Source organism: Panthera leo, chromosome E1 (genome assembly GCF_018350215.1).
Source record: "Panthera leo isolate Ple1 chromosome E1, P.leo_Ple1_pat1.1, whole genome shotgun sequence".
NCBI classification, from domain to species: Eukaryota; Metazoa; Chordata; class Mammalia; order Carnivora; family Felidae; genus Panthera; species Panthera leo.
In genome coordinates, this window is record NC_056692.1 from 50257697 (window position 1) to 50546054 (window position 288358).

The following is a 288358-nucleotide window of genomic DNA, read 5'->3' on the forward strand; positions in this document are numbered from 1 at the left end:
TGTCTGGGTTGCAGTGTCCTCAATTCTCCTAACTGCTGCCTCGTTCCTCTATCGGACACCACCCTGAGACATCTGGACACTGAGGATGCCTTTAGATTCTTGCCCTTAGGAGAGTCTGGGAATGCGGCAGATCCTGAATTTTCCAAACAGTCTGACACGTGGGCATCTGTGGGGGAGACTGTAAGCCGCACTTATTTTTGCTAAAGGTACAAACCGATGTTTTGAGTTTTACTGCCCGAAGTGACCTAAATGGTAGTCAAAAGTTACTGTAAAGGAAAGAAAAGCTCACAACTCCAGCGTTACGTATTTTCCTCTACAGATTTCTGTATGGTCACATTTCTTACACAGTTCCTTACTCTGGGGGATTTAACTATACAAAGGCTTTTTAAAAATTCTGTTGATCCTGTGTACGTCGCGTATTTTTACATATCTTTGTTTTTCTGTTTCTCAAAGTTAAACCAAATCTCTCCTACAGTCACTGCTGAGTTCTACCAAAAAAAAAAAAAAAAAAAAAAAAAAAATCAAGGAATCAGGCTTTATTTATCCTACTGAATATAGATTAAATGAGAAATTAAAAGAGTTTTAGCAGAACCTATGATGATTAAAAATCTGGCAGTGGGATTGGGGCAAGGGGAAAATAGAATGTTCTAGAAACTATGCAAGAAAACTGAAGAAGGCAGGTAATGAAAACTATTCAACCATGTATTTTTTCTCCTTTGAAATATCTAAGACATTTTCATTACAAATTCACAAGAATGAATTCCTAGTGGCCCAGGATTTGTGGACAAGTATGTAAACGAAGACCAAAGATAAACTTGGTAAAAATGTGTTGTTGAAATGTATATTCATCTCAACTCTGCAATTGTACTTCTCACTAATACCCTCAACGTGCTCTATCTTCAGAAGTCTCATTTTTCTACCATTATTCTAGGGATTTATTTCCTGAGTTTGTAATTCTTACAAGGTTCTCTGTCATTCATTCTGTCTGCTAAGGTTTCTACTGTTATTTCAAGACTAAAACCCAGTTCTCTGAAACTCTTCTCACCCCATACAAAATGATCTCACTTTCCTCTCAACTGCACACATGATTCCATCTTGTTCATATCATGTTACTTATGTACTGTCTTTTAATGAAATTTTAAGTAGTCTGGGATTAAGAGTTTTTTCTTGTAGGGGCACCTGGATGGCTTAGTTGGTTAAGGTTAAGCGTCTGACACTTGATTTCAGCTCCGGCCATGATCTCATAGTTCAGTTCCCGGGATCGGGCTTCTCTCTGACATTGTGGACCCTGCTTGGGATTCTCTCTCTCCCTTTCTCTCTCTGCCCCTCCCTCGCTCACACTCTCTCTCCCTCTCTCTCTCAAAATAAATAAACTTTATGTTAAAAAAAAAGACTTCCTTAAAAAAAAGTTTTTTCTTCCTTCTTTTTTTGTTAATGTTTATTTATTTTTGAGAGAAAGTGTGAGTGGGGGAGGGGCAGAGAGAGAGAGGGAGACACAGAATCTGAAGCAAGCTTCAGGCTCTGGACCATCAGCACAGAGCTTGACACGGGGCTTGAACCCAGGAACTGTGAGATTATGTCCCGAGCCAAAGTCTGATGCTTAACCGACTGAGCCATCCAGGCGCCCCAAAGAATGTTTTCTTGTATCCATCTGAATTTCCAGATCTTACGCATCATTGTATGCAGTATCTGTTACCGATAACACTACTGATGAAAAAGCACATGTTCGAGAGTATGCAAACATTATTGTCATTATCCCCACAAAATCTCACCACTCGCTCAACAACATCTACCTAATAAAAGAAAGAGAGAAGATACTAAATTTTTCTTATAGAATGGATCACAAAATTAAGATGATAGTATGGTTTGGGGAATAATAGGGAGAGAACACTAAGACCATTAGAGAAAAAGACGGCTACAAAGAAACAAATTGGCCACAACATATTTTATTGTCTCTTTTAGCCAGCTGTTTATAAGTTGTTGTGTACCTTGTAAACAATTTAGCCACATAATCTCAATCTAAATTTCCGTGGTTACCAGGTCCCAGTACTAAATAAGCAGCTGCAGGAGAGATGTTCCTTTCCAAGCTTCTGTATCTAGGAAATAGCAAACAAGCCATATTGCTTGGTTGTCATAGTGGCAACTCAAATCCCCATATCTCATTAACAGATTTCTAAACAAATAAATCACATGGGAATACGTAGATCATAGAAGTCAGAGACTGAGATTTAACAAGTTGCCTAGCTGAACAAAATAAATGATGAACCAGAATTTTGGCAGTATTTAGCCTAGAGAGAGAGAATGAGGCTCGCCACCCTTTTCCCGATGTCCCATCAGAACATTATTTTGCATGATGATCAATACAGTGAAAATTACATATACCATTTGTAAATTATTACTATTAAGGACTCTTTATAATTTCTTGTTTTTAAACATTCACCATTTCTACAAGCTAAAAAGAAAAAGTGCCAACAGAAGGGATGTGGTTTCTAAATTCAGGGTTTAAGTTAGGTATAATTTAGAAGAGTTTCAAATTAGAATCTTTTTCTAGAATAAGGCAAGACAAATAAAGAAGCAGCATTGAGTGACAAAATAGAAAGCGAATCTTGCCTCTTTAGCAATAGAATTCCAAACCACCATCTCAAATGTGGCTGAGGTTGCTATTACATAGCTTAGGGAAATGATGAATTAATCATGGGAGGAAGGTTGGAGAAGAGAATGACTTCTAAAGGTAGTTTTAGTTTGTCTGGTTTTTATTACTACCACTACTGTTATTATGACTGTTGTTTTTATTGCTCTACAAAGAATTTCAGGTATTATACTTCCTTTGCGTTTCTCCAAATAGGAAAATTAGGGGGTGCCTGGGTGGCTCAGTCGGTTGGGCGTCCAACTTTGGCTCAGGTCATGACCTCCCGGTTCGTGGGTTCAAGCCCCGCGTCGGGCTCTGTGCTGACAGCTCAGAGCCTGGAGCCTGCTTTGGATTCTGTGTCTCCCTCTCTCTCTGCCCCTCCCCTGCTCATGCTCTGTCTCTCTGTGTCTCAAAAATAAAATAAAACATTAAAAAAATTAAAAAAAAAACAAACATGAAAATTAGTCAAGGAGATGAGTATTTGACGAATACCTACCCAAATTTGATATTTAAAACAAAATCCACCAACCCACAAGTGTATATCGAGTGCCTAGTGTTCTTGCTTAGCAAGAACCCCAACTTTGCAGGTGAACAAAAAAATGTAAAGAAATCAACAATTATTCTGAGAGACAACAAAATAAATAAAGAGCATCCAAGGGAAGGTAATACTTGCCTCACTGTTCTGTGATGTGGCTGGCACTAACTAGAAAGTGCTATACAGAAAACCAAGGGCTGAAGTTACCAGGTACCTTCAAGAGAGAAACGTGGGAAGAGGAGTTTCACCAGCATGGAGAATATGATAGAGGGGACAGGGAAACAAGCCTGCATAGGTTTTTATAAACACAAAATTATCAACTGACCTACGAGAACAGGGTAAAAGCTAAAAAGGAGATTAGACTCGGTCTGTGTGTTCTTTCCTTCTTCAGTAAGGAGCACGGACTTCAAGGTGGTAAAGGCGAAACCAAGTGGAGAAAGAACTGAAACTCGAGAGAGGGAAGGAAATAGTAACCAAGCACCTATCTGTTTCAAATAAGTTCGTGTTTCCAGGCACAAATTCCATCCCACAGCTGTTTACGGGTAATCTGAGACCCGTTACTGGTAAGGGCAGAGAAACTGTAAAAAATGAAAAAGGCAATAGCTCACCTGCTTTTGAAAAATGGCTTAAAGATAGACACTAAAAGATTTAGAACAGAAAAGTAATATTCAGAGTTCATAGTTAAATATATTTTGTGAACATTTAGAAGAGGGTTTGCTGGCCGTTGAGAACCAGACTAACCAAACTAAAGATAAGTCCTACTACGCTTTTTTTTTTTTTATCTTTGAGTTAAGATGACGATTGTATACTCATGATATAAATTAATTTCAGGACAGCGTTTAATCCAGTCTTTCATGATATTTGTGGGTGAGACTCCAAAATAATGGCTTGATATAATTAGGTAAGCTCGGAGTCAGTTGGATGATTGTAGCCAAAGTTCTGTCCCGAAGACAGAACCAGGAAACAAAATTTTATTAACAACTTGGAACTCTGAACTAAAATATAAAGATAAAATTTAACAGAAATATATGAAAGTCCCTCCAGTGGTTTAAATTGAAAAATAAAGGCACAAAGGAAGAACAAAATACAATTCTGGCTTAGCCATGTGAGAGCCATCAAGAGGTCTTAATGTCTGCCCAAATCACTGCAAGTTAATAATATATGTCCGATAGCCTGCAGCATGCTACTGACATTTCCAGCTGAAAACACTATGCCCACAAATACCTGCCCCTTCCTTTCATCCTTGGGGGGGGATCCCTTTCCGGTATTCCCCTGGGAATTCACTGTCCCTCTGGAATAGGCAGAACATGGCCTCCGGTCCACCCAAAGATGCCCACATACTAATCCCTGGAACCTGGGAATGTGTTACTTTACACGGAAAAAAGAAGATCAGGTTTGCTAATCAGCTGACCTTAAAATAGGGAGATCATCCTGGATCATCCAGGTGGACCCCGTGTAATCACAAGGCCCTTTAAAAGTAGAAGACAGAAAAGCAGAAGAGGTCAGAGTGATGCCAAGTGAGGATTCAACCCACCGTGGCCGGCTTTGAGGCTGGAGGAAAGAATGCCAGGTGGCCTCTAGAAGCTAGAAAAGACAAGGAAGCAGACTCTCCCTGAGAAGCTCCAGAAAGAAATGCAGGCCTGCCCACAGCTTGATTTTTATCCCAGAGCGAACTGTGTGTTCTAGCCTACAGAACTTTCAGATGATACATTTATGCCGTTTTAAGTCACTAAGGTTGTGGTTATCTGTGACAGCAGCAATAGAAAAGTAACACGCCTCTTACAACTTAGTTTCATTCTCTGCAGTGTAGCCCTTTTATTATTTAGCATCCAAGTGTCCTTTACGGTCTTCTGTCCCTCTATGTAAGCAACATTATGCCATAGAAAGGACAATGAGTAGTCACCAGTTTTCCAGCTTGTGAGATAGGATGAAAAATGTCTATCATGTGTGAGGTATACCTGGGTGACTCAGTTGACTGAGCTTCTGACTCTTGATTTCAGCTCAGGTCATGATCCCACGGTCGTGAGATCGAGCCCTGCATTGAGCTTGGAGCCTGCTTGAGATTCTCTCTCTCTCTCTCTCTCTCTCTCTCTCTCTCTCTTCCTCTGCCCCTCTTCCCTGCTCTCTTGCTCTCTCTCTCTCTCTAAAATAAAATAAAATTTAAAAAAATGTTTTTAAAGTATTTACCGTCTTTGCGCCTCTGGGTTGCTTCAAGGAACTTTTGAGATGCGGTGTGTGAAATAATAAAATCAACTATCAATCACATAATATGTGCTACGAGCTGCTGTATGCGCCTTATGTGTCACCTTTTATTTAATCTCATCAATGACAATGCAAGCTATGGACTACTATTTTTCCCCCACCAAAGCAGAGAGAAGTTAAATATTTTGAAAGTTATAAAGCACCAGAGATTACAAATAAATGGACATCAGGTAGGGAATCGATATACGATGAAGAAAAAACGCTTTCTTTCTACTAGTAATGTTCCTAAAAATATGTTCTTTTTTTTTCCTTTAAGCCGTACCTACATTAACTCTCAATATTTGTTCCGTATACATTCTCTCCACAGTTACTCTCTTCATTACTCTGCCCATTCATTCTGTAAATTATATTTGTTGGAATGCCTATTATATGTCAGGTACTTCCCTAAGTATCAGGGAGAAAATAGAAAATGAGACAGGCATGGAACCAGCTGCTAAGGAGCTAAAAATATTTTTTTATGTTTATTTATTCTTGAGAGGGAGAGAGAGAGACAGAGCATGAGCAGGGGAGGGGCAGAGAAAGAGAGGGAGACACAGAATCCCAAGCAGGCTTCAGGCTCTGAGCTGTCAGCACAGAGCCTGACACGGGGCTGGAACACACAAACCATGAGATCATGACCTGAGCCGAAGTCAGACACTTAGCCACCTGAGGCACCCAGGCACCCCTGCTAAGGAGCCTAAATTGTAAGAAGGGCTATAGATAAAAGCAGGAGTGACAGTACCATATGGTCAGTAGCATCACGGGCACAGCGATCAGTAGGAGGAGGTAAGTGATTCATCTAATACAGACCTGAGAGGTGAAGGAACATTGTCCACAGAAATTCACATTACGGTCTGAAGGCTGAGTAGGGGTTAGGCAATGAGAAGGACAATACTCCGGTAGAATACTGTGTCCTACAGTATTTCGGCCTCTTCCTCTTCCTCTTCCTCTTCCTCTTCCTCATTTCTTATTCCCAACTCTCTGTTCACACTCAAGTGGATCCTGCTTTATGGTTCATTCCAAAATACAATTTGATGTTAAGTCTCTGATGTGAAATTTTCAAATGTTTCATACTGAATAAGCCCTTTGTCTATAATCCATTTGTATCCGATCCCACATCTCTTAGTCCAATGATCAAGCAATACTGTTTTAGAACACTTTGTTTCCTTTTCCAGTCAGAACTTGGAGCACTTTTATTAGCTGCCCATAACATAAGTAACAAGTGAAAAATAAACAAGTGTTTCTATAGGGAGGAATTGTGATTACCTGTGATTACCTGCTGCGGCCACTAGATGACGCACGTATGCCTGAGAGACAAACATGCTGATTCAGTGCCTCTCCCATCCTGGGGACTAGAAACTAACCAGTCAGAAGGCTGGGACAGGGGGAAGAAGAAACTGCCCAGACTAAATTTTAAGCTATCCTGGTTCTTAAATTTATCCTTAAAAATAAACCCGACATCTTCTTTTCCTTTCGGATAAATGGAACGGTAAGAGATTTAAAATTTAATTACCTGCACCTACCTGCTTATCTTGTATCACCCCATCCCCAGCCATGCTTTATTTCCACTTCTTTTTATTTTTGCTTTCTTTTTTTTTTTTTAATTTTTTTTAACGTTTATTTTATTTTTGAGACAGAGAGAGACAGAGCATGAACGGGGGAGGGGCAGAGAGAGAGGGAGACACAGAATCGGAAGCAGGCTCCAGGCTCCGAGCCATCAGCCCAGAGCCCGACGCGGGGCTCGAACTCACGGACCGTGAGATCGTGACCTGAGCTGAAGTCGGACGCTTAACCGACTGAGCCACCCAGGCGCCCCTTTGCTTTCTAATAATACTGCATTCTAGCATCCTAAGCGGCCAAACTGGACTGCTTGTTGTTGCCTATACATTCCCGCCACTGTCCCATCTCCTAACCTAAGCTTATGATTTTCCCTCAATTTGGAAGAGTCACTCTCTCCCTTCAAATACTTCCTCCCCCATTATTACGTTTAGGAATCCCACTCCTTGAAGACGCGTTTCAATTATCACCTCTTCTGTGATTTTGTTTTCTGTTACTACCATGAGAAAATGCCTTTTCTGATTCTCTTTTCATTCTCTTAACAAGCTCAGTAGTTTATTTGGTAATAAATGTAATATGCATTATTCTAAAGCTACATGCATCTCTCTAGTACTTGCAGACTTTCTGCCTCATGATTATTTATGAACATTTCTTAATCTCCCTACTATATAGTGTTTGCCTTTTGAGTGTGGAGACTACCTGAGTCATCTTTATATGTCTTAAAGCATTTAGCACAATATTACTTATTGAATTGATCTGAATGCTAATCCCCCTAAGATTGCTGCCAAAAACTCTAAGAATGAAAAATGAGATGATGATTCATAGGGAAAGTCTCTTGGATACTTTGGATGAAATTCATTAGCCAGGCCTGGGGAACCAAAGCATTTTTCCACCTAGAAATGACAGTCATGGCATGAGACCCCCACCTCCTCCAAATGTATAGCAATAATGGATAGGACGTCTGGGTGGCTCAATCATTAAGCATCTGACGTTGGCTCAGGTCATGATCTCACAGTTCATGGGTTCGAGTCCCACAACAGGTGAGCACGAGCCCTGCTTTGGGTGAGTTGGAGCCCCACTTCTGGTGAGTATCGCTCCTCTCTCTCTCTCTCTTTCTCTCTCTCTGCCCCTCCCGGGATTCTATCCCTCTCTATCTACCTCTTGCTCACTTGTGCACTTTCTCTCTCCATCTCTCTCTCAAAAAAAAAAAAAAAGAGGGGCTCCTGGGTGGCTCAGTTGGTTAAGCAACCAACTTCAGCTTAGGTCATGACCTTATGGTTTATGAGTTCGGGCCCCGCTTCAGACTCTGCTGATAGCTCAGGGGCTGGAGCCTGCTTTGGATTCTGTGTCTCCCTCTCTCTCTGCCCCTCCCCCACTCACACTCTGTCTCTCTCTCTCTCTCTCTCTCTCAAAAATAAATAAACATTGAAAAAAGAAGAAATAATGGATAGAATATAACTATTTGAAACTATAAAGCTGAGCTCAAAATTGAGAGAGTAAAAGCTTCAGATACCAGAAATGACAAAGAAATTCAAAGCCATAGTAGTAAGAGCCAAGAGTTAAGGTTTTGGCCTCATGCAGGACCAAGAGGTAAGGTCCTAGAGCCACTTAATGAGGAACTGGAACTAAAATTCCCGCATAAATTGTGGCCTTAAAGAGGTTTTCTCTTCTTGAAGCCGAAGTTGCCAAGAAGCTATCTACCCTGTAGCCTAGATTGGGTAGAGGTGGAGGGCAAGAGTCCCCATGAAAATTGGAAGTCCTTGGTCTATGGAAATCGAGTTTTACATTAGCATTTGAAAACAGAAGCAGAGGCTTAAAAACAGAAAGTGCCAACCTCCTGGAGAGCAAATATGAAAATGTGTAGGATATTTGCACAATTCAGGGCACAAAAGAATCCCACAGAATAAACTATCTTCACTGAAGATAAGCTCTCAGTATGCGTGCACGGTGCACAAGAGAAGAATCCACCACAAGGGAGAGTCAGCAGATACCCCAAATTGAAAAGAAATCTGTGTCCAAATAACTTCTGTTAATAACCTTAAAATAAAATAAAATAACCTTAAAATGGCTACAAAAAATAAAACAGTTAAAAACATAAAAGAAAGAATGTGAGATAAAAATAAGTGAAAGAACAAGATAAGATTAAAAATAGAAATATTTGAAAAAATAAGACTTTAATGATTTATTAGTTCTCTTAACGAATATATACATATATTTAAAAAATTATTTTAATGTTTTATTAATTTTTGAGAAAGTGTAAGTGGGGGAGGGCAGAGAGAAAGGGACAGAGGATCTGAAGCGGGCTCTTTGCCGACAACAGCAAGCCCGATGTGGAACTTGAACTCATGAATTGCGAGATCATGACCTGAGCTGAAGTCAGATGCTCAACCAACTGAGCTACCTAGATGTCCCTTTGTATGTATTTTTATTTTAGAGAGAGAGAGAGAGCAAAAGCAGGGGAGAGGGGCTGAGGGAGAGAGAGAACCCCAAGCAGGGCATATTAGTCCCTGAGTGGGGTAGACAAAATATGAATTGGCTCTAGATACCTTCATTTGCTGAATCTTCTCAACTCACTCTCAACTCTGGTCCTCATACCACAAGCTTAATGCGGAAAGTTGATGTGGAAAAGTGGGAGGTAGGACACGGGAACATTTCATCACACAAGATTCAGGTAATTTGGTCCTTCCCTCTCAATTGCACCCTTTCCAAACTACACTATTAATCTCCTACATGCCTCCCCTTGCCTCTTGCTGGATGCTTTGAACCAATTCAACACGTAGTGGGATTTCGGCATCTTAATTTGGTCTGTCAGCCTTTCTGCTTAGCCCCTTGGTAGTGGACTTGGAGGCTACCATGGCATTGAGGTAATTTCCCGCTGACATACCACTAAAAACGTAGAGACAAACATAAAACTCATAAGCAAAGAAGGAAGAAAAAAGAGGAAGAAAAAAATCACTCAAGTGAAAGGCAAGAAATTACTGAAAGACCTTAAGAAGTTACCTTAAAAAAAAACTTGATTACTTTTTCCTTTATTTCAAGAATGGATGGCCAATTTCTTATTCACATGCTTCCCCATGTAGTTTGTTAGTGGGTGTGTGGAATGCTGGGTTAAGAAGGGTTCTGACTGGCTGGCTCAGTCACTAGAGTGTGCAGTGCTTGACTTTGAGGTCTTGAATTCAAGGCCCACATGGGGCATATAGATTACCTTAAAAAATTTTTTTTAGTAAAATATTTTTTAATGTTTTTTATTTATTTTTGAGGGAGACAGAGCACGAGCCAGGGAGGGGCAGAGAGAGAGGGAGACACAGAATTCAAAGCAGGCTCCAGTCTCCAAGCTGTCAGCACAGAGCCCCACACAGGGCTCGAACTTGTGAACCATGAGATCATGACCTGAGCTGAAGTTGGATCCCCAACCAACTGAGCCAGTCATGTGTCCCCCTCCCCCACAATTGCCTTTCTTGATCCAGGTTTTCTAAGCTTTGAAAATCACCACCAATTCCCAGAACTTTCACCAACTCAATTATATTTTCTTTTAGTGTTTTTTATTCAACTGATGCTCTTATACTTCATGATTTTACCTAAAAGTGAATTTGTATACTATTAACTCAAATAAGCATATATGTACAACACCCACTGCATGAAAACCACAAAGTATATATATATATGTGTGTGTGTGTGTATATGTATATACACACACACACACATATATATACACACACATATGTGTGTGTGTTTATATATAGAGAGTTACTACATAAAAAGGAAGGTATAATGATATGCCTATAATTGGCAAGAAATTTCAGCCACTATGCAATTGAATTCTACAAATGGCCACTGAGTTCTCACTGTTATATGTGCAAGGCACTCTACGACAAGAGAAAGCAAAATTGAAAAGCATAGTTCCTGTCCTTAAAGAACTTAAATTGCCATGAAGGAGAACTCCGCATATACAACTGTAAAACAGAGTATGATGTCAGTAGATCCTAAATCTAGCTGAGCATCTAGATTATCTGAGAAATTTTTTAAAAACTGAAATACGTCTGACATATAACACTGCATCAGTGTAAGGTATACAGCTGGTTGATTTGATACATTAAACTATTGCAGTAGGAGTTCCATTGTCACGTTAGATAGCACCTATATCTCTTCACATAATTATCATTTGTTTTTTGTGGTGGGAACAATTAAGCTAGTTGGAGGTTTATAATATAATACTGTTGCCTTGATGCATGAATCATGATTTAGCTGGACACAGAATTCTTGCTTAACGCCCTTTCCCCTCAACATTTTGTGGACACACATGTTGTTTTTATTGTCTGAACCACTTGAGAATAAGTAGCACACATTATGCCCTTTCCCCCTAAACATTGTGGTTATGTATTATCTAAGAACAAGAATAGTCTCCTACCCACACACAGTTGAGCTACACTGGTTTGAACTGTGTGGGTCCACTTATATGCTATTATTTTTTCGATAAATACAGCGTGGTACCATGTATGTATTTTCTCTTCCTCATGACTTTCGTAATAGTATTTTTTTCTCTTGCTTGCCTTATTATTTATTTATTTCTCTGGCTTATGTCATGTAAGAATACAGTGTATAATACACACAACATACGAACTATGTGTTTGATTCTTCATGTTATCGGTAAGGCTTTAGGTCAACAGTAGGCCATTATTTAAATTTGGCCTTTAAATCCACAAAGTTACATGTGGATTTTCGACTGCACAGGGGTTCAGCGCCCCTAATCCTTGTACTGTTCAAGAAGCAACTGTATAATTATTAACCTGCCTACTTTTACTCTTCCTTGTAAGAATATAAGTTCCACTGGGACGAGAATCACTTCTTTGTGGTCCCTGTTATATATCCCCAGGGACTAGAATAGTACCTTCATTTATAGAACGAACGAGGTAGGCAGACTTTTCTAGAAAAAGCTAAAGAAATGTATTTTAGGCTTTGCAGGTTAAGAGACAAAATTGAAGATCATATACATATATATATATATATGTATATATATATACACATACACACATATATGTATCTGTATATATGTGTGCATATCATGTGAATATAAATAAATAAGTATATATGAGAGAAAACAAATTTCCACAATTAAAAAATTTGTTTTTAATTTTTTTTGAGAAAGAGACAGAGAGAGAGAATGAGTGGGGCAGGGGCAGAGAGAAAGAGAGAGAGAAAGAGAAAGAGAGAGAAAGAGAGAGAGAGAGGGAGAAAGAGAGAGAGAGAGAGAGAGAGAGAGAGAGAGAAAGAGGGAGAGACTCTTAAGCAGGCTCCATGCTCAGTCCAGCCTGAGGCAGGGCTTGATCTCACGACCTCAAGATCATGACCTGAGCTGAAATCAAGAGTCAGTCACTCAACCAACTGAGCTACCCAGGTGCCCCGGGAAAAATTTTGCTTAATGGTGAAATACAAAATGAACACACGTCAAAGATTTTATTGAATTCATTATATAGTGGGGGGGATCAGTCAGATGTTACAACTGGCTCAACAGGAAATTCATGCAACACACACATGATCAGGAATGCTGAAATCAATTTACTCATGGATGCAAAATTGATCTATGTCCACAGGGCAATGATCGTTGGTATTCCTCCGGACAAAATTCATTTGCATTTCTAGAGACAAGAATCACTTAACATTTCGGCAAACCTCCAGAGTTGCAAAAACAGTTCCAAGACAGCAAGGAGCCTGGACCCTACATCCAAAGCTACATTAGGGAAACAAGACCAACTACCCATTAAAAAAATCAAGCATGATGAAATCTTAAGAATGTTCTGGTTTCAATATACCAAATTTATACCTTGAGCTGCTTTATAGGGAAGGCTAAAAATTTATTTTTATCTAGTTTGTAAAACACTATGCCATTTAACAGTATGGTAATCACAGAAATATTATATCCCAACTCCTCTATCAGGAGAATACTGTGAGTAGCCTAGAGGACTTTGTGTGGGACCAGAGGCAAGGGTAAAGTGTCTTTCAAGAGGAAGATCTCACACTCACTCACACACACACACACACACACACACACACACACACACGATGTACATCACAGTTCCAACACATACTGGCTGTGTGATTTGGGGGAAATAAATTAACATCCCTCAGCTTCAGTTCCTTCATCTGTTAAATGGAAATAATAATTAGTAACTATTTCATAGGGCTGGTATAAGAATTAAATGACGTGACGGGCGCCTGGGTGGCTCAGTTGGTTAAGCGTCCAACTTCAGGTCGGGTCATGATCTCGCCGTTTGTGGGTTTGAGCCCTGCGTCAGGCTCTGTGCGGACAGCTTAGAGCCTGGAGCCTGTTTCAGATTCTGTGTCTCCCTCTCTCTGCCCCTCCCCTACTCACGCTCTGTCTCTGTCTCTCAAAAAAATAAACATTAAAAAAATTTTTTTTTAAAAGAATTAAATGGCATGACAAATGACATGCTTAAATACAGCCTGCCACAGAGTAATCACATAATGTGGTTATCATTTTTGTTTAGATCAAGATTTAATACCATCTAATATGTCTGAAATTTGTCTAAGATATCATTTGGGGCCGTCTTGATAAAGCTGTGAGTTGCTATTTTATGGCATGCTAGTATGTTCCAAAAGCAGGCTCCCTTTTCTGCTGAGAATTAAGTGATACACTTAATTCTCTAGATCTTGGCTGACGTGTAATTCTCTAGATCTTGGCTGACATGTCATAATGTGGAATTGATGTAACTCCCCTGGGCCAACTCATCCATCAGAGGTCATGACATCCATTCACATGTCAACAGAAAGAGGGGGAAACACCACCTGATTTTCTATAGGAATCAAGATGTTCTTTGAATTAGACACACCCTTTTCTTAAAGTCTCCATTGAAGCTACGAGAATATTATTTTCCAATTGTATTAGATCCTAATACAAGGAGACATCATTTTTTTTTCCGTAAGATTATTAAAAATCTGGCATTTTCCATACTACGATGTAGAAATTAAATTTGAACCTAATTTCATTTCAAGTAAGTTATACACACTTAATTGCATCTTTTCTGTTCAGTTTAAAGAGCATTAGGCATTCAAGAAATTGGAATTGCTATACCGAACTTCTAAATGGAACAAAACAAGAATCACTTAAATTACTTTTTTTTTAGAACCAGAAGAGGCTTTTTTTTTTCTGAAATAGAACATTTTTCTATATGAAGAACTGGCCTTTTTATTCCATACCCTACCTACTCATCACTCTGCCCAAATTATCTTTCCAATTCCTCAACTCAGTGGTTTGTTGGTTTTGCTTTGTTTTGTTTTGTTTTGTTTTTTCTATTTACGGTATATAAAAACCAACATAGATGCTACAAAAATAACATTAAGATGCAAACTCAAAGCCCATAAGGAAACCTTTCTGTGTCGAGGGCATTTCTGGCTGGGGTTTCCATAAAACAAAAGTCTCTTAAGCTTGACTTTGGAAACACCCTTTATTTGACATTGGATTGCCCTCCCTTGCCCACTTGGTCAGTACAGGTGACTTTCATTTTCTCATGTCTTTGTTCGATTATCAACTCTGCAGGCCCCTCTTCTATGGAAATCCATTCAACTTCGAGACGACCCAGTAGGACAGAATTGCCCTTGAAAGGCTAAAATGGGGAAAACAGCTTGAGAATGTTATGAGGCAAGACAAACTGACGTGAAAGATATTTTCATCTCCACTCACTGGGTGCCAACTCAGGACAAAGTTAGGAGAACAGTGCGCTCGCTATGTGCTGTAAAGTAATACTGAATGGAACAGGTGACTTAAGAATGGAGTAAGAATGGAAAAGTGAGTCAGAGTCAGACATAAAGGCATAGCATTGTGAATTTATCCTCAGGATAATTGTCAGTGGTGATCATTGGCAGATTTCTGTGACTATTTAATATGTGCTGTAAATATTTGCATTCTGTGGACAGCACAGTATAATGGTTCTGAAAAGTAGATGGGAAAGTGGAATTTAGGCCCTAATTCCATTCTACCTCTTAAGCTGCTGATTTCTGTTGCCAGCTGAAGGAGAAAAAACTATTGTACGTGAAACATAACAGTTTAGGGTTCCATCCTGGGGAAAAGAGAGTGTTTTGTTAGTAAGCTCTTTATTTCAAAGCATGATAAAAAGTAACTGAAAGAGAGTATATTTTCTGTTTCTATAGCAATCTTTCTGTATTATTCCTTTCTTACAAAAATGGCATTGCTTTGCAAAATAGGCTTTAAAATGAAGAGAGCCTATATGATAAGTCTTTGTCAATTCTATTAATTCACGGCCTTGAAACCGTCTTGGGTTCTTAGTTCTTAGCTTTTCCTTTCCATACATACAAAAAGGGGGGTGATCAAATGATGGAAATTTTTAAATTTTTTCTTATGCGTGTTTGTTTGCTTTGTTTTGGGATTCCTGAGTGGACATTTTTATCTCTGTGAAATATTACTAACCCTGAGAACTTCAAAATATCCATGAGGCAATGCCATGGAAGCTAAATCTATTTGGATGAAATGAAACTTGAAAAGAATGAGCTTTAAAAATTTTTTAAAGAATATCTATCTATCTATCTATCTATCTATCTACCTTAAGAGTATAAAGTTTTTATAAAAAATTTGAATGTATTGCTGAGAGGGTGCCAGGTAATAAGGGGTATATTGGTAACACCTTTCTGGAAAGTAATTTATCAATATGTATCAATAACTTACAAAATGTTTGTATTAGCTCAGGCTGCCATAACAAAGTACCATTGACTGGGTTATGTAAACAAAGGAAGTTTATTTCTTACAGTTCCGGAGGCTGGCAGTCCAAGGGCAAAGGCATCAGCATGGTTGGTTCTGGGGGGAGCTCTCTTCTGGCTTGTAGAGGGATGTCATGTCTCTGTGTGCTCACATGGTAGAGGGGGACAGAGAGAGAGAGCAGGAGACAGAAATTTCTCTCACTTCCTTTTCTTATAAAGCCACAGTCCTATGGGATTAGACCCCACTCTTTTTTTAAATGTTTATTTATTTATTTTGGGAGAGACAGAGCATGAATGGGGGAGGTGCAGAGAGACAGGGAGAGAGAAGGGGAGAGAGAGAGAGGGAGAGAGAATCCCAAACAGGCTCCACATCACCAGCGTGGAGCCCAAAGCAGGACTCGAACTCAAGAGCCTGTGAGATCATAACATGAGCCGAAACCACCAGTCAGATGCTTTACCAACTGAACCACAGAGGCGCCCCTAGACCCCTTTCTTATGGCCTAATTTAACTTTAATTACCTTGTAAAGGCCTCACCTCCAGATACTGTGACACTGGGGTTAAGAGCTTCAATTTACGAATTTTAGGTCCATAGCAATGTTCAGACAGACCCTTTGATCCAGTCATTCAATTGAGGTGCGGGTGTGGAGTGGGGAGAGGTAACCGGAAAATAGCCCTAAATGAACACTTAAAAATATTCATCGTATTAGTTACCATTTGAGACTAGGAAAACCCACACAAGCAAGATGGGCAGAAGATCATCACCTGAATAAAACCATGAAGTAAGTTACAAAAGCAGAATTCCATGTGATTTCCAGATTGGCATCCAGATAAGCCAGAACAGTGCTACAAATCCAAGCCAGGCCCAAGAAATCAATGAGCTAAAAAAAAAAAGAAAAAAAAAGAAAAAATCCAGCGAGTCACAAACTAAAGGGGAACCAATGCAAAAGAGGTTCCAAGTAGAGAGAAGGAATGTGAAACTGGCATAATTTTCAGAGCCTGGGTTAAGTAGTCGCCGAAACGTGTTGCTGTTGTTGTTTTTTTACATTGTGTTGTTAAATGTAAAACGTTAAATGTGTTCAGGCTCAATCAAGCCTGAACATGCCATGGTGAGAACTTCTTCTGGCTTTTGCACTTTAAAATTTTTTTTAATGTTTTTATTTAATTTTTAGAAGGAGACGGACAGAACATGAGTGGGGGGAGGGGCAGAGACGGAGGGGAAACACAGAATCCAAAACAGGCTCCAGGCTCTGAGCTGCCAGCACAGAGCCCGACTCGGGGCTTGAACTGACAAACCCTGAGATCATGACCTGAGCCAAAGTCGGATGCTTAACCGACTGAGCCACCCAGGTGCCCCGCTAGCTTTTGCACTTTTAAAAACAATTATAAGCAACGCTATTTCAGAAACGAATGAAGTAATGCTTATGCACAGAATAACAATTACATTCTGAAAAAAAAAATTGTTTCTCTTAATGTTCTCTTTGGCGATTTCATCTGTTTGAATGGCCTTAACTATCAGCTCAATAATGACAACTCTCGAGGTGCCTGGGTGGCTCAGGCGGTTGAGCATCTGACTTCTGTTCAGGTCATGATCTCACGGTTCGTCAGTTCAAGCCCCCCATAGGGCTCGCGGCTGTCAGCAGAGAGCCTGCTGTGGCTCCTCTATCCCCCCCCTCTCTCTCTGCTCTTCCGCTGCTCACACACTCTCTCTCAAAAATGAATAAACATTAAAAAAAAAAAAAAAAAAGACAACTCACAAATCTGTTACCTGTAAGACCCAGCCCAAATACGGTCATCCCTGCACCCATTTCTGTGGTCTCAGTTACCTGTGATCAACCGTGGTCCAGAAGCAGCAAATCCTCACTTTGGCATACTGTTGGGTCAATAGGAGCCTAACTATGTCACGATACCCATGTGACTGACCCCATTTCATGTCATCCCAACGTTGGCATTTTATCATCTTAAATCATCACAAGAGTGAGTACAGTATAAAAAGACATTTTGAGAGACCACATCCACATAACTTTTATTACGGTGTATTGCTATAATTGTTCTATTTTGTTATTAGTTATTATTGTTAATCTCTTAACTGTGTCTAACTTATAAGTTAAATTTTATCATCGGTGTGTATGTATAGGAAACAATATAGTATATCTAGGGTTCGGTCCTATCCACCATTTCAGGCATCCGCTGGGGGTCTCGGAACACGTCCTCCTTGGATAAAGGGGGACTGTTGTAAATGCCCTGACACGTCTTCCAAACACTAGTCGTGCATGGCCAGATGCTTGGTGGCCATCTCCCTCTGACTGTTTTGACATCTCAAACTCATCCCGTCCCAAGCAGAAATCGTCGCCTTCTGGGAAATGTGCCTACCACGTTGTGAACCTTATCTCTCCTGGTGGCATTCCCATCATCAGGGAACCCCAAAGCTACCTTTGTTTCTTGTGTCTTATCCATCATCCGTTTCCAGCTCACATTTCCCAGCCAGCCTTGAACTGATATTAAACTGAGTTACTTCATGGATAACTGTTACACACTTTTGTTTTTAATTTTTTCATTCCACGGAGAGGTTATAGTTTGGGATCATACTAATCTATATATTCTTCTTCTTTTTTTTCTTTTGCCACTTTAAAAACATGTAAGAGATGTATGTGTGTCTTAGCCTCTTCAGGCTGCTGTAACAAAAATACCATAGGCTGGGGAGGGGGGGCGGTTAAACAACAAACATTTCTGACAAGTTTTGAGTCTGGAAAGTCTGAGATCAAGACACTAGCAGATTCAGTGTCTGCTGAGAGCCTGCGTCCTGGTTCATTCTCTGTTTCTCACGTGTCAGATAGGGTGATAAAACTCCCTGCCATCTCTTTTAAAAAGGCACTAAGCCCATTCGTGAGGGCTCCGCCTTCAAGATCTAATCACCTCCCAAGGGCCCCACCTTCTAGAATCACCACTTTGGCGGTCAGGATTTCGATATATGAATTGAAGGGGACACAGCTATCGAGTCCATAACAACGTAGTTGGATCGTTATGTGCATTCGTGGATAGTCTGGTAAAAAAAGGCTTGCGTACGACACAGTTCTCAGTTGTCCCCTCCCTGCTTTTCTTTGTGAAATAGAAGGCAGACGCTCTTATTAAAAGTCACAGGGGCAGCTGGGTGGCTCCACAGTTAAGCATCTGACTTTGGCTCAGGTCATGATCTCACGGTTCGTGGGTTCGAGCCCCACGTCGGACTCTGTGCTGACAGCTCAGAGCCTGGAGCCTGCTTCGTATTCTGTGTCTGCCTCTCTCTCTGCCCTTCCCCAGCTCGTGCTCTGTCTCTGTCTCTCAAAAATAAATAAACACTAAAAAAAAAAAACTAAGAAAATCAAAGTTACAGCCATGGGGTGGAGACTACACCAGGAGTAATAGTGACAGACATATACAACTGTGCTTTCATTTTTCAAGAAGAGTAGTTTTGTTCTAAAGCAACAAACTTTAGGTTTTTTGGTCTCTGGGCCACACTACACTTTTAGGACCTCCTGCGTGTCCCAAAGAACTTTGTCTATGTGAGCTATAATTATCACTACCTAATTATTAGAAATTGAAAAATGGTATAGGTATTTTATCAGTTTGAAGATAGCAATGATGAACACATTGTGTATTAACATTAATATCATCCTAGTGTTATTACTACATTAGGATAATTTTTACATCACAGAGACCCTGGGAGAACTACTGTCCGAAAATTTTAGTTTGTTCCAGAACACGAAAGAGCATAATGAAGCACAAAACTTTGAAATTGAATTTATTTGCTTTGATTTATAAAATTATTTTTTTAATGTTTATTTATTTATTTCAACTTTTTTTTAAATGTTTATTTATTTTTGAGAGAGAGAGAGAGAGAGTGAGCCAAGAAGGGGCAGAGAGAGGAGACATAGAATCTGAAGCAGGCTCCAGGCTCTGAGCTGTCAGCACAGAGCCTGAGATGCAGGGCTCGAACCCATGAACCATGAAGTCATGACCTGCGCCGAAGTCTGGCGCTTAACCGACTGAGCCACCCAGGCGCCCTGCTTTGACTTATAATACCAGAGTCTCAATAAAAGCTATGAAATGTTAAAATTTATAACAAAGTTTCCTCAATTCTGATGGTCTTGCTCCCTGGGCTTACTGAGTAGTGGCTTTACCCATAATATTAAAATTCATTGTTTCCCTTATGTGTAATCTGCCTACAGAGCGAAGAGTCTGTGTCATACCAGAATAATTTTCTTTGCTTTACATTGAATTTATCATATCCATGATTATTCAAGAAAAAGAAAAACAAAGGTTCTCACTTTTTAAAGAACTAAGAGGGTCTTTGCAACAATGCTATTTTCTGTGCTTATTAAATATATATATATATACACACACACACACATATATATATATATATATATATATATATTTTAATAAACAACAGAAATTTATTTCTTACAGTTCTGGAGACTTGGATATGAAGTCCAAGATCAAGGTGCTGGCAGATTCTGCTTGGTGAGGATGTGATTACTGGTTCATAGATGGCCATCTTTTTTTTCTACGCTTATTTTTAAATGTTATATTGTCACTTCGGTTAAATAGTGTCACAGGCACCCATTATCCTATCTTAGTCAAGTACCCACACTTCTTCTAACGACATTTCTAATTGCCTTCCTACAACTGTATACGACATACCAAAACATTTTTTTAAAAAATTCTTTTACTGAAGCCGTCTTTGAGATTTCCTAGAGGGCTCTTGGAAAGCACAAAGTTTTGTTCTTTTACTTTATAAAAAGAGAGATGTTAGAAATAATTAGGTTAAGCTTGTTTGATGTGTTACAATAGAAAGAGCTGCATAGGAATATTTGTCAAGTGAGAAAGTACACAGAGTCTGGCCTAGGTTAAATATGTATAAGTAAAATGCTACCAATATAAACATTTCAGAAATCAAATGCTATAGAAGAAATCCCCGGATGTTTGTTAATGCCCTTGTGGACCATAATGTTTGACATTCAGGGTGAACACAGACAATCAAAACTCTTATACAATAGTTATCTAAGGTTCTCTGATTTAAAAAAAAATTCAAAGGCTCCCGGGTGGCTCAGTTGGTTAAGTGTTCAACTCTTTTTTTTTTATTTTTATTTTTATTTTTGGGACAGAGAGAGACAGAGCATGAACGGGGCAGGGGCAGAGAGAGAGGGAGACACAGAATCGGAAACAGGCTCCAGGCTCCGAGCCATCAGCCCAGAGCCTGACGCGGGGCTCGAACTCACGGACCGCGAGATCGTGACCTGGCTGAAGTCGGACGCTTAACCGACTGCGCCACCCAGGCGCCCCATCAACTCTTGATTTCAGCTCAGGTCACAATCTCACGGTTCATGGGACCAAGCCCAGTATCGGGCTCTACACTGACAGCACAGAGCCTGCTTCGGATTCTGTCCCTCTCCCTCTCTTTCTGCCCCTCCCCTGCTCTCATGCACACTTTCTCTCTCTCCCTCTCTTTCTCTCTCTCCTCTCAAAATAAAATAAAACATTAAAAAAGTTCAATAGCTTCCATTCTAATATTACTGGTTACAGTAATAAATTAGTATGGTGATGGCCCGGCCCAACGTGGCTTAGAGGTGGTAACAAAGTCAGTTTCTGGAAAAATGTTGGAGGTGGAGCCTATAGATTTGTTCATGGAACTGGGTATACGTTAGCGAGAAAAAGAGACGAGTCAAAGCCATCTTCAATGTTGTTGGCTTAATCAAGTGGTGGAACTAAGACGTTTTTAATGAGATGAAGAAGACCATATAGGATCTCCTGGTTTGGGAGAGACTACAAAGAATTTAATATTGGACCTGTTGAATACTAAATGATTAGTAATAAATAAAATACCATTGATACAAATAAATCAAAACGTATAATATAAATCATATAATAAACATACTTAGATATATAATCATGCATCTTACAAAATAAAACTAGTTTAAATACATAAATTTATGAATAATATAAAACTGCATAATAATAATATAAATTATAATAAGCTGTTAATATCATCACTCGCATTACTACTATTTATTATTCAATATTCACATTGCAGGTGTTAAGTAAGAGTCCGGAATCCAGGACCCAGATCCACACATGATACAAATTCAGAACTTACCAAATTCTGATAGCCGTGACCGGATGAGATCACCAAGGGAGAGTGTAAATAGAAAAGAGTAAAGGTCCATCCATGCTTTCACATGGATGTCCCAGAAGTGGGATGGCTGAATCATAGTGTAGTTCTATTTTTACTTTTCTGAGGAACCTTCATACTGTTTTCCATAGTGGCTTCGCCAACTTCTGTTCCCACCAACAGTGAGCAAGAGTTCCTTAGCTCCACATCCTTGCCGACACCTGTTATCTCTGGTCTGTTTACTAATAAAGCTGGAAACCACCCCCCCCCTTTTTTTAAAGATCCCCAAAGATCCCCAAACCTCAATGCCATGATCTGGAAAGCCTGATGTTTCACAAAGATGGATGTCCAGCTTGTGAATTCACAAGGAGAGCCTCAGGAATATTCACAACATGATTCAGGTCACCTGGGCATGACTGATAACTTCTGTCACACGGCTTTTCCCAACTCCCTTACTATGTCTCAGTATTGATGGATTCCAACACTGTCTAGGATTGTGGGGTTTATTTGTTTGCATTGTGCATTTAATTTACAAATACTTATACTGGATGCCTGTGAGCTCTAGACTCTGTCCTGAACATGTTGCACCTATTAACATATTTAATCTTTGTAACAATTCCAGGAGGCAGTGAGCATTATTATCCCCATTTTACAAAAGAGAAAACTAAGACACAGGGCAGGCCAGTGGCTGGTCCAAGTTCACACAGCAATTAAAAGGCAAATGTCGATCTGCCAGGAGGCACCTCTTTTTCAATTACTGCAACAGTGATGTAGGAAAGCTTTGAGGCCTCAGAAGGTTGTACGATCTGTACGAACCATACATGTAAAAGCTTCTGTGTTTACTGAATCCCTAACGGAGGACTTAAAAGTAATTTTTCTCTTCTTAGGGTTAAATCCCAGTTTCAACTTGGTATTCTATATTCTCAAATCCCAGTTTCTAGTTTTAATGATAGTGTAGGGGCCAAGGGCAGGTTGCCCCATGATGGGCCACTTGGCCATACTTTGAAACTAAAAGTAATCGAAACCCAGCAGGTGCAGGAGAAGCTCTCTGCCTCCCCCTCAACTGCCGAAATCTGCATTGGAAAGGAGAGCCTGTGCCAGGAAGAGAGCTGTTAACAGAGACTCCCCTTTACCTAGGAAACTTACCAGCAAAATAGGGCAACGCTGGTTTTCAGACATCTCCTTTCTCCCTCCTGCTAATGGCCTTCCTCTCCTTTGTATCCTCAGGCCCTACTCTTCTCCTGAGCTCATAGAAGCTTCACGTTGCCTCATTGTCTTTGGAATTTCCAGCCTGTACGGATTCCCCGCAGGCAGGCCTATTACATTGGATTCTCTCTGTTAGTCTGTCTCACGTCAGTCTGATTCTACGTCCAGCTCAAAGGACCACAGAGCAGAGGAAATTCTTCTTCCCAGGCAGTAGTTTTTCTACAGACCCCAAAATTTCAATGTAACCTTCAAATCGTAGTATCTAAAATTCAATAAGGTACTGGAAGGAAGGTCAATCAAAACTACAAGTACATGGGGCACCCGGGTGGTTCAGTCGGTTAAGCATCCAACTCTTGATTTTGGCTCAGGTCATAATCTCGAGGTTCGTGGGTTTGAGCCCCGTGCTGGGCCAAGCATTGACAGGATGGAGCCTGCTTGGTTTGGGATTCTCTGTCTCTCTGCCCCTCCCCTGCTTGCTCTCTCTCTCTCTCAAAATAAATAAATAAACATAAAAAAAGAAAATCTACAAATACAGTGAAAACCTTTCCCAGTGGTCCTTCCTATGTTTTTTATGTTTTCAAAAGCAAGGTGTGCCTCAAAAAGCCTATGTCCGAATTTCTATCCCAAAGGGAGATTGTAACATTCCTCCTTGTTCACCAGCTGTGGCCCAGCCTTGAGATCATTTAAGCGTTAATCTCTCTCCAGTGCTAATGTTGACCGAGGAGTTGCCACAGTGAACAAAGAAGAAATGCTTTGTCAAAGTCAAAGTGAATTGAAATAGAGCAAGAGGGGCGCCTGGGTGGCGCAGTCGGTTAAGCGTCTGACTTCAGCCAGGTCACGATCTCGCGGTCCGTGAGTTCGAGCCCCGCGTCAGGCTCTGGGCTGATGGCTCGGAGCCTGGAGCCTGTTTCCGATTCTGTGTCTCCCTCTCTCTCTGCCCCTCCCCCGTTCATGCTCTGTCTCTCTCTGTCCCAAAAATAAATAAAAAACGTTGAAAAAAAAAATTAAAAAAAAAAAAAAAAAGAAATAGAGCAAGAAACGTAGATTGGACAAGTCTGAAGAACAGAGCCATGTGGACTGTCTGTCCAAGGAACCTTTGCTTATTTCCCAAAACAGGAAGTTATAGTCTCTGTTTACTTTTTGTTATATTGGCAGTGCTAATCTGAATAAGCAGATCAGTGCGTTTCCAGGACTTTCCCACTTGCTAAAGTATGTCTAGTGAAGTTGTGCCAATACCTATATTTGCATGTCAGGAGCCTAAGTAGCTAAGAAAAACTCTAGTAAATTGATTTGTTTTTATATACATGAATCAAATCTGAACAGGACTTGATTTTCAATTTAAATATTGTAGTGCTCAGGTTAGCAATCTGTTGGACTAAATGTCAGGCACATCCTTAATTTACTAAATTAGTGTTCAAGTCTGTAATTGAAGTAATTTCTTTGATAATGTATCCTTAAGGCAAGGGAATACTTTGACTTAATTAAAAAGAGAATGTCAGTTGATGAGTATGTCTTTCCAGAGTATATCTCCTTGCAGACGTATTGAATCAAAGAAATAATCAGCTCAGTGAAACCTTACGGTTAGAGAACATATTTGCAATTTTTAAATGAATATACCATTTGTGTAATTAGGCAATGTGGGTCCATCACATTTGCTCTGATGGGAGAAAATAGGTTTCTGATACTAACATGGACTCTGATCTTATCCTACCATCTCAGGAATTCTCCTAGTTGATGTTTGCTTCAGTTTATTTCTATCATAGAAGGGTAATTCATTAAGTGTAATATATTTAAACGCACTTTTAACGTACAAGGTTTTTAATTTTTGTTTTGGTTTATTTTAGTAATACTCTACGAGCGAGTCCTGGTTTCTGTGTTCTTCTCCTGGCCTGCCAAGAACCAGCTTTATGACTTTGGCAAATCATTTAACTACAGATGCTTTCGGGTATAAAATGTGAAGTTTGATTTTCAAGGTTAGGTCCAGATCTATTATTCAGTGATTATTTGCTTTATTTAAAGATGATTTTTTGCTTTCCCCAAATTGAAGCTGATCTTTTATTCCTAGTGTTGAGTTTTAAAATCTCAAAGGATTGGAACAATACTGTCGGGAAAACCCTGGAGCTATGAAAGACTGTGAAACGGACAAAGAGTACCCAGTGTCCCGTTCAGAACACTCTTCTGGGTTAGCTTTGGGTTTTTGTTTTTTTTTTTTAATTAAAAAAATTTTTTTAAATGTTTATTTATATGTGAGAGACAGACAGAATGTGAGCAGGTGGGGGGAGGGGGGCTGCAGAGAGAAACAGAGACAGAATCTGAAGCAGGCTCCAGGCTCTGAGCTGTTGGCACAGAGCCGGAGGCAGGGCTCGAACTCCCAAGCCCTGAGATCATGACCTGAAGTCGGACGCTTACCAGACTGAGCCACCCAGCAGCGCTGCTATTTTGTAACTTTGTAAGATGTAAAACACTGATAGTAATTCAAAGGATTCTTGTCTAAAGATGTGCGGATTGCATCCACTGAAATGCAATCCACCATTGTCTTTGGATATGAACACGTTTTACATCTATTTGTAAATTCGTTTCAGCATTCCTCATTGCTACGTGTGTGCAATTCTTTTGAATTCTCCTTTGAATCAGTTATAACGCTGTATTGGTTTCCTCATCAACTAAGAAGTTAAATAACGTATTGGATGTGTATTAGGGTCATGATTTTAATCTTTACTTATCGTTTTTACTTTAGATTTTAGCCTTTATTTATCTGTCTTATTTTAACCTTAAAAAATGTACCCTTTAATTTACCTACATAATTAAATCACTGTGAGGATCAAGTCAGACGATGTATGTTAAGTACTTGGCACGGTGCCTGAGATCTAACGATGATGATGATTCCTGTTTACTCTACTGACCAAGCGAGCTTTGGTTCCAGTGAACAAGTGTCCTCCTCAAAGCTAGCTGGTAAGAATTCAAGATAACAAAGCCTTTAGCTGAGATGGTTTGAAGATTATTAAAGCTACAGCTACTTGAGCAAAGGACTTAATGTATCAAGAAACTACATCTATTTTGGTTATAGATGTTCAAATAAATCTCACTTGAAATCATGTTTTGATTCGCGTTAAGGACTGACAAAACCTGTGAAGGGACTAGCAGAGATTAAGTTACTACCAGAAGAGCATATGGATACAGGGACTCAAGAAAAGCACCTGAGAAAACATGCAGACTTTGAAGGGAACCAACTGTGTGTCAATGCTCACTCTTCTGCCCTTAATCGAAGTCACCCACTTGCCAAAGATTCATTCAGAATATGGCTTTTGTCACCAAGGGGGAAGATACAAGAAGGAATAGCAAATGAAAGAATCAAAAGAAGGCAGTCAAAATAAACTTCCTACTGCCCTATTTTAGCTCATTTTACCATCAAAATGAAGGTTGCGATGCTGAGAAGTGAAGGATATTTTATTTAGGTATGTGTTTCTCTGTTACCCCATGGAACAAAGAAATCTGAAGTGGGCTACAGTTAAAGGTATAATATGAACAATAAGAAGGCATCCTGATTAGAAGCTTCTTATACACTGGAACAGGATTTCTGGGAACAAGAATGGCTTTCATCACGAAATGTAAAGGAGATTGTTGAGAAGATTAAGCGAGAGGGGGTTGAAGGGGCAGGAGAAACATCCCCAAAGAGTTTCTCTCCCTCAATACCATGATGAGCAAAATATACTACCAACACCGTGACAGAACAAATACATAAATTCAACCAACATTTATTAAATACTGCCTAAGTGTGACAAGAAAGAGAGAGAGAGAGAGAGCGTGAGCAGGGGATGGGCAGAGAGAGAGTGAGACACAGAATCTGCAGCAGGCTCCAGGAGCTGTCAGCACAGAGCCCAACGTGGGGCTCCAACTCATGGACCGTGAGATCATGACCTGAGCCGAAGTCGGACACACAACCGACTGAGCCACCCAGGTGCCCCTTAATGTTTATTTTTTTAGAGAGAGAGAGAGAGCGTGCGCAAGTAGGGAAGGGTCAGAGAGAGAGATGGAGACACAGAATCCGAAGCAGGCTCCAGGCTCTGAGCTGTCAGCACAGAGCCTGACTCAAGGCTCGGACTCATGAACCATGAGAACACAACCTGAGCCAAAGTTGGACGCTCAACCGATTAAGCCACCCAGGTGTCCCTGTGACAAGTACGTTTCTAGCCAGAGAAATCTCTACCCTGGCATAGCTTACCTTGGCAAGGAGCAGGGAACACAGAGGTAGAGACAATCAGTAGGAAAAGTAAAGAAATAAATGATATGGTACGTTAGAGTCATAGGTGCTATGGAGAAAAATGTGAATAGTAAAGGGAAGGACCAAGGGCTGTAGTTTTCTAGGCTGGCCAAAGAAGGTCACTTTGAGAGGCTATTTGAACAAAGACTTAGAAGGAGCAAGCCCTGCAGATATGGAGGCGGCGGGGGGGGGGGGGGGGAGGGATGGGAGGAGGAAAGAATGTTCCAGGTAGAAGTTCCTGAGGCAGGCAAACACCTGGAATAACAAAGAGGCCAGCAGGTCTCAGCAGAATGAGCAAGGAGGAGAGAGTTGGATGAGGTCAGGGAGCCAACAGGAGTGATGATGGAGGCATATCTCTGTGGGCCCAGGGAACCAGTGTAAGGTCTCAGGCTTTCTTCTCAGAGATGGGGAGCTACTGGAAAATTTTACATAATGGAGTGGTATGACCTGCCTTAAAATTTTTTTTAATGTTTATTTATTTATTGAGTGAGAGTGTGAGTCTGGGAGGGCAGAGGGAGGGGGAGAGAGAGAAAGAGAGAGAAAGAGAGAGAGAGAGAGAGAGAGAGAGAATCCCAAGCAGACTCTGTGCTGTCAGTGCAGAGTCTGATGTGGGGCTTGAATTCATGAACTGTGAGATCATGCCCTGAGCCAAAATCAAGAGTTGGACACTTGACCGACTGAGCCACCCAGGCGCTCCTGACCTGACTTAAGTTTTAAAAGAATCACCAGAGGCAAAAATCAGCAACTGCAATCAGACGATGAGAGGATCGACAAGAAATAAAAGAATCCATAGAGAAAAACTGAGAAGTACTTGGCTCTCAACCGGCTCCCATGTCTCCCCTCCCATCCCCCACAGCCAAAAAGACCACATCGAAAAATTGGAGACAACCAATTATTCACTTTTTTCTCTTTGGACTCTGAAGATTAGGAACATGGTTTCTTTTGGGGTCTGCACCCAACTCCAATGCGTGAAGGGGACCCCATACCACCAAGCCAGGCTTGGGGACTCGCTGGGTGCCCTACAACTCAAGTCAATTCTGACACTCTCTACCTGGAGATGGCATCAGATTCCACAGGTAAGAGCTCAGGCCCATGAGACAGACCAATTACAAGCCCAGAATGTTACCTGTGCTTCTGACCAACTGGCTCTAAATCAGAGGTTCCCCGACCTCCTCCTGGGGTTCAAGTAATTTGCTAGAGCGACTCACAGAACTCAGGGAACCTATTTATACACTAGATGACCAGTTTACAAAGGATATTACGAAGGACATTAAAGGATACACATCAATAGCCTGATGAAGAGACACATAGGGTGAGGTCCCAAACAAAGGAGTTTCTGTCCTTCTGGAGTTTGGGCCCCGACATGTTGGTACATGGAAGTGTTCTGGTTCCCCAACCTGGAAGCTCCCTGAACCCCCTCCTCCTGGGGGTTTTTAGTGGAGGCTTCATTACATAGGCATGATTGAGTAACTCACTAGTCATTGGTGATTGATTTCTCCAGGACCTGTCTCCTCCCCGAAACTTTCAGTTCCACCCTCTATTCTTGGTGGGTTCCCTTGGCAACCAGCTGTCAATTCTTAGGTGCTTTCCAAAAATCACCACGTTAACATAAACCCAATATTGGTGGAAAGGGGCTGGTTATGAATAAGGAAACACCCATGGCATCTTGATGGCTTTGAAGCATTTGCAGCAGCTGAGGTCAAGAGACCAAATATTATAACAAAGGATGCTCCCTTTGCTTTTACTGCTCAGGAAATTCTAAGGGTTTTGTGAGCTGTGAGACAAGAAATGTGGACGAAGACCAAATGTATATGAGAAACATATTTTGGTCATCTGACAAAATACATATATATCCCATAAATCACAGTATCTCACATTTGTCAGGGGAGAGGGAGATAAAGAAATGAACAACGAGCCTCACTTTCTCTGATGGTCTACACTCAGAATTGAGGGAAATGAGAATTGAGGTTGAACACGCAGGTGCAATGCACTGTGGAAAGAGAATCAAGAAGTCACCACATTACATCAAGTGAGACAGAGGCACTTAAGTCTTAGCAAAAGCAGTAGCTTGGTAACTGCAAATATCCTATAGAGGGAAGAGGGAATACAGCATTCAAGAGGCACAGAGCTGTCTTAGCTCAAGAACAGAATCAGAAGGGGTAATATTGACCTCAGAAAAATGATCACAAGGTTCAGAACCATGTAATTACAGAACCAAACAACAACAACAAAAGAAAGAATAATTAATAGAATAGACACTGGTGAGAATTGAATTACTGGCACTGAGAAGCTTCGTTAATCAGAGTAAATGCAGATAAAAAATAATACAGAAAAGAAAGCAATAAATGAAGCGACAAGATCCAGAACGCAGACCAAGATAATTCAATCATAAATTTCTCTTCATGAAATAGGGGCCCATCACATGGTACAGAGGTACACAAAACTACAATTCAGGAAGAATAGCTCATAAATAAAGAAAAAGGCTGCACTTCCAAATTAAAAAGAACGTTCCCCCCTCACCGCCCCCCCCCCCCACCCCGCCAGGGAAGTCTGATAGAGAAAGCTCAAATCCCATGTGATGGCTGAATCTCAAGGATAGAAGAATTCTTTAGACATCCAGGGAGAGAAGGCAAATCATCTTCAACAGAGGAGAAATAAAACTGGCATTAAACTTCTCTGCAGCCACATTCAGGGTCCACAGATAATGCAGCAAAGTCCACAAGAGTGCTATAAAGAGTGGGATCCACAGGCCAGTAGCACGGGTGATACCTTGGACACTTGTTAGAAATGCCGAATCTCTGTCAGACCCTCTGCCAGGCTCCCTGAATCTGCATTTTTAACAAGCCCCCAGGTAATTTCTACACATATTCAAGTTTGAGAACTAGAAATCTACAATGCTTTCAGGGAAGGTGTTGGCAGGGATCTCCTCTTTCAATTAGGATGCCATTCTATTTATAAGGTCTTATTTTCAAACCATGAAATGACTCGCTTAAAGCCATCGCACCAGGAGTCTTTCTGAAGTCTTGATAACCTAATTCGGACATCTCAAAGAATTCAGGAACAAAGAGGCAAGAAGTGAAAGCACAGTGTTGACTTTGAATCCGTTTGATCAGAGAGCAAAACAACCAGGAGAAATACAGTGAACCGAACTTGAACGCGGTAACCCGGATGATGTAACCGTGATGTAACTCTCGACTCCGAAGATGGGAGGGAGAACATCCCCTAAGGCTCACAGCAGACAGTCTGTAAATACTTCCCAAATCTGAAGGATGTAACGTTTTTAAAAAGCATAATGACTTAAATATCTTACTGTTTTTAATGTTCACCCCTGTACTTTTTTAAAATTAACCCTAGAGACCTATTTTAGGAAATGAGTTTTCCTGTGGTAGAGACATGTGAAGTTCAACAATTCCAATTTCACTTCCTTTTATTTTTCTTACACTAAATTCAACAACATGTAATTTATGCTTCTTGGTGCAATTGTGAATGGGATCAGTTTCTTTACTTGTCTTTCTGTTGCTTCATTGTTAGTGTATAAGAATGCAACTGATTTCTGTACATTGATTTTGTATCCTGCAACTTTGCTGAATTCATGTATCAGTTCTAGCAGACTTTTGGTGGAGTCTATCGGATTTTCCATGTATAATATCATGTCATCTGCAAAAAGCGAAAGCTTGACTTCATCTTTGCCAATTTTGATGCCTTTGATTTCCTTTTGTTGTCTGATTGCTGATGCTAGCACTTCCAACACTATATTAAACAACAGCGGTGAGAGTGGGCATCCCTGTCGTGTTCCTGATCTCAGGGAAAAAGCTCTCAGTTTTTCCCCATTGAGGATGATGTTAGCTGTGGGCTTTTCATAAATGGCTTTTATGATCTTTAAGTATGTTCCTTCTATCCCAACTTTCTCAAGGGTTTTTATTAAGAAAGGGTGCTGGATTTTGTCAAAGGCTTTTTCTGCATCGATTGACAGGATTCATATGGTTCTTCTCTTTTTTTTTTATTAATGTGATGTATCACGTTGATTGATTTGCGAATGTTGAACCAGCCCTGCATCCCAGGAATGAATCCCACTTGATCATGGTGAATAATTCTTTTTATATGCCGTTGAATTCGATTTGCTAGTATCTTATTGAGAATTTGTGCATCCATATTCATCAGGGATATTGGCCCGTAGTTCTCTTTTTTTACTGGGTCTCTGTCTGGTTTAGGAACCAAAGTAATACTGGCTTCATAGAATAAGTTTGGAAGTTTTCCTTCCCTTTCTATTTCTTGGAATAGCTTGAGAAGGATAGGTATTATCTCTGCTTTAAACGTCTGGTAGAACTCCCCTGGGAAGCCATCTGGTCCTGGACTCTTATTTGTTGGGAGATTTTTGATAACCGATTCAATTTCTTCGCTGGTTATGGGTCTGTTCAAGCTTTCTATTTCCTCCTGATTGAGTTTTGGAAGAGTGTGGGTGTTTAGGAATTTGTCCATTTCTTCCAGGTTGTCCAATTTGTTGGCATATAATTTTTCATAGTATTCCCTGATAATTGTTTGTATCTCTGAGGGATTGGTTGTAATAATTCCATTTTCATTCATGATTTTATCTATTTGGGTCATCTCCCTTTTCTTTTTGAGAAGCCTGGCTAGAGGTTTGTCAATTTTGTTTATTTTTTCAAACAACCAACTCTTGGTTTCGTTGATCTGCTCTACAGTTTTTTTAGATTCTATATTGTTTATTTCTGCTCTGATCTTTATTATTTCTCTTCTTCTGCTGGGTTTAGGCTGCCTTTGCTGTTCTGCTTCTATTTCCTTTAGGTGTGCTGTTAGATTTTGTATCTGGGATTTTTCTTGTTTCTGGAGATAGGCCTGGAGTGCAATGTATTTTCCTCTCAGGACTGCCTTCGCTGCGTCCCAAAGCGTTTGGATTGAACAACATGTAATTTAAAAAATGCTTGTGTATTCTGAGAGCGTGCTCATGGGTGGCGGAAGGGCAGAGAGAGAGAAAGGGGGAGAGAGAGAGAATCCCAAGCAGGCTCCTCACTGTCAGCACAGAGCCCAACGCAGGGCTCGATTTCAGGACCCTGAGATCATGACCTGAGCGGAAATCAAGTCCAATGTTTAACTGCACCCCAGGCACCCCAAGAAAATGTAATATTTTAATGGCAATCACACTTATAGTTGCCATTTTTACAAAGTATTTTTATCTTTTTATCTATTCATGATCAATATTTTATCTGTCTTGGTGCACAAAAGGCTGCATGTGCATCAGTGGTGTCTAGAATGTTGTTTAATGTTGACAACACAAGCTTTTAAAATGCTCAGTTTTCCTTTCTCTTTCTTTTTCTTTCTTTCTTCCTGTCTTTCTTTCTTTCTTTCTGTCTTTCTTTCTTTCTTTCTTTCTTTCTTTCTTTCTTTCTTTCTTTCTTTCTCTCTTCCTTTCTTTCTGTCTTTCTTGTCTTATTTTTATTTAAGTCATCTCCACATCCAATAGGGGGCCCAAACTCATGACCTCAAGATCAAGTGGCACATGCTCTCCCAACTGAGCCAGCTAGGTGCCCCTATATTTCTTTTTTGCCTAAATTACCTTAAAAGAGCATAAATAACTTTTAAAAAGTAGTATAGCAAAACAAATATGAGAGGATATAAATAGTAGTTAATTATAGGTGGTGGAAATAAAATTGGTTACATGTTTTCTTTGGATTTTTATGTATTTTTTATTTAAAGAAAGTGAAACCAAGCTTTACATTAGAACATCAAAGACATTTTTTAAAGACATTTATTTAAAAAATTTTTTGTTGTTGTTTATGTATTTATTTTGAGAGAGAGAGAGAGAGAGAGCCTGTGAGCAGGGGAGGGACAGAGAAAGAAAGAATCCCAAGCAGGCTCGTGCAGACCCTGACTCAGGGCTCAAACCCATGAACTATGAGAGCACGACCTGACCCAAAGTAAAAAGTCAGATGCTTCACCGACTGAGCCACCCAGGTGATCCCATCAAAAACATTTTTGATCTAAAGAAGATATTTGCTGACCCTTCATACTTGGACTTTTCTGTTCCTTGCCTTCAGTGGAATAAAGGCAGAAGCCAAGGACCAAAGCACATCTAAAGAAGAATGTCTAAAAAAGAACCCTCCCTCCCAATATTAGTTGGGACTCCCAAAAGGCTACATTCTTAAGGTAAAGACAAACTACATCTGACCTCCCCAGGGCCCCAACTTCAGGGTTGCCTTGGCATAAAGGTTTGTGTCGGCGTGGCCTGGGAATAAAATTACCACTCTTGCCACAGACCAGCCTCATGCAGACCTGCACCCCGGATGTGCATAGCTGGGATGGACCGGGAATCCCAAGCCTTGAACTTGGATGAAGTGCTCCCCCGTTGGTAATGCACTAATGTACAGGCAGATATGAATGGCAAATACCTTTAGGAGGAGGCCACTATCCTCATAGGCACCGTAGAATCCCTACAAAGTATTTCAAAGACAATCATCAGTGCTCCACCGGTGATCGCCAAGGCACAAGGAAATAAGGCAACATGAAAGAGAAGCAGCAGAAACAAGAAACAGCAGAAACAGTCCTGCCAACAACCAGATGCAGATTAGAAAACAATATCCTCGGTGCATTTAAAGACATAAACGTGTTTGGAGATATTGGCAGACAGCAGAAAACTAAGAGTAATGTTGCAGTTTTGAAAAAGAACCAAATGGAATGTTCTCAAGATGAAAAATGTAGTAGTTGAAATCAGAAGTTCAGTAGATGTGTCAAGAAGCAGAAAAAACAAAGAAGAATTAGATAATGAAAAGATTGAAGAAATTGCCCAGCATTTCAGTAGAGTGGGAAAAATGTGAACAAGACAGAAGAGAGCTTAAGAGATGTGGAGAAGTCTGACATATGTTTGATTAGTTCTAGAAAGAGCAGAGGGAAGAAACGGAGGCAATGTTTGAAGAGATAAAGGCTGAGAACTATCCAGAACTGGTTAGGTTGCCAATTCACAGATCAGTGGTTTGGTAAATTCCAAGAAGGATAAGTAAGGCCAGTACACTCACATGCTTCGGTTGGTTTGGTAAATTCCAAGAAGGATAAGTAAGGCCAATACACTCACATGCTTCGGTGTGTGCTAACCACAGGAAGCTCGGGTAGCCAAACAGATATGAAAGAGGGGTGCCTGGCTGGCTCAGAAGGGCATGCAACTCTTAATCTCAGGGTTGTGAGTTCGAGCCCCATGTTGAGTGTAGAGATTACATAAATAAAATTTTAAAAAAACACCTCAACAAAACTCTAGTGGATATGAAAGAAAGTAAACTTAAAGATAAAAACAGAAACTAGGGATAAAGTGGACCACTTCATAAGGATAAAACATTAAATTAAAAAATTTTGGGGGCGCCTGGGTGGCTCAGTCGGTTAAGCGTCCGACTTCAGCTCAGGTCACGATCTCATACTCCGTGAGTTCGAGCCCCGCATCGGGCTCTGGGCTGATGGCTCAGAGCCTGGAGCCTGCTTCCGATTCTGTGTCTCCCTCTCTCTCTGACCCTCCCCCGTTCATGCTCTGTCGCGAAAATAAATAAACATTAAAAAAAAATTAAAAAAAAATTTTTTTTAATGAAAACATTAAATTTAAAAGGGAGGAAGCCATTCTACATTTTATGTACACCTAATAGCACAGTCTGAAGGTACATAAAGAAGAAACAACCACAAAAGAAAGAAAAATATCCATGAATTGTACTGTGAGAAAAAAAAAAAAACCTTGAGTAATTGATGCAATAAACAAAAAGGACAAATAGATATAAAAGATTTGAAAAACATGATTAACAAAACTTGAACAGACATCTGTAGAGAATTGCTTGTAATAACCATAGAATGTACATTCTTTTCAAGAATGTAATATACATCCCCCCCACCCAAGATACTCCTATATATTCTGAAACAATACAGGGACATGTGCACCTGAACATGTGCGCGCACACACACACACACACACACACACACACACACACAAGAATGTTTATAGCAGTATTATTCATAAGGGCCAAAATGTGGAAACAACTCAACCACCTATCAACAACAGAATGGAAAAATGGAGGTAGATCCATAAAAAGAATATTATAAAACCATCAACAGGAACTATAATCAGATATGCCGATGTGGATGTATTACATAAACATCTTGAGAGAAAAACACAAAAGCAAGATACACAAGAAGAGATATGGTATGCTTCCACTTATACAAAATATAATTAAGGGCAAAACGTAGCTGTTCTGTTTAGACTCGTAGAGATATCAGGAAAATCAAGGAACTGATTTCCATAAAGCTCAGAATATCAGAATAGTGATTAATTCTGGAAAGAGGAAAGACACTGTAATCCGGAAAATACCATAGGAGATGGCCTTCTGTAGTGACAGTAGTGTTCTATTTCTTGATGTATATAGTCGTTATCTTATTTATAAGAATTTATCGGAGCACCTGGGTGGCTCAGTCGGTTAAGTGTCTGACTCTTGTTTTCGGCTCAGGTCACGATCTCCAGGTCTGTGAGTTCGGGCCCTGTGTCAGGCTCTGTGCTGACGGTGTGAAGTCTGCTTGGAATTCTCTCTCCCTCTCTCTCTCTGTATCTCCTCTGCCCTCTCCCTCTCTCTTTCCCTCTCTCTCTCTCTCAAAATAAATAAACTTTAAAAAAAAGAATTTATAAAGATGTACATATTAAGATGAATGAGGGCTTCTGTGTGTATATTATGTTTCATTTTTTTGCATTTAAATATTTGATCTAGGGGCGCCTGGCTGGCTTAGATGATGGAGCACGTGACTCTTGATCTCCTACATTGGGTGTAGCGACGACTTAAATAAATAAATCTAACTCTCTGATCTATTTAAAAATTTTTTAAAAGTTTTATTTATTTATTTTGAGAGAGAGAGAGAGAATGACTGGGGAGGGGCAGAGAGAGAGGGAGAGAGAGAATCTGAAGCAGTCTCTGAGCTCTGTGCCTACTGAGCCTGTCATGGGCTCGATCTCATGACTGAGAGATCTTGACTTAAGCCAATATCGAGAATCAGAAGCTTAACTCACTGAGCCACCCAGGCACCCCATATCTGATCTATTTTTAATGTATCCTGAAGTACTATCAAGGATTGGGTCCAACTTCAGCTTTTTTCCATATGGCTATCCAGACATCACAGTCCTCCTTACTTAAAAACCAATCTTGGGACACCTGGGTGACTCAGTTGGTTAAGTGTCCAACTTCAGCTCAGGTCATGATCTCACAGTTCATGGTTGGAGCCCCACGTGGGGCTCTGTGCTGACAGCTAGGAGCCTGGAATTTGCTTCAGAGTCTGTCTCCCCCTCTCTCTGCTCCTCCTCCTCTCGTGCTGTGTCTCTCTTTCTCTCTCAAAAATAAATTAACATGAAAAGAAAATTTTAAAAAAAAATCAACCTCTTCCCCACTAATTTCCAGTGTGTCTTTATTGTATACTAAATTAAACACGCAACTAGATCTAATTCTGAATTGTTTACTTTTCCCCCCAGTGGCCTGTCTATTCATGCAACAATTACCAATATGACTTAAATAAAGAAGTTTTGGAGCCAAGATTCTCAACCTCTGCAGTATCGACATTTTGGACTAAATCATTCTTTTTTGGAGGGGGGTATTCTGTGCATTGTAAGATGATGAGCATAATCCTTGGCTTCTACTCACTAGATACCAGCAATAAACCCCTACTCCCATCCCAGTCCCTAGCTGTGATAATCAAAATGTCTCCAAACGCTGCTGTGTGTTCCCTGGAGTGCGGAGAAAAGTTGCAAATCACTGCTTTGGAGTATATCTTGATACCTGGCAATACTACTATTGGAGGAGGTCACCAGGAGGTTATGACCACGGGTTGACTCGCGTCCTGGACCCCGGGGGTGATCAGAGGTTCCCCGCCCCCTCCCCTGTACTTGAAATGTACCAGGTATGTTTTGCCCGCCATGCGGACAGCCAGAGGCATTTTCAAGGAGGCAGCCTTGAGAGAACAATGTGTTGTTGAGACCTTCTGGACGCTCTACATGACGGAACTCCTTTAAGGTCGCTGTGTGAATGTTTAAGAGTCTCCTGGAGGGTTCGGAAATCTACTTGCCTGGCGGCGTCCAAGACAAGTCTCGTAAGTCCCCTTCTTAAAACCACCACCTACCGATCTGGAGCCACCTGCCTCTGCCTCCTGTGTCTCCTGGGCCTCCCTGTATGGGGCCAGTTTGCAAACCAGCAGCCACCTCGCCACATTGCTCTTCTTATTCCTCTTGCTTGTCTAATTCTCCCCAAGCATTTCATAACCCGCGTGTCTAGTTACAGAAAAAAGCTCAGAGTATTTCTGTTGGGATGGCATTACATGTGTAGATTAATGAAGGGAAAAACTAACGTTTTTCTGAAGTATTCCTATCCAAGAACATGAATATTTATATTTATTGCTATTATAAAAATAGTCTGTATGCAAGCAATGGATTTGGTGTGTTAATTTTAAAACTCAATACTTGCCTAATTTTTTAATTGTTTGTACTATTTTTTCCATTGCTTATTTTGGGTTTTCAAGTTATATATATACATATATATATATATGTATATATATATGTATATATATATATATGGTCTATAATAGAACTATCCAATAGAAGTTTTGTAATGATGGAAATGTTTAATATCTACCTCGTCCAAAATAGAAGCTACCATCAATGTATGGTTATTAAGCACCTGGACTATGGCTAGTGTGACTGAGGAACTGAATTCTAACTTTCTTTTACTTATGATTACTTTATTTTTTCCATTAAGAAAACCCCATTTTTATTATTAAACTGTGTAGTACAAACTGGAAAAGTAAACAAAAAACTGACAATACTTACTTTAAAAAAAAATTTTTTTTTAACATTTTATTTTATTTTTGAGACAGGGAGAGACAGAGCATGAACAGGGGAGGGTCAGAGAGAGGGAGACACAGAATCTGAAACAGGCTCCGGGCTCCGAGCTGTCAGCACGGAGCCCGACGCGGGGCTCAAACTCACGGACCACAAGATCATGACCTGAGCTGAAGTCGGCCGCTTAACCGACTGAGCCACCCAGGCGCCCCTAACAATACTTACTTTTTAAAAACATGTTTTATTTTTGAGAAAGGGTGTGAGTGGGGGAGGGGCAGAGGGGGCCAGAGGATCCGAAGTGCGCTCTGCACTGACAGCAGGGAGCCAGATGCAGGAGCTTGAACTCACAAATCGTGAGATCATGAACTGAGCTCAGTTCGATGCTCAACCAACTGAGCCACCCAGATCCCCCAACAACACTTACTTTAAATGTAAATAATCACATGTCACTGTTGGCTACCATACTGGATAGCACAGGTCTTTATAGTTCTTGCTCTTTAGTTTTATTTTTTACGTAATCTCCACACCCAACGTGAGGCCTGAACTCACAACCCCCAAATCAAGAGTCACACGCTCTATAGACTGAGCCAGCCAGGCACCCCTACTTTTTGCTTTTTGCTTTTTAAACTATGTGTCTTGAGCGCTAATTCTGTATCTAGTTGTATTGACTAATACTTCCAACACAATATGAAATAGGAATGGAGATTGCAAGCATCATTATATTGTTTCTGAATTTTTCAGGAAAAGCCTCTAATTCCCCACTAAGTAAGGAAAATGCTGATACTGTGTGTGTGTGTGTGTGTGTGTGTGTGTGTGTGTGTGTGTGTGTGTAGTTCATATTCAGGAAGTATCCATATATCAATACTTGAGTATTTTAGAAAGAACGGGTATTAAATTGGTCAAATGTCTTCTTTACATCTACAGAGATGATTATATCATTTTCCTCTCTAGCCTTATACAGGTGATAAATTTTGGATTTTCTAATACTGAGCCACTCTTGCGTTTCTGAGATAACCTGCACTTGGTCATAATGTATTATGGTTTCCTACCTATAAGCAATATTGAATACTCAACACTCTCATTTACTTTTTCTTTTTTCTCCTCAGCTGCCCAACATCTGATTTTAGGTTTGTTTAGTCCTAACTCAGACCACTAAGAAGATCAGCAAGCTTAGTCTACTTTTTACATAAAGTCCCAATTCTTCATCATTAAAAATAATTGTACTATATTTGTACTACAACACATAATCCTTATAATTGTTATTGATTCTTAATACTTCAAATTAAGTATATGCTTAATGCTTACCACCAATCATTATGTTAAAGTCCTTCCACTCTTATTTCTTGTCTGGAACTCACTTTAGTACCTTTATCAGAAAGAGATCTATCTATCATCTATCTATCTATCTATCTATCTATCTATCTATCTATCCATCCATCCATCCATCCATCTATCATCTATCTCTTTCGGATTCACTGATCATTTTCCCTGTCATCTCCATTCTTCTACTGAAGCTATCCAATAAATTTGATATTTGAATTTATATTATAGGAATATATTTTTATATTGTATTTTTGTTTAAACATCTGTTTGTTTTTCTTTTACATTTCTGTCAATTTCCTATATTTTGATTCCCTGTGAGAATGATCCCGGTTGCCTCATTCGGCATAGTTATAACAGTGGCTTTTAATTCTGGCCTGAGGATTCTGACACCTTGGTCCTCTTGGGGTTGGCATCAGTTGATAGCCTTCTCCCTTTAAAATGGATCACATCTTTTCTGGCTCTGTGTATGTAATTTCCCATCGGACCCTGGACATTGTGGATTCTGTCATTTTCCTCCAGGTCGTTGATATTTATGTTACAGTAGGCAATTAATGGTTCTACTAAAACTGCAAATTGTCAACACGTGGGTTGGGTGATGTCTCGGCTCTCGGTTCAGAGGGACTCCAGTCCGTTTTGCACATGTGTGATCCCAGGGTGAACCAGAAACTTGGCAAGTTCTCACGGCCACTTTGGGGTCCTCGATCATCCGTGGGGTCTCTCCTAACTCTGTGGAAGCTCTGCTTGCCCCGAGACCCCTTCCTGCCCGACCGGAACGAGGGGGTGCCCTCCATCTGAGTTTAAGCCTTCCAAGATCTGCTTGCTGCGGTTTGTTGACTTTGGTGTTTTGTTCAGCATTTATCTGAAGAAAGCCCAGGGAGGCTGTAACTCCATCATGTCCAAAGCAGAACTTTCCTGGAAGGGCTCGTTGATGTGCTGGCTTTCTGAGCTTATGGAGGTTGGATTCCTCAAGTATCATTAGACATGGTTAGACCTTATCCCACCCCAGTCTCTGCATCCATTCATGAATCGAATCCAGTACAATCCTTTCTGGTTTGGGTTGCTGTTCTCAGCAAGAACCTGTGGATGATTTGGGGGTCCTCCTATTACCAGGGTTGTCAGATGCCACACTGCTTCCTTCGCTTCATCCCATGATTGATGTAGATAATCCATGCGGACCTTGCAGGTTTGGGGGACCTATCACCCAAGGTAGGACTGTTGTAACACATTACCACGAAGTAACAGACAATGGAAATTTATTCTCACAGTTCTGGCAGCCAGAAGTCTGAGATCAAGGTGTTGGCAGGTCTGCGCTCCTCTGGAGGCTTCCATGCTTCTTCCTTACTTCTGGTTTACCCACAATCCTTGGTGTTCCTTGGTTTGTAGATACATCATTCCCATTTCTACTTCTGCCATCACCTGGCCTTCTCCCTGTTTGTCTTCTGTGCGCCCAAATGTCCCTTGCTTTGGAAGGATGTCAGTCATTGGATTAAGGCCCATATTAATTCAATATTACCTAGTCTTAATTTGACTGCACCTGCAAAGATCGCATTTCCAAATAAGGTCAAATACACCGGGGTTAGGACTTGAACGTGTCTTTCGGGGAATACAATTCAACCTACAACAGGTGATTTGCCCCCAAGGGATTATAGGGCAAGTAGAAGGGATGGGGATAATTTGTAATCTAGTTGTTTTTATAGTAAATATATTCTAACTGTATAGAATTAAGTGACTTGGGTAACATCACATACATGGTAAAATAGAATCCAGCCCACAACATTCTTCTATGTGTTAAATAGTAAGTTTTACTTTGTTGTTTCTTTTAAAAATGAGAAACCACTAAAACAACAATATTGAAAAACTTTTAAAGGAGAAAACTCATTCACTTCCTCTACTCTCCTAAGACCAAAATATATCCTCTCCATCTTTTCCATATGCACTAATATTTTTTACATGTTTGTAAAAATCAAGTTTGCTAACTTTTAAATAAAAATACTCAGTATAAATTACATAAAATAAGGAATTCTGCTACAAGAAATGTAATTGCTTTGCATTTTTCACTTAAAATGAAATCTCATAATATCCAAGGGAATTTTCAAGATCTTGTCAGCTACTTTAATCTTCCTTCAGGAGTTGCTGATATTAGTCTAACCGTTCTGTTTTCACAAAGGCCCAGTATGTGATTAGGTACCAAGCATGAAGTGTACCTGCTCAAGCTAATAATTAGGCCTCGAACATTATTATCAGCCATTTCGTTAATCTCAATGAGTTTAGGATGTAACAACTATAAACTGAGTAAATAATTTCTGTGACTAACCAAGACTCATGATACATAGGCTACCATCAAAATCTGTATACATTTGGTACAAAAGATTATTGTCAGTTCAGACACAAATGCCCAAAATTAAATCATCCATTGGTGTAGCACAGAGGCAGATGCGTACAGTAGCTAAGAATGAGCTTTGACTTTAGAACAAAGTGGGTTTGAATCTTGAGTTCTTGTCTTGCTGGCTGGTGAAAGCCTTAAATCTCTTTAAGCTTCAGCTTCATTATCCATAGTGGAGAAAATACACTTAATTCGTAGGCCCTTGAGAATGTTAGAAGATCAAAAAAAAAAAAAATGTCTGACACTTAGGCCTTCAGTAATTGAATTATTCAATGGGATGTTGAATTGAATATTGAACTATTCAATTGTTGAATAAATATTCAAAGAGGAACGGGTCTTACAGAGATATTATACTATGAAGCATGCTGCTAACGTAACTGGTCTGACTCTGGTTGATTCTCGACTGTAACCACACTCCAGTCCACTTGGTTGTAGCATTTGCTTTTAAAAAAAACCTGAGGGGACCCCGGTGGCTCGGTCGGTGAAGTGTCTGACTCTTGATTTCGGCTCAGGTCATCATCTCACGGTTTGTGAGATTGAGCACTGACAGCACAGAGCCTGCTTGGGACTGTCTCTCTCCTCTCTCTCTCTCTCTCCGTCTCTGTCCCTCCCCTGCTCATGCTCTGTCTCTGTCTCCCTCAAAATAAATAAATAAACTTGAAAAAATATTTGAATTAGCACTTTCAACTCATGACTTTATCATGGTAATAGGAATTAGTACTTATAAACCATAAAACTCAAAACATAAAATAGGCTTACAGAGTTTACTATGCATTTAACTTTAATATACGTTTAAATACAGTTATATGGAGTGACAAACAGTATGGTCCAGGATTTAATTCCAACCTTTCCCAGATTAAACTTCCGGCAGATGAGGGAAATGCTTTGAAAACGTGCTAATCTTCCTCTTCTCTCATGGTCCAGGCCCTGGGCCTGTGCTGTCTCCTTGTTTACACGGACCTATGACCGGTTTGTCATTGCTTGTTCTAGGAATGTGCATCTCAAATCACAGTTACTCAAAGTTCATAACACAGTCTTGATTGATGGTATTTGTTTTTTTGCACCGTGTTTCTGACTTTCTTAATAGGTTCATTGTGTTTTCATTTTTTTTAACATTTATTTATTTTTTTTTGAGAGGCAGAGAGAGACAGAGTGTGAGCGGGGGAGGGGCAGAGAGAGAGAGGGAGACGAAGAATCTGAAAGCAGGCTCCAGGCTCCCAGCTGTGGGCACAGAGCCCGATGTGGGGCTCGAACCCACGAACCGGGAGATCGTGACCTGAGCCGAAGTCGGACGCTCAACTGACTGAGCCCCCCAGGCGCCCCTAGGTTCAAGCTGTTTAGAAATGAGCTCCTCCACACTGCCTGATGCAGGTGCCTTTGGCCTTTTGTGTGCTCGTTCACCCAGACGGAAGGTGACATTGAGGAAGACTTCCGAGAGGTTGTTCCATTTCGGCTGAATCCTGACAGGTAGACCCTGCAATGGGGAGGGCATCCCAGGAGCAAGGAAAAGCCTCAGCGTGTTGAGAACACATTCCGTTCAGACCAGTCGAGTCAGTGAGAAAGGCGGTCTGGAGGAGAGTGGCAATAGATAAATCTGGGCGGGAAGCCAGCTTAGGCCCAGTCTCACATACCAGGCGAAAGAGTTAGAATTCCACACTCCAAGTGTAGGTGTCCAGGGTGAGGAACCACGGGCACACGCAGTGGCTTTATTTTGTCATTCACGCTATATTTGCAATGCAGCAGCCAGGCAGATAATGGGCTGTGACAGGGTGGCAAGAAGGAGCATCTTAAGTATTCTTTCTTCACACCCTGCATTTCCTCCTCAACACGCTGCGGTCCCCTTGTGCTCTACCAACCCCTTCAATTCCTCTATTCCGGCTCCCTGCATGTCTCCCTTTATCGCAAGCATCTCTCTCAACTGTGCTTATGTGTTTACATGCCTGTGTCCTCTACTAGATTGTAAGCTTCTTGAAGGCAGGGACAGTATTGCACTCACTTTGTAGGCTCAGTATTTAGCCCGATGCCTAGAAGAAAGTAAGCATTCAATAAATTCCCTATTGCACTCATTCAGTATTTACATTTTTTTTTTTTTTAACGTGTGTTCATTTTTTTTGAGAGACAGAGACAGAGCGCCAGTGGGGTCGGGGCAGAGGGGGAGGGAGGCACAGAATCCGAAGCAGGCTCCAGGCTCCCAGCTGTCAGCACAGAGCCCGACGCGGGGCTCGAACCCACGAACCGGGAGATCATGACCTGAGCCAAAGTCGGACGCTCAGCCGACTGAGCCACCCAGGGGCACCACATTCATTCAGCATTTAATGACTGCCTGCTAGGTGTTTCCCAGGAAAACTGCTCAAGACGCTGAGCGTGGCACAGTAAATACAACAGAGAAAAATCTCTGTCCGCATGGAGTCTGCCTACTCATTCCGAGGGTCCCACGACAGATTAGGAAGCGAGTAAATAAACGGGTGACAATTTAGTGTGTCAGATAACGATAAGGGCTGTGGAAAAAAATCAAGCACGGGAGATGAATGGAAGGGGTGATTTTAAGTAGGGTGATCAGAGAAGGCTTTGCCATGACGCTGATATTAGAATACAAACTTGCCAAACGAGGGAGCAGCTGGGGGGCAGGCAGGGACGTCTAGAGTGGGGGGAGCAGGAGGTGATCGGGCAGAAGGAACTGACAGAGGAAAGCCCTGAGACGGGGCCTGCCAGGTGTCTAAGGACTAGCAGAGGCCAGTACAGCCGGACTTCAGCTTCTACTCTGAGCGGATTGGGAAGCCACTGAAGGACTTTGAACACAGGAGTGACATGGGCCGACTTCTAATCAGACATGACAGCTTTGGCAGCTGTGCTGAGAACAGCCCGAAATGGGGCACACGTGAAGGGGACAGGTGAGGACCGGTGTGGCATCGGGGATGTGGACAGAGGTGCTAGACGTGGCACAGTTTGAAAGTGGTTTTTTTTTTTTAGTTTATTTATTTTGAGTGAGAGAAAGAGAGAGAGAGAGAGAGAGAGAGAGAGAGAGAGAGTGCGTGCAGGGGAGGGGCAGATAGGGCAGGTGAGAAGAATCCCAAGCAGGTTCCACGCTGTTAGTGCAGAGCCTGATGTGGGCTCGACCCCGTGAACCGCGAGATCGTGACCGGAGCCCAAATCAAGAGTCAGACACTTAAGCGACTGAGCCCCCCAGGCGCGCCTGAAGGTGGTTTTATTTAACTGGGCCTGCTGGGGGTTGACCGGAGGAATCAGGGAATGAGAGGGGCTAAGAGCGTCCTCAGTTTTGGCGTGGGCAACTGGAAACACGGGGTTGCAATTTACCGAGATGTGTTGGGGGACCATTTAACTCCCTGTCAAATTATGACCCTTTTGAGAGTGAAAGGGTTGCCCTACAGTTGGGAAAATGTGTGGACCGGGACTGTCTTGGAGAATCTGTTTACCCTGGAGTCGTGGCTCTCAGTCACGGGTGGTTTTGCCCCCAAGGCAACATTTGGGCCGTGTCTGAAGACCTTTTTGGTTGCGAGAACGAGGGGGGTTGCTACTACGGCCCAGTGCGTAGAGGCCAGGGATGCAAAGGACAGCGCCTCTTGAGAAAGAATGATCTGGTCCAAAATGTTAACAGTGCCAAGGCTGACAAATCATGCCCTAGAGATAGGGAAGAGAACAAGAAGGCCAGGTTGCTGACATAAAGAGAGATAAAGATCAATGTAATCAAAGAGATATGTTATGAAGATGCTTCTTCATTCGTTCATCATTTCTATCCAGCCATTTACCCAAAACAGCATATACCTCTGAGCACAGAGGAATATTTAGAAATCACACAATTAAAAGCATCTACAGGCCTAATTAGCCTTATGACCAGGGTTTTACTGGGACCCTCACCCACCCACTCCTCGGCTATCCTTTCTTTGACCAAAGGCTTGGTTCAGCTACATCACTGGTGCTGATGGCTTCTTGGATTTCCAAAGCATATATGAGAAAAGGAAGTTCGAATGCAATTTTAAGAAGATGATGGCCACGATCGCCACCCGTCTAAAGATGGCTAGCTGTATGTGATTTTATAAGCAAAGTTCTTCCTATTCACAACAGACAGGTGAACCTCTCAGAAAGAGCAAGATTATCAAGTGAGATATCTGAACTCATTCTTCTCCCCAGTCCATCTTTTCTCCAAGGCAGAATGAATGAATGAATGAATGAATGAAAACACTATTAAAATGAGTAACAGAACTCAAGGGGTTGACTGCCAGATCTCTGTAGCCATCCTTTCCCCCTTTTCATCTGTGTGGACCATTTCTGAAATTATAACTAAGCCTCCTACTAGCCAACCTAAAAGCATTCTTGTAGTCCCAATTTAGGTTCTTATAGTTTAGTCATTGAATGAGGAGGGGTCGTGTAACTCCTGTATGTGGATATATCTGAACGAGCATGTTGGTTTCCGAGCAGCTAAAACCTGAGAGTGAACATCCCAGCTCTTTTTTAAAATTATTTTTAAAGTTTACTTTTTTATTTTGAGAGAGACAGAGAGCACGAGCAGGGGAGGGGCAGAGGGAGAAGGAGAGAGAGAATCCCAAGCAACCTCTGCACTGTCAGGGTGGAGCCTGATGTGGGGCTCGAAGTCATGAACCGTGAGATCATGACCTGAGCTGAAACCAAGAGTCCGACGCTCAACCTACTGAGCAACCCAGGTGCCCCAACAGTCCAACTCTTAAGCTAATAAAGCAAATTAAAACTTTCAAACTGGCCCTAATTTTCCTAATTTTCTTCTATGATCTTAGAATGGGGACCCGGGCTTTAGCAAAATGGGCAAAGCATGCTTTTCTGTCTGTGTCTAAATACTAAGAGGGTGCCCAAAGGTTTTTCTTTCGGTAGACATTCTATTAAGGCTTAGTTTTGTGCTATCCCCAGGCACAAGAGGGCATTTACAGCTATTACACAACTTGAAACTGGGTAAGGGTAGAGTGTATACACATTCAGAACTCTGCCCTGTTTGTGGAATGTGAAGAAACAAGTTTAAGCAGGACTGTGCCCCCAAAGATGGGGAAATTTCAGGGGAAGTGCGGGGAGAGAGTAATCAGCCGATCTTTGTGCCCTGTTCATTCCAATTAGGTTTCATGAACGGGGAGAAAAGCTGCAAAGGGTCTGTGCCTCTTGCAGTCCATGGATTTCCACTGTGGATTATTTGTCAGGTAGCTATGAAGGGTTTGAGCACGGACGCTATCCCTACCTCCGCTGTGAGGGAAATAGTTCTCTGGCAAAGCACCGTTGGTGCAATTAGAAAACAAACGAAACCATGATAGTCAACGCTCAAGGAGCAATCAGATGAGCAAAGATACAGGGCTACTTCCGAACCCTGGGATCCCCTCTGGTGGGATATCGTGTGCACAAACGCCTGCCATGGTCACGGGGGGGCATCACGGGAGGAGGGTCCGGACGGGAGGCATTTCTACTCTCAGCCCTGCACATCTCCCCAAAGTAAAGGAAAACCAGCAAAATGGCTACCTGTTGCCAAAGGGATTAATCTATTGTCTTCACTCGACCTTTTCCTCACTTGTATTTGAAGGTAACAGGTGGTTCATTTCAGTCACACAGAGGTCCGGTCGGATCCTGAAACCTAGATAGAGGATCAGCAGCAGATCAATCGGATATCTGTTTTCCCAACAATAAAAGATACTCGTGTCAGAAGCTGATGGCTAAGGCCTTTCGGCCCTCCATCGTTCACAACACTCACTGACACTTAACTACTTGCCGATGCTTGTTAAGAGCTGCCTGCATTTACCTTCTGAATCTCGGAATAAAAGATATCCACCGTGGGCATAATTTCTGAGACTCAACATGGAGACTCTGTAAATCTAGCAGACTTCGTTATCTAAATGTAACAACATGAAAAAATATATATGTGTATTTTTTGCATTTGTAAAATTCAAGGGGTGCTCATAACCTTCAGGGAAATTGGTCTTTGTTCTTGGAGTATCACAAGTACATTGCATAAATTGCCTGTGCCAATGAATACAGAAATAGAACTAAAGAGTGTGCACATATATAGCATCTTGAAAAATGATTTCATATTCCTTGTTATTCTGCTTCCAAAGCATTCTACAAAATTGATTGAGGAGATAACTGGAATATCATCTACCACGGTTCAGCTCTTCATCCCCCTTATGACTTATTTTTAAAATGCTGTTTTTAAGACACAAGGCTCAGTTCATTTTTTGGGAAGGTACACGGATAGATATTCGCTTAGGCTCTTGTTACAGAAACTTTGTTGTTTTTTTTTCTTTGAAGGCATCTCGGTCACTGTGAACAGGAAATCTAAAATAATGCCTTATTTTCTTCACAATAAGCGAAGAACCCCACACCAGCATTGATCGTAAATTCTTAACATAATTCATCCAGATAAATTAAAGTTAAAAGGTTAAATGCATACATCTTTAGTCAGGCCAAAAACTTAGCTGCAGAATCCATAATAAAATTGTGGCACTAAAATTGTGGAAAGGAAGCAATAGAACATACTACCTGTAGGCTGGCTTTTTAATTTTTCTCAACACTTATTAAAACTCAATATAATCCTATCTATCCTTTTGAAGCCCTGCAGATTCTTACTGGATGACTTTTCGTGTCTGGACTTCTCTTAACATTGCTAAAGGAAGAATATTTTTTTTAATGTATGTTTTTAAACTCATGATGGAAAGTAAGTCTTTCAGATAAAAAAATTCGTAAAGTTTTGTTTTCTGGTTCTTTTCCTTTACCCCTGCCTGGTTCCAAACAGTTCATGCAGATCCTTTTGATAAGTATTAAACAAATTATTTCAAACATAGCAATTAATGAATTAATTTCTTTAATAAATTAAATTTAAAATGCATTTCTTTAATAATAAATATTTCATAAGAATTACTTCTTTTTAAAATTATTCTTATTATTATATTATTATTATTTTGTTGAGAGAAAGACAGAGCGAGCAGGGGAGGGGCAGAGGGAGAGGGAGAGAGAGAATCCAAAGCAGGCTCCGTGCCCAGTGCAGAGCCCCACGTGGGGCTTGATCTCAGCACTGTGAGATCATGACCTGAGTCAAAGTCAAGAGTCAGACGCTTAACTGACTAGGCCACCCAGGTGTCCCAGAATTGTTCCATTTTAAAATAATAATAACAATAATAATAATAATAGGGGCGCCTGGGTGGCTCAGCCCATTAAGCATCCAACTTCAGCTCAGGTCATGATCTCACGGTCCATGAGTTCGAGCCTTGCATCAGGCTCTGTGCTGACAGCTCATAGCCTGGAGCCTGCTTTGGATGCTGTGTCTCCCTCTCTCTCTGCCCCTCCCGTGCTCATGCTCTGTCTCTGTCTCAAAAATAAATTAAAAAAAAAAAATTAATAAATAAATAAAATAAAATACCTCCAATACATGCTCCAACCCCTTCTTTATTTAATTATTAGGCAACGAGGCCCAGGGAAAATATTTTGATTTTTAAAATATTTCTAATATAAATTTTAAAACTGAGCTAATTTAGTTAATTAACAACTTGATTAGCAAAAAGGCAGCACCACCAGTAAAGGTTACAAGAAAAAAGTTCATGCAAAGACAATGAATATCAGAATATAGAGATTAAATAAAAGGATTTAGAATATTAATGTCCTACGGCATGCAAATGATTGGAAAGAACCAAAATAATGTTATCAGTGTATTTCTCTAATAAGGAAAGCCATATGATAAGAACTGGTCATTGTAGCCTTAGGATTCTTTCCACCTCTCATTAACTATACTATGCCCTCTGCTGTTTGCTTTGTTCATCAATGACATTATATGGCCAAAGGCCTACATAATTCATGCCTGGGCTCTTCAGTTGTCCTTAAAATCCACTCCACCCCTGTGGAATGGAATTATTTTCTCCATATGGCCTCCATTTCCTCTTAACAAGCATCCAACAGTGTTTTGATTTGCTGCAATAAAAAAATATTTCTTCTCCCTTTCCCTTCCATTAAACAAAGCATTTCTTTTCATTTATGTTGGCAGTAACATTTCTCTAATTTCAAAGCTTTCTTATTTCTCTTATCACTTGGTAAGACACATGTTCTTACGTCCCAATTCTCTTCCACTTCATATACAGTATCTCCATTCTCAAAGAAGGAGCCAATGCTGAGAAACTTAATAGCAACAAAGATAATCAAAAGCCTCAATACCTAATAGCCATTAGCACATCATGGACCAGACACTCTTCTTAGAGGCTAAAGTAGATTAGTTTATTTAATCTTCACGACGACCCCATGAGGTAGGTACTGCGTGGGGTAGTAAACTGAGGCATGGAGAAGTGATATTCAGCCCAATTCACAGAACTAGTCCAGACCCTTGAACAATATGGGGGTTAGGGGTACCAACCACCCCCCTCACCGATGAATGATATTTTTTTAAAATTAAAAAAAAATTATTAGGGTTTGAATTTTAATTCGGTGAAGTTAACCTACAGTGTTAAATTGGCTTCAGGTGTAAAATATAGTGACTCAACAATTTCATACATCTCCCAGTGCTCATCACAAGTGGATTCCTTAATCCCTATCACCTGTTTCACCTATTCGCCCACCCACCTCCCCTCTGGTAACCACCAGTTCGTTCTCTACAGTTAAGAGTCTATTTCTTGGTTTGCCTCTCTTTCTTCTTCCTTTGTTTATTTGTCTTGTTTCTTAAGTTCTACGTATGAATGAAATCATGTGGTATTTGTCTTTGTCTGACTTATTTCACTTAGCATTATACTCTCTAGCTCCATCCATGTCATTGTAAATGGGAAGATTCCATTCTTTTTCATGGCTGAATAATATTCCATGGTGTATTCCAGTGCGTGTGTATACCACATCTTCTTTATCCATTCATCTATGGATGGACCCTTGGACTGCTTCCATTATTTTGCTATTTGGCTACTATAAATAATACTGCAATAAACATAGGGGCGAACATACCCTTTTGAATTAGTGTTTTGGTATTCTTGGGGTAAATAGCCAGACATGCGATTACTAGATTGCAGGGTAGTTCTATTTTTTAATTTTTGAAGAAGCTCCATAACTGTTTTCCACAGTGGCTGCACCAGTTTGCATTCCCTTCAACAGTGCACGAGGGTTCCTTTTTCTCCACCTTTTCACCAACACCTGTTTCTTGTGTTTTTGATTTTAGCCATTCTGACAGTTGTGACGTGATATCTCATCGTAGTTTTGATTTGTAGTTCTCTGATGATGAGCGATGTTGAGCATCTTTTCATGTGTCTATCAGCCATCTATATGTCTTCTTTGGAAAATGTCTGTTCATTTCTTCTGCCCATTAAAATTTTTTAAAAATGTTTACTTATTTTTGAGAGAGAGAGAGAGAGAGAGAGAGAGAGAGAGAAGTGTGAGTGGGGGAGGGACAGAGAGAGTGAGGAAGACACAGAATCCAAAGCAGGCTCCAGGCTCTGAGCTGTTGGCACAGAGCCCGACCCAGGGCTTGAACTCACGAACTGCTCGATCATGACCTGAGCTGAAGTCGGACGCTTACTGACTGAGCCACCCAGGAGCCCCTCTTCTGCCCATTTTTAATTGGATTGTTTTTTGGGTGTTGAGTTGTATAAGTTCTTTCTAATTTGAGTGTAGTTGACACGCAATGTTATATTAGTTGCAGGGAAATCCATGAATAACTTTTGACTCCTCCAAAATGTAAGTAGTAATAACCTACTGCTCACTGGAAGCCTTACCGATAACATAAAGAGTCAATTCACACATATTCTGCGTGTTATGTTTATTATATACTGTATTCTTACAATAAAGTAGGTGAGAGAAAAGAAAATGTTGCTAAGAAAATCATAAGGAAAATACATTTACAGTACTGTACTGTATTTATTGAAAAAAAAAATCCACAAACAAGTGGACCTGTGCAGTTCAGACCTGTGTTATTCAAGAGTCAACTGTAATTCGAAGAGCCCGGAGTCCAACCCAGCCAGGCAGTCTGGCTCCAGGGTCTGTGCTATAATCCTCTCACAATTATGGCCAACCTATATAGGTCTAGTGTAATCAAATTATACCTACGAACCACTAGAGACAACAGAGACTGCCTTGGTCATGGAAGCCACTGCTAGGGCTGTGTTAGTGTATCTGCTTCCATGGGATATTATATAGGAAAACAGCGTCTTCCAATGCTATGTTCTTGAGATTTGACACCTTACTATCTCTACCAGAGTCCTCTAGACATAAACTCGGGGTGGGGGGGCAAAATTCGCATTTACTTGAATTTTTATTGCACCTAATGCTTCACAGTATTTACAGCCTCCATCACAATGAATGGTACCTCATCAGCTCAAGTGTCTTCAGTCCTCAACCATCAACCATTGGGTTGAATAAAAAGAATGGTGATTATAAGTGTAGCAGAGATAACAGACACTTATCTACTCCTGTGCAGATGAGGCAGGGATGATCATGGTCTATGAAATAGGCTGGAAATTATCTCATTAGTTTCAAATTGATTACTTTGCTTTACGTATCAACTTAGTGTTTGAGGTATAAGTTATAAGTAGATTAAATACACTACACATTATCTGACTCCCTTTTCTTTTTCTTTTTCTTTAGGTGTGACCATTTCCACTAATTCTTACAAAATATTTCCATATAATATCATTTTGAATTGGTCTGCCTTTTCCAACCTAGCCTGCTTTTTTTTTTTTAACGTTTATTTATTTTTTTTTGAGACAGAGAGAGACAGAGCATGAACGGGGGAGGGTCAGAGAGAGGGAGACACAGAATCTGAAACAGGCTCCAGGCTCTGAGCTGCCAGCACAGAGCCCGACGCGGGGCTCGAACCCACGGACCGTGAGATCATGACCTGAGCCGAAGTCGGAAGCTTAACCGACTGAGCCACCCAGGCGCCCCCAACCTAGCCTGCTTTTAATAGAACACTTGACTTTAAGAAATATTCATCATATTGGACTCTTCTATTAACATAAACTTGTTTTTATTTTTACATTTATTTATTTTTGAGAGACAGAGACAGAGCGTGAGTGGGGGAGGGGCAGAGAGAGAGGGAGACACAGAATCCGAAGCAGGCTCCAGGCTCTGAGCTGTCAGCACGGAACCCAATGCGGAGCTCGAACTCATGAACCGTGAGATCGTGACCTGAGCCGAAGTCAGACGCTTAACCGACTGAGCCACCCAGGTGCCCCAACATAAGCTTTTCAAAAACAGGTAGGATAGGTATTAATTTACTAATTCAAATTTCCTTCCTGAATTAAATGTGAATGGCTGAGAAAAAAAAAAAAACTCCAGCAGGAATCCTTAGAATCACTTTGTCATGTCACATCTGTTCATTCGTTACCAAAAGTGGGTTTGAGACAGAACACGTGAACCATAATACGATGTACAAGGACTCTTGAAGAGCACCATGAGCCAATAAATTCCATATTTCAGAGTCACCCTTACCCTTGAAAAACAGTCCATGACTATTGGTTATGTAAAGACCTGAGGTCGAAATCATGAAACATCTTTCTAGAACACAGGCTTTATGTCTCTGAGTTGGGAGGTGCATTAGTATGTTGGCAGCATCCAAATAGGTATAATGTATTTTAACTATATTTTGGAAACCTTTGTTTCTCTGGTACTTCATTTTAAATATAACAGCAAATAGCTGGTGATGACCGTAGTCTCACCTTGGTGTTGCTCCCAAGTCAACATCCTATAAATCGGGTCACTTATACTTGTGACAGTGGGGGTTCTCAGTCTACAAACGGCAACAGTGCCTTTGGCTCACGAGACTAAAATCGGAATCGACTTAACCCCTCCAGTTACAAGAATAAATGGAGCACCTCACATTTGAGGTGTCTTTTTGTTCACATCCTGCGAATTATAATAATTTTTTATCCTAGCTTAGAAGACAGCGAGATGTCATAAATATATTGTGCTTCTTTTCTTGAATCTACCTATAATGTCAGGAGCATTTATTGTGAATGCAGTTTCCCAAACTTCAAACCCAGATGCATTTTGGTTTGCCAGCTCATTAACATGGGCTAAGAACTCACGTTACGATATACGTAAATCCTTAAATTTTTTTCTACATAGTGTATTTCAGACACCTGCTGTGAGAAGCTCTATTTTACACAAAATTAATGAGTCATTAAAAGTTAAGAGCCAAGCATTATATTTTTTCATAAGGCACTAGCTGGGTATATTAAAAAAAATCATCCAAATGTCTATTAAAAACCTGTAGAACGAGCTTCCTAAATCATGAATCGCATGGAAGTAAGATTAAGAAAATCATACCCAACATTTTCTACCATTTTCTTTGAGATATTCACCAGCATTCCAAAATTTACTCAGTGCCAGATGGCAGCATGCCCCACACTGTTTGATACATGTATTTCGATATTTATTTGGATTAAAACCAGAAACAACAGGATGAATATGGCCCTGTGAAATGGAAATCTCTGGGTGCCTTTCACAAACGGGCAGGTTTTTAGGTTCTCTTTATTTCCCGCCTCAATGTCAGTCAAGTAAGGCGGCTGGAAAGGAGCTCTAAAATCGACCTCCAAACAGTTCCAGGGGCGGTAGGTACGATCTAGTACATCTTGGCTGTTTCACTCCTTATATTGTAGGATTCAGAATCATGAAAAGGCATGGAGCATGTGGCTCATGTTATTTATTCCATCATAAAGAGGTTAACCTTAACCCTCTTTATGGTAGGACGCACAAGCTATAAAATACCATGAGGCGCTCATTATATTCTCAAATAACTACTTTCTAATACTATACGATTACAAAATACTTACAAAACACTATTTGGTTATAAGATATACTAATTTGAAAAATATACAGAACCCACTGTTTTTACGAATTTGGCTCACACACAAAATGATCAGTCTACCATCTCAAAGGAGAGGAAATAAGGAAAATTAGCAGTATTTTCAACTTATCTCATATGTGCTGTTAATAACAAAGCATTTCCTTTGGACACTAATCCAAATGAAACAATTTAAGAAAACGCATGTTGACCATCTACAATTATTTCTACATCACTGTCTAGTTCAGAGAGCTTCTCAATAGTCTGTGGACTTTTGAACTTTTTCGGTAATTTGCATATATCGCTCCTCTACAATATTTCCCCGAATGTTTTATAGTTTTGTACAAAGTGCAGCAGATAAGTATGACCTGAATTATTCAGGTCTGTGACTAGAGCCCAGAAGCATCTATTAACATCAATGTAAACATATCAAGGAGTCTCGAAGGGCACAACACTTTGTCCTACATCAGTATTTCTAACTCATCCTCAAATAGTATTAGACTTACTGAATTGTCACAGTGCATTGACTAACGTACGGAGTGTAAAGGAGATACACAGCTTTACTGTGGACTTTATGAGTCCTGAGTTGAGCTTGTCCTGTGAACAACTAACATAAAACGAGGCAAAATGGTACCAGATGACTGTTAACCTGAAAAAGGTACAACTTCTAGGGCATTTACTAAAAGTTACCTAGCTTAAGATGAGACTGGGTAGCTAAAGTAAGGGACTAGGGATCAGAAGACAAGGTTGTACACCTGCACCCAGACTGTTTTAAATCCCATGTTTTTCCATCTTGTCCCAGTAAAGCAACAACGTGATTTGATGATGATAAACTGGGATGCCGGGATGACCCGCTTCAGCATCACTGTGAGGATAAAATGATATATGGTGGGTGTGGAAAGAGCTTGTGAACCTTGAAATATTATAAAAATGTTACAAACATTACCCGCAGGATTTTAAGCTTCTCAGAACAGAGATCATACTTTTTCCATTTTCTTTGCTTTTTTTAAAAAAAAAAAATGTTTATTGGGGCGCCTGGGTGGCTCAATCGGTTAAGCGTCCGACTTCGGCTCAGGTCATGATCTCACGGTCCATGAGTTCAAGCCCCGTGTCAGGCTCTGTGCTGACTGCTCGGAGCCTGAGCCTGTTTTGGATTCTGTGTCTCCCTCTCTCTCTGACCCTCCCCCATTCATGCTCTGTCTCTCTCTGTCTCAAAAATAAATAAACGTTAAAAAAAAATTTAAAAAAATGTTTATTTATTTATTTTGAGAGAGAGAGAGAGAGAGAGAGAGAGAGAGAGAGAGACAGAACACACAAGCAGGGGAGGGGCAGAGAGAGGGAGGGAGAGAGAGAATCCCAGGCAGGCTCTGCACTAACAGTGGGGCTTGATTTCATGAACCATGAGATCATGACCTGAGCAGACACCACGAGTTGGAGGCTTAACTGACTGAGCCACCCAGGCGCCCCTACTTTTTCCATTTTCTTAACCCGCTGTGTTTGCCATAACTGTAAGCCTTAATGAAGGTCTATGACTTTTTAAAATGGATATAATAAACCAGGGTGCTCTTCTTTTCTTTCCTTCCCTTCCCTTCTCTTTTTTCTTTTCTTTTCTCTTTTCCTTTTTCTTTTTTCTTTCAGGTCCCTGGGATAAATACATTTGTGAGATGTCATGTTTTATAGCTGGCGTTGCCTGTATTTTAGATTTTGAGTGTTCTTAATCCTCCTTTAGTACATAAACCTAGTATTTCAACATCTGGAATTAGAACATCCCGAGAGATACGTAGGAAAAGGAAAATAGACGGACAAGCAGAGATACTCAAGGAAAACTGAGAGCTGATTTTTTTCTTATGGTACAAGATTCATGATTCTTATAGTAAATGCTCAATTTAATCAACCTATCAAGAAATATTTAGAACAGGCTTGCTATGTTATACAAGGACCTCCAGGGTATTCAAGGGTATTCCCAAGGACTTCCCAGTGTAATTGTGGAGTTAAGATTTTTGTATTAGGAACACTTCAAGTACACAGTGACTAAAAAATTGAATACCTTTGGAAATGCTTTACTTAGTACCAGGGGTTTATAGGAACATGCAGTCAAGACCAATTTGTAAAGCAGGGTCTGTATACTTATTAAGAACCAGAATGAAGAAGTATCGTAGGTCTTATAGGCCAGATAGTCTCTATTTCAACTCCGTTGTAGTTCAAAGGCAGCCACAGGCAATACATACCTGAATGGGCATAGTTGTGTTCCAATAAAGTTTTATTTACAAAAATAGCAGGCATGATCAATTTGGAGCAGGAAGCCATAATTTGACAACCTCCATTGTAAAGAAATTCTCCCAGCTCTCTATAATATAATAAACGTCCCATATGCGCCTTTCATGTCACTAGGGCATGCATCAGTCACCTTGGATCCTTTGTGATGTATTACCTTTGACAAGCGAAATGGTAGCTATGACAAGATTCTTCACTCCTTTAAGGCTGGAAATGATGCTGCAGTACAACCATGAAGTTCTGGAGGAATTCTCTCTGGAAGAAGTTGCAAAGTGAAATATCTGGGCATCTGGGGGGCCAAGGTGCGGTTCTTTCTGAATCACTATACAATGCAAGTCAATAACTGATTAAATATGAAACTGACTAGGAGCGTTGCAACAAAGGAGTTCCAAATTTACGCGTAACTTGAACCTCACATATAGAGCGTAACCATTTATTTGGTTTCTGTAGAGCTCGGACTTGTTCAGGTTTTCCAAAGCCAAATGGGGCAGGACCAGAGATATTATGCATGCGTGTGTGTGTGTGTGTGTGTGTGTGTGTGTGTGTGTATAAAGATAATGAGATCGACTGATTTGATTATGATGGAAAGAAGAGAAAAAGTATATGCATATGTTGGATTAGACATGCTTCTGGTTTTCTCTCTTAACAGGATGTGAAATATTTTTTGCACCCTGTATTACATAATCTAATGATTCAAAGCGGTTCACTATTGGCCAGTGCTTTAACACACTCCCTGGAGTGTTGAGCATGCTTTTAGGGTTAATACTAGGCTGGAATTGTTTTTATTCTTACTTTCCTAGAACCAACATCCTTTGTCCGTTTATGCTACTATTTCTGGCTAAGACTGAATACGGTTTTGGGGTGAGGCTGAAACGGCATCACACTGGAGCTCTAGAATTCTCCTTGATTGTTAAGAAATACTGAACAGTCATGGTATGCTTTTTTTCTTTTTTTTGAGAGAGAGAGGCAGAGGGAGAGGCAGAGGGAGAATCTCAAGCAGGCTCCATGCTCAGTGCAGATCCCAAGATGAGGATCGATCCTTCGACTCTGAGATCATGACCTGAGCCAATATCAAGAGTTGGATGCCTCACCGACTGAGTCCCCAGGGGCCCGTGTACATTTTTTTATTCAGTGAGAATGCATTCATGAGGACTCTGGACAGTCTGTTGGCATTTCCATTAGATATGTCACACACTGTTAAAGGTTGTTGATAATAATGTGAAAATCTAGAATCTTAATAGGAGTCTTGAAGTAGTAGTCAAGCATTTTTTAGATAGACATCATAATTAAATAAAAGTTGTTCTTCCTAGTGAATCCCTATGCTGGCATTTAACTCTTAAAAAAGAATGCTAAGATAAGCGAATCAATCCATTTTAGGTGAATGCATTCAGTATGTGATAAATCCATTCACGCTTCAGATAAACAAGTATTAACTGAGCACTTATTATGTGCATGACATATATTTGATCTGGGGCAACATGATGAAGATGAAACTGCCCCCGCCCAAGCTTAGAATAAGGGCCAAATACAGACAAGTAAGGTCTGTCCAAGGGAGAAGGTTAGGAACGCTCAGGGAACCAAAGATTTAGCAGAAGAGATAAGGTTTGTACTTAAGTAATATTACTGCAAGATGGTATTGGATTTATGGCCCACAGGAGCTAACAGGTGCTATCAGAATGTAAAGGAGAGGTGGGGTGGCTGGGTGGCTCAGTCGGTTAAGCGGCCGACTTCAGCTCAGGTCACGATCTCGCGGTCCGTGAGTTCGAGCCCCGCGTCGGGCTCTGTGCTGACAGCTCAGAGCCTGGAGCCTGTTTCAGATTCTGTGTCTCCCTCTCTCTGACCCTTCCCCGTTCATGCTCTGTCTCTCCCTGTCTCAAAAATAAATAAACATTAAAAAAAAAAAATTAAAAAAAAAAAAAAGAATGTAAAGGAGAGGATGTTCTTTTTAAGTCAGAGGGATGTGATCAAGGACAACTTCCTAGAGGAGGTGACCTTGGACCCTGAATGAAGGGTAGACTTTAGAAAAATGAAGACTTTAGGTGGGGGCCAGAATAAGAATAATCCTGTTTTGGCCAGATTGCTTAGACAAAAGAATCGCAGAATATAAGGCTGAACAGGAACGGCCGCGCCATATTGGGGAGGGCACCCGAAGTCAGCTGAATCTACCTCAGGATTTCTAAAATTTCTACCATAATCATAATTCATTGCGACACATTGATGCAGTAAAAAGAAAATTTGTTCTTCAAGCTATTGTACAGTTGCTTGTGCAGAACATCATCCGGTTCCTTAAACTAATCTGCCACATGTTTCTCCCCAGTATGCGTCATTATCTATAATGTACCTATTTATCCTGTAATTTTCTAGAATTGAGGAAAGTAGATAGTGAGAGTTTAACTCTGACACCTTCTTTCCCATGTTTGACATCTAGTAGACACTGTTGAAAAACATTAATAAATGTCACATACACATGAGAATTGCTACCTGTAAGGCAATATCTCAAACTGTAATTTGAATATTTCTTATCTCATCTCTTAAGGGATATTGTCATGACAGTCATTGGTTGGCTTGTGGGCACAGAGGATCATGAACATTTAATTCCAATGTAAAAAAAAAAAAAAAGAATGTGTGACCACACTTCTCTTCCTTTAAATCTTTGGTGGTCTTAATCAGACACTGAACTGGGTTTACAGTCACGGGATATTAGAACTAGAATTTAGTCTGACTCTCTGTATGTTACTGGAATAAGAAGAGGTCCAGAAAGGTAAAGTGACTTGCCTTAGGAACCACAGCTACCTTTTTCTACATCCAGGACTAGAACCCACATCTCTTAGATTCTGGTGTTTTCCTCACATCAGAAGTTACTCTCACCAAATCTCATTAACTTTATTTATTTTTTTAATTTTGTTTTTTTACATTTATTTATTTTTGAGAAACAGAGTGAGACAAAGCGTGAGCGGGGGAGGGGCAGAGAGGGAAGGACACACAGAATCTGAAGCAGGCTCCAGGCTCTGAGCAAGCGGTCAGCACAGAGCCTGATGCGGGGCTCGAACCCACGAACTGTGAGATCATGACCTGAGCTGAAGTTGGACGCTCAACCAACTGAGCCACCCAGGCGCCCCAAATCTCATTAACTTTAAATTAGCTTAAAAATAGAACGTCAGTAACTTCTCAAGGTGTTAACCATGCAACAGCGTTTCTCAAACTCAGCCCTAACTGATGTTTGGACTGGATAATTCTCGGTTGCAAGATGTTTCCTGTGCTTTGTAGTAGGACTACCAGCATCCCTGATCTCTACCCACTAGATGCCACCCTCAACCCCTGGTTGTAACAACCAAAAATGTCTCTCCAGGCGTTGCCCAATGTCTCTGGGCTGTGGGGAGACGGTGGGGGTGGGGGTGGGGGCAAAATCACCTCCGGTTGAGACACCCTATCCCCACCACTTTCTCCACCCTGCGTATTCTTCTAGAATAATTCTTTCAGAGCCAGTTTGACTCAGCCTAGGGGCATCCTTCCAAGAATCACACCTCTGGCCTGACAGCATTTGGCTTTTCCCAGGTGTTCCAGTACCCCCCCCCCCCCCGAAGGTGTTATTATCCTTGGAATCTGGTTATTCCAGGCTGTCTATGATGACAAGTCCTTCCCCAATTTATTGCATTCATTATTTGAGTATGCCTTTGAGTGCCTATTATATGCTAGATACACGGCACTCGGAATGCAGAGATAAGTCACTGATCATTGGGAGTTCAGGCTCCTGGAGGAGACAAGATGTACATGAACACCTGTCAGCCCCGTGATGAGGATCAGGAAAGGGGTGTGTACTTGTAGCTACAGAATTAGCGAATGCACCTCCTTCACGCTGAGGGCGGTCATCGGGTGACGGGTCACAGAAGGGACCCAAAGGAAATGCCAGCTAAGCTGATTTTTCAAGCTAGGTCGCGCATGGAAAAAAGGCTTTCCAGGCAGAGGGATCAGTGTCTCTAAAGAAAGGACAGATGAACCCGGCTTCTGACTATAGCATCAACATCGGGGCTGGGGGGGGGGGGGGGGGGGGGGTGGGGAAGAAATGAAGCCGGAAGGTAAGCAGGGGACGGGTCTCAAGGAGCCAATTATACCACGTCAAGGAGGTTGCCGTTGTCTTGATGGTAACTAGAAGCTGGGGGAGAATGCAACGCATTTGCTATTTTAGAAACATTGGAAGTAGAGACCACCTCAAGATAAACAGCTAATGCACTAATAAACGAACAACGTGCCAGATTTTGCTTTCACTTCCTCATGCCGCCATGAGAGGGATTCCCTTCCCAGGAGCACTGCCACAGACCGGCGAAAAGAGGAAAGGCCCACGCCTGTACAGATGTACCACGTCTTCCGCCACTCAGGACTATGGGCAGAGGAAAGCTTTGACCACCCAGGTAAGAAGAACTTTTCCTTCTGGAATCGAAGCCTTCAAAGACAGGCTGAGTTCCCCATGGAAATTCAAAATGTATGTTTCCCCAGAAAGAAAAAAAAAAAATGATACATTTTGCTATTTTAAAAAATTAATTAGTTTTTATTTATTTATTTCTAAGTAAAGTCAGTTATTTATTTCTGAAGTGAAGTCCAATGTAGGGCTTGAACTCACCACCCCGAGATCAAGAGCCGCATGATGTACCAACTGAGCCAGCCAGCCGCCCCCGTTTTGGTATTTTTAAACATGTGGCTCAGCCAGTTTATGGGCCGCTCTCTGTCCAGTAGCTGTCCCAGGGCCTGGCACATGGCAGGTACTCCATTCATGATTGCAAAGGTGAACTGGATGCATCGAAATGGATCTGCACACTCACATGCCTCTTGGTTACAGGAGACGTAGGAGGCAAAAATGCCAGTGCCACGCAGTGCCCAAATTATGTGTGCAAGGAAGAGAGGAAGGGAGAGGAAGGATTCGCCTAGAAGGACAATGAATGATAGTGAGCTAGCAAGTCCCTGAATCTGCTGTTGCTCATGGGACAGAAGATCCCTTTGTCTTAGGGACAGGAGCTAATAGGAACATGAAGTGACCTGGACGAATTCTCAATAATGTCAGGACAGGAAATCAACTTAGGGAAACTAATGTTCGTTGCATCACCTATTGCGTATTTTAAGAGTTGATTTGCTGGCTTGTAGCTTAAACATGGTGGCCTTCTCTCTGATTCATCCATTACTCAGAAGGCCCTGGCTTCCTAGAATTCCGAACACAGCTGCAATAGTTTTCATTAGCACTCATCAAATCTAGCTGAATCCTCTCTCAGAGTACCCTTGTTTATTTCCCACTACTGATCCGGCCTATCTCTAGACTCTCCCAGTTTCAACCCCACAGCTATTGTGGAGCGCAAATTTACCTTCTTAAAACAATGCTTTCATTCAGTTATGCCCCTGTTTAAAACCCTTTCACAGCCTCCCAAGCATCTGTCAGATAAAGTCCAAACCTCTAGGCCTGCCTTTACCATCCAGGACGGTCCTCACCTGTAAATTCTGTCCACCTCCATTTTTGTATCCAGTCAACCTCTGGATCGAGAGCAACTTGTTTTGCGAAGTGTTTGCCAGATGAGCAAACATTTCTAATAAATTGTAACTGAAAAACAAGCAGTGTCTTGCGATAGCAGCAGTAAGCGAGGCTGGATGTCACGTGATCACAACTGAGCCAATGGTTCTTGAAATTCGCTTTGACATACAAGCGCTTTGGATTACAAGCACGTTTCTAAAACGAATTACGTTGGCAAACCAAGGTTTTATGGTACGAGGCAACGTAGTATCCTTAGTGTCTCCTGATTAGGCTGTCATCCTCTCTTTATTGCCTGTGGTTCACACCTCAGCAGCCTTAACTCCTCAACTTCTCCCTCTCCGTGTTGAAAGCACACTTCTGAGTCTGGTCTACTCCGGGAAGTAGATGCCTGGGCTCATTTCAGCCCATGTGCCCTCTCCTCAGTTCCCTTCTTTGCATGGAATCATTCTGTGCATCTCTGGCTTCCTTGGGAGAGGGGTGGCTCTACCAAGTTGATGCCCACCCCCTAGCCATGAGCAATACAGGACAAAGGGATGACCCAAGGCCCCAGAGAGGTGCCTGGCCCATCCCAGGAGCTCAACAGATACTTGTTAATTTTGTTGAATAAATTCAGGATATCTGGTTTGGTTAATTTTAGACTACCACCCACTTTCTCCGGTAGACCGGGGACTTTCCTCCTCCACCAGGTGAGAAAAAGCATCTAAACATTTTAACTTTGATAAAGTCAGTTGTGACACATAAAAGGCAGAACTTCCTCTTTAACCCTTCAAGAAATGAGAACTATCCCCTCCCATTCCCGCCCACCCACACTGATTTTCAGGTTCCTTGAAAGTAACCGACCTGGATCATTTCTTAATACAACTTTTATATTTTCTCTGCAGTTGCAAAGGTAATCTTACCTCTAGCCGGCCAAATCACCAACCAATTCTTCATGCGAGAAAAATGTTTAAAAAAATGGAGGTGTGGGGGGTAAAACGTCTACAGGCAGGGACATTACAACAGGTGCTGCCCTGCAAACACAAAACACCCAAGCCGACCTTCTCAGCGAGCCAAATGCTTTTCAGCTAACCTAATGTTCTTCAATTATTGCTTCAGGGGCTTTTCGGTAACAAAAATGCTCCTTCGCCTTGGCCCTGCCGTTTTGGGCCCATCCTTTACTACCGACAGCGTGTCTGACTTGTTTATCTGGGCGCACCCAGTCATCTCGCTCGTTGACCCAGGAGACCACGTTTCCTTAAATCAGAGCCCCGTGGACTCTGCTCGGAACTACATTACCCAGCGGCCCCCGCGCCCTTCGCAGGAAGGACGTCTGCGCACTAAGATACTCAGTTCCAAGTTTGGAGCTTTTAGCTGCCAGCCCTGGCCCATCATGTAGCTGCAGCACAGCCTTCCCTAACGTTGCAACTGGGGGAAAAATCACTTTCCAGTCTGTTTTGCAAGGTGTGCATTTCCATCTTGATTCCCTGAAAGTCCATCTGCTGCATCGGTCAAGAGAAACTCCACTTGCATGAAGATTGCACGCCTGCAGCTTGCATCTTTGTTGCAAAACTAGCTACAGAAGAGAAGCAAGGCAAAGTCTTTTGTGCTCCCCTCCCCCATCAAAGGAAAGGGGAAAATGTCTCAGTCGAAAGGTAAGAGCCTATTTGCATTACTTGCAAAAATGCAAAGGGTTGTGCATGCATTTATGAATGCATGGATGCAATTTTCGCCTGGCGATTGCATTTTTAAGTTTGAGGTTTTCCACAGCTCAGTTGCATTTCCTGTTTAGTATGTGTCTTTTTTTTGCAGACACAGAGAGTTCCTGTAAGGCAGGGCTTGCAGTTCAGCTGTGCATTGACGTTATTTGCATTCTTCTGCTAGGATTACTGAGCTCTTTTTGCCTTTTGCACAGTCAGGAGAGATAGAGCAGGTTGGTAGCGTCTAAATGTGCAGTGCTTTATATAATTGTAAAATTCTTTAGTATGCACGCACATTGTAAGTAATTTTATGTGCAACAGGAATACAAACTTTTAAAAAGTCTGTAGGTGAAGATGAAAGGTAAAAGTTGAGTTAAACTAGTAGGAAATTAATGTAATCTTATATTCCTTTGGGAATAAACCGTTGCGGTGCCAGTTTTTACCTAAATTTCCATTGATACCGCTTTGAACATTAAGCAACTTTTGATTTTTAAAGGAAGTAAAGGTGAAGTGTGAATGATAGCATGTTACCAAAAAAAAAAACAACAACCCAGACAAGAAGGTCTTTCTCTTCTGAGATTTTGCACGGTGCACCAACTGCTTATTGGCTCGCAGTATTTAGAAGCAGCAGTGAGGACATACATGTTTTATGTCTCCCCATTTGAGAGATGCTTTGCATCTCAGGGGAAAATATGGGGAGAAAAACTGTACTTGTAAGCATTACACCAACGTGGGGGGACTGCGCCGTTTCACTGAAAATCAATGAAATCTTTTGAGTGTGTACCTGCATCTATTTAGTCAGCTATAAAAGGTCAGAAATTCAGGGTTATGGTGGTTTTAAATTTTTTTTTCTTTTTCTTAATTTTTTTTTTTAATGCAGTTGTATTTTGCAGGCTTAATGTTATATTGGGGAGGGGATTAAAAAAAATTCCTGACATGGCATCAGAGAGCCGAGAGGGTGCTGGCAGGTGCCACTAGGACCCTAAGTCACTTGTTTCAGAGCAAATCTTTCTTCACCGTAGAGAAAGCATATGCCATATGAGAATGTATGGGAGGAGGAGGTGAGTTAGGTACAGGTGAGTGAGGCTACCACGGACACCACATGCATGGGGAAGACCTGGTGAAATTAAAGTGTCTTGTGAGCTTTCTGCCATGTTTTTGGAGTTGTTGAACCGCCTTTTAATTCTACCTGATGGGAATCCTACATCTCAGACCAAGAAGGAAGTGATCTATGTTCATAAGAGTTCGAAGTAGGGCTGTGTTTTCCTTGACCATTAGGGGAGAGTGGGAATCTGGAAAGCTCAGAGTGCTGAAGAACCTAGGATTTGGCATTATGAAGGACAGAGGTTCCTTAATAGAAGGAAAACCTACAATCTCCTGAGCAGAGAAATAACAGCTTAGAATGGGCATGCCATGCTTTGATGTACTAAGGAGCTGGCATCTAGTTACTTTGTATGTGGTACATACTCATTCATTCAGTTCAGTTAATGTATGTATAAATGTGTGTATGTGTGTGTGTGTGTGTGTGTGTGTATTCACGTATGTGTATGTAATATATAAATACATATATATGTATTACACAGTATTTGGAGGCATACAAAAATATTTAAAATGTACTTGTTTCCTTCAAGGAACTTACCATTTAGAAAGCATGTATGCAAATCATGATACTACAAGATAATTGCATAGATAGTGAAAAGAAATGGCCCAGTTGGAGTTTAGAGATGGCAGTGATCTCTTTGGGAGATAGGAAGATTTCATGAAGAAGACGGCATTATGGTGATCTTATCTTTGGACCTTAGGGTCCAAAGTAAATCAGGTTACCCTTCCTTTTCTTTCTTTTCTTTTTTCTTTTTGGCTCACTCCTAAGATATCTCTGTCCTAGCAGAGCAAGTTTCTGAGTTGGGAAAATGAAAGGTATTAGCATGACATGCTTCCATTCTGAGAGCGCCCATTGTAGATGGGATTCGGGTGGTTCTTCAGGTTGGCTCCTAGTTAGCCACATGGTTTCCAGCATCGGGCCCTCTTTGGAAGGTGCATCTGGTGTGAACGTGAGGTTCCCGTCCAAAAAGAAAAAGATCGATAGAAGTGGACGATCATTTCAGAAGCGGTATAGGAGCCTTGGCCTGGACTTTTAAGTGTGGAATTGGCCTAATTCAGCCATGGTATTCTCGAATGGCCAAGACATTTTTCGCAATACCAAACTGCTTTGTAATACTATAACCAAATGGAATGGGAGGCAGAAGTGAAAGGTGGACACAACCTCAGAGTATTGAAGAATTTAACAACACGTTCAACTCAAAGGACCCTTACGAACTTTCTAGATCACTATAATTCGGTTTCACAGACCTCTAATTTAAGGCACAGCAGAGGCAAAGGAATTATAGAGTCCCTGGGAGCTGGAATAACTGGGCTGCTTCTTTCCAGCCTTACCGGCAGTCAGATTCCGAGAAAGAATTTCTTAAAAAGAAATTTTGTTTTCCACAGTTGTAACTTTAGGTGGTATGCTTTTCAGCTTGTTTATATTAGCTGTCTGGGGTTGAGCTGACATTTTTTCAAATATTAAAGTGGTAGAATGCCTTTTGAGGAAATCTGAAATGTAAGTGAACAGGAAGGGCACCCAGAGAGGGCAGGGATTCCTGCACTTTACAGGAAGACAGGCTACAGGAAAAATGTGTCCTCTGCATTACCCGGGAGAGAGACACTATTGTTATTAAGCCATGATGATTTCAGGGAGGAAGGGAGAGAGGGAGGTCGGGCGGTCTGGCATCTCCCAGTTCACCTGAAAATATACAAAAAGTTTGACTGTGTTGGAAATACCCTCTTTCTCACTTCTCCCTCTTTTTACCTTTTAAAAATGTTAGTTTACCTTAGTTTAAGACAGTAATAGGTAAATCATGTCGTGAGAAATGCACGTAAGGCACAATCTCAGAAGCATGTAGGAGAGTGGCAGGCACTCCTATGGGTTCTTTTCTTCTGTAATTCATCCCACCCTGGGAAATGAAATGTGTAAATTTCTCATTCTGTGTAAATTCCTTTGTTAGGTTGTACCAGACAGACTTGTCATGCTTAGCCTGTAATCTGAGCCAGTATGTTTTATAACCTCGTCCATCTCAGGACACAAAATCAGAATAGCTACCTTGAGTTTCCTAAGCTTGTTTTGTATTGGTGTGGCATTCAGCATTTCACAGGACGCTGTATATTAGCTGCAGGGCCTTTGAGGGGGTCTCTTGGTGGAAAATAAATGATGGAAGAAAAGGGCTGAGATTTGTAATATTGGAACTACCTTCCGTTGTTTTTTTTTAATATCTGAAAGAATCTATAAGGAATACTTTTAAACCAACAGAAAAAAGTACACAAATAATATTTGTTCATTATAGAAACATTTGAAAATAAAGAAAAAGAAAATAATCACAGGTGACCACAGTATACATTTTGGCATATATCCCTTTGAACTTTTTTTTCCTACTCTGTGTGTAGGTGTCTGAACAAAGCTACAATGTATATGAAGCTAATATCTACTTAGTTGCCTTTTGTTTCACTTACCTTACACTGACGACTATTTCCAAGTGAATGAATATTTTTCTGCATTCATAATATTCAGTTCTATTTTATTTATTTCAACAGAACCTTCTTGTTTATTAATTTTCAATACTATGAGGTTGCCATGATGGTCGCCCCAGTGGGTACGTTATTCTGTATATTATGTTCTCAGACTAAATTCCAGGTTCTAGATAGTGGATTTTTTCCCCATTGTCGTTTTCTATTCCACCTTTTAAAAATAGCTAATTATTATAAAAATGATATATGCTCATTGAAAGAAATTTCAAGCCAAAGAGAATTTCATAATAAGAAAATAAAGACCACTTGGAGTCACCCCATCCAGAGCTAATTACCGTTAACTTTCCGGTAAGCATCTCTTTGCATTTGTACATCCATCCATCCATACTTATATGCACACACATAGGTGCTATTTTACACGCTCTGTTACACGCTCTATATGATACTCAGCAACTTGCTTTATACTCCTCCTTCTATCTTGGCTATCTTTCTACATTTCCACACAGTTATCCCATTCTTTTAAATAATTGCTTATTTTAATTTGTAAGAATGTAGCTATTTAATTAATCTCCAGTTTGGGCTTTCACAGAGTTCCATTTTTTTCTTTCTTTTATGCAGCTATAAACAAAATGCAAGGAATACCATGAACATGCATCTTTGTACATTTGCCCAATTATGTCTTTAAAATGAATTCCTAGAAATGGAAATGCTAGGTCAGAGGGCATGGACATACTGCCAAATTGCCCTCCAGAGAGCTAACACGAATTCTTATCCCCACCAGAGGTTGGGAGTGTGCATTCTCTGGTTTAAACATCATGGTACATCATGCCAAATCAACTGCTCTCCAGAAAGGCTATGGCTACTTTCCTTCATCCTACAGGTATCACAATTTGAAAAAAAAAAAAAAAAAAAAAATCTTTGTCAATTTGATAAAAGGTGTTAGTTAACACTTTATGGTCAGTTGTGTTTTTTAGTAAAAAAAAAAAAAAGGAGTTGGATGTTCCCCTTTTTTTGACATTTGTGTTTTATGTGTTTGAATTTTTTTTTCTCATAAAATGTATCTTCAACTTTTAATTTGGGGGTCAAATTATTTCTAGAGTTAGTCCAGAACATTCCAAAATTGCAAAACTTAGGTAATCACGGGTTGAGAGTTGGATCCTATGTGTCTCAATTATGTTGGTATGAGCACTAGGTGTTGTATGTAAGCGATGAACCACGGGAATCTACCCCCAAAACCAAGAGCGCACTTTACACACTGCGTCAGACAATTTCACAGTGAATTATGTTAAAAAAAAGAAAAAGAAAAAAAGTAGTTTAATATCTTGGTGAGTTCTAATTTTAATTTTAACTTGAATTTAAGTAAACATCACATATTTCATAAATTCATTTTGTTATACTTTCTATAGCTATCCAGACCTGTATGAAAATGTTAAGAAAAATGTAATGATCTGATTAAAATTCCAGTCTGGGAAATAACTTGCTTCTGGACATTTCTGCATTTTCAGTTAATCTCTACAGGCCAAAGTAGCTTTTCTTTAGTTTTGTAAATAATTCTTACACAGCACCTGGCTGTGTTCTAGGCACTGTTGCAGAATAATTGCCTTATTATTATTATTATTATTATTATTATTATTATTTTGAGCTTCATATGCAATCATGTGCACCATAAAAGGTGGTTGACTTTGGCTTATGAGATTTGTTAGAAGAATTAAGGCTGGGGTCAACCTTGATGACCTCCCAAATTATGTGTCAATCACAACATCATCTTGTCACAGCCTTCTTTAGTAAAGCCGTTATGCACGCTGATACTCAGTGATCGAAATTAGAGCTACGAGCTACAAACAGAGTTTTATGGTCCAATCATCTCATTTTACAAATGAGCAAGCTGAGGCTTTGAGAGAAAGTGATTTGCTTGTAGACAGAGCGAGAGGTGGAACTTCATGTCTCCGGATTCAATGTCCGAAAGTCCTTTTCACTAAACAACACCCAAACACTACTAATCCACATTTATCAAGCATTTGTTTCTTCAGAATCTTTAGCATTTTTCTCTCTTTTTTTTTTTTTTTTGGTTTTGCTTGTTTTTGTGGGGAGCAGGCTGGCAAAGAGCAGGGCAGCTTTACAGCTCAAACAGCAGGGGTTCTTTTTCCAAACCCAAGAAATGGTGATCCATTTGTATCATGGTGGTGGGGCTTCTTACCAAGTCTCTGCCAGGGGATATTTTGCAAATACTCTCATTTTAATTCCCAGTGCTTACACCATACAGCTGCAAGTTTTAACCACTGTAATTGTTATTTGCCTTTTATGGACAATCTCTGAAAGCCCCTACTGGGGAGCAAACATCTCTTCTTGTACCTCTGTTGCATTTCCAACTTGTTTTGCATTGTGCTTATAATAGGAAGCGCTCCATAAATGTCTGACAGTTAAAGTATTCTTCGTCAGTGGGGATCTTTATAATTTCCCCCCACATTTCATAACAGGTTTGGAATTAAAGTATAATGCAATTTTCTCCCTGTGCTTCCTTGTTTGCATTCATATTTCCACTACAGCTTTGCTGTATGAATGCAAGAATAGCATACTTAGCAACTTAGATGGCCAAAGACGTGTCATTTCTCCTACCTGTGTCCTCTGGACAGCTTTAGAGGTTGCCTGATCCTTGGCTAACTTTTTCTTTTAAAAATATGCCGAACTAAGATGTGTCGTCTAAAGACTCCAGTGGGATAGAGTGAATTCCTCCATTCTGTGCTGGTTTCAGGAGCTGTTTGTAAATTACCTCAGCACTTGAGCCTCTGAAGGGTTGTCAGAGATCATCTGAAAGTTTTTAACAGCTGGCTGCCCTATGAGAAAACAGGGAACTCTGCACGGACAACCCCCCAATGTGACAATTCTCCACCTCCTCCTAGCCCACCGCCACTGTCGCTGCCGCCCCTGGGACTTGTTTTCCGCCCTGTGTCCTCATAGAGTCTGCCTGTCCTGAGCTGGTCTATACAGTTTGATATGCAGCCCGTGTAACTCCTCTTTCTGCCCTGAAACGATTTTCAGGTTACAATGTGAGTTGCTTTTTGTGTGTTATGCTTCTGAACTTCATATAAATCCTCTGGGGATAGATACTATTATTGTTAATTCACAAATGGGGAAACTGAGGCTCAGGTGAGCTAACCAACTTGCTGCTGGCTGGATAACCAGTACATGGCAGAGACAGGATGCAAAGCCAAGCCTGTCTGACCACAGGGCCCATGCTCATGATCAGGGTAGTTGCAGACTTTAGCCCCACCTATGTTTAAGTATAGCCTGTGAGCTAAAATGGTTTGCACGTTAAAAATTTTTTTTAAGTTTATTTATTCATTTTGAGAGAGAGAGAGAGAGAGTGAGAGAGGAGAGAGTGTAAGGGGTGGGGGGAGGGAGGGCAGAGAGAATGGGAGAGAGAAAATCCCAAGCAGGTTCCGCACAGCATGGAGCCCGACATGGGGCTCGAACCCACAGACTATGAGATCATGACCTAAGTTGAAGCTGGATACTGAACCAACTGAGCCACCCAGGTGCCCCTGCACATTTTTAAATAATTGGGAAAAACAACCTCAAAGAGTAACATTACATGACATGTGAAAATTATATAAAATTCACAGTCAGTGTTTACAAATAAAGTTTTATTAAGACACAGCTATGCTCATGCATTTATATGTTGTCCATGACTTCTCTTCCCCCAACAATGGCAGCATTGAATAATAATGATGGGGATGGTATGTCCCACATAGCCAAAAATAGTTACTATTTGGCCCTTTTCAAAAAAAAACGTTCGCTGACCTTGCCCTGTATGACTTTATTCAATCAAGTAATGGAATCTTTTCGTGATGAGGCTTCCATATTACATTCCTCTTTGGCATTTCATTGGAAGTTGTTAACCTGGGCAACTACTGCGCCAGCAGTCTCTAGGGCCCAGCCCACAGGAAATGTCTGAGTGGTGCTTCTCCTGGTTATGAGATTTGTAGGCCATTGCTCATTTCCGCCAAACTGAGCTACCAGTCTCCGGCAGCCCATCCTGGGGTCCTTTCCCCTTAGCTGTGCTCTTCCTGTTTGCTTTAGATTTCTTTTCTTTATATTCCCTCCCATTGAGAAGCTGTTCATTTGTTCTTCCCCTGGTCCCTTCCTTCTCCTCTTCCTGATCTCACATTTTGTTTAAAAAGCAAATAAGGTAAAAATAATTCCTCTATCACCACTGCCTGGTTTTCTTGATTATTATCATGGCCCAGCCCAGGAGGGCCACCATTTCTTCAGTGTGGAGAGAAGATGGAAACCTGACTCCCTCCATAGTCAGATCGCCTCCATCTTACCCAGAGAGCTTTCTGCTTATCATTTCCTGCAAAGGTTGGAGCTGTTTTATCATAGTAACTCCCCCAACCCGTGGGTGGACAGTTTTGTTTGGGGAATGAGCACCCTTTTGCTTACAAAGTCGCTTAAATGGTGGGTATTTTGTGGGGAAGAAGGAAGATCCTGGTAGGCCCTGAGAGAATGAAGGGAACATCATGTCTCCAGATTCGATGGGGAGACATGGGGATGGACCCAGAGTAGCTTCAGTAGGATGAGCCCAGATTTGTCTACCATATCCAGAATGAGGGAAGTCTAAGTCACATACAGGGGAGTGCTAGAATTTCTAGCATCCTAGTATCCTACATCTTACCATGGATGCGAAGGATGTCATTCTCCCCTGACTAGGGTCTGCTGAGGTGACGCCCCATTTTGTGCCTGAGCAAACTGAGGCCGGAGAGGACAAGGAACTTGCCTTAGATGGCGAGTGTATCAGTGGCAGAGAGATAGCTTTCATCACGGTCTGTCTGATACTAGAACCCGAGCTCCTGGCCAGTCCACTTGAGTTGTCACCCCATAATAAATTTGTGAACCCATTACCCAGAAGACACATTGGTGGAAACATTTTGTTTGGGGAATTTTGCCCACTCAAGAAAACATGAGTGGATTCCATGGGAATCTGTATACACCAGGGCTAGGTATGGTAATTAGGAGGGGCTGACCTATGTCTGTCTATATCGAGGTTCCTTATAACATGTCCCTTTAAGCCTCTGTTGATCATGGTCGATACCAAGTCTGACTCATTCTGAGTGTTGAGGTTGAATTCCAAGTACAAAGTACCCACTGGTAGAAGGAAGCTGGTTGCAACTGGTCTACTGATAGATATTGGTCTGTAGAGACAGGACGCTAATGTTAAACATCAGTAATGAATATTGATGCCATTAGCTGTCTTATAGGCTGTAACCAAGCAGATCCAAACCTTAGGTGTTTCCCTGCACATCTAAGTTAAATTTTTTAAAATAGTAGTAAGAACCTTGGTGCTCCAGCTAGGTAGAGGCATGCTGTCACCCCTTGGTGGCTTAGTGATTTCCTGTATTCCTGGTTATTTCTGTGTACATGTAACAAGTGTTGTTTCCTTGAAACTGTGAGTGAACTACATTTCCACTGCTTTCCTCTTGTACTGGATGGTGTGGAAGAAATTAGAATTCTCTCTTTTTGTGGTAGAGGAGGCAGCCGGGGGAGTGGGGAGTGAATTTCCCTTAAACCACTGAATTCTCCCTCTGCTTCCTCTCCTGCCAAAGCAGGACAGTCATACCTATGTTTCAGCGGTTTCCCAAGATCCCATGCGGAAGCCATGGGAATAGATGGTCTGGATGTTGAGTGACAAGTTATTTATTCCCTTCCTCGATTCTCCCTGCACCAGTCCCACATGGGGGGAATGAGTTAGAGATAAGGGTAAGGCGAGTATCTGAAGAACCAACCAATGGGAACAATGGTCAAGAGTATGGGAATTATTTTGGAGCGAGTGTGCAGAAACGGCCTCTCTGTGCTCTTTGAAATCTTTCCAAGCATATTCTCCCGCTTTATTTACTCCTTCATGCTCCCCAAACTCTGTTGCTATTTGAAAAACATAAGCCTGGAGACTCTGAGCATACCTAAAGAGAGAACTTGGATAAGGGGCTTGCCCAGGTCAATCCAACCAGTAAATTTTGGATCCGTGGTACCATTTAAGACATTGTGCTAGGTGGGACTGGACAGAAATGCATCCCCCTCTGCTCTGCTTACTAGCTATGAGCCTTGAAAAACCTACTTCCTGTCCAACTTCAGCTTCCTTACCAGCTAAATGGAGAGGCTGACACTCATTCTCAGGATTGTTATGAAAATTAAACAAGGTAATGTACGTCATGTGTTTTGGCTGGTGCGTGGCATTCAGTTATTCAACAAATATTTATTGAGTACACTGCTGGGTTTGAGGCATTTTGCTATAGCAATCTCACTATGAACATAAATTTGCTCCCCTCTTCCTTTCTCTCTAGCCCTAAGAAGCTTCTAGTCTAGTAGGACGTAAGACACGCGTAGAACTGTGTAGAACAGAAGCTAGAATCCTAGATATGCTCAGAAGACAGAGTGTGAGTCGGGAGGTCCTAGGGACGAGAGGGAGAGCGGGGAAATATTTACAATGAGCGTGCAGGTGTCGACATGAATTTCAGAGTTGATGAGATTGTGCCCTAGATCCAAAGGTGGGATGGAGAAAGGAATCTTGATTTGAAGGATCCGGGGGCACCAGTAGAAGGTTCTCTAGGCAAAACAGTTCCTTGGAATAAAAAAAAGATGCCCTAGCAAAATCTCTGAAACTTAAAAGACCTCACTTGTGTTTTCTAAGAACTTCCTTTTTCTTACCAAGCGATATGCTGTCATTATTACTTACGATCACAATAAGTTAATAAAATGGAGTATATCATATCTCATACTTTCAGTTTTTTTCCCTTTAGATTGTGGAAACTCCAGGAAATCCAGAGGTTAATAGTTAAACAAGTATATCATATCACCTGGGTTTATAGGCACACTGTAATTATATAAGCAAGCTGTTGGTTCAATAATCAACATCTAGCTAAGTCAGGGAATATTTTCCAGAGCATGGCCACAGCTGTAATTTTCATTTTTTATAACCTGCCAACCTGCCTTTTCCATTTCTTAGTGCTTTTCCTTTTTCTAGAATCATCAGCAGTCAGTTAAGGAGGAGGAAACTGTTGAATGTGTTTCTGAATTTACTCTCTCTCGCATGATATTGGATACTGGCAAGCGAGTCCATAAATGTGTGTGTGTGTGTGTGTGTGTGTGTGTGTGTGTGTGATTTTTAATTTCAGAAAAATTCCATTTAAAATATAAAGAGATTAAAATAATGGATAGGTTAAATTCACTTGGCTTTCATTATATTGGCTTAAAAAACATAGTGACCTATAGCTCTGGAGCCCATAGTAGGCTGCTTCTTAGTGTAACTCGTGCTCAGTCACTTTCTTTCTCCTCCATGACCTCATTCAAGTCAGGGTCAGTAGAGTGGGTAAGGTGGGCAGGCTGACTCACTCCCAACCGGAATCAGGAAGGACACGGGGCACTTTTTGCCTCACTTCGCTGTGCGGTTAAAGAGCACGTGTGACCCAGCCAGGTGATAGGACCTGACAGCTATAGCATCTCATTCGATGGCTTGCCAAGTCTTCATGCTTGGGGCTTTGTTCCTGAAGGAGCCTCCATTGTTATAGGTAAAGTAGAAGACAAAATTGCAAATTTAATTCTGGAATTGATTGGAAAATGAGATTGAGAGCTCTTGATCCATTAGTGTTAGAATAACATTTCCCTCTTACATTAGGGTTAGAATAACTTTTCCCCTTCCCCAATTTCAATTTTTTTTGATGTGATCTAAGGACAAGAGAGTCAGTGCTGGTTGAGTAGGGGGTCGGGGATGGTCGAGAGGGCTGGGGGTGCCGAGGACCATATATTTTTGGGTTGAATTTGACAAACGTTGAACAATTAAGTTGTCTGCGCCTTACACTGTGCTGTATGAATACAAAGATGAATAGAATTCCATCTCTCCCTTCAAGAAGCACACAGTCTGGTGGGATGTATTCATTTTCTAGGGCTACCAGAACAATAAACACCAATCGGGTGCAATTGGAATTTATTGTCTCAGAGCTCTGGAGGCCAGAAGTCTGAGGTCAAGGTGGTGGCAGGATTGCTCCTTCTGGGGGCTGAGCTCTTCTAGCTTCTGGTGGTTAGCTGACGCTCTGTGACATTCCTCGTAGGCTTGTAGAAGCATCACCCAGATCTATGCCTTTGTGCCCACGTGGTGTTCTCCCTGTGTGCATGCCTGTGTCTAAGCACCCCACCCCCACCTTTTTTAAAGTTTTTATTTCTTTATTTTTGAGAGAGAGAGAGACAGAGAGAGCAAGGGAGGGGCAGAGAGAGAGGGACAGAGAGAGAATCCCAAGCAGGCTCTGCACCATCAGCACAGAGCCCAATGCTGGGCTCGAACCCACGAACTGTGAGATCATGACCCGAGCCAAAACCAAGAGCCAGACACTTACCTGACTGAGCCATCCAGGTGCCCCTAGATAGGACACTGGTCATATTGGATGAGGGACCCACCTTAATCTCATGTGACCTCATCTTAACTCATGATATATACAATGACCCTATTTTCAAGTAAGGTTATATTCTGAGGAACCAGGGGTTAAGACTTCAACATAGTAATTTGGGGGGGGGGGGACACACAGTTCAGGCCATAACGTGGGAAGATAAACATATCGGCACCCACGTGCCACTCCCTGTGATCTGCACGTAAGTTTTGGTTCAAGCCACAATGAGGACACCAAGGAAGGTGAAGACTATAACTTAACCTGAAAAGACGAAGGAAGCAGTTGGTAGAGAGAAGACCTCAAACTGGTACAATGGAACTTTCAGTGTGGTTCTTCTCAGGAGAATAAGCGAGTGAAACAAGAGGCTTGCCATCTGGTCCGTGAGCAAACTACCTGCTCTTTCTTCTGATTTTCTATTGTTAATGACAGACTGGATGCTTCTAAATCGGGGGGTGTTAAATTGGAAAACATGCGTGTTCACGCACACGCACACACACGCACACACACATGCTGTTGCCGTATTGATTTCCAAAACGTAACTCATGTTTAGAGGGAATTCTACTAAACACTTTTAGTGGCTGTCACAGGCAGCTTTCATGGATAGAGAGATACAGAGATGGTGTTTGGAGGTTAGAGAGAAGAGGGCACCCTTCCCTTTGTAACAAATGGTTCTAGTCCGCAGGGAATAAAGCTTAAGAGGGAATGAGAGTGAGTAAGAACCAAGGATCTGTAGCCAGGCAAAGCTTATTTTTAGAAAAGGCTTGTAAGCCTTTAAACAAAACAAAACAAAAAGTGTACTACTGGGTGTTACCGAGCTCTTAAATATTGATTGTTAACAAAAGGTGTTTTCAACTCTCTGTATACTTACTGGCGTTAATAGCTTTATTTTCTTACTGTGGTCAGAGTATGTTTCACATAAAATCATGGATAAAAATACCAGGATCAGCTTGGGTGGGAGGGGACAATATGAGATGAAATTGTCAGGGGTGGTTGTGTGAAGCGATCGGGGGGTAAGGTCAGTGGGAAGGAACTTTCCTGGCTTAGAACAGATGTCCATTGGGGCATCTGGGTGGCTCAGTTGGCTAAGCATCCAACTTCAGATCAGGTCATGATCTCGCAGTCTGTGAGTTCAAGCCCTACTTCGGGCTGTGTGCTGATAGCTCAGAGCCTGGAGCCTGCTTCCGATTCTGTGTCTCCCTCGCTCTCTGCCCCTCCCCCACTCATGCGCTGTCTCTCTCTCAAAAATAAATAGTAAAAAAAAAATGAAGAGAGAAAAAAAGAACAGATGTCCATTATCTGTCACATTGCTCTGCCAGGGTGTTGATGGTGGCTTGCTTCAGGTATGGGGGGAGCACCCCAGAAAAGAGCCACGGAAAGAGAAGGCATCCCTCCCAGCCAGGTGGATGGTCCTGAGACAGACGATCCGAGTGGCAGAAGGACAGGTGGGCAGCAGAAGTGAGGCAGAAAGTCAAGTATCCGGTGAGTCAACATGAAAAAGGAAGAAAGAAATAATAAGCAGGGAGATCAGCTGGAAAACAGGGATCAGAGAGGGAATGGGTCCAAGAAACCAGGGTGCAGAATTCAGGCAGGAATGTGTGTGTGTGTGTTTCCTCCCGTGTTCACCCTGCATATCGGAAATAAGCGATGCACTTCACCTGTTTCTTGCAGTTTTGGAAGCCGTCTTGATTCCCCTGGCTGTTGTGCGATGCACTCACACGAAGCCTGTGGAGGTAGGGGGTAGAAGGAGACGCGGAAAAAGAGCAGTAGAAACTAGGTTGGGGCTTGTCTGAAACGAGCCCAGACTTATCTCCACGTCGAGTACCTGCGCGCAGCTCTAAGTGGGACCAACAGAGTGAGAGGAAAACAGGAACTAGTGAATCAGCTGGACTGTCAGGCCCCTGGGTCTATAGACAGAAGCCAGCTACTGGTTTTCTGTCTCAGGTTAGGGGGTGAGCACGGTCTCCCATTCCAAGGCGAAGCTGGGAGGAAGATGTGTTCGGTGTTGGAGGAGAGCTTGTGTGTCCTAAAACTATGTCAGGAGGGGTGGAGAGACCCCATGTTTGCCGAAGCAGTGGGGCAGGGTCGACAAACTGGTCCGATTCTTGTTCCCTTGGATCCTGCATTTCTGTCTTGAGAATCCATATCCGGTAAGAACTAGTCATGCTGGCATGCCTACTGTGTGCGAGGCTCTGTGATGAGCACTTTGCGGATCAGCTCTAATTTTTCTTCAAAACCTGAGAGGTGGGTAAAAGGATCCCCGTTTTACAAAGCGACTCGGAACGCGGGATTAACAACTTGCCCAAGATCAGAGAGTTTGTGCTTGCACAGCTGGGGTTTGAATCTGGTTCATTTGAATTCCAAAGTTCATGTTTTTCACTATGTAACTGCCATGGCAAAGGAATAATAAAGGAATCACTTCAGTTACAGATACCTACCTGATATGTAATAGGTTATAAAGACAGAGCAATAATGTTAATGGGAAGGAAGATGCTTATGACCCAGGAAGAATGGATATAGACCCATAGATGGGATGATTACAAATACGGGTAGGTGTTTGTGTCTTTGTGTTTGATTTTACCTCAAGTCAAGATGTCTTTGAAAAAAAATTTTTTTAATGTTTATTTATTTTGGAGAAAGGGGGAGGGGCAGAGAGAGAGGGAGACACAGAATCGGAAGCAGGCTCCAGGCTCTGAGCCATCAGCACAGAGCCCGATGCGGGGCTTGAACCCACGAGCCGTGAGATCATGACCTGAGCTGACGTTGGACATTCAACCAACTGAGCCACCTACATGCCCCAAGTCAAAATGTCTTTCTTAGGGAGGGTTTCATTGAATCCACCTGTAGGAGATACTGCCGAGCCCGGTAGGAACTACGAAATACATTTTCTGATTCTCTGCTTGCTGTCTCTTTGAAGGCACCCTCTTTCTGTTTTTTCTTGGAGAGTCTTTACTGTTTTCCCCTGCAGACTCATCTGTGCAACTTTGTAGTTTACCTGCCATTCTTTGATTAGTGACAGTCTCTGGGCCGAGTTTGAATTCTCTATCTTGCAAAAGAAAATGATGACTGTCATGAAGGGTAGTTGTTGGGTTTGCTGGCTCTGAGTTCAGGTGTCCCTCTCCGCGGACGTAGCGGGTAAGCATGAGGCCCACTGCTACCCAGAGCTGCCATAAAAACGGGTTATCTGTAGGCATAAGTAAGACAGAGAAAAATGGACTGACCTAATTAAGCACTCAGGAAGGAACTGCAAGAGAAAATGAAAACAATGAACATGGCCACCTAGGCTTTAACTTGAGTGGAGCTTTGACAGTATTGTGACCTGTGGTGTTTCAGTCCTCCTTTTAATAAAAAAGGCATTATAAATGTGCATACTCTTAAAAAAATTTTTTTTAACGTTCATTTATTTTTAGAGAGACAGGACAGAGCGTGAGTAGGGACGGGCAGAGAGAGAGGGAGTCACAGAATCGGAAGCAGGCTCCAGACCCTGAGCCATCAGCACAGAGCCCGATGCGGGGCTCGAACTCATGCACTGTGAGATGGTGATCTGAGCCGAAGTCGGACGCTTAACCGACTGAGCCACCCAGGCGCCCTGTAAGTGTGCAGACTCTTAATAATAAGGGACTTGGTTAATGAGGAAGGGGATGCGTCACCTCAGATTCTCTCATCTTCTCTTGTGAGTGGCAGAGATTCAGACCCTCTGGGCCGTCCTTTGTTCTGTGACGGGTTTGCCTTTATAAGAGGCAGCGAAAGGAGCAATACAATAATACCATCTGCTGGACAGACTGAGTCCCTGCCCTTGAACTGAAAGAACAGCACAGAAAAGACACGCTGGTGCTGTCTCTGATGGCTAAGTGAGAAACACAGGATTAATATTCTGATGACGTGACAATGGCCCAAGTGTGTGGTACAGAGAGTTTGGGCAATGGATTCCTGGCAAGATGTCACGAGTTTCCAGGCATGGGAGGTTACATCTAGCAAAGACCTTAGACCTCATATAGGTTGCACACCTCATTTTATAGATGAAGCAAGTATGACTGAGAAAGATTAAATAAGTGATTGGAAAGGCCGAGGTGATGGCAAACTAGATCTGGAGACAGATCTCCGACGCCCACACCCGGATAGCTCTTAGCATCCCAGCTGCATCCTGACACAGAGCCAACCTTTGGCTCTCTGGGGAGCCCTTACACTCTTCCTATAAAGACAGAAACTAACCCCCGAGGCTTAAAGATAAAAAATAAACAAGAGCGCTGGGCACAGTAGAAATCAGAACCTCTGTTTGTTCAGTGGGGCATCAGATGATTGAATGGGTCTGGTTCAATCATGCATGCAGCCGTCCATCCATTTATTCATTCTCTGAACGTTTATTAGATGCTTCACTGTGTGGTTCACGGCTAGGCACCAGGAAGCGTGTGGAGAGATGATTCCTACTCTCAAGAAGCTCACATTCTAATGGGGAACAGATGGGTGTGCCGACGGTTGTGATTTAATGATAGCTCAAAGGAAGGGCGATTTGTCTGCTTCGATCTTTTTTTTTTTAATGTGTGTTTTTTTTTTTTTTTTAATTTTTAACGTTTGTTTATTATTGACAGAGAGAGACAGAGCATGAGCCTGGGAGGGGCAGAGAGAGAGGGAGTCACAGCATGGGAAGCAGGCTCCAGGCTCTGAGCTGTCAGCGCAGAGCCCGACGCGGGGCTCGAACCCACAAACCGCGAGATCATGACCTGAGCTGAAGTCGGACGCTTTACCGACTGAGCCACCCAGACGCCCCTGTCTGCTTCAATCCTGCAAATGACTGGGAGAGTCAGAGATTGGGGTGGGGAGTCCAAGTGCCTTCAGCCCTGGTCTGTGGGGCAGTGTAAGGAGCTAGAAGGTGTCCGGACATCCTCAAGCTCTGGGTGATCGGGATGTAGGGGGTCATCTGCCAGAGCAGTGAGAGATGATGTTGGAGAAAAAGACAGGGGCTGAGGGAGGGAAGGCCTTACAGGTCCGAAGGCGTTCATTGCCTGACTCAGATACAGAGTACAGAGTAGTACTGGGAGAGGGTTTCTTCCAGCAGCTAGATTAATATAATTTTGCATTTTAGACTCAACTATGCATCTACGTCCCTTAGCAACAGGTCTTGTTAATATTCTGAGCTTGGTATGAAGGGGAGAGCCAAATTAGCATTGAAAAGCTTTCCCTTGGCAAGTGTGCGACAAACTTTTCTTTATCACTTAGGAAAAAAGAAGATATTAACACTTATAGGGATGAGAGTTTGCCCAGGTTGATTAGTATTAGTGGTTTTCTTTACCATTTGATGACTCAACTCATCATGACATTTTGTTGGCATTTCGTCGACTTACACTTGCGTCTGTCCCACCGGGCGTGCCTTAAGGTCTGATGATAGAGTTTTTATTCATCTGGGCATGTCTCCCACCTGGCTTTTTTTGGTGTTTTTTTAGCTAACTAACGACTTTCGTGCCAAGGCCCTGGGAGACTGCCTCCCCCTTCCTTTGCTTCGTCCGTGAAGTCAAGTGAATGCTACTCACATTGGAGGGCCTGTCGTCCTGGGGGTCTCACTGAGCAGCAACCCCAGCCTGTGTGCTCTAGAGCTAGAGATACCTTCTCTGGACCTTGGAAGTCAGTCTTGATCTGTGGAGTAGAATGCTCCCTGATTCCAGAGGTTTACGGAAGTGCGGGAGGCAGCACCCAGGTGACGATGAAAGGCAAGACCAAGCCTGAGGTGGTCTCTCCAAGGGTCACAAGCAGCTACCATTATTTTTGTGTTGTTCTTCAACTTTTTTTTAGCTTAGAATTTCCAAAGTCTGTATCCACAGCCTCGTACGGTTCTTTGCAACAAACTTCGCAACAGATCAGAGGAAAAAAAAATCAGCTGGTTATCTCTATCTTTCATTAGATTTGTGATCTCATCTACCTCGTCCAACCTCCTCAGGCCTCAGTTTCCTCTTCTTGAAAGTGAATGGTCCCTACCTTCTATTGTTTTAAAGAAATACCTGATTTGATTGGGAGAATGCATTAAGGCTGAAACATGGGGAGAATTTAGAGATACAGTGCAAATACAGAAGCATAAATACAATTAATGAATGTAAGCGGATGAAGTATTTCAAACATTTTACCTTCTGCTCACTGCCATTGGGCTCAAGAAAACCATCCATGCTTTTGTTGATTTTGGTAGAAGCTTGGAAGAAATGAACTACTTAGCCCCTACTCTAATAGTAATCCAAATTTATGTATAACTGGACTCCTGTACATTTTCAAAAATGCATTTATCCATTTTCATTCTGCCAAGAATAAAAGGCAAATCCTGGAGCTCAAGGAACAACTTTGTTCTTTGAGTGATGGTTGTAAACGTGAGGCTGGGTGACCGAGAAAGTTTATGAAGTCTTAAAAAAAAAAAAAAAAAAAAGGAGAGAATCAGCTTTATAGGTTGGCTTGGATCCAGTGTTCCTAAAAGTTAAAAAAGAAACCAAAAATACATTCCGGTCATTTGGGATTGATATGAAAGAATAAAACAGGTGTGCTTCCGGCAGTGTTCGACTGTTCGACTACAAACAACACTTTAAAAGAAGTATACAGCTGTCACACTTCTCTGTCCTCTGAGGAGATTTTGTTCTGGAAAGATAACACGTTTGCAAATTAACAGATCCCATCTAAATCCCTTCCCTTTTTCCTGGAGTTCTGCCACTCCAACCCTACCCCCTTGCTTCCTCTTCCTTACTGTTGGAAACGTTTGTCAGTAGGCAGTTTTTCACATGAGAATTAGTGAAGAAATGCTATCATATATTTTTAGTTTTGTCGTAATGACCCTACAAGAAATATTTTGTGTCTGTTTTTTATAAAAATGACTTGATGAGGGCTTTTGCTCTGGGTGACTGTAGATTGGGCCAGAAGTTGCAGAAAACACTTTTCTGCCCTGTTGGCTGGTTTATTCTCAGAGCCAGGCTCGGTGCCTGGTGCCTAGTAGGTGCTCAGTCAGCACTGTCTGAATACATTGTTTATTAGCAGTGTGCAGGGTTGGCCTTAAAACATGTAAAGTGAACTAAGGTGGCCTTCGGTGGATTCATTTCTCAAATGAGAACTTCTTTTCACACCTGTCGAATCCTCCTGTGTCTTTATCTGGGTATTTTTTTTTTTCTTTTTATTATTGTGGTAAAATACACAGCATAAAAGTCACCATTTAAATAAGTATTAAATTTTTTTTTAATTTATTTTTGAGAGAGAGAGAGAGAGAGAGAGAGAGAGAGTGGGGGAGGGGCAGAGAGAGAGGGAGACACAGAATTAGAAGCAGGCTCCAGGCTCCGAGCTGTCAGCACAGAGCCCGATGCAGGGCTCGAACTCATGAACTGTGAGGTCATGACCTGAGCCAAAGTTGGACGCTTAACCAACTGAGCCACCTAGGCACCCCTAAATAAGTTTAAAGGATACAATTCTGTGGTTTTTTTTTTGTAGTCACAAGGTTGTGCAACCATCACCACTATCTAGTTCCAGAACATTTTTATCTCCACAGATGGAAAGCAGTCACCCCCCCTCCCAGCCCCTGGCAACCACAAAGCTACTTTCTGTTTCTATGGATTTGCCTATTCCAGATATTTCCTATGAATGGAATCATACAACGTAAAGCCTTTTGTATCTGGCTTCTTTTACTCAGCATCATGTTTTCAAGATTCATCCATGTTTGAGCATGTAATGGTACTTCATGACGTTCTGTGGCTGTATAGCTTTCCATGGTATGGATGCATTTTTATCCTTTCTGTATTTCCCATCAAAAACTAATGTCTAGAGAACTGTATAAGAAGTAGGTAATAAGTTACATCTAAGTATAACTAACAGAACTTAAATTAAAAAATCATCCAGGGGAATTTGCACTGTTCAAGTGGAAAACAGCTTAAACTAAAGTAATACATTAAAAAGGTTTTTTTTAATGTTTATTTATTTTTGAAAGAGAGGGCCAGAGGATGAGTGGGGGAGGGGCAGAGAGAGAGAGAGAGAGAGGGAGACACAGAATCTGAAGCAGGGTCCAGGCTCTGAGCTGTCAGCACAGAGCCTGATGCGGGGCTCGAACTCACCAACTGTGAGATCGTGACCTGAGCTGAAGTCGGGTGCTTAACCAACTGAGCCACCCAGGCAGCCCTAAAGTAATGTGTTTCTTTTCTTTTTTAAAAAATTTTTAATATTTATTTATATTTGAGAGAGAGTGCACAAGCAGGGCAGGGGCAGAGAGAGAGACAGAGACAGAATATGAAGCAGGCTCCAGGCTCTGAGCTGTAAGCACAGAGCCCAACGTGGGGCTTGAACCCACGAGCCGTGAGTTCATGACCTGAGCTGAAGCTGGACACTCAACCGACTGAGCTACCCAGCCCCCCCTAAAGTAATGCATTTTTAATGGTGAAATTTCAGGGTTGGGGACAGGGGATTTTTGAGTAAGTGAATTACAGATTCATGAATATCTGACTTCTCGTAAAGTCAAGGCTACCCATGGCCATGGGGCTGGAAAAGGTATTGAACAGAATAGATGGGCACAAGGTTCAGATCCTGGGCTTGTTGTGAGTGAACTGTGTCACCTGCATTTTCTTGGACGTGGTGTTTTCTGTTTGGTGTTTTGGTTTGCTTTCGAGTAAGGCTTTTTGCTAAGCTCTTTGACATGCATTATCTCATTTAATCCTCACAAAAATCATGTGGAATAGGTATAATTTTTATCTACATTTGATAAGTAAGGAGTCTGTAAATGATGAGGAGTAGGAAGACTAAATACCATAGCTGAAGTTTCACTTCTAGTAAATTGTGGGGGCAAAACCCAAACTCACGTCTGACTATCTTTAGCATGAGCTCATAACCAACATATGGCAAGGCTTGGCAAACTGTGGCCCATCGTGTGTTTTTGTACAGCCCAAAAAGCTAAAATGGTTTATACATTTTTAAATGGCTAAAAAAAAAAAATGAAAAGAATATTTCATGCCACGTGAAAATTATGTGGAGTTCAAATTTCTATCTATAAATAAAGTTTTATTGGAACATAGCCACACTCATTTGTTTACATACTATATCTGCTTTTATGCTACAATGACAGAGTTGATTTATTGGGATAGAAACTATGGCCCACAGAGCCTAAAATATCTCCTCTCTGGCCCTTTATGGAACAAATTTGCTTTTTCCCTCATTTGTAAAATGGAGGCAGGGGAAGAATTCGATTAAATTATTCTTAAGGTCCCTTTCAGCTTGAATGTTCTGAGAATTGCAGAGAAAGTTGTTTGTGTCTGCTTTCCTGTGAGGTCGCCAGCTCTCTCTGCCTTCCTCTCTCTCAACAGATGAGTTTGCCTCTTTGCTAAAAATGACCGAGCATCCTCCCTGCTGCGGGCCATCTATCCATGCCCTGACCTCACATCTCTGTCTGTATCTATCCTGTCCTTGGTTCATCTGTCTTGAGTAGTCACAAGATTACTATTTGTCAGGTGCCTGTGGTACTCAGGCACTCAATGAGGCTGTGAAAAGGCTCAGAGATGATAGAAAGTCAGATATGTTGTTTTCAGTTTAGAGATGTGAGAGCTGAAATTTGGGGAGTTCACATGGTTTCCCCAGGACGCATCAGTTTGTAAGTTGTGATGCTGGAGTGTGAACCCCAGGTCGCCTCTTCCTGATCCTAGGGCCATTGCTACTCTTGACTGACGTTCTCTTTGCCCTCTGTGTACCTAGAGTTATCTCCCCCCACCCCGCCCCTGCCACTCTGCACCCCATTCCTCAATGTGTACCCTCTTCATTTCGACACCCCTCTTTCTAATGTTCTTTTTTGTATCAAGCTTGCATCCTGAGAACAACGTTCCCTTCGGCCAGCTGTTCTGACTATATCTGCCAAGCCTATCTGAATCCCCACCCATGTGGGATTCCCCTCCCCTTGGGTGTGTTTAAGGCAAGAAAGCGTGAATTAAATCTGGTTCTGCCATTTGCAGATGGCATGACCTTGAACATTTGGCTAAACTTCACTAAGTCTGTTCGCATCTGTAAAATGGGATAACAGCAACCACAGAGGCTTGACTTGAGAATCAAATGAGCTCACTACCATGTTGTACGTGAGTGTATTTAGCACCTAACAGACTGAGAGCTGTAGCTTTTGGTCTTCTCACTGTCACTATAAAACAGTATTTTCCACCCTATCACTCAGTCCCAAGCCCCAGATTTGCCCTGCTCGGTTTTCTAGGGCGTTTTCGTGCTTTGTCTCCATCCAGCTGTCCGATCTATGTCCAGCTTGTTTCTCACTCCCTGACGTGCCTCCTCTCTGGTTAGCCCTCGAGGATTTTTGTTTTTCTTCAGCTTATCTTACCCACACTTGGTGCCTATCAGTTTGATCATTCTCCCCTCCTTCGCTTCAAATCCCATGCGTTGGTCAGGCCTCAGCTCCGGCAGAAGAGTCTCCCGTGACTGAATCCTTCCGTCTGGATCTCTTCCTTTTTGAACTTCCTTTGAACGTAGAGTTGCAGAGCCATGAACTGTGGCAACGGAAGGTGCCATGTTCTACTCCCCACTTGGCCAGGTTAAGTAGCTCTGGTTATCTAGTCTGTTTGTGGCAATGTCAGGTACTGCCTTCCCTGTATTATATAAATCTTCTCTGAATCATATACACTTTCCTGTGTTATTCACCATTCAGTCAACAAGAGTCTGAGTGCTTATTCTATAATAGGCTCTGAATTAAAGAAGGACAGATGGTGGAGACTGGTTTTATGCACTTGTACTTGAGAGTGCGTGCTTGTTTAGGAACCTTGCTTGCCTTAACCTAATTCTGGCCCTGGTGAAGGACTTCCCTTGTTCTAGGAACTCACAGTTGGAATGCGGGGTGGCGGGTAGACTGCTACTCTTAAAAAAAGGGCAGGCTCATGGCCACAGTAGAGAGTTCAACAGCATAGAAGAAGTAGCGATTAATTTAGGGGATGTTAGGCAAGCTTCACAATGGGAGAGACTTTTGAGTTGGGTTTCGAAGGATGAACAGGAGTTCGCTAGCAAGGAGAACACATTTTAGTCAGAATGAAGAGCGTGGGAAAAACAAAGGAAGTTGAACATGCGTGTCCTGTGTGGTATGTAAGTTTGTGGTACTGCCTGGGCGTGTCTGGGATGCGTTGTCCTTAGGGCACTGGAGAAGAGGCAGTAAGGGAGGGAAGTAACAGAAGTTCAGATTTTTTTTTTTTTTTTTTTTGACTAAAAGGTCCATGCTCTTATTCTTACCCTCATTCTACTTCTGTATAAAATGTCTGAGTGGGGGCCTGGGTGGCTCAGTTGGTTGAGTGTCCGACTTCGGCTAAGGTCACGATCTCACGTTTGTGAGTTCGAGCCCCGTGTCGGGCTCACTGCTGTCAGTGCAGAGCCTGCTTTGGATCCCCTGCCCCCCCCCCCCGCCCCTCCCCCATTTTCACACCCGCGTATGCTCCCTCTCTCTCTCAAAAATAAATAAAAAACATTAAAAAAATAAAATGAGTAGAGTTCATCCTAAAGCATTAAAAAAATTTTTTTTAATGTTTATTTATTTTTAAGAGAGAGAGAGAGAGAGAGAGCGTGAATGGGGGAGGGACTGAGACGAGGGGGAGACACAGAATCGGAAGCAGGCTCCAGGCTCTGAGCTGTCAGCGCAGAGCCCGATGCGGGGCTTGAACCCACGAAGCACAGGATCATGACCTGGGCCAAAGTCGGATGCCCAACCGACTGAGCCACCCAGGTCGCCGCCCCTCCCCCAACCCCCGCCTTTTCTTTTCTAACCCTGTGCTTGCTGTGTGATGTACATTGTGAATGGAAAGGTTGATAGGGTCATGAGGTTTAGTGGCACATCATCTGGAAATTTCTGGATGAAGCCCAGTGCTCTGCTGGTCTTGATTTCTTGGCCTTGACGATGATTTCTGAATTAATAAGATTTTGTTGTCAGAAATTGATTCTTGCTGATCTTGGCAGGAGAAGAATCCATTGCGAGGATTTGGGGTGGCTTCTAAAAGCTGCCAGAGGTTCAGAGCACTGGAATCGGAAGCAACAGAGCTGGAAGAAAGCCCCAAAATGCACCAAAGAAGGGGGCTGGTGTAGGCACTGCTGCTCCCACCGGGGGGGTACAGATACGCAGCTTTCACCACTGCTGCTGGACATGGGGTGTGGTTGTCATCAGAACTGTTGGCAACAAAGCTTCCCCAAACTGGATGGAGGGGCCACTACCATCGTCAAGTGCCGGAATGGATCGCGCGTTGTCCCTGCCTGATGACATCACGAGGGACTGATTCCAAGTCTGCAGTGATTGCCCTGGGCTTATGCTCTAGTGCAGAGGATGCTGGGAAAATGAGTAACCTGCACTTCTAGCTTCTATAATGGGTGGCTGGCTTTGCCTCGTGAGATGGAGGACTGCAAACATAGGCAGGGGGCTCAGATGCCAAATGCGTGACAGATGCCTGCCGCGATCTCTAAGCTGGCCATTGAATGCAGGCCCCCGACTTTCTGTAGCTGGAGCTTTATGGGAAATCCAAAGGGCACTGACATCAGGAAAAGATTTTACCAACCCCCTGTGACAGAGGAAGGAAACTCGACTCGGGGGAAGTTAGCAGCGGAGAGAAAACTCTCCAGTCTTAGATTACTTACTGACCTCAAAAGCAAAAAAGGGCTGGCTCAGCCCTAGCGAGGTCTGCCAATGAGCTAATTCTAGTTCACGTAACAAAAGTGACGTTTTGAATGTGAATGGCACTGCCTTGATTTGTGCACAATTTTCAGAAATCATAGATCAAATCATGGATCAAAATTTGTTTTAATCCTTTCTAAAGGCTTGATGTAGTAGACCAAGGACTCTTCTTTCACAGGGAAAATTGTTGCATGTTTCAATGAAGTAACTTGTTTGGGGGGCTGTCTTACTACCTGGTGGGAGAGGCTGGAACCTGATGTTCCCATTTCTCTTTAGTATTTTCCCCGTACTACAGGCATTTCCTTATAAGAATCCCCCTTTCTCTGGGTAACAAGTGAATTGTCTGTAAATGCCCGAGGCCCATGAAGAGTATGAAGAGAACTCTTGCTTTTGTGTCTTAACGATCGGGTTGGTAGGACATAAACGGTAGCTTTGTTTCTCAGGGGTGGCGATTCGGAGGAGGGACACGGTGCACATCTGTGCTCGGGCTTGAAAACTTGAAAATGCAAACCTCAGGAAGGTCTCTCTTCCCTATTTTGCGAGATTTATGCTGTCAACATCAGTTTCAAATGCATCCATCTGAGATTTGGTTCACGTGTGTTCAGTCCACCACACGACATGTGTCACGTTGCATAAGAAATCAGAGAGGTGCCTACGTACGTAAGGAGTTCAGGGTTTCAGCGAGAGAAAAAAGGTTGTTTATTTTTTTCCCCTGCAACAAAGGTATTTTGGTATGTAACGTGTTGTCTTAACAGCTGCTGTCTCCTTTAGTGTTAGCTAAGTGTTCGTTGCTTTACTCTCTTCTGGCGATTAACGGAACCTGGGGGAGGGGAGGGTGGATCCATCACTTTGTCTAAGAATATCAAGTTTATATAATCGAGCCGGAAGTGGACGGTTGACTGTTCGGCGGCAAAGCTCCAGCATTCTCCTAGAGAATGAAAACACAGTACAGGGATACAGCTTGGATTTACATTAGTCAACAAGTTTTTTGAGTGACGCACGGGGAGCCTCGACTGTACTAAGTGCTTGGAGATTGAATTGCTGGGTGAAGGAAGGATCGTGTGACAAGGGCTAAATTAGCGGTGGCCGGATTGGCTGGGCCAAGTTACTCTCTCTGTACCTCAGTGTCTCCACCAGCGTCTGAAGGGAGTTGCTAGGTGCCAGGCCCCCTCCTGCGTGTTAGCATATCACTCCTTCACTGCTAACCTTTTAGGTGGTTGTTCTTTCTCTTTGGCAGGTGAGGAAACTAAAGCTCGGGGGAGGTTGAGTGATTTTCTCTGAGGTCCTGGAGCCAGTGAATAGCAGGCTTAGATCCCCTCGAGAGCCACTCAGCTCGCTGGTCTTCTCTCATCCACTGCCTTTCGGGCAGCGTTTCAGGTCTTCCCACCTTAGTGTCTCCTCTGCCCTTTTACGGTGGCTTTGTTTTGAGCTTATTGGGGGAACGGGTGCTTGAAAACCCAGTTGAAAACACACTTCACTGACTCGGCATTCCCTGAAGTCGTCCGTTGAGTTGGATAACTTCGGCAGATTGGGTACTTGTAGTAGATTTATATAACTACACGTTGTATGGTCATCTTCCTGTCCTACGTGCGGAGGGGTCCGAAGCGAAGGTAGGCTTGGGAGATGGAATTTGAAAATGGCCCAGAAGGAAGTTTAGTAAACAGGTAGGGGTTGGAGGGGGAGGACATGAAGGAAGGAGGGACTGGAGAGGCGTTCGGAGGGGTGAGCCTTAGCCGAGCAGGGGCATCGGTGAATAAAGGCGTAGCAGGAGAGAGCAGGAGGCCAGGGTCCCGTATCCCTAGCACAGGCCCAGGCCAGGAGGGGTGCAAGAGGCTGGCCGAGTCCAGGGAAAGGCAGACCAGCCAGACTGTTTGAGGTCAGTTGGCAGACAGGGCTCTTTCAACCCGAAATTGAGAGACGGCGTGTGGAACACAGCGGAAGGTCTCTTAGCGTAGGGATGTAGGGATGAAGAGAGGTAACTCTGTGAGCCTAGGGCCGAAACTGGGAGGCATCTTTAAATGCCTGTTCCATCAGTAAGCCCTGACAAACTCACCTAAATATTGTTGCCTGCACCTCTGATTTGTCCTGCCGTTTCTGATGTCTTTTTTTTTTTTTTTTTAATTTTTTTTTAACATTTATTTATTTTTGAGACAGAGAGAGACAGAGCATGAATGGGGGAGGGTCAGAGAGAGGGGGAGACACAGAATCAGAAGCAGGCTCCAAGCTGTCAGCACAGAGCCCGACGCGGGGCTCGAACCCACAGACTGTGAGATCATGACCTGAGCCGAAGTCAGCCGCTTAACCGACTGAGCCACCCAGGTGCCCCCTGATGTCTTTTTTAAGTTTATTTGTTTATTTTTTGCGGAGGGTGGTGAAGGGACAGAGAGAGAGGAGGAGAGAATCCCAGGCAGGCTCTACACTGTCAGCACAGAGCCCGATGTGGGGCTCTGTCCCACGAATCTCGAGAACATAACCCGAGCTGAAACCAAAAGTCAGACACTTAACCGACTGAGCTGCCCAGGTGCCCTGCTGTGTCTGATTTCTATCCCAGGGCTCCTGACCCCACTGTAAAATCTAGCAAAGACCCACCTATCTAGCTCTGTAGGGAAGTGTTCTAGAGCATTTTTTTTTCTTTTTAACTTTAGTCCTCTGAGCACTGAGGTCTTAACCCTGTTTTCCATGAGACTCTGTCCCCAAAGGCACTGTCTTTTATTCTTTTCATTTAAATGTAGTCTGAGGGGCACCTGGGTGGCTCAGTCAGCAGAGTGCCCGACTTGGGCTCAGGTCATGATCTCGCGGTTCGTGAGATCGAGCCCCGAATCGGGGCTCCCTGCTGTCAGGGCAGAGCCCGCTTCAGATCTTCTGTCTCCCTCTCTCTCTCCCCCTCCCCTGCTCACGTTCTCTTTCTCAAAAATGAATAAGCACGTATTAAGAACAATATAGGGGCACCTGGGTGGCTCAGTTGGTTAAGCCTCCGACTTCAGCTCAGGTCATGATCTCGCGGTTCGTGAGTTCGAGCCCCACGTCGGGCTCTGTGCTGACAGCTCAGAGCCTGGAGCCTGCTTTGGATTCTAGTCTCCCTCTCTTGCTGCTCCTTCCCCACTCGTGATCTGTCTCTCTCTGTCTCTCAAAAATTAATAAACATTAAAAAAATTTAAAAAAAACAACAACGTAGGCTGATAAGCACGACCGTGTGCTGCTCTGCGGTGCACGGAGCCCACGAGAAGTTGCTAAGGTGCAGGGCTTTTCTGTTCCCAGCCGTGGTGGGTGACTCCCGGGCCTCCCCATGGCTGCCCCGGGGCCTCACAGCCACCAGCGTCATAGTCCTGGCCACGCTCCCAACGGCAGCCATCGCTGGTCAAGGCTCTTTTCATTCATCGTTGTATTTTTCTTCTGTTCTGTCTTCAGCCACATCTTTGCTCCTGGCCCCTGCGGTTTACTTCTTTAGCTGTCCCCAGGTAACAAGAAAACTCCTTCCTTCTGGTCAGTGAGCAGACTGTTCACAGGCCGGATGTCCTCTTGGCGCTTTGTCTCCTCTTGGCTCTTTTCAGCCTTGCTCAGAGGATTTGTTTTCGTTGCTGGCGCTTCCTGTCCTTCCTCGCCTCTGGTTCCTTCTGTCATTGGGGTTTGTGGCATTTCCACATGGGGAAGCTGCTGAGAGGAAGCGTCCCTAGGCAACCGAGGTGTTGGTCTGTGTGGCGGGGCTGGCCGGGTGTCGCTGCTGCAGGTGATGGGCAGGGGCCGGAACTCCCAGCGTACAGGCTTTGATGGGGACATTCGTTGCCAACCCTTTGATGACGGTGGAGGGACGTTGCAAAGGAGCCTGTTTTTCTCCTTCTCTTCATATGATCAGGAACATGGATTTTGGAGCCTGGCTGCCTGAGTTCAAATCCTGGTTCTGCCCCTTCTTAGCTGGGTAGCCTAGGCAGATTACTTAACATCTTTGTTTCTTAATCTGTAAAATGGGGACAATACTTGTATCGAGGATGTAGGGATGATGTGAGGATTCTATGTTACACAATATGTATCATACATAATCTAACATAATATTAAACTTCGCAATATATAATGTATTTTATATATTGTAATGTATAACATATATAACAATACTATATATAATAATGTTATATTACACATATACCACAGTATTATATTTGTGTATCTTGTATTATTATATATGTGTTACATATTATTATAATATATAGCATACTCGCTCGCATTTGTTATATATAACAAGCTACCTTTATATAATAACGTATACCCTAACACATATTAAAACTTCATATGTAATATGAATATAATATAATACAATTTCATATATAATAATGTTATATAATGACATATACCCTAACATATATATATATATATATATATATAACTTCATATGTATAATATATAGTACATAAACTATACATATATAATAGTATATGTAAAGCCTTTAAAACAGAGCTGTTATATCCAGCAAGCAGGTGCTATATAAGAGGTTGCATTATTACTCTTTGTTTTTATGGAGTTTTTTTTTTTTTGGAGGGAGGCGTACAAAAACAAAAATGTTTTTGACTTAAAAGCAAAGCTGGTTATTATTCCTCAAACTCCTCTGAGTGGTTGTTTATCATTTCTATCCTTATTTTAAGGATGCAGTATTTCTCAAGCAGTAGGCACCGCGTGAGTGTGTAAAGCTTGACTTAAATCCCAAGCACAGTGAGCACCAGTGGGACTCCTAGTCTGAGGCAGTTGGGGGTAATAGAGTATTTTTTCCTTGGGATGTCTTTCTTTTACGATCTCTATTTGATGGGAAAGTTGAGCTAGGAAGTGAGGCCAGTTTTTAGTCTATCCAAAAACACATTTTGTGAGCGTCTTATGTGCCAGAAAAATATAAATAAGTAAGACCGTACCCTCGGAAGAGTTACAGTCTAGACGGTTTAGTTTTGTAAACACACACACACACACACACACACACACACACACACACACACCACACAAATATCGTAGGAATGCTATGATAGGAAATCTCTTTGGTCCTCGTGGACACAAAAGCAAGAAAGTTCTATTTAACCTTCTGAGTGAAATGGGATGCGAAGGGTGAACTTTGAAAATGTTTATGGAAGAGATTTTATTTGAGCCGCATCCAGAGCATCGAGTACGTTTGCCTGAGTCACGTAGGAAGGAAGCATATTCTAGACGGAGAAAACCCCATGAGTAAGGGCACAGAACCTCAAAGCATCCTGGTGGTCTGAGAACCGCAAGCCTTTGTCATATCTGAAATGAAGTCTGAGTGAAGGAGAACAGTGAGAATCAACAACAGTGAACGGTCCGGGGGTATCAGCGGCCTATTGGAGCTGCCTCGTGTCTGGTTCATGAGAGCCATTTATTAAATGGCCCGTCATTTTGCAGGCTGGTTGTTAAACTGGTGGTACCTTGCAGTGGATAGTGGTGGAGACATTTACATCATAGAAGTCAGCATATACCACGTATCAGGGCTTCCCCTGCAGAGAGCTCCCTTGCCAGGCTCTACCGATTGAGATGCCCTTGTCTGCCACTCGGAGAGTTATTCTTTAGGGTCCCTCAGTGTAGGTGATGGGGAGGGAGGGCAGGATGGCTGGCAGGGAGGCAACGTGGTCAGATCTGTAATTTCAGATGATCACTCTGTGTCTTTGGTCCTGTCCCTCAGGAAGCAGAACCAGAGAGGGAGCGTTGCGCACAGGAGGTTTACTGGGGAGTGTCCTTGCCACTCGCATTTGAAGGCAAGCAGAAGAAACGGGACTGGGCAGAAGGAACGGTTGAATAATGAAGCAGCTGTAAGGCCCATCCCACAGGGATGCTTTGGAGCTGGAATGGCCCATCGGAGTGAACCACGGGAGTGGGGGGTTGTCAGGATAGAGGCTGTCCCTGTGGAGGGGAACATAACCGTGGTGCGGCGGCTCTGTGCATCTTACAGCACTCGGCGGAGAACGTCCAGCGGGTAGGGGAGGGCGTGCCTCGTGCTTGAAGTTGATTCGGTGGCAGTCTGGAGGGTACAGGTATGAGCTCTGGGGGAGGTGGGTGGCAAGAAGAGCAACTGGGAGAGTATGGCAGCAGTCCAGGTTAAAGACGATGAAGGCATAAACTAAGGAAGCAGCGATAGAGATGGGATGAAGAGTGGGAAGGTGGGGTCTATGGGGCCAGTTCCCCTCATGTTGTGGTTCTCAACTGAGACCCTGGGGCTACCCCCCAGGGTACCTTCGACAGTGCCCGGAAACATTTTTGGTTGTCATAACGGGGAGGCATTGTGTGTCTGTGAGTATGCCACTGGCCTCTAGTGGGTAGAGGTCAGAGATTCTCCAAGCATCCTACAATGCACAGGGTAGCCTCCCAAACAAGGAATTACCAGCTCCCACATGTCAGCAGTGTCGAGGTTGATCTGATCTTAAGAAGAAAGGAATGATATTTGGAGTAAGGGAAAGGACATGGGAGAGGTCTTGTTTTTCTGCCCCTTCCCTGGGTGTCTGGGTGTTGAGTCCACAATTCAGTACCCGGTTGCTCAAGTGAAGACGGTATTTTACTGACAGTACTTTACGGACAGAAGAACCTTGATCTTACAAGCAAATGCACTAAAGCCCTGCTTGTCTCTGATGGAAATTTTAATTCTAGGTAGCAATAGATTCTCACGTCTTTCCTATCTCCCTTCTTTCCCAAAGATGCAAGTAAATTAGAGCTTCGTTCTGTATTGAAAAATACAGAGGTACAAGCAAGCAAATAATAAGAATCATCTCTGGTGTTTGCTACCATAGTAAAAGGTTTGCAAAGAGACGACAGAACTATGAGGGTACTATGAAAACGCATTGCTTAGGTTCTAGCCGAGTAGTAAAGCGAAAGAAGAACATTCGATTGAATTAGGCAAAAACCAGAAGTTGATTAGGGAGGTTGTGGAGAAGCACTATGTAAAATATATTTGTTTGCCTCTTCACATGAGCATGCTGGGGAGAGCTTTGGTGTTTTTTGTTTTGTTTTGGTTTTGGTTTTGTTTTGTTTTGTTTCTTGGCTGAAGGCTGGTTAGTGCACAGAGCGGCCGTCAGCCTGGTGCTCTGAGACATCCTAGCGAGAGCTGAAGACAGGGCTCCAAGCTGGTGGGATGGAACAGAGGGACTCTGGGACGCACTGCAGGGGCCCTTCGATGGGGTGGAGCAGCCAGAGCCGCGGCACAGGCAGGAGCGCAAGGGCAGAGCTCTGGCACCGGCATTAGCGGGAGAAGCACAGGTATATGTATGCCTGGTTCTAGGCTAGAGCAGCGGTTGAAAACTTTTTCTGTAAAGCGGCAGATATTGGGTTTTATGGACCAGATGGTCTCTTGCACCTCTGCTGTAGGGTGAAAGCAGGCAGACGATATGGAAATCAGTGAGTGTGCTGTATCCACTAAAATGTTATGTCCTGAAACAGGTGGCAGGCCAAATTTGGCCAATGGCCAGCAATTTGTGGACTCTGGACTACCGTCTTGAGGAGCACTTAAAAAAAAAAAAGATTTCTGTTTAAGGAAGGTGTGGATATGGAGGAATAATAGGTACAACTAACATGTATGACTAAGGGGCCAAGCATTTGTATTGTCTTTCCTTTAAAAGTTTTTTTAATGTTTATTTATTTTTGGGAGAGAGAGAGACAGAACGTGAGCAGGGGAGGGGCAGAGAGAGAGGGAGACCCAGAATCCAAAGCAGGCTCCAGGCTCCGAGCTGTGAGCACGGAGCCCGACACAGGGCTTGAACCCATGAACCATGCGATCATGACCTGAGCCAAAGTCAGACGCTTGACCAACTGAACCATCCAGGCACCCTTAATTTCCTTCCTTAATTTTGGTCTCTTACTCTTGGCCATCCCTCTCCTTTCTTTAAATAATTATACACACACACACACACACACACACACACACACACACGTGTGTGTGTGTGTTATATATAATTTTTATATTTAATAATTCAGTATAAAAACATACCTTATGGTGTGCCTGGGTGGCTCAGTCCACTGAGTGTCTGACTTTGGCTCAGGTCATGATCTCACAGTTCAGTTCGTAAGTTCAGGCTTACTTTGCGCTCACTGCTGTCAGTGTGGAGCCTGCTTCGGATCCTCTGTCCCCCCCCCCCCCCCCAACCCCGCCCCTTGCCCTCATGCACACGCACGCCTCCTTTCTCTCTCTCTCAAAAATAAATAAAAAACCAAAAAGAAATTAAAAAAAATTAAAAAAACCCGTAATTTCTAAGAATCGATTATATAATAATTTGATTTATAATAATTGATTTTCTGGGTTGTTTTTTTTTTTTTTGGAAGTGTTAAACAGTGGGAGGAAGCCACTCTCCTCTCCTCTCTTAACTCTTCGTAAATGCAGTTTAGTTATTTTTTTTCTCTTGGGTGTAGCTCTTTAATTACATTTTCTTCTATTTACCATTGACCTTCGGTCAGTGGTTCTCGACCTTGGCTGTATATTAGAATCACCTGGGGAATTTTTAGACATCGCCGTGCCCAGGCTGCGCTTGGAATAATTCATCAGAACTTCAGGGAGAGGGCCAGGCATCATTATATTTTAAGGCTCCCCGGGGACTCCAATGTACAGCCAAGGTTAAGAACCACTGCCTTGGATTTAGAGGGAAAAAAAGTTGTCCTCCCCACTTGCTTTAGATGCAGAGGGCCATTCAACCTGTGTAGGGCTAACCGTGTACATGGCCTCTAGGTCTTAACTATGAGAATCGGATTCTTCAGATCCTAAGGGTTGTATTCGGACAAACTTACTAGCGACACAGTAGAAACTCTTTGTTATGGTTTGATACCGGCACTAAAAAAATTTCAGGAAGCTGTTGTGACTTGGCGGGTGTCTGTATTTCTAGCCAGAAGCACTTTCTCCATCAACGTGTAGTGACAGCTTTTGAACACGGTGAAAGCTTCCAAGTTCCAGTGATTAAGTCATTATCCGTCCGCCAAAGCCAGTCTTACCAGAGGAAATTTTCAGGACAGATGTTCTGACTGTGTCCGGAGGGAATAACTTTCTCACATCGTAATGGGTGCATACATAGTTGACGGTATTTCTAAAAAAGACCCTGGTGGCTGAAATGAGAGGTGATTTTTGTTTAATGTAGGGAGACATAGGGCAATTCAAGAGGTAAATTCGAAGAACTTTTATAAACATTTGTCAAAATTGGGGCGCCTGGGTGGCTCAGTCGGTTAAGCATCCGACTTCGGCTCAGGTCATGGTCTCGCGGCCCATGAGTTCGAGCCCCGCGTCGGGCTCTGTGCTGACAGCTCAGAGCCTGGAGTCTGTTTCAAATTCTGTGTCTCCCTCTCTCTCTGGCCCTCCCCTGCTCATGCTCTGTCTCTCTCTGTCTCAATAATAAATAAAAGTTAAAAAAAAATTAAAAAAAATAAAATAAAATAAACATTTGTCAAAATTAATTTGAAAATATAGATATGGGGATAATCCTATTTTGTGACATTTTTGAGGGATCCAACAGCATTTTTTTTTTTTTTTTTACAACAGTCGTATTTTCGTTTTCCTTTTACATTTTACAAATGGAAGATTCTAACCTTGTGACCCTGGAGTTGCTCAAGCATTTCATATTCAAGGCTGGATTTCAAAGATTCAGTGCTTTCTTTTCCTAAGCAAGAGTTAGAGAATCACGGTATTTGGCGGCGGGGGGGAGGGGGGAACAGCCTACCATGTTCCAAGGAGTTTTCCAGCTCGGAGCAAAGTGTCTAATGACTACTGCAGCTTCTCAGTTTCCATTATGCTAGAGACGTGAGAGTTGGCTTCATTTATTGAGAGGTGATGGAAAGAGAATAGGATTCTGTCTGCTGCAAGTCACCGAATACCCAACAGAAGTGGTGGCAACAATTGGGGTTTATTGCCCTCCCCCCCCCGCCATGAAGATATTGGATGGAAATATACCATTCAGGGTTGGGCGATTCAGAGCTCTCTGGCTTTGGAAGGTACCCCCTTAATTCCTGAATCCTTTGACTTTTCCTTTCTGGTACAGCATGGCCACAGTAGCCCTAAATACCATGATGTAACATGACAACATCAAAAGGCAGGAAGAGAAGGGGGCATTTCTCCCCTGGGTCTTGTTATTATTTCAACCAGGAAGGAAAAGCTTTCCAGTAGCTCCCAGTAGACTTCCTCTTAGATTTCAAACCTGAAGTCAGAAGCTGTTGCTCGGTCACCGTCAAACCCATCCTGGCAAGAGGGGTTGCCGTGCTTAGCATAGACTGGGGGTCTGCCAACTTTTTCTGTAAAGAGTCTGATTGTGAGTGTTTGAGGCTCTGTGGGCCACACGGGGTCTCTGTTCCATGTTGTTTTGTTCTGAACCCTGTGCAAATGCAAAGACTCTTTAGGTCTAGGGAACGTTGGCCCGGCCGTGGCTCCTGGCATAAGCCAATCAATTGCGTCTCATCTCCTGATGAAATATCTAATTTCTAAAATTATCACAATGATTGTTAAGTGAGATGGAGATGAATAAAGCAACTAGTGGGGTCCTGGGCACATCACGGGCCCTCAACAAGTAGGGCTAGTTATTTTAGTGTTCCTGTATCATCGCTGGGGAGTTCTACCGTCTCACCTCCTCTTGTGTATATGCTGGGAGCCCTGATTAAATTGTACTACAACATTATTTCGTGGTTTTCAATTGGTTCAGGTTTCCTCTAGTGTGAGGAAGCATGACCTCTAAATTCTCTCTCTCGTCCATTTATATACATTTCGAAGTAATTTGGCAACGGGCAACTTGGTGAAGCAAAACTGGGATGTGGCTCCTCAGGACTTCAGTAGAATTCGAATAGGCGTGGGGTTATTCTCACTGTGGTAGTCGGGTTATACTAGGTAACAATCCCCCGATCTCAGTGGCTTAACGCAGGAAAAATGTGATTCTTTGCTCATACTACATGTCTCTAGTGAATTGAGGGGGAACCTTACTCCACTTGGCGGTGTAGGGACCCAGCCTAACGGGGGCTCCACCATCGAGGAGTCGGACCGTCCGGAACACGTGGCCTCTCGTCTCCGAGGCAAGGGAAGGAGGGAGACTGGAGAATTGGCTCTTGAGCTTCCTGCAACCGCATCCTCAAAGTGACATATTGAACTGATCCCATGGGTCAACCCACCCGGAAGGAAGGCTGGGAAATATAGGGGGAGTGAATGTTGGTTGAGTGTTATTATTCCTTCCACAGCCCCACCGCTTTATCCGTATTCTTCCAAGAAAGAGGATCGATCAGGTTGTCCCATGATAACAACAGCAGTGGCTGGTGTTTTACCTTCTATCTCATTTTAAACTCCATTCGCCCCTCCCCCCTTTTAAACATCTTTAGATTACATATTTCTCTTTTCCCATACCTTTTCCTTTCCTTACACAGTTTAGAATCTTGTCAATAGTTTCTAAAAGCTAGAGTGAATAAATCGGACAATGATAGATGTGCAAAGGTGTACCGGAATTACCGCAATAGAAAAATTCGGTAGGTTTTATCGTTGCGATGCCAAAAGGACTTGCTTCTGCCCTTTGGATTCACCTCTCACCCAGTGAGTCTCGACTGAGAATGCTGTTGCTTCCCAGAGGACATCAGACAATGTCTAAGGATGTTTTTTTTTTGGTTGTCACAGTGGGGGGGGGGGGTTGCTACAAGGATCTAGCAGGTAGAAGTCAGGTATGCTACCAAACACTATCCAAAGCACAGGACAACTGTTTACTGTAGAAGATTACCAGGCCTCCCTGTCAATAATGCTGAGATGGAAAATGTTCTCCCTTTCTCTTATTAATGATTTCTTTGAGTCCTCATATTCTTGGGTAGTCTTCTCATATTTACATGACTCTGACTTATTTCAATTTTTTGTGGAATATATCCAGGTAAAAATGTAGCCTCCAAAAGTGTAGGTAGCTAATTGATTGTTTAACAGATTTTGTAGTTATTAGGTAGGCTTTTTCAGGGATCAAGTAGAATCTGTGAAATGTAATTTTTACCTGTTTTTCTTTTGCCCTTCTCGAACTTTACACATCCATGGAGTTCTAGAAGACTTCACGTTGATTATACAAGTTGCCACTGTCGAAGTTTAATCTTAAAATTTCTTTTAAAGTTTATTTACTTATTTTGAAAGAGAGAGAGAGACACAGAGTGTGCATGCACGTGCTTGTGAGCGGGGGAGGGACAGAGAGAGAGAGAGAGAGAGAGAGAGAGAATCCCCAGCAGGCTCTGTGCTGTCAGTGCAGAGCCCAATGCAGGGCTCGATCCCACAAACTGTGTGATCATGACCTGAGCTGAAATCAAGAGTCAGACGCTTAACTGACTGAACCACCCAGGTGCCCCTAGTTTTAAATTGTTAAAAATTAACTGTGTCTTATACAAACATATAGTGAGCATTAATCTTTTTATCATTTGTTAATGAGGATAGCAAAGCTGGTTCAGGGAAGCAATCAAGAGGCTGAGGATTTATAGACACTGAAGCAAGAACGTGGGTCTAGGGGTGCTACTTTACGTACAAACCTGGTTACTATGCTTCAGGGCTATTGACAAATCATTGGAATTATTTTTGGTACTAGACAGAAATCATCTGTGTCTATAAAACAGGTACAAATGAAAATAGCAGGTCAAACAACTAAGGCTCTGGAACAGTGGTTCCCACATGGAAGCATGCATTAGAATCACCTAGAGGGGCTATTGAAACCATTGCTGGCCCCAGCCTCAGTTTCTCATTCTGGGATAGTCTGTGATGCGGAAATCCTGGCGTGTCTAACAAGGGTCTCAGATGATGCTTCTGATTCGGATTCGATACTGGCGATTCGGAGAACATACTTTTGAGAGCCAGTGTTCTAATATGTCATTGAAGGGCATGCTGATGACCTTCTGCCTTATTTTAAGTTTTAGATGTTTTTTTCTTAACACCCATACAAGAAATTCCCTAATTGAGAAACGAGAGAGAGAGAGAGAGAGAGAGAGAGTGAAAAGAAGGAAGGTAGCTAGGATAAGCTGTCCAGGAATGACACAGTAACTCACAGATCTCAGTGACTTAACACAAAGTGTTGCTTTCATTCATTTTATGTCACGTCAAGTTGGATGAAGCTTAGACTACACATCCTTACACAGTACCATCCAGAACACATGGGTTTTGAAGGTGTCTATGGCAGATGGGTGAGCCAAAGATTCTAACATGGGCTTTTCACTAACTCCTAGACCAGAGTGGCACCTTTCATTTCTAGACACATCCCATTGGCCGGAGCTAACTGTAAGGGAGGCTGGGAAATGTGGGAACACTCACGTATATTGAAGGAGGCTTTGATGTCTCTACCGAATGTTACGTAAGTACAAGAGTGTAGAAATGTGTACTTACCATTCAGAGAACCCAAAGCATCTCAATCGCAGTAATGTTATTCTTACTATATTTGGATGGGCATATTTCACACTTAAGATTTTAGATTTCTAGAAAAGCAGTTAAGGGGTAGTATCATCAAAAAAAATGATGAAGTTGAAACAGGGAAGATTTTAGTGTTTGAAGTTGCTGTTAGTGATAACAAATTCTATTTTGAGAAGAGTAGTAATTAACTGCATAGACAAACGTTTGGTGCCCCAAGTGAAATGTACGTAAAGAGAGAGAATCCTTATCTTACCGTGATGGTACACTCTTGGATCTTGGGATGCAGCAAGCTATGGGTTAGAGTTTGCAGAATGGGGTTCCCACTCTTGCCTTGCCTCAAATTCCCTGTTAAACCTTTGTGCTCACCAAGCCTTTACTAAGGATTACAATGTGGCATACTCCGGGTGAGATGAATTATGTGATTCTTAAAGGCTTTCCCTTTTCACTAGCTGTCAGTTAGCCTCATGGGTCACTTAGCTTCCTGATTCTCAGTTTACTTATCTGTAGAATGGGTATGACAGGAATACTATGAAAGTTATATTTATACAATATACCTGAAAATTCCTACCCCTGGTTCCTTTGTTCTTCTTTGCCTTCTGCCTGTTAACATGGGCCAGAAAAACTGTTATTGAGATCGTTGTTAGTTATAGGATGACCAACCTACAGATTTACCTGGGACTGAGTGTAAAAACCAGGATCCTGGTTCCTGGGATCCTGGACTTCCAGTTTTAAAATCCAGAATGTCCAGGGCAAACCAGAATGAGTGGGTCGCCCTCTTTAGTGGACCTTCTTGGAACCTGCCTAGGCTTGGCTTGGGGGAATGCCTGTACATTAGCTCTCTTTATGGAGAACAATAGTTCCTCGGTTTTGAGATGTCTCTAATGTTCTTTTACAGAGAAGGAGCTCGGTTAGGGATGGCCCAGGATTTATCTTGAGTTTTATTTTAGAGTAAGGCAACTTTATGTCTTAAAATTTTAAATCCTCGATTCTCGAAATTGGCTTGAATTCATTCTCTCCATTATAATAATCCGATCTTTAAACTCATAAAATGAGTTTGATCAGCTGAGTACTTACACATCTATGACTTTCCCAAGTTGGAGGTAGTAATTTGAGAGTGAGGAGTTGCTGTCAGTGTTTATAGAAATAATGCTTGGTTGGACCGATGGTTTTCTCAACGAGATTATGAAGCCTCGAGTGGTATCTTCCCTGAACTATTTTTCCCCATGGTTCCTTACCACTAAATCCTGCCATTTCTTTTTCTCTTCCTTTTTTGTTTTAATGCTTAGTTACTTTTGAAGGAGAGAGAGAGCGAGCATGAGCGGGGGAGGGGCAGAGAGAGAGGGAGACACAGAATCCGAAGCAGGCTTCAGGCTCTGAACTGTCAGCACAGCGCCCGACGTGGGGCTCAGACTCAGGAGCCTCGAGATCATGACCTGAGCCAAAGTTGGATGCTTAAATGACTGAGCCACCCAGGTGCTCCTAAATCCTGCCATTTCTATCATAAATGGCTCCCCTGCCTGGCCTTGTCTCTTCATCTTGGCTCACTGCTTTGTTTTGGGTTCTCTTGTACCACCTGCCCCTATGTATTTTATCACCATTCTCTCCAAACACCTCTCCTACACTGCAGCTAAATATCTTCCTACAAAACATCTATCATCATTCTCCTGTTTGTTTGTTTTTTAAGTTTATGTATTTATTTTGAGAGAGACAGAGACAGCACAAGTTGGGGAGGGGCAGAGAGAGAATCCCAAGCTTGCTCCGTGCTGCGGGCGCAGAGCCTGACGTGGGGCTCAAACCCACGAAGCCGTGAGATCATGACCTGAGCCTCAGCTAAGAGTTGGACGCTAAACTGACCGAACCACCCGGGTGCCCCATTCTCCTGCTTTAACGTGGCCCCTTCAACTTCCTTTTGGCCACCATGATAAAAACTTCTTAGCTTGGAAGCCCTGCTCGACCTGCTTTATGGGCCACACACACACAGAGCCCTTTCACAATCCACACTCTTGCACACGCTGCCCCCGTCCTTCTTTTACAACATCCTCCTTTTCCTTTCTGCATGCACCTGTTCTTTTGAATCCGGTTCTAGTGCTCTCTCTTCCTTGTGAGAGACCTTGGTACCTCCCTGTAATGGTGGTTTCTTCTGTTGAAGGATACAGCTTGGGCATTTAGAGCATGAGGTTATGACTCCCTGACCGGTCTCTCATTACCTTTGTGCACCAACAACAAACACTGAAGGAAGAACTCCCACTGCTAAGCATGGTTGTAGTGTTTTCCCTGTCCCATCCAATGCCTATTGATGTGTTTATCATTTGTGTAGAGTGATATTTATCTGGAAATTCTCAATGTTTGGCTCACAGTGTGTGCTCTGCGTGAATGCTCGAATGAATGAGGGAGCCCGATTCATGCTCCTTTTCATAGGGGACTCTCTCTTTTTTTTTTAAAGTATATCCTTCACTGGGGTCTTGCTGTTTCAAGTTTGGTCCCTGGACCTGTGTACCAGCAGCCTGGCATCCTCAGGGAGCTCACTAGAAATGGCAGGATCTTCGGGCTCACCCCAGACCTGCCGCGTCAGAATCTGCATGCTACCACGTCCCCAGAAGATTGGTAGGGACATTAAAGCTTGACAGGTACTGCCCTGGGCTGGTCTCAACATTATGGTCCCGTGACTGTCTGTAACACATTCGCCCTTCAATGCATGGGCTTCTTCTGAAAAGATTAGAACTCCTTCCTTCCTTCCTTTCGCTCCTCAAATGCACCTTCATAGGATCCATCCTGGACCTGTTGAGTCAGAATCCCAGGCGGGTAGGGCCACTGCCTCTGAAACAAATACCCCAGGAGATTTATACCACCCTGAAGTCTGAGAACCGCATCCCAGGGAATTGCTCAACTGTTTCGTTGTCTCTGATTTACCCCAAAACTTTGGACTTAGTGTTAACGTAATTAGTGTTATCTCCATTGAGGGCCCATGGCCCTTTCCAGTTTCCCTGTTGCCGTGGAGGGTGCTGTTCTCTCCCTGCACCCAGATTGCCCGGCTTGCATCCCGCCGTTGGAACAGCTCTTCACCTTGCACCGAGAAATGCACGGTGTCTCCGAGCTTCCTTTCCTAGCAGTTGCCCCACTTCTCTGCGTACGTCACTCCCTTCAGCTCAGGGTGTGGTGCCAGTGCTTGGTTTTCTCCACATTGTCCCTGTGCCTGCTCAACTCTTACCGTTGCGGTCTGGCCTCTCTTCCCCGCCTGGGCACCAAAACTCTTCTCTCAAAAGTCCCCAGGGACGGCTTTTTTTTCATGCTCACTGAGCTTTTTGAGCGCTCTGCAGAAAATCTCTTAGAGGTCGGCAACCTTGCGCAAACGCACGGCTTCCGGTTTTAACCTGCTTTGCTGGTGTGCAAGGTTGAGCAGGAGCGTCAGCTTCTAAGCCGGGGAGAAGTTGGACCTTACCCTCCCTTGACTTGCCAACCCTCGGGGTGGGAAAGTAGTCAGTCCCTGAAGGTTTTCCTCCTTAAAAACATGTTTTACAAATTCAAGGTTACTGCAAAGAGAAAGGTGTTTTTTTTTTTTTTTTTTTAGCATTAAGCTAGTGATTTTAATTTCTACCTCATTAAATTACCAAACTTCCTCAGATAAATAATCGCTAATATTATTCTTATGTGGCTTACCAGTCTGTAGTTGCTTTGGACTACAATCTTCCCTTGTTTTGTAGAACACACCCATAATCAGAGTAGCTAAAGAAACTGTTATCTTCTCTTTGAGACCGTACGAAGCAAATCTCTAAACGTTCAATAGAAGGGAAGTACTCAAAAGGAAGGAGAGTAAGAATGCACCAGGTTGGATATCCTTCTAAAAAAAAACCACACACACACACACACACACACACACACACACATACACACACCAAAACCTTTCTCACTCCTGTTCTCTCTCCTTTCCTTTCTCCCTCCCTCTTTCCCTTTCTTCTTTCCTTCTCTTTTTTACATATTGAGCAAACACATTCCAGGCAATACTTTAGGCTCTGGAGACAGAACAATGAAACAAACGTGGCCCCTTGCCTTCAAGATGCTAACGGTTTAGCGTGGGGCAGTCAAACAAAACAGTTTGTTCAACGTACAGGGAAGGTGAGGGTGCAGTTGCCGGAGAGGGAGCGAGAAAGACGGGGTAAGTGGGGAGCAGGCGGAGACTCATGATAGGAGGGACCTTCCTGGAGTTGAAGCTTGAGGGGCGAGCGGGTTCCCTTCAGCCGGAGCTGTTACAGCTTTGGGAGGGTGGACGCAGGGCTCTTTCAGCCGCTGCAGCCCCATGAGTGGGACCGGGAGGTCACCAGGCTCCTGGTGGGGGAGCAGGTGGGGGATGAGTCTGGATTTTAGCATGGGCAGCGGGCATCTGTGACAGCTAAGAGGACCATGGGTTGGGGAAGTGCAATCCTGAAAGATGGGACCTCACTGGCTGGATGCGTGTAAGGTCTGGCCAAGACGCGATAGCCTGGGGTTCCGCGTGGAGAAGTCCCTGGGGTCTTAGAAGCCTTGACAATACGACACAGGTGAGAGGCACAGGGAGAGCATGGGCCAAAGACAGAATCTCAGGTCAGGTGAGCCTTTGATGGGGACGGAAGAGGAAGAGCTGCTTAGAGAAGGAGGAGGAAGACCTTTGCGGTACGGTTTTAAAACGCACAGCACCCTTCCCAACTAGTTGTCAGAAAAGTCCTTTTCTGTTTTGTTTTTTTTAATTTTTTTTTTTTTTTTTGAGAGACAGGGGCAGAGCCCAAGTGGGGGAGGGGCAGAGAGAGAGGGAGACGCAGAATCCAAAGCGGGCTCCGGGCTCCGAGCGGTCAGCACAGAGCCCGACGCGGGGGCTCGAACCCACGAACCGTGAGATCATGACCTGAGCCGAAGTTGGACGCTTAACTGACGGAGCCTCCCAGGCGCCCCTTTTTTTAAGTTTATTTATTTATTTTGAGGGAGAAGGGAGAGAGAGAATGAGAGAGTGAGAGAGAGAAAGAGAGAGTGAGAGAGAGACAGTAATTGAGGGAGGGGCAGAGAGAGAGAGGGAGAGAGAGAATACCAAGCAGACTCCATGCTGTCGGCGCAGAGTCAGACACGGGGCTCCAGCTCACGAACCACAAGATCACGACCTAGGCCGAAATCAAGAGTTGGATGCTTCACCAACTGAGCCCCCCAGGCGCCCAGAAAAGTCCTTTTTATGGTGATACCATTTGTGTGTTCCTGTCCCTTTGCCTCCTGGAGGAACTCAGAACAAATCTGCTCCCCTTCCAGCCCAACAGCTCTAGAAAGGATTGGGAGGGAGCTTTCTTGATTTCCTTCATCTTCTCCTCTGGGGGGTGTGACGCCCTCCCCTGTCCCCACTGGTCCCCTAAGTGACATGGCTTTGGATCCCTTAACTGCACTGCCACCCTGGCCGGCAGCATGTGCTCACAAGGACACAGAGAGAATGCGGGACATGCCTTCCTTGCCTTTCATTTCTTCCTCCCTCCACAGACCGCTCTTTCCTCCAATTTTTACAGCCGACTCTGCGTGAGCTGTTGGGTCAGTGAACCCGCGGGGTGGAAGGGACAGTTCTGGGATGGCTGAATAGTGTCGCTTTGTCTGGAGGCATGTTTTCCTGACTGTTGATGGCGCCTGACAGGGTCGTTTTTGTTCTGGGGAGAGCCGGTTTGGGAAAGCAGACTGCTGGGAAGGCTGCGGGGCTCCCTTACCCTCTGGGGCTCTCTCCAAAGCCCTCCCAGGGGCTGGAGGCAGCATCCTGAAGTCCCCTCTGCCCAGCGGAGGTCATCTGAGGCCTCTGCGGCCTTGTCCCGGGTCTCACTCAGATAGTGAGGGGGAGAGAAACGGCCGCCAGGCTCACCAGCTTAGTAGTAGTCAGGAAGGAGCCCAGGCCGGCAAGATTGCATTTTAATCGGTGATCACACGTGACAAAAAAAAAAAAAAAAAAAAGGAAAAAAAAGAAAAAAAAAAAAAGGAAACAAAGCAGCTGTGTACCTACCATTTTTCATAACTTTCCCTCCATGGTTGGCAGTCGCTTGCTTTTCTTTTGCAGGAAACACCATGTCAGTTTCAGTCGGAATTTATGTGGAGAGATTTTGAAAGGAGGCAGTTTGGAAAGGAAGGTGACATTAGTCAGGTTTTCAGTTCGCATTTGGGATGAATCACACCCATTTGGGATTGTGACGTGCAAACATAATGCTGGAACTTCCCTGTCTCAGGCCTTCCTGCTCGCTCTCTCTCTCTCTCTCTCTCTCTCTCCCCCTCTCGTGTGCGCTCCTGGGCACAGGCAGGCTTGGAGCATAGCAAGGGGAGCACTGACAAGAGAGGTGGAGAGAGATGGTGGGGGCCTCTGCCTCAGGGGGCAGGGAGCAGGTTAGCATCTCCTCCGTGGGGGCATGGACTCAGGTCGGCTGCTGGGGGTGGGGGGGCGGGTGGTGAGAACATTCCAGTGGTGAAGGGAGGCTTGGCCCGTCTCTATGGGTTCCAGAACATGCAGTTCTTCCGTAAAATGACAGAACACAGTGTGCTATTGAGTCCTGCTGGATTTGTATTGAGCCATCTACTTTTCCCCCTGAGGGTCAGGACAAAGGTGGTTTCTTCGAGTGAATTCTAGACCAGCAGTCTAAGGCCCATTAGGGTTGAGTCCTGTGTCTGCTCCATGTTCTTTGTATGGCCTTGGTTAAAGTCCTTAACCACTCTGCACTACAGTTTCGTCTTCTTTATGTCTGTATGCCATGAATATTTTTGCCCTGCTTACATGGCCCTGCATGACTGAGTCCTGGCCTGATTTCTGGGCCTGTCCGGAATGGTTGTTCTTTATGCAGGCTGGGCTTCCCCTTGCCCTGTCCTCGTGTCCTGCACACCTCCCCCCCTCTTTCGCTTGTGCTTCCTGCTTTCCTTCCCCTGGCTCTGAGTCTCTTCTTTTCTTTGTATTTGCCTTTAAGAAGTCCTGGTTATAAGAATTAGCTCAGGGGGTGCCCGGGTGGCTCAGCTGAACGTTTGACTCTTGATTTCGGCTCAGGTCATGATCTCACAGTTTCGAGGGGTTTGGAGCCCCTTGTCAGGCTCTGCGTTGGTAACATGGAGCCTGCTTGACACGGTCCCTCTCTCGCTGCCCCTCCCCTGCTCACACTCTGTCTTAAAATAAATAAATAAACTGGGGCACCTGGTGGCTCAGTTGGTTAAGTGTCCTACTTTGGCTCAGGTCATGATCTAATGGTTTGTGGGTTCGAGCCCCATTTGGGCTCTGTGCTGACAGCTCAGAGCCTGGAGCCTGCTTTGGATTCTAAGTCTCCCTCTCTCTCTGCCCCTCCTACACACACACACACACACACACACACACCCCACATTCTCTCTCTCTCTCTATCTCTCTATAAAATATAGGTAAACATTAAAAAATTAAAAAAAAGAAACAAAAAAAATTAGCTCAGATGATATCTCGTGGCTAGGGTTTTCTCAAAGCCATATATATGTGTGTGTGTGTGTGTGTGTGTGTGTGTGTGTGTGTGCGTGTATGTATGTATGTATATATGTGTGTATATATATACATACATATATATGTATGTATATATATGTGTGTGTATATATATATACATACATACATACATATATATATATATACACACACACACATATACATACATATATATATATATATATTCAGGAATATATGCGGAACAACATACAGATGCAGTTATAAGCTGTCTGGGATTCCCTTTAAAGAAGTAGGGTGGGGGTATAGATGAAGCAAGACTGGCCAAGAATTGCTAATTGTTTAAGAAGGGTGATGGGTGCATAGGGATTCATTATATTGTTCTCTTTTGTATACGTTTAAAATTTCTTATAATGAAAGGCAAAAAAGAAAGTTTTCTTAATTACCCATACGAGAGGTGATCTCTCCCACACATGTTCGAAGCTTCCTCGTGGCAGCTCCTTCTGACATCTGCTTCCTGTTATGGTGGTTGATGGGCTAGTATAGCTCAGTAGTTAGAGACCATGCATCCTGATTTGCCCAGGGCAGCCTTGGAATATTCCTTTGTCCCGCATTCCATCTGGATTAGCATTTATCCCAGTATTAATTAACTAATTAATTAATTAATTAGTTTAAACAAAGTATCATTATCTAATAGTTGCATTAAAACAAGCCAGGATAGGTTTTATAGACTATCCCTATTTTGTTCCAGCTTCTACTCTGGTCTCTGTTAGTGTGGCAGGTGCCAAGGCAGCAAGCAGGATTTTATGTCAGTTCCCGGACATATCCAAAAGATGACCAGCCAGGACTTCTCTCTCTTTTCCTTGCTTGTTGTGGAGAGCGTGCAGGGTCAGAGTTGCTAGCTCCTTCCAGTCTTAGGTGGGTGGGAGAAGCACCTGATACTATTGTGGCCCAAGCTGTTCCGTGAGACACAGGGTTAGAGGCTTCATGGCTCAGAGACTGACCTGAAGGGTGGAAACCTGTGCCAAGAAAAAGAATTCTGCTTATGTCATTTCATAATGTGCATTTTGCTTTAATGCACATATGTGTGTGTGTGTGTGTGTGTGTGTGTGTGTGTGTGTGTGTGTATTTAGAAAGAATTTCATTTTGAAAACAGCTTTCAGTAGGTTTGGATTGTATAGGCTTACCACTATAATGAAACCAATCTGCGGATCAGTCGGTGGACATTTAATATATTGTATAATTTTTATTATTTTTCTTACCACCTTTCACTCACAAAAGTGTCCCTGTTTAAATAGTAAGGTATGTACTCACTTTACTTACAATACGTCAAGAAAATGGACTCTGAAGTTAGACTTTTGGCTCCAATTCCCAACTCCAGGGCACGTGAACTATTCCCCTTTGGGTCTGTTTTCTCATCTGTAAAGTGGAAATGATAATGGTTGATTGTAGAATTTTCTGTGAAGATAAATGAGTTATTACATATGTAACATTTAATATAATAGTTTCCCTATTTTAAACACTTACGACTTATTTTGCTTTTATTTGGTTTCTTTTCTCTTCTCTATTAGATTATATGCTCAGTGAGGAGAGAAATGGTTTTTCTATTTTTATGGACCTCCACAGAGTGTGATTCATAATAGCTCCTTGATACTATTTGTCAATTGAGTGAATAAATGAATGAATGATAGACCGCTGTTTTAAATGAACGGGAGCCAGCTGGAGCGGTTCGAGTTGCAGTCTGTGTATATGAAATTGAGCAATGTCCGGGCAGGAATTCGAGATTCATCTGGTCCTTGTTGGGACCCCAGTTGGACTAACTGAACTGACCACTTCAAACACCAAGTCTTAAATAAAATGGTGTTAGTACGTTCTATAAATCTGTAAGTGACAGCCTGCCCACTTACTTTCTGAACTTGTCATCTTACTGGACCCCATTCTCTTCTTCTGGTTGGTGCATTGCTTGAAGCTGGGCATTACTCAGCCAGCTATTTGCTCATACTTGCATACCCGGCAGGGATAAAGGGATCTGGAATAAGGCAAAGAATATGGGGTTAAGTAAAGAAGAGTTACCATATATGATGAACATATACAGGAAGAGTCTAGAAAATGTTGGGATCTGTGTTTTAATACTTCTCAGGGAGAAATCCTGAGCTGGTGTTGTGTTTAATGCTTAAAAATATCCGACTGGTCTACTCTGCAGGCATCACGGCCACTTGGTGCTTTTGGGCTGATGTGTGTTAGTAAATGGGCCATGTGTAGACAGGAAGGTTTAAGATGATCAAGGGGGAAGAGGTGGGAGGAAAGGGGGTTGTACAGAGCTCTGAAATGCCATTGTGGTGAATTTCCTTTCATTGTGTATTGGTTGGTTCTTCTAGAGGGAGGCTCTGGACTGAATCCCTTTCCATTTTCACTGCTGCTGGGCTGACTCTTAAACAGTGGTTTTAGGCTTGGACTTTTTGACGAGACCCTGAAGATACTATACTATAAAAAATGGTAATATGTACATTTCTGTGTACAATAATAATTCTCAGATCTTGGTTGCCTGTCCAAACCTTCCCTTGAAGCTTTAGAAATACAGAGACCCTTGTTGGCTGACTTTCTCTACTGGAATGGTCTCTTAACCTCACTGCACTCCAGCCCAAGCCCATCCCTTCCTGTCTGCTCAAATTTGCTTCTCCTGTGTTCTTGTTCCCAGTTGGTACCTGCCATTTCTCTTAGGAAGACCTTTTTCATGTAATTCGGTTTTCCTCTTGATCTTTATGGACACTGATCAAGCCCGGGCTCCTCTCTCCTCTCACTTAGATCCCTGTAGTAACCTCTCAAGCAACACTCTTGCCCTCCATCTTGATCCCCTCTCTATCTGCCCCCGGCTGACTAAAGAAGTTAAGAAATTCAGTAACCATTTACAGATCAATCATTCTCTCTCTTTTCAGGGCTGGGGATAAAACAGTGAGCTAATCACTGTTTCTGCTCTCACCGAGTTTGTTTTCTAGCACTGAAGACCAACAAAGCCACGTACCCAGACAGACAGCTAACGTGTTTGTAAACTGTATTATATCACAAAGGAAACCAACAAGGATTTTAGATGGAGGATGTAACAGGTGTACATACTTTGCATGATATAGACAAGCAAGGCTCTCCTTGATGATGACGTTTAAACTGAGATAAAAAACGATGGAAAGACCTGGAATGGAAATAATCCTAGAGGGGAAATAAATGTTCTAGTCAGAAAGGACAGTTTGTGCAAAGACACTGGGATGTGCAAGAGCTTGGTGGGTTCAGAGAACAGAAAACTAGAAGAGAATGATTAATGCACAGAGCCATCAAAGGAGAGTGATTTGAGATAAGAGCAGAGAAATGGGTGGGGCTCACATCACTCAGGGCCTTGAAGGCTCCAGTAGGAGTGCATTTTACCCCGAGTTCAATGGGAAACTATTGAGGAATTCTAAGCACAGTTGCGGTTGTATTCAATTTACATTTCACCTCTCCTCTTGCTTTGTGGGACGTGTGTCAAAGGAGGATGAATGACAAGGTAGGAGCTTGTTACAGGAAGTTCAGGCAAGACATGGTGATGGTATAGACCAAGGTGTTAACAAGAGAGATAGAGAAATGTGGACAGATTTGGAATCGCTTCGGGAAGTAAAATCAATAGGATCGCCTATTGGATTAGACACGGGGACAAAAGAATGGGCGGAGATTAAAGATGGCTGGTTTGAACAACTGGATGGAGGGAGTCATCTATTGAGATGAAGACGATTTTGACCTTTCTGTCTCCCTCTTCTACCTTTTTTAGGACGTCTGGGATTATATTGGGCCCACCTAACCAATACAAGTAATCTCCCTGTCTCAGTGCCTTTAGCCTTAAACACAACCTGCCAAGTTCCTTTGCTGTGTAAGGTGACATATTCACAAGTTCTGGAGATTAGGGCGTGGACATCTTTGGAGAGTGGCACTGTTCTGCCTACTACAGAGGTTGGGTAAAATGAGAAAAGTGTCCACCGAGGTGGCGGGTGACCTTGACAGCACTTTCTCAGGGGTGTGATGGCAGAAGAGAGCCAGATCACGGTGGGTTGAGCGATGGAAGGAGGAGTCAGAAAGTAGAAACAACACGTATGTAGACAACTCTTCAGAGAACTGGAATTATAGCTGGAGGGGATGTGGAATGGAGTGAAGCATTTTTTAGGGCAGATAGAAGAGCATGGCTGTTGACTGATATAAATAAACCGGGCAAGAGTAGCATGCTGGGGATACTGGGGAATATCATCAGGGAGGGAATATCTAAAGCACTGGAATCCTTCTTGGGGTGGTTCCAGAGCCCAGTGGTGGATCTGGCCTTTGATGGGAGGGACTTGCCAACCTCTGTATAGAGAAAGTAGAAGAGGAGGCTTTGTGACACGGTGACGAGACAAATGAAGTCCCATCTCTTACCTTCCGGTTCTTCAGTGAAGTATGAAGCAGGGTCATCAGCTGAAACAGAACTGTGACCACACCAGTTGGTTCCTTCAAACCCTTGAGTGGCTCTCCCTGCCTCTCTCTAATTTCATTGCCTGGCACTCTGCATAGGATTTTACACTGTAGCCTCCCCAGCTCCTTAGAACCCTCTGGACACACCACACCTGTCTGCTTTTGACTTCATGTTGGCTTACTTCCTTCACAGGAATGCCTTGCCTCCCCTAACTTTACCTGACCCCCTGCTACTCCCACCTCCAATGCTCCAGGAGCCAGCCTTGAGCCACCCCCTCACCCAGGTTGGTTAGCTGTTCAGTTTCTCTCAGAGCTCCCTGGTGACACTGCTATACTCCTAATATAATTATGTGTGATAGATCTGTAACCTCTACTAAAATCGGAGTTCGTTGAGGAGAGGCATGTGTCTTTCATCTCTGTATCTGTAGCACCTAGCACGGTGCCTGCACGTATAAACAGCTCGAAATGTTCATGGAACTTACCAGCATCATAGCAGGTAAACTGATGGAATGTGTATCAACCAATATCGAAGCAGGATAGAATAATCAATGTAATCAAATCTACCTGACCCGTCGTTATGCTTCTCATCGACGTGTTATGACTGGTTTGCCCAGTCTCCGCAGCCAAATCCCAGCAGCCACATGCATTCCAAGTCCCAGCTTTAATTCTGCATCACCCTGGAGGCTCTGAAGTCCTCCAGAGGAAGACGATGGCTTAGTAACCTTTGTATCACTATTATTTGGCACGTTGCAAAGCCTGTCGAAAGCATAAAAATGTGTAGATAGATTATTTTGTATGATTTAAAAATGATAGGTTTCTTTAGAAGCTGGGTCTCTGGCAAGTCTTCCTTTCTAGAACATGCCCTTCTGTTCTTTGAACAGCCTTTAGAGGAAGGTAGTCTGATGCCACCGTGATTTTAAGCTCTGTATCCGTCTCGGAGGCTGGTGGTGCTCTAAGTGGATTGATTTCAAGTTCTGTGAAACTGGGTAACCTAGCATATCACTCGTCAACTTGTTCTTTTTAAAGAGCCAAACACGTTTCACATGTGCTACAAAGGCATGCCAGCTATGCAGTTGGTCACTTCACAATTACAAATAAATATTCCTCTTTACAGCCAGTGTTTGTAGGGCTTTGAATGGAGGATTTTGCAACCGAAACGAGATTTAAAAAGAATACGATCGATGTCTGCAGAAAATATTCATAATGAAATGCCGAGGGATGGGAACAATGTTAAAGATCACACACACGGTATGGTCTTAAGTTTGTGAGAAAATGCTGTATATATGGAAGCTTATGAACTCGTAGATCTATCTGTGTGCAAAAATGACCCCAAAGTATTGCACCAAGATAGTAACAACGGTTTAGCCTTGGTGGTGGAATCTGGGCAATTTCAATTTTCTTCTTTATACTTTCCCTCATTTTCCAACTTTTCAAATAAATATTTTCTACCTTTGAAAACTCGGAAAAATCCTTGGTGTTTATTTTAATGAGTAATTTATTATTCTTTAAGCGTCAGGGGTGAGCTAGCTTTTTAAATTTATTTTTACTTTTTATTTTGGCCCAATGATGAGAGGAAGAAACCAGGAGTCCCAGACTTGAAATATTTTTTAGCCAAGAGAACTAGAAAATGAAGTAGTGATTGTAAATGATTATCGATCCAGGAGAGTATGTGGAGGCGATTTAAAGCGTAAAGATATGGGGCACCTGGGTGGCTCAGTTGGTTGAGTGTCAGACTTTGGCTCGGGTCGTGATCTCATGGGTTGTGAGTTTGAGCCCCGCATCGGGCTCTGCCCTGGTGGTGCGGAGCCTGGTTCTCTCTGTTCTCTGTCTCTCTGTCTCTCTCTCTCTCTCTCTCTGCCCCTTCCCCACTTGCACACGTACTCGCTCTCTCTCTCTCTCAAAATAAATAAACTTATTGAGAAAAAAAATAAAGTGTAAAAATATGATCAGGGCTCAAGAGATTTGCAGTGAGTACCTGGTCAGATCTGTTTGATGCCCCGACCTCAGGCGGATGTTGTAGCCTCTGTCAGGAGGGCCTCTGTCTACCCTGGTATGTGGGATTGCAGCAAGGTTTTTTGAATGCGGCTTCGTTCCCAAGACCAAAATAGTCCAGTGAGTCACTTGGATATAAGATTTAAAAACCAAAGCCTACAAATGGTCCTATAATGCCTTAGAGCAGAGTGAGTGTCCGTTAAGTTTGGTTTTAAGGCTACCACGATGGTCGTGTTCAACACAGAGTAACGTTAGAATGAAGAGAGCTTGACCCCTTGCGCGCAAGGACAACATGGTGTGGTGTATTATGGTACGCCGTAATATGCTATTTTTTTTTTTTAACTTCATTCACTTTGACAGAGGGACAGAGAGAGTGCATGAGCAGGGGAGGGGCAGAGAGAGAGGGAGAGAGAATCCCAAGCAGGCTCCGGGCCTGTCAGCACAGAGCCTGACTCGGGGCTTGAACCCACGAACAGCGAGATCGTGACCTGAGCCGAAATCAAGGGTCAGACGCCTAACCGAATGAGCCGCCCAGGTGCCCCCATAATATGCTATTTTATTTTAATTTCTTTTTTATTCTCCGTGATGCCAAACACAATGTACGGGACACGCGGGGGCTGCAGGAACGCAGAGAGGACAGTGGAGGAGAGTGGTAGGAAGCATCGGCTGAGTGGGGTGTGCTGGGACTGCCCTCCTTCACCCTGCATGCCTTGCTTTAGTCATTAGCAGTGTCCTCCTTCGTCCTCCAGAGTGTCCATGTGGGATGGTCATTTTATAGGGTCACCCTGTCACCAAGATGGCTACATTGGATCTAGAATCTGGGATTGCATCTCTGCACAGCAGTTGTCTGCCTGGCAAAAATTTAGGAGCCACACCCAAGGGCATATGCTTTTTAATGCACCCCCCCCCCCCACCCGATCCTGCAGTGGCTGCCGCTCTTTGTATTCAGCTCTTTGGGACAGATAAATACAACCGTTAAGGAACCCTAGAGGATTAAAGCTCTGGACTGGGGAGCTCTTTCTATTACCACAGCTGCCCAGATTTGGTCTAGGACACTGAACGCTGCGTTTGGGGTCAATGGGATAAAATCCTGAGAACACACTGACACTGACAAGCTGCCTTGACATTTGCTCTTTGGCTCCTAAACCACGGACTCTCTTATGGCGGTTTGCACTTCTGCTCCCTTTGTTCCTTTGGAGACTCCCGCGTGGTCCCCTTTTTTCTTTAGAAGACTGGAAGTTTAAAGCCAGCATGTCTAATGTGGAGGAGATTTAGTGCCCCTTAATTGCCCTAGAAGCCTGAAAAGTCCGTCTCTAGGAACGAACTCTAGGAGGACTCAAATTGAGACAAACATTTGTATTTTTGACAAAGGCCGTGCAGTTTTCTGATTTCTGCCTTAGGGGCAGGAATGTAGCAAATGAGATTGGGGAAACCCTTGCATTTTCTGAATTAGGGTCTAAGTTCCTGGAAACCTCTTGTGCCACGTAAATGGAAGATGAAGACTGTGCCAGTATAAAAAAAAATTTTTTTTTAATGTTTATTTTTGAGGGAGAGAGAGAGAGAGAGAGAGAGAGCATGAACAGGGGAGGAACAGAGAGAGAGGGAGACACAGAATCTGAAGCAGATTCCAGACTCCACGCTGTCAGCGCAGAGCCCAACGCGGGGCTCAAACTCACAGACGGCGAGATCATGACCTGAGTCAAAGTCCAACGCTTAACCAACTGAACCATCCAGGTGCTCCTGCCAGCTTAAAATCAAATGGTTCTAGTCTTTTCTTGGGCACCTGAGCCCTCTGAGAAATGATGATGACCGAGGATCCTCTCCCTGGAAAACTACACATGTGCGCACACAAAGAAGTTTGCATATTATTTCAGAGGATTTAAGTCACCTCGTCTGCTCTATGGATTGTAGGTTAATATAGCAGATACAGCTGGTTGCCTCCCTAATATCCATACTCCACGGCCCCCTTCCTTCTGCCTACTAGAAACCCTATATTCTTGAGGTATCTCACCGTCCTCCACGTGACCATGCACTTGAGGAGAGACCCTGACCCCAGCCCCAGGAGTGGAGGTGTGGCGAGGACGATTGGTCGAAGCCGATCATGGTGGTCCCACGTCCTTTGCCAGAGATTGGTTCTGACATGGGTGTGATGCTTTGCTGGCAAATAAAGCAGGAGTGAAATTCTGCTGGGGAGCTTTGTGTCAAAATTAAAATTTTACTCTTAAAATGAAAAACACACAATGGTATGGAGGCAGCTGCCTTGACACTCTTTTAGATGTGTTATAGGACTGAGCAAATGAGAGAAAGCAACAGGAACCCTGGGCGGATGGACTGGAACTGGCCACCTTTGTACGAATTCATGACTTCTAGGCTCTGCGCGTGGATGTACGTACGTATGTTCACGTACGGATGTACACGTGTGCGTATTTTTACTTTTTTAATGTTAATTTAGTTTTGAGAGAGGCAGAGACTGTGGGAGAAGGGCACAGAGAGAGGGAGACCGAGGATCCGAGGCGGGCTCTGTGCTGACAGCAGAGAGCCCGATATAGGCCTTAAACTCATGAACTATGAGATCATGACCTGAGCTGACGTCAGACACGTCACCGACTGAGCCACCCGGCCGCCCCACATACGTTTATTTTTAACGCATGGGTGTGTGTATGTACCCACATTTATATATTTCCCACCTCTGATTGGCGAAATGGCCAAGAAGAGATGATATTCAAGTAGCAGTGAACACTCCTCGCCCTCAGATCTCAACGCCATTGCCCACTCCGAAGGCAAACGAGTTTCCTTCCAGAAATTCGAGGGGTGGGGCACGGATTCAGGTGACACTGGAAGACCAGGCTGTCGGTGTGCTACTGCCCTAACTCTGCTGGTTCCTGAGTAAAAGGCCATTTCACAATTCAGTTAAGCTGGCTGCTTTGGAACAATGAGGTTCGTGATCCAACAAGTGGATTCCTCGGTCATACACCCATTGTCATACCTCCTTTGGCATAAATCAGTCCCTTGGTCTGCAACAATGTGATGTGGCATACCGTGCTGGTAGGTTAGGCTTTCTTAGGTCCTTGGATACTGTGCTCGCGGAGAAGGCAAGCCCGTATTTGGAGTCAGTGGGCATGAGTTCCAGTAACCATGAATTACTCTCCCCTCCTCACCTCCAGGGTAGAAGTGGTAGGTTAAAATCAACCCTCCACCAAAGGGCCGGCTGCCATCTTTGAAGGTATACTGTAGGGATTAGCGTCTGTCTCTGCTATTGATTGGCTGGACATTTAGCAGGAGCAATGGCTACGTCATTGGTCAGAGGAAGCCCACGCTGCTGGGCCCATGCGTAGCCTCCATCCCTGCCACCAGGGCTAGGCCATTCATGGGTGCATTGTGCCGGCACCGGAGTGACTGAGAAGAGGAAGCTAGCTGACATCCACAGGTGAGACATGCGTCCTTCCCAGGCACTTCAAGCACCGTGGCATCTCTGATTTGTGTGGCCCGAGGGGCAGGGCAGACTGACAGCCTGCACTGTGGCTGAGTTCTCCCCTGCTTTGGCTCATAGTTCTGCTACCTGCCGCCTCTGAACGCAGAGCCCTAAATAGACGTCTGTGTGCAAGAGACGTGTTTGTCCCTGTATCACAGTCAATGGGATGGACAAGGTAGACGGGACAGGGAAGGAGGGAAAAGCCCATGCAGCAGTCACTGCTGGGGCAACTGATGTTTAATACCATTGGATCTTCTAAGAGCCTTGAGAAATGTATCTCAGAACCCCGTGCCCATGGGACTAAAGGGCTTATTCCTCAGTTCCTGTCCATCATTGTTCACTGATCGCAGGTGGCCCCACAGGCTTTGACCTCAGCTTCTGCACGTCAGCAAGCCCAGCGGATTCCGTCAGCCAGAGAACTCTGAGAGTAGGAATCCAGAGACGGGAAGAGGGCATCTGGTGCAACTAAAGATAAGGCACTGTTGGGACGCCTGGGTGGCTCAGTCGGTTAAGCCTCCAGCTCTTGATTTCAGCTCCGGTCATGATCTCACAGTTTGTGGGATCAAGCCCCGCGTCAGGCTCTGTGCTGATAGCGTAGCTTGGAACAATCTCCCTCTCTCTCTCTTCTTCCCTCTGCGTGCCTCTCTCTCTCTCTCTCTCTCTCTCTCTCTCTCCCAAAAATAAATAAATAAATATGAAAAAAAAGAAAACATCTTAAAAAATAAAAGATGAGGCACTGCCAGGTCGCATCAGTGTGGAAGTGACCAGAACCTGGGCTGAATTGGAAAGCCAGATCAGGGAAGGGGGGGGGGCAGGGCTCGAGTTGTCCTCTGCACGCACTGCACTCCAAACGGGCGAGTGAGGGCAGTTCAGGATTGGAGCAGAACACAATCTGCTCCACTCTTATCTAGCGGTGATGCCCTGGAGTATTTACCTAACCATTCTAAAGTTCAGTTTCTCAGCTGTGCATTGAGGACAACAAATCATTAGGCACTCGGGAGGGTTAGCAGAGGGTGATATCGGTTAAATTCCTCGCTTTGGGCCTGGGGTAAATGTTGGTGACCTACCTCCTGCCTGTGCAGAGCAGAAGATCCACGGATAGCTTTTTAGTCTTATGGGAGGAGGGGAAGGGAAGGAGATGGGAGGTGAGGGATGAGTAGGTAAGAAGAAGTCATTGGACCAAAACGTGGGCAGAAGAGCTCTTCGTGGGCAGAGGACTGTGTGTATGCACTGCACAGGGAGCAGGAGCAGCATGGCCAGAGGAAGGGTCAAGACCAAGGTTGGGTGTGTTCAAGGAAAGAGCAATGACTTCTGTTAGGCTGGGTCTTAGTTACTTCTTAGAGGTGGCAGGAGTAGACAGCACAACTAGGGAAGGCTCTTGAATGCCAGCTTGAGTAATTTGAATTATACTTGGCTGGCAGTTAGGAAGGAGGCAGAGACAGACTTCCTCAAACATTGGGAATTAACCACAGGGGCTGCCTGGTTTTCTCCTGTCCCCACCGCCTGGCTCATTTAGGCCATGTAGGAAGTGACCATAGTTCTGTCCTTCCTGGAGCCACTGGGAGTATCCCAGTGTAACTTCATCATTCCAGAAAAGACATACTGGAGAGTGGGGTGGGCGGGAGCAGGGGGCTACCTCTGATTACTGTCTTACTTTCAAGGCATAGCTTGGTGCCGATGCGTAGTAGGGACCGAGTAAATATTTGAGGGGAGGATGAATGAACGGAAGCGCCATGTGTTAATATCTTCAGTTCCCTTCTTGGTGACATCATTAGCTTACGTGGACCCTCGGGTAAGACATTGGCCCCTGTTGTGCCAGTGCCAGCTGGGAGGCATCCGTCGGCCAGCTACCCAGCTACCACAGAGCGGAGTTTTCTTAGGCTCTGAGTATAAAGACTCCGGGAAGGGTTTTGAGCTGAGCTACCTGTTGAGTGTTCGTGTCTCCACTTTTCTCCCAAGGTCAGAGCAAGCTGTGTTTCAACTTGTGCTTGTAAAAGTGTTTAGATCACTGAAAAAGCATGTGGTCACGTAAATACTCAGCGGGAAGCCTGGTGTTTCCAGTGATTCCAGCCTCTGCCAAAATATTTCGAGCAGGTTGCGTTGTCTGTGGAAAGAGAGCTAATCCCATAGCCAGAGCTACTTATTTGATATGTAAAAAAAAAGAAAAAAAAAAAAAGGCTTAGCCCCAGTTAACGGCTTACTTTTTCCAGGCAGTCTTAAATATTACAGAATTTCAGTACCGCCGGAGAATTTGAACAGTTTCTTGGAGCTTTATGTAACAGGGTTTGACTGACCGTGATAATATTTGGGGAGCCAAGCCCGGGACACGTGCCTTTACCTTCCATAACATCGCTTTGTACACATCCTTGGCTGCCTGCTCTCCCCCCGCCCTCCCCAATACCGGAGGATCGGGAGAGTGAACCTGATATCCCCACACTGAATGTTCTCTTATTTGCTTATAACATGTAAGAATCAAATCGTTTGCAAGACCCAGTCCAGCCCTTCACGGGGCTTCTAGTCTTGAAAGCTAAGCATGCCGAAGGACTTAGTCTCACTTCCTAGCATTTTGCATTTCTATCTGCTCCTTCATGCTCTTTCACTTTCGTTCCCCAGCACGGGCAGCTCCTCCTGCTGCCTGTGACTCTCTCTGTGCCCCTCCTCTTTGTCATGGGACATTCCGTTCTTCCCACCAGCCTCAACCTGTTTGCAACTTGGCACACAGGGAGAACGCGACTCGTTGCGCAGCCTTACCCCCTGGGACCGTCCTACTTTCAAGCTTTGCAGAGCAAAGCTTTGGGCCCAACAGCTTGTGGAGACTGAGACCATTGGGAGACACAGTAAAGCATTTGGCTTCAGAGAACACAGTCTTTGGCACACAAGGGGGAGGCGACAGAGGGTAGGATTCCATTTATCCGAAGCGTCAAGGATAGGGAGGTCTCGGGGACAGAATTTAGACTAGTGATTGCCTAGGACCAGAGGGAGGGATGGCCTTGGAGGAAAATAAGCCGTGATGGTTAATGGGTATGATGTGTCTTTTGTGGATGAGAGATATTAGGGAGTTGATTGTGGTGATAGCTGCACAAGTCTGTGAGTATGCTGAAAACCATCGAATTGTACAAATTTATTTATTTGTTTGTTTGTTTGTTGTTTATTTATTTTTGAAAGAGAGAGAGTGAGAGCGCAAGTGGGGGAGGGGCAAACAGAGAGGGAGACCCAGAATCCAAAGCAGGCTCCAGGCTCTGAGCTGTCAGCACAGAGCCCGACACGGGGCTCGAACCCACGAACCAGGAGATCATGACCTGAGCCGAAGTCGGATGCTTAACCATCTGAGCCTCCCAGGCGCCCCTCGAATTGTACAATTTAAATAGATAGGGGCGCCTGGGGGGCTCAGTCGGTTAAGTGACTGACTTCGGCTCAGGTCATGATCTCCCGGTTCGTGGGTTCGAGCCCCGTGTCGGGCTCTGTGCTGACAGCTCAGAGCCTGGAGCCTGCTTCAGATTCTTTGTCTCCCTCTCTCTCTGCCTCTCCCCCACTCACATTCTGTCTCTCTCCCTCTCTCAAAAATAATAAAAACACATTAAAAATTTTTTAAAGAATTCGAGCTCTTTAATAACAGACTTGCTGAATTTTCTAGAAGGATGAAATATACAACATACTCCCCACGTGTGAGCTTTGAGACTCATGGATAGTTCTTGAGCTGAGCACCACTTCTGACTCGTTTGTTTCCAGGTTTTATGATGAGCCACTTTGGAATGGAGGAGGTTCTTGGAGGAAATAAGGAAGTTATAGATCACACCTACTTTAGCTTTACATAGTTGAGTGGCCTTTTGGAATGTTCCCTTATGTTTTTCATTAGCTACTTCCTCGGGAGCTTATATACTGCAAGGGTATGTGGTAAAGTTTCACTCGAAACTACAGGAACTTCTTTGCCGACCTATTCTGGCTGTTTCTAATGTTTCTTGGCTCTGTGTTTCCTAGGACCCCATGGGAAATCTTGGCAGAACACCCTGTTATACGTCAATACGGAGTGCCTCTCTCAACTTCCCTTCACACTGAATTTTCTTTTTTTTTAAATGTTTATTTATTTTTGAGAGCGAGGAAGGGGTTGCGGGGAGGGGCACAGAGGATCCAAAACGGGCTCTGTGCTGACAGCAGAGAGCCTGTTGCAGGACTTGAACCCACAAACATGAGATCCTGACCTGAGCCAAAGTCGGACACTTAACCAACTGAGCCACCCAGGCGCCCCTTGAATTTTCTCTTTGTTGTCACTATTTATGCCCTTCTTCCTTCTTATGGTAAAGAGAGACCCTCCACTCCTTTCTCTGAGTCCAGCCTTCTCCACTGTGCTATTGATCCCACGCTGCCCGTTGGGAATTTTGCCCCATCATTTCTGTGTACTTCTCTGGCCTCTTTGTCTCTTTCCCCATTGGCTTCTTTTCTCAGCTAGACAGCTGCTCAAATTTCCCATCATATTTAGAAAGTGGTAACAAATGCACAAAAGAACCCAAACTCCCAAACTTTCCTTAGATTCTTATTTCTTCCTCAATATACTATGTGTTGTCTCCCCGCCCACAGTTACCTTTTTTTTTTTTTTTGCAAAGTCTGTGTATTTTCCTGTTTTCATTGATGTGTCCTTTTGACAAAGAGATTGAGTTACAGAGTTGGGAGTCCTGTGCTAAAATTAAGTCTAGAGCATATCCTACCTAGGACAGTTACGGATGTGAGAGAGAAATGGGGTTTCAGCAAGATGGAAAGCAGATTTTCCAAATGGTTTTCCCAGGCATTGTTCCAGAGGCCCAACAACCCCTAGTGGACTCTCATTCTGGTTATGTGGCCAGATGCAGAGAGAGTGTTGATTGTTGGTTGGTTTATTTGTTAAGCACTGCAGAAGGGGGCAGTTTCCTGGAGAAAAAGTACCACAGTTACTCAGAGGCAGGAGTTCTTCCATCATAGAAAATTCCCCCAAGGTATTGGTTGGAATATATTTAGTTTTGTGCATTTATTTTATGTTGAGTGTTGAGGTTGAGTGTTTGGAATATGATCAGATTTAAGGGTTTCGGTGACCTTGAGTGTTTAGTCCAGCCCAGAACTGGTGAATCTTCTGGTAAAATGGGAGAAACATCAGGCTGAGATGACCATCAGGATGAGCCAATCAAGGAGTCCATTAATGGACTGAAAGCCCCCCACCCACCATTTTTTTTTTTGTATTGAGAGAGGGGCGTCCCCGCAGAGCCCAAGTTGCACTAACACAGTGTTTTGCAAACAGAAGCCATAGTGACAGCTTTTAAATAGCCACTTGGCCATTAGCCTCCCACTAAAGCAATTTATGTCAGGTAGGAGACAGGCTTATCAATTGTATCAGAACCCCCTTAGGGAAGGAGTGCTGGTCTACGAACATACCACAGAACTATCACACGGTAGACAACTTTATGACATTGTCTATGAAACTGGTATCGTGTTCCTCCAAATACCAGAGCTCCATTTAATGAGAAGATTAGCTAGTTTTATCGATGGAATATTTTCCATTTCAGCATCAGGGGAACTACAGTCCAGAAGGGTTAAATAAAATATCTTGGACAAAGTTCATGACAATAGAGCTTTTCGACTGAGCCTTGATCTCCTGGTAGGCCTTAGGTCAGGTCACAGTGGTTCCTGGTAAACAGCTTTGTAACCTATGTGTGTTATCTCAAGAAGTCTGGGCATCGGGGTAGAAAGTCTGCACAGGGGATTTAACCCAGAACTTTTACTTTCGGATCCCAGATTTTAGGGAGAGCCCGGACACGGGTCGGCAATAATCCCTCTACAAGCTAATGGAAATAGACTTGAGACGAAAAGTAATTGCAATTGAAGGACTGCATATCATTATATTTAATAGGAAAGCCGACTGCTCACATCTGTAAAGCTCCACGTGTCTGGACAAGGGCCTTGAAATGGAATAAGTAATACTCATCCCATGCAGTCGTACTCATCATTAAATTAAGAGCTTATGTGTGAAGCTGAGCACCACGCCTGTGTGTAATAAATTCTCAATAAATATTAGTTGCTATTATTATTCTAATGAGCAGTTACTTGTTAATAAGAAAGCACCTAGGGGTCCCAGGGCAGGTCAGTCGGTTAAGCGTCCAACTCTTGATCTCGGCTCAGGTCATGATCTCACGGTTGGTGAGTTTGAGCCCAAGTGTCGGGCTCTGCTCTGACAGCACGGAGCCTGCATGGGATGCTCTCTCTCTGCTTCTCCCTCCCTCCATCCCTCTCTCTCTCTCTCTCTCTCTCTCTCAAAATAAACAAACATTAAAAAAAATTAAAAAAAAAAAAGAATGCACCTGCCAAAAATGGTAGAGTAGCTTGACATGGCAATTTTCAGTGTTCAATTATCCAACACAGTTGTATCCACTGGCCCTGCATATGTTTTGCTTAGCCTGTGTCATTCCACCAAGGTGAGATACAGATATTCCCATTTTAAGGATGAGGCTTAGATTAATACCTTCTCACGAGCCATTAAAGCTGGCTCGGGGAAGTTGTATAGAGAACGGTGTAAGAGACCTCACAGAGTCTATTTAAATTTACACGTTTCACTCCCATTTCTGATCACGTGGGTAGGTGGAACAGTCTCTTGGTGCGGTAAGGAAGTTATATACTTTTTTGGGTCCTGAGTCTTGGACATTAACTGATTTACATGTTTCACGGTGACTGCCTGGAACAATTTCTAGACTTATTACCCAAGACTAGAGAACTCCACTTTTTTTGACACCTTGAGTTATAGTGCTGCCTGAAGCAATAATTGTTAATTACGGTGACAATGGCTTATCCAGAGTTAGAAACTGAGGGCCTGAAGTCTTTCTATGGCACTGTGGAATTTTCCCTAAAGGGTCCCACAGGATCTGACATAGTATTGAAATACGAGTAGATTCACATCAAGAACTCTGCTTTGGAATTAAGTTGATTGCTTTTGTATGTTAGCATTCTCGTCTTGGAAAATCACATTTAAATTTCATGGTGTTCTCAAAGCTATTTCTTGGTCTCTGTTTTTTAACTGACCGCCGTGAACCTCTACCGAGGAGTGTGCCCAGGGGAAAATGCACTAAGCCAGGAGAGTACATTGACTATGGTTTGCAAAACAGGACTCTCAGACCGACCATCCTCCCTGGAAAACAAAGGTGACTTAGACATTGCAGAAGCAACCTTAGTGCAAAGGATTATACTGATTTTTTTTTTTTTCCAGGCTGGAAGGTTAGAGTTGCACGGTGAAGGATCCTGACATAGTTTTTTGATGTTGTTTTGGCCACGGTTTCTTTACATTCTTGTTTCTTGTTGGCAGGGGGCACAAGGGATTCCAGAATGAGCCACAGGCCTGGAGAAAGGGCTGCATTTCTTAGACGTTTTCCTTTGAGATGGCATCCAGTTAGAACTGGAAGCCTTCCAGTTCAGCATTCATTCCTTCTTTGTTCCAGCGAAGGGCATCCACCAAGGAGTGGGATGGCTCCGTCTACCCATACCCACTCCTTCTAGTTTGCAGTTAGCTTCTCAGTGTCGCTTGTTTTGTCCCCTTTTATTGTCAAGGCTTTCTAGGTGTTTCTATGACCACCAGGATTGTAGGATCACAGGATGCTCTGGAAGTCCTGCAGCAGAAGCAGTTAATAAGGAAATAAAGGGAATGAAAATGAAGGGGAAAAGAAGGGGAAAAGACAGAAAAGTAAGAAACCTATTTGGTAGAGAGTGGGGCAGCTTGGGTGTGGTAGGAGAGAGACACTGGGTAAGTTTTGAAAGAGAATGTGATAAACTTCAGTGTCCATTTCTAATAATTCGCTGTATTAGTTTCTTGCAGCTGCTGTAACAAATTACTGCAAACTTGGTTGCTTAAAACAATAGAAATTTATTCTGTCTTACTTCTGAAGGCCAAAGTCTGAAATCAAGGTGTGGGCAGGCCAGGCTCCGTCCAGAGGCTCTGGGAGAGAATGGGAGAGAATCCTTTCCTTGCTTTGTGTAGCTTCTGGGAGCTGCCGGCATGCCTGGGACTGTGGCTTCCTTACTCCAGTCTCTGCCTCCATCTTCTCTGGGCAAGTTGAACCTCCCCTTTCCTCTCGTTATAAGGACACTTCTGATGGCCTGTAGGGCCCACCTGGATAATCCAGGATAATCTCCTCATCTCAAAATCCTTAATTTAATCACATCTGCAAAAGTGTTACTAGGGTAGTATTCACAGGTGCCAAGGATTAGGATATGGGCACATCCTGGGAACCTTTGGTAGCCTACTCCCCTCACTAAAATGTGAACATAACTGTTATATACTTCTACGAATGAATTAAACCAAACATACTTTTTTTTAAGGTGGAAGGCTAGAAGTTTTCTTCAAGTCGGGATCAAGTGAAGATGTCTGCAGTGACCATTACATTTAATTATTTTTTGACATGGAAGCCAATGAACTTATAGAAGAGGTATACATGTTAAAAAGGTATATAAGATTAATGGAGGAACAAAGGGACAGATCAACAGGTGGCATTGGGACAACTATCTAACAGGCGGTTTTGGGGAAGAGGAAACAATGTTCTTGCCTTATAAAAAGGCAGAGGCCACTGGGGGCGCCTGGGTGGCTCAGTCAGCTGAGTGTCTGACTTTGGCTCAGGTCATGATCTCACGGTCTGTGCGTTTGAGCCCCACGTCGGGCTCTGTGCTTACAGCTCAGAGCCTGGAGCCTGCTTCAGATTCTGTGTCTCCCTCTCTCTCTCCTCCCCTGCTCACGCTCTGCCTCTCTCTCTCAAAAATAAATAAACATTAAAAAGTTTTTAAAAAACGCAGAGGACAGAAAGGAATGTAAAAATTTTAAATTTTGTATAATCGAAAGGGGAGGAAAGCCCAAAGATTGTGTGTGTATATGTGTATGTGTGTGTGTGTGTGTGTGTGTGTGTGTGTGTGTGTGTGTGTGTGTTGCAATACAAACTTCCAAAGGGGCAATGTCTTCTCTTATAAATAAAATAATAATAATAATACTAATATAAAAATGAGCAAATAGTTTGAATGGGCAGTTCATAGACAAACACAGATATCAGTAGACATACAAAAATATTTGTTAATATATTTGTTAACTGTGCTAAATATTTTTAAAATGTGATTAAAAACAATGAGGTACTCTTGTTTACTTATCAAACTGACAAAGATTAAAAAGTTTGTTGAATACCAAGTGTTGTTGAGGGATTATTTATTTATTTCTTCCTTTTTCCATTAAGAGTTGAAGATAGTTTACTAGGATGCATATAATTCAGCAACTTAGCATAAATAAAAAGTAAATGAGGTCACCTGTGAGGGAGTCTTGCCAAGCAAAAAAGTCATGTTTGAATCTGATTGAGCTCTAACTTACAGAGGAGTGTGGGAATCAACAAGGGATAAGATCAGCAGAACCCAGTGGGAAGCTTTATAGAACAAATGGCCAGATCTTTGCAACAAAACAATTTCATGTAGAGGGAGGGGCAGATAATAAGAAATGGAGAGGGAGCTTATAGACGAAGAGAGACAGAAGAAATTTTATCAAGCAGTCATAAAACATGGACCTAATTTGGATATTGATTTAAACACACCATAATTTAACACTATTTGAGATATTTATGAGACCATTAGAATTTTGAACACTGAGTAGATATTAAGAAATTATTTATTTGTTCACATGTGATGACACTCTTTGTGGTTATGTTTTTTTTAATAGTCAATTTCTTTTGGAGATATTGGGTAACATATTTATGTACAAAATGATTTGTTGTCTGGGAAGGTGGGTGGGTATAGGTGAAACAAAATTGGCCATGAGTTGATATTTGTTGAAGCTGGGGAATGGGTTCATGCGAGTTGATTACAATCGTTTTGTTTACTTTCTTGTGTATCTAAGATGCTCCATGATAAAATGTTATTAAAGGGGTAGATAAGACACAAACAGAAAATACTTACTTGGGGGGGCGCCTGGGTGGCTCAGTTGGTTGAGCACCCGATTTCGGCTCACGTCATGATCTTACGGCTGGTGGGTTCAAGCCCCGTGTCAGGCTCTGTGCTGACAGCTCGGAGCTCGGAGCCTGGAGCCCGCTTCAGATTCTGTGTCTCCCTCTGTCTCTATCCCTCCCCTGCTCATGCTCTGTCTGTCTCTCTCTCTCAAAAATAAATAAACATTCCAAAAAAAAAAATTAAAAAAAAAAGAAAATACTTACTTGGGCACAAATATGAATATGAGTCCCAGTTTGGCCCTAAGCTTTAAAAAAGTTTTTTTTTTTTTTAATATTTATTTATTTTTGAGAAAGAGAGAGAACACGAGTGTGAACAGGGGAGGGGCAGAGAGAGAGAAGGAGACACAGAATCCCAAGCAGGCTCCAGGCTTCGAGCTGTCAGCACAGAACCTGACGTGGGGCTCGAACTCCCAAGCCATGAGATCATGAACTGAGCTGAAGTCAGGCACTTAATCGACTGAGCCACCCAGGTATCCCGGGTTTTTAGCCATCAACCCAAGGACGGAAGCACAAAGGAAAACATTCATGTTATCCATAGGGAGAGATTGATCAATTATACAGAAGAAGCCAACTCTTCTAATTATTGATGACACATATTTTTTTCTAAGAGTCTTTATAAAGAGGGCATCACATAAGGTCATGAAATATATCCTTACAGAGATGAATATCAGATGCTTCTTTTCAAGGTGTACCTTCTTTCATGGGTAAATGATATCATGGTAGAATGTAGTTCAAGAGGAGAAGTGGGGTGAAATCAGGAGAGAGGCAGGATAGACTCTGCACTGGTTAACACTCTAAGAAGGATTATAGACGAAGGACTTTCCTGTGTTATTTCTTTGCATCTCAGCCTTCATGCAGCTGGTGGAATCAAAGTTACTCCTCTGTAGTTTTCCTTGGCTAGAAGGGAGGTGATCACATTGCTATTAAAAGTATGACCTTGGACCAGAGGGGGGAAAATAATCTATTTCTCCCGAGGAAAAAAGAAATTCAACCCTCTTATTCACTATCCCTCTATTTTAAGTATTAAAAGAGAATTTTCTGTGGTTCAGTAGCTATTTAATAAAATCTTTATGTTTTGGAAAATTCCACATATTCACAGGCACCCAGGACAATGAATTACCATGTTATCTGTCACTTAGCTTTGACAATTCCCAACTCATGGCTAATCTTATTTCATCTATAGCTCCCCTCCCCACCCCTACTCCACCATATTATTTTGAAGCAAACTCTACAACCGTATTATTTCATTTGGAGATATTTCAGTATTTATCTCTAAAATATGAGTGCTAATTTTAAACCTAAACTAAAATTTAGTGCACCATTTTGAAAAGGTGAAACACGTCACTAAATTTCTCGGCAACCCCTTGCCACATTTTTATTTCAAAGTGGTACTTTAACATTCGTATGACTACATTTCCTTTCAGTAGAGACTCATGAATGAAGCAGCCCATAAATGAGGAAGATGAGCACAGACATTGGGGATTCCCCGCCTAACCACTGCCTGCCTCCTACCTTCACTCGGGGCCCAGACCACAAGTAAAGGGCATTGGCTGTGATTTGCTTTTACATTCCTTCAAGAACACATAGTCAGCATCAAACCGTTAACACGAGAACGTGCTTCAGTTCAACCCAGTCTGAAAAAAAAAAGAGCTTCGATCACCTGAGGTTGTAAGAAGAGTCTTCTGAGTGCTTTCATTCTTTGAAAATACGGCCATTTCCGAATGAGTTGATGGTGCTGCTCTGGACACATTGGCTTATTCCTCTTTGGTACATCCAGCAATTCTCTGTGTGTTTCACTGATGCTTCATTCACATCTCATTCTGTCAAAATGTCCTCGCCTTGTCTGCCTTCCATTCTCTTGTTCTTTTTGTTTCTCAGCCTCTCATCCAACTCTCTACTTTGTTTTGTTTTGTTTTGTTTTGTTTTCAACTCTCAACCTTTGTTGGTCACTCCCAGGTGTGCATATTCCCCGCCCCCCCACCCCCCACCTTAAGCTCCATTTGTCTGCTTGAAATTTGTCACAGTCCCCCCACCCCCACCCCAGCATCTTAGACTTTACTTGTCAGAATTGGGACTCATTGTCTTCCTTCTCCACCACCCATCCCAACTGGCCTTGACCTTCTTCTTTCACTTAATTTCATTTAGGTGTAAAAAAGCCAAATGACTACTACTAGTGTTACTGCTGTTACTGCTTATCTTCTGATCTTCCACACCTCTAATCCAGTAAATTACCAGAGCCTATGGGTTTTGCCTCCATAAAGTTTATTAATTTTTTTAATGTTTATTTATTTTTGAAGAGGGGAGAGAGAGAGAGAGAGGGAGAGAGAGGAGGGGCAGAGAGAGAGAAGGAGACCCAGAATCTGAAGTAGGCTCTAGGCTCTGAGCTGTCATCACAGAGCCCGACGCGGGGTTCAAACCTATGAACCGCGAGATCATGACCTGAGCCGGTCGGACGCTTAACCGACTGAACCACCCAGGTGCCCCCTCCATACAGTTTAAGTAGCTTATTTATCAGTCAGATGGCTGTGGTCTCTGCCTCTGACTTCTTGGGTCTAGTGCTTGCCCCGTGCCTGGGTAGGACATGGTGGGTGGCTTTGAAGAGTTGGCATTCGAGTGCAAGGCAGGGGTAAACAGATGGATTCAGTCAATCAGTATAGGAAAGGAGACATCCAGACTGCTGTGACCACAGAGAGGAGGAGCATTTATTCTACTTTTATTTTATTTTATTTTATTTTTTATGGAAGTCTCTCAGAAGGATAACATGCCTGAGTTGAGTGTTCAAGTTGACCAGTAGAGACAGGTGATGGCAACCTTCCAGGGAAAATATAAGCCGAGACCTGGAAGCTTAAAACACCCAGGTGTGTGTATATGGGTGTGTGTGTGTGTCTGTTTGTGTCTGTGTGTGTCCCACAGTTTCAAAATATTCTGCAGATGTAAGATTCACCTTGTTACGTTATTTTTTCTGAAATGTGGATGACCTAACGTGACCTCCTCAACTGAAAAACATAGCTGACTTCCCTTCTTAAATATGAAATTGAAAGATTATTAGTTTTGGGCTTTCAGTCTTTGGCTCCAACCTATGCTCCCAGCTTTCTCTCTACTACCATCCTTTACTTTGTCAAAAGTAGATAACTTACAGTTTTCTTGAATATACCACAGTGCCTTCTCTCCACCACTAGGAGCTCATGCTCACTCTGCTTAGAGCCTCACTGTTGCATTTCTGTGTTCTGGTTGTCAATATCCTACCCATTATTTTTTTTAAAAAACTTTTTATAATGGAAACATTTAAATATGTTAAAAGAAGACCTATTGTATAATAAATCCTCATGTACCCTTAAAGCCTACCAGTGATCAAAGGACCACCTAAAATATCACTTCCCCCATGAGACCATTTGTTTTTCATTTCCCTCATCGGCTTTGAACCTCCTGTGTATTCATGGTGTGACAGTTGTCATGTAATCCTCTGATAGTACAGGAACTGGGTTTTCTTATCCCCGGACTCTTTCAGAGCAGAGTTTGTAGCTTGATGAACTTTTTGTTCCTTGCAATGTCTACTTTGGTGAATTATTAACAGTTTTGGCTCGAAGACATAGAGAGCCTGGTCAGGAGCTTCATCTGGAATTTCTTACTGGCCAGAAAGAACTGACTGGTGATGGGGGAAGGACCAGGAACTGAGGGGAGAGTGACCTTGTCCTCATGAAGAGAGAAAAGGTGAAAAAAAGGAAACACTTTACTTAAACATACCCTTGACAAGGGGTTCTTAACCCTGGCTGGAATCTTCAATCGCTTGGGGAGATTAAAAAAAAAAAAAAGTATGTAACGCAGCCGCTTTGGAAAACAGTTTGGCAGTTTCTTGCAAGACTAACGTAGTCTTACCATATGATCCTGAAATCACACTCCTTGTTATTTACCCAAAGGAATTAAAAACTTGTGTCCACACAAAAACCTGCGCACAGATGTTTATTTTTCATAATATTATGAAATGATAATTATGGGATCATTATTCATAATTGGCAAAACTTGGAAGCAACAGATGCCTGTCAGTGGATGAATGGATTAACGAACTGGGGCACATCCAGACAATGGAATATTATTCAATGCTAACAAGAAAGAAGCTACCAAGCCATGAAAAGACACAGAAGAACCTTCAAGGAATATCACTAAGTGAAAGAAGCCAGTCAGTATGATTCCAACTGTATGCCATCCTACAAAAGGCAAAACTATGGAGACAGTAAAAGGATCCGTGGTTGCCAGGGGTTGGGGAGAGGAAGGAATAAACAGGCAGAGCACAGAGGGCTTTTGGGACAGTGAAAGTACTCTGTATGATACTGTAGTGATATCCATGCATATCTGTAAATGTCATATATATCAGTATACCTGTCAGTATACATTTGTCCAAACCCATAGGATGTACAATACCAGGAGTGAACCCTAATGTAAACCGTGGACTTTGGAGTGATAATGATGCATCAGTGTAAATTCATCACATGTAACAAACGCATCACTCTGGTGGGGGGGTTGTTGATGTTGGTGAGGCTATGCACGTACGGGGGCAGAGAGTATATGGGAAATCTCTGTGCCTTCCCTTCCCTTCGATTTTCCTATGAGCTTAAAACTGCTTTAAAAAAGTAAGCCCTTTATAAAAAAAAGATACGGATTCTGAGGCCTCGCTTCCGGAGATCCTGAATGCTAGAGCTGAAATAGTTCCCATGGTCAGTGGGAACCAAGAGAATATGGTTCAAAATCAACGAGATGTTTGAAAAATGTAGGTTTTTTTAATTAAAAAAATTTTAATGTTTATTTATTTTTGAGATAGAGAGAGCGAGAGCAGGAGAGGGGCAGAGAGAGAGAGAGGGAGACGCAGAATTCGAAGCAGGCTCCAGACTCTGAGCTGTCAGCACAGAGCCCGATGCGGGGCTCGAACTCACGAACTGTGAGATCGTGACCTGACCGAAGTTAGAGGCCTCGCCGACTGAGCCACCCAGGCATCTTGAAAAATGTAGTTTTAATATAAATAACATAAGAGAGGAAGAACAGAGGACATCTGAAGAAACATGCTCCCCATACAGGGAACATTCTATTTAGCTCATATTTTAAAAATTTTAGCACAAACATGGAAGGGAGAACAGAAGCTAGTACATATTGAGCACCTGTTATATGTTAGACCCTGCTAGATATCCTCACATATTTTGTGCCAGCTGAGTCCCTCCATGACCTGAGCCTCTCATCTTACATTTGCAGGTGTGGAAACTGGGTTTAAGACATATTTTCAAGCTCGCCGTGTTAATAAGTGGCACAGCTGGGATTTAAAATGAGGTCTATTGGTGTTGAAGTTTGTGCTATTTCTACTCCAGTCTGTTATTATTTATTTTTTTTTTTCTGAAGGGCTCATTCAATACTAATCTTCAAAACAGTTGAGAAAAGAACAAATATTCAGCCCACAAGTATTTATGATGTGCAGGCACTGGGCATCATACGGCATTGCTGCCGTAATGGAACTTCTATTGGGAAGATAAATACTAAATAAGTAATAAATGCAGAAGTAAATACATAAATGCAAAAATAATGTGACATTGTGAGACATGGTATGAGGAATAGAAGTGGGAAGACAGTCGTGCAGATCTGTTTGAGACAGAGTGGACGGTTTTTTAAATGGCTTAATCTATTAGTTTCCGGTGTGTAATATAGTGATTCAACAATTCTATACATTACTCAGTGCTCGTCATGATAAGTGTGGTCTTTAGTCCCCATCATCTGTTTCCCTTATCTTCTTCCTGTACCCCCCTGCCCAGCTCCCTTCTGGTAACCATCAATCTGTTTTTTAGAGGTAAGAATCTGTTTCTTGATTTCTCTCTCTCTTTCTCTTTCCTTTTGTTGGTTTTGTTTCTTAAATTCTACATATGCGTGATATCGTATGGTATTTGTCTTTCTCTGACTGACTTATTTCACTTAGCATTATACTCTCCAGCTCCATCCATGTCATTGTTAATGGCAAGATTTTATTCTTTTTTATGGCTAAATAATATTCCATTGTATATATATATATATATATATATGTGTGTGTGTGTGTGTGTGTGTGTGTGTGTGTGTGTGTGTGTACGTGTGTGTGTGTGTATAAAACATCTTCTTTATCCATTCATCTGTCAGTGGACACTTGGGCTGCTTCCATAGGTTGACTCTTGTAGATAATGCTGCAATAAACACAGTGGTTCATGTATCCTTTTGAATTAGTGTTTTTGTATTCTTTAGGTAGTGCGATTACTGGATCATAGCATAGTTCCATTTTTAACTTTTTAAAAAAAGTTTACTTATTTATTTTGAGAGAGAGAGAGAGAGAGAGAGAGAGTGTGTGTGTGTGTGTGTGTGTGTGTGTGAGTGGGGGAGGGGAAGAGAGAGAAGGAGAGAGAGAGAGAGAGAGAGAGAGAGAGAGAGAGAGAGAGAATCCCAAGCAGGCTCCGCACTGTCAGCGCAGAGCCTGTTGCAGGACTCCGTCCCACCAACCACGGGATCGTGACCTAAGCCAAAACCAAGAGTTGGATGCTTAACTGACTGAGTCACTCAGGCAGCCCTCTTAACTTTTTGAGGAACCTTCATACTGTCTTCCAGAGTGGCTTCACCAGTTTGCATTCCCACCAACAGAGACAGAGTGGACGGACATTTTAAACTAAAATGGCGGGGTTCGGTAAAGTGCGTCAGGTTCACATTGTAGGTGAGATGCTGGAATGTGAAAGCCGGATGCGTGACCCTTAAGCGGTGTTCAGGAAGGTCTGGGAGGGGGTTCTGTGGGCCATGCGATATGAGAGCTGGATGTGGAAGTTTGGGTTCCCGTCCACAAGGGCGCCAGAGCCTTCTAGGCAGAGGCAGTACAAAGATAAAGGCAAGGTCCCAGGAAATCCACCTGCCTCCTTGAAATCAAAATGACTGCGTGTTTTAACACGAGCTTTTTGGGCTTTCTTTCTCTAAATTTTATGTAATTCTGAAGAACTTCGGCATGCTGGCTAGAGCCTCAGGGGTGGGTGCGAGCCAGGGGTTTGGGGGAACAGGAGCATCGGTGTCCTACCGCTGTTGTAAAGCCAGCTTTCTCCCTGCACTCCCTTCCCGCTGCTCCATTAGTTGCTTTGCGTCTGATCATCGCCATTTAATAACATTTAATGACACTTCTCTGCCGATCTCAGTGCCAGCTACCCTTGGGACTTAAGCCTAGATGCAAGTATGAAGGAGAGGGCAGCCAAGGCCTCCAGGTTGCCAGTGACTTGGCTGGAAACCCCACTGACGTTGGGAAACAGATTTTTAAAATAAATTTGGCCCTGGAAGCCATGCCATCCTTTTGTAAAGCTGTGTCAATAACCGTAAACCGTCATAATCATGCCCCCCCTCGCACCCCCAGCCCTCGGCCGAGCTGACACATATTTAGGCGTCAGCCTATCCTTACGATGCCACCTTCTGTTGACCCTGTGGGATTCTCTTGCTGTTTGGGTTGGCACTGGAGCACAGTCTTCTGTTTTATGTAATAAAGCACATGAGAGAAGCTCTTTGTGCGTAGCCTGTCCGCGTGGGTACCGAGCAAGAGGTCTGGTACACCCCATCATTTTCAGGATGGCCGAAGCTAGCGAACATTTCTGTGGCCTGGGAAATGTTTGCGAGCTCTTGGCAAGGCTTTTAGGCTCCAGTGCCATTTTGCTCCGGGCCAGGATCGTAACGACCCTGGCTTCGGTTTGAGATGAATTTCTGCAGATGTATGTGTGTGGCGGGACTGCGTTTTCAAAGAAAACAAGCGACGGGTGTGATACAGGCTGATGTAATCTAGCACTGCATATGCCCAGCCAAGCCAACGAGGCTTACACTTTGCAGATTGTACCAGTAAGAGGGCAGAGTTTGTTGAGGTCTGCAGGAATACACAGAATTCTCTCTCTCAGAGAAGGTGGTTCTGTCCATGTGACATCACACAGAGCCTATTTCCTGATACGTTTATGTTTTTGTTTTGCTTTAGGCTATCAAAAGAGACAGCCACTTAACATACTTGGGCACTTAGCTGTATTAATTCGTATGGTCTCCTTGCCTAATTTTTTTTTTAATGTGTTAAACGTTAGCATCAGGTGTTGGCAGCCTTGTGGGGGGAACAGATTGCTTAGAAATAAACACAGCTGGAAACTGACCATGTATTGTTTTTCTTCCTTTTAAGAAATGAAAGAGGCATTTGTAGAAAGGCTGGAGAATGCGGTCCTGGCCAGAATTACTTTATAGATTTATTCTTCCAAGTCTAGTTAATGATTAACATCACGCCTTGGTGTCTAAATGGACCCACTTTCCTTCTTTCTCTGTGAAGTTGGCGGTTTGCTGGGAACAATAAACTCAGAGAGGTTTGCTGCAATCCGCACTGGGGAGGGTGGAGTCTGTTCAGTTCTGCTTCCCTCTGCTGAAGTGTGGTCTTCAGCACTAAGCAAAGAATGCCTCGTGTGTGGTGTTCTTCTGCTAGTCTTGCTTGCAGCCTTGCAAACCTCATCAGAGTCACTTCTGGCCTCTTACTGGGCTCCTCCTTCAGTGATGGGCAAGTAAGTGAATTATGGAATGTTGGTGCGTGTGTCTGTGATTTTTGTTTTATTTGATGCACTATCAGAAATGAAGGCGGGATGTATACCAACCGCGTAATTCAACCAGCTTTTGTGTCCCCTGCAACTGTTTCGCTGGCTGCTGTCAGAGAAGAGGGAGCCTTCTCTTCTCACATCTGGAAGACTTTTTTTTGTTGTGGTCCTTTATTCCTTTAGTCTCTGTGCCCAAAGGTTGCTCTCTCTTTCTCTCGTAATATTACTCTTTCTTTGTAATATTTCGATGATTTGTTGAGCTATAGTGTAATAATGAATGGCTAATAATTAATTGCTGTGGTAGAATGATTCATCGCTGTTTGTTTTTCAAAGGCAGTTTGTCCCATAAATAGCTCTCTCTCTCTCTCTCTCTCTCTCTCAACATCTATCTTAAGAGCTGAGTAAGAAATGAAGAAGCGAGAGATGTAGGAATGTCAGAGTAACTTTTGCTTTTGGTTTGCTTACGTGGCAACCATGCCTTTTTCACAGGTGAAATGTATTTGACTTTTGTTTTATTTTGTTTTCGCTGAGAGGGCTACAGGGTTGTAGCCGCTGGGAGATCTGAATTACCTGTCGCCTGTGCTGGAGTATAGATGTAGTTATCTGGACAAATGGAATTTGCCGTTCATTCCTCACTGGAGTATCCCATTTAAAATAGCAATCCTTATCTATTTGACTGAGGCTCATGGATAGGAATTGTTGGAATTAGGCCATTCATCTATTTGGATTTTCACCATCAGATCCAGCTACTTAACATTCTTGGTATACGGCACAGCCCTGTGTATTGTCTACCCATATGTATGGACACAGTTCTTTGCATTGCCTAACTGACTAACGTAGTAACATGTGCTAAGCGGCCTTCCAAACTCTGGGAGGAGGAGGTGAATAGTGAGTCTTGAGTCTTATAAAACACATAGGTAAGCCCAAAGGAGGAGAGAGTCGAGAAGACCTGTTACAATGAAGGTGGACCCAAAAGGCTTTCTCTGCACTGACCGCTGCCAAGCATATTTTCTCTTGCCTTTATGCAATTCGGCAGAATTGATCTTCATTTTGGACTTTGAAGGCATAGAGGGGGAAAAGAAGACTCAATTGCACATTGTCTTGGGCTGTGATAATCTGACCAATTGTGCTTATGAATTTCTGCAGTGATTTTTTTTAAATGTTTATTTATTTTGAGAGAGAGAGAAAGAGTGCACGCGGGGGGTGGGGGCAGAGAGGAAGAGAGAGAATCCCAAGCAGGCTCCACACTGTCAATGCAGAGCTTGATGGGGGGCTCGGTCCCACGAACCGTGAGATCGTGACCTGAGCCGAAATCAGGAGTCAGACGCTTAACTGACTGAGCCACCCAGGCGCCCCTTAAATGACTCATTTTTTTAAAATATGAAATTTATTGTCAGATTGGTTTCCATACAACACCCAGTGAGATTATATACATTCTTTCTCTGAATGATTATAATTAACAGCTAGTTAAGGTATGTCTGTGTTCTTTCATATGGGACACCTCATGGTTCTCATATCTAGCCCAGGAAGGTAGGTATTGGTATTATTTCCCCATTTTACAGTTGAGGATATCGAGAGTCAGGTGAACAGTGATTCTGGCGGTCACTTAATGAGTGAAGTACCAGATGTAAGCCGAGTTTTTAAAAGCTCATAATCCCATGTTCCCCTGCCCCCCTCCTCTCATCATCTCTAAACTCCTTCCATTGTAGACTAGGGGAATGAGCTCCAATCTGGGTTTTCGAGACCTAGATTCTGATTCCTACTGGGTCATTGCTGGCTCTGTGATGTTGAGCAATCATGGAAGCCTTTGGATGTCATTTTCCTACCAGGAGGTTATACTGTTTGATGTCTTAAGTTTCTTTGCATCTTGAGAGTCTCTATCCGTCTGCGTCTACCCGACCCTCTATGGGGCTTGCGTCATTGCCATAGTGTGCACCCCTGCGATGTAGAGCAGGGGTGGGGGGAGAAGGAAAGGAGGACCATGGGCATTTGATCCAGCTCTGTTCTGGTTTCTCCTACCAGAGAAAGGAAGGAGGCACAGAATCTCCTTAGTTGAGGAAAATCCTGGGCCCTTAAGAGACTGTTTGCTCTGATCTGCCTCCTGAGCTGGCATTTCTCAGTCTGCTCTTTGTTTTTTTTTTTTTTTTTTTTTATTCATCAGCAACAATTATTTGAGCCAAATTCTCTGTAGTTTCAGCTTAGGGATGAACACATGGATTACATTCCCATCTGGCCCCCAAAGAGGCGATAACCTCTTTGCATGAGCCCATCTATTATCCTTCTTCCTTTTTGGAACAGGGTAAATGTAAATAAATACTCTCTCCGTCTTTTAGGCGTTTCAGCTTATATGGCAGGTGGTTGAGAAATGGGCAGGACAGAAGCGTGGGAAAGTATTGTTTATTTTACCTCCAGACTTGACTCTATCAGATGTTTACAGATTAAATTAGAAAGTTGTAAGATGCTGAGACGAGGGTGACTACATTTGACTGACATTAAAGGGGAAAAAATTTGTATTCGACACCATCTACCATCATCATCGTTGTGTACGAGAAAGAATGAAGAACTCAGAATGACCACCTCTCAGCAGGGAGGAAAGGGCAGGTCTTCCTGGGTAAAGAGAATTAGCATTCTAATAAGGATATTTTCACCCGTAAGTGGCGAAAAACTTCATCCACGACCACAGAGCATTTGGGAAGCTGTGGTCTGCCTGGGGCTTGGGTGCTTGTCACTCACAGGCTTCCCGGGTGGGAAGTGGGGTTCTGAATGGGGAGATGAGAGCAACACATTCCCAGGCTAGCCCTTTTCCTTTGCTGCAGTCTCTGTCCCCACTCTCATGCTGTCATTTAGACCTTAACCTTATCCTTATGTCTTTCCCCCATAGGCAGGAAGCGAAACCCTGGCCTTAAAATTCCAAAAGAAGCATTTGAACAACCTCAGACCAGTTCCACGTAAGTTGGCAAGATCATCGTCTTAATTCAAACACTCCACTTTACAGATTTCCTGGGAATAGGGTTTCATTTCTGGACTGGTGCGCAATGCCTCGACTATGGAAAGCATTGTTAGAAAGAAGAGCCCTTTAAAGGGGAAAGCCATGGACCTGGAATAGGTCCGTCAGTCTATATCGAATGGGTCACTTTGAACTCAGTGTCTCACATTACCGGTTGGCAGAAAATTGAGTGTCACAAAGTCATTTGGCAGATGGAGTCTTATGAAAGGTTCCTGGACATGGACTTTCTGCCTTTTCCCTATAGGCTTGGGCCAACAAGCGAATCCCTGTGTAAAGCCACTACTGTAAAACATGAGTTGAGATGGAAAGAAGGAATTTGGTAAGGACTCAGCATCCTGACACCTAAATCCCATCCCATATAAATAGAGGGCAAAATGAGGCACAGGAGCATTTTTTTTTAATTAGCAGAGGCTTTGGCCCAGATCCCTAAGTGAGCTCGAGTCCTGGTGAAGCAGGCTACCCTCTCCCGTTCTCTCCCTCTTAATTTCTTTTTCACTCTGTGGGGGAGTGAGAGTACCCCCCTGTCCCGCTGGAAGTATGACCAGCTTATAAAGCATCTGCTTGGGAGGAATGGAAATTGCAAGGAAAAAAGTCGTAACAGGAGTATTGGAGGGGCAGAGCAAGCATAAAGAAAGGCCATCCCAATTGAAGCTTGAGTTTGCAAGGCCTTTGCTCATCTCTACAAAGGTGCCTCCCTTTCAAAAGGGTTTTGGACTTAACCATGACCCATCCTATCAGTAAGTGCACCTCCTGGTGTTGGAATGTGCTGGTAAAAATGATCATGTCTACCGTAAGACTTTGTCGAGGCCATTGCCATTGCATTCCACTGAAGAATCTCCTAAGTGCAGAGCGGAGTGGAGGGCTTGTCATCAGGGTTCTACACCATAGTTCAAGGGTCAAGCTCACGTTGCACGATTCCTTTCGTGAGGCTCTACAGGATAAGGTTCCTTCCGTATCTGCTATTGAGGTTAGTTCTTTTGGTCTTTTTGTTTTTGTTTTTTCCTCTGGACCTAAGACCTGTGTAATTAATAACTTTTCCCCTCTGATTGGTTTCTAGAGAGTTTAGAGTCAAATATATTGTTTCCCTGTACTATCTGTATTGGACTCTACGTGATACACTTTTAGAACTTTTCATCGTGAAATTATTGTAGATTCACAGGATATTATACAGAAATGTACAGGGAAGTCCCATGGACTCTTCCCCTAGTTTGTGTCCCCCCCCCCCCAACAACACAATATCAAAACAAAGTGGCATTGGTGCAAATCATAGAACTTACTGAGATTTCACCAGTACTGCACGTACTCGTGTGTGTGTGTGTGTGTGTGTAGCTCTATGCAGTTTTACCATATCTGTAGACTTATGTAACCACAGCCATAAGCAAGATACTCAACTATATCAACACTGTAAGATTCTTTGGCGTCATTCCCTTAGAGCCATGCCCACCTCTAACCCGCAGCCCAAATCTCTGACAACCACTAATCTGCTCCCCATTTCCATTTTGTTGTTCCATGGTTGTTACATAAATGGCATCATGCATCTCCTCCTGTTCGAGGTTGGCTTTTCCATTCGGCATAGTTTCCTTGAGGTTCATTCAAGTTGTTGCCTGTATCAATAATTCATTCCTTGTTATTGCTGACCCCCTTCAATGGTATGGATATGCCACACTATGTTTAACGCTTTAGCCTTTGAAGGAGATATGGGTAGTTTCCAGTTTGGGGCTGTCAATGATAAAAACAAGTTCCTGCTTGAAAATAAGTCTTCATTTCCATGGGACCTGTGTCCAATAGTACAATTGCTGGGTCATATGGTAAGTCTGTTTTTAGCTCTGAAACAACTTCCAAAGTACTTTCTGGATGATTGTACCATTTTACATTGTTAGCAGTTTATGAATAATCCAGTTTCTCTGCGTCCCTGCCAACATTAACACTATTTTCCATTTTTGCCATTATGATAGATGTATAGTGATACATCATTGCAGTTCTGATTTTCGTTTCTCTAATGGTGAATGGTGCTGAGTATTTTTAGGTGTTTGTTTTTCATCCATGTATCTTTAGTGGTGAAGTGTCTGTGCACATCTTTTCTTATTCCTTAATTAGCTTGCTTTTTTAATGTTGAATTTTGAGAGTTCTTTCTATATTCTAGACATAAAGAGTTTGTCAGGTATGTGATTCAAAAGCATTTTCTCCCAATCTATAATTTGTCTCTTCATTCTTTCATTTTGATGAAATCCAGTCTAGCAATTTTTCTTCTTAGGGATCATGCTTTTGGTGACAATTTTAAGAACACTTTGCTTCACACTTTGTTCTTGTTTTTCAAAATAATTTTGGCTATTCTAGTGCTTTTCTGTTTCCATATTAGTTTTATTTTTTTATTTTATTTTTTCCATATTAGTTTTAGATCAGCTTGTCTGTGTCTACAAATAAACTTGCTGAGATTTTGGTAGAAATTGTGTTTAACATATAGATCAATTTAGAGACAATGGACATCTTTACTAACTTGAATCTCCTAATCCATGAGCCTGGTAGATTTTGCAAGTATCTAGATTTTCTTTGATTTCTTTTCATCAGTATTTTATAGTTTCATTATACCTATTCTCTACATCAGGTTTTTTTTTTTAATATTTATTTATTTCTTTGGAGAGAGAGAACGAGCAGGGGAGGGGCAGAGAGAGAAGGAGGGAGAGAGTCCCAAGCAGGCTTCATTCCATCTGTGCAGAGCCCAGTGAGGGGCTCGAACTCACAAACTGTGAGATCATGACCTGAGCTGAAATCAAGAGTCAGAACTTTAACTTACTGAGCCACCCAGGCATTCCTGCATTAGGGTTTGTTAACATTTATACCCAAGTATTTCATTTCGTGGAGAGCAATTATAAATGATAACTTCATTTAAAATTTTGGTTTCCACTTGTTAGGAATCAGTATATAGAAATGCAATAGATTTTTCTGTGTTGATATTCTATCCTGCGACCATACTGAATTCACTTAATTGTTCTTTGAGTTTTCGTAGATTATTATTATTATTATTATTATTATTGTTATTTTGCATTTTTGTTGATACTTTAGAACTTTCAATGGAGACGATCATGCCTTCTGAAAATAGAGACAGTTTCCTTTCTTCCTTTGCAAGCTGTATTTTTAAAACTTTGATTAAGATTATTATTATTACTGTTTTGCTTTGTTTCAGTGGCAAGAATGTCCCATGCTGTGTCACTTAAGATTGATGAGAGCAGGCAACCATGCTTTGTTCTTAAGGAGAAAGCAACCAGTCTTTAACCATTAAGCAGGATGGTAGGTTTTGTAGATTGAGGTTTGAAAAGTTCTTCTTTAGTTGTAGGGTACCAAAGGTTTTTATTGTTAATGTGCTTTGAATTTTGTTAAGTGCTTTTCTCTGCATCACTTGGCATGATCATAGATTTTTCTTCTTTGTACTGTTGATGTGGATTACATTGTGATTGATATTTAAATATTGAACTAGTTTTGCATACCCCAAATAAATTCCACTTGGTTTATGGGTACATTATTTTTTTTATACACTGTGGGACTCAATCTGCTGAGATTTTGTTGAGAAGTTTTGTGTCTAAGTTCATGAGAGATGTTGGTCTGTGGTGGGTTGTTTTGAGTTTTGTTTGTTTTGTTTTGTTTTGTTTTTGTTTTGTTTTGTTTTGGTGTGTGCTATTATTTTCTGGTTTTGATATTAAGGTAGTATTGGCCTCATAAAATGAATTGGTAAGAGTTTCTTCTTCTTCTTTTTTTTCTGGTAGACACATAAAGTCTATGAAACAAAATTAGCCAAAATATTTCTTTTTCTGGAGCTTTTAAAATACAAATTCAGTTTCTGTAGTAGTTATAGGACTATTCAGATGACCTGTTTCATCATGGCTAAGTTTTGGTCATTGGTGGTTTTCAAGGAATTGGTTCATTTCTTCTAAGTTGTTGAGTTTATAAAAGTTGTTCATAGTACTTCTAGATTATTCTTTGAATGGCTACAGGATATATTGTGATATCCCCTGTTTTTTTCCCAAGATTGGTAATTTGTGTGTCCTCTCTTGTTAAATGTTTCAGTCTTGCTAGAGGTGTATCAATACTATTGTTTGTTTGTTTTTTTAAGAACCAACTTTTAAAAAATTTTTTTTTATTTTTGGCTTCTCAATTTTACTGATTTCTGCCCTTATTTTTATTATCTTCTTTGGTAATACATTTTTATATCACCCTCTCAATTCTCTTACATTCCTTCCCTTCACATTTTTAGTCTTCATTAGTTTCTAACTGATATTAATTTTCTGCATTTTATGAATTTTTGAAAGCCATCATAAATCCTTCCTTGGTATAAACAAGTGAATGAAAGCCTACGTAATGCTACACTATTTCTGTGTTCTTTCCCTCATGTGGTAGAATAAACTTTGAATATGATTTTCTTTTTCACTGTGTAAAGCCAAGAGTATCATTTTATTATTGTAGACAATACCACTCCAGCTCATGGAGAGCCTATTATTATTATTATGATTGTTATTATTATTATTTTAATACTAATGCTTAAATTTGTACTCCTAAAGAAGTAGCTTCCACATTTTGTGTTTTTCTTGGCAAGTTTTTGAGCTTGGCTTGGTGACTTTTACCATTTATACCCTGCCTTCTTCTGCAGTACTACACAAAAATAAATATCCTGGGACAGAGCTCCATTCTTCCTAGTTCCATGTGTGTGGTCCCTCTGCTGGAGCTCTTTCTTTGAGTAAGTGATGCCAGTGTGTCTTTGGCTCAGGTCTCTGAGCTGTCCCCTTAGTGGACTGGCAGCGGCTAATTCTGAATTGATTTGATGCTAGTGAGTATTATTCCAGTTAACCTCCCAAGAAGCTCAGGAGGCCGTTACTGTTACTCTTACTGAGAAAACAGACCTGTACGAGGTCAGGTGCCTTGCTCAAAACAGTTGAGTATCACTTCATGGGTAAGAGTTCCGGCTCGAGTAAGTTGGCCCGTGTTCGTCTTTGAGATCTACATTTCACTAGTTGAATGAATACCTTAGGCAAGTTATCTAACTCGACGGAGGCTTAGTTTCTTCTTCTGAAAGATGAGAATAAATAATGATGTGATTGCTGTGAGGTTTAGGCGTCATAACCTCTATTAAGTGTCTAGCCTTTTCCCTTGGGATTTCTCAAAGAAGGCTGCTCCAAGTGTTGTTGCTGTTATTATTACTAATCCGCTACATAATTATTTAAAATGTTTTTATTTATTTTGAGAGGTAGAGAGAGAGAGAGAGAGAGAGTGAGTGGAGGAGGGGCAGAGAGAGGGAGAGAGAAAATCCCAAGCAGGCTCCATGCTGTCTGTACAGAGCCCAATGCGGGGCTTGAACCCACGAACCCATGAGACCATGACCTGAGCCGAAATCAAGAGTCAGATGCCTAACCGACTGAGCCACCCAGGTGCCCCCACTTAATAATTATTAATAGTTATTATTAAGTGGAAGAGCTGGTGTGCAAAGTCAGGATTCTCTGACTTTCAAGTATATGCTCTTAGCCACATGTCGGACTGGTAGAGAGTGTGGCCAGATAGTCTGTGGCTAGTGAAACAAGAGGCAGGATCTTTTACTCTCGCAGTTGAGAAGACGTTAGAGTGAGGCTCTGGGTTCTAATTTCACCATGTCTTTGAATGACGGGAAGTTATTTAGTCTGTTTTGATGTCAACTCTTCCCATTAAGGTAGAGATAATAGTCCCTCTAAGAGTTGTGTAAATTAAAGAAGATATTTTATATAAAGGGTCTAGCACATGGGTGCCTGGATGGCTCATTCGATTAAGTGTCTGACTCTTGATTTCAGCTCAGGTCAGTCCTGATCTTGTGGTTCATGGGATTGAGCCCCACATTGGGCTCTGTGCTGTGGGTGCAGATCCTGTTTGGGATTCTCTCAGTATCCCCCCTTCAAAATAAATAAATAAACATTTAAAAAATAATAAAGGGTCTAGCATAGTCTCTGGCCCAATAGACGAATAATAATTGTCATAACACCCAGTAAACTGATTACTTATTACTTAGAATTACAAATAAATAATCACTATAATATGCCGAAGCTTGTTGTTCCTATAAAAGCTAATACTAGGTGACCGTTGGAGTACCTTTGGCCTTCCAGGGAGGGAATTTTGTAATAAGCTTGCTTCTGTCCCCACAGGTCTAAAATATTGAATAAGCAATGGAGAACATACACCCACAGTTTAACCTCCTGCAGAGACTCAGTGCCCCAGGCAGACTAATAATATGCCCAGTCTGGACAGAACACGGTGTCAACTAATCTAATATGAGCTGTCAGTCTTGGCTGCATCGTTTGATGCTTTTGGCAGACTTGATGAGTCCAAAGGCCTCAGGCTCGGGTGGATTGATCATTTTCATTAGAGGGGACCTGGGTGTTGAGAGTAAGTTCCTTGGATTCAATTAAACTTGGATTGAAATCATGGCTTTACCACTTGGGAGCAAGTTAGTTAAACTCTGAACCAGATGGTTTCTCATCTGGACCATTGGAGTAATGATACTCATAGGAGTGTGTGTGTGTGTGTGTGTGTGTGTGTGTGTGTGTGTGTGTGTGTTTAAGGTATTAAATGAGATGTAGGTAAAGCACTTCACCTGGTTCTTTAGGTCAAGACAGATTCAAGTGACATGAGTTTTATTTTCAGCTCTGTTAGGCTGTATGGCTTTAGCAAACCACTGAGCTTTTCTGGGTTCCATTTTTCTCTCATTCTGGAAAATGGCATGACCTCTTCCTATTAGGTAGAGGTATAATGCTAGGTTAGTATAACACTTGAGTCTGTACACTTTTTTTTTTTTTTTTTTTTTTTTTTTTGTGAAAGTCCAGATAGTAAATATTTCAGGCTACTCGGGCCACAGTGGCCTCTGTTGGATATTCTTCATAAATTGTTTTTCCACAACTTTTTAAACTTGAAAAAAATTATTAGCTGGGCCACGGGCTGTAATTTGCAAAACTCTACATGGATACTGGGACACCAGAGCTGGAAGGGGTCTTACCCAATGCCCTCATGCAAGAAAATGGAGGTAGCCCCAAATGACCAGTGACATTTCTGTTGCTTCATACCTTTTCTTTAGTGTTTATTTTTGAGAGAGAGAGAGAGAGAGAGCAAGCGAGCAATCAAGTTGGGGAGGGGCAGAGAGAAAGGGAGACACAGAATCCAAAGCAGGCTCCGGGCTCTGAGCTGTCAGCTCAGAACCTGACTCAGGGCTCATACTCACAAACCACGAGATCATGACCTGAGCTGAAGTCGGACACTTAACCACTCAGCCACCCAGGTGCCCCAGTTGCTTCATACTTTTTAAAAGGAAGGGTCCTGAACAATTGCAAAAGGTTTTTTACTGTTTATGTTAGTCATGTTTCAAGTAATATCTGTCTTTATTTCAGAATTGCATTGCAATTAGTACAAACTATTGATCGTGAAAGAAACAGTTTTGGAAATTTTAAGAATGAGAAATCAGATTTTTAGAGACTTAATCCTCTGGAACGTATTTCTGAAGAAAATTTCCCTGCTCATAAACACAAGATCTATAAAACATCACTGGTGTGTGTGTGTACGTGTGTGTGCGTGTGGTTGTGTGTGTTTTCCTCTCAATCTCTTCCTCCTACTCCCTGGTTTTAAGTTAGTATAGAAAAACTTTATTTTAGGTATTCTATGTATTTCAAAGGGATTTTGAGGTGAGGGAGGGCTTGCCATTAAAACTTAAAATTTATGTTTATACCTGTGTTTATATTCTTTTTCTTGTTTTTTTTTTTTTTTTTTTTTTTTTTTTATTTAGTTTCAGCACATGGGGTAGGATTATAACACACGAGGATTCTTCTCTCCTTTCCTTTCATCTTCCCTGTCTTCTATTTTTTCTTGTATTTTTGTAGAGGCAGAGTTCTGGCATGGAATGTCCCCTCAGGAGGACCTGGTTCTCTTTGGTCACCCTTGATTCTGCCAGCACTGGGATCCTTTTGTCTTTTTCTAGTGATGCTTTGGGTGCATTTATTTCAAGAAAATGCTTTTCGCGGCTCCTAATTAGTGGCAAGGCCAAGGCCAAACATCCTTCTCTTGAGTGGATTGATATCAATCCAGGTAGTATTGATGTAGTAGAAATACATACCCATGAGGGGACTGTGTGCTTTCTCTATGGAGACACAAAATCAGCCAACCTCTGGCTTCTGAGATGACCCCTGGGTTGCACGTGCACTATGTATGGAAGAAATATCACAACCGGATTAGACAGCCTGATAGAACAGAAAGTATTCTGATCACAAACCAGGAGACCTGGGTTAGTTGTGACCTTGGGCAAGTCACTGGGTTAGTTGTGACCTTGGACAAGTCACATCAGCCTCTCTGGATGTTTTTTCCATCTGTAAATGTGGGGACTAGATAGATTTGGAATTATTATGGTGAGTTAACATAACCATAGGCTAATTATTGTTTTTTTAAAACAATTGTGGGAGGGGCGCCCGTGTGCCTCAGTTGGTTAAGCATCGGACCTTGGCTCAGGTCACGATCTAATGGTTCATGAGATGGAGCGCCACATCAAGCCCTCTGCTGTCAGCACAGAGCCCACTTTGGATCCTCTGTCCCCCTCTCTCTCTACCCCTACCCTGCTCTTGTGCGTGTTCCCTCTTTTCTCTCTCTCTCTCTCTCTCTCAAAATAAATAAATAAACTTAAAAGAAAACAATTGTGGGAAAATGTGGTGGAGTAATTGGGCACATTGGTGTTTTCGGATGAAAGAAGAAGTTTGGGACTTACTAGAATAGTATGGTTATTTGTATAACTATTTACACCAAGATCATATTTATTGGATATTTACTATATGCCGGCCATGTTAAAGAAGAAATAGAAGCTCAAAGAGATTAAGTCATTTAAACCCAAATTTTATTTTATTCCAAATCCCACACTACTAACACTTTTGTGCTGCCTAATTATACTGATGAACTTCCACTTTAATCCTGCAGAAAAAAAACATCTCTCCAGTTGTATGTGATTTGAGAAGGGCATATTTGACTAAATATTTCATGGTTTTTCTTTACCCCTTTTCTTTCTTAGGCCACCTCGAGACTTAGACTCCAAAGCTTGCATTTCTATTGGAAATCAGGTAAGAAAAATCATGTGTGCCAGTTAATATCTTGACCGTTTTCCATATATGCTTTCTGACTGGCCATTGAAAAGTTTATTTTCCATTACATGCCATAAAGAGATGGGTCAAAAAGTTTGAGTTTAAGCAGATGTGATATGTGCTCTTGCTATTTTGAATGCCTTATTGAAATCAGGCTGGTGAGGTCCTGATGGAAGGTGTTTGAGGAGAGTAGATGATTTGCTTTGGGACACATTCCTTCAAGTCCAAGGGTAGATCTCATTGCCATCAGTCAGCAAATGGGTGACACATGTGATGAAGGGGGCAGAGCTAAGGAAGCACAGTGTAGACAGCTCAAACCGAGCAAGTTGAAAAAAAATTTTTTTCTAATGTTTATTTATTTTTGACAGAGAGAGAGATAGAGCATGAGCAGGGGGAGGGGCAGAGAGAGAGGGAGACACAGAATCCAAAGCAGGCTCCAGGCTCCGAGCTGTCAGCACAGAGTCCGACACAGGGCTCGAACTCACAGACCGCGAGACCATGACCCGAGCCGAAGTCAGACGCTCAACCGACTGAGCCACCAGGAGACCCGCAAACTGAGCAATTTGGAAGCTGAGTTGGAGCTGGATCTCTGTGCTGCCCGGGACCAGCAGGTGGCACACCGTGAGAGTCTAAACTTCCCATGGCGCATCTTGCATTCAATGGCTGCCTGGATAAGCTTCTAGACAAGAAGCCTGTGGGCCAGAAATAACCCATAGAATGTTGGGAGAAGCCAGAGAGAGGACGAAAGAGACTGTGTCCTTTATTTCTTTGTTTACTACTGCAGTATTCCTTTTCTCTCTTGTAGAACTTTGAGGTGAAGGCAGATGATCTGGAACCAATAATGGAACTGGGGCGAGGTGCGTACGGGGTCGTGGAGAAGATGCGACACGTGCCCAGCGGGCAGATCATGGCGGTGAAGGTAGAGTCGATGGTCCCCAAACGTTTTCTGTCTGTGGTGTATATGTTCGTCCATCTCAGTTCCAGATCAATTCCTTTCATAGAAGCAAAACAATCTTCAATGGAGTAAAACAAGGAATATTAATTGTAGGGAACCCTAGTGACCGCCAAATGTGTGGAAAAGGCTTCCTGGGTATGAGTTACATCTACTAGTTGGTTTTTGTTGTTGTTGTTTTGTTTTTTAATTTTTTTATGTGTATTTATTTTTGAGAGAGAGAGAGACAGAGTGCGAGCAGGGGAGGGGCAGAGAGAGAGGGGGACGCAGAATCCGAAGCGGGCTCCAAGTTCTGAGCTGTCAGCACAGAGCCCGACACGGAGCTCGAACTCACGGACTGTGAGATCATGACCTGAGCCGAAGTCGGACGCTCAACCGACTGAGCCACCCGGGTGCCCCAGTTTTTTTAACTGATAAATCTGACCCCCTCCTTTTAATTTTTTTATGTAACCACCGTGTCATCATCACGCTTAAAAGAATGAACAGTACTTCTTTAATGGCATGGAATAACAGCTCCAAATTAAAATTGCCTTGATCATCTCAAAGTTGTTTGGTTTTCTTTGCCTGGTGGTTGTTGAAATCCAAATCCAAATAAAAGTTCACAAATTGCGTTTGGTTGTTATGTCTCAAAAGTCTTTTTTATTCTATATTCTGTTGTTTTTGAAGAATGATCCCTGAAAAATCAGGAAACCAGCATTGTCTCCATTTGTGGAAAATAGGAGAGTAAAATGTATCTTGAGTGAATTTGCATCATTTTTGAGCTGTAAAAAGAAACTTAGAATCACTGCATATTTCTTGAGGGGCTTTGGAGAACTACCCTCTCTCCATGAGTTCATGGATTTGGACCATTGTTAGGAAAGCGGATGGTCAGACGACTTGGATCCCTTTGTTTTTGGAGAATGGAGATACCTTTCCCTTACCTTGTAGATTTTTCAATTTGTTCTTCTGCAGACTTTTTGCTAATTAGGCAAAAAAATGTGAAAGCCTAGTGACGCTATATCTTTAAAAAATTTTTTTTAATGTGTATTTATTTTTGAGAGACAGAGACAGAGCATGAGTGGGGGAGGGACAGAGAGAGGGAGACACTGAATCTGAAGCAGCCTCCAGGCTCTGAGCTGTCAGCACAGAGCTTGATGCAGGGCTTGAACTCACGAGGTGCGAGATCATGACCCAAGCCAAAGTCGGATGCTCAACCGACTGAGCCATCCAGGCACCCTGGAAGCCTAGTAACATTGTATCTTTATGCTCATTTAATAGCAAAATCGTGCTTCTTTAAGGCTACATTTACTGACGTGACAGATTTCTCTTCTCTCAGAAGCGCTGGGATAGGAATGAACATTTTCTCCATTTCTGTTTGATTCTGTCCATTTCCGATAGCTCTGTCAGTTCTTTCACAGTTGCTACTTAATCCAAATATTCTTACTTGTTCCCAAAGAGGGCCTTTGGGGTTTTTTTGTGGGATCCCAAATCAGCCACAAAGTAATGGATACTGTGGTCTCTGAACTGAACATACATAACATAATGAAGCAGACTGTTCTTGTGACTTGGAAATACACTCCCCAACGTTTGCACGTTTTCCAAAATATATTGTCAGAGGGCTTGGGATTTTTCAGGAAATCCAGTGAAAGTCTTCCATATTTCTCATTTGTTACAAATAACTCATCACTAGGACAAATACTTGAAAGGTCATTGCTAGAACTTGTGCTGTGAATTTTGTAGTATTTTCAGGATGGGACTCCTTAAGGTCCCTGCCTTATTAACTGACTCATCCTCAGAGCAGTAATCATAAATTTTTCCATGCGTTTCCATTCAGCGGATCCGGGCCACAGTAAATAGCCAGGAGCAGAAAAGGCTACTGATGGATTTGGATATTTCCATGAGGACAGTGGACTGTCCTTTCACAGTCACCTTTTATGGTGCACTCTTCCGGGAGGTAGGTGATCCGTCAATTCAAAATCTGAAGAGAACAGTAACTTAAAAGGAAGTTTCTCTAATTACATCAACGTGACGTATGGTCATGGTCCTCTTTCTTGTTTGACGCATCTTCTTCTTCTTCTTTTTTTTTTTTTTTTTTTAAGGTTTATTTATTTGGTTAGAGGGAGAGAGAGCACGTGCACATGAGTGTGGGAGGGGCAGAGAGACAGAGAGAGAGAGGGAGAGAGAGAGAACCCCAAGCAGACTCCTTCCGCGAGAGCCCCACGTGGGCTCGATCTCACGAACCATGAGATCAGAACCTGAGCCGAAATCAAGAGTCTGAGCGTAACCGACTGAGCCACAAGGCGCCCTGGCATGTCTTCTATAGACAGTTTTGTATTTGTGCAATGATGACAATGCCCCACCACAAAGTTGGCTTGAAATCATAGTATTTTTAAATGTGTTTAGCCCTTTTGAAGATGCTGAGGCTCCCTTTCTCCTTTCTGTTTTGGTTTATTGTGGCAGAGTGGTCTGTATCAATTGTCTATAGGCTAATTTAGATAGATTTTGTAAAATCTGATATGTTCTAGTCTTTTGTCCAGTGGATAAGCTTTATTTAGCCTGTCTATGTACCCTCGAGGCTTAAGCGTATCTCTTGGCTTTACCTTTGCTTTTATTTTACCATGACACGGATTGTGATGCTTCAACTCACTCTTCTGACCAGCTTTTCGATTCTTGCCAGCGCTCCGTGTGGGAGATCAGACATGGAGCAGGCATGGAGACCTAAGTTCCTACAGGGCAGTAACAATAAAGGCTTATATTTCTGGGAATCTACTGTTTGTGGCTATTAGTACTGATGTATGTGTTTATTTAAAAGGTTTTTAAAAAATCTGAGTTGACACGCTATGTCACATTAGTTTCGCGCGTACAGCAGAATGATTCAACCTCTCTGTGCATTATGCTGTGCTTATCATAAGTGCAGCCACCATCTGTTACCATACAACACTATTATAATATCATTGGCCATATTCCCTGTCGTGTGCCTTTTATTCTCTTAAGTTGTTCGTTCCATAACTGGTGTGGCTCTTGGTATTTAGGTCCTAGTGTCTATCAAGGAGTGGGTGATGGTATGTAATTCCTGCTTGGCAATCTGCTAGTTGACTCTTTGGAAACAGACTTGCTTCCTTGTAAGTTCCTTTGAGGTCTGGGAGGGAAATCGTCCATTTCCTCCAAAAACTCGAGTTAAAAAAAAAAAAAAGAGTTCTTCCTGACAGGTGTTAACTGTTTCCTCTTTTTTTCCTTTTCTCTCCTTACTAACCGTCTCTGAACCGATCGGTCTCCAGGGTGATGTTTGGATTTGCATGGAACTCATGGATACGTCGCTAGATAAATTCTACAAACAAGTGATTGACAAAGGCCAAACAATTCCAGAGGACATCTTAGGGAAAATAGCAGTTTCTGTGAGTACATCATGAACCCTACTTACAAGGAGAATGTGAGAAGTCTAGACCTTAGGTGTCCCCGATTCCCTAGTATGAAGAAACGCCAGCTGGACTAGAACTTCCCTCCGATTCATGTCTGTTGAATGCACGAGTACATCTGTGGATGAGTGAATGAATTGTTTTCTTTCTGGGCACCATGTAGAAGATTCTACCACTGACTTGGTTTGGTAAACTCTCAGTTAAAATGTCTCTAAGCAGCGGATTCATCTGCTGTGACCACGTTCCTGGTGGCTATATCCTGATACTAGTTTATTTTGATTTTCACTTGTAGATTTTTAAATATTTTCTTAGGGCTAATAGGGCATAGAAGGAAGCAGAAGAAAATGAAATGGAAAAAAAAGGTTGCTCTCTTAATGGCTCATGAGGGTGGAGAGAAAAAATGTTGGAGACCAAATGAAATACCAGTTAGAGGAGGGAGACGCTGTGAGATCCGGTCCTCTCTGGTGGGTGGAGTCCAATTAGTGTAGCTTCCTCTGTGTTTTCCTGGATAGGGCCATCACTATTTGAGAAAATACCTCACCTTATGACGTTAAGCCAGGGATAATAAACCTGGGTACACTTAACATTCAGTTTCTTTCCAGTGATGGAGAAAAATCGATCTTGTGTTTCTCTTGCAGATTGTAAAGGCGTTAGAACATTTACACAGTAAGCTCTCTGTCATTCATCGAGGTAAGCATCCATGGTGTTGCTTTAGCTGTTCCTTTTATGAAATCTATTTCTTTCACCCAGATTGTTCTTCCCCCAATGGATGGAAGTGGAATTGAGTTAGGCAATAGAACTGAGGGGTTTTCCTTCCCAGATGAATAGCAAATCAGATAAGTAGCCGCTTTTTATCTTGTCTGAGGACATGCGAAGACATGGGCTTTTTATTACACCTAAATTGAATATAAAACACCTGCTACCAGACACAGCTCTGGGATTACCCTACTGAGAATTTTGGAGAAAAGGATAAAAATGCATCTCGTATTGGCTGGCACCTGGGAGCTTGTTAGAAAAGCAGAATCATGGGTCCCAAGACCACCTGAATCTCCATTTTTAACAAGATCCCCAGGTAATTTTTGTACACCTTAAAGTTGGAAGAGTTCTGGTATAAAGCACAGCTGTTTCAGACAACAGGAGGCAGGATAAAGTGAAAACGTTGGTAGATTTGTCTCTTCTTCCGCTACCTCCTCTTTTTTCCTTCTGATTGATTGGCCTGCCGTCTTTCATCCATCCATCCATCCACCCACCCATCCATCCATCCATCCACCCGTGTATCAATCGTTCATCTTTCATGTATCCGTTTATCACTTATACTCCTTCTTCTACCATTTATGCAGCACTATAGTAGATACCCCAAGAGGTATCTGAGAACAAAACATATTCTTATTAAAATTCCATAAAGGGATTCTTGATAGGGAAATAAGACAAATATACAACAAATGCATGGAGAAAATAAACCACATTGCAAATATAAGAGTGCCAAATATGGAAGCAGTCTAGGTAGAATACAAAGCAAGGAAATGATTAGCACCAGGTGACTCTAGTCAAAGAAAGCTACTTTGAAGATGCACTCAACCAAATCTGAGGAAAAATTAATGGAAAGTATGGATAGCTAGTAGGGTAGTGGGGTTTGGTAATTCTTACACTCTCTGAGTCTGAAAGTGATGCCAAATGCCTTACAGAGAGTGCCCGTTATTGCTGTTATTACTATCAGTAATTGTTACTTTTAGAAATTGGAAAAATAGGAAGGAAGAGGAGGAGGAGGAGCAAGTGGGCAAGAATCCAGATGGACAGAAGAATGTGGATTACCCACAAACAGGAAACTTAATTTTTAAGGATTTATTTCAAAATTAGGAAGTATTTCGTTTGAATTAAAAATGTGTAAGTGAAGTATAAAAAATAATAAAATGTGCATGTCCACTGTTCAGTGTAAGGGAAAACATTATAAAGGATAATTTTTAATGTTTTTAGAATAACTCTGTTGATTACGTGTGCTTTGTGAAAAGCATCGCAAAGGAAAAAAGTTGACCGTAATTTCTAAGTCCGTTATCCAGAGATAACGGTAATCTATTTGGGGGTATGTTTTGTGGTCTGAAATTTCTGGATTTCTGATGAGTTTACACTATGTGACCTCTGACAAGCCCCTTGCAGAGGCTTCCATCAAAACTGGTTGCTTTGGGGGCGCCTGGGTGGCTCAGTCAGTTAAGCGGCCGACTTCGGCTCAGGTCATGATCTCGCGGTCCGTGAGTTTGAGCCCCGCGTCGGGCTCTGTGCTGACAGCTCAGAGCCTGGAGCCTGTTTCAGATTCTGTGTCTCCCTCTCTCTGACCCTCACCCGTTCATGCTCTGTCTCACTGTCTCAAAAATAAATAAACGTTAAAAAAAATTAAAAAAAAAAACTGGTTGCTTTGATCAGATTTGATATATCATTTTATCGCAGTCTGCCTTTTCATTCTGTGGTCTGTTTACTCCTACTCTTTTTTTTTTTAAATGTTTTTATTTATTTTTGAGACAGAGAGAGACAGACCATGAGCAGGGGAGGGGCAGAGAGAGAGGGAGACAGAATCCGAAGCAGGCTTCAGGCTCTGAGCTGTCAGCACAGAGCCCGACGCGGGGCTCGAACTCACCGACCATGAGATCATGACCTGAGCCGAAGTCGGCCGCTCAACCAACTGAGCCACCCAGGCGCCCCTTACTCCTACTCTTAATGTGCAATAGGTCATGATGAGCCGGGCTTTAAAAAAATTATTTTGTTGTCACAAGAACATTTAACATGAGACCTACACTCATGGCAAATTTTAAGTGTGCCATACAGTACTGTTTGTTACAGGGTCAATGTAGTACAGCCGATTTCTGGAACTTACTCATTTTGCATAATAGAGACTATGCCCAAGGAACTGGGCATTTGATTCACTAATAGCTTTTTAAGTTTTTACTACGTGTATGGGGGCAATAGAGAGAGGCAACAGCCCTTTCCATCGATGGATTCGCAATCCTACGAGAGGGACAAAACATGAAATAGAAAAGTTGAAAGCAGGAAGGTCTACGACGTGAGTCAGGGATGGCTGTTGACTTTTGTGTTGGGCCTCAGAGGGAAGGGAAGGTGAGGGGGAATGGAGATTTCAGGCCCCCTGGTGGTAGACACATGGATCTTCAAAGCAGGCTGGGATCATGGGCTCCTGGTTCTTGCTTTTAGACGTCAAGCCTTCCAACGTGCTGATCAACACTCTGGGCCAAGTAAAGATGTGCGATTTTGGAATCAGTGGCTACCTTGTAGACTCTGTCGCTAAAACTATTGATGCAGGATGCAAACCCTACATGGCCGTAAGTATGCCAGCTGGTGGGGGAGGCGGGGGGTGGGGGGAGGGGGCCTGCAATCTGGGAACACAGACACAAGCAAACCACGCCAGGAAAAAGGAAATGGATGGCCACAGAGGGAAAATGGAAATGTGCTTACGGTGCAAGAAATAGTCTCCGTCTTATTTTTTTCTTAAATATTTTCTGTCTGTAATCCTTAGTTATTTGCTTCCTACGTACTATTATTTTTTAATAAAAAGCAAGTAAAAGAGGTATATCACTTGGAAAAAGAAAAACATGTAAGTAAAATCCATACAGCCCACACAGATTTTTCATACTGTGTTGCGGGGACGGGTGTTATCTTGTTTGTTGGGGACAGAAGAGTGAACAGAATTTAAGTTACCCCAACCAGACAAGGAGGTTAGTCCTGAGAGAACCTCATGGCCGTGAAGATTCGTTGCCATGGGCAGAGACCTCGGGACCCCCTTTAACATGAAGGGGCTTCTGTGTTCTATTTGGAAATAAGTTTGCCCTTGGGATTGAAAACCTTCCCATCAGTGCTGAGCTGATCTCAGGGAGTCTCTCAGGGACGCTTGCGCATTCTTAGTATTGAGTTCTGGAATGTTGGTGTTTTTCACAAGGAAAATTCTAGACTGGCAGAGTAGCTTCATAATGTGTACCTCCTATTTCTTCTTAAGGCGAAATTGAAATTAGTTTTGAATTGGGGGGGACTTTGCTCCATTATTGCCTCCGGGAACAGACTCCTGTAGAAGGCGGAAAAAATCCCACGGAGGCGTCAATATTTTTTGCAGTAGTGAGTCTTCTTGGCCTGGGAGGCAGGTTAACAAGTTTAAAACAACTCACTTGGCAGCTGGTGACACCCCCACCCCTAGAGACTTTGTGGAGCTAAGAATGTCATCTCATTTGTCTTTTCCCGTCTCCTTTCCAGCCCGAAAGAATAAACCCAGAGCTCAATCAGAAGGGATATAGTGTGAAGTCTGACATTTGGAGTCTGGGCATCACAATGGTAATGATCGCACTGGTCTGTGAGGTTCTGGGCATGAAGCTGAAATGGGGTGGGTTCTGAGACCGGAAGGCAAATGCCCTAAGTGTGGGTCCAGAAACCTCTGCTTTCGGCCTGAGATAGCAGGAGGTTCTAAGTGATGGTTGTCTGCAGTGTGGTGTCGTAGAAATACCGCCCTGGGATTAAGCGAACCCAGTCTTTATTCCACCTCTAACGGGTCATATGCCCTTGAGTAACCGATGGAGTCACATGAACAGTCTTATTATCCTCATCTGTACAATGAATCCTGACTACAGCTGCTCGTAGTTTTCCTTCTAGTTTAAAATTAGGGGCGCCTGGGTGGCTCAGTCAGTTAAGCGTCCGACTTCGGCTCGGGTCATGATCTCACGGTCCGTGAGTTCGAGCCCCGCGTCGGGCTGTGTGCTGACAGCTTGGAGCCTGGAGCCTGCTTTGGATTCTGTGTCTCCCTCTCTCTCTGACCCTCCCCTATTCATGCTCTGTCTCTCTCTGTCTCAAAAATAAATAAACGTTAAAATTAAATTATTTGGGGGCACCTGGGGGGCTCATTCGGTTAAGCATCCGAGTCTTGATTTCGGCTCAGGACACATCTCGCGGTTTGTGAGTTCGAGCCCTGCGTCGGGCTCTGTGCTGACAGTGCGGAGCCGGCTTTGGCTTCTCTCTCTTTCTCGCTTTCTGCCCCTCCCCTCCTTGCACTCTCTCTCTCTCCCCAAAATTAATAAATAAACATTAAAAAAATATTGAAAATTAAATTATTTTAATCGGGGCTCAAGCTTCTCAATGAGTGCTAATGTATGTGGAGCCTGACAGAGCTGAGTCACCCAGGACATAGGCTGTGCTTTCCAGAATAGGATTATGATAGAAGTCTTGGCCAGTGGGGTCATATATAGCCAAAGGGCATAGTAACACACAGGATAATCTCCTTAGGCGCAGTCCTAAAGTTATACAATTAGTGCTTTGTTTGTGACATTGGTGGTCATAAATTTTCAGTGTATCACCAAGGTCTGGAATTATCCACTGTGGGCCTGGCTCCTTTCCAGGCACAGCAGCTGATTAAATCCTGTGAGTTATTTCACATCCCTGCCCAGAAGACACGTGATAGTCTTGTCATGGCAAAGTGGCCTTACTCAAATCCAAAAAAAGATCCGTCATTTGGTCCCAGGGTTTTGTTTTGTTTTGTTTTGTTTCTTCTCCATTCCAGCAAGGGGCCTGCAGATGGCAGCAGATGTACACTCCGCCAAGGTCTCAGGGCGAGGATTCCATTTCAGACCAAACATTGGAAAACCTGGTTGCTTTACATCCCAAAGTTTAATACTGCTGGCTTGCAATTTTATTAAGTGTCACGGTGGCTTTTGGGGAGGACCCAGTGATAAATAGGCTTCATCGGCTGCCTCTAGTAACATCACGTTTGACAATCCCTAGTGCTAGGAATTGGGGACAAATAGAGAACATGTTGTTAGTTTATTTCTCCCCCAATTTTGCTTGAACTTCACCTTTGGAGTTCCTGCTGGCTCTTCTGGGTCAGGACACAGCGGATTCCCTAAAGTAGCTCTGTGTAAGCTGTTGTCCCCTTGTCTTTCTCTCCCCTCTAGATTGAGTTGGCGATCCTTCGGTTTCCCTATGACTCTTGGGGAACTCCCTTCCAACAGCTCAAACAGGTGGTAGAGGAGCCCTCACCACAGCTCCCGGGAGACAAGTTCACCGAAGAGTTTGTTGACTTTACCTCACAGTGGTAAGAGAGCCCCATCTGCCAAACGCCGGTGTTAAGGACAAAGAGGACTTCTCATGGACTTCCTCCATTGGTTTTAATCCATTCTGCATGCATTTCATTCCCAAAGCATTTATGGAGTGTGCCCTTGATGCTGGAGAAACAAAGATGCCTTTGTCCCAGTCCCCGCCCTCATTGGAGTCAGAGCCAAGTAGTGGAGTCTCATCAGTCAGTACTTGTGGTTCAATATGGCACGTCCAGGGGTGGAGATCTGCATAGGGTATTTGGGGAACTCAGAGGAAAGGCATTAGGATGGAGTTTCGGGAGGAGATAGATCGTGAGCTGAAGACGACGTGAGGGATTTTCCAAGGGGTGAGGGAAGTAGGGAAGGGAAAGGTATTCCAAGCAGAAAACATAGCATGCTTCCTGTCACAAAAGTGAGAAACTCCTTTATGAGAGCTATAGGCTATTTGAGGTTGATTAGAGTGTTAAGAGAACAGTGGCCAGACCATTGGAGGATTAGAGCTGGGGAGTAGATTAGATGCAAAGAATTACTTTGGATGAGCAGGCAGTAGAGAGTTGGAGAGTGTGACTTAGTTACCTATACGTCTTGTAGAGTAGTTCTCGTGTCTTCTAGGCTGCCTTCTACACAGTACTTGTTAACGGGGGATATCCTTGCCTGTGAGGGTACAATGGACAGTACTGGGGGGTCTGAGGAGGGAATCTAATCCAAGTTGGAGAGGGAAGATGGAAGGAGTCCTGCTAACAATGTGAATATTATTTTCCTGGAAATTGTCAGTGGGATTGAGGAAAGTGGGAGAGGGCATGGTTTTCTCCTCTCTGCCTGGTGACCAGACTGCCTGGTATAACCTCATCCTAAGGACCATTGCAAGTGCTCCTGGAAGAGGAGGAGAAGAACAAAAGGAAAGCACAAAATGGAGCTCGTTGATATGGGCATCCTATCTGCAGAAGCAGACAGTGACAAGCCCAGCTGTGACCCTGGGAGAGGAGTGACCCTGGCTGCTCCCTCTGAGGAAGGAGCTGGGCCTCTGGAGGCTGTTTCACAGCACAGCTCCTCAATGTTATCATTCCTTGGCCTCCACGCTCTTTGGAAGAAGCGTTCTGAATGCAGCTTTTATTGGGAAACACGATGAGACAAAGCAACCGTCTGTTGTTTGTGAAACTAAGGCCTCTTGGACTTCTGGTTAGCCCCGGTCCCCGTGTCACCCCTGGTCTTTGGCCCCGATGACGTATGAGGCCGGCCCACCGTTGCTCATTTTTGTTTGAGTTTTGGCTGAATGGCTAGAGAGGGGCTGGAGCAGTGGGCACGGGGTGTTGTTAGATGCCTCTTACTGGTACTTCCTCTGGGCTACTGAGCTGTATCCTCCTCTGAGCTTTCCTTGAGCAAATGTGCTGGATATGGTGGCATACTGGCCAGGTTGAGATGGGCCCATGGTCCTGCCTTCTGGATTCAAACATTTGTTTTTGTTGTCGTTGTTGTTGCTGTTTTTCTTTTTCCTTATCCCCAAACGTTTAAAGATCACCTAGGAAAAGGGGGTGAGTCGCGTTGGATAGTTCAGACCAGTAGTTCTCAAGAGGAGCGGTAAAGGGAAAGCATCTTATCTAGGGAAGGCTTTTCAAACTATCCTCCCTATAACCTTTCGGCTGCCTGTCCCCCTTTCCCCAGGATTCTGGGTACTTTGGAAAACTTGGTAAGAACAAGGCTGATGTGAAAAGTTTAAGAAAGCTGAGCTGCCTTTTGAGAATCACCAGTTTAATGCAGTAGTTGTTAACGTTGGCTGTTCATTTATAAGACGCGAGAGAACTTTCAAATGTACTGTCTCTTAGGCATACGCGCAGACATTCTGACTTCATTGGTCGGGGGAGGGTCCCAAATCTCAATAGTTTTCAAATGTTCAAATGTTCAAATCTTTCCACTATACAGCTGGGGTGAGGGCCCCTAATTTTGACTTGTGGTCTGTGGACCTGATTATCAACTGCTTCCTTTTCAGGAACTGTTTTTCTTCTATAATTTATTTAAAAAAAAATCATTCAATTGCTTTTTTTTCACTAGAGTATTTTTTTCCTCTGATGTAGAATTTCCCCCTGAAGATTCAAAGCATTAAAGCTTTTTTTTTTTTTAATGGACATGTAGAAAATGAGAACCTTGAAATAATGCTTTCTAATTTTAACAGGTGCACACACATACGAGGACAATCCAGATACTTTATTATTGTGCTTTGTAGGGTGACAACCCTGTGCCTACCCTACACTCCTAAAATCATTGCCAGTATCTTCCGGCTGGCCTCTGAGGCCTCTGTTCCCCTCTCATTTTCTGTCAATTTTAGTCTCAGCTACCATAGTTCATTAATTTAAAAACTTTGAGCCATAGACATTTTCTAGCTTTCCTGGAACCATTAGCTCTGTTAATGCTGTTAATTCTGTGTCCTTTTACTCATATTCATGTCAGCCAGGCTGGCTTGCTTAAGGGGGTTACTAATATATATATGTATATATAATATGCATATATATATATATATGCATATTATATATACATATATACGTAACGCATAATACACTATATATGCATATGTATATATGCAATAGAAACAAAACTTGAATCACTTGAACTTTGAAGTTTTCAAAGAAGAAGTTCCTCAAACCTTCAGTGTTGTTGTCCCTATAGAACCTGATATTTAAGAATATCAGTTGTGTAAAATAGCGAGTCATTTTTGTTGTTAGGAGAATTGGAAAGAAGAAGAGAATTAATTCTGAATTTTATGAGCATTCTTAACGATCCTCACTTGGATTTTCTTTAAGAGTATAGACCCTTCTGGGGCGCCCGAGTGGCTCAGTCAGTTATGCATCTGACTTCAGCTCAGGTCATGATCTCACTGTTCGTGGGTTCAAGCCCCATGTTGGGCTCTGTGCTGACGGCTCAGAGCCTGGAGCCTGCTTCGGATTCTGTGTCTCCCGCTCTCTCTGCCCCTCCCCACCACTCGTGCTTTGTCTGTCTCTCTCTCTCTCTCTCTCTCAAAAATAAATAAATATTAAAAAAAAAAAAGAGTATAGACCCTTCTGTTTCAGAATCCGGGTCAATAGTTTTTTGCCTTCCATAAACTACCAGTATATTTTCTTTGGTACCCCTTCAGTGTGAACATTATTTTGAGATCAACCAAGTTGGAAAAGTTGTCTAATGCTTCAAGAGACGGTGCTGATTTTTTTTTTTTAAAGCTTTTATGAATGGCTTAGATCTTGCTGGAAGCCATTTCATTTTCTACGCATTAGCTTACAGATACACACCTGCCCCCAGCAGCAAACTAGGTACTTCACTTGTTTTCTCACTGACAGTTTTAAATTTGATCTGGGGCTGAGTAGAAAGAATGCACAGGTGATTGATGAGCACCCCCTTTCTATTTCTTGATGAAGAAAAGGATGCAGCCTGAGTGTAAGTCCCTTTCATAGCAGTTCCTGTAATTCCCTATCTACACAGCCGTGTGTTGAGATACCTTTTCATGAAAGGACCCTTTTTGGAGTGACCTCCATGTGTGTTTTTGCATTTTAATGGCATAGTCAGGCAATGATCCTTCACGACTTCTCAGAAAGCCCCAATTTTTGTGGTAAGTGGGGAAAGGGGCGTAAGATTTGGGAAGTAAAAAATTGATCCCGAATTTCGAGGTAGGTACACCTGGGATTTTATCTCCTACCTCTGTCTTTGGGCTAGATGCCACACTGGAAGAGAAAGGTTGCAAGGTTGCATCGTTCCTGGTTTAGGTCATCTGTCAGAGTATTTGTGATCTTTCCTGGGATTAATCCTAACTGAGCACTTGAAGACATCCCAGTGCTGCTCTACACGGCACAGCTTCTTCCAGGGGGTCATCTTGGCGGCCCCTCTCCTCTGATCACGGCTTGTGAGTTGACCGTGATCCTGGTCTGTGGTGTGTAGCTCAAAGTGCCACCAGGCTATCACTGCCCCACCCAAAGTTACATTCAGAGCCCAGAGCCCCAGCCGATGTGTTTCTTGTGCAGTAGCCTCAGACACTCCGGGGAGTGGGAGGGTGGGGGCAGAAGGGTAGGAGAGGAGAGAAATTTAAAGCATTTGTTCTTTATGGACTTAAAGGAAAATCCAGTGGTGTCTTACACGCCGTTCCCTTCTGTCCTTCTTCTGAAATAGGACTACTGAATGACATTTCCTCCTCTTTTTTTCCCTACACGTGGCTCTCTTGTCTTAGGGTTTTTAAAGCTTTCCCGGAGTAGGTGATGCTGACCATAGAGGCCTTGCTTGGGGATTCATAACACAGAAGTCCAATAGAAAAGCTTTACATCCTAGTCCCACAGAGGCTTAACAAATGAATATCCCGAAAGGAAAAAGGGAGCCGTAGCAGGCTTACGCTTTTCTCTACAGCCACTTCCTATCGATGCACAGGTTTGGTGACCGAAAGAAGTCTCTGGAAACCAACTACTGGGCGCCAAAACAGCTCGACCTTCTTTTTGCCTCTCCTTCAGGCCTATTTAAGGGGCTCAGTGCCCAGCTGACCAGCCTGATGGCATGTTGGAGGAGACCCACCCAGACGTTGAAACTGTCTGACTCGGAGGGACTAGCATCAAACAGAGACGATCAAATATAGTTCCCGACTTGTTCAGGAAGAAGAGTAAAATAGAGGCACCGGATATTTATTTCGCTTCTGACAAATGTATGGGCTTGAGAGGCGCAGTGTGTTTTTTATTCTGTGGGCGTACCACACAGGCCTTCTTGGAAACCGTCAGAGGGCATTCAAATAGGCAGAAATCCTCTGGTCAGCACAGACTTCAAGCTAGCAGTTCTCAAGACAGCATGGAGGTGTTTTTTAGTGTCAGCTACGGTCAGGAGCGTGTGTTGTGGCCTTTGGAAGACCAATTAGAGCAGTCAGCTAATTGCACGCTTGAACATGACCAGCCACTTGAAAATTCCAAAGTCTGACTCCAATCCAAAAAGAAATTGGTGGAGCTTATTTTATACTGGATTTCAAGCACTTCCTATCAAACGTGGAAAATTTGCTCCCTCCCCCCAACCTGATCCTGAGTATTTTCCTATTCTTAGCCCATGTTTTGAAGTGCTCTCAGTTTAAAAGATGGAGAGAATGTGTTTCATCAGTTACATTAATTCAGTAAACAGCCCTGGATTGCTACGTAAGTATTTTCCATGAATGCTCCACAGTAGTGCTACTGCAGGAAATTGTGAGCCTTCTAATCAGAGGTCAAGAAATAGCCTATTGGCCAGCAATCCCCGAGGCTTTAGGAATCCTAAACATTTATGATGCATCAGCTTGGGGTACGTTCCCCACATTTTCTTTATACAGACTAAAAGAAAGAAAAAAAAATCTAGAGAACTTTTCTTAACCTGTTCCAGAAGTAAAAAGATAAACCATCCTTACTTAAAATGATCTCTCCTTGGGGGTGCCTGGGTGGCTTAGTTGGCTGAGTGTCCCACTTTGGCTCAGGTCATGATCTCTAGGTTCATGAGTTCAAGCCCCCCATTGGGCTCGCTGCTGTCAGCGCAGAGCCTGCTTTGGATCCCTCTGTCCCCCCCTCTCTCTCCCCATCCCCCACTCACGTTCTCTCTCTCTCTCTCTCTCTCTCTCTCTCAAAAAAAAAAAAAAAAAGATTTCTCCTTAAAAAAAAAGGAAGCATTTACATCTGTCTACCTGATGAGAAGATAGTCTTATTTCATTTTCTGCTAAATAGAACTTCAAAAATCAGCAACATCACAAAGATCTCTGGTTGGTAGAAGTGGCCATTGTTCTAACATTTGAGCAAGAAGCTTCCTTTCCTGTCATTCCCTTGGTTCACTTGCTGACCGGTGGAAGCTGGTGATGTGAAGGTGGCTGATGGTCCTCAAGGAGGATGTTAACAGAGTCCATGCAGAGTCCTGGCCTGATGGCTGACTAATATTCCTGTCTAAGTAGAGACACCTGAAATCAAGCTCGTGACTAGCGAGCGTGGATTTAATGCTGCGTCTGTGCTTTTCATTGTTGCTTTTCGGAAGTTAGATTGTTCAGATTTGGGGGAAGACTTTCTGGTTTTTGATTGGCTTTGAATGGTAGCCGAAAACCCAAGGCTTCTGTGCATTAGCCCTTTTGTTTTTTCACTATGGTCTGTGTGCAAATCAGCCACGCTCCTGGGATCACACTCCTCCTCCTGTGTTTCCATCTAGGTGAACGAGCTCTTGAACTTAGAAAGACAACTTCTGCTTCTGGGGTTCGGGGATAGAGACGTGGTAGTGTTGAGAATGTGTGCAAAGGACAGACGAGCCAGCTGGGGCTGCTTGTAAGTGAATTTTATTTCTGAGCAGGAGAGAGAAGGCAGCAGTGAGGAGGAATATCCTAGGACACATAGCCCAAGGGTTTGCAACCTCAGCCCTAATGACTTTTTGGCCTGGATCAGTCTTTGCTGTGGGCAACCGTGCTGTGCATTATAGGATGTTTAACAATATCCTGGGCCACATCTAATATCTACCTATTAGATGCCAGTTGTATCAACCATAAAACGCCTCCAGAGGTTGCCAAGTATCCCCTAGAGGTCAAAATCACCTGCATTTGAGAACCGGCAGTAAAGCACTATAGAACCTCAGGATATAGATACGTAAGTATCTATAGAGATACAGAAGGATACATACGTATCTATAGAGATCCAGAAGGATATAGATACAAAGTCATAAGTGAGTCCAAGGGTCCAAGGTCTCATTCATTTCACTCAGGCACACCTTCTCATATCGACCTGATTTTGACAGTTGATAATTCCTCTTTCTAATCCACTCTTATTTTTATCCTCAGTTGAGACGAAACTTTCTCTCATAGGTTGTCTGGTCACTGAGGTCACTAGGTCCTAGATCTGCCCTCAGTCCCAGGTTGAAACTTCTCTGCTCACATCTACTGTACCCTGTCTCAGGTTCCCTGGCTTCTACTCACAGCATTGCCTGGAATAAACTGGTAGGCTGTTTTAAGTTGTTTTGGTTCAAAAGCTTTCTCCCTCTCTCTCTCTCTTTTTTTCCCATTTCGTTTTGTTTTACACCACAGTTTCTCAAAGCGTCTCAGTGACTTCACTCTCTTATGGCTCTGTCCCTCCACCCCCGCCTCCCCCCCAGGCCCCCCCGTTGTTATTAGCCTTTGGGGGAGGAGCAGAGCTCATGTCACACATATAAGCTCCCATCTGCTCAAAATGATCCATTAGCACAAATCGCAGCTACCTAATGATCAGTCACATTTTGGTTACTTCGATGCCAGGCTAAGTTTCCTTTCCATTCATGTATGCTTTTGTGCCCCCGTGGGCAGAGGAGTCTGTAGGTTGCCTTGCAAACCACAGTCTCCAGAATCCTCCTTTTCTTCATTCTGTAACCTGGGATTCCAACTCCAAAATAAACTGCTTATTTTCTTTTTTTCTATTTTAAGGCCATGGGTGGATACAGGGGTGGGTTGAGGCTAGAGGGGAAGGGTTGGTCTCACTGCAGTAAGAAGTTACTGTTGTTACTGTTGCCTCCGGTATCACATGTTATTAAGACATTTGTGTATATGTGCAGTTGTATATACAGAATGGGAGCCACTGGACAGTCGTGCACGGCCACAGAGAATTTCTAAGAAGAAAAACTGCTTAGGCACTGACTGAGGGTGTTTTCTCTTTCATTAGCTAGGAGGTTGTAGGCAAGTAGCCTTACTTTAGACATTTCATGGAGGTATTGCTTCTATCTTAGGTGGGTTCGGTTAGGAATATATAAAAGCAAATGATACATTCAAGGGAACCGGAAGCCAGGAGAACCAGGCATTGAAGAGAGTGAAGAGATAACAGATGTAATGTAAGAAACACCTGCCAATTTCTTTCCCGGGGGAGGGGTGAGTGAAAGCTCTTTTGAAGGAAAGTAGATTTGTAATTTGGAATATAATGGCTGTAGATCAGGAGAGCTAGTTTGTATGTTGTTGGTAAAGTATCAAAAGGATACTTTTTAAAAGTACCAAAAGGATGCAGCACAAACACACACACACACACACACACACACACACGCACACACGCACACCTCTTCTTCCTGTTAAGGTACACCGAGAGTGATTTAAAACCTAATTTTAAAGGTGTAGCAAAAGGGGGGAGTCAAGACAGGAGATTTATGTGTTCAATACATTTTAAAGCTGGCTACGTTTAGTCTTCTGCAGGTTCTGACGTCCTAGGCTAGTGAAAATACAGATGGTTCCTAGGTTTTAATGTGATTAATTTTTTTCTTTAAGCTTGAAGAAGAATTCCAAAGAACGGCCAACATATCCAGAACTTATGGTACGTATGGCTCCCAGCGTAAACCTGTCCTGACCAACAGCTAGTAAAGGTAGAGTGACTGAGACCTAAATTATAATCAAACAACCGTGTTGGGGGAGCTGGTTCATTGACATGGAAGTGAATTCGAGAAAACAAGAGTCGGGTCCTTTGTGCTTCCTAAATCCTTCTTCAGCATGACCTGGGGCGGGTCGCCTTGCTTCGTCATTTTTTCCACGTTGGTAAACTGGTTATCATATACACTGGATGCCTATAAAAATTTATATTTTCAAGTTCTTGTGATATCAAGAGCCACCACTTATAAATGAAGGAAAGCATGATTTAAAGGATTTCTGTAATGAGGGGAAAAAGTGCTGGACAACTCATCAGGTTTTGATAACACATTTAGGATGAATTCTTTTCGGTGAGTGTTTAGGGGGGATAGACTGTTTTCTCCTTCTGGCTTTCACATGCGTGAAAATAAGTAAGACCAAGCCTTCTTAGTTTCCATTGTCTTACCTCTGCATTCACAGCTTACCATTTGCACAAACTATGAAAAGAAGGGGTGAGAATAGGATCTCAGAATTTTTGTCTAAAAATAGGTTCTCTGAAATTGTGGTAACTCCCGAGTTTGAGCTAATTACACATGGTTCTTTAGCATAGATGGTGAGCACCTAAACTTGGGAACGTTTATCTAATTGTATGTTCAAACACATTTGGGGGGGGAATGATTAAATTCTGACTATTTGCTAATTTGCATTAACCATTCCCTAGATTTATTTCAAGTATCGAGGTTTTAACTTTAGCGGGGGAAGGAAGTTTTGTTTGGTAGAAATAAGAGCAAACACTGACATCATTTCTTTTTCTTTTTAATTTTTATTTTATTTCTGAGAGAGAGACACACACACAGAGTGAGGGGGTGAGGGTGCAGAGAGAGAGGGAGACACAGAATCTGAAGGAGGCTCCAGGCGCTGAGCTGTCAGCACAGAGCCCGACGCGGGGCTCAGACTCACAAACCGCAAGATCATGACCTGAGCCGAAGTCGGACGCTTCGCCGACTGAGCCACCCAGGCCCCCCTGCCATTTGTATATCTTCTATGGGAAAATGTCTTCTCAGGTCCTTTGCCCATTTAAAAAAAAAAAAAAAATCAGATTTTTTTTTTTTTTTTTTTTGCGATTGAGTGGTATGAGTTTTTAAAATATATTTTGAATATTATCCACTTATCAGGTACGTGGTTTGCAAATATTTTCTCCCATTGTGTAGGTTGCCATTTCCTTCCATTGGCTGTTTCTTTTGCTGCGCAGAAGGTTTTGGTTTGAAGTAGTCCCACGAGGTTTTTGCCAACAAGTACACGAAGAGATGCTCATCATCACTAGTCACTGGGGAAATGCCAATCCAAACTACACCTGTTAGAATGACTGTTACCAAAAAGATAAGAAACAAGTGTTGGTGAGGTGGTAGAGAAAAGAGAACCCTGGCATACTGTTGCTGGGAATGCAGATTAATACAGCCAGTATGGAGAGCAGTGTGGGGGTTCCTCAAAAAAAGAAAAATAGAAATATCGTATGGTCGAGACATCTCACTTCTGGGTGTAATGTCTCAGGCAACGGAATCACTATCTTGAGGAAGCATCTGGATCTGCATGTTCACTGCAGCATTATTTACAGTAGCAAAAGGCATAGAAACAATGTAAATGCCCATCAGTGCATGAATGGATAAAGAACACACGAGGGGCGCCTAGGTGGCTCAGTCGGTTGGGCATCCGACTTCAGCTCAGGTCATGATCTCATGGTTCGTGGGTTCCAGCCCGCCTCGGGCTCTGTGCTGACAGCTCAGAGCCTGGCACCTGCTTCAGATTCTGTGTCTTCCTGTCTCTGCCCCTCACCCACTTGTGTATGCGCTCTCTCTCTCTCTCTCAAATAAATAAACATTAAAAAAAGAAAAGAACACTTGTTACACACACATACACATGCAATGGAATATTATTCAGCCTTAAAAAAATTCTGCTGTTTGTGGCAACATGGATGGAATGTGCATAGCACCGTTAATAGTTAATAGCATCGTTAATGATACTGTGTTGCATACTTGAAAGTTGCTAGGAGACTAGATCTTAAAGGTTCTCATCACACAAAAAAAGAATGCTAACTGTGTGAGGTGATGGATGGTATTATCGTGGTGATTATTTCATAATATATAAATAGGTACCAAATCGCCACATTGTACACTTAAACTCACACGATGCTATAAGCCAATTCTATTCCAGTAAAGTTGGAAAAGAGGAAAGAAAAAGTATAGCTTGGAGATGTCAAGCCAGAAAGACTTACAGAAAGCCAATCCACACAATAGGTGATGGTCACAGCCAATCACATGGATTTTCAGCTCTGTTGGTTAAAATTTGATTTCAGTCTGAACCATTCTCCGATTGAGGGACCATAAAAGAACCCTGGGGAGAGTTCCAGAATAGAAAAGGTGGTCTCCTTGGGGCAGCAATTGTCCCCTATAAAAAGGCATCCCCTGGGACTTAGCATTCTGTTGGCTGTATTCAACTGTGACCCACAGTGGAGGGAGGAAAGAGGATGCGTAATTGCTTGAGAAAACTTAGCATACCACCTGTTTGGGCTGGACATTTCCTCTCTGGCTATATTTTTAATAGCCAGTCGGGGGCCTTTTCAGTCCTGGCTACCCTTTTTGGATATACTTATGCAACCTCCCGAGCATTTTAAAATTAATTTCACATAAAGTGCAATGGACATGGGGTGATTTCTGGGGTGTCTTATGAAGCCTGTACTCCTATTTTAAAGTTGTCTTGTTTGTCCCTATTTTCAGAAAAAGAAGAGCACTTTCTATATATTTCTGCCTGTTTAAAATGCAGAACATTTTTTTCCCTTCCGAGGGGCCTCTTATCAGAGGTTTCAGTGAAACACATTTGGGAAAAAAAATGCTGAGTTCTAGCTTCGTATACATGAGCGAGTGATGTTGAATTCCACCTTTCCATTATGTTCTAATGCTGTGGTCTTTTATGGTCTATGTATTAATGTTATAAGGTCATGTGCTTCCCCCCCTCCCCCCCCCCCCCCCCCCCCCCCAGTTCTTTTTATGGCATTTGCCTTTGTGACTGGAAATGGATTTGCCTTTTAAGGCTATAACTGCTCCCTGCTTTCCTGTGGAATTGAGGTTTTTAAATGGAAAATCTGAGTCCAAACTCTTTGACTTTAGCATTGGGAAAACACATGCTGAGAGACTATTGTTTACATTGTAGGAGTTGGTGAAGAAAGGGGAAAAAAATCCTTTTTCCAGGTGAAGGACAGTATAATTAAGGCGCCAACCCAGACATGTACCCCTTATAGAAATCTCACATGTTTTTTCCCTAACTGGATGGAGGGTGTACATGCTTCAACATCATCTCCTTGTTCTCTCAAACTCCCACTGAGGGACATGAGTCAGTAGGGTTTGTTCCTCTAGAGTGGGGACCAGCCAACTTGCTCTGTAAAGGGTTAGATAGGAGATGTTTCTGGCTTTGTGGGCTGCTATTCAACTCCATTGTTTTAGTGTGAGAGCAGCTCTATCCAATATGTAAACAGATGGTGTGGCTGTGTTCCCGTACACCTTTACTTCACGAATAGGCAGTGGGCTAGATTTGGCCCCTGGAACATTGATTGTTGACCCCCCCAATCCCAGATGAGAAACACCAGAAATGATAATCAGGTGATGCAGATGATTGCCCAGGGAGGTGATTATGTTCTTTGAATATCCTGGGAAGTTCTAGATTGAATCAAAGTGCTGAGCAAGGATGATTGAACCCGTAGGAAATGATAGTCATGAGGGACGAGGTGTTGTGTAGAAGATATGGTGACCATTGGTGACTGCGGCTCGCCCCAGTGCTCCCGGTAGTGTGTTCTCGGATTTCCATGTTTTCTCCAGGCACAACCATTGGCAATGTCCTCCCTTGCTGTAGCTGGCTCCTTTTTAGAAAAACGCAGCCTGGGGAGAGGAATCCATGATGCCTCATTTGCTCATCTCTGAGTTGCTGGCCTTGCTATTCCTAGTCTATTGCTTATAGAAGGGACTGGCTTGTCTCCCAACCTTTTACAGCCTCAAAACCCACACAAGAAGGCAAGTCACACTTTCCATTTTGACATGCCGGCCTGTCCTCCCCTCCCCCTGTCCTCTGACTCTCACAGCATTTTCCCAGCCTGGGAATGCTACAAGATGCCTGAGGACTCTTTTTCTTAAAGACGTCGGTTTAGGTCGTTCGATTCATTCACAGACTAAGGCTACCCTCACTGAGCTAACTGGCAGAGCAGAACCAGAGGCAAGATAGGGCTGGCAGGCATCGGCAGTAGTCATGGACACAATCTGAGGTTTGACATGTCCTGTTTTGATAGTAAAAACTTTTAAGTACACTAAGAGACCTCGAAATGTCAGAGGATGTGGGAAAGCTAATAAGCATGATGGTAAAGCCCTTGGTAAGTGTGCTGCATAAGTGGTTAGTAATCGGAAGTAACTCTGCTATTTATTTGTGTAAGGAGCTCAGGACACAGGACCCGGCATCTAGAACTTTGGTTAATATGGTGGGGGTAAGGCTCTGAGCCAACACCCAACCTGTATCTTCTAGATGGGCAAAAGCAGACAGCCTCTTTTCCGTGTTTTGAGTCACGATACTGACCAGCGACCACCTGCCTTCTTTTGGGTTTCATTCCTTTGTTCTCTTCCCATTTGCATGGCTTCCTAAACCTTCAATGGGCGGGCATTCAGGTCCCCACAGAGCTGGCTCATCTAGCCCTGTGCCGTCAGGTTTAAAACACATACGGTGAGAAAACCTACCGCTGGGGCAACATGAAGGTGATAAACTAACATCCCCAAAGTCAGGGAGAAACGAAGCGAGTCATCTACATGTCTGGGTGCAGAAACACGCCTATTTAGCGGCTCAACTAGGCACTGAAAATAATACCACCAGACAATGAGGGAGGTGGCCGTGACGGAGGGGAGGGTGTACCTGACAGGTGGAAGATGACACTGGCACTAGGTTCTACCCAAAGGAATCGTCCTTTTTGGTTTGTTTGTTGGATTCTGTTTCCCACTGTTAGAACTATGGTTCGTGAGTTGATGTATCTCCTTTATATTAGAGGTGTGAGGTTCCAGTGTGACACCTGGGAACTTACTGTAACAAAATTGTGCCTTTGGGGGAGGGTCATGTTGGTGCAGAGAAAATGGCTTCATTTTCTTCAGAATTGTTCCACTGTGTGGCCTCTTGGACCCACTATGCCTGTGCTCACTATGGCTTTTTTTTTTTTTAATTTTTTTTTTTTAACATTTATTTATTTCTTGAGACAGAGAGAGCATGAACAGGGGAGGGTCAGAGAAAGAGGGAGACACAGAATCCGAAACAGGCTCCAGGCTCTGAGCGGTCAGCACAGAGCCCGATGCGGGGCTCGAACCCACAGACCGTGAGATCATGACCTGAGCCGAAGTCAGACGCTTAACCGACTGAGCCACCCAGGCGCCCCTGCTATGGCATTTTTGTGAAGTTTGCTTAATCTGAGCTGCATGAATAGAGACTTTTTTTTTTTTTTTTTTTTTTTTTTTGCTTTTCAATCTTTAATCTCCAAGTTGAATTTCTCTGCACATACCTAGAGTTTGGCAGTTTGCATTATTTTCCAGATGGATCAACTCTTCATTAAGAGAGACATAAATACAACTCATGGCTGTCGATGTGGCTTAGAGAGTGGCTTTGTTAACTGTTTCAGTTCAAACCAGCTCTCCAGGGTCAAGGGAAAGCAATGCTTTGCCCATTTACTATGCTACAAAAATTGGTTTCTCCTTCTGCTATCCAATTCTTGAGAAATCAGTGTGCATAAATCTATGAAATTTCTCATTATGTTACCACTGTATCAGTCTAAAATTACTTTGTAGGGGACAGGGTTATTTGTAAATCAGAGTCCGGGCTGTCTTTGCCAATCCTTGTATTTTACCATAGGTGGAGTTTATATAGCCTAATTACATGTATTTTCCAAATAATAAATACTCTGTAGCAGAAACATATCAAAATGGGAGGCTTACAATAAAAGTTATCTTTAAAATGTCCTCATCACTAGGCATATACTTGATAAATACTCTGTAGCAGAAACATCTCAAAATGGGAGGCTTATAATAAAAGTTATCTTTAGAATGTCCTCATCACTAGGCGTATACTTGACTTGGGAAGAGGTTGGAAGAGTCCAGTTTAATCCTAATAGGGGTACTTTAATCTGTTTACCAAACACATCTGTTAAGTTGCTAATCTCATGTATTGTCAGTGCTGAATATTAATACCATGTGTTTTTCCTTTCTCTTGCAGCAACATCCATTTTTCACCCTACACGAATCCAAAGCAACAGACGTGGCATCTTTTGTAAAATTGATTCTTGGAGACTAAATACCGTGGACTCAATTGGTTGGCCCTCCTGTGGATTGGTGGGTTTACAGGGTGAAGCAGGTTCATGAAAGCACCAATAGAAACTCATCCTTGAGATAATTTAATCCTGCCTCTCAGAAGGTTGTTTTCCCCCATTTTCTTTTCTTTTCTTTTCCTTTTTTTCCCCTCCAAAGGGGGCCTTGGAATCTATAGTATAGAATGAACTGTCTAGATGGATGAAATATGGCAAAGGCTTAGGACTTAAAAAGGTGATTAAATATTTAATGATGTGTCATATGAGTCCTTAAGCTTCTCAGACTTCTCTTGTTCTTCATAAAACGAATGCATTGGCCCTGGTCAAAAGGTGCTACCGTAGTGATGAAATTGTAAGTAGATCTGTAGTCTGTCCCACTTATTATTTTAATATTTATGTTTAAGTGCTTGGTTGAAAAGATTCCATTTTATGCAAGGAGGGAGATACAAGAGGCAAGGTTGGGTTGGCGATATTTATAGGGCTTTTATTTTTAAGTTCAGTCGTGTCTGTGGTCCAGAGGAAACTATTTAATATGCATCTTTAAGAGTATTATAACAATAACAGTGAGGAGCTCTTCTTTGTAAAACACCTGTTCCAGCTGTTGTGGCTGCTTGCCACGTCCTTAGATTTCTGCTCAACTCCTGGGTAGTAACCACATATTTCAGGTGAAGTGGTGAGGTATCCCAGTCATACCCTTTCCCCAACTTTGGGAAACATAAAATCACTTTTGTCACATCTCAGAGTCACGAGTTGGGTTCTCTTGGCCTTTGTGGTATTAATGGAATGTGATTCCTGATGCAGTTTTATATCACCTATCTACCCTTCTACATGTGTGCCTGTGTATATTTGGTAAGTCCCAAGCTCCGCCAAGTGGCTTCTGTGGACATCTCTACTTAGCGAGGAGGATATATGTCAGTTCTGAGAGGAGATGTCATGTCAAACCACACTGAGAATTGGTGCCTTCTTCTGCTTCTGTCCCTCCTTACAATGCATAAGCCCCAAGGTTTGCCTTTGTGTTAAGATGCGCTCTTTGCTTTCTTCTCTTCTTCCCCCTTGTTCAATAAAGAAGCCTTACTATTGACGGGAGGGCTGCAATACAAGAAAATAAAAGTTCTTTGACAGGATAGGAGATAATGGGGAAGGTTGAATTAGTTCCTAGGAATAGACGGCCCGATTGCCAGTGGTTGAGGCCACATTTCACTTCAGTAGCACACAGCAGCACGGGATAGCACTCCGTAGGAGGCTAGTGCCATTATGGGTTCCCGGCAGGTTGACAAAGCAGTGAAAGCTCTTTCTTAAGACTAAATATGCCCCTAGGTTCTCTAGGTTCCTTGATGAAAAGTGAGTGAATTGATGCAGGGAAGCTGTAAACCGATAATAACCAGCAAACATGGCTTTTGGACGTTGGGTTTCCATGAGGCTATTCTTGAAGGACGACGATGGAGAATTTTGATGAGAGAGGAAGAAGAGAACTCCCTGTCTTTCTTTCTTTGCCTCAAGTTCACAGATATGGAGATTATTCCTCCTGAAAATCTTCTCTTCTTTCCCTTTTAGGTTTTGAAATGCAGTCGTTAGTTTTTCTGTGTCTGCGTTTTCCCCTTGTTCTTGTCTTTTGTCTGGCTCAGAGCAGTTGCCCAGAGTGAGTATGGCCCTCCCGTACACTTCTTTGTACCCCTAGTTCCAAGAGATACCTGTTTGATCAAACGTAGTTTCATCTTCTTTAAAGCTACCTCTGTTCCTCATCTTCTTCCAGCCAGGAAAAATGTATTATCCCAGTGATTATGGCCCTTCTCTTTCTCACCTACCTTGCTAAATTGGGCGGTTTCCCTTGTTGAGACCAAGAGAAAAAAACATCACAACTGTATTCCTTCTTTTCTTCATCTGTTTAATGAAAAAAACAAGTAGTAAAAAACTCGGAGGTCCCTCCGTCACAGCTTTTGGCGGAGTATGTAAGGCAAAACCTCGTTCTGGTCTGAGTCAGACAACTCATACCTGTTGTTCAGTGCGGTTTCTACTTAGAAATATTCTTAACCGAGTGTGTTCTCATGCATTCGCCTCTCCAGTTTGTGAACCCAGGGCCCAAACTTGCAAAACAATCGTACTGAGACAGAGAAGGAGTTTGTCAATGGTTCTCAACCTGATGCACACTGGAATCAACTGGGAGCTGGTGAACACTGCCTGTGCCAAGTTTGGGATTTCATTGGTCCAGGGCGGGGCCTGGGAATTGGCATATTTCACACGCCACATCAGAGAGGGCGTGTTCATGGAATACTGACTTGGAACTTGGAATACGTTGTCCCCATAGAAATGATGTACAACATGGTGATTAGATATCTTATGTGCTCAAGTAGAATGGCTTGCTAGACTTACGAGTCTAAATTCTAGAGTGTGTGTGTGTGTGTGTGTGTGTGTGTGTGTGAACTGTGTTATAAGTTCTAAACTAATTTTAAAATAAAGAGAGAGATGTGTAAACCATATTTAAGTTGATATAAGTTGGAAGGTCTCCTGTACATACACACAGGTCACTCGACCCTCTATGTTACTCCACTCATTGTGCGTCAGCGTTATTATTGTTTGTGGTTACCTTTGATTGATTAGCTTTTTAATTGTGGTCCTACCCTCCTGTGCTCTTTGTTAGTCTTGAAATGTCAGACGTCCAAGTCTAGGACATGAAATACTCATTAGCCTCAGCATTTGAGGAAGCCAGCCCTGAGACTAACGCGACCCCTGGCTTCTCCAAGTGCATTTGATTTAGTGTCTTTGGAAGGTAGTCACAAAAGTGACAGAGGAGGGCTAATGTTTTCATAGTTTTTAACACTAAAAATGCTTTTCTTGACCAAGAGGCTTCATTAGCTCTGCTCAGAGAAACTACTCTGTTTCTCCGAAAGTCGTCTAACAAAATGCTTAACCTTTGGCTTAAAAGTGCAATGGATGCCCAGTTCCTGATTTCCCCCCCAAATGCTTGTTTTGGTGACGTGACTGCCTGTGGCCTTGAAGGGAAGATTCATATATTCATAAAATTCATTGGAGTTGGTGGTCAGATCAAGTAAAATGAATTAAATCTCTATCGTGCTGGGGATTTTGTCTTCTTAATGCCTATCTATGACTGAGAGGGAGATTTGCTGGCTTAAAAGCAACCTTCCATTTTTTATTGAATTAGCAAATAGAAGACGCAGTTGTTAATTGGACCCCTGAAAATTTACATATTCAGGTGGAAAAATGCCAGAGTAAAATCTGGGAGGTGGAAGCTATCAAACCAACCCTATTAGAATAGAAAAAAAGAGAGATTTTATTGTAGAAGGTCTGTGTTCCTCTTGTCTAGGGGTGTGTGTGTGTGTGTGTGTGTGTGTGTGTGTATGTGTGTGTGTTTTAGCACTGTTAATATGCTGGCAGCTAAAGATGCTCTTTGGTTTTCTTTGGCTTTAATTGGGGTACTCTGGATTTCTTTAGGAATCTGTTGAAAGCTAGGACCTTTTCCCTAGGAAAACGCACATGGTACATGGAACACGTAGTTTTGCAAACATGTTTTGTTGAGGGGAGGGGAGTGGAGTGCAGTTTATAGACCCCACAGGATCAATAACCTCTGCTCTGCAGAATGTGGACTGTGACGTTCTAGACCAAGACTGGCAAAGTTTTTCTGTAAAGGGCCAGATAGTAAATATTTTTGGCTTTGGGTTGCATTAGTCTGTTACAACTACACAGGTCTGGGGTTGCAGTGTGGAAGCATCCATAAATAATACACAAATGAATGAGCGTGGTTCTGTGTCCCAACTAGACTTTATTTACAGAACCAGGCAATGGGCTGGACTTGGCCCACAGGTTATGGTTTGCCAATACCAGTCCTAGAGCATCGAATGCAAAACTCCAATTGATTGAATATGTGTATAGAGCTTTTCCATTTAGTTAGTATTCAGCTCAGCTGTTGAGACAGATCAGGACATAGAAATGAATTTGGGAAGAGTGGAGACTGTTCAGTCCCATGGAAATTGCCTCTTAATTTTCTTAGGTAAGTATTCCTTGCCCTGGAGGCCAATGGGACAGTTTTCCTCAGATGAAATTGAGTACCTGCTTTTTCCGTTTCCATACAATAGCCGGCGTAACGTACTTCAACTTGGCAATAAAAAGCATTCTTCTCTCAGACATCAACGGCATTCTTGTCTCTTAGCTTTGCATTTTATTTCTCTCTGAGATGTGATGCTTGTGCAGGGAGGATCATGAAGCCAGACACTAATCCTCGGGTTTTCCTTTTTCCTGAACTGCATTAAGATTTGAAAATTTGGGAGGCCATAGTTACATGAGAAGTGGAAGGCAGATAGACGTCTTAAAATCTTCCAGGTTATCCCCCTGTTCTTTTTGGTCATCATTTGAGAAAGGAAGAAAGATAAGTATGGGGTCAAAATTCTTGTTCTCAGGTAGACACAGAGCTCTAGGCTCTCACTGTGACAGGAGACTTGGGCCCACCCCTTGGGTACTGTCCTTGGACTTGGAAAGACAAGGCTGCTTTATCTTACTCCTTTCTTTAATCCTCACTAAATTTCTATTCTAAGGGGCTTATGCAAAATGCCTCCTTTCTGATGTGATTATCTTGGGTCCCTTGTTGAGTTCCTGGGCCCCCTAATCTCTGGTGAAAGCTTTGCCTTCCCCATGGGACCAGCACAACTGTCCTTTCCTTTGTCTTTGGTCAACCCTTGTCCCTTCTTTGCTGTAGGAACGCTACACAAAGAACTGTCTGTCCCCTAAGGTGCCCAACTCCACTTTCCTCTTCCAGAATAGTCCAGCACAGCTGACCTAAAGCTGCAGTTGCTTGGTTATTCAGAAACAGTTTTCTTCCTGCTGCATCATCAGGCAAACATAAATTATACTTAGAAGGCTGCTTGGAAACTCTTGAAGAGCATATTTAAGTATTTGATCTGGCAATTTACCTGAAAGAAAGTTTTCTCTTCGCCCTGGGAAACAAAACCTGAATTCCAGAGCCTTCAAAATGAAACCATCCTTCTGGGGAAAGCACCTTGCCACCAGATATATCACTCACCACCTGTTCCTGGTATCTGCAAAGAAGCTGTGTCGTTTTGCTGGGGTTTAGAGAGTCACTGCTTACAGCTATGCAAATATAATTTCCCCACTGCAAGTTTTCTAATGGAGTCATTTGGAATCAGCACCTAAGTTGGGGTTTATCTTTTTAGCTCCTGCCTCAAACTCCCTTTTCAAGCAAAATTTCTCCAAAAGCTCTTTTCCTAACTGACGTGAAGGGGACTGGGCCCTAAGTAGAAACACAAAGGAAAGTCAAGGACTTTGTGGTAGGGTTTGTTTTTTTTTTAAGAAAAAAATATCACCTCTAACACAAACATGTGTTAATAGAATTAAAAAATATCCAATCCAGTTCCCAGGGACTGTCAGCATCTTGACATCATTTGTATTGTCATTTGAACTAGGACTCTGAGCCCTCTATTCTTGGGAGTTTAGAGTGAGATTTTTGGAGATGTGCATTGTGTTTCTGTCTCAAGAGTTGTCAGCATGGAAAGATTCCTCTGGGGGCTGTTCCTCTTGACACATACAGGGTTTCCCCAGGGTCCACTTCTTTCTGGGACTCAGGGTCTCTTTCGAGGAATGAGGTTAATGCTCTTAGGACCTGGAGACTGATTTCAGGGAAAGCACGGGAAAGTTGAGGCACTTACTTGTGGCTTAATGTAGGAAACAGAACTTCCTAAATAGTCCCCAGAGTTTGTGGCTTCGAGCGGGCCACCTTGTCTTTCCTGGTTTCCTTGATTGCATTTGCTTGTTTTTCCACTGCCCCCGCACACAGGACCTGGGCTGACTGAATGCTTCTGTGGAAAGGAACCGATCCTACCATTTTCATATGGCAGAACTCAGAACCAGCAGTTTTGCCTTGGTTTGCCTACCTGGATTCTGTTGTTCCCGAATCTTGAAAATGAATGTAAGGGATGTCTGAGAGGACTTTTAGCAAAACCCTCCTTCTGAACGTAAGACCTTACAGTGAATCTTCCACTCATCCTGTAAAAAAGGATTGCTGGATTGGGTATCTGTTCCTCTTAAGGAATATTCTGTTGTGGCCAGAAATAAGCAGTTAGCATCATTTGGTCACTACTAACGTTCATTCGTATTGGAGTCTGCAAGCTAGTTCAACAAAGCAAGTCAGGTCCCTGCCTTAGGAGACTGTCATCAGACTTTGGGCACAAAGCTGAGCCCCTTCATCTTTAGTTCTGGTGGCTGATGGTTTTAAGGACGGTGGACACCAAAGGCTATCTGATGAACATACTTTTTCCATGAGACAGAGGATGGTGAATATTCTTAGAAAGACACTACAAGTCTTCATCAGAAAAGGAGAATTTATAGTTTTAAAACATAACGCTCAAAGCTAGTTTGAGTTTTCAGAAGAAGGGACTTGTGTGGGAAAGTAGTTTTATTTTCTGCCGATCTCAAATTGTCTTCCTTGCTTGTGTTCAGTACTCGTGGAGGGAGGTGTCGAGGGCACCAAGTGGTTTCCAGACTGTGTAGAGTGGTGCCCGTGGGGGTCTCTGGTCAGGAAGGGAAGGGGAAGAGAGAAGAGTGTGATGGCCATCTGAAAGCCCCATCAACCTCCAATGAGAATATTTGGCTACCGGTATCAATCCCCCTTCACTTAACTATCATTCCCCTTAAGTCTCTGTGGCTATTAAAGGCTTGGGGACTTTGGATGAAGTCACTACTTGGAGACCAGAAGCAGCCACAGAACCCGGGAAATTTTGTGGCCAATGCTGTCTATGCAGCCCTGGCTTCTGCTGTATTCTGTATGCCAACAGGGCTTGGAGGTAGAAGGGCAAAAAGAGAGGGCCATTTCTTTAAATTTCTGAGCATGAATCATTTGAAAGAAAATGCAAACATCAATATGGGATGGCCACGCATATAGACTCTTGAATTGCTTATTTTTCAGAAGTGGTTGCAAATAATCTGATCTCAGTGGCAAGGAGGGGCAAGAGTGGGCTCTTGATGGGCAGTGGAATATCTACATTTCTATGTTTCCAGGAACAGGAGTTGTCATTTTGGTTATTGACATTTAGAAAAAATTAAAGTTCTTTGTATGATTTTGGCACAGAGCAGCGTCCCATCTGAGAGTCAAGCTAACGGTTACCCTCGCTGGGTGTTGCAGGTGAAGATTGGTCAGGGGAAACTGGTACAGCCTTTGGAAGCTGAAAACAGGTGGTGTTATCTGTCCTGAACTGAACACAAGGGGATCCTTAGGCATCCATTGAAACATATCAGGTGCCTTCTACACACACAAGAGTCTGTGGTGAATTCTGATAACGGTGCTTTAGCCGCTAAACCAAACTGAACAGCTGGGGGGTTCCAGCACCCATTTTAGAACTCTGTATATGTCATAAAGCTACATTTGGCAACAATTTGTGGAGCCCTTGGCCAATCTCTGCATAAAAAGCCACCGGAGGAGGTTCAATTAAGAAAATTCAGACAATTTATCTGTCATATTATCCCCGTGTTTGGTTTATTTTTTAGTTTCAAATTTATTTTTTGAGGAGTGATTTTCTATAGGGGCCGAAATGATGTTTTAGTAAAATAACAGGTATTTTTAAAGGAAAAAAAAATGCCTTCTTGACGTAATTAACGTCCGCCATTGCAACATATTTTCTGCTGTACAGAATCATCACATTAAGTCACTTAAAGCTGAAAAAGGTGTTAAGGATGTAGTTCAAAGTCTTTGTTTAAACACACCAAAATTTTTCTATATATTTTGTGAAAAGTCTGATGGAATGCAGGATGTAACTTCTGTATGGAATTGAACTTTATAAGAATTTTAGTAAAGTAGGTGGGTTTCCCCAGATTCCTTTGTGCATCAGTTTCATTGCTGAAAATGCTGCTTCCAGTTATTAATCTGGTCTTTGTAAGGAAACACACACACACACACACACACACACACACACACACACTTTTTTCCCTTACATGGTGTGAATTTTATGATAGACCTTTTTTATTTGTATATGTGATGGATTGTTTTCCTGTGTTGTACCCCACATTTGTTTGTAAGCCGTGTTGATTGTAAAGACAGCTGTTGGGCAAGTGGAAACATGTCTGGTCTCTACAATCCCTTGATGCTAAGAAGGAAGTAATTCCATATGTTTGTTAGGCCCTGCAAACTCTTCCTAATACCTGAAATATGATGCAAGGAGATTGGAGAGGTTGTGCACCCCTATCCTTCAAAACCCCATCTCCAACACTGTGTCTCTGGAAAGTGTGAAATAGCAGAATGACTACCATTTTGTGGATTCCGTCATTGACTGACTCCCTCATCTTTCCTGCTCTGTAGAACATGCTGCTAGCTTTCCCTGGTGGAAATCATCTCCTCTTTATGGATGGCAATATCTTCTCTTTATGAATGAGGCAGACTGGACTAGAGAGTATGGAATTCATTAGAAGTTCATAAAGTAAAGGCCTCTGAAGGATGTGGGTAGAATGTTTCCATGCCTTTGAGGTGATTGGGAAATTGATGCTCTGGCCTTGGGAACGTTTTGCTTGTGAGCTGCGGAGGGAAAGGAGTCGGGGAGGGTGTACTTCATCCGTTTTCCTATAAGGAAATGTACAGGGCTGCTCTCTCAAGGCGAAAGCATTTCTCACCATTGTCCAGGAAAGAAAAATTATGAATATCAATTGATAATTTCAGTCAGGCTCTAGGATTGTATTTAAAAATACCTGTTTTATGCCTTTTGTTGACTTTGCCATATTGGCTTTGGTGGCCACCATGCATTTTTATTTTAGCCTTGTTTTCCTGTTCTCCAGATCGTGTGCATTATTGTTGTTGTTTTCTTTTGAACTACTGCTTATCGTAAATGGTGATGTTATCTCAGAATTCCTGAAGCCAAGGAAATAGCTACTGTGCAGGACTTGGGGTAGATGAAAGCATTGGTATTGATGTAGGTTAAGATTGGACAGAGTTACCAGAAATATACTGAAGGTGGCTTTAAAGACGGCGTGTTTGTTTTAACATCTGGAGAAGCCACCTGTTCTAGGTTCCTTATTCTTGGGAAATCCATCTTTTCATGCAAATGCCATTTGTGGTTCATACTTAACAGCCTGGATGACTGGCCTCTGTCAGTCACTATACAAGGAATTCTAATAATTGCCAAAGGTGGAGGTAATTTTGCCTTTTATAGGTCATTCTATGGTGAAATTTCCAATCATGGTATCTTATAAAAAGAACAACTATTATTTCCCATCTCTTTCCTGATCCAAGAGCACAGTAAAGGAAGAGTAAAGTTCTGGTGTGATACAGACTAGTTCACTGAATCTGTTTTTGACCAAGGAAATGGCTGAGATGTTGAACTAAGTGGTTGTTACATGGTTCGTATGGTGACCTCAAAAGGAAAATGAAATTGGGACATTAAGTCAAACTTGGACTCCTCTGTTGGTGAGGAACTTACACTTTGATTTCCTATCTCAGGATATTCTTCAGTTTCATACTGCTGCTGAGGAGGAAGGAACAAGCCGTAGACTCTAACTGGTCTCCGGATGTTTGTGCGTGTGTATGTAAAACTTCACACTGTGTGTGTTGTGTTCAATGTTGTGTCAATCTATGAACTGACTCAAACAACAATTTGAAGAGAGAGAAGACAGTAATAATGGCAACAGACACCCATCCACCTCTTTTTTGTCAAAGTGCTTGCTATGACTTTCATAGCTAGGACAAATAGCATACGTATTCAGGAGCAAGGTGTCCTTGAAAGAAATGGTGTGTTGATCTCATAAGAAAATGTACAACCAATAAAAGACATTTTAAAAAGTGCAGCGAGTCTGTATATTAATTGAGTTGTGCATGGAAATTCTTTTTTCCAGGGATGTGCTACTTTTACGTATAGAAGCCCTGCAGGTGGAAAAAAGAAAAAACTGGCTTGAATGATTCATTCTCTTTTTCTTCTCCCATTCCTACCACCCTACTTCCAAAACATAACGGAGCAAAGCATACCAAAACAACAGTGTTGTAGTCCTGAAGCCTCATTAGAAAGTCATTTCCATGGTAACGAACTTCAGACTCAATCTTCTTATAGTCAGTATTCCTAGGTTAGAAGTGAGGGCCAAATATTACATTATTAAAATTTGATGGCTGTGGGAAGGATGGGTCCAGATGGCTTAAATGAAAAGAAGCAAGGCCCTGACTTTATGTTTCTACAGATTTCTGACCCTGAAGTCTTAGGCCAACTAATCATTTGAATTTTTCCTAGTCCTACTTGTAGCGTGCATAATAGTAGGAAATTAGCTTTACATCATCAGGCATGCTGTGATGCGGATGTCCTGGGATAGAAAGAAAATGTCATTTCTAGTATATATGGTTGGGTCTGCAGAGTTCTCTGGTTTCTCCTATAAACTGAGTGCCTAAAACTATTTGATGAGCATCTACATTAATCCAATTTAGACAAGAATGGCTAGATCTTAATGTTACCATTTTGAGTGGATCACCAGTTATACCCAGAGGTGCACCTCTGTCTTGCTTATTGCCCAAACACGTTGTGTTGCTGAGTCAGTAGACTCCTTTTAAATCCCCTAGTATTTCACCTTGGACAGATATCATCTCAGAGTTGAGAGTCTAAAGTGGAGGGCTCACCCTACTTCTGCATATGTTGCTTAAGTATTTTCCAATGCTGAGACTCTATTATACTGATCTGGAAGTCCTGCCTGTCTACTGTATTAAGATTGAATCGTTCATCTTTCTTCAATGATAGGGCTTCCTTGGCATTGGGAATTTTATCTTAATAAGGGGTGGGGGTGCGTGGAGGAGGAAGGCATCAAACACCGTATTCTCAGGCATCATGTATGAAAGTATTTTATACAGTCCTCCGTAGTCATTCCTTATTTTCATACATTGAAATATCGATCTTAAAGTTTTGTTCCTTTCAATGGGTATAATGCCTTCTTTTTTTTGCATGCTTCTCATGTTGACCAACACTAAGTTGCCCCCATCCAACTGAATTCCTGTTTACTCAAGATTTTGTAGGAAACTGTGAATTAAACTGGAAAGTGGAGAAAATGATTGGGTTAGTAACAAAAGCTTCTTTGGTTTTGCCTTGGTCATTTGACTATCTACTGTGACATAACAAACCCTGAAACTTAGTAGATGAAGATAACAGCTTATTACTACTTCTCCCAGGCCTGTGGGTTGGCTGGGCTCAGCTGGGTGGTTCTTGCTTGTCATCTCTCATGCATTTGTAGTTGGGCAGCTGAAGCAAGAGCCACTGGGGGTGTCCTCACGCACTTGTCTGGTGCCGGGCAGGGGTGGCTGGACTGGGCTTGATCAGGCATCTCTCGTTCAGGCAGCCTGTCTATGTGTCTACCGTGGGCTCTTCACAGCCCCTCAAATTAGTCATCCAAATTAGATTTCCCCCAAATTAGTCATCCAAAAGCCCCAGGCAGAATACTGGGACTGTGTTTCATGGTGGGGCATTTTGAAGACTAGCTACATGCTTGGTCAGTCCCATACAGTTAGAATATACTCGTGACCTTTAAAAATGGATCTCATTCCTTGTTTCCTAAATTGGAGGTCCAGAGGCAGTACAAGAAATGTACTAACATTCATGATGGAATTAGTTTTCCATTCATTTATTATCCACGGTTTTGTCAAGGCAAGCACTTTGGTCAATGACGTTGTCCCGTAGAGGCTGAAGTAGCCATCCCTGCCTGAAAGTCTGAAGCCATAGTCGGAATGAAAATAAGACAAGTGTCAAGAACATTGATACTTGATGACCCATGAAACTGTTAGTATGTCCCTGCCACCCCAGACGTCAGGGCTCATGAATACTTGCTGAGTAGCTGTTTTCTCCTCAGATGGAAATGGCTTTGATTTTTATTTTAAAAATAAGGCATTATGAGAAAACTTAGAGAATACATGCAGGAAAATAAACATTATCCCCAGTTCCGAGTGAATAGTTCATATCTTCCTTATTTTTTTAAGTTTATTTATTTATTTTGAGAGAGAGAGAGAGAGCACGCACGAGAGGGGGAGGGGCAGAGAAAGAGGGAGAGAGAGAGAATCCCAAGCAGGCTCCACACCATCAGCATAGAGCCTGACTTGGAGCTCGACCCCAAGATTCGTGAGATCATGACCTGAGCCTAAATCAAGAGCCAGGCACTTAACCTAACCAACTGGGCCACCCAAGTGCTCTTATTGTTAATAAGTTCTTTAAAGTATATTGTCCTATACACTCTCTCTCTCTCTCTCTCACACCATATTAATGGGATTATGCTATTATCATCTGTCTTGCTTTCCAGATTGTACCACAGGCATCTTATGTCGATTAATGTAGATGGCATCACCATTTTTGATGGCTGCCTAATATTCCAATACATATATATGTATGTATTGTATATATACATATATATGCATGTGAACCTCTGTATACACACACACATATATATTTAGCTGCGTCCCCATAGGTGGAAATTATGATTATTTACTTTTTGATTGCTTTGATAAATGTTCTTATTCTTACATATTTATGCATGAGTCTTATTGTCTTGGAGAAGTTTTAAAAAGCTAAAGGGCCTTAAACATTTCCACCAGGGTTAACATCAGCAATGGTTTCACTTACTGGTCTCAACACGGCTGTCTCCTTTTGTTACCGTGGCACCCACTCTTCCCCAGCTTCAGTCATAAACTAAGAGATCAGACTTCTCTGGCAATGAACCCAAATTAGGAATTTTCCGTGTGGGGACCAGTCCACACAATGGCGCTTTGGTGATATATTTCTTAAGTAAATTGGAGCATAAGGAGTGTCTTTCAGGAATAGCCACAGAGGAAAGAAAATTATCAGGAGGAAGCACTTGGAGGAAAAGTACAGAGCATACTTTTTAAAAATCTGCTTTTTAAAATTATTTTTTTATTTTAGAGAGACAGCATGTGATCAGAGGAGAGGGCCGGGGAGAGAGGGAAAGACAGAATCTTAAGCAGGCTCCACACTCAGGACAAAGCCCAACATCGGGCTCAATCCCATGACCCTGGGATCATGAGCTGAGCTGAAATCAAGAGTTGGACACTCAACTGACTGGGCCAACCAGGTGCCCTGGTGTCTGCCTTTAAGAAGGAAAAGATTGCTTTCTTTTCCCCTTGTAGTCTTGGTGCAATGATTATGCAATGGCTATAATGGACACTAGCAGAATTTCTGGTTAGTCTAGTGGGCACCCTAACCATTTTTGACCATGTAAGTAAGTCTGAATGAAGCTAGAGCTGCCATTCAGCATCCATCACTCAATAGGCATTAGCTCTGAAAGCCCTTTTCAGGGGTGATGTAGCTACACTGGTTTGGAGAAGCTCTGCTCTACCCTTGAGTTCGCCTTCTCTGTCCCTGCTCCTCAATGCTATGGCATCGGTGCCACCGCCCAGGAGCTAGCTAGCAATGCGGAGAAGAGCCTGGGGGACAGCCCTGCTCCAGGGGACTCACCTTCACATTACAGTTGGAGAGAGAGCCGTCTATCCATCTCATCTGATTTTGGAGTTTCTATGGTCAGGCCGCAAATGTTGTAATTCTTTCGACACGGACGCCATGTTGAAACATGGACTCCAGACAAAAAAGATGCCTCTGGAAGTGATCATCAGCTTTAGAAATGGAAAGTCTACAGTGGATGGAGGATTATATGTGTTCAGGTATATGTAAATATATAGGTATTCTGATGATGGGTTCAATGCAGAATTACTGAAAACTAGTCTCATGAAGGGAAAAAATGACCCTCATGCTTGAACACCTTTACATCAGTTAGAGATAGAAGTGTTTTATAGATTGTAAATGGAATGCTGCTTTGGGGATGCCAAACATTGTGTAGCCTTCCTAGAGAAGGAGCTTTAGTGGGTAGCAACTGTAAAGCTTAGAGAACGACCTAGTGCTTCCACTGTTTCCAAATTCCCCAACTTCCTGGTCTTATCTGGGCCATGATGCACCTCCTCTTTGGTTTCCTTGCACTGCTGGTCTGCTGGTCCAGTCAGAAACTTCCTTGGCAAATGGTGGCTCTCTGTCCCTCGAGAAAGGGCAAGAGGCAGACTCAGAGCTTAATGCTACTTGCCTAAGAATGCTCAACTCAGCTAAGAGCAATCAGCTTTCCCCTGATCCGGAGTGACCCCATGGACCGAGAGGCAAAGAGCTGTTCTTAGACAAGAACTTGCTAAACCACTTGACCTTTTCAACAGCTGCAGAACTGTTTATCGAGAGCATGCCATGTCTCTTGGCTCCTCCAATTTGTCAGCCAGGAAAGTCAAGCCAGTGACATTGTGTGCTTTAGAAGACTTCTGAACAATTCACAGCTTCCACCATAAAGTGGCTAAATTGGTCTCACCAGTCAGATAGTGATCTTTGGATGGGCTGTGCACTCCGTGAGCTGGTTGGCTTTTGGGACTCGTTCACTGGAATCAAATGAGTCACGGCTGGAGATAAACATAAATGCTGATATGCCAAAGCCTCCAATTCCCTAAACTATAGCTCATAAGGAAGAATAGATTGGGTGTGTTTCAAGCCACAAACCTAGGGCAAGTGGTAATGCCTGCCAAGAGCAAAGAACACGAATTCTGTTCATTTATGTAAGCAATTTCTTGAGAAATTAAGGAGCCAGTGACTTTTACTTCAGCTTATCTGAAAATTGTTTGTGTGCAAAAATACCTATGATTCATGGCATCTTTTTGACAGGATAACGTGCATTGAACTATGATTCGAGAATGCTAAGAAAATGGGTGAGGAAATATTTTTAAATAGCGGAAGTGAGCCAGAGATGGGGCTTGAGTGGGTATGGAAACAAGGAAGGTGGCACCAGCCCAGGGCCACACAGGCTGTCTGAAGCCCTGGCTCAGCCACTTACTAGCTGTGTGACCCTGGACGTATGCCTTCCACTCTCTGTCCCTCAACTGATTCCTTCTTCAAATGGAGATAATAACAGGACCTACTTTAGAGAGTCACTGAGGATTCCGTGGAATGTCACAGTAGAGCACTTAGCGCAGTGTCTTCTCCATCACTATCAGTTGATGAAGTTTTCTTAATACGGTCCTCTGCTCAAATCCTTTTTCCACCAGTAAGATTCAACAAAAGTGTATATAAAGGAAACATGAGCAGACAACTTCAAGTATGAAGGTGTTCTAGACTACTTACCCCAATCCATCACAATAAGACTCGGTCGGCTGTTGTTGACCGAATGCTCAGGACTCTACATCAGAGCCAAATCTCCACGTCACAAACAAATGCCCGTATTTTTCAGTTTGTGTATCAGATTAAAAGCTTTGCTTACCTACTCATACAGTGATCAAAGCAACACGTTTTACTTCTGCAAACCCTGCTTTATGAGGTTAAAACAGTGACATAACCACTTTTGAGATGGCAAATCCAATGTATATTGAAGGAAAATTTCAGGGTGTTTATTAAGATTGAAGTAAGATACATCAAAAAAGAGCAGCTCAGTACTGGCAGATTTCTTCCTTCCTTCCTTTCTTCCTTCCTTCCTTCCTTCCTTCCATCCTTCCATCCTTCCTTCCTTCCTTCCTCTTTTTTTTTTTTTTTTACAAAGATTAGGCAACAGATAATAAAATGTTATAGACTGCTGGCATATAAATACTGAAAACATAAAAATACTTTTAAGCAAAAATGTCTTTGCAATTTATTAAATACTTAAGAAAGTAATCTGTGTGGTTTGAGACCTTAAAGGCATATATACTTTGTTATACTATTTAATTCTTAGAGAAAGTACCACGCGTATGTCGGTGGAAAGCATGTGGTCTTTGAGGCTATTCAGATCTGGGTTTGAATCTCGGCTCATTCTAAGGCCCAGTTTCCTACCTCAAAAAGTGAAAACGATACGAATGGTATGGAGGGGTGGAGCGGACATTGTAAGGAAAAGAAAGGAAGAATCTACCACAATGCCTGGCATACAGCCCTCACTTTGCATATCGTGGCCTCAACTCACAGAACCGTGGTGAACAATCATTCGGTTCCCACATGCATGCATTTCGGTTGACACAGTACCAGGCCAGGTGGGGATTGTGGGCAGTAAGTGCTCAATATATGGCAGTCCTGTGTAATATTTATGTATTAAAATTATTGATAAGAGAGCTTGACACTTTGCTTTAAGGGGATACACCTCTGAAATGAGAATGGTAATGCCGTGACATGGCGTTCGATCCTTATGAAATGTCAAGAGGTGTGCACTCTGGGTGCTCCCATTTTACAGTTGGAGAAGTGACAGTGAGAGGAGCACCAAGAGGACAGGATGCCTGGTTGACCCAGGAGCCGGCCCCTGGCGTTGGAGTCTCTTCAACCCTTCCTGTCCTTGGAATGTGTGTTCTGTCTCGCTGATCCTGTGCCCGCAGTGGGAGACATTTTCAAGGACACAGCCTGAGAGAAAGATGATGTATGTGTCAGAACCTCTTAAAAAGTCTGCATATAAACCTCTAGGATTCTGGCAACAGGTTTGGACATCTGCTCTTCTGGAGCCAACCGATTTAAGCCTCGGAAGTAAGTCTTTTTGCTTCTTGAACCTGCCACCTGCCCATCTGAAGTAGCCAGCCTCTGTCTTCCCGGCCAGTTTCAGATTTCACCTGAGAAGCTCCTGAGGTTTTGAACCCCAAACAGAGATTCAGAAGTTCAGTAACTCACCTAAATTTGTGCTAGACCTTTCAGGTCTTTACAGAAGGGGCTGGGCCCTATTGAATATCTTTTAGATTTGCATTAAAACAAAGAAAATGCCTGGGTGGCTCAATCGGTTGAGCATCTGACTTCGGCTCAGGTCATGATCTCACAGTTCGTGAGTTCGAGTCCCATACTGGGCTCTGTGCTGACAGCTCAGAGCCTGGAGCCTGCTTCGGATTCTGTCTCTCTTTCTCTCTCTCTCTCTCTCACACAACAATAAATAAATGTTAAAGAAAACATTAAAAAAAAACCCCAAGAAAACATTTTCTAACTTCCCTTGACCCTGAGAACAATTTTTCTGTTTTCTCATCTGCCAAGGAAATAAATGTTGTAAGTGGGCCAATTTGAGGAGTTGTGGAGCCCAGGACCTTTGGTACCCTGTGTGGTCCAGGGAAGGCAGAGCAAAGAGCTGCACGTGGTATTCCGGAAGGCCCAGGCCTGGCCCAGCTAGTCCAGCTGCAAAGGGTGGAATGAGGGCAGGTGTTTTCCCAGTGGGTCTGGGGGAAGACCATCAGGACTTGAGCAGCTGGGCGGGCTTTAAGGTGGTGCTTTGTCTTCTACAGTGTGGGCACAATACAGTCTGGGTCCTGGTGGGGGCTGAGGGGAGGGGAACAGAAAGACTGTTGAGTCCCTCTCTCAGAGATGGAGAACCGTAATAGGGAGCCCAGGTGAACTGAACTCGTCTATGTGCTCTGCATCTAATTTTGGGATTACAGCGAAGGAGACGGTGGGCCTGATGGGCAGGGAGAGGTCACCTAGTAACTCAGCTGTCATGGCGGCAGGGCGGCAACCCAGCTCCCCAGTGGGAAGATCTGCAGAGGTGTGCCAGAGGTAACAGAAGCTGCTCACGTGGTCGTTACGCTCTCACGGTTGGCAGGCTGGGACTGAGCCTTGACGTGAAATGGATTAGTGGATCCAATGAAGCAAAGGAGGGGAATGAGGGGCTAGGAACCAGAACCCGCGATCTTGGGCTTGAAACAATGGCAGACGTTTCTATTTCCCAGCTGGAAGGGTTGGGTGATTCCACACCCACCACGTGCATGGTGCACACAAGGTGCTTGGGAGGAAGAGACCTCAGATAATCTGTTCTTCGCTTTCAGGAACCTCATGAGAAATGTCTTAGATGGGGACCATCGCCTTGCAAGGTGGCTTTGTGCTTTGGAACTTGGGGTTTGTTAGCAGGCAACCCTGTCCAAGCCATTTGGGTTGGAATGTGAAAAACCAGGCCCACTTCTTGTAACCAGTGGCTATAGTTAGAGCATGCGAACTGCTTTGATTCCCCAATTCAAGAAAGAAGAAGAAATGAATTCTTCAAGAGCCATGGCAAAGACCAATTCTACCTCCATTCAGAAATGCCACTCGAAAAATAACCTTCTAGCTCCTTTAAACTGTTGCAGTGATGGCCGTGAAATGGCAACTTGTTTAAACATCAGATTGGAAAATCTGGGTGGGGGTGGGGCTCAGCCTCCTTAAACACACAATCCCATCCTGATGAACGAGGGAAAAGTCCTCCATGTCCTATATAGTCTGACATTTAGTGAATGAATGTCTCTGTGGTCAGGGTCAAGTTACGGAAAATGTAAAGTTAATATCTTTTGCATGTGTTAGGGAGCTCGGTCGGAGCCAAAGGAATACCACACAGTGACTAGGTGTGTGGGGGGGTGGCAGGCAAGGAGAGAGGTGGGAAGATGTGGTTGGGAAAAGGTTCACTGAAACTCTCCTTTCCCCCTCTTGTTAATCTGTAAAACACTTTCTGGCATGCCCTCATGGAAACTCTGGAAGCAGACGGAAATATTTTAAGACGTATAGTACACACGGACCAGTAATCCCAATTTCCACTTTCCTTAGAGGAGTCAACACAGGGAAGCCCTGCATCGTCCTTTGGGTGTGAGCAGGAATTTGAATGGGAAAGAATGTTTCATGGGATGGCTTCTAGGAGGCTTAGAAATAACTGATTTGCCAACAACGAATGCGCAAAAGCTTTGATTCAATTCTTTCCAATGCATTTCAACAGTCAGTGGTCAGCCTTTTATTTTTCCTTTTTTTTTCTTCATAATCTGGTAGTTGATAACCCTGACCTTTGGCAGTAATTCAGCAAATTCAGCAGCAAATTTCTACCCCCACTCCCCCAAAGAATTAGGTCTTTTGAGGGAAGGAATTATCAAGCTTCTAGGAGATGGGACAGCCATCTCAGTGTATTGTCCTTAGGGAACGGCGTCCGTTTCAAATTGTAAAACTATCTTTGGTAAGATATCTTGACTTCAATAATTTCCTGAGGGTGTAGTACAGTCTTAAAAAAGGGAGTTTGGGGTGCCTGGGTGGCTCAGTTGGTTAAGCGTCCGACTTTGGCTCAGGTCATGATCTCACGGTTCGTGGGTTCGAGCCCCGCATCGGGCTCTGTGCTGACAGCTCAGAGCCTGGAGCCTGCTTCACATTCTGTGTCTCCCTCTCTCTCTGTTCTTCCCCCCACCTATGCTCTGCCTCTCTGTCTCTCAAAAATAAGTAAACATTAAAGAAATTTAAAAAAATTGAGTTTGTATTGGAACACCACCAATATCACCAGCAGTAATATCTAAATAATAAAATCGACACACAGTGTTTTCATGGGCTGGTGAATAGGGTAGTATCACTGCCTTCACACCAAAAACTGCTGAATGAAATTCAAACATACCATCCAGTGAATCACCTTCCAGATACTCAGCTTTGTACATGCCTAACACTACTTAACAGTAACTGAAATCTACTCTCTTCCTCAGGCTGGGTGGGCTTGTGTTTTTTCCAACATCAGGGGCCTCCTTGGTGCTGAATGGACAGCTCTGGATATGGCCAGATCAAGCCATCAGGGGGGATTGGGACCCATGGATGGCTTCAGAGGGGCTGTGGACTTCACAAGATGAACTGCAAAATTGTGCAAGTATGTAGGTACCCTTTTCATAGAGGATCCATAGCAGTAAAAGCAACCCCCCCAAAAGAAAACCAAAAACACCAAAAGAAATGCTATTTTCATAGAGTACAATATTTATTATGAATTTTAGTAATGTGCTTAACCTCACATCCAGACCAGATAACAAAATGATTTTAACTAATCAACACCCAAATATCTGTGTTAACTTTTCCATAAAGTGAAACAAGCCTTCTTTATGCACTATACATGGGGCTTATATTCAATATGTACCTTAAAATATTTGTTCTCATTCAAAGGCAATTTATCCCCCAAATTAAAGAGTTTACTCACTTTCAGTGTAAGTGAAAATGTAAGTGGGAGTGGTGGTGAATAAATTTCGACAAAAAAGAGATGAACCAAAGAGCCAAAAAATCATTTTCAATGTTTCACCATTGATATTCCATAGCACACAACCGTAGGTCTTAAAATGTTTGTTTTTTAAAGTGTTTGGTGTTTCTGGGGGAAAACACACCCTGTTTTTGTTAGGGTATATTCCAGGCATGGTGTGAATATCAGTAAGCATTAAAGTTTTAGAGAAGAGGCTGGTAAATATTCAAATGAACTAACCAGATTTTAAGCTAGTCAATGAAAAAAAATTTCTCTTAAAATTTCCAGGTATATTTTGATCGGTTCACTTATTTTGTCAAGTTTCACTGTTCTACTCTTTCCTTTCCCAACAACCTCTCAGTATAGTTGTGTTCTGTACCAGTTCCACAGCACCGATGAACAAACTATCTCAAATCAACTCATTGCTGCTCTCTCAATTTAAAATACTAAAATCATTGGGGTGCCTGGGAGGCTCAGTCGGTTGAGCGTCTGACTTCGGCTCAGGTCATGATTTCACGGCTCTTGAGTTCAAGCTCGGCATCAGGCTCTATGCTGACAGCTCAGAGCCTGGAGCCTGCTTCCGATTCTGTGTCTCCCTCCTTTTCTCTACCCCTCCCCTGCTTGTGCTCTGTCTCTCTCTCCTTCAAAAATAAATAAAAAATTTTTAAACGCTAAAATTGTTTAACATTTTTGTAAAAAGCAGATAACAATATGATTAACTTTATAATTCCTCCTCCCTTCCCTTTCAATATAACGTTCTATTTATGTTGATAATATGGTGAATGATCTGGCTCCAATACTAAACTCTGGAGAAAAGAAAGAACTTGCTTGACATAGTGGACGTTTCCATCAGGAGATTCCTTTCGAACGCCGTTGAGAAGTCCATTGTCACCGTATCTGTCGTTGCTTAGCTAAAATCAGTGCGTTAGTGTATATACATTTTTTTTTTTTTTTACATCGATGACAATGGTACAAAGAATGCACACTTAGTCCTCTGAAGGGAGGAATTTTACTTGGAAAATTTTAACCCAGGTTATGGGGCTCTTCAAGAGGGAAATTTTAAGACGGCCACATGGGGGCAGCAAAATACGCCGGATTCCCCTTAAACGCTGAAGCCACAATTTTATATCTGCCCCACTGGTATGAAGAAGGCAAATGAAAAGAAATAATTGAAGTACCTGGGATTTGAGCCATCTACAAGCACTGGCATTTCTAGGACAAATATAGTGAGACTGGGGGGGGGGGGCACTAAGCTTCCTGGGATATATTCCTAACTGAATACAGGAGACATCAGCTTTCTAAGTATTTCTTACGATTTGCACACACAGAGAGCTAAAGCCTGGCACTTGTTCACTGTACTTTCCAGCAGATCTTAATCTTCCCCTATTAAGATTTTCCTGTATTTCAGGAGAGAATAACAATAGGGTAGAGTGTCCATAGGATTTAATTTTTTTAAGTAGGGAAACAGACTCTCTTCAGAAGAAGTGGTAAGGACTTATGAATCACTTGCTAATTACTAGGCTCTGCTCGGTAGAAAGACTTACAAAATGCAGTGGATTTTAGGATACCAGGAAAACCCGGATACTGTTGGCCGAATTCCTGACTGTGCAGCTGTTAACTTGGGTCAGGTGTTGTAATCTCCAGGTGTAACTTTTACCTGTAACACAAGGAGAGGGGGAGAGAAGTCCTGTCAAAGATCCAGTAAGAGAATGTACGTCACCCACTTAACTGGGAGCCTGGCCTATGGTAAGAATTCGATCAAGTCTGTAGTTTTAAAATTATTGGAAGGAATCAGTGGCACATGGCAAGGCTCAGTAATTCTTTCTTGATGAGAACTGATGATACGCCATCTCCCTTACTTCACGTGAGTACTGCGAGAGCTGGGTTTTACATTCTCCCATTTTTATTGTTGAGAAAGTTGAGTTTTGACGATGTTAATCCCTTGGTTAACATCATGGATTAAGTGGGAGAGCTGGAATTTCAACCCAGGTCCTGATTCCAAGCCCTGTGTACTTTCTGCTGCACTCGGGTAGGGAGACCACCTTATTTTCCCCCCTGCTTTTGGTAACTCCTACGTTACCTGAAGTTACCTGGCAGTTCTTGAAATGACTCAGTGGGTTTGTTTATTTATTTTGAGAGAGAGAGAGAGAGAGAGAGAGAGACAGAGAGACAGAGACCTCGCAGGGGAGGGGCAGAGAGAGAGGGAGAAAGAGAGAATCCCGAGCAGGCTCCATACTGGCAGCACAGAGCCCAACACCGGGCTTGAACCCACGAACCGTGAGATCATGACCTAAAGCCCAAACCAAGAGTCCGAGGCTTAACCCAGCGAGCCACCCAGGCGCCCTCCCACACTTACAATTTTTAATTGACGAGGCCACCACCACAGGCTTACAGGCACGTCGTGTGTGACTTATCATACATTTGAGAACCACACCGAGTGAACATTTTAAATGAAAAATACAAACATACAAACATACAAACCAAAACGTCCTCCGGTAAAGCAGCTTGAAAATCCAGAAATTCTTTGTAGTTTTCAACCAGAGGATTCTCCATGAGAAGGATGAACAGCACAAAACTGGAAACAAGAAGGCCACTAACCTAACTGCGCTCTTACCCCCGAGACCATTACGGAGACGCGACGGGACATTTCCTTCTGTACCTAGTTATTTTCAAAAAGTATTTGACAACAACTCTGGTGTGCCCCCCGGGGAGCAAAAGCTGGTCTCAACACCCTAACTTCAGGCAATAATACAGGCGTGTGTTGGAGAGGACGTGACCTCGGGGTGACCGGGGAGCTGGCCCCGGGGCAGGCTCTGCACCCCTCCCCCTCCTTGAAATGCACCACGTACGTGCCGCCCCCGCGCCACGTGGGAGCCATTCTCAAGGACGCAGCCGGCGAGCAACGCGTGCGTGAGTGGGGACCCCTTGCAGGCCTCTGTGTAAATGCTGAAGATTCTGGCGGCACCCAGGACAAGCCTTACAAGGCTTACGAGTAATTTCCCTTGCTGCTGCTGCTTTTTAAAAAAAATATTTTTTTATTTTTGAGAAAGAGAGAGAGCGTGAGCGGGGGAGGGGCAGAGAGAGAGAGGGAGACACAGAATCCAAAGCAGGCTCTGGGCTCTGAGCTGTCAGCGGGGCTTGAACTCACAAACTGGGAGATCATGACCTGAGCCGAAGTCAGACACTCAACCTTCTGAGCCACCCAGTTGCCCCGTAAGTTCCCTTGCTCCTTAAACCCGCCACCTGCCCGTCTGGGGTGGCCTGCCTCTCTGCCCCTCCGTGCTGGGGGCCAGTTTCAGATTCCCCCCCCCCCCCCTCCCCCGGAAGCTCTCGAGGTTTCCAGGGACCGGCCTTACAAAAGCAAAAGGGGGTGTGATCAAGGTGCACCGTGCCCAATGGCACGTGGCTGCCAGCATCCATCTCAAAACGTTTAGGGCTCAGTCGAAAAGGCCCTTAAAACATCTTCTGAGTTTTTAATCTGTGGACTTTAACGGTTGTAGTTAAAAGTCGTATTCATTTACGTTCTAAATATAAGTTAATTTATTTTGCCCTTCCATGCCCCTGACCTTGACTTGCTGTGGTTTGGGGAGAATTCTCAGCGGACTCTGTTCTTATTGAGGATGGGCCTTGAGAAACATACTGGCTTTCTGTGCGTTTGTCTGTCTCTGCAAAGCCTGGAGGAATGTGGTGGTCTGGCCGGGAGGCGGGTTGGGGGTCGAATGCCTCTGGTTTGCCTAAGGTCTTCCTCCGTTTGTCAGCCTACCCTTGAGCCAGAGGTACACTCTGAATAAGAACCCCACGGTGTTTCTTTTGGTTTCACAGACCTGCAAATGAAACGTCTGTGAAACATCCTATATAGTAGGTTTTACATCACTTGTGATTATTTAAGCACACGGAACGGAAGTCTACAAAATATGTATATGGGAAAGATACGGGAAAATATAAAGTTACACTTTTTTTTTGCATGTTTATTTATTTATATTGAGAGAGAGAGCGCACATGGGTGCAAATGGGGAAGGAGCAGAGAGAGAGCACGCGAGAGAATCCCAAAAAGGCTCCATGCTGTCAGCGTAGAGCCCAACTCGAGGCTCGAACTCGTGACAGTGAGATCATGACCTGAGCCGAAACCAAGAGTCAGGTGCTCAGCCGACTGAGCCACCCAGGTGCCCCGGTACGTTATACTTTGAATAAATGTTCTTCCACTCATTCTTGGCAAACTGTAAATAACAGCCTCCCTTCTTACATTGGGCCTTTAATTTTAAATATGCAGTGATACACTCCCTACCTCTTTGCAAAGGGGATTTTTAGCTCTGCCTTTGACACGGGAGCACGTTCTTGCCAAACGAATAAATCAAAATCGGACAGCACTTATTTAATCAGAGATGTGCCTGTTCAGCTCCCCCCAGAACTGCCAGGCATGTGTTAGCCGCGTGTCCCACGGCAAGAAGTAATTTCCACAGGTGGCACTTTGTGAAAAAGGAACCAGAAAGATAACCGTTGCTGTTCTTTTTCTTGTCTTTTTTTTTCCTTTCCTTTCTTCCTTCTGTTTCCTTCCCTTCCTCCTCCCCCTCCTCCCCCCCTCCTCCCTCTCCTCCTTCTTCTTTAAGAAACGACATAATTTAAGACACTGCCACCGGTGATTTAAAACATGTATTTACCTTCCTATTTTGGACATGGCCTAAAAGGAAAAAATGATGTAAAGGAAGAAAACGACCAGTTGGAACAGTTCATCCTTCCCGTTGTGAGAATGAATTTTTTGAGTAGAAAGATTGGTGTCTGGTAGCATAAAGTGATGGTGGCTGGAGACTATGTGCTCGTCGTTGGGGTGATGTTTTGTGCTGTTTTGGAAAATGAAAAGGGGGTGTGTGTGTGTGTGTGTGTGTGTTCACAGAATCACCCCCAGGACCCTGTGGGAATGGCAGAATAATGATCTCATACCAATGGCGTAAGGAAGATCAGTTATGGAAACTGAGGGACGTGTGGGGCCCACCATCAGGCTGAAACTTTCCTTGCCTTCACAATGGTCCATTCAACACCCTTCATCCTTGCCCAGGGTGTAGACCTCATCTGTGCTATTCTGACCTTTCAACCTGAGGTGGTATCCCTCCCCCAATGCAGCTTTATCAGGTCAGTGGGAAGATATGTAAATCAGGGTAATTTGGAAATCTGTTCAGGTTAAGTCCCTTTTCTCTATGAAGTTACACGTATCTTAAAAGCCTGACCCGGGGGCACCTGGGTGGCTCAGTCGGTTAAGAATCTGACTTCGGCCCAGGTCACGATCTCACAATCCGTGAGTTTGAGCCCCGCATCGGGCTCTGTGCTGACAGCTCAGAGCCTGGAGCCTGCTTCGGATTCTGTGTCTCCCTCTCTCTCTGACCCTCCCCTGCTCATGCTCTGTCTCTCTCTGTCTCAAAAATAAATAAACATTAAAAAAAAAAAAAAGCCTGACCTGTAAAACCAGAAGGAAACAAATAATAAACAAGAACCAGAAACAAAGGGAAAAAAACGCAGTGGCATCAACAGTCAAACCAAACCCAAACAAAAACTTCCCTGTTTCCCTGGGTTGTGAATTTTTAACATAATTTTAAAAAATCATTGCAAAAATGAGATTTTCGTGTATCAAATGTCGATAAGCAAGAAGAAGAAAATAAAAAGCACCTATGACCCTCGCATTCAGAGATAATCTCTATTTTTAACCTTTTGGGGTATAGACTTTGTGTGTGAGTCCGTGGGTATATGTGCACACACCGATTTCTTTCTTTCCTGTCCACATCCAATCCACACATTATATAAACTCACATGATATATGAAATTTACAAAATATATAAACTTATAAAAATAGGGATTTTTTTTGCTTTTATTCTTCTTAAACATTCCCATTCTTTTTGTTTGTTTATTTTTGAGAGAGAGACAGAGAGAGTGAGACAGAGCATGAGCGGGGGGAGGGGCAGAGAGGGAGGGAGACACAGAATCTGAAGCAGGCTCCAGGCTCCGAGCTGTAAGCACAGAACCCGATGTGGGGCTTGAACCCATGAACTGCAAGATCATGACCTGAGTCAAAGTCGGTCGCTCAACCGACTGAGCCACCCGGGCACGCCTAAACGGTCCCATTCTTTAAGAAGAGCAGAGCATGTGAGTGTATGAATATGTTCTAATTAATATCACTGGCCATTATTCTTGGGTCTGTAAGCTGTTTTTCAATTTTTCCTTTCTAGTAAGTATTTTATAAAAGTTGTTTCTATAGCCTGATCTCTGTGGCATTACAAATCCTTACTCAGGATAAATTCCTGGAAACAGGATTCCTGTGTTAAAGGTTAAGAACATCTTAAATAGCATGCGAGTGTTTAACATGTATTGTCAAATCAGGCCAAGCTGCTTTTTAGAAAAGTGTTACCAATACATTCTCTCATTCGTAGCGTGTGACCCTGTCCAGGTTCTCACTGTTCCCGAGAGTGATCATTAAAGAAATATTTAAAAGCGAATTTTTATTTGCGTTTTAAAGTGAAATTTTAAAGGAGAGTGACTAAGCAGTTTAATTCTGCCACCTTGAATATTAAGACTTTATTGCCAAATGCAGGTCTTTTTCAGGAATTCACTTGTTACCGAATGAGTTCGTCACGTTCAGGGCAGAAGCCCACGGCGGCCGTGCCGAAGGGCTTGTACGTTGACTCGTAAGAGAGGTCATGTCTTTCTTGCTTAATTCAAAGGAGCGGAAGCTGGCTTGCTTCCAGGTGGGATATCCTGATTGGAAGTCAACTCTGACATTCAGCTTTGCTCCTTCCTTACCGTCTTTTTGGTGCAAATCCCTTAAAGAAGAGCGTGATGTCTACACATGCTGCTTTGCACACACACAAAGTGGGACAGACACGTGATCTAGCGTGAGTCATCCTGTGTGGCTTCTCGGTGGAAATGGTCAGGGGCGGGGGGGATGCCCAAGGGGAGGGGAAGAGGAACAGGCTGAGAAAATTGGAAATTCTTCCTGGTAAGTCCATTTCAAACATTAGTGTTTGCCCCGCGAACAGCTGTTACATAAATTATTTGTATTAATAACAATGAGTAATAATTAAAAAAATACCACGTGCCCTGCCAAAACTCCATTCAGTGCTATACAATATGCTTAGGTCAAAGTCCTTGTTAGACCTTTTATGATAGCCTTGAAAATGATGTCTTATATTTGCAGAGCCCGTTAGAATTGACCAGCTGTTTTCATATTGATAAGCTCATGTAGGGTGAACTGTCAGATTTAGGGGGTACTTAATGCTTCTACCTGTCCTTGAATAATGTGCAATTTCAGACCTGTTGATCCTTTCTGTTTCAGGCTTCTAATGTACATCCTTACTTAGAAAACAGTGACGGACTCAAATCTTTCATCCGATTTCTTAACGGGATGCAATACAATAGCACGTGGGGTGAGCCATTATGGCGCAGTTAAATAAATTAAAAAAGATATAGAAGTCAAACAGCGGCAAGATATGCTTTCACTCAGTGCTCTGTCCCCCAGAAGGCATCAGGAAAAAGTCCTGTGGGTCTCGGATTAGAAAAATCCCCAAACATCATTCATGCATGGATGGAAGTGTAAGACTCGGTGTCCTGGCTCCAGTCCAGCGCAAAGGGGAATTTCAAAAGCCGGTTCGCATATTTGTAATTTTCCAGTTTGAGGCACACACTTCCTATCTTGGCCACTTGTGCAGTCTGGGAGCAGCCAGCATATGGGTTGTGAAGAGGGCAAAGGCTTCTTGATATCTGAAAACCGTAAAGCGCTGTGGGATGTTTTTGGATGAAGAGCTCAGGCAGAACGTTAATTTTGTGACCACTGTGTGGTCATTAGCGGGGTTCTAGACTTACAGTGTTTTATTAGCGTGGTCTGCATTATTAGTTTACGTGGAGCATCATTATCAGTTATTGATGTTGTCACTCTACTACGGAGGAGCCTGGTCAACTAGAGGAAAGGGAAAGGCGTAGATGTTTGTTGTTTTTAATACGGGTTTATGCGCAGCAGCATACTACGTGCTTGGGAGATCTACAAAAAAAAAAAAAGATCTGTTAATTCAAAGAGAGGGAGAGAGAGGGAGGGAGATGTTGTGCAGAGGACCAGCAGAGGAAGCTTCAAAGAGCAGAGGGGTCCCAGAGGGTCTTTGAGCAACAAAATAGTAAGAGGAATAACAAAATGATTGAAATGGACGATTCTCACCAAAGTTGGTTAAAACGGTAAAACCAACAGCCGTTGGGCTTTGCCGGTTAAGATGGCTTTTAAAAAGCCAGACCTAGGGTGCCTGGGTGGCTCAGTTGGTTGAGCGGCTGGCTCTTGATTTCGGCTCAGGTCGTGATCTCACGGTTCGTGAGTTTGGGCCCTGCTTTGGGTTCTGAGCTGAGAGCCCAGACCGTGCTTGGGAAGCCTGCCTGGGATCCTCTCTCTCTCCATTCTTCCCCAGCTTGTGCTCTCTCCCTCTTTCTTTCAGAATAAATAAGTAAACTTAAAACAACAACAACAGGGGCGCCTGAGTGGCTCAGTCGGTTGGGCATCTGACTTCAGCTCGGGTCACGATTTCACAGTCCGTGAGTTCGAGCCCCGCATCAGGCTCTGTGCCGACAGCTCAGAGCCTGGAGCCTGCTTCGGGGTCTGTGTCTCCCTCTCTCTCTACCCCTCCCCTGCTCATGCTCTGTCTCTCTCTGTCTCAAAAATAAATAAAAACATTAAAAAAATTAAAACAACAACAACAAAGCCAGACCTAAGTGCTAAGAGAAATCACCCAAGAAGATGGACACGTGTGGTATGTCCCACATGGTCCGTAGGAGTGTTTGGTGGTGTCGTCCCCAGAGGCTACCCTGTTCACAATTAAGCATGGCTATTGGATCTAGGTAGAAACACCTTGTTGGCAGAAGGAAGGGGAGCAGAGGGCATCTCGGTAAAAAGCACATCAGTGCTTCCTCCCAGTGAAAACTTACAGATAAACCTAAAGCCGTTATTGGTGGCTACCCTCAATCCCAGCAGTCCAGCCTGATTTTCTCATCCTTCTAGAGGCTCTTCTCTGTGCTCTTTTGTGATCTGGGCTTTCTATAAACAGAACCCTCCTGATACATGAAATAAAACTTGTTTGAAGCATGTCAGGTGTTTCTCTTGAAACTCTTTGCATGTCCGTATACATAGAGCCTCTTTTTGCTGTATTTTTAAAATTTTTTAAAAAGTTTATTTATTTTGAGAGAGTGAGAGCCCATGAGGGAGGGGCAGAGAGAGAGAGAGAGAGAGAGAGGGAGAGAGAGAATCCCAAGAAGGCTCTGCGCCGTCTGCATGGTTCCTGATGTGGGGCTTGAACCCTTGAACGGCGAGATCGTGACCTGAGCCAAAATCAAGAGCTGGATGCTTAACTGACTGAGCCACCCAGGTGCGCCGAACCACGCTTGGCTTTAGACGTCAGCTTCCCATCCCGTGCTCCGTATGTGCAGTCATTCTACGAATGGGATATTTAGGTGTTTCTGACGGTGCTGTCTGGTAAGTGCCATGTTGCGGATATCAGGTGTTTGTCGTCAGTTTTCTTTTCTGCCCCGGCAGAGAGGGAAGAAATGGTATTCCAGGAATGTCTAAGATTGGTTGGCTGGCCAGCAGAGTTAGGACTGGCAAATACATTTTTGGGGTGCACAGTTGCCTAAGTAGACCCATGGTACTCCTTTTGCTTAGCTTGACAGGAAGTGGGTGTGCTACAGTGTTGAGGGGGTATGTGTGGGTCCAATCAGGGGACATTTGTATTGATTCCAATGGGACAGTTAGAGTCCAGTAACATTTTCCTCTTTCCCCCCCTCCTTTCCGTAAGGGCAAGGGAAAAAGTCATTTAACAAAATCTTTATTTATTTATTTTGAGAGCGAGAGAGAGGGGCAGAGAGAGAGGGGCAGAGAGAGAGAGGGAGAGAAAGAATCCTAAGCAGGCTTAGCATGGTGAGCTCAGAGCCTGACGTGGGGCTAGATCTCAGGAATCATGAGATCATTCGTTACCTGAGCTGAAATCAAGAGTCAGTGGTTAATTGATTGAGGTACCCAGGCATCCCCCAAATCATTTTTAGCCTGTATTTTAGACTTTACTGAGAACCTTCTCTTATACCCACCATTTCTTTCTTTATAAATTTTAACAGATTAAGAGACACAGCTATGCAAACTTAACATTATGGCACTAGTTTATGGCAAAGCTTAGCGCCTGGTCTTTATAACCAAAGGTGTGGGTATTGTTTTTGGAATTCAAATACTGTGTTGCCCTCTTGTTCAGTGGCTGATGCTTGACTAATATCTGGTTACAACATGTGTGTATCATTTGAGCAGCCATAAAAGAGGTTGGTTTTACTCCTGAAATCATTAAAAGAACAAACTCTAAACAAATTCTATTATGGAGAATAATGTGATCACAACATCAGTGATAAATAGAAAACCTGCTAACTACAATGTTGTAGTTAAGAAACATTAATTTTGTCCATGGGTTTTAATGTTTTATTCTTGTTTGGTAGGAAGGAAATATTTACTCCAGGTGGAAAGTATTATAGGTCATATTATTCTAGAGTGATCCATGCCGGGAGATATTTCATTTAAGGATCTAAGCCTTCTCTGTCGTAAAATACCCTAAAATAAATATGAGGTGTTTCAAAAATAATGAAAAATAGGCTTTTCCCTGATGCCTTGGGTTACTGGCTACCCTTCGAAATAGAGTGAGCTGACTTCAGGGTATCGGAGAGAAAAGGGTACAGGGGGAAATCGCTGAAGATAAACCTCACTGTCCTGAAATCTCTGAGGGCAGATTGTATCTTGTCAGGTCTAACTCGTTGGGGAATTTCAGGTTTCAGAAACGGCGCTGATAGGAGTGGACAATTGGCTTTGAATTTTGACACTCATAACAGAGAACTTGGACTTTTCTGGGAAATTTGATGATGACATATGATGAATTTACTTATCTGGGCGAGCAAATGTGTTTTTGGAGTATTTTTATGGAGCAGAGTAGAGCTTTCTGGAAGTCATCTAGTTTTGATTGTACTCGTGCTAGCTTCTCTACTGCTACTTGAAATCATAACATCTTGGAGAATTCTTGTGTTGCTCCTAAAATAGGCAAGGCTCTATGCTTCGTCTCTCAAAGAGCGATGGCACTTCCAGGCTTAGGCAGCGGAGTACTCTTCCTCCCCTGGGGCTCAGCTCTGCACTGCTCTGCAAAGGAATTGGTTTCTTTTGAGTCCTTTTGGATTTGGATTTGTTGTGCTAGTTTGAGAAGAGGAACATGAATAGCCTTGGTTTGTTTTTGCTCATAAGAGAACAACAAACAAATTCGCTGTGATCTATTGGGTAGTTGGCAACTGTTAAGGGAGTATTTACTCTGCACTTTGCATTGTGCCATGTACTTTTGGGAATATGGGAATAAATGATCAGAAGTTTCTGAACCCCCTCCCCTCCCACCACTCTCATCTCCAGGCAGGATCTTCCACTTATCTCTACCTAAAAGTCCCAAGTCCGATAACATTCAGAATCGCATCCTGCCTTCTCAGAAACATCTACCACATCAAGAGGGAAAGCAAAGGCTGGCACATACTGGCGCTCTGGCCTTGGGCTTGCTTGAACTTGACTCCTTGCCCATTCTTCTTGTTGGTGTCCGGGACCCCTCGCTGGCCGGGCTTTTGTTTTGTTTCTGAGCCTACAGCTGGTCTCTCCAGACTTTTGTGCCTGTTCCTGTCGGTTCTGAGTCAAGTTCTCGGCTTCAGTGCCCATTAGATTTCATTCCTGCCAACTCCCCAGTCTGCCCCTGCCTTGGCTTCTCTCTGGTGATCCCGGTTCTGGGTTTGTGCTGTAGATTCTGTTTTTGTTTCAGCCCACAGCCTGAGCCCGAGCCATGGTTTATACTTGTCATGGTGTAATCCAGCTGTTCTCAAGGGGAGGCTGTGAAAGAGGATATCAATGTCTTGGTGAAAAATTATTCCCTCTTCAGGGAAAACTGGTTGTACTGTCCAGGGTAGATGTGAAAACCCATCGGTAATATCTGTTATGGTTATAGCTTGTTAGGACCACACTCTGGAGTAAGATAGTTCCAAGTCTCTCTTCTTGGCTTCCCATCTATGTGGCTTTGAAGAGGTCATTAATCCTCAGTTTCCCATACATGAAATGTGAATAGGACAGATCTCACAGGGTCATTGTGAGCTAGGACGTGTGTCCACTATCCTTAGCATATACTAAAAGCTGCCACTTTCATTGTTGTTATCTTGGAAATTATGAACGGTGAGGTGGCATTAATGCATACTTTAATAACGCAGAAGTTATGACACAAGCTTCAGTTAATCCAAATCCATTACAACTGATACTTACTAAGTATTCTGTATGAGCACAGGATTATGTCCAGCCCTCTCCAGGATATACAGATGAATAGGGGGTGCCTGAGTGGCTCAGTCGGTTAAGCATCCGACTTTGGTTCAGGTCATGATCTTGTGGTTCATGGGTTCGAGCTCCGCATCGGGCTCCGTGCTGGCAGTGTGGAGCCTGCTTAGGATATTCTCTCTCTCTCTTTCTCTCTTTCTGCCCCCCCCTCCCCCGCCTGCCTGCTCTTGCTCTCTCTCTCAAAAAAAAAAAAGATGAATAGGATTTGACATCCATTGAAGGAGTTTACAACTTATTACGAAACATACAGAGCACTGTTATTAGAAGACCAAGTGTGATAGATGGTGCATCAGAGGTGCCAAATCTAGTGGGGACAGTGGGGAAGAATGAGATGCCCAATGGCCCAGAAAATTGGAGGTTTCATTCAGTAGGGCACATCTGAACTGGCCATTGAAGGATGCTTGTTATTTCTGTAGACAGAGAAGGGAGATGTAGGAATTTACATGACAGACACTAAGAGAGTGTATTTAGAGGAAAATGGTCTTTCAGTGTTATTTGTTATGGCTTATGAGTTTTTATTTTATTTTATTTTATGGCGAGTAAAGGATGTTGAGCAGGGTGGTGGTGGAGTCACATCTAAGGAAAGTGGCTGGGATTGTGAGCAAGACAGACGGGAGCTGGAATAGACCTGGAAATAGTGGGAAGAGGGAATTAATTATTGCATTTGTTGGGGTGGGAAGAATACTAGACTCATACAGGATATAAGAGAGGCACGGGTGAGAGTCATTTCAACAGATGAAGCGAGATGGTTGGTTGAAAGTAGACGGCAAGGGAGGTAGGGAAGTTGGAAACTTATTTGTTTCCAAGAGTCTGGGAAAAGGGTGATGTTAACAGAGAAAGGGAAGGAAGGAGGAGAAAGGGGGAAGGGGGAGAAAGAGAGATGACCAGTCCCATCTTGCACATGTAGGCATGATGTCTAGCGTCAGTGCGACATCCTTGTAGAGATACCCAGCAGATAGTTGGAAAGGACTAGTAGGTAGTGCTGCTCAGATCTCTGTGGGATTAGCTGTTACTAAAATCAGGTGGGCTAGATTCTTTCTCATACTTCCTGTATTGAGTATTATTTTTGGCATTGTGCTCCTTAGATCTAATACCGACCTCCTCACGTGGAGTTGTGCCCAATGGTACAGTTAAAGATACAGTGATTCTGACTGGCCTCTGTGTGTGTGTGCATGTGGTTGTTGTTTAAATTTTTTTTGAAACATTTATTCATTTTTGTGAGACAGAGAGAGAGCACAAACGGGAGAGGGGCAGAGAGAGAGGGAGACACAGGATCCGAAGCAGGCTCCAGGCTCCGGGCTGTCAGCGCGGAGCCCGATGCGGGGCTGCAATTCACGAACCGTGAGATCATGACCTGAACCGAAGTTGGATGCTTAACACAGGCGCCCCTGTGTGCTTGTGATTATTTTAACTCAATCTACAAAGACTCATATAATCCTTTAACTCATTTTGCTAACCTGTAAAATATGGTTAATAATAATTAGCATATTGATCTTCCAGAGGGTTGTATGTCCAAACTGGAATGTTGTTAGAAGTGCAAGTGCGTATAAATAAACTAAATCATCTTTATACTCATCAGCATCAAAAGTCCATTACGGATGTCTTTAGTGTGATTTCTTAAACCCATTCTCCCGTTGCTTCCTATAAAATAGGAAATTGCCAAATGTGAGAACTCCTTTTTTTTTTTTTTGGCATTAGTCTGTGAATCATAGATTTACTTCTTCTAAAGTGACAATTAAAATCAAGGAGAAAGAAAGCCCAACTGCATAAACACATCGATTTCTATTTTAAACTCAAAGTGCATCACACAAACCACAAAACCCCAAATCAAATTTAGCTCCTTCCCAGCCCATGCCCAACCCTTGGGCTCTCCCAGAGGTAGACTGCTGGGAAAGTGTCTGGGCTCCAAGCCCAGGCCTGTTTAGATGGCTTTTTCCTCTTCCCGCCCCACGCCTCCCCCCCTGCACACCTGTTTGTAGAGCCTCTTCCTCTCCTGTCCAGGCATTTCGATTCTGGTCACGACCACCTGTTAAGGATGACGCAGATTTAGCCCTACGCACATCCTTGCCTTGTTGCTGTCTTCAGGGTCCCAAACTGTGTTGATTCACCCTACGGGACATTATTTTTAGCCTTTATCTCTTGCTGGTTTTGTTTTCTTTCCTCCACCTTTTGACCCGAGAGCTGGAAATAAAGTCCGCCTTCCATAAAGACGAGAAAGTTGTCAGCCATTTCCTTCCTGCTCACATGAAAGGCCAACCCCGCAGAGCCCGGGGAAGACACGGACAAGTTCAGCTGCCTGGGTCCTGCAAACAGGACCGCTCGTCACGGGTACATCTCATCTCCCGGGGCACAAGCCGAGCCGTTGCCCGGAAGAGGCAGGTGTCCGTTCGGAGGGTCTTGAAGGTGCTCAAGGGGAATGAAATAAAAGAAGAGAGAAGAGCATATTTTTCTCTCCTTTGGATCACGGCTGCTGAGCTCAAACATCTGGGTGAATTTGAGCAGCCTGTCTACTTCCTGTTTTTGAAGTAATTAAAAGAAATTCGCAGCTGAAGAGAAACGAGTCCCTTTGGCATGAAACCATGTGAAACTATAGTTTCATTGGATAGGAGACCTAGTTTTTACTGTGGAATAAAATATGGGAAAGCGTTTTGTAAATTGTAAAGCGCCAGGTGTATTAAAGGGCTTGAAAATTATAGTTTGTTAACCCTGAGTTTGAAGTGACTGTATATATATATATATATATATATAGAGAGAGAGAGAGAGAGAGAGAGAGAGGGAGGGAGGGAGAGGGAGACAATTCAAAGAGTGAGTATATATATATATATATATATATATATATATATAGACAATTCAAAGAGAATGCAAAGATATAAAGATGAAAGTGAAAAATGGATGAGCACAGCACATTCTTTTCAGTGCTGACATCCATTTCAGGGCTATTACAATTCAACCAATTGCTTTTCTTTTCTATTTAAAAAAATTTTTTTAGTGTTTATTTATTTTTGAGACAGAGAGAGACAGAGCACCGGTGGGGGTGGGGCACAGAGAGAGGGAGACACAGAGTCCAAAACAGGTTCCAGGCTCTGAGCTGTCAGCACAGAGCCCGACGAGGGGCTCAAACTCACAAACAGTGAGATCGTGACCTGAGCCGAAGTCGGACGCTTAACTGACTGAGCCAACCAGGTGCCCTGCTCTATTTTCTTTTCTAAACCACTTTATTGATGAATGATTGACATACAGAAAGCTATACATATTTAATGTGCCCAACTTGGTGAGTTTAAGATGCAGCTGTTTTTTTTTTATTTACATCCAATCAACCAGTTGCTTTTTGATGAACTTTTTGGGGACTCTTATCAATACTACTGCAACTTATTTTTTTAATACTTTTATTTAAGTGAATTTTTAAAATCATTTTTCTGCAGATTAAATTCTACATGTGAAATTACTGACTCAAAAATCATACACATTTAAAGTTTTGCTCTACGTCGAGGCGCCTGGGTGGCTCAGTCAGGAAAGCGTCTGGCTCTTGATTTCGGCTCAGGTCATGATCTCATGGTTCGTGGGATGGAGCCCCGTGTTGGGCTCTGCATGGATTCTCTCTCCCTTCTCTCCCTGCCCCTCCCCTGCTTGTGCATATGCTTTCTCTCTCTCTCAAAGTAAATACATAAACTTAAAAAATGTTAAAAAAAAAAGAAAAGTTTTGCTTTACATTGACATACCATCCCCCAGAAGACTGGACCCACTTCGAACATCTCGAGCAGTATATGAGAATTTCCATTTCCTCAAACTCCTGCCAATAGAGTTTTTGTTCGTTCTGATCTTTGTCACTCTGACCATCTTTGTTATTGGGTAGCTTGAGTAACCTTACATGTGTTTATTAGTTATTTATATCTTGTCTTTAATGGATTAATTTTTTTTTCAACGTTTTTTATTTATTTTTGGGACAGACAGAGAGAGACAGAGCATGAACGGGGGAGGGGCAGAGAGAGAGGGAGACACAGAATCGGAAACAGGCTCCAGGCTCCGAGCCATCAGCCCGGAGCCTGACGCGGGGCTCGAACTCACGGACCGCGAGATCGTGACCTGGCTGAAGTCGGACGCTTAACCGACTGCGCCACCCAGGCGCCCCTTTAATGGATTAATTTTTATCGTTTTCCACTTTTCCCCATGAGATTGTTAGGTTTTCCTAATTGAGTCATAAGAATCATTTTTCCATTAGATATTAATTTTTTCTCTTAGATATACAAATATCTTCCTAGTTTGTCTTGAGTCTTAGGATGTCTTTTGTTTGTTTGTTTCCACACGCACGAAAAACATTTTTTTTTTAAGTAGCTGCACCTGTCTTTTCAGTATGGTTTCTGTTTTTGTGTGTGTGTTTTCTACTGGATGGCTTTTTTTTTTTTTTTTTTTTTTTTTTTTTGTCACTGGATGTAAAGCTTGCTCCTGTGCAGGTTTTGGAGCTAGACAGAACAATATTAATCTTCTCCCCTGTCTCATATGGCTGAGACTTGGAGAAGGTTAAAGTACTTGCCCGAGTTTGTAAATAAGAATAATACCTATTTCACAGCACCGTTCAAGGAGATAAAGTGGGCTTAGGGGTTTGGGGCTCAGCAGTGGGCTCACCAAAAGTATGGAAAGGTTGTATTTCCTTTCTCGTTTTCATCTCCAAAATGAACTGGACACTGAGTTGTTCTGGCTTCTCTAAAGAAGAGAATGGCCAGGTGGAGAAGTTCTCTTTCGCTGGCCTTGCTTCCAATTAATAAATGTCCCACAAGGAAGTGGCTCTCAAGATGTGTTATGGGTGTTAAGGAATGGCCAATCTGTTTTCTGGCTTAACATCTTTTTCTGAAAAAGAAATAGGTAATATTGTCTCTGTGTCTTCATCAAATTATACATTTTGGAAAGAATAATTTTATGACAAGATGAAACTGTCCTCATAGGTTAAAAACAGAAATGGGTGAATATGTGTGCTTCTGTGAAGGTTTCAGGCTAAACAGAGAAAAAGAAGGACACCGAGATGCTGAGGAGGTTCTTGGGAAGAAGTCCCCCAGAACTCTCGCTAGAAGAAACGTCTCTGAGAATTTTCTACCAGTTTCTCCCTTCTAGGGTTACCTTTGTGCTAATGAAAAGACTTGATCATTAAAAAAAAAAAAAAGACTATCATTCCTCTCCACAAAGTCGTATTTGTTAGCAGGTTCAGAGCTTTAACCGAATACGATATAAACAGAATAAACTATGAAAATGGTAGTCCATTCAGGGCTTTACTTCATTTCACTTCCCAGTATCTACCTTCATGTCTCCCATTTCCCCAGTGAACAGTGAAGTTAGAACTTTTATATCTTTATAAAGAAAGTGAATTTCCAAGGAGGCTCATTTTCTCTGCCAAATATAATTTCAGAGCGTTCTTCAGTGTCTGCGTGCACAAACGATGGAAGGAATAAAGCCAATTAACGAGGTAATCCAAGAAACAGGAACCCATCTTTGCTTTACTTACCAGAATATCTACAATTGACATGGTTATTTCAGCCTGAATGACACAGGGTTATTGAGTCATTTCTAACTCATTCTGTGTGTGTAGGCATACTCTATTTTAGGGCTCTGTTCTTTATATCCACAATGAGATAAGATAATATGTGGAATATTACGCTTTGCAAGATAAGTCTTGTTTCTAATTCCTTAATAATCCTTCTTCTGCTCCTCCTATAATAGAATTGAGATTTCACAAAGTCATCATGACAGTGGGATTAGGATAAATTTAGTATCTCTCATTAAAAGGGAATCCAGAGAGAGAAAGAGAGTGTGGATTTGGTTGTAAAAGACTAGAATGTAAATCATCGTCATGATGAAGGATGAAAATTAATTATTAATAAAAATAACAATCAGATATTAATTTGAGCATCAGTAGACTTTAAGCCAACTGACAGTAAAGCATGCTACGTCCCATTATGGGTGTGGACCTGATCTAATCGATTGAAGGCTTGAAGAGAGAAGAAAAGGCAGTGTACTCCCAGGAAGAGGAAATTCTGCCTCCAGACTGTGGGCCGGAGCTACAACATCAGCTTTTTCTTGGGTCTTCATCCTGCTGGACCCCTCAGACTTTGGTCTTGGCAGCCTCCTCATCATATGAGCCAGTTCCTTAAAATAAATCTTTCTCTCCCTCTCCATTTGTGTATATTCCCACACACATCCTATTGGTTCTGTTTCTCTGGAGAACCCTGACTAATGTACTATGTGACTATCAGATTGTAAGGCAAGACCTAAAAAGCCAAAGTGAGGATGGGAAGAAATGGAGGGCTTTGACATGTGTTGAAGGCACTGGCCTCAGACTCACTCTTGGATTGGGTGTATGAGGTGAGGAAACAGGTAGAATCAAAGGAAATTCTGCTAGGTACTGCACTATGGTCCATGTTTACAATAACCATCACCACTCTATCTGTGAAGAAAGCAAGACTCAGAAGAGTTGAATCACTCGCCAACGTCACGAGTCCGTTAAGTGACTACATTTGTGATAGTTTCTAAGGGTCATTTGAAACCACACGCAAGCAAATACTTTTCAGCTGGTTTCTACTTTATGAGCTGAAGGTAAAGTGAGGGGAAAGGGTGGGTTGGAGCAGTACCCGAATATCCTGTTGAGCAGCTACAGATCGGTCTATCTTGCTAGGTGCCAACGCCATCTTCTTGTCATCTTGTTTCTCTGTCTTTCTTTACGTCTTTATCAGCTAGTGACAATTCAGTTCTACGTATGCTAGTCGTTCCTCCATTTCGGTTGGTTGTTTAACACACATGTGGGTGGTTAGAAGGTTTTCGCAGTGATATTGACGATACAGCCTCGATGGAAGAAGAGTGAGAAAATCTGTGGCCGGCCCTGTATCGTTTTACAGGCGTCCTGTCATTCAGTCTGTCCGTGTATCTTGCAGACTCCACGCTCTCTTTCCAGTGTTGTAGAAGATCAGCCACAGGCTTGGTGAAGTAATGTAATTAAACAAAAAAAAATTTTTTTAATGTTTTATTTATCCTTGAGACAGAGAGAGAGAGAGAGAGAGAGAGAGAGAGAGAGACAGAGCATGAGTGAGGGAGGGGCAGAGTGAGAGAGGGACACAGAATCCGAAGCAGGCTTCAGGCTCTGAGCTATCAGCACAGAGCCCAACGTAGGGCTCGAACTCATCAACTGTGAGATCATGACCTGAGCCAAAATCGGATGTTCAACCAACTGAGCCACCCAGGCGCCCCAGTAATGTAATTTATTTCTGATCACAGCATTAAGGAATGGCAGAAGCAGGATACAACAAATAGGTGTGTTGGAACTTTCCACCATTTTCTGTTTTCTTCTTTTTTTTTTCCCTCAGTATCTCTCCATTTTGGTTGATTCATATCACCACCTTTCCCATTCACCACACTAAGTATATATTAAAAATATTTCAGTTGATAACTCAGCAGTGACGTAAGATATTATTCCAATGAGGGTGTGTGCTTGTGTGTGAGACAGAGAGAGAGAGAGAGAGAGAGAGAGAGAGAGAGAGAGGACCTGCCTGTGAAGATGAAATTTAATTAAAAAAAAAAAAAAGCCCAATGGTGGCATATTCTTTGCTAATGCAAGGAAGTCTATTTTTTTTTTTTTTTGGCTCTTTAAGTCATAAGAAGAACTTTATTGGTAAATGTTTAACATCTTAAAACTACAATCTTCCCCAGAGATGTAGTTTTTATACCACAGGAGCGTTGGAGTTTCAAGGCAAACCTTGTTTTACTTCCTTTGCTTCCCTGTGACGTTAGTTGTGGTAAGGATTTTCTTCTCCATTAATCTAGTTTTTTTGAGTAATGACTTTCCATCATTTTTGCATCTTGGAGTAAACATTCTCAGGCTTTGCCTCCTATGGTTTCCATGGCATATGGTGGGCAATACGTTTGGGAATCATTCTCTAATTCTAGCGTTTGCTCTGGTGAATAACCATCTTCGTGTAATGAAGTCTTTCTGAGGACTTTCACACAGGGGAGAGAAAACGTTCAGGTCTCAACTTGCTTGTTTGTGGTTTTCAGGTAGAAGGTATCATTTCAAATAGACTGTTAATTTCATCCATTTTTGACTGTTGGTAACTCTCGAGGTGACCTTGGTGTGTGTGAGAAACATGGGCCAAGAAACTGTTTTTTTCCGGCTTTCAGACGTCACGTTGCTTCCTTTCACACCTTGGAATGTCAGAAATTTATTAATTTCTTTCTCCCTGAGATGTTTTTCTCTTGCATTATTATGATGGTGACAGTGGTGATCTGCTTACTTGCTGCTGAGTAGTTTTCCAAACTCAGTTACAATAGAAATAAGAAGCCACCCAAGTCCCCAGTGCCTTTCTACCACCTGTCACACCGAGAACGACAGAATCACTTCTGCAGCCGGTCCAGTCACAGAGAAATTCTACTCGTGCCTTCTGAAAGGCTAGACGTTTAACACCAAAGTGCACGTGACATTTGTAGGGTTTGCTTTAGGGCAGGAACAGGGAAGTCACTTCTCAAACTGTGGTTCAGTCACTCTGTCATGGAGTAAACTTGATGTGTTCCATTGCCTATTAAGTGGCAATCTTGACAGAAGGTTATGGGTTTTTATGCAACACAAGCCACAAGGGAATTGGTGGCAGACGAGTTTTGTGCTCACAGAGTATCAGTGCTGCCCTGCTTCCGATTCCGAGCCCCATGTGTATTTAAGTTGGAGCCATTGACCGGTTTTAGGGAATGGGATGTGAGCAGAAGTGATCTCTGTTCCTTTCATGCCTGGCCAGAAAAGTTTCTGTGACCATTCAGTTCTCTCCTCCCATGCTCTAGGGGCCCTGGGAGCCAAGATGGTGGCACCCAAGATGGAAGGAGCGGTGGCTGGGACTTCTCAGAGAAAATTCGGCATGGCACTTGTGAGCAAGAAATGATCGTTTGCTGAGGTCAGCCACCCATGTTTTGGGCATCATATTTCCTCATGACTTCATCATACCGTAAGTGAACCTATTAGATATTTTTTGCATGTATTTAATATTGGAACGATTATCCAAATTTTTAGCGTGGTTCCAAATATCGCCTTGGAAACGATCCTAGATGTACAGATTTTATTTCCACAACCTTATAATTCTTATCCCACTAATTGAGACATATATCTGGAAAAGCTTTGGTTGCAATGTTTGGCAGCTCTGTGTGTTATGCAGAGTATTCCTGTGGATTCCGAAATGCCCAGACAACCCCAACAATGTGAGAGCTGAGAAGAAAGGAAGTGTAGAAGCAGTTTCCCTTCTGAGTTAATGCATCTTGCTCGCAATACAGGGTAGGAGGAACATTTATCAATATGGTGCCCGAGGGGCCTCATTTAAAATCATGGCTGGTAAGAAAGTGAGAATCAGTTTAGTTCAGGTGGGTCTGTGGAAGTCAGTCCTGGAGAAATTTTGTCCCAGTGATCTGTCCCAGCTGTTATTTTTGTCTTGTTCTGTACTCTCTGTCACATTCTACCCCTCTCTCTGTGTGTACATGGCATTGTCCCACATAGGCTGCCCTTCCTCCTTCATCTCTTTTCTCAACTTCTTTTTTAATAATTTTCAAAATGTGTATTCAGTTTTGAGAGGGGGGGAGGGGCAGAGAGAGAGGGAGACACAGACTCCGAAGCAGGCTCCAGGCTCTGAGCTGTCGGCACAGAGCCCAGCTCGGGGCTCAAACTCATGAACTGCGAGATCATGACCTGAGCCGAAGTCGGATGCTCAACTGACCGAGCCACACAGGCACCCCTCCTGTTTCTCAACTTTTTAAAATCTAGTTGTCCTATGTGTCATTCCTCCAGTGAATTCTAATTAATTAATTAGTATTAATTTATTAATTAATCAATACTAATTAATTTGTTATCAGACCTTAACTGAGCACCTTCTGTGTGGCTGGTGGCAGAGCCATGATGGGGTTATGGTGCCAGTGATGGAGGTATGTCCCAAGCAGTTACCCTGTCTCCTGGATGTTTGTTCCCGTTTTTCCTTGTAATTGTTAATTTGGAAATTATTTCAGAGTTAGAGAGAATTTGCTAAAATAGTACAAAGAGTTCCCATGTATCCTTTATCAGCTTCCCCAAATATTAATATTTTGCCACATTTACGACTCTTCTTCCCTTTCTCTTATCTTTTTGGGAGTAAGTCACAAGCAAGTGTGATGTGTTTTACTTCAATGTAATTCAGTGTACGTTCCCTAAAAACAAAGATTCTCTTGTAGAACTACAGAATAATCATCAAAATTATTAAAATTTTGATAATTGTGAAATTAATATTGATCTAATGCTATTATATAGTCCAGCAGTTGGCAAATGTGGCCTGCTGTCTGTGTTTGTAAATAAAGCTTTATTGGGACACAGCCACATCCATTTGCTTATCATTTGTCTATGGCTGCTTTCTTCCCAATACAATAGATTTGAATAGTTGTGTCAGAGCCAATGTGGTCTGCAGAGCTGAAGGTATTTACTATCTGACCTTCTAGGGAAAAAAAATTTTTGGCCCCTAATGTGGTTGATAGATCTGATTAAATTTTATCATTTGCCCACAATGTTTTTTATTGTAAAAGAAAAAGTACAGTTTTTTTTCTAGCTTGGTATCCCATCCACGATGATGTCTTGTCTTTAGTTGTTACGTCTCTTGATTCTCCTTCACTCTAAAACATTTCTTTTGTCCTTTTTTATTGTTCACAACCTCTACATTTTTGATAAATATGAAGCCTTTTATTTGGTAGACCACGCTTCAATTTGGGTTTATCTGAAGTTGCATTATTAGTAGATTCGTGTTACACATTTTTGCCATGAGTACTCCAGGTGTCATGTTCTGTCTTTCTCAGTGCAGCCTAACAGGAGACACTTGATGTTTATTTTTCCCATTATTGGTGATGTTAATTTTGATCCTTTTGGTTAAGGTGCTATCTGTTAGATTGTCTCTACTTTTAGAATTAATGTTTCCCTTTATATTCAATAAGTATGTAATGGGAGGGTACGTTGAATCTATGTAAGTATTCTTTTTTCTCTTATCAAACCTTTACACAGTAGTTTTAACATCCATTGGTAATCCATATCTGTGACAGTGATTACTATGGTGGTTACCAAATAACCATTTTAAAATGGTGAATTTTAAAATTCCTTTATTCCTCTATATGTATCAGTGTGAATTCTGTTAATAGAAAAAAAAACTTTTCTTTCTTTCTTTCTTTCTTTCTTTCTTTCTTTCTTCCTATTTATTTATTTATCAGTATGGATTTGTGGATTTTTTATTTTATTTTGTGGTTTATAATCTGTTACTATTATTGTTTGTTTTGGTGCTGAAAGTGTTTTAGGACTCTTTTTTTTCTTTTTTTTATATATATGTTTTTTTTAACGTTTATTTATTTTTGAGACAGAGAGAGACAGAGCATGAACAGGGGAGGGGCAGAGAGAGAGGGAGACACAGAATCGGAAGCAGGCTCCAGGCTCTGAGCCATCAGCCCAGAGCCCGACACGGGGCTCGAACTCACAGACCGCGAGATCGTGACCTGAGCTGAAGTCGGACGCTTAACCGACTGAGCCACCCAGGCGCCCCAAGGACTCTTTTTTTCTTTAAACAATTGTTCATTATGGAACAAGTTGAACTACTATCGGTCAGGCACTGTGTCTATGCAGCAACTCTATAGTGCCTAGAAAAATTAGGCACTCAGTAAGCTCAGGTCCTAACTCAACTGGACAAATCCCTAAATGTGGAGTGTTAGACATTGTCATAGGCTTGGAGGAGACATATATTGCAGTAACACTTCAGTATCCTTCAAGTACTATAGCCAGCTTGAGTGGAAATGGTGATAATTTTTTTCTTTTTTAATATTTTAAGAGTAGTGAGACTTATTTTTTAAAATTAAGTTTTCTCGCTTATTTTTGAGACTCTAAAATCTCCTTGTAGGACACATGGCTTCCCCTAGACACTTCTCGTTTCTAATTCAGTGGGAAGAGTTCTGAATTCCCGTGTGGTCTAGAAACTGCTTAGTTTTATCCCACTACTGGAAAGTGATTATCCCTAGGGCTTAGGAAAGGTTTTTACCCGAATCGAGAAAAAAAGATTGAAAGGAAAAGCAGTTCTGTGTATTTTCAAATCTCCGTTTTCCTGAAATCGATAAAAATGAACCCCAATGATTGTTCTAAGAAATCACAACCCCTCACCTACCAGCACCTCTCTTCTGCCCCATTTTCGTCCCTAATTTGCCAGCAAATGGAAAAATTACTGATCACGCTCTGGAGTTTGCTGTTATGGTTACCATTGGTGATTTGCCTCGGGTGGGTTGAATGGGCTTGTTTTGGAATTACAGGACTGTTGCTTGAGCCTGTGTCTGGAAAGAAGCCACGGGTAGTCAAGGGAAATAGCTGAGACTCAGTTAGAGGAAGTGTAGCGAGTGATATTTTCCTTCTTCCTAAGTCAAGTCTTTGCTTTTCCCGTCAATAACTGGATAACTCAGAGGATACAACCTGAGTAATTCATTTCCTTAAGTAAGTGGCTTCTACAGGCATGCTGGCTTGTTTGCTGGCAGGCATTGAACTGTCTGCCTGCTTTCGTGGGATCATTTTTTGTATCTCTGTAAGCCTCTCTTTACCTGCTACCCTCCCCAGTCTGGCAGGCAGAATCGGGCAAAGGTCGGTCTTGCCTTTGGTTCTAAGGCACAGCAGAACCGAAACTGTAAGTTTAAGGGCCTAACGGAGCATCCTTGCTTTCTGATCAGCTCATGTATTGCCTTTAGGAGTAAAATTGGTCCATGGTGTCTCAGTTCTGGAGACTAATTATCTGAGGGGGGAACAATGCTTCTTTCTTTGAAGGAGGATCCAAAGAGTCATTCTCTCTGGATAGCAAAATCCAAGTTGTTCCTGGGAGCAAGCAGCATGAGCATCAGATTGTGCAAAGCAATCTAGAAGTCATGGGTAGTGTGACGTGCATTCATTGCCTTTCCCGGGAGGGTAAGCGGTTGTACTTTACCTGTTGCCTCCGGCGTGTGGCTGTTGGGGTTCTTTTTTCCTTCAGCATCTCCACTGCCCACCTCTCCGCCCTGCCCATCTTTGTGTTCTTGGCCTTATTTTTTCCTTCTCAACTCCCCTCCAGCAACAGCTCTGCCTCCCCCACGTGGTCTGTGGCACATCATATAAATGCCTGTACGGGATCGTGATGACCCTTTGAAGCCACAACCCGGGTGGGAGATAACCTTTGACAGGCTCTCGCCTGCCTTTAGCAGCCAGACTCACATGGGGGGCTGCAGGAAGCTGCCTCCAGCAGCCTGAGCCCCAAGGAGGGGGCAATAACAGCAGAAGTAGCACCTGGTAGCCCACGGCTCTTTGACCAGGAAGAAAACAGGATCTAAAACATAAACAACATCCTCCCGACACAAGTGAGCGGACAGCTCACACCCAAGTCTGCCGGAGTCTAGTTTTTCAAGGCTCTCATGAGAATCTTTATTGAAACAGGAAGATGATCTAGAGATGAAACAAAGTTTCAAGATTTCCAGTGGACATCGTAAACACGTCTTATTGTTGCCCTTTTATTTTTACGTGCGCGCGTGCGTGCGTGGGTATGACCAACTGTCTCATTTCTACACTGTTGAACTTGTCTTTAGCTGAATAAAAACGTAAATACTTCAGGACTGACACTCTTTTAAGGGAAATGATGTAAATTGGAACAAAGCAAAAAGAAGAAAGGGTTTTCATGACCTTATCTTTCCGACGGCATCTCCTTTGAAGCAGATGCTGTCTTCACTAAACACCATATTAACGGCAAACGATGACGTTTTTGAAGAGTTCCCCATTCCAGGCCTTGGGCAGAGTGCTCCCTGTGTATTACCTCACTTAATAAATAGAGCAACTTCTGCACAGAGAGGGGACATGACTCTCCCAATGCCTCGCGGCCAGTAAGTGGTGGATCCAGGACTGGAACCCAGGCAGTGTGTCTCTTGTGCCTTATGTTCTTTGCCTGTCTGTACTATCCTTACTTTTCAGTAGGCGTTGCATGACATCCACACTCTTCTATAAAAACCCTGTGATCAGCAAATGAAAATTCGCGATCACTCCGTTAATTTTGTTTGGTAAAATGATCAGTCTCAGGGTGACTGGGTGGCTCGGTCGGTTGAGTGTCTGAATTTTGATTTCAGCTCAGGTCATAATCCCAGAATTGTGGGATTGAGCCCCGAATTGGGCTCTGGACTGAGCACGGAGCCTGCTTGAGAGTCTCTCTCTCTCCGTCTGTCCTTCTCCCTGGCTCTTGCGCATTCTCTCTCTAAAATAATCAAAAAAGTATCAGTCTCTCTCCAGTCGTAGATTCAAAATCCCAGTGAAATTTCCCACCAAAGCCAATTTCTTCTAGCAGGTGCCACTGTTCTGATGGCCTTGCATCAGTGCTTTTATGTGATTGTTTAAGGGTCAGGCCTGAGATCTTTTTTCTATAATTATCAAGAAAAATATCATCTCTATCTTAGGACTTGCCTGTCCTCTCTTTGTTTAGGGAAAGGAACCAGGAAGAAGACAAGTTGAGAAGGAAAGTGTCAAAATAAGGTGAATCATTCTTGCCCCTGAATAGGCAGAGCTATCATTAGTTTTATAAGAAGTACCGTGGTGGCCGTTCTTGCTGGTTCCTGTGATTTAAAGCAGAGGCTTTCCCCGCCCTCTCCATAGCTTCAGCTGCTGCTTCACTTGGGTGGCTACTGACATTTCTGAGGAGATGTGAGATCTCTAGGGATTAAGGCTTTTAGAAGCAGATCTGTCCCGCCATCTTGAAAATGCGCCCACCTGCCTGGGCCAATTAGAAAAAGCTGCCTTTTCAGCAAATAACTCATTTCACTGGCAAGACATTGGAGAAAATAGCTCAAGATTTTTCAAGCTAGTGGTAAGCCCTATCTCATTACAGTTATCTTTATGTTATTAATATCCTCATTCATACAGCAAATATTTATTGAGCACACACCCGGCATTGTTCTGTGGTCAGATATGGCAGTGAACAAACACCGTCCCCTAGAATCTCAGGCTCTACCATGTTATTAAGTGGTCTCCATGTTATAAATACCCAGCAATGATAGACTGAAACAACTAATGATGCTCAATGACAATAATAAAAATAGGATTGCTTTATTAGATTTAACAGGCCTTCGCCGTGTGCCGGACGTTTTACATGTGTTAACTACTTAACCCTTTCCAAAAAAAATTTTTGTGTAGGCTTTCACCTAAAAAAAATGAGTAATTTTATGATTCAACCAAATGCAATTATTATTCCCATTTTAAAGATGAAGAAAAAGAGAAGTGCTACTGCCCCCCCCCCCCCCCCCCCCCCCCCCCCCCCCCCCCCCCGGATAGACAGGTTTCCTCCACTTTACCCAAATAAGTGTTGGAGCTGGGAGCCAGACCCAGGGCCCAACTCCAAGGCCACACTCTCAGTCACCATGCAGTACTGAACCAGACGGGCAGAACTGAAATTAAACATGACCAGATGAATAAGAGATTGGTTCAAAAGGAGATTCACAGCTGTTGGTGTAACCACGCCGGCTATTAATGCAATATGGCTAGCTGCATATTGGAGCTAATATTAATTTTATTTTCATCATCCTCTTTAGATGACAACAGCGTTTAGCCCTTCTAATTATTTCCAGGTGCCAAGATAAGGCCTGGAGGAAGAGCTTCCTTTCATAGCTAACCCCAGTGAATCATTTATCCTTTTCACTAAGACCAGGAATTATTTTAAGGACCTGATATTCAGGGAATGCTGTGGGGGATCGACATAGATGGCCAGTCATATTTTGCAAGGTTAACTCACCAGCTCTGACCTTCCCTGGGGCACGTCAGTGAGTGGAATCTATCTACAAAAAAGTCTTGGTGATTATTTTTACACGAGGAGGGTATGACTGATCCTTGCAAAGAGTTAAGGAGCCTCAGCTTCCTGCAGGAAATCTGTGACTGAATCCAGGACCCAGAGCGGAAAACATTAAGTGTGTCGTGGGAGAAAAGGAAAGCAAAGTGCTAAGTTGTTACTCTGGACAGAGGATATCGGAGCATCCTGCAGAAAACTTCCTGTTTAGCCAGGAGACTAGAAAACAAGATGAAAAAACACTCAACTTCAATGAGTATTGTGTAAATATATGTCTAAACTTTCATTACCTTGGGCAGGGCTTACTCATAAGACCCTGTCGTTTCCCAAGGTGAAGAGTTAGTAACTGGATCACACCCAGCCTCCCAGCCTCCCAGCCTCCCAGCCTCCCAGCCTCCTTGTTTTGGCGGCCGCACCAAATTCTTTGTCACTTGTGGATGCTCTCCCTGGCCTGCACTATATCCGTGGCTGAATTTCCCTCCCCCCGCTCCTGGGCTATACCTTTTTTAGCTTGTATTAAACACTCCTTAAGGTGGATCCAGAGAATGCATTTTAAATATTTTGGTTCCCGGGGCCCCTGGGTGGCTCAGTCGGTCAAGTGTCTGACTCTTGATTTCGGCTCAAGTCATGATCTCATGGTTCGTGAGTTTTTGAGCCCTGTGTCGGGCTCTGCCCTGACAAGCAGAGCCTTCTTGGGATTCCGTTCCCCCCACCCCCCCGCCCCTTCCCCACTTGCACTCCCTCTCTCTCAAAATAAATAAATAGACTTAAAAAAATAAACATTTTGGTTCCACCTCTCCTGTCTCCTCCAGGGGCAGGCCATGGGATCCACTGGTTCAGCAAAGAGAAAGATATGCTGTGATTTAATGAAGTTTAGAGGCTATTTATGCTTCTCATCCCCAAGAACTTTCAGAAGAATAGGATCCAATTCAAGGAGAAAAACTGGAGTTCTGAATGCCTCTACCAAAAGTTTAAGCATTTAAGAAAATTTCAGATATTTGGCGATACGTGTGCCCAATGGTGTTATGTTGTGTTAGGTGTCGTGTGTGTTGTATATTATGTTGTGATAGAAAGTTGCGCTGAATAAAGGCCTTTTTGGTGGTTTTTCAGTTTATCTGACTAGTTTGCTTTGTGTGAAATAAGGTAGAAGTGGTTTAGGTGGGGAAGAATGGAAAGCGAATCCCTTTTAATTTATATTAGGTGTCTAGGTGGCCCCGGGCATCTTTGTGATGGTCTTACACGGGCTGGGTAGCTGTCTTCCATCTGAGGTGTCCATCATTCTTCTCTCCCCCCTTTTCCCTCTAAACTAGGATGGCCTCATATACATTGTCTGTCTCTCTTTCCTTTTGGTCATATTTTCTTTTCTGAAATCGTCTCATTAAAAAACATCAGCAACAAATACGTAGTTAAGGATAAAGAAGCATCTGCTGTATAAATCAGTGAAGATGGGGGCGCCTGGGTGGCTCAGTCAGTTAAGTGTCCGACTTCGGCTCAGGGCATGATCTCACAATTTGTGAGTACGAGCCCCACATCGGGCTTTCTGTTGCCATCGCGAGGCTTACTTCGGATCCTCTGTCTCCTTCTCTCTCTGCCCCTCCCCCCCTTGTGCTCTCTCTCTCTCTCTCTGTCTCTCTCTCAAAAATAAACATTAAAAAAGAAATTTAAATCAGTGAAGATGAAAAACATATATAATCAGTGATGTGTCTGACATCTTGTTTTCTCTATTCTTTCAAACACCATAGATTTGAACATAAACTAGCATTTGGAAACAGCAGTCGGATGGTATCACTTTTGTAAGATAATATCTAGTTGCTTTCTAAGACCTTAAGACCCTTCTACATAGAGCTGTCTATATTTCTTTTAGTCCTTAAGAATACTGTGATGATTTATAACAGTGATGATAATAATAACAACATTCCTGATTGCTGAGTTCTTACATATATTCTGCACAGTGTTAAGTATCTGGAATAAATGTGCTATTATCCTGGCCAAGTTTAATGTCAGCTGCTTGTGGCTAACCAGTCCATTGCTGCTGGTTAATTCTTCTTTTTTTTTTTTAAGTTCATTTATTTATTTTGAGAGAGAGAGAGCGCGCACATGTGCCAGCAGGGGAGGGGCAGAGAGGGAGACAGAGAATCCCAAGCAGGCTCCGCGCTGTCAGCACAGAGCCTGACACGGGGTTCAAACTCACGAACCATGAGATCATGACCTGAGCTGAAGTCGAGTCGGATGCTTAACTGACTGAGCCACCCACGCACCCCACTGCTGGTTAATTCTGATGACTCCTCATTACAATGACTCTCTGTCACTACTTGCAAGGCTTATATCTTGGGCCATGTCACCCAGTGTTGTCCCAGCTTAGAGAGTCGGAGTTCCGTCTCTGGCTCTCATCACTTACCCTCTGTTACACCTGTCCTTTGGTCTCAGTGTGACCTCTAGTCCTTTGAGTGTGACTAGTTTCTCTCTGGGTGCTCTCTCTTGGCTTAGTAGTTTCCACACTTCATTTCCCAGTACCCTAGATAACCTTGGCTCTGGTTTTACCCTTTGTGTTGTTGCTTGACATCAACTCTACAGACCTGAGTTGTTAGGAAGATTCCTTTTGTGTTACTTATATTATAGTTATAAATTACGTAATTTATATTTCTCCCATCTTTTAAAAAATGATATATTTATATAATTACAGTGTCCCCCATCTTTCTTCCGTACCTGATCCCATAAACTTCTTAGGCAAAGGCAGCCAGACTATTCCATTACGTTATGCCATCCCCAGCCAACTTCCACAGATTTATTTTTTCTCGAGTGCACCCCACTACCTCCTTAGCAGGATCGTTGCTTTTGTTGTTTCCTCGACCTGTGATATTTGCCTCCAGGTACCTGGAGAGGTTTCTCCTTTACTCTTTTTACGTCTTTAGTCGGGTGCCACCCCCGTTAGTGAGGCTTCTCTGAGCACCATATTGAAAATCACGACCCCTCTCTCCCAACGTTCTCGTTCCTTTTTCACCTGATGGTGACTTATTGCCAGTGAACATGCCATCACATACCCTTATTTGTTTGGTTTATTGCTTGCCCTCTTTCCGACTGTCACAGAGATTTTGCCTGTTTGGGTTTTTTTGTGTGTTTGTTTGTTTCCCTTGCTGTGTTCCCAGTGTCTATCATAGTGCTTGGCATTGGATGGGCTCTTAGCAAATATTTGTTGCATGTGTGAATGAGGAATCTCCAGCTACAGTGTCATTGTACTTTCTATGTTTACCTGATGAGTGTAAGGTGGCATCTCATTGTTCTTATTTGCATCCTCCTGATAATGAACTTTTGAGGGCAAGTGTCTCTCCATATATACTTGTTACCTGTTTGGGTTTGGGTTTCTTATTCCAGGGAATGCTTGTTCAAATCTTGGCCTATTGAATTTCTTATTTGTTTTCCATTGCTGATTTCTGAGAATTTCTCAGCAAATCCAGGTAGCCATTCCTTGTCGTTTTTAGACATTGCAAAGTGTCCCTAAATTCTGTGAGTGCTAATCTTCAGCTCAGCAAAAATCTCTCATTCTGATGCAAATCAGATGATGTAATTGTCTTGATGAAAATCCTTTAATGCCTCTTAAGTCCTTAAGGTAAAGATGAAACTTCTTTACATGATATAGATCCTCCAAAGTCTACCCTTACCTAATTTCTTACCACTCTCCCTGCTCCTGTTCTTTTTTTTTTTTTTTTTTTTTTCCTGTAGCTTGATGGCATTATTTATCTTCTAAACCAGGACATTTTTGAGATGATGTGGGAACACTATTAATTATTATGTCAAAACAGTTGATATAAACATGGGCTGTCTAGGTAACCTTGGACTTCTGGTCACCCCAGCCATATGGGACTTCTTTTGGTTTCTTTGAACTTGACAGATATTTCTGGACCTTTGCCCCATATGTTCTCCTCTGTCTTCAACATTCCTTCTTGTTCAGCTTTCCCTTGGGTCCCCTACGCCTTCATTTTTCAGATCTTAAAGCCACACCAATCCTGGACACTACTATATAACCTTAAAAAGCTTTCTTTCTTGCTTCCTTTCCTTTCCTTTCCTTTCCTTTCCTTTCCTTTCCTTTCCTTTCCTTTCCTTCCTTTTCCTCTCCTCTCCTCTCCTCTCCTCTCCTCTCCTCTCCTCTCCTCTCCTTCTCATAATGCCCATTACACTTTATACCATTTCCTGCTTCATGGCTACCTTCCCTGCCTAACTGTGAACTCCAGGAGGCAAGGACTGGTCTGCCCTGTTCACTGCTGCATCCCACGGGCCTGACAGAACTCCTGACCCAGAGGAGGTATTGGACTCACACTTGCTGAATGATGTACACTTACGTTCACTGCACCTCCGTACGGTGGCTATGACTAGTCTCAGTGACTTACGTAAGGAAATTGAGGGCATACAGAGGTTGTGCAAAATCACATAGCTATTGCCAGTCAACCGCAGGGATAATATTAAAAATGAATTCAAACCCCAGTCTCTTAAGTACTGTGCATCTTCCCTGTATAAATGGATTGTCTTCATGACTGGTCTTTTATGAAATATACCTAAGGCACTCTCACTGCCCTTTGGACTATCCGTCTGAATGGTTTTGCTAAGAATAAATCAGTTTGAAAATGTATTTTAACATCTAAAGTATTTATACTCTGATCCAGTATCTGCATTTTTCAGGATCCCTCATATGGGAATAAACACAAGATTTAGGAAAAATGTATGGACAAAGATATATGCTGCGAAATAAGTTGAATAAGTAGACATGTAAATAACCTGAAAGCTTAATAGGAATGGAACAGTTAATTGCAACATGAGAGGTCCATGGGTGAAATATATGCACCCATTAAAATAATGTTTACAAAATAGGCTTAATAATGTGGGAGAAAATACTTATAACAATGTGTTACATTAAAATCTGATATAAATGTAATTGTAAATATGCCAGAAGTATTCACATACGTGTATACATATGTAGCTACATCCATCTGTGTATACACAGATACACACACACACACATACACATGTAAACAGGGGTGACTACGTAATTGTAGGGCTCCGAGCAAAAAGAAATTTCAAGGCCTCTTGTACAAAAATTAAGAATTTTAAGACGGTGACAGCAGAGAATTAAACCAAAAACAGGATTTCTCTTAGCGTGGGGCCCTGTGTTACTGCACAGATTGTATACCCATGACACCAGACCTACATGCGTATTTTAGTAACAGAAGAACTGCAAGGAAGTATGTTGAGCTATTTACACCAGTCATCTTTTGTGATGGCATTATAGATGATTATTTTCTCTCTACTACTTTCTATAGTACTGAAAAAGTTCTCCATGTGTATATTGCTTTAATAATTAGAAATAAAAACTTATTTTATAAAGCCATACATTTTCATAAGCCCTGCAAAGCTATAGTAAATACCCTGAAGCTGAACTATGAGGTTTCCTAGATGGGAGTACACTAAGCTGTTCAACACCCACAATATTGCTTTTAGAGTTTTGGTTATTTCAACTATGGTTGCTGGATGCTACGTAATAAGATTAACCCTTGGCAGAATTGAAGTTGATAAAGGTTGTATTTATCATCCTTTTGCCTTTCTTTCTTTTTTTTTTTCCAGGAAGGTCTCCCTTTGCATTTCCTCCTTTGAGCCACATAGTAACTTCCTGTTTTCTCATGTGTCCCCCTTTTATCGGAAGAGGAAAGTAGATATCATTAGTCAGAAGGTTACTATGTGCAAAGAACCACACTAAGTGAATTGCAACATCTCTTTTACTCTTTCTAACAGTTTTATAAGTAAACAGTGTTATCCTGGTATTAAAGACCTGGATGTTGAATCACAGAGGTTCTGTGTCTGTGGCCAAGGTCATAATACTAGTAAGAAACAGGCAGGATTAGAACTCAGGTAGAGTAAGTAGTCTCCACTTTTGGCCACCAACAATTCTTCCCATCTCTGTGGATGCTTGTATTCCTTAGATCAAGAGGTGGGGTCCATTTCCTTACTTCCTGAGTTGAGGATGCTTTATGACTTGCTTTGACTAATAGAATATTCTGGGACTTCAGAGTCTAGGCCTTTGGAAAACTGGCAGCTTCTGTATCTTAGAACTTGGAACCCAACCATAATGCTGTAAGGAAGTCCAGGCTAGGCCACTGAAGGATTGGAGACCATATGTAGTGAGGTTGGGAATAAATAGGTCGTATCATTGTGCTTACAAACATCACGGTCTAGTGGGGGAGATAGCTCTATAAACCGCAAACCGCAAAGCATCGTAATCTGTGTTGTAATAGAGGCAAGTAAGAAATGCTGTAGAAGGCCATAATAGAGAGTGATCTTGTGCGTATGTAGGGGGGTTGAGGTAGGGAGTGGAAAAGGTGGCGACACTTGTCTTGCATCTGGAAGCCTAGTGGGATTTCTTAGGTAGAAAGGGCATGCTGGGGGTGCCTGGGTGGCTCAGTCAGTTAAGCATCTGACTTTTGGTTTCAGGTCATGATCCCAGGGTCGTGGAATTGGAGCCCCACGTTGGGCTCTGCACTGAGTGTGAAACCTGCTTGGGATGCTCTGTCTCCCTCTCTCTCTCTCTGCCCCTCTCCTGCTCTCTCGCTCTTTCTCCCTCTCTCTCAAAATAAACCAATTAATAGCACTTTCTGTCGTTTCTTTGATTCTTATACTTCTAATACTTAAATATTCCAAAGCCTCTAAATTTTCTCACTGCAGCGTCCATGCTGGTGAAGGTAGGGGACGGATAGAAGGAAGTGAGCAGTAGAGAAGGAGAAGGCTTTGCTCTTCAAACATGTGTTCCTCTTAACTGATTCTTTCTTGTGTGGCATTAGAGAGAGTGCTGGTTTTCCAGGCTGCTGTCACAAATTGCCACAAATCCAGGAGCTGAACACAGAAGAACTGGATTCTGTCCCAGTTCTGGAGGCCAGAAATCTGAAATGGAGGTGTTGGCAAGGCCATGCTCTCTCCGACGCCTCTGGAGAGAGTCCTTCCTTGCTTGTCCCGGTCCTTCCTTGCTGGCTCCAGGTGGTTGGTCCCTGGCTTGTTGCAGCATAACTGATATGTCTTCTCATGGCTTTATTCTCTGTGCCCGTGTCTTCTCTCCTCTTGTAAAGCCATCGTCATGGCATGTCGGACCTGCCCTAATCCCGGATGATGGCATCTCAAGATCCTTAGCTTAATTACATTGGCAAAAACCCTTTTTCCAAATAAGGACACCCTCACTGGGTGGACATATCTCTTGGGCGAAGGGTCACCATTCAACCTGCTACAGATGAAAAGCCAAAATTTCCCTTTGCTAATGATTTATATGCAAGAATAGATGTTCGTTTGAAAAGCCCAATCGTTTGTAACCGTCAAGAAGTTTGACCTTCTAAAATGTTTAATTCTAAATGTGACTTTGGTTGGGTCTCTCTCCTGAGCAGTAAGTACCTTAGCAGACTTTCTCAGGCAGGACTCAAAAGGTTCACATCATAGCATAACTGGTCCTGTGACTATGCTGAATTTAAATATTAAGAAATAGAGCGTGGTTACATTAAATGGCAGTTAGAATGTGGTCTGCATTATTTGAAGTAAATGTTTTCGTTGTATTTCACCATCAGCAAATGCTGGTGTGAAACCCATCGCCCTTCCTCATATGAGGAAAATCAAAAAGTGCACCAACATCTGAGATCTTTGTGTGGCTTACTTTGGGGATTCCAAAGACTACAAACTCAATTCAAAGAAACAGTAATGGAAATTCCATGGGCTTTATATTGGACTTTTCACTTTGCTTCTTTTGTTAAGAATAGTTAGTAAAGCATGACTGTCTTGGAACTTGAGATTGTTGCTAGACCCCAGTTATCTTTTCTGTGAAATGAGATTTCTATTCTTAATGAAAGCCTATTGGGGGGAGTAATCACCCAGTCCATAGAACGATAGAATTTTACCTGCCGAGGTAACATACAAGAATTTGGACAGGTTTAAGCTGCTTTCTTGTTGGAACGGAAGGAGCTTTTAGGCTTCTAGGCAGAAGGAGACCCTTCTGCCTTCCTTCATTGCTACCACTGGGAACTGTAGTAATTTTTGATGTTACCTTAAAAAAGTCTAAGTCTACAAGAAGAGGCGAGGAATCTGTTCTATGAAAGTCTCCCTGTGAGTATCGAACACTCTGCCATTTCTTCTTCCTCATCATTAGCTTCATAATCTTCATCATCATCATTGATACTATCTGGAAAACTCCCTCATTGAATTAATGGCTGGTGATTATATTAGCCTGACCTCCAAAACAAAACAAGAAGAAATGCCTTCCAAGAAATCCACGTGGGATATTCTTCAGCTTGCTCTTTTCCTCTCTGTGTTGATTCATTACATATTCATTACATATTCATTACATATTTAAAACACCCATGGGGCACCTGGGTGCCTCACTTGGTTAAACGTTCTGCTCTTGGTTTCAGCTCAGGTCATGACCATGAGTTTGAACCCTGCTTCGGTCTCTGCACTGACAGCCTACTTAGGATTCTCTCTCTCCTTCTCCCTCTGCCCCTCCCCTGCTACCTGCTCTCTCTCTCTCTCTCTCTCTCTCTCTCTCTCAAAAATAAATAAACTTTAAAACATAAGAAAAAAAAATAAAACACCCGTGAACTCTCACGGGTATCAAATCATGCTCCCACACAATTGATCTCAACAGTATAGATCCAGTGTGGGCTTTGATTCTGTGTCCTGTGTTTCTCACATTATAATTATAATTAGCTATCATGAAAGCAGAAGAGTATAATGTCCTGGATGAGATCTTTGTCTTCTTTTTAAAAAGGTAAGAATCAGGGGGTGGCTGGCTGGCTCAGTCAGAAGAGCAGTCTTAATCAGTCTTAATCTCAGGGTCTTGAGTTTGAGCCCCGTGCTGGGTGTAGAGATTACTAAAAATGAATGAATGAATGAATGAATGAACTTAAAAAAAAAAGTACATAAAAAGGTAAGGTTGACATCATAAAGGTTGAGAATGCTGAGATACAGCAAATCACCTCCTGCCGTTTTTCCCGGACTTTCTAACTTTTTTCATTGCTAGCAATCAATTTTTGTTCTCTGGTTATAAGGCAGTAGTCCCTGGGCGTGAGCCTAGCAAAGACTCTCTTGTTAGAAATCCTCCCTAATTCAGGACTTAGTGGTTAAAATCCAGAAGTCAGGTCTCCGTGCATGTTACCTGATGGCTTGGCACGCGACGATTTGTCAGATGAAAGGCAAGCTCTGACCAATCAAGGCACTGAGAAACCGTGTAAATCCTACATAAAGTTCCACGGATTTGGAGAACGTGTCTTCCCACCTGAGAACTATTCAGAGCAATTTGGCAGCTCCTCTCCCATCCTGACTTCCATCATTCAGAAGGCTGTGAGACTGATACCCAGCCCCTCGGCAAGACTCTTTTTAACCGTCTGGAAAATCGTCGAGTTGAGGAAATGTGGAAGCTAGGTGGCGCTGGCTGCTACAGAGTGCATAAGCTAACCTTGTACATGTCAGAACATGCCCGGTGTCCTAAGGGCACAGCTGTGGAACCTTTCTGAGGAGTCTGGTTGGAGATACAGGGAGCCCGACGTGAGACAGAGAAGTACAGAAAGCCCGCTGCATTGCTCTCAGACTGTGCAACCTTACCCACTCCTGAACATTACCCATTCCTTCCGACTTCAAAGTCTGCATGTATGTGTCTTCTGCATAGACTCCTGGTGATTTGCATGTCTAATACTCGGGTTGCTCTTTTGGATTTTGCAATCACCACTGACCAGGAGTTCCACAGGAAAACCAGAAGTTCCCAAATAGCAATCGGAAGAGAACTTGCTTTCCGTCCCTTTTCCATTAATGCCTGTTTTCCTCCAACCACATAACCTGTGCGTTTGGAATATTTTCCCCAATATCATTGGCTTCCATAAACTGCGGTGCCTGTCAGGAAATAAAACTGCTTTTGGTGGAAAGACCAAAATCATAGCTGAGAACACGGGACTGTCGAACCAGCCTCCGAAGTCCTGCGGAAGGGACCAGAACAGAGGTGGGCTGTGTCAGCGAGGCAGGTTTAATAAAAGTAGAACTTTTATGAATTTCTGGTCACATCTGCTGACCCAGTCATCTCCTGAAGAGTCACCGAGCCTCGGCACGGGGGATGTAACAAATCTGATAAAATCGTCTGCTTTGCGAATGCATGTGGAAAGTGTTTTACAGAAATAGCAAATCACGTTTAGATATACCCTTAATAAATTCCATTTATTGAAAATAATACAATGACACTGAAATGCAAAAGTCATCAAGAATATGCCTTTAGTTAATATTTCCAACTGTACTGAAAGATACAGGGCATACTGTACATAGGTCTGTAATCATGAAGGGTTTGTTGCATAAGAAAAAGCAGAGCATGCTGTTGATATTTTTTTTGACATATTGGCTGGTAAAATGTTGATGCTAATTAATCCCCAAGTGGAAACAGACTTACAGGCTGGCAGAGGGGGTCATAAGCTTTTTTTTTTAATTTTATTTATTTTTATTTTTTTATTTTTTCATTGCCTCAGAGCTGCTGGAATCTTTCTTCCAACAGAAGGTCCAGGTTAGTATTTCTACTTCTGTTCGGTGCCTCCCCCTCTACTCTCGCCAACCCTCCCCCTCCCCCTTCATGAAAGGAGACTGTTGGACAGAATTTCTTCTCCTGAAAAAGAACACCATTCCTTTTAATCCCTCTTCCACAGTTTCCCCTCCCCCGCCTAACCAGGCGCACATTTATAAACTCTCATTCTGACCTGAGAGGTATGGTAGTGATGGAGAGCTTTGTGGAAGAAGAAAGGAGTTAAGATGTTAAACTTTATTCCTGTAATGGAAATGGATGTCAGCCCCATCCAGAAAGAAACGGCCGCCATAAACTCAGAGAGGAGAAAATAGGCTCGAAAGTGGCAGACAACTCATTCGTTTTGTTTATCAGTGTATTTCTGGCATCAGATTAGCACTTAGCAGACAGTTAAGTGCTCCTTAGATAAGTTGCTTTTTGGTGTCTGTTTCCATGTTCCAGAGATACGAGGATCTATCACCTTGGTCTGAGATGGTTTATCAAATACTAAACCAATGGTACTGAGGACCAACTATACGCGGAAGTGCATCGGAAGCTATGGATGGCAAACAATGATATATTAACCCATGTCCCCTAAGAGGTTACCTATAAGTACATAACTACACATTCGAAAGATGTTACAGCATGTTGTCTATCATCCACCTGCCTTGAAATCTAGCTGTGTTTCCATCTCTAATCTAGTTAAGCTAGCCAAATGCCACACAAGAGACCACAAAGCCCATCTGTGCTCTGGGATAACTGTGCACAACACCCACGGCCTTTCTATGAGCAGGATTTGGCCCCTACAGCTCATCATCTGTTGCCAGGGCTCAAAGGAAGTTAAGGATTAAATAAATCTAGTTCTGTGTTCCTAGAGTGGTGTCCACGAGCCCATGAGGCCATAGTCACAAGGGCATGCTAGGCACATTCAGGGAACTGTTATGCTGTCTTTTGAATTAGTTTTAGTGACTCGTTTAAAATGCATCTGATATTAAAGCAAGTTCTTTCATTGTGTTTCAAGGGCTTTTTTCTCCTCATTCCAATGTCAGAAGTTTTATTCTAGGATAAAAGTCATGTCATTCCTTTTGGATCTCCTTTTTTGAAACCACATTATAGTTTTTGTTGGTTTGTTTGTTTTTTGTTTTTGTTTGTTTGTTTGTTTCTTTTTCAGGATAAATGTATTCATGGCTAAATTCTAAATTACGGAGTGACCAGAGTAGTATTGACATCTGGGACCAGATTTTTTTTTTTTTTTTTAATGGAGGTTGTCCTGTGCATTGTAGGATGTTTAGTAGAATCCCTGGCCTCTGATACTAGATGCCACTGGAACACTCTCTCTTTGCAAAAAAAAAAAAAAAAAAAAAGAAAAAAAAATGTCTGCAGATATGGGCTATATCTAGAGGTTCCTGGGCAGGGAACACTACCTGTTGTAGATCCTCACAAGCTATTCCTTGACCAAGAAGATGCCTTGAACTACCTACCAACTTCCCCAATAACTCTGTTCTCCTACTCCTATATAATTGTTTTTCACAACTCAAGGCAGATGTTACCAACAGAGACTAGATGCAGAGCTTCTAGAGAGTTCTCTGGGTGGAGGGTTATGTGAGTGGGCTTGCCGCAGATTTGTGTGGACGACTGGACTTGTAGGGGCATCTTCTGGACCAGAATTCCATTCTGCTGCCCCTACTTGCTCCTGAGGTTGCTTGTTATTGCCTGGACAAGGCAGAAGTAAACTCTTGTAAATGGATTTTTTTCCTCTGTTATTTACTGCTGTGAGTAGGGAGTGGCAAGGATGCTAAGAAATCAAATTACAGATTGAAAACAGGAGGCCAAGGCAGATGCCAGTGGAAGTACCATTGGCAAAGTAGGAATAAAGCCGTATCAGCTACCCTTTGAATAGTGTAAAAATTTCAGAAATAAAAATTTATGAGTTTGATTGGTGATCTCTGAGGATTTTTCTTTTTCTGCCCCCAAAGGTGATCTCGGTTCCCTTTTCAGAGGTACCACAGAATGTTCCTCTCTCACTTAAAACATAAAACTCTAGGGGGCGCCTGGGTGGCTCAGTCGGTTGAGCATCTGACTCTTGATTTTGATTCAGGTCGTGATCCCAGGGTCATGGGACCCTGCTGAGCATGGAGCCTGCTTGGGATTCTCTCTCTCTCTCTCTCTCTCTCTCTCTCTCTCTCTCTCTCCCCCCCTTCCCCTCCCCCACTCTCTCTTTCTCTAAAATAAACAAATAAAAAATATTAAAAATGAAACTTTAGGTAAGAGAGTAGAGAGGTCAGGTTTTTGGTTTGTTTGTGGCTTTGGTTTTCTCTTGTTTTTGGTGGTGTTGTTTTGTTTTGTCTCGTTCTGCAGGCTTTTTTGACCAAAGTGAATGGAAATGAGTTAAGAAAGATGGGAGTGGGTGGGGTGGGGTGGCTGTGGGTCTTTTAGATCAATGCCTGGCTATGTCCTCACGGTCCCTCACTGTAAGCCTGGAGCACTGAGGGTGTGGAAATGGACAAGGGAAGAAAATCCTAAGAGGAAGGATGGGGGTTGGAACAGAGCCAGCACTCGTTGACCACTGTCAGTTGGTATCATCTCGTATATTGCCGATGAGACACCTATGTTTATTTCCTATTTATAGACGAGTGATCTGAGGGGAGAGAAGTTAAATGTGTCCAGGGCAGGAAAACCGGGACGCAGCAGAGTTGACATTCCGATCACGTAGCGTGGACTCCAAAACCCATTCTTTTCCATCATGCCCCGATGCCCCTGGACAAGATGAAGCGTCCATCATGTGCACCTCTTGTGGGGAGGAGAATGTTGTAGGGAGTCATCCTCTTTGAGGAGATGTGAAATATCACCCCAGTGTGTTATGATCACGTGCTCTGTAACTGCCAAGAAATTTGCATGTATTGATTACACCCTGGCTACAGAGCAAAATGTTTGACTGCCAAAGATTAATTAAAGTATCTGTCTGTCGTTTGCTACTTAAACACATAATGCCTAGCAAAGAAAAGGCTGATTAAAGTATGTAGTTACATGAAATCTTTCCAGATATGTTATTTTCTATTTAAAGAGACCATTTAAAATTTTATTTGTGGTTCCAGCATTTTGTTTCGCAAACGTTTCTGAGCCTCCCAGTGGCTGTGGAACGTGTTACAGAGATTTTACTGAAGTGATGAATTGCTTAAGAATAGTGAAGTAGAGGACCCTCAGTCTTGCTGCGGAATGTGACTGACACAGTTGTCTACACAGCCTCCCCCTCCCCATGGGTGCTGTAGAGCGTGACTCTGTGACCACCTCTTTTCCTGACACCACTGGCCTGCAGGGAGAGCCACCTCTGAACTTTTTAGTGAGGCTGGTGTCTTCTCATCAGTGCGTTCCCGATGGCCTTGGTGAAAGATGTCGTTGTTCTCCGGGCCACCCATGGAATGTGTTCCTCCGGTGGGTCTTCTAGAATCACATAATTTGTCCATTCCAGCATGTCCACACTGCTCCTCTATTTATTCCTTTACCACCTGCCAGGGACAACCAGGCATTTCTGCATTGCTAACAGTGGACCATTGGTGGTTTGTTTTTGTTTTCGGTTTTGTTTTTTTTTCAGACTTCTGAGAGCGATGGCAGTAACAAGTTTGTCCAATTTCCGGGATTCTTGCTGAGATGTTAACTACCATTAGATAAAAGATCCCTAACTCAATGACACCTTGCTTATCCAGACTCACACTCCAGCCCCCTGATCAAGCACCCTCAAAATCACATCATAGGAGAGCCCCCTCCCCACCCCCCAGCTTCTACCAGTTCTTAGGTCCGTAGGTTTTTAAGTTCATGGTCTGTCTCTACCTTTATCAGACCCAGCGTGCCTCCAGCAGTGTTATGTTGAGATTCAATCTTAGTTATCAGCCTGGAAGCCAGAAGAAGTGGTGTGGACAGTTCTTGAGGGAGTACTCTGTTAGTTTCCTATGACCGTTGTAACCAATTTGCTGCCCGATTAGTGACAGAGAACAATACAAATTTATTGCCTCCAAGTTCTGAAAGTCAGAAGCCCTAAAATCAGGATGATTTGAAAAGTTCCTGGGAATTGTGAGACCAAGATATTAGTATGATCGTCAATACAATAGCTGCTTGTATTAGGGGGTGATGGTCAGAGAAGAGTGGAAAGAAAACCTCTGACCAGAAGTTGGAGGGTGAGGGCTGGAGGATGTCTTAGAATTTTGCAGACGGTAGCAAAGAGGAAAGAAGGAGGCAGATGTAAGTAAGAGGCATGAATTACCGAAGATGAGTTGTCAGGATAATGAAGTACCCCCCTTTCTGTTTTCCCAGAGTATGAGCATTTATCATGGACTGACCAATAATTACAGTAAGTGTGTGATAAATACTATCTCCCCTGGCAGACTGCGAGTACCTTGAAGACTCATTCATCTTTGTATCACCAGGATGTGGTTCAAAACCAGGACCATATAAATATTCAATAAGAAACTGTTGCATAAATGGATAAGGAAAGGCTATCAGGAAATGAAAACGGGTATCACTGAATGATAAGCACCGCCAGCATCTTCACCTAATTTCACCAATTTTCTGACCATTCTACGTATGATGATTCCCATTTAAGAAACGAAGAGGTGGAAGCCTTGAGGGTTTACCTGAACTTGCCCGATTTCCTATCACCAGTAACAGCAGATATAAAGATACAAAGCAGGATGCTGGAATGGGGTGGGCATTGAAGTAGGAGATTCCTTTATTGAAGAGGGCTTTGATGTGGTTTTTAAAAAGCTTGGTGTTGGTGGACGTTGAAGGAGTTGGTGAGTAAAAAGATACAATTATTAAGATAATGAACTTCGAGATGATGTAGTGAGACTGTGGAGTAGTGGGTGGGGCTGGAATGGTCTAGAAATGGGTACCACATCAATTGAATACTGTATCAGCTGAATACAGGAGCACTCTCTTTCCCTATCTTTGGAAAGATAACAGCTACGAGAATGGATTTGAAAACCCAGGACATAAGCACTATTTCTTTGACATCACTTTCAGTTTTTTGAGAAACTATAGCACAATATAAGATGACAGAAAACCAAACTATTCTGGGTTTTAGTTATCTACTGCTATGTAACAAATCACCCAAAGATTATTGGCTTAAAAACAAGGAGCTATTTTATCTCACAGTTTATGTGGAATCTGAGAATGGTTTAGCTGGGTCCTGTAGCTCCCGGATTTTCACAAGGCTTCAATCAAAGTATCTGTCCAAGCTGCAGTCACCTTAAGGCTTAAGTGGGGCAGTATCTGGTTCCAAGGTCGGTCGCCATGCTGTTGGCAGAATTCAGTTTTTGGCAGGCCGTAGGACTAAGGGTCTCCGTTCCTTACCACTTGGCCTTTCCAAAAATCTCATAACATGGTAGCTGGATTTATCAAAATGAGCAAGTGAGAAAGAGTGAGAGAATGCCAGCAAAATGGCAGTCACAGTCTTTTATAACCTAATTTTAGAAGCAACGTCCCATCACTTTTGTCAGTTGGCATGAAAGCACTGAGATCAGCCCACCCACAATGGGGGCGTGGGGAGATTACACAAGAGAACGAATACCAGGAGGCAGGACCCGCTGCTGGCTGTTTTCGTGCTACAAAAGTGATTTGCTAGAGATATGATGCTCTCTTTCAAAGAAAGAATTGGAAGGGGCATTGCTCGTGTAGGGCTTAACACGGGATAGATGAGGAATAGGTTATGAAATAAATCACTTGGATCGATAAAGAAATGGAATGATTTATTCAGACTCAGATTTACCTGTCTGAACCACCTTCTGCAGTGGGGTTTCTGGAAGGAAGTTAGCTGCAATCCTACCTGACCCTTTCAGGGGAAGTATTGGTTAAGGTAGAAGGTAGGACTTCTCAGTGTGTTGTCCACATTTGTGGACATTTGATTACAGATTTGAAATTTTTTTTCGTGTTTTTCCATGATGGCTCTGCTTTTTGCAAATCATATCAAATGGTTCAATAATAAAGGTATTTCTTGTGTTTCTGGAACCTTGGGTAAGTGTGGAAATATACATTCTATGATTGGACAAGTTTTTTTCATGGTCTTCAGTGGTCAAAGAGTAGCAATGACTGAGATAAGGTCTTATATACACTGATGGTCTGTTGAAGACATTCAGTAAAGAAGATCCATTTTTGTTAATGGAAAAGTACATGGTTGTTATTCTCTGAAACCCAGGGCCTTGTTACTGTGGATCTAAAGGGAATCTTATTTTTTTAAAATGTGTATTTATTTATACAGTGCGTGCAAGCAGCGGGAGGGGCAGAGAGAGAGAGAGAGAGAGAGGGAGAGAGAGAATCCCAAGCAGGTTGTCAGTGCAGAGCCCAACACGGAGCTTGAACTCATAAACTGTGAGATCATGACCTGAGCCAAAGTCAAGAGCTGGACACTTGACTGACTGAGCCACACAGGCACCCCTAAAGGGAATTTTAAAGGTCTTTTACAGCTTTGCGGGAGACAAATGCAGTCAAGACTCTAGCTTATCACAAAGGTGCTTTGATGATTTAATGATAAAAGAATAGTCTCTGGAATAAATGGGGCTGAGACAACTGAATGTAATAGAATGAAGTTAGATCCCTATCTCATACTGCAAAAATGAACTCAAAATGCATCAAAACCTAAATACAAGAGAGCTACAACTATACTACTCTTAGAAGAAAACAGAGGAATAAATCTTTGTGACCTTGGATTAGATCATGGTTTCTTAGGACACCCAAGGCAGAAGTAATAAGATTAATTTGACTTCATCAAAATTAAAAGCTTTTGTGCTGCAAAGGACATCAGTGAAAAGACAGTCCGCAGATGGAGAGAAAATATTTGCAACTCATATATCTGATAAAGGACTTGCATAAAAATACATTAAAAACTCTTAAAACAACTCAATTAAAAAAAAAGACAAATAACTCAATTTAGCAGGCAAAGGATTTGAATGGATAATAAATAAGATATAGGGAAGGTCAATAAACACATGAAAAGATCCTCAACATCATTAGTCATTAAGGAAACGTAAATCAGAACCACAACGAGATGCCATTTCACATTTACTAGGATAGCTATAAAGAAAAAAAAACCAGACAATAAAAAGTATTGGTGAGTACAGAGAGAAATTGGGTTCTTACACCTTGGTGGTGGGAATGTAAGCTGGTACAGCTGCTTTGGTAAATAAACGGTTTGGCAGTTCCTTTAAAAATCAGACACGGAGTTAGCCTAGGATTTGGCAATTCCACACCTAGGCACATACCTGACAGAATTGAAAACATTTGGACATTTATCTGCACAAAAACTTGAACGTGAATATTCATTGTAGCCTGAATGTGAAAACGAGTATCTATCAACAATGTATAGATATAGATAAATAGGTGTTTATAATGTAGATTAACACTAGAATATTATTTGGCCATTAAAAAAATGAAACGTTGATACCTGCTATGACATCAGCGAACCTTGAAAACATTGTGCTGAGTGAACGGATCCAGACACAAGACATCACATATTCTATAATTGCATTTATATGAATTGTCCAGAATAGGCACATAGACACAGAGAGAAGGTCGATTCGTGGTGGCTGGGGTGGAGGGGAGGGAGGAAAGATGAGTGACTGTTAGTGACTCCGGGGTTTCTTTCTGGGGTGAGGAAAATGTCCTGCAATTAGTGGTGATCAGTGCACAACTTTGTGAATATACAAAAAAACACTGAATTATACACACTGAAGAGGTGACCTTTACAGTATGTGAATTATATTACAAAAAAGCTGTTATTAAAAAAAACCAAACTCTCCCCCAGGGCGCCTGGGTGGCTCAGTCGGTTGAGTGTTCAGCTTTGGCTCAGGTCATGATTTCATGATTCGTGGGTTCGAGCCCCGCGTCGGGCTCTGTGCTGATGGCTCAGAGCCTGGAGCCTGCTTCGGATTCTGTGTCTCCCTCTCTCTCTGCCCCTCCCCAGCTCCAGCTCGCTCTCTCTTTCTCAAAAATGAATAAGTAAACTTAACAAACTATTTCATTTCTTCCAAATCTTGAAATTGACTAAAATAAGCAGTAGTCTGGACTATGTCGTAGGTGCCTGTGAGCCAACCTTGACCAACTGATTTTAATTTTAATTTTAATTATTTTTAGCTTTTGACCAACTTAAACATTTAGCTATTGGCATTCCATTCCACGTTTCTTAGTTATATTACATCCTGTTGAAGGTATCTGACAATACCACAGATACTGCCACAACAACCTAACTGCCTATCATTCAAAGAACTGGAGAGTTCCATCCAGCGTGAATATAAAGGCCAGGAAAAGAATCCATTCTTTGTCATTTCAGTGTTTTGAGTCTCATTAACATTTTGTTCCTAAAGATGAGTACTGTAACAAATGTAATTAGATGAGATGCTAGCACTTGTCACTTAGACTCTCGTAAGAGAAAGCTCAAGTTTTACCATCTCTTGCCCCGGAATTCTCAGTTCTGTTTTTAAAAGTAGCAGTAATTGTTTCTCAAGCATAGGATCAGACGTGTTTAATACATTCGAAAACACTCTATTTCTACGCGTAAGATATACAATGACAAAAACTCAAAATGCCCACGAAGAGGGTATTAGCACACATGACAGCTTAGTTTTTGATTTGGCAATTTTCTGCTAAATTCAAAGCAGCTGGGGAGAGTAGCAAGTAACAAAATAAGACAGATTTATGGAGCCCACACATGGCAATATTTTTGTGTAAAATTAGTCAAAATCATTATACTTGTAGATGAAGAGATGGATTCCAACATTTTTTAAAGAGCAATCATATTTGGTCTCAGTGAACTGGAAGAACTGAGCAATTTATTGGATTAGTTGATCACCAGCATTGTAACTCACAATAAAATCTGAGGAAGTCGGCCAAGCATTGGCTCTAGAAGATTAGGATAATAATACATCGATTTCCAATAATTAGAATTCAACCCATATTGCACTCTATCTTCACAACCAAGGAAATGAGGAGAAATGAACCATGAGAATTTTCCATTGGAACATCTTTAGTTTGCTCTTACATATGCCTAAAAGTTTCTGATAACAAAGAATGGGCAGACATAAATGTGCCTCGTTTTAAGAAAATTCAGTTTACAATAGTTCACACTTAAAATATAATCGGGAGAAATGGCTGATCCTAGGTCTGGGGCAGGCTAGGTACAAGATGATCCCGAAACATAGAATAGGAAAGCCCTGTATATAGAGGGCCGGGTCCTAAGAACACAAGATTCAGCTTGCAGGGCTACTACTGGCCCAATCTAGGACAATGTGAACATCAAATAATCAAGTACAATAATGAGTCATAAAGCATTGAAAAAATAGGAAATTATGAGTTCATACCATAAATAAATAAATACCTACATACATAAATAAAAGGGAGGGCCCTTGCTAATAGTTGAGTGACAAGGGCCAACTGGTAAATGGGGGGAGAGTGGGGCATTGGGCTTGGCAACCTCATTTGCATCCATCGTGCACTATAGTGGATCTAAATGTAGGGAAAAATGTTGATGAGGAACAGAATATTTGTATGGACTTGAAGTGTCTCCCCACAGATTACTTATCTCTTTGTTGCGGAGGTCAAAAACCCAGTAATTATTCAGTGAGGAATAAGCTCACACTTCGTACCTTGACTGGTGCTCAAAGTAACCATCACTCATGGAGAACGGATGGACATTGTGTATAAGTCCAGGGGTGACATTTCCAGAAGGACATCATATCACCTATGCAGCATTCATCTGAGAAGGCAGAGCCATAGTCAAATCATGAGGAAGTATCAGACAAATTCCAAAAGAGGAACTTTCTATTAAACAAAAGAGGGACTGCATTTTTCCAAAATGTCAGTATCGTGCAAGATAGACATATGGCTATAGAAATGTTTCAGATTAGAAGTTAGAGACATAAGTAAATGCAATGCCTGACCCTAGACTGGGTCCTGTAGTGGAGGGGGGTGAAGGGGGCAATGCTGTATGTAACACTGGTAGGTCAAATCCCAAGAGTGGAATACAAGTGGTAGATTAGATGAAAACATTTGCTGATATTAAATTTGACTAAGTTGACAACTGCACTATGGTTATGTATCAGAATATTCTCATTCTTAGAGAATACATATTGAATTATTTGTGGGTCAAGGCCATGATCTATTTAATTTACCATCAAATGGTCCAGGAAAAAATGAGCTATAGCTAGATAGCAAGATACACCCGTAAATAGAACCAAAGGTAGAGCCAATGGGGGTAACATGTTAAAAAGATGAATCTGAGTACCCGACGTAAGGGCATTTTATATTATTATTTTTAGTTTTACAATTGATCTGTGCATTTGGAGTTATTTCCAAATAAAAAGTTAAAAATATATACCATTGATCTGGGAAATTTTTGTTTCCCTTGGCAAGGGACTGCTTGCTTGTGAAGAATTCAGTAAATGAATCCCTTGACTTGGGCAATCTAGTGCCTTTCAAATATGATGATTTTGCAAATGAAAATTTGTATGCAAGTAGCGGATTGTGTAGACAAGGAAAGGCAAAAGGCTACTTTTATTTCTGTTTAGGGGCTATTTGGTTACAAGAAAAACAAGCCCATGTTAACCAAAAGGAAATTTATTGTAAGGAACCAAGAGAAATTCATGAAACCCAACTGTGGGAAGTTCTACTGGCCTCATAGGGAACTATTAAGATGTCAGACTATTAAGATGTCAGACATTTCTCTCTCTCCCTTCTCCCCTCTCATTTTCTCCTCCTCCTCCTCCTCCTCCTCCTCCTCCTCCTCCTCCTTCTTCTTCTCTCTCTCTCTCTCTTTCTCTCTCTCAATCTTTCATCTGGTCACTGGCCAGAGCTACAGGATTTCCAGGTAGAAAAGTGAAGCTACTTTTTCAGCTATGTTTATAGAGTCACTTCCAAACACAAGGGCATGGGTTGTGTGGTTTCTGTAACTATTTATTTTTATGTGGAAAGTAAAGAAAAATCACTGATGATTGTTAACGTAATAAACGTATTCTATAATATGTCTTAATTATGAATTTTAGTAACGATTTACCTTAAAGGCAGCAGAGCTTTAGAAATTTTAATTTGCGCAGTGACACATTCAGATTTGCTTTTGTAAAGATCACATGGACCCAACATGGTGAATGGATTTTAGAGAAACAAGAGTGAAGGTGGGACATAGTTTACACGCTGTTGTTGTAGTTCAAGCAAAATATGGTGATTCGAATGATAACAGAAGTGGAGGTGGAGAGAAGGGAACAGATGAGGAACATTCTTTGGGAGTACGATTGACAAACTTCCATGTTGGATTCAATGTGAATGACAGAAGGGGAATTTTCAGTGATACCTCCCAGATTTCTAGTAGGAGTGAGTGGCAAAGGCATTTTGGAGATTGAAAACATTAGAGGAGGAGTAATTTGGGGAAGGGAAGGTCATGAATTCAGTATGGGTCTGTTTTTAGTTTGAGAAACCAAAAGACACCAATGGAGCTCTTGTATAGTTAGACATATGGATTTGGGGCTTGGGCCACGGTACAGAGAGCTGATTTAGAACTATAATCTTTTTTTAAAATGTTTATTTATTTATTTTGAGAGAGAACAAAAGTGGGGAAGGGGCAGAGAGAGAGAGAGAGGGAGAGAGAAAGAGAATCCCAAGCAGCACAGAGGATTTTATATTATTACAAAGATATAATTTATATTTTAAATTATAAAATATATAGTTTACAAAAAGGAGTTAAGAATGATACCTGCCCTATCTTATTTGACCATTTGACTCTGTCAGCATGGAGCCCGATGCCGGGCTCGATCTTATGAACCATGTATCACGAGATCATGACCTGAACCAAAATCGAGAGTCGGTTGCTTGACCGACTGAGCCACCCAGGCACCCCCGTGGATGAAATCTTGATAAAAGTGATAGTGTATGGTGTTTGGAGCCATGGAAATTTATGCAGTAATCTTATAAGAAGGAAAAGAAGGAGATGCTATAAGGCATTTGAGCCAACCCCTGAAGAACCCAAGTATTTAAGGAATAGATGGAGGAGGAAGATGCCCAAAAAGAGACGGAGAAGAAATGGCTTGGGAGGTAGGGGGGTGATCAAATGTAGTAGGTGTCAAATGAACCAGAGGATTTCTAAAAGGAGAAGGTAGCAGTAGTAGTCGAACAAGATAGGGCAGGTATCATTCTTAACCCCTTTTTATAAATGAGGTATCTATTAAGCCTGGGAGAGCTTAAAAGACTCACTCAAGATCATGATGCTGTTAGGCAATCTTCCTCGAAAGACTGTTCTTAAGTATAGCCTTATTCATTCAACAAATATTTACTTTGTACCTGTGACGCATAACGGATACTAGAGATAACACGATGAACAAAAGCTACACATTCTAGAGCTCACAGTCACGAAATTGCAATCTGGTGCTCACGGAAAGGCGCAATTTGTAGGAAATGGGTAACACAGGCGGTATTCGTTTTCTTCGACTACAGCCTTACGGTATGAAACGACACCCATCTATCAGCTTACAGTTCTGTAGGTTGGAAGGTTGGGTGGGCCTGACTGGGTTCTGTGCTCAGAATCTCACAAGATCGAATGCAAGGCCGGCTTGGGCTCTTATCTGGAGACTGGGGGAGAATCCATTTCCAGACTCATTCAGGTTGGCAGAATCCACCCCCTTGCCGCTCTCGCACGGGGGTCCCCATTTCCTTGCCGGCTGTCAGCCTGGGGCCTTTCTCAGCATCTAGAGGTCTCTTGCAGCTCTGTGGCATGGGCTTTCTCCTGGTCCCTTGACAACAAACATCGCAGCTTACCCCCTCAACGTTAGTAGGAGGATTTCTCACAGAATCCTCCTTGAGCTTCGAACCTCTCTGACTTCTCTTCCGCCATCCGCAAGAGAAAAAGTTCTGCCCTTTTCTCAGCGATCAGTCTAGGCCCACCAGGAGAATCTCCCTCTGGCCATATAACCTGACATAACTATGGTATCTCATCATGTTCCTGAGTTCTGTTCACAGCAGCGGAGGGGTTTTATACAAGAGCGAGGGTCACCGAAGCTCATTCTTAGAATTCCGGCCGCCGCACAGGCATGAAGCCCTTGCTGCCTCCTTCTGTTGGAGATCTCTGACTCTCTCTTTTCAGAACTCCGCCAGCTGAGAGGGAAGAAGGCATGGGGGTGAACCGTCCGTTGACCTGACAGTAACAGCAACAGCATTCCCAGGGCGGGGGAGAATCCTGGTCTCTCCTCTCTGAGAACCAGCCTCCAGAGTGGGAAAGGACAAGAGGATCTCTGCAGCGAAGGGGACGCGTTTCACCTCCTCAAGAGGCCACAGGCTGGGAAGCGCAGCTCGCCTTTCTGGGAAGAGGGACGACTTCACTCTGCAGGGCAGGCCACCCAGGAGGGAGCACATCCACGTGGGAATCCGAGGAGAGAGTGCAATGCCATGAACACGGCATCATGTTCTACCACAGCTGCCCTGTTGCCTCTCCCAGAGAGATCGAGACAGACCGCCGTCCCGAGAGCGGGAGCCCAGGATGCTGGTGATTAAGGGGGAAATAATGTTCGGGGGGGGATGAGCAACCGAGGAGGTTTACTGCCCAACCTCCCCGCGTGTTTCTGCTTGCGGCCTCGCGAGTCCTCGCGAGATCTCCTTTCTCTGGGGAAAGCGAAGGGAGAGACGGGGAGATGGGCAGTGCAGCGGGGAGGGCAGCCAGCCTCTGGGAATCTGGGGCCGGGACTCTTGGCTCTCAGAGCAGCAAAGCCTTCAAAAGGCCAGAGAAGCAAGCGTCAGGGAAAATGAATGGAAAGCCTCTGATGAGCCTGCTGCGAGCTGCAAAATTACAAACAGACCTGGCATGCTTACTCAGGAGCCCAACAGAATCTGAGCATCACTTACTGTTAGAAGTCATGGGACAGCAGGCGCTCGCTTCACTGGAACCGACTTTGGCACTTAAAAAAAAAAAAATCATCATCTGCCTTTTTTTTTTTTTGGCTAGTTCAGACCCCCAGGGAGGGACTTTGTTGTTGTGTCTGTGTCCTACGCCTCTTTTGTAGTACAGAGACATCACGCAGCACAATCAGTGGCTGTCTGGAAGTACTGAAGAATGGAGGGGGGGAGGCAGAAACTTTGACATGAAGGGTGTTTGGATAAAGGGGGTCAGATGCAGACAGGCGGGCCTGAGTGGGTTCAGACCTGTGTTCTGTAACCTACTCTCGGGTTGACTTAGGCGTGTGGCTTTTGCTTTGCGATCCTCGGTCAGCTTCCCTGAGTCCAAAGCTCATCGTGGGTCCAATGGGAGGAGATAAAAGCGATAGACTATGAAAAGAAGCTGACAGAGAGTGAGTGCCCTGTAAACAATAGGATGAGATCCGAAATGCAGGTGGTATCTCCTCCTGGGTCGGAGGACCTCTGGACTCGCCCAGAGCCCTCCCCCATCCCTTCCTCATGGCTGGCAGGACCAGTCTCCCACCACAGGTATTGAGAAAACCAATATTCTTGCTTTTCTGCCTTCTCTTACAGCCCAGACATGGGAAGATGACTCGATCCTGGCGTTGACCTGCTCTAGGCACCTTGAAACTTTAAAAGGAGATACCGTAGGGGTGCCTGGGCGGCTCAGTTGGTTAAGTGACTGACTTCGGTTCAGGTCACGGTCTCATGGTTTGTGAGCTCGAGCTCCGTGTCGGGCTCTGTGCTGGCAGCTCAGAGCCTGGAGCCTGCTTCCCCTTCTGTGTCTCCCCTCCTCGGTCTGCCCGTCCTCTGCTCATTCTCTTTCTCTCTCTCAAAAGTGAATAAACATTAAGAAAAAATTTAGAAGGAGATATCCCTGTCTGCAGACAGGGGAAAAATGGGAAGAGGGAAAGAACAAAAGTCCGTGACTTTGGGAAGCTGCTGAATTAATCCTGGAACTTCTTTCCTGTATTGGGATTGTCTCAGTTGTGCCGAGAAAACAAGCAGGACCTAAATCTTAGTTGCTTATAAGAGTAAAGATTTATTTCTTGCTCGTACCATGTGCATAGTATGGATTAGATAGGGGATTTGCTCTGCTTCCTGTCACCCTAGAAGCCAGGCATTTGGAACAGCTGCATCCTTAACATCATAGATTATTGTGTCAGAGGAGCAAAAATATCTCTGGAGGGTCTGTAATAATTCTCTAAGTTGTCTTCTTGTTTTCAGTTTATTCGTTGTCCTCATTATGTACTGACTTTTACAGAATTGCATTTTTCACTTTTATTAGACAGTAGCTGCTGTAGTAATGCTGTGTAACAAATAGCCCTAAGCCACTGGGGCTTACGATGACAAACATGTGTTTTGTACTCACAGGTCTGTGGGGCAGGGGTGCTTTTGCTGGGCTCAGCTAGGATTGCCTATACTTGACTTTATACAGGTGTTGAATTCAGGTCCTGTCCACGTAGCTCATTATTTGGGATCAGCTGTTACCTTGTATATGTTCTTCTCATGGCTATGGAAAGACATGCAAACAAACCCATCCCGACGGGCACATTTCACATCTCTGTAGGTGTCAGAGTAGTTAATGGCCAAGCCCAAAGTAAAAGTGGCAGACAGGAATATATTGCCTTCTCTGCTAGAAGGCACCACACAGTTATGTGGAAAGGGATGTGGACACATAACTTTATTATAAGGAGGAAGTAAGAACTGGCAACAAAACTCCCAGTTGACCATACACATGGCAATGAACTGATCGCAAACTTTAATTGTCCTACTGCTCCCACAAAATAAAACCTGTGACCCTAAGTTGGGCATTTGAGACCCTACATTTTTACCTTTTATTCTTTTCTTCCATGTCTTCCTATTTAAATCAAACTGGCATATTTCATTCCTGATCATCCATGGTCTATTTATGGTCACATCTCTGTGTTTTGTTGATTGCATTGATTACATTCATTCGTTGAGATCAGCCATATCCTTCTTCCATATTCCAACCTAAAGCCCAAGATACCCTTCGATGCATTCACTGTTTTGAGTCGGCACCATAGCATCTATTTGAACTGTTTACTTAGGGATTAGCAATTGTAATCTTGGATGGATTGTCCTCTATTTTTTTTTTATCCCATGTAGAAACCATAACTTTGAAGCATACAGAATAACTTGACCACTTGGAATTGAAATTCTTGGCTTTACTATAGGGCAATACCCACAGGCATGCAAGCCAGTAATCATTTTCATGTCCTTGAGATAGGAACTTTGGTAACAAGATCCCCTTTCTCATTAGTCACGGACATTTAGGGCCCTGGGTAATTGAAATGAAGCAGTGAAAGTGCAATCCTGCTCATATAATCTTTGGGGATTTAATTGATTGCATGATAGTTGGCTGAATGCAACACTGTCTGTAAAAATGAAATAGATGGACAAGATTAATGCAAGAAAGAGACAAGCCTTTCTTACTGTAATATTTTATAACTGTAGCTACCTCCCATCACTCAGTACAAAAAGGGTTTTGGAAGATGTTAGCCCGTCTCTGCTGCCTTGGTCCTAAACTCGGAAATCTTTACTTGGGAGGGGCCTTTCCATAGTATACTGTGAGCCTTCAGTGTCTGATGACATTCATCTGCACATTTGAGCTTTGGGAAATTGCCTCTGTGTCTAGCATCAATTAGGCAGTGTTCAGATACTTAAAACTACACAGATTGGACATAGCCACCATTGGCAAGAGGCAGTCTAAGACAAAGGGAATTCAAGTTATCCTGGGGTGGCTGTCTTTGATAAGTGATAAGGAAGAAAATGCTATTCAATGCTATAGTACTGCTTAACTCTGAAGCAGTTTGTATTAGTCAGGATTCTCCAGAGGAAAAGAGTTAATAGTGTCAATCAATAGATAGGTACGAAGAGATTTTTATCTTAAGAGATTGGGGGCTGGCAAGTTCAAAATCTGTAGGTTACCAAGCTGGAGACCCAGGGAACAGTTGATACAATAGTCTTTAGTCCAAAGGAAGTCTGGAGGCAGAATTCCTTCCCCTTCTAGAATCTCAGTCTTTTCCCTTAAAATCTCTAACTGATTGGATGAGGCCCATCATCAACCTTATGGAGGGTAAATGGCTTTACTCAGACTCTTCTGATTTACAGGTCAAGCCCATTTAAAACACACCTTCCCAGCAACATCTAGGTTTGTGGTTGACTAAGCACCTGGGTCCCCTAGCCTAGCCACGCTGACATGTGACATTGACCATCATACAGGTTTGATCCTAGATTTCTGACATTTAGGCAGGAAGTTCAGATTTAGGCACCCAGCATGGCTGAAGCCACTTCCAAGGAAAGAGGGTATACGTTGAGCTAGGATCACTGTGCACGAGTGTGTAACAGATCTTTGCACCTCATCTCCAAATGCTTCTTACAAAAATCCTTCCTAGCCCCAAAAGATTCAGATGGCTATTTGCCTTATCATTCTTTACTTCCAAACTGGATTTGAAGGATCCTGGGTCTCTTAGCTACTTCTTTTCTCTTTCTGCCATCATTCATTCTGTTTTTCTTCTTAAGTCATTCCTGCTAATCATGCGTTTCTAATTTAATTCTAAATTTCCTACACGGGGTCTATATTGTTGACCTTTTATTATTGACCAGCTCGTGAAATGAACAGGGCGCTTGTTAATGAGAATCGCTATATCCATTAAAAAAAAATGTGTCTTGGCTTGCACAATTAGTGTTTGAAAACTGATCATTTGTTTAACGGGGTTTGAGGAGGGGAAACTTGTACTGGGCAAGATTTGAGAACAGGGAATTTCTAAGGTTAATTCAAGTTGGGTGGTAAAATTGATAATTAGAGATAAAATTATCTAGATAAAATTATTTACAGCAATTTAGATAAAACCTTAGATAAAATTAAGGTTTGTTTATTAAGTTATAATTTAAAGAAGGGAATATTTTAATTCAAATGAATTAAATTTATTTTAATACCAATGAATGACAAGCTAAAGCAATATGTATGTTGTAGTAACATACATATTAAAAGGACTGGCACTCTGGAAAGTAATATCATCACTACCCAATGATAATATGAACAGAAGTGTTTCATATATTTTAAAATTCTCTCTTTTTCAAGCTTTCCATATATAGTAAAACCTTGGATTGCGAGTAACTTGTTCTGCGAGTGTCCCACAAGACGAGCGAACATTTCTAATAAAGTTTAACTTGATAGACGAGCCACGTCTTGCAGTATGAGTAGTATGTGATGCCGAACATCACATGATCACAACTGAGCCAGTGGTTCTTGAACTTCACTTTGATATACAAGTGCTTTGGATTACAGGCATGCTTCTAGAATGCATTATGCTCACAACTGAAGGTTTTACTATATTTGTACCTTCTCTTTTCTCTAGTCTTTACTACTTAATCACTTTGCATTAGTCTAGTATGAAAAAAAATCCAAGTGTACATGATATTTCATATTGAAATATTTTCCTTAAACCACCTTAACTATGACTCTGGACCTCTTCCTTCTCCTTGCCTAAGGAAAATTATATCTCAGTGATTATGGAGATGCCCCCTCTGTCTTTCCTGCTCTCTTCTTCCTTCTCCTACCCCCATCACTCAATTCACTGGGGTTGCACGAAGATCCTAAGGTCACAGCATCCAGTTGACCTGGGGAGGCGAAGCGGACAGTTTTTTCCCACCATCAGTCAGTACTGGTTAACCCCCAATATACCTCAGCCTTTTTGGTCCCCTCAGAGCTTGTCCTCTGCTACTTCTGTGCCACTCTGGGGGCACTGGCATCCTTGCCAAGGCTGGGAGACGCTGCCTCGCGTCTAATATTCCTAAAACATTTACACTCAGCACCCCCGAGGTCCTGCCGTGTGACTAGCTGTGGCCAAGTCCATCCACTCACTGGACTAAGAAAACTAGACTTTTGCTCAGTTTGGGTGAATTTCCCTTCTCTGGGCTTAATCACACAGCCTTCTGTCTCTGTTCCCACCAGATGAAGGATTTCTAGCATAATCTCATCAAGGATTCCAGAAAAGGAAGAGCCAGGCAGGAAATACCTGCTGGTAAGAGGGACCCAAATGGCTCAAGCTGCCTTGCTGGGATGAACAAAGAGAAAATATGGGGCGAACTAATTTGAAGTTAGTGCATCTTGTGGCCCATGATACTTGTTCTGGTGCATTCTGGTTATTACGCTTTCTTCTTTTGCCCTGCTCCCTGGAAAACCCCTTCTGGCCTGTGTGTTTGACTCCCAACCCCGTATTTTAGTTCGTTAGAGCTGCTATCACAATATACCACAGGCCAAGTGGCTTATAAACAACAGAAATTGATTGCTGACAGTTCTGGAGGCTGGGAGTCTGAGATGCCAGCATGGACGGGGCTGGTGAGAGCCCTCTTCCCAGTCACAGACTTCGTACTGTGTCCTCACAGGGTGGAAGGGGCAGGGAAGCTCTCTGGGGTCTCTTTTATCAGGATGCCAATCCCATTCATAGGGGCTCCGCCTCATGACCTAACCACCTCCCAAAGGCCCCACCTCTTTAACACCATCACCTTGGGATTCCAACATGTGAATTTTATATATCTCCTTTCAGGCATTTTACATATCAATATAAAATATGCATTTGCAGATGTACATCATGTTTTATACAAATGAGATTATAGTATACGTCCTCATATAATTTTTTTCCACACTCAGAACCTTTTCAAATCAGCATTTATGGTGCATGAAAAATATGACTAACGCGTATCTTTCTCTATGTGTATGAAATGTCTGAAATGATATACACAGGAACTACAATTTGTGATTATCTCTGGGGACTGAAAATGAGAGTCTGAGAGATGGAAGGGAAGGTTACTTTTCACCATACACCTCTGTATACCGCTTGAATTTTTAGCATAAATCTGTATTGTCTCTATAACAGAGGTGCTGTATTTATAAGAAGGCATGCAGATCAAGGCATGGGGGCTTTCTCATCTTTGTCACTCGCTGTATCTTTTCAAATAAGCATTTATAGATCCACTTTGTTTCCTAGATAACATCTTTTTGTAAGCATAAAAGCATTTGTTAATATGAATAGCTATCCCATAGCTAGTGTTTTCCAAATACAGGATGGCTTTCAAATATAGATTTATTTCTGTTTGCTATCAATGAAAGTGTCTGTGCCTCTTGGCAGGAGCACTCAGACCCACGTCAGAAGAGTTAGCATGTAGGGGTGCTTTGGTGGCTCAGTCCGTTAAGCATCCGATTCTTGATTTTGGCTCAGGTCATGATCTCACAGTTTGGTTTGTGAGATCGAGCCCCATGGGATTCTCTTTCTCTCTGCTCCTCTCCCACTCACATTCTCGTTGTCTCTCTCTCGTTCTGTGTCTCTTCCAAAATAAATAAATAAACACTAAAAAAAAAAGAAAAAAGAAAGAAGGGTTGGCAAGTAGAAACTTATGCTACTGGGAACAAAGAGTAGAGGACACACTTTGCCATTGAAACATCTTTGTGGAAAAAGCCTATGCTCATTGCAAGATATATTCAACTAAAGAAAAAATGGACAAGATCTACTTACACAGTTTTATTAAACGGTAAGAGGGGTGCCTGGGTGGCTCAGTCAGTTAAGTGTCTGACTTTGGCTTAGGTCATGATCTCCTGGTTCATGATCTCACAGTTTGTGAATCTCACGGTTTGTGAGTTTGAGCCCTGCATTGGGCTCTGCAGTCTCAGTAAGGAGCCTGCTTTGAATCCTCTGTCCCCCCTGCTCCCCTCACTCACTCTCTCAAAAATAAATAAACATTAAAAAAAAAAGGATAAGAGAGAGGGATGAGGCCAAATAGAAAGTTGAATAGTAGGTAAATATTTTGGAAATAGATTCGTATTAAAAATAGTTTAGCAAGAAATAAAGGTCAATAGCTACTCTGGACTTGAGTCCATGCTCATTTTGAGCAAGAATAATCCAGTGATGTAATAGTGACAGAACGTTGAGAGAATATGGCTGTATTATTATCAGGTTCATAATAACAATGAAGGAGAAATCTGGCTTATAGATATAGGAGTTGTTGGTTTATTAAAATTTACATGTTCATGCATTTGAAATGCTATGTTTTGCAAACTCATGCTTTTATTCATTGAAGCTTCTGGTGTTCAGATATCATGGCCTTTCGTGTTGGCACCTAGGTGTAATGGGCTGTGTTTATCGGTTTATTCTTTGGGGTGCCTGGGTGGCTCGGTTGAGTATCTGACTCTTGATTTCGGCCTGGGTCATGATGTCATAGTTTGGGATTTTGAGCCCCGTGTCAGGCTCTGCACTGATAGCACTGAGCCTGCTTGGGATACTCTCTCCCTTTCTCTCTACCCTTACCCCACTTGCGTGTGTGTGTGTGTGTGTGTGTGTGTGTGTGTGTGCGCGCGTGCTCTCTCTCTCTCTCAATAAATAAATAAATAAAGTTAAAACAATTAAAAATTATTCTTTAAAAAATTTTTTTTAAACATTTATTTATTATTGAGAGACAGAGAGAGACAGAGCATGAGCAGGGGAGGGGCAGAGAGAGAGAGGGAGACACAGAATCCGAAGCAGGCTCCAGGCTCCGAGCTGTGAGTACAGAGCCCGACGTGGGGCTCGAACTCACGAACTGCCAGATCATGAGCTGAGCCTAAGTCGGATGCTTAACTGACTGAGCCACCCAGGTGCCCCTAAAATTATTCTTTAGCTTTTAATTAAAAAAAAATTGGTTTGTTTTAACCATTTTTATTGTGGCAAAATGTATATGACAAAATTTACCATTTTAATCATATCTAAGTATAAATTCAGCGGTGTTAAAAGTGCATTCACAATATCTGGTAACCATCACTCCTGTCCGTGTCCAGGATGTTTTTGTCATCCCAGATAGAAACTCTGTACCCTTTAAACAATAACTCCCCATTCCCTCCTCCCCCACACTCTGGTAACTTGTGTTCTGGTTTTTTTTTTTTTTGCCTCTACGAATTTTCCTATTCTAGGTACCTCGTGTAAGAGGCACAAATACAATACTTGTCCTTTTGTGTCTGGTATATTTCTCTTAGCATAACGTTTTCAAGATTTATCCGTGCTGTAGCGGGTGTCAGAACTTCCTTCTTTTTTTGGAGCAAAGTAATGTTTCATTGAATATATATACCACGTTTGTGAAATCTCATCATTTGTTGACACTTGGGTTGTTTCTGCCATCGGTAGACAAGTATGTGGGAATCCCTGATTTCAGCTCTTTTGGGTCTACCTGTTACCTATGAGTGAAAGTGCTGGATCAGACGGTAACTCTGTGTTCACTTTTTGAGAAACTTCCTGTTTACAGCAGTGGTTGACTTTTTACATCCCAACCAGCAATGCATGAGGGCCAGCAATTTTTCCCACATCCTCACCAACACTTGTTATTGTCTCCCACCATTTTTTTTGGGGGGGGGGGTGGTGATAACCATCCTACTGGGCATGAAGTGGTATCTCGGTATCTCACCTTTGGTTTGCATGTTCCAAATAACTTAAGATGTTGAACATCTTTTTTTTTTTTTTTTTTTTTTTGAGTGTATTTATTTTTGCGAGAGAGAAAGAGAGAGAGAGAATCCCAAGCAGGCTCTTCACTGTCAGCAGATGTGGAGCCTGATGTGGGGTCGCACTCACTCACCACGAGCTCATGTCCAAAAGTTGGTCACTTAACCGACGGAGCCACCCAGGCGCCCCAGATGTTGAGCATCTTTTCGTGTGCTTATCTTCTTCAGAGAAAAGTCTGTTCAAATCCTCTGCTTGCTCTGTTTCTTTTGTTTGTTTTTTGCTGTTGTGTGGTTCAGAGTTTACCTTTTTCGTGTTAGCTGCTTCTTGTTGGCCATGCATCCTGTCAGGGAAAAATGCATCTGGTCATCTAGAGTATTAAAGGGCTTGGGGACCTTGAGAAACCTTCAATAGGTTACGGTTCATCTATATCCCTCTAGGCCTCACCGTGTATTGTATTACAGTTTCCTTCCAAGGGTCTAGCAGCTTTCTCTGGTGCGTTCTGGAAGTTGCTTGGGATATAATCTCCTGCCCCAGCAACCAGTCCAGAGACTGGTGGGAGTTAGTGATACAACGAACTAACTGAGGTGACGTGGCTCTGAGGCACAAATGCAACCCTGGACCCCAGAGTTCCCCAACAGGGACCAGGCTGTTCACACTCAGTGGTAACTAATTTGATAACCCTTTCTTTCTTTTCTTTCTCTGGCTCACGTCTCCATTTTCCTGCTGTTTCCTACCATCTCCCAAAGAAACAGCTTGCACTTGAGTTTTCATCGCATGATCTGCTTCTGGGGAATTCTAGCTAAGACAGAAGGATAGGCGGTGTCCAGGGCGCCAGTAAGTTGGAGCTGTGGGGATGGGTGGAGTCGGGGAGTTTTAGAGCCTTTCTACAGTTGCTCTTCTTCCTCAGGATCATCTCCCCGTGGGCTCCTAAGATAACTCTTTTTCTCGGTGAGGGTAGACTGGAGGTGCGTTAGCGGTGACTTACTCCAGACTACCAGTAGGCAAGTATGTGGCACTTGCAACTCTCCATGAAACATTGAAGTCCTTTTGCTTCTTGTTTTTTTTTTTTTTTTAATGGAAAAACTGATTTTACTATATTAATTTTGGTTTCTGTATACTTTCTCAACACAATGTCCCGTGGTTAGATCAGAGAGTGGCTTAATATCAAAGGGTGAACATCATCTTAAAATAAGATGCTCTTCCAAGATTTTGAGCAATAGATAATTATGACCTCACAGCTAAGACTTTCACAGGCAATGTGTCCTTTACTCCTTGTTACTATTGTGATTTCCATCTTCCGGATGGGGAAACCGAGACTGGGAGTAATTTCCAAAGCAAGATATCTTGGCTGTTATTTGTATGATATTAAAACTTTTGATTCTGTAGTTTAGATGTCACTTCAATCAGCGAATGGGACACAGACAAAAGGCTCACTTCTCAGACCTACATGTATGTGCAACAAAAGTGGAAGGAATAAACTAATATGCTCATTAAAAGACTCAGGTTTCAACTATCTCGACATTTTTAATTTAGGCAAAAAAAAATTACAGCACAAGTATAGGATGTGGGCGCCCTGGCTAGACAGTAGTTGACCACAGATTTTACATGAGCCAACAGTGTGATGTGGTTCGCTCTAATGCAATGTCCAGCATCATTCAAAGAAGGGATCTGACCATAAGATGGGTGTACTCCTCCTCGGTCAGATCAAATGTGTTCATTGGAAGGACCAAAATTTAATGAGAAATCTTGCTGAAGTCGGAAGCTACCAGAGGACTTTCAGAATGGTAAAATGTTCTGGAAGTGAGGAACACTTGAGGGCACTAGTGTTTATTTATCTGGGGCTGGGAGGTAGAGTGTAATAATGAGCTCTGGAATGACACAGACCTGAATTAATGCTCAGTTCTTCTACTTTGTAACTCTGTGACCTTGAGTGAGGTACTCTCTGTGCTCGGGTTTCCTTTTCTTTAAAGTTGGGGCATGAATACATGTCCTGATATATCCTGTAATGTCCAAATAAGAAATTATACACAAGTACTTGGCATAGACCAGACGTGTAGGGGATAGCGGTGTTTGTTCTTTCAAGTATTTGGAAGGTTATCATGCAAGTAATTAGCTCTCCTTGAACCCCAACCTCAAGACAGAATAAAGACCAATAGGTAGTAGTTACAGGGGAGAACATTCTATTTTGATATTAGGAGTAGCCGACTGATAATTCAGTTGTCTTACAAAATGCAGTTGCCTCAAAAAATCTGACTTCTTCTGAGGACTCCGGAATTTTGACCTGAATGTGTGGTCCAAGCACACTTCTTGGGTTACCTATGCTGCCTGCAAACCTGGTCAGCCCTCAGTTGTTGTTGTTGTTGTTTCCCCCTCACATATCAGTAAATTGTACTACCACCTGCTCAGTTGTTCACATCAAGTATCTTGGGGTTGTACGTGATTCTTCTTTCTCTTACTCCCCCCAACCCTGAGCCACACAATCTAGCTAGCTGTATTTCCCCCAACCCCGCAATATACGATTCTAAATCGATACGCTTTTTACTACCTCCAGGATTACCAGCACAATCTGAGCTAGCAAAATCTTTCTGATTGACCACAATAGTCTTGCAATTCGTTGCCTCGCTTCTGCTTTTGCTGCTGTGGATTCCGTTCTCTGTACATGAGCACAGTTTTGTTTTTTTTTTTTTTAAGGATTTTTTTTTTTTTAATTTTAATGTTTATTTATTTTTGAGAGAGAGGGAGAGACAGAACGTGAGCAGGGGAGGGGCAGAGAGAGAGGGAGACACGGAATCTGAAGCAGGCTCCAGGCTCTGAGCTGTTAGCATAGAGCCCGATGTGGGACTCGAACTCACAAACTGTGAGATCATGACCTGAGCCAAAGTCAGACGCTCAGCTGACTGAGCCACCCGGGCACCCCAGGCTTTTTATTTATTTATTTATTTATTTATTTTTTTTGTGCTGACAGCTCAGAGCCTGGAGTCTGCTTCAGATTCCATGTCTCTCTCTCTCTGCCCCTCCCCTGCTCACACTCTGTCTCTCTCTCTGTCTCTCAAAAATAAATAAAAACATCAGAAAAATTTTTAAAATAAAATTTATTTATTTATTTATTTATTTATTTATTTATTTATTTATTTATGAGAGAGAGTGTGAGCAAGGAGGGGCATGGGGGGGGCGGTGAAGAGAGAATCCCAAGCAGGTCCTGCACTCACAGTGACACAGGGCTCAAATTCATGAAACCACGAGATCACAACCTGAGCCGAATTAAGAGTTGGCTCCTTAATGGACTGAACCACCCAGGTGCCCCTGTACATGGGCAATGTTTTAAAGTCCCCTGTTTAAAATTGCTTAATTTAAAAATTTAAACACCAGCTTCACATTGCGCTTAGAATAGAACCCACAATCCTTGTCATGGCCTGCAAAGTCCAACATTGAATGGACTCTGCCCACCGTTCTAATTATGTCTTCCAGCACCCCCTTGATCTGGCCCCCCTAATTTCCTGGTACATTATTTATTTCCCTTCTTCTTTTGCTAGGCCATGCCGATTACCCCCTTAGACCCTCATTTGATCTGGTCCTTCTGCTTAGAACACCCTTCCCTCTGAACCCCAATGTTATCTCCTAGGAGAGGATCCTTGATCATCCAATCTTTAGGAGCCAAGAAGTCATTCTTATATTATTCTAACTAAATGCCTCGAATTGCTGTTATTACTATCTTGGGATTTTCCTGTTCATTACTTTATTCCAAACCCTTGTTTGAAAACTGTGTATTTAGTGCCTGGATACATGAACAGTGGAACTGAGTGCTCCAGGAAACTGGTTCCCTTATCAATGGAAACACACACGCATGCTTTTTTTGGTGAACATAAATATGTGAACAGGTATTAGGGAAAAGATTCCTGCCCTGAGTCAGAGGTCCGACTCAATGACCACTGGGACTTCTTGGGACCTGCGGATTCTGTGATCTCATTGACAGTTTCTGCCTTCAAGAAATCAGTGATTTGCTTTGAGTTTTTCTGAAGGAAGAGTTAAAAAGAGCGGAAGGTTGGAAGAAGATAGGTGCTTCTGGCGCAAGTGTAAATTCAAAAACAGATCCTCGAACACACAGGAAGTCAGTTAACTATTTGATCTTTATGAGTTAATTTAGGAAGTAGATGTGCACTAAACATCACATAGACTGGCAAGCACTGACGGTTATGGGTATTCATCCACACGTAAGCTTCTTCCATGTGCCATTTTTTTCACTGAGTCTGTCTCAGATGTTGGAATTTGTGCTTTTCTATAAAAATCAAAAAGCAGAGATTCATTCTCTTCCATGGACTTCATCTGTTCCTTGTTTCAATTGTATAAATATTATTTGCATGTCATGGGGTTTCTGACCCCTACTGGTGGAGACCAAATCGATTACCCATGAGCCGCTCAATTTGCAATCATTTAAAATTCCAGACTCTCTCTGGCACGGGAAAAGAACAATGGAAACTTGTCATAATGCTCTCCCTTGGTTTCTTTCTTCCTTTTTATTTTCCCTTTTCATCTCTACCAGTTTGCTCCTTTCCTTTCTGCATGTCGCATGGATCTCTTAGGGACACCCAAGCTTTCTTCTGCCAGCCATCTTAGTTCTGGTCACCAAATGAAACTCTGACCCTCCTGAGTACCCTTCCCATTCTCTAGGTCAGAAAACCTGGATCTGCTGAATGCAGGTGTTCCAATCTCATGGGAGGGGAGACAGGGACCAAGGGAAGTTATTGTCATAGGAGCTGTATGTGGTTTATCTACCAAGTGGCAACATCTCTCACTCTCACTAACCCAGCACAGCGAGGGCAACCTGATCTGTCTTTAATCTACTCTGACCACAGAGCAAATGTTTTAAATAAAATCTCTGCATGAGTGAGTCACTACTCTTCTGGCTTTTATATGACATACCGAGGAGTGATGGTTTACTTTGCCTGAGTAACAAAATTAATATAAGAGAAACATTTTTGTTATGTGGTATCTTAAAAAAAAAATAGAAAAAAGAAGAAAGAAGAGACATATGGGCCTGAGCAGTGAAATTTGGATGAAAAAGTTCCACTTTACACAAGGAAAATAATGAAAAAAAATGGAGTAAACTTTCTTGGCAGCGAAGGATAAAAAGAAAAATCAACAGGAAGAAGTAGAAAAAAAACACTTTCACTAAACATCTGCAGTGGTTCTAATAATGTCACTTATGTAAGGTCGTCATCTCTAAGAAGCTTCATTTATGTGATCATTTTTAAAAGAGATATTTTACATTAAAAAACTTTTCAGTTTATGGGGTGCTTGTGTATTGGTAGAGCCTGCATTTCGGTAGAAGAAGGTGTTGATGCTGTGTGTCCTCTCCTTAGGGGCTGTTTAGGGGATAAATGCAGACAGTGATTGTTTCTCCCCTGGCTTGGGTGTATGGGTAGCTGTGGCACACGAAAGTTTCTGTGCTATTTGGTCTGACCCAAAATGTCTGATATCTGTAATAGCAGCTTGGTATTCATGGGTTCTGAAGCCCAAACCAAATGTTCTATAGCCAAGGAAAGAGGTATAGCCTGAAGATGCACAAAGGCGTATCTTTCTGGGTGGCTCAGTGGTCACTTACGGGTGAACACTTTGTGCTGTGTGGAGTAGTTTGTGTAGCGATTTAATTTTTCCATTAACTGATTCTGATTTTTAAAAAAAAGTTTGTTTATTGATTGATTGATTGATTGATTTAGAATGAGCAGGGGAGAGAGGCAGAGAGAGTAGGAGAGAGAGAATCCCAAGCAGGCTCCATGCTGTCAGCACAGAGTCTGATGCTAGGCTCGATCCCACAAACCACTAGATCATGACCTGAGCCAAAATCAAGAGTTGGACATTTAACCAGCTGAACCACCCAGGCGCCCCTAGTTCTGATTTTTAAAATGAAAGCAAATTTCTTGTGGCCTAAGTTTTGCTTTCATCCAAAGGAGATACAATCGATACAAAGATAATCTTGCCCAGGTTGGCAAATCTTATAAGGAAAGATAATCCCAGGATGAAATGGCAGACATGGGGAAAGTTGAAGAGAACTCCGAAGCTTGACATTCAAGAGAGGGCAGGCTTAGAATGTGCCCCATCTCTGTAGCTGTGGGTTGGGTCTAATTCTGCCAGTCGTCATCCTGGGCAAACTCCTTTTCCTCCTAGAGACTCATTTCCCACAACGGACAGACCAATCATACCTCCCTCCTTCTGTCCAGTAGAAAAAATTGAGATCATGTATGCAAGATACTGGCATATTTCTGGGATATAACCAACACCCATTTAATGATTCAATAAATGTTATTTTTATTAGGAACATTTATTATTATTTGTATGTGCTGAGAGCATCTTTCAAGGACCCTTTCTCTTTCTTCTGCCTGGTACGATATTTATGAGCAACTTTTTCTTCCTCCCCTCAGAGAGTGGGCGTTGATATTCTTTAGGTAACAGCTTCATTATGCTCAGTTCCTGAAGTACATGTGATTTTCAAATTTTGAAGAAGTGTGTCCAGTTTCTAGCTCGGCTGGTTTAGCAGGAAATTGAATCTCAAGTAAAAGTGGGGTTCCTTGGAGGTTGAATGATCTGTACTGGCTTTAGGCAGTACAGATTATTGAGGGGCTAACCTGGACACGGGCCCTTGTGGGAGTGGAGGATAGGCAGGGGGATATGGCAGCTTCTTGTTAGATTGGGCATCCACATCTTTGCCAAGAGCTGGGTCTCTAGTGTTTTGGGTCCGGCCATTCATTTTGTCTGCTGAGGTCTGGCAATTTTCCAGGAAGCTAAGAGGAAACAGGTTTAGAGTCCCTAATATTCATAGGATGCTGAGGTCTCTGTATTCTTTTTTTTTTCTTTTTTTTTTCTTTCTTAGATAGCTGATATAGATCTTCTCAGATCATAATCCTGTGTTTAAATCCCCTTGATAAGTTTCTGGGAGCATTAGTTATCTTTTGTTGATCTTAGAGTGTCAGATGCCAGTCTTTTTTTTTTCCTTCTGTTATCTGTTAAATGTTGCATTGAATTTACTGTTAATATTTTTGTACAATATGATTTCATATACTTTGTGAAATGGGCATTGAGAAGGTCTCTGGCTTCTACTTGAATTTGGGGAACCATGCTTTTACCTCTTTCTACTCCTATACCCCATCTTCTCCAAAGACCCTTTCACTTCTCTCCCCCTGTGTGAGGATTGCCTACCATAATATACCCAGACTCAGAATTTTGAAAATGTAAGCCAGGAAGTGATGTCGTCTTCAGACATCTTCGCATTTTTCCCCTGCGACACAAATTCTATCCAGACGAGGGAACACTAAAGTTGGACTATTTTCTTGTAGGGAGAAATACAGAATAAACAAAACACATGTTTGTATCACAATCAATCAGCCTTCCATATGGCAATTTTATACTGATTAAAAGGGATGTTTTGGAAGTGTTATTTTCAGTTTGCTCTTTAACTGTTCAAAATGGGTTGACACATTTCTTACTTTGGATGAGGAGTAGGTGGTTAGAGAAGAGGACTCAGCCTAGAATGTTTTTTTTTTTTTTTTTTGAAGTAACTTTTTATTTTAGAATAGGGTTTGGGGGGAGCCTGGGTGGTTTAGTCAGTGAAGCATCCAGCTCTTGATTTCAGTTCAGGTCACGATGTCATGGTTCGTGAGTTCAAGCCCCGCGTCGGGCTCTGTGCTGACTGTGTGGAGCCTCCTTGGGATTCTCTCTCCTTCTCTCTCTGCCCCTCCCCTGCTCACACACTTACACATGAGTGCTCTCTCTCTCAAAATAAATAAATTTTTAAAAATTAAAGAAAATTATGAAGATAGTCCAGAGGGTTCCCACATACCCCATCTCCAATTTCCCCTATGAGTAACAGCTTACATTAGTATGGTACATTTACCACAACTAGTGAGCCAGTACTCATACATTATTACTCACTAAAACCCATACGTTTTTCAGATTTCTCTCATTTTAATGTATAGTCCTTTTTAGAATCCCACCCAGGACATCGCATTACATTTAGTTGGCCTGTCTCCTTGGGCTCCTTTCGACTGTGACAGTTTTTAGGCTTTCCTTGTTTTTGATGTCATTGACAGTTTTGAGGAATATTGCGAGGGAGGCGTATGGTAGCATCTATATTGCATTACTTTGGAGAGGAGGACTACAGAGGTAAAGGGTCATTCTCATCACATCATATCGAGGGTATATGCTCTCAACATGACTTATCACTATTTCTATCACTCTTTTTTTTTTTTAAAGAGTTATCTTTTTGAGAGAGACAGAGACAGCATGAGTGGGGGAAGGCAGAGAGAGAGAGAGAGAGAGAATCTTAAGCAAGCTCTGCATTGTCAGCATGGAGACTGATGTGGGGCTTGAACTCATGAAATCGTGAGATCATGACCTGAGCTGAATTCAGGTGCTTAACCAACTGAGCCACCCAGGCACTGAATTATCATTATTTCTGCTCAACTTGGTCACCTGGCTGAGGTGGTGTTTGTCATGTTTTTCCATTGTAAACTTACTCTTCCTTCCTCACCCCCCCTACTTTTTATCCTATTCTTTTTGGAAAGAAGAAGTCCCTATGTGTATTTCATATTTATGGGGTGGAGGGTTATACTCCATCTCCTCGAGGGGAAAATATTCACATAAAATATTTGTAATTCTTCTGCATGGGAGATTGGTCTATTATCCCCTATTTACTTGTTAGTTACCTATTCAACAACTTAATTTATATCAGTATGGACTCATGGTTATTTATTTTAAATGTTGTGTTATAATCCAATATTATATGATTTATTTTGCTCAAATTATTCCACTTTTTACATTTAACAGAATTTCCTATGCTTTATACTCAGTGTCTAGTCCCTTATCCCTTTCTTTTATGAAAAATGATATGTAGGAATATCTTCAAAATGGAAGAATTCTCGTTTCTGTGAACACATTTCATGCCAGGTGATCTTTAGGACTGAAGAAAGCAAATAAACAAGTGTTGCCAAGTTTAGAATGTACCCATGAACTTTTGCATTTGAAGTTATGAACTTGACATGACCCTTTTAAGATTTTCAAGTTAGTTTACATTTGGCAGATGACCACTTCCTGTTTTTACAGGGGGAAAAAAAACCCTCCGCCAAGGTCTGAAATATCAAATGGCTCTAAAAAGCAAAATTGGGTTGACAGAAGTTTAACGGATTAGATGTAGATGGATTTGGTTTCCTTCAAAACACACACAAATTGTGAAATTCAGATATAAGAGAGGACTCAAGGCATAGTCCATTTTATGTTGTCCCCCGCCCCAGAAACCTTATGAAAAATTGTTTGAGATGTTTGAGCATTACCAAAATCGTGCTGGAAATATCTTCTAGTAAATTCTTGTATTGTCTTCTGAAACTTATATCTAATACCCATCACGTTAAAAGTATTTAAAAATATTGTGGTCCAGGGTCATCATTATTTAGCTCTAGAAATGCGTTGATTAAGGCAGATAATTACCTGGTACTTCATGCATGACTATGTTTACTAAGTTTTGTATATAGATTCTTCTGGCTTCTGGTTCTGTCCAAAATGGAATAATGTAAACCTGTCTCCCCTGCCGGTTACATTTGAAAATATTTGGGTTAAAATAACAACCAAGTACTTGAAGTCACTTCAAAGTAAGCAAAAACAAAGAGGTTGTGGAATCAAGTGAAACACCGGAGAGCTGATCCATAGGAATTGTGCTTTCTAGTTTTTATTCTTTCCTGTTATGGCCCCAAACTGCCCTGCAGTGGCGGGGGAGGTGAAAATTCCAGGAGCGATCCTGTCTGTCTACTCAAAGGGACTAAAAGAAAGGTGCCCCTGTAATCTTAATCATGTGGAGAGTCTTCATGTTCTTTCTTCTTCTTCCCTTTTGTCTTGCTTTGAGGTCAAGCCTCAGTCACACAGAAGCATGATACTCCTAGTGCAGCTAAAACTCAGAGGGAAGCCCTGTGTTTCTGGCCACAGCAACCTAGAAAGGAGGCCTGTGAGTGTGTGAGATTGTGGGGGCACCCCAGAGAGAAGGCACTTGGAGAAGAGGGCCCCCCAGTTTGTGGTCTGAATGCACTGAAATCCAAGGCTCACTTCTGAGCAGCACGTTTGTGACATAGACCCAAGGCCACGTAGCAAAGGCTTTGAGAACCAAACCAAGATTTAAACTCTCTTCAAAAGTTGACCAGTGAAATTTACCATATCAACAGAGTAAAGAAGAAAAAAAAAGATCTTTTTGGTAACATTCGGCAACTATTCAATGATAAAAACTCCCATAAATTAGGGAAAAAATGGGGGCTTCTTTAACCTAATAATGAGCATCTACATAAAAAGACCTCCAGTCCTCATCATACTGAATGAAGAGCGACCGCTTTCCCACTAAGACTGGGGACAAGGTCAGGAGGTCTACCATCACTGCTCCTACTACACGTTCTACTAGAGATTGTGGCCAGTGTGATTATGCAAGCCCAAGAAATAAAAGGCATGTATTTTATTCATTTGTTTCGAAGGAAGGAAGGAAGGAAGGAAGGAAGGAAGGAAGGAAGGAAAAAAATGTGTTAACATTTGAAGATAACATGATTGCCTATTTAGAAAACTCCAGTGACTCTCCAACAAGTTACTGAAAGTAATAAGCTTAGCAAGTTTGCAGAACATGAAGCCATCTGCAAAAATCAATTATATTCCAATATACTAGCATTGAAAAATTATAAATTTAAAAACAGTATCATTAGGGAGGGGAGGGTGGGTGATGGGTATTGAGGAGGGCACCTTTTGAGATGAGCACGGGGTGTTGTATGGAAACCAATTTGACAATAAATTTCAAAAAAAAACAAACAAACAAAACAGTATCATTGACCATAGTACTAAACCATGAAATACTTAGGTATTTTGGTGGAAGAAATGAAGAAAAATGAAAGGAAAGAATGAAATGAAAGGAAGAAATGAGAAAAAGGTGTTAATATTTGAAGATAACATGATTGACTATTTAGAAATCTCCAGTGACTCTCCAATAAGTTACTGAAAGTAATAAGCTTAGCAAGTTTGCAGAACCTGAAGCCAATATGCAAAAATCAATTATATTTCAATATACTAGCGTTGAAAAATTATAAATTTAAAAACCGTATCATTGACCATAGTACTAAAACATGAAATACTTAGGTATTTTGGTGGCATCTAATGACTTCTAATGCTCATTTGTTAATTAATTTTTTCAGGGAACATAGAAACGCAAGCTTGATAAGTGCACGAATAGACTGACGAAGAAACCTCTGGACAGGAATTTTAACCAAACCCGTAGATGAAGTTAGTGTTGGAGATGTTTAAAGGGGAGCTACTTGTAATAATTCTTTTTTATGAAGAGGCAATCTGGGACTCTTGAAGGTAGAGTTAAGGCTAGACATTGAAGCCTAGGAAGGCAGTCCCCAGTGTTATAGCCAAAAAAATGGAACCCGTGGCCAAGGGTAGAGATTTTCAGAGTATCTTACAACGAGCCACTTGGTTTTGTAGAGCTGCCTCACGGTCAAGAGTCTTGTCTGTCTGTGTGTGTATGTAAAATGTGGTGAATGGGACCTGTGCCTGTGGGTACATGTATATGAATGGGGGGTCTGCATGTGAATGTGTGCAAATGTGAATAATCAGAGGTGTACACAGGAGGGTGTTGTGTAAACGTGAGTGAATGGCTTTGTGTATTCAAATGAATGAATGTGTTGTATGAGTGAATGCACACGCATGTGTGTGTGTGTGTGTGTGTGTGTGTGTGTGTGTGTGTTGGACAGTGGGAACGCTGGCTAGTTGGGTTCTGCCTTCACTTCCCTTTCTACCCACCATCTGTCACAGAAGCTTTATTTTATTAGCATTTTGTTGGAGTTCTAAGATTTGTCCTGAAAGGAAGGGTTTCATGGCTAAAAATTAATTATGAAAACTGCGGATCCATTAGACAAAGAAAAGACCCCTGAAATTGACTGGGATCCCTGGGACAAGGGGCAGGTAGACAGCAAAGATCTGCTCCAGAAGCTGGCATTAGACAGAGCATGAAGAATTTTTCCATTACCTATCAAGGGTAATTTGGGCTTTGAGGACAGGAACCTTAACTGCCGAGGAATTAAAGTACTGGTAGGGAGTTCAGTTGTTGATAGGAAAATTACAGGGAACTAGTTGGCAACGTCATTGAGGCAAGAACACATTTTGTGTTAAATTGGGCTGTAAAGGTCTGAACCGTAACCATCGGAAATGTGATCTGGTACAATGGCCTGGAAACAGCTTTGGTCCCAGGGCCCGGGATGGGGCCAGATCTGCAGTCGTGTAGTGTTCCCGTGCAGTGCCCTCACGGGGTGCGTCCTGGAACATTTTACTAGCATCACCTGGACGATTTGTTTAATATGAGGTCCTTTGCTCCTCCACCGATTCCCTGAATCAGGATCTTAGGCTAGGATCCAAAAACCTGCCCTTTTTAACCAAAGTGCATCCTGACGCTCTCTAAAGTGTCAGAATAGCTTGCCAAGTTTCTCAAGATTCCTTGTTGCTAAGAATCACACACGGTCCTTATTACACTTACAGCTTTTCAGGCCCGTTCCCTAAAGATGCCTGGTTGAGGAGAAGGTGGGGTGTTTATAGGCTGGTTTATTCTTATCATAGATGATTGTGGTGGGAGATACTAGGGTAGGATCAACTTTACAGATTTTTCTGGCTTTTATTGAACAACTATTGCAAAGCTACAAATGGTTCCCAAAGCAGATTTTAAAAGTCATTTTTGTTTTATTTTAATATTTATGTATTTATTTATTTATGTATTATTTTTGAGAGAGAGAGAGAGGCAGAGAGAGAGAGACAACGCGGGCGAGAGAGGGGCAGAGAGAGAGGGGAGTCACAGAATCCGAAGCAGGCTCCAGGCTCTGAGCTGTCGCGACAGAGCCCGACGTGGGGCTCGAACCCATGAACCGTGAGATCATGACCTGAGCTGAAGTCAGATGGTTAACCGACTGAGCCACCCAGGTGCACCTGAAAGCCAATTTTGGATTTTTCTTTCTCTTGCGAGGAACGGTTTTACAAAAGGACCGTTAGGAGATTTTTCAGGAGATTGGGACAGAAATCATGTTATGACACGAAGTTAGTTGTGATGGAAAAGACAGGAAGCCTGTTTGTCATTATTTGCATAAATATGATGTGACTTGTAAGTTAAATCAGCTGACCTCAAATGCCATTGTTTTCCGTGTTTGCTTGGAAAGCTGTTTATTAATGTCAAGGGATACTTCATTTACGTGTAACTCAGGGATGTGAAAAATCCTTTATTGTGCATTTCTCTTGGACAATTTACTAGATAAAAGCAAGGGCTATTTCCAAAGAGAGACATATACTCCTTTGTCTCACAGGTGAGTGAGTAGGGTACGTAGAAACAAAAATTCACTTGCTGAAGCACCTTGACCAGTGTTTCTTAAACTTTGTGTGCATACGAGTCACCTGAGGATCTTGATAAAATGCAGGTATTCTGATTTGGCTGGGCTGGGGTTGAGAATGGGATTCTGCATTTCTAATTACTCTCCCCCCCCCCACCCCAACTGATGTCAATGTGGCTGGTCCTCTGAGCGCACTTCAAATAGCAAGGGGCTAGAATGTGGCGTTCATCCTGAGAGGCGGAAGGGATAAATGTTTATTTCTCCAGATTTATTAAAAACGTTTTTTAACGTTTATTTTTGAGAGGAAGAGGGAGACAAAGCGTGAGTAGGGGAGGGGCAGAGAGAGGAAGACACAGAATCGGAAGCAGGCTCCACGCTCTGAGCCGTCAGCACAGAGCCCGACACGGGGCTCGAACCCATGAACCTCGAGATCATGACCTGAGCCGAAGGCGGACGCTCAACCGGTGAGCCACCCAGGCGCCCCACCCCAGATTTATTGATATGTAACTTGAATATAATATTGTGTAAGTTTAAGGTGTGTACTGTGATGGTCTGATGAATGTTTAGATTGTGAAATGATTACCACAGCGAGGTTAGTTAATGCGGCCCTCACCTCACATAATCATCATTTTTTACTTGTCATGAAATCTTCTAAGATCTACTCTTCTAGCACCTTTCAGTATGCAACACAGTGTTGCTAACTATAGTCACAGGGCATACATTGCATCCCCAGGATGTCTTCATCTCTAACTGCAAGTTCGTGCCCTTCGATGACTGTCACCCATTTCCCTCCCCTCCCACCCCTGGCAGCCACCAATCTCTTCTGTTTCTCTGAGTTCAGTTTTTTTAGACTGCACATATGAGTGAGACCATACAGTATTTGACTTTCTATCTAGCCTGTTTTACGTAGCATAATGCCCTCAAGCTTCACCCATGTTGTTGCAAATGGCCGGATCTCTCTCTTTTTCGTGGCTGAATACTATTCCATCATGCATACGTGTGCGTGTGCGGGTGTGTGTGCGTGTGCGGGTGTGTGTGCGTATGTGTGCACGCGGCGTGATTTCTTTATCCGTTCACCCACTGACAGTCACTAAGGTGGTTTCCATGCTGTGGCTATTGTAAATAATGCTGCGGTGAACAGCAGATACCTTTTCAAGTACTGTTTTCACTTCCTGCAGATAAATACCCAGAAGTGAAATTGCCTGATCATCTGGTGGCCCTATTTTTAATTTTTTGAGAAACTTCCATTCTGTTTTCCATACTGGCTGCACCAACTTACGTTTCCACCAGCTGTGCACGAGGATTTCTTTTCTCAACATCCTCACCAACACTTTTTACCTCTTGTCAGTAATTTGAGAATAGATAATGCCAACAGGTTTGGAGTGATATCTCATTGTGGTTTTGATTTTTCTATCCCTGACCGTTAGTGATGATGAGCAATTTTTCACACGCCTGTTGGCCATTTGTAGATCTTCTTTGGAAAAAAATGTCTATTCAGGTTGTTTGTCCATTTTTAAATTGTATCCTTTCTTATTTTTAGTTTTTGCTACTGAGTTGTATGCCTTCCTTCTATATTTTAGACACTAACCCCTTCTCACATATATGCTTTGCAAATATCTTCTCACATTCCCGAGGTTGCCTGTCTCTTTTGTTGATTGTTTCTTTTGTGTGGAGAAATTTTCAGTTTGATATCGTCCCATTTGTAAATTTTTGTTTTTGTTTCCTCGGCTTATGTTGTCAAATCCAAAAAATCAATGCCAAGACCAATGTTAGGAGCTTACCTCCCATTTTTTTCCCTAGAAGTATTAAGGTTTCAGGTCTTATGTTTAAGTCTTTAATCCATTTTGAGTTGATTTTATGTATGGTGTAAGCTAGGGATCTAGTTTCACTCTTTTGCATGTGGCTGTCCAGTTTTCCCAACATCATTTTTTAAATTTATTTATTTAAAACATTTTCTTTAATGTTTATTCATTTTTGAGATGTGGAGAGAGACAGAGCACGAGTGGGGAAGGGGCAGAGAGAGAGGGAGACACAGAATCCGAAGCAGGCACCAGGCTCCGAGCCATCAGCACAGAGCCCGATGCGGGGCTTGAACCCACGAACCGTGAGATCATGACCTGAGCCAAAGTCGGATGCTTAATTGACCAAGCCACCCAGGCGCCCCTTCCCAACATCATTTATTGAAGAATTTATTCATTTGCCGATGTATATTCTTGGCTCCTTCATCCCACATTAATTGACCACACATGCAGGGATTTATTTCTGGGCTGTCTGTTTGTTCCATTGGTCTACGTGTCTGTTTTGATGCCAATACCATACTGTTTTGATGTTTTTTTTGTTTTTATATAGTATAGCTTGAAATCAGCAAGTGGGATGCCTCCAGCTTTGTTCTTCTCTCACAGGATTGCTTTGGCTACTTGGGGTCTTTTGTGGTTCCATACGAATTTTAGGATCGTTTTTTCTGTTTATGTGAAAAATGCCTTCGGTATTTCAATAGGGATTGTTGACTCTATAAGTGGCTTGGGGTGGTATGAACACTTCCCACTCAAGTTAGTAGTAATTAAAAAACTTCTCAGGTACTGCTGCAAGCAGGAGGACAATCTGCCAGGATATGAGCACTGGTTGCCGTGAGCCCCGTGCCCCCTTCTCTGTCTTTATCTGATCCTTAGTGGTCGGGCTCTGCAGATTCCCCCAGTGATCCCCATGAGGTTGGACCTGAGGGAGCCTCCTGGGTGGCATCCTGAAATCCTGGGGGAGCTGGGTATCCACCTTCCTTTCTCTTTTTCCCACTGGAGAAATGGCAGGCTCCGGGAGTCCTTGCCAGGGCAATGCTCGGCTAGCCTAAGGGAGAGGTATGGAGTACAAGCGTACTCCTCTTACGCTTATAACATGGTCCTCTCCGTCTCTGTGGTCTGGGGGCAGTGCTTCAGCCTCACGCTCTGGCTCTGGGATTTTCACAGCGGTGTCACATCTGTGGACAGTTGCACGTCCGTCTTCTTGTGAGTGGGACTGAGTTGGCCACCACCTGTGCCGCCATATTGACGACGTCACTCCTGGCGACGACCCTCCTGTTGCAGCTCTCTGTGAGGACCTCATGAAGAAGTATGAGAGTTCAACAGGAGGGTCACGGAAATGTACTTTTACCTCAAGGAACAGTAAGTGCAGGTGGAAGGGCGATAGAATACCGTGGAATTTTCGCAGGGCTTTGAACAGGGCAGGGGCTTTGGAGTAAGCCCCTGCCAGTAGAAACCTCAGCAGGGAATTAGCAGGCACTGCTTCTAGAGACAGTTTGAGAAAGTCATGTGGCGTCATGCCCACTATTGACTGACCTAGGAACCCTGAATGGTGGGGAGCTGCCACCAAGGAAATGTGAGTGACATTCCTCCAGATGCAGGAGACCTCTGTCCTCAAACTGCCCACGCATGATCGTTTTCTGGGAGAGAGAAGGAAGCTAGGCTGCTGTGTGGGGCAGTGAGACAATAGGAATTCAGAGTTTCTCACTTCTCTTGAATAACTGAGAGGCTGGGATGGCACAGAATCTGGCTGGGTTGGAAGCCTAGAAACACTGCGTATTGATGTGGGGTGGGGACAGGTACAGGGAAGAGTGTTGTGTCAGTATAAAGATCCCTAGACTGTGGGGTCTGTGGATTTCCATCCTGGACAAAGAAGACCAGACAAGCAATACTCTTCTAATACAACCAACAGATTTCAAGAATTCCCTTAAAAATGATCGCTGTCATAAATTTGGCCTGACCTTGTTTCCTTGTGATTCCTATACCAAACTCCGGTTGTCCTTAATCTTTCTAGAGTAGGTGGGATTAGTTTCATGCAGCTGGTTTTTCACTGTGTTCCTCTAATGACTATTGTAAGAGCTTTATTTCTTTTCGACGGAATGTAAGTGCTTGCCTTAATGTCCTTGCCTGCAAAAATTAGATGAGTTTTTATCTCAGTAGAATATTAACTTTTCCATAGAAATTATAAATTCAAATTACACACTGTGAAAGGGAGTACAAAAGCTGAGAAAATTTAATGAGAAAAGAGTCTATATTCAAGGTTCCTATTATCTAATAATTTAAAGCACACATTAATTGGAGAATCTGGGATTTTGGAATTGTTCTTTTTAATGAAATTTGAATATTTGGGATAAAGGGATTGAAGATTAGAAGCAGTCTGAAATGGGATGTCACCTCTCAGTTTCTTTAGGACATACAAAAGTTTTCGAAACTTGATTCACAATTTTCATTTGAGAATTGTTCGAGAAAATGTCTCCCTACTCTTCACCCTGCCCCCCCCCCCCCATTCTATTACTCCTTCATTGTAGCTTTTTGGCAGAAAGGAAACCCAAGGAGTCTGAAAATAGAAATTGCAGGTTCGGATTAATATAGGGCCAAGTCCTTAACAGTGAGTGACTGGATGGTTTCCGAGGTTTGCGTTTAATTCCAAGTGTTTACGTTTAATTCCAAGAGTGTTTCTGTGGCACGTACCGATCTCACTGTCTTTGACTAAAATGGTCTTCAAATACTGAATGTGGGGACATCTCCACAGTAGGAACCTGGAGAGGTGACGGTGCTGATAGTGTGTGAACACTGCCGCAGGAGGATGCGTTCCTGACGAGTAAGGCATTGGGCTTGTTCAAGATGAAGTCACTCACTGTCATTCCGCAGGTGAGTGTTTGCGTATGTCTGCCTTTCTCTGCCTAGAACGTCAGCTCCGCTGGTACCTTTCCACACTTAACCATCGTAATGTATGTTGACTTCGAGATGAGCTTTGTGCTACCTGCGGCAGAGGGTGCCAGGCTTGAATAGATCTTTCCTGATCGCCAATCGCCCCTTCTTAAAAGGAGAGAAGCACTTTAACTTATTCTGCTACAAGAGTAGAAAAAAATTTTTTTAAGGTAAATGCCAGACGAAAGCACGATTTTTGGTGTATTTAGTGTGAATCAAGGTATAGCGAATCCTGAAGTAAAAGACACTTAAATTTTGTCGGTTTTGATAGTGTCTGGTCTGAAGGTAGGAGGAGGCTGTTAGGTGATTGAGAGACAGATTATCACCCTGGACAGTGGGAAAACAAGCATAGGAAGGGGCGCGTTGGGAACATAAAAGGGAAACGAGATATTACGCCTCTGCATGGGTCTGACCTTGTTTATTTTTGGCTGAATTTGGACAAACGAAAACTAGATCAAGAAGTGGTTACATCATTGAACAACAAATGATAGCATTTCTATTTCTTATGGTGTGATTAAAAAAAATGTTTTTTTAAATGTTTATTTATTTTTGAGAGAGAGACAGACCGACAGAGCCCGAGCTGGGGAGGGACAGAGAGAGAGAGAGAGACAAAGGCACAGAATCTGAAGTAGGCTCCAGAGTCTGAGCTGTCAGTACAAAGCCTGACTCGGGGCTTGAATTCACAAGCTGTGAGATCATGACCTGAGTTGAAGTCAGATGCTTAACCGACTGAGTCACCCAGGTGCCCTGACTTGTGAATTTTTAATATATGGAGTTAAGGGTGCCTGGGGTGCCTCAGTAGGTTGACCATCTGACTCTTGGTCTGGGGTCATGTCATGATCTCAAGGTTTATGAGATGGTGCCCCGTGTTGAGCTCTGCTCTGACAACACAGGGCCTGCTTGGGATTCTCTTTCTCTTTCTTCCCTGACCCCGCTCATGCTCTTGTTCTCTCTCTCAAAATAAATAAACATTAAAAGAAATATAGAGTTAGTTACTCTAAAGAAATAATGAAATTGGTCAGTCACTTTTCATTGTAGTATTTCTAAAAATATGGAATATTTTGGTACATAAATTTTAAAATGTATTTTCACAAAGGGAAGCCTTTTTTTCAGTGGGCAAGCCTCTGACTCTTGATTTCAGCTCAGGTCATGATCTCACAGTTTGTGGGATTGAGCCCTGCATTGGGCTCTGTGCTGACAGTGTGGAGCCTGCTTGGGATTCTCTTTCTCTCCCTCTCTCTCTGCCCCACCCTTGCTCGTGTGTGCACTCTTTCTCTCTCAAAGTAAATAAACAACCTTAAAAAAATAATAGTAATGATATATATCCACGTATATGTATACATTACTTAAAAAGAAAATAAACATCTCCGAGAAAACTAACCTTGTGAAGTCTAAGCTATAAAGTAACAAGATAATTTTAGCAGCTAATTACTCACAACTAATTGAATACTTCCTATGTGTTGGATGCTGTCCAATTGTTTTATATGCAAACCTCCTCCCTCCCCATTTCTAATTATGGGTCATTCTAAACATATGTAAAAGGAACAGACCAGTGTAGGGATCTGCCCAGGATTCATTTCCCAGCTTCAACAGTAAACGATGTTGGCCACACTTGTTTCATCTATATTCCCACAGATTCCCCTCCCTCATGCTGTTTTGAAAGTAATCCTAGATGTCATATTATTTTATCCATAATATTTCCGTATGGATCTGTAAACGATAAGAACTCTTAAGGAAATAAAATCACAATGCCATTAGGGTGCTTGCAAATAATACAACAGTTTCTTACTATCATAAATACCTTCGTATTATAAAATATTCATAAAAATGTGTTCAACTTTCCAAGTGTCTCATAAAAGTTATGTGTGTGTTTATGTGCATGTTTTTTAGAAGATATGTTTTTAGAATCACAGAATTTTAACACAGGAACAATTTTTTTTCCTTTTTTCTTTTAGAGAGAGAGAGAGAGAGAGCGAGCAAGGGAGAGGGGCACAGGGAGAGAGAGAGAGAGAGAGAGAGAGAGAGAGAGAGAGAGAATCCCAAGTAGGCTCCACGCTGTCAGCACAGAGCCTGACGTGGGGCTCAATCCCACAATCCTGGGATCGTGACCTGAGCCAAAATCAAGAGTCGAATGCTCAACCGACTGGGCCATGCAGGTACCCTTGTTTGTGCATATTTTTAATTTTTAAAAAATATTATTTATTTGAATGGCAATCCAAATAATTTCACATATTACATATAACTTTTATAGATCATCTCTCTTTCTCATTTTCACTTGCTCTCTCTCACCCGTTGCAATTTATTCACTGAATAAACTGGGTTATTTGTCCAGAGTCTGGATTTTGCTAACTACGTCCCATGTGGCTCTGCCCTCTGAGTGTCCTAGAAACTGGCAGGTATAGGGGCGCCTGGGTGGCTCAGTTGGTTTAGCATCCGACTTCGGCTCAGGTCATGATCTCACAGTTCGTGGGTTCGAGCCCCACATCGGGCTCTGTGTTGACAACTCAGAGCCTGGAGCCTGCTCCTGATTCTGTCTTCCTCTCTCTGTGCCCCTTCCCCACTCACACTTTGTCTCTCTTTCAAAAATAAACATTAAAAATTAAAAAAAAAAGAAACTGGCAGGTATGCTTGGAGGCTTGAGAAGATAAATCTGACAGGTAATTGTGGGCGGGGCAAAGAAGGTTTGTGGATGGTTGAGTTTCTTCCATAAGGAGGCCTGTCTTCTCTCTTTTTGTGATGTCTGCAGAAGCTTTCTTTAGCAACCTAGATCCATTAATTAAGCTTTCTCAAACTGTTATGGTCTCATTTTAACAACTTTTTTCATGTATTAGCTAGTAACTTCAATAACGAGAAACGCCTCCTTATTTATGACTTTTCTCCCAAATGGTACAGTTTGTATAAGAAAATCAAGACACATGCTTTCCCCTCTGTATCTACTAGTTTTTAAAAATAATGAGTTGGTAAGCATCCTCCAACAGCGATCCTTTTGTGTGATTCTTTTGGGGGAGGTCATTTTGGTATCATAGACTATGCATGCCTACATATAAACATACATGCATATATACGTGAAACAAACTCCTTTAGTCCAGTAATGTCCAAATTATTCCACGTTAACCAATGGGAGCGTATTCCGATTGGCTCCTCACTTCTTTTCTAAGACTTTTCTAGTCTTTTGTAGGGTCTGTGTCGAATGGTAGGACCCCAGCCTCGTCTCTCTGTTTCTTATTTCATCTGTAAACAGCCGTTTCTATGAGAAACGCTGGTTCTTACTAGTGGGAAAAAACATTTGGACACCACAGTCTAGTCTGTAAGGGTCATCACTGCTACTGGGATGATACTGACAAGTCTATTGACAAGTTTATAAAGGTAAAAAAAATGCTGAATTTTCTTGATAGTTTTCATTCAAATGCAGGACCACTTAAGGTTCTTACTTAACCTACTTTGATATCACATCTCTATCGTCTTTCTCCTATTCCAGGAATTCCAAGTCTCAATAACAGGAGGAATTACAGAATTAGAGTATCACGTAAATACTCAACTCTTTATGCCTTAATGTACTCCCAACAGTCTGAGAGTAACAATACCAAAACTGCTGACCATATGATTATAGAAAAGAGTATATGACTTTTGGGACGTAGTTTTCTTTGTTCTTAGCATATTTGAGTATCTGTTTTTTTCTGCACCGTTCAGGAATGTGCAGACATATTATTGTGTTTGAAAATTGCAAAGGATTATTTAGTTCCGCTCTATATGGCTGTGTCACCAATTATAAATGCATATTGAGGACCATTCACTTAATTTTAATTTTTGACACTGAATTAAAAACAAACAATAGTGAGGTTTTATGATTATGTAAAACATCTACATAGTTTCAAATATCCAGGATGAAGTGGTCTCAGGCAAGGCTAACTTCTCTCCTCGGTCCATCCCCCTAATTCCTTCCTCTTCCTTCTCTGTCACTATGTATAGGTTTTAAAAAATATTGAAGCTTATTATTTTACTTTTTGTTTTAAAATATAAGCAGATACTTACATGTATTTCTATTCTACCTCTCTTTGATGAAAGGTGGTACCATAAAAATACCATAATAGTGAATCTTCATCTCATTTTTTTTTTATTTCATAGTGTATGTATTATAATATATATTCTCAGGGTCATGCCATAGTAGAATAGAGGGAGATTCCTCCTCCCTTTTTGGAAATGAATAGTTCTCCATTGTGTGGATGCCTAATAGGTTAGTCAGTCAGACTTCTAATGGACCTATGGACTGTTACTTGTGTTTTGATGCTCCCACTGCTACAAAGTATTGGAGTTTACGGCTTGGTGCATATACTGTTTGGACTGTTTAAATGTAGCTTTGTGATAGAATCCAAGAGGTGGGATCCATGGGTGACATGATACATGTATATAAAATTTTGTTATATGTTGCCAAATTGCCACCCCCCCTCATTTTCCATCCTCTCTAGCAACACAGAGACGGTGTTTATCCTCATAACTTGTCCATAGAGTGTGTTCTCAAACTTTTAGCTTTTGAAAAAAAAATGTGAGAAAAGATGGCTCCGTTTAGCTTGGGTTTGTGTTTCTCTCATGATGGTTAAGAGCTCTTTGCATTTCTCTTTCTGTGAACTTTCTTTTCATTAGTCTTACCTGTTTTTCTATTGGGCATTTAGCGGTTTACTTCTCTGTATCTAGAAATTCTTCACATGTTAGAGATTTTTACTTTATGATAAAAATGAGGCTGTTTTTCTAATTGGTCATTTTTCTTTTGGTTACTTTGGTAATCTTTTGTCATGCAAAAGTTTTATTTAAATTTTTATGTTATCATGTTTATGTATCTAATTCTTTACTGCTTTTAAACTTGAGTCATAGTTAGGAATCCCTCACTTTCAGGTTGTAGAGGAATTCAGTCCTCGGATTACAGATCTAAATTTTTACATTTAAGTATCTTATTCATCTGGAATTGATTCTAGAGTATGATGTGAGGGAGGAATCCACTTTATTTTTTCCATATGCTAACTAGTTAGACCAATATAACTTATTAAAAAGTCTGTCTTTTACCCAGTGATGTGATATGCTGCTTTTATTGTGTATTAATTCTGCATCTGTGATTGGGTCCATTTTTGGATTTTTTAATATGTTCCATTGTTCTCTGACAATTTATGTACCATAACTATACTGTTTCAATTCTAGAGCCTTCGTGATATGTTTTAATATTGGTGGGGCTAACTTTCTGCCCTCACTACCTCATCACTTTCCTTTTTCATGGCATTCTTTATTATTCTTGCATATTTGCGTTTCTCAATAACCTTAATAATCAGCTTATAAAGTCTGGTTCTAAAGAAAAATCTGAGAGTATTTATTTTGGGTTTGCATAACTTTATAAATTAGATCGAATGAACATCTGCACTGATGTATAGGAAAAATTATACCAATATGATTTTTCATAATCAGAAATGATACATAAGCATAGAAAATACATATACATATTTTTTTAGAGAGAGAGAGAGAGAGAGAGGGAGAGAGAGAAATCAGGGGAGAGGGGCAGAGGGAGAGAGAGAATCCTAAGTACAGTGACCATGGAGCCAGACATGGGGCTCAATCCTACTACACACTGGGATCATGACCTGAACCAAAATCAAGAGTCGGATGCTCAGCCAACTGAGCCATCCAGGTGCCCCCATAAGATGCTTGTTTTAACTCTAGTGTTAATGGTCAAGTTTAACATCGATGCTAAGACTTCCTTTTATATAAGACATTGTATCCATACAAGAGATATGGCTTGACTTGAAGCGTAATTGCGTTTGTTTAATAATGAGTGATTTATAATCACATTTTTTGATACCTGTGGTTGCATTCATAACTGGTCTCGTTAAAGAAGCTACTCAATGAGAACAACAGTTGTGGATTCTTTTCTTTCCATTTATTTTCTGGATCATGTTTCATGGTTTTATGATTAAGAATGGATGATTAGGCACAACTTTCCAAAACAAAATCTGCTCTTCTGGCTGTTTCTGCATCTTCAGTAAGACAATTAATTAGCTATGATGGAAAGTAAAACACAATGGGTCTGGGTTTTTGTTGTTGCTTGTGAACATTATTCCATCAATATCAAAGACTCCTATTTATTTATTAAGGTTTATTTATTTATTTTTGAGAGAGAGAGAGTCAGAGAGACAGAGAGAGAGCATGTGCACATGAGCAGGGGAGGGGCAGAGAGAGGGGGAGAGAGAATTCCAAACATGATCTGCGCTGTCAGTGCAGGTTCAAACTCATGAACCGTACCGTGAGATCATGACCTGAGTCTAAATCAAGAGTTGGAAGCTTGGGGTGCCTGGGTGGCTCAGTTGGTTGAGCGTCTGACTTTAGCCTAGGTCATGATCTCGCTGTTCCCAAGTTCGAGCCCATCGGGTTCTCTGCTGACAGCTTAGAGCCTGGAGCCTGTTTCGGATTCTGTGTCTCCCTCTCTTTCTCTGCCCCTCCCTCACTCATGCTATGTCTCTCTCTCTCAAAAATAAATAAACATTAAAAAAAAAAGAGTTGGAAACTTAACTGACTAAGCCATCCAGGCACCCCACAGATTCCTATTTAGAACTTGCTTTTCACATTGGAGTTGTGTGGACTGGCTACAATAGATTGGATTTACTCTTTCAGCCATCCCTAAATCTACTGCCGTGGATTGACCTAGAACATCTTTCTTTCTTTCTTTCTTTCTTTCTTTCTTTCTTTCTTTCTCTTTCTTTCTATATTAAAGAAGCTATTTAATGTGTCAGAATAAAATTCCTGCTCTTAAAGTTTAAAGTAAGATAGGTAAATCAAGGCTGAAACTCAGTGCAATAAATAATATGTATCCACTGGAGCTACCGGAGAATGTACTCCAACAAAACGAAAGAGTAAAACAATATAGAAGAGGACAGGTCACATGCAATACAGGGTGGGGGGGTGGTGGTCAAAGGAATCCCCAGGAAGATGATGAAGGAAGATCCAAAGGTGAGAACAAAGCATTGAGCCTAAGAGGGCAACTAGTCTCAGTTGCAACTGGAAAACAAAGGATCCTGGGGGGAGCATCTCTAAGCAGCTGAACATGATAGAACAGCTGAACATGATAGAACAGCCCAAATGTCATGGGGTAAGAATTACTTATGATTGAGAACTTGGGTATGAAATGGTGATGGATAGAAAGAGAAATAGGCACCAGCAATAAAAACAAAAACAAGTCAAACGAAATAAGTATCAGCTCCATGATAAGCAAAAGTTGCACAGGAAAGAGGATGTGTCCAAACTATATGGCATGGCTCAGTTTCTAATAATATTTGCATTGTAACAATGACAGTAGTAAGAACTACTCTAACACATTTGCTATAATTACACTTGGAGACTGCAGAGAGGGTAAGAGTGTGTGGAGAGAAGGTTTAGGGGGGTGGTATAAGAGTTAGATCCTCAAGTTCCATGACAGGAAGTCTACAGGTGCTATTCTAAACCTGAACAATTAAGAAACGGTAGTATTTGTTACTTAGAGATTGGAATGGAAATGCCAAAAGAATCCTCTAAGAGAATGGAGGGTAGTCACTTCTGGGGAAGGGGAGTAGGGTGTGTAGGAGATGAAGACTGTTAATTTTTAAAATAAATTCTATAGCATTATTGGCTTGTTAAGCTACATGAATGTATGGCACTGATAAATTACATTTCTGAAAGAGAAGGCAGGACCAGGATCAGATGTGGGAAGGGCGAAAAGATGAGATGACCATAATTTATTATCCATATCAACAACATTAACAAGCGTTCAAAAAAAATGGCTAGGACAGATTATACTGGAATCAGATGGTGTCTCAGTTGAGCAAATATTGATGGGTTGATAAAACCAAGAAAATTTGCTATTTCCAAATGGAGTTCCTATTTAAATGAAATGAGCTCTTGATGTGTCAACTGCTAATTAAATTAGAACTCCAGGGAGAGCATGAAAAGCTGTTAATTGTAAATACATCTTAAAAGTGAAAATATGGTGCTCTGGGTTAATACATTAACACCTCCAATTTGCCAAAGAATCAGTATTAATGGCCAACTTCCTACTCACTGAGAAATCATATGACTGCTGAAGCATGTAAAAAGAACATCTGGAATTACAAAACCCATTATTTCCTTTGGAGAGGGGGAAATCTTTGGCTGAAGTCATCAACTACCTTCAAATGCTATCTCCTCGGAATGCACAATGTCATTATTATCTTTGGGATTTGGGGGCAGGGTGTGTGGGGGGAATACTGGGAAAGAAAAAAATACAAACCAATATAAACCTCCTTTAAACCACTAATTTTTTAAGCATTTTGTATCTAAAATTTTACAGCTTGGGTAAATCCATTTTTTCCCCTCATTTCTCCTTTTCCCATTTCTTGAAAATCACGATGAAACTGAGAATAAATTAGGCATGGAAAGTCTACACACACATACAAGAGTTTCTGGGTTTTTAAATATATACATATACACATGTAATTTCTACCTACAAATAAGGGCAGTATGGATTGGATTGGTTCTGTTAGAAGATAAACTGAGGCATATGAAAAATTTTTAAGAGTTAATCTGAGGAAAAATGGATTCAAATTAGACAGCATCCGATCTAGCAGATAGAAGCTCTGAGGCATTGTACAGAATGAGACTTTTATAGGCAGAAGGGAGCGGGAACAAGGAAATTATACTAGGCAAAGAAAAATGTTGTTGCAAAATTACTTTCCTTTAGGGTGATGGCAGGGGTCGCCCAGACAGATGACCTAACTACTGGTGATTGGGTGTTTCCTGATGGGCTGGTCTAAGATCCCATCTGGGTGAACCGAAACAGCAATGGAGTCTCTGTTTGGTGATGTGGGACTTAGCATAAGCATCTCCATTTGGGGGCTGTAGTCTTTATTTTCAATGTATCCCAAGAGCTGGCTTTCTCACTGGCCTTTCCTGATATTTGAGCATAGAAGATTGAGTTCCGTGCTAGCCAGGATGCCCCATTTTTCTGGCTCTTCCTTCCATGTCCTTTGGCCTTCATTTCCATATCATTAGGCATATTACAATGAACACTCTGGAAATGGATGTTTAATTTTAGGGCCACTGCTAGGTTTGCAATTTTCCCTTCTGGGCTAGCCTCTGCAATCCTTGAAAAACACACATGTAGGCATTGAGGCCGTTTGATATCATGCAGCCTTGGATCTTAGCAAGGAATTATGGCCGAGAGATAAATATGGCCTTTGCTTTAAGTTTGTTTTGAATTTGGAGGTTGTTCCCTAACAAACGAGTTCACAAAGGTGGCATAGCAAAAAAAAAAAAAAAAAAAAAAAAAATATATATATATATATATACGTATATACATATATACGTATATATGTATATACGTATATATAGGCAATTTGGGCAGAATTTGAGATTATGAGTAAAATTTCAAATTAGCAAACATAAAGTGGGTGATAGCACACATGACCTCAGCCCCAGGTGTCACACTTCTGAGTTCAAGGTGACATTCTGTGACCAAGGTGCAAAGTTCAGAGGTCATGGTTTGTGAAATGTTGTCAGAGCTCTCAAGCAGAGGCTCATCCTCAAAGATTGGTTGTTTTGAAACAGAGAACTTTCTGTTTGTTTTGAAGTTTCTGAATCCATGAAACCAAGGTAGGGGACTATGGGCTTTTTCCCTCACCATCTTCACCCCATCTGAATTCAGTGTTTCTCTAGGACTGTTTCCACAAGGAGGTAAACTCTAGGGCAGAGGGGCTGCTTCAAAGCAAATGAGGCCCTTAATTTATCATAAAAAAGAAGACTGGTTGTTAAGGTTTTATTGGATTACAATAAAGGCTCCTAGCGCTAGGAGTCTGTGGTTTGATTCCCGGCATCACTGGGGGAGCTGAAAATCATAACCACAGATTATAGCAATGAGCTTCCAAATTTCCATATCCTAAGCAAAGATGCTGCTTTCCTGGAGCTAATGTGGAGTTACATGCTCTGTGATTTTAGGATATGTATTGGAAAACTTTCTGTTTGGATATTGCTTCAGGAGGGTGGTGGGTTGTCTAGTCACCTCTGTGGTTACAGAGGAAAAGGAAAGGAAAGGAAAAAAAAAAAGAATAAAACAAAACAAAAGATGATTGTTGTGACTCCCTCCATTCTGTTCTCTTGTACAGTTTGAAGGTTTTCATTAATTTTTTTTCTTTCACTGAGTTCAGTAAAAGTTCTTACAAGGTCATCCTAGGTTGTAGCAGAGGCTTATGGGACTCATTTAGGTCTGTGTCTGTTCCTAAACTCCCTATTATAGGTTATATTTTATCAATGAAATAGACCCTAAAGCTTATCATCTTTGATGTGTATATATATGTACAAATATGTATAGTACTATATATATATATATATATTTTTTTTTTTTAATTATTAATTTTTTTGGTCTGGCAGACAGACCATATTGGAGCACATTGGAACTGAAATAAAAGAATAAGTTTAGGATGTGAATACACAACATTTTCTTTTTCTTCTTGTATGATCTATCTGATTGTACTGGTAAAGAAAAATAGTATCGGTTTGAGTTCCTTTCTTTTTCAGACTCATTGGCTTGCATACATGTATATAACAAAAATGAGAACAAAACCTATAGAAACTTAGGCAAACCTTTGTCATATTGTTTGAAACTCTTGGTAGTATTTGTCCTTGACCATCTAGGCTCAGAGCTATTCTGATATTATAGGAAGCTGTGTCCTACTTTTCACAGTTGGAGAGAAGAGTGTTAATCTGTTTAGGAAGGACAGTCAGTGCCTACAGGGATGGCCTTGTGAATTGGAGAAAATCATTGGGAATTGTCTCTATGCTGGTCAAGATGCCCTTTCCTAAAATGGAGAAGTCCTAGAAAATTCAGACTCAAGCCATAATGGAGTATATTATCTCACAGTAGTGGAAATCCAGAAAATAGGGTCCCGGGAGCCTTTTCATTAGTGACTCAATAATGTCACCAAGGATTTTGGCTGATTTGGGCTTTTGTTCCCAAATATCCATTCCCTGTAACAGGATTAAATGTCCCTGCCCATGTTCACGTGACTTGCCCTCCACTCCTGTGGGTAGAAGATGCTCCACACCCCCTTCCCACCCCCCCCCCCGCCCCCCTCTGACCACACCGCTTCTTCCTGACTTTGGGCTCAGCCCATAACATGCTCTGGCCAGTGGTGAGAGAACAGGCGTGGCACACCCACTCAGAAACCATCAAGAAGTAGCCTGACTACCGTTTCCTTTGCAGGTTCCCGCTTCGTGCCAGGAGAACAGCAGGTCTCAATAGCAGCTACTCCTTAGCCTGGGTCTGGAACAAGAAGACACTTGGGGGTGACCAGAAGTCCCACAGCCCTCATGTGACAAAGGGAGATAAATATGTGTTGCTTTTAAGCCGCTAACACATTGGAGTTGTTTATCGCCACAGGAAAAGATGACTAATTTTAGAACCCAGTGTCCTTCCATCTCTCCATTCCTGTCCCTGCCGGAGGGGGGCGGGGGGGGACTGCTTTCTAAAGTGAGTTTCCCTTGTGGTTGGAGAATGGCGGTGGCAGCTGCGAGCATCAGCTCCAGATGTGATGATAGCCAGAGGCAGAAAAGGGACCGTCTCCTGTCGAGACACATTTTGCGGGAGCTCCGTGGCAGAGACCTTTTCTGGCGCCTCCCCGAGCGGAAATGGGTCACAGGCTCACCTTGAAATTTTGTCATCGACAAGGAAAATGGTACCACTATGACTGACTCCTCAGCTGGGACAGCTGACCCTCTTTCGAATCATGGAGGAGATAGGGATGAGAATAGTTAGGTCCCTGGACAACCAGGGAAAGGGGAGACATGGACGCTGGCAGGCAGCCCTCCACGCTTCCTACACCTTCCTTGTCTTTGATAGCACTTCACATCTCTCCCCTTTCTCCCCCATCTGTTTTCCTAGTCATTTTCACTTCCGTCTTCATTTCATTCTCCGTCCTCTTCTTACTTCTGTCTCCTTTTCTATAAAGAATGGGATGTTCAGAGGAGAGAGACTGTCATGATCATGGAGAAAAAATTATTTCGATTTTCTTTCCCAGCAGGGCATCAGCTTGCCTGGACACTACTGAAACATGTAATCTTGGTTCCTAAGAAACACTAAATTCACATATATCCAGTGGGGCTTCTCTCTTCAGCCCCAGAGACTTCCCAGGGGACAAGTTTTGAGGATTAGAGAGAAGAGGGAGCCATTTCTCTGTTTTCAATTTATCATGCCTCCAATTGAGACCTTGGACTTGGCGGGAGGTGGCTGTTCTCAGGGAGAATGTTGCAAACCTCAGGATGATGCTGATGTTCTGAGCAATGCAACTTCTAGGTTTTCCTGAGTTGTCTTGTTGGTTTTCCAGCTTGAACTTCCCAGTCCAAGTTCAAAGCCCAGAGAAAGAACCCTACTGGTGTCTTCTCAGCAGGCTCTAAGGGAAGGTGAGAAGCTTGAATAGGCATCAGGTATTTGATTTACAGCACGTGGATTTTCCGGAACATTGTTCATAAGACTATGTTCCATTGAAGAACAGTATTCCTGAAAAAACTTGTATGTCCTGAGAGTATTTGGCAAAATACGCCTTAAGTGTTTTTTCTTTTACTTTTTTCTTTATTATTATTATTAATATTTATTTTTGAGAGAGAGAGAGAGACAGAACATGACCAGGGGAGGGACAGAGAGAGATGGAGACACGGGATCCGAAACAGGCTCCAGGCTCTGAGCTGTCAGCACAGAGCCTGACGTGGGGCTCAAACTCACGAACCTTGAGATGACCTGAGCCAAAGTGGGCCGTCCAACTGACTGAGCCACCTAAGCTCATTCTATGTCTTCATCTCTCTCTGTCCCTCCCCTGCTCGCTCTCTCTCTCAAAAGTAAATAAACATTTAAAAAACTGATAGGGAAATGAAAAATCTTTTGTTTGTTTTCACTATTTTCATATAACATGTATTTAAATTCCGATATTTGTATTCTTTATTTGGCCTAAAAGAAATCTAAGAATCCTTTTTAGAGATCTTTTACTGGATCCTGAAACAAAGTAATGATATTACTGATAAATTAGAAGGGTCTGTGAAAAAGTTAAAATCAGGGACTGTGTTATGGGGCAGAAAGCGGCTTGCTGTGATTGGCAATGGTACCAACAATGTGGTTATTGCGCGGCATGTGGCCAAAATAAATTGAGCTTTTTTTTTTTTTTTTCCCTTTTTTTTTCCTGTGACACCACTTTTAGCCAGTCTTCTCTGATAGTAATGGCCAAACTCGGACAACCTTAAAAGGCATTTGAGTACTTCTAAGTATAGGGCTGTGTGAGAATTTGAAATCATTCTCCTTTTCTTGGATGGAAGGAAACAGCCATGAACTGAGTTCTTGGAATCTCAATTTTGTCGCCTGATACCCTTTGACATTTTGAAGTATACTGTAAATCTCTTTCTCCTGCTATCAACAGGGCTGTCTCACACACACACACACACACACACACACACGCACACACACACACACATATTAGTATATATTTATTTATTTTCAGAGAGAGAGAGAGAGAGAGAGTGCAAGTGGGGGTGGGCCAGAGAGAGAGCGCACGAGGGAGACTCCCAGGCAGGCTGCATGTTAAGTGCAGAGCCTGATGCAGGTCTCGATCTCACAACCATGAGATTATGACCTGAGCCGATATCAAGAGTTGGACGCCTAACCAACTGAGCCACCCAGGTGCCCCTGTCATATGGTATATTTTTGCCACCTGTAGAGAAGGTATGGTTGTCTCCACTGAAGAGGAGAGAGCTTACATCCCAAGGTTACTCAGTTGATAATTGTGGCCAGCAGTGGACCCAAATGTGACCCCAGTCTAGTGTTTTGTGATTACGGTTCTGAAAACCCTTCTCTTACATCTTTCCACTGTGGAATC

The 288358-nt window shown here is 42.5% G+C and overlaps 1 protein-coding gene and 1 long non-coding RNA gene across 2 annotated transcripts; one reads left to right on the forward strand and one right to left on the reverse strand.

The window, feature by feature from the left end:
* Positions 1-14429: 14429 nt before the first annotated feature.
* Positions 14430-23069, reverse strand: LOC122207306. The gene is made up of 3 exons (XR_006196765.1): positions 22988-23069; positions 15741-15839; positions 14430-14584 (listed from the first exon to the last, which is right to left on the reverse strand). It is a non-coding gene; the product is annotated as an uncharacterized LOC122207306 (long non-coding RNA).
* Positions 23070-63779: 40710 nt separating this feature from the next.
* MAP2K6 (mitogen-activated protein kinase kinase 6) lies at positions 63780-185016 on the forward strand. Its single transcript, XM_042915089.1, has 12 exons — positions 63780-64061; positions 140885-140951; positions 150063-150111; positions 150938-151051; positions 152898-153017; positions 154342-154458; positions 155118-155169; positions 157678-157805; positions 158728-158805; positions 160413-160552; positions 168781-168826; positions 175141-185016. The coding sequence occupies exons 1-12, from the start codon at positions 64046-64048 to the stop codon at positions 175216-175218; spliced, it is 1005 nt and encodes a 334-aa protein (XP_042771023.1). The 5' UTR covers positions 63780-64045; the 3' UTR covers positions 175219-185016.
* The last annotated feature ends 103342 nt before the right edge of the window (positions 185017-288358 follow it).

Excerpts from the sequence above, each read along its gene's own strand:
- MAP2K6 (XM_042915089.1), top strand. Across the intron at positions 155,170-157,677 it reads GCTCTCTGTCATTCATCGAG|ACGTCAAGCCTTCCAACGTG; the intron begins GTAAGCATCCAT and ends TCTTGCTTTTAG. Across the intron at positions 168,827-175,140 it reads CAACATATCCAGAACTTATG|CAACATCCATTTTTCACCCT; the intron begins GTACGTATGGCT and ends TTTCTCTTGCAG.